The 207,500-nt window shown below is 43.5% G+C and overlaps 2 protein-coding genes across 3 annotated transcripts in view; both read right to left on the bottom strand.

Annotated features, from left to right (window-relative positions):
- The window catches only part of MTUS1 (microtubule associated scaffold protein 1), a 110,835-nt gene extending 97,573 nt beyond the window's left edge, over nt 1–13,262 (bottom strand). The window contains exon 1 of one of the 2 annotated variants that reach the window (XM_040334589.1): nt 12,436–13,262. In XM_040334589.1, coding sequence (XP_040190523.1) covers nt 12,436–12,556 — 121 coding nt within the window. In that variant the 5' untranslated portion in view covers nt 12,557–13,262. The remainder of the gene's footprint in view (nt 1–12,435) is intronic. The other variant, XM_040334590.1, reaches the window with a different exon arrangement.
- Nucleotides 13,263–54,492: 41,230 nt separating this feature from the next.
- LOC120940047 (microtubule-associated tumor suppressor 1 homolog) lies at nt 54,493–183,726 on the bottom strand. The gene is made up of 5 exons (XM_040352623.1): nt 183,179–183,726; nt 124,321–126,550; nt 86,368–86,566; nt 62,475–62,651; nt 54,493–54,773 (listed from the first exon to the last, which is right to left on the bottom strand). Exons 2-5 carry the CDS (start codon nt 126,382–126,384, stop codon nt 54,493–54,495), a joined length of 2,721 nt encoding a protein of 906 aa, XP_040208557.1. The 5' UTR covers nt 126,385–126,550; nt 183,179–183,726.
- Nucleotides 183,727–207,500: the final 23,774 nt, after the last annotated feature.

Raw genomic sequence — 207,500 nt, 5'->3', positions numbered from 1 at the left:
ACTTTGTATTTTCCCGTTATTTCCCTCTTGCGAGGAAGAATTTCATTTTGTAAATTGTTATGTCTAAATGAAGCCCAATGTAAATACATAATACTGAGGATTTCACAGTCATGACGACCTAGAGACTTAGGGCCAGATTCTCGTATAATGGCCTAAAGTTGCGGCGGCGTAACATATCTCATTTACGTTACGTCGCCGCAAGTTTTACGGGCAAGTGCTTGATTCACAAAGCACTTGCCTGTAAAGTTGCGGCAGGGTAACATAAATCCCCCGGCGCAAGCCCGCGTAATTCAAATGATCCGGGTAGGGGCCGTGGATAATTAGGCGCGTTCCCGCGCCGAACGTACTGCGCATGCGCCGCCCCTAAAATTTCCCGGCGTCGGCGACACCTAGCGGCGAAAAAAGAAATTGCATTCAAGATCCGACAGCGTAAAAGCCTTACGCCTGTCGGATCTAATGGTTAGCTATGCGTAACTGATTCTATGAATCAGGCGCATAGATACGACGGCGTATCAGGCGATACGCCGGCGTATCTCTTTTGAGAATCTGGCCCCTAAATTCAGTGTTGTATTTAAAGCAGCCACCCTAAACGATCATTTCAGGAAAAACAATCGACCCTTCTCAGTGCAGAGACTTCCTTTCCAAGATCGTTTATTTCATTCATAGCTCATAATGCACACAATACAGTCGTTGGATAAAATGACCATACTATGTATAATTAATATATCATTCATAAACTGATTGAAAACATATATCTCCTAAACCTTTATGGTTTAGGAGATATTCCCCTCGCAATGAGCCGCTGACTGCAGCGGCGCATGCACATCAGGGATTCTCAGCTGAAAGCCCGGCAGATGCCAGACCTTGCCGAAAAGAAGTCTGCTGTGCGCATGAGCGGAAGAGTCAACATCGTGGTTTCAGCCATTCAGCGCTGGAGGCTCGATAACCCGGAAGACACGCCGAGAAAAAAATGTCATCTCCCTCGGCGTGGACCGGCAGAGTTACCGACGCCACGTTCCAAGGCAAGTCTTTCATAATGAGCTAGGATGCAGTGCATACTAGCTCATTATGCCTTTTGCCTTACAGGTGGCACCACATTTTTTTTTTAATATTTTGACTATACAACTGCTTTAACCCAGAGGGCTAAATAAACAAAAACAAAAAAACAAAAAAAAACTTAAGGGCTCAGAGGGGCTGCTGTGCTAACCATCCAATGTTAGTACAGTGATCTCCCCCACTGAGCTATTGTGATCTGCAACTCCAGCTCCCCAGTACTGGTCAGTGCTCTCAGCCAATTGGCAGACCTTTTTTTGGTCATGCCCCTTCGACAGAAACCAGCCAAGTGGCCTGCTTCTGTTGGACGATCTCCCGTACACACTTGCCGAATGTCGGCCGGTTTCTATTAAACTGTCGATGCCCCACCACATTTGTTCCTTTACTGTGTCAAAAGAAAACTGCTTTCAGTGGCCTGCGATTACTGCCATATCCTAGTAGAGACCAATTTTTTTTCCCTACTAGTGCCCACTCCCCCTCATCATATCAAAGCGAAGGTCCCTTTCACACTGCTGCAACTCCAAATTTGCGTCATTTTTCAGCTGCGAATATGACGCGATTTTAGGGGATGCCTGTGTAAACATGAGGTCTTTGGACCTCAACTCGCATCAAAGTCGGACCAAAAGTAGTACAGGGAATACTTTGAAGTCGGTGAAACTTAAAGACGCACAAATATGAATGGTTATCATAGGGAATGTTGGGCGTCCAAAGTTGCACAAGTTTGAAAAAGGCCTTAGTCAGCCTGAATTGGCGACAACATTTTGCTCGAATGTAAACCGTAAAACAAAACGTTTTTTTTTTTTTATTTATGTAAATTTCTGCTCCAACAATGGACACTTTAATATGCTTTTACTTAGCAAGAGCAGACTAAGTGAGAAAAAGTAAAAGTGATTGCTACATTCTACAACATTATAGGGAACAAAGCAATGTTGGCGATTACAAGGACAGCATAAAGAAATTGTTCTATTGTTTTCTGACATCTATTTATTCCCCTCCATTATAAATACAAGCTTCCTGTCTGTATATGACCACAGAGACCCAGTCTTCCTGACTTATTGTTCAATCATGTTACAGCTATGTGTATTCAGAGTCTAGATTTGAGTCACATCCCATGAGGCTCTGTTCCCACTCATGTGCCAAAAAACCAATCGTGTTTAAAGGGTCTGCTTCAGGAAACCTTCACATTACAACAGAATGATCAATTTGGGGAAATGTGTCAATATAAATGATCCCTTTCCAAGTTAAAAGACCCTAAAATGACAAGGTCCTTACCAAGCTCAGACCGCACTAAAATGTCTGTTACAGCGGGCCTGGGATCCAAAAGTAACCATTTGCCAGGTTATCAAACATCTGGAAAGGTTTATCGTTCCCAAGTAGCGCACTTGCAATTTGACGGTTTCTTCTACAAAACAGAGCACTCATTTTCTGATATGAGGGAGCCTGGGCACTCCGATGTCTACACACTTATAGCTGTATACAGTATATGCTGTACGGGAGAGGCACTGCTGTATACAGTATATGCTGCACGGGGGAGGCACTGCTGTATACAGTATATGCTGTACGGGAGAGGCACTGCTGTATACAGTATATGCTGTACGGGAGAGGCACTGCTGTATACAGTATATATGCTGCACGGGAGAGGCACTGCTGTATACAGTATATGCTGTACGGGAGAGGCACTGCTGTATACAGTATATGCTGTACGGGAGAGGCACTGCTGTATACAGTATATGCTGTACGGGAGAGGCACTGCTGTATACAGTATATGCTGTACGGGAGAGGCACTGCCGTATACAGTATATGCTGTACGGGAGAGGCACTGCTGTATACAGTATATGCTGTACGGGAGAGGCACTGCTGTATACAGTATATGCTGTACGGGAGAGGCACTGCTGTATACAGTATATGCTGTACGGGAGAGGCACTGCTGTATACAGTATATATGCTGCACGGGAGAGGCACTGCTGTATACAGTATATGCTGTACGGGAGAGGCACTGCTGTATACAGTATATGCTGTACGGGAGAGGCACTGCTGTATACAGTATATGCTGTACGGGAGAGGCACTGCTGTATACAGTATATGCTGTACGGGAGAGGCACTGCTGTATACAGTATATGCTGTACGGGAGAGGCACTGCTGTATACAGTATATGCTGTACGGGAGAGGCACTGCTGTATACAGTATATGCTGTACGGGAGAGGCACTGCTGTATACAGTATATGCTGTACGAGAGAGGCACTGCTGTATACAGTATATGCTGTACGGGAGAGGCACTGCTGTATACAGTATATGCTGTACGGGAGAGGCACTGCTGTATACAGTATATGCTGTACGGGAGAGGCACTGCTGTATACAGTATATGCTGTATGGGAGAGGCACTGCTGGTCTCATGAGATTTGGTTCTGTCACTTCCATGGTTTTTGCTGGAGAGGATTCTGCACTGAATGCAGCTAGTACTGTATATCGCCAATTCTATTAAACTTGTCTCCCACTCCTGCTGTATCTGAAAACATAATTCCCCACCATATCAGACCACCAGTCTTAAGGTGTGCATCTCCGACATTCTACCAAGATGAACGCTGATCAATAGAGAAAGTGCAGAACAAGGGGAATCGTCAGTAGAATGTCGCAGGTAATACTGGTGACAAGTCTTGTATGCTCGGCATGCCTTTTGGACAAAGTGTGTGTGTGTTTTATATATATATATATATATATATATAAATATATATATATAAATATATATAAAAAACACACACACACACACACAATATATATATATATATATATATATATATATATATATATATATATATATATATATATATATATATATATATATATATATATATATATATATATATATATATATATATATATATATATATATCACAGTATTAAATTTGACTTTTTCAATTAAAATCATGAATTTAAATTATTATAAATGTGTCGCCCGATATTGGCACCTTTAGCACAAAATAAACCTATCCCTTCACACTTGTCCAGTACGCTTCCATTGTGTTAAAAATCTTGCTTGCTTCATTTTTGGTCAGTGAAACACACACACACACACACACCTCCCTATTTAAATGCATTGAAAATGCAGCAAGAAAGCATCAATAACACAGCCGTGTTAAGTTTTTGAGTCACATGACCTATCTTTTCAAAGGCACAGTGAATCTGTGGCAAAAAGCACATGCGTTTTCAGAGGCATTATCAACACCCTTTTCTCTTTTTGGCAAATTGCCAAAAACTCAATTATGGGCTGATATGTTTCGGCGGCCGAAACTTTGGTGCATCTCTACTGCAGTGCAATTCAATCCAATCCCAATGGCACCCTGATGCACCTTGCCAACACCTGTGCATCGCACAGCACATCGTACGGTGATGCTGTCCTCTGTGTTGTGGTACGCTGCATTAGAAAAAAAAATAAAATTTTTTTGTTGGGCAGCTATTTCAAATGAATGGGCTGCCTTAAAGCGGAACTCCAACCAAAAGGGGAATTTTTTGCTTTAAGCACCCCCCCCACCAAATATGCAATTTTTGGGGGGGGACAAGCACCTAGTTTTTACAGGTACCTGCTCCCACTTCCACTTGAGCAGAAGTGCTTTGCCCCTCCCTCCTTGCAATCATAACAAGTCCCACAAGATTGCCCGACCTATGGGGAGGCGCTGAGCAACTTGCGCATGCACAGCCGCAAGCAGTCACAGTAGGATGCCCACACTTGTAATGCCAGCACCAGGGAGAGAAAGAAGCAAGGCTTCGGGCAGCTGCATCGTTGGACCATGTGACAGGTAAGTGGGTGTTTATTAAAAGTCAGCAGCTACACTTTTTGTACCTGCTGACTTAATAAAACACATAAAATTGTGGCACTCCGCTTTACCAGAATGTGCACCGATAACACACTGCAATAGTGTGAATCCTGCCCAAATCAACAGCCTGCCCTAATTCAATGTGTGTTAACACAACTTTCCAAGATAATCAGTGTGAATATGCCATCTGTCAATTAAAAGAACAAATTAATGAGAAGAAAAATACTATGCCACAATGATCGCTTTTTTGCTAGTCTCCAGATGTAAAGAAGGTTGCTAAAGTATGAAAATTTTCGAACGACAGAATAAAATTCGGATGTAATGTATTGTATTGTATTGTATTTTTGGACAATACTGTACTGATTAAATTGCACAAGAAATTTTTTTGTGTCTGTCCCTTTTGGACGAAAGCCGTGTACCAACGATCAGATTATTGCACGATCAATTTGAAAGCGTTTTTTTTTGTACAATTTTCTGATTGTGTGTATGGACCTTAAAGGGGTTGTAAACCCTCTGAGTTTTTCACCTTAAAGCATTCAACGCAATAAGGCGAAAACCTTTTGTCCTGCAGCACCCCCCAGACCCCTCTTTCTTACCTTAGCCCGATCATTCCAGCGACGGGGATGAGCCCAGCAGCTTCAGCCGCTGTCTCACATCCTCATTGGATAAATTGATAGCAGTAGGAGCCATTGGCTCCCACCAATCTAATACAGTCACACGGGAGGCAAGTATAACATGTTTGGTATTTTACGAAAACAAACAGATTACCAAAGCAGTTGTGCACCTACATGGTTGTGAGGAAAATAAGCTCCATTGTATTGATACGCCCTTCTATCAGGCATTCATTATACATTAGGGAAGAGTTTCCCACCACATGAAAACACCTAAATGAACAGAATGATCAGACCATGTCATCACATGCTGGTAGCCGGACCAGCCTTGCAAGATCACATGCACAACTTTATAAACGTTAAGTGGAATCTTTTGCTTTGTTTGTTAGATGCATATATTGCATAGAAGAGAATAAAAGCAGGCATCCCAACTTGAAAAAAAGAATTTCTTTGGCAGTGGACAGTGTCAGTCATTTATTTGTACGCATATTTTTTTTTTTTTTTACAATTTCACAATGCTATTTGGGGGGAGGAGGTTATGGCAGCGGAAGTGTTGGCAGGACAGGGGGAGTGGTGTCAGTTTACTTTTACACTTTAATTTTTTAGAATTTGTTCTCTACCCTTCGAGACAGAGAAAGGACTGAGGACACAGATTCCCCAGTCCCTTTCTCAGCACTGAAGATGAATGAACAGGTGACAGGCTGTTTATTTTTAAACTGAGCAGAGTAAAACTTTTTTTGGGGAGAGGGCATGTGATCAGCACCGAGCGATCAGCACTGTCCAGACAGAGGGTCAGGGGTCATGCAGCCACATAGGACATTTAGAGGTGAATGAAAACTCCTCCTACAAGCTTTAACCAGTGCTTGGCTGAACACTGATAGAAGTCATAAGACTGCTACATACGGCTGATGAGGAAAGGTTTTTAGCAAATTATAGTTACTGAAATAATTGCAATCTCATGTTCTGTGTACCGCAGGAGAGCAGATATACTGAATGCAGGGTCCTGGGTTTACTAACACTTTAAAGCGCCCAGAAGGTGAAGCTCCACTTGTTTGCTTCCCCTCCGCTGTTAAATTTGGCACCTTCCGGTGGGAGGTCCCTCAGTGGTTTGGCCCCCGTTTTCATTACCGCCCCCTCTCACCACCGGGCCATTCACAAAAGTGCATGCGCAGTAGGGAACTGGCTGTGAAGCCACAAGAAGCCACACGACACCACTGTCATTTCTCTTACAAGGAATGACGGCAGTAGCAACCGAGAGCCAAATAAAAAGTTGTCTGGAGTACCGACATTGCAGATTCCTGGACAGTGTCCCAATATTATCAGTAACTGAGCAGGACCGTGGATCTCTGTGATCCATGTCCTGTCAGGGAGAGGAGACTGATGCTCTGTCCCTTGTACATAGGGACACAGATCTGTCACCTCCCCCAGTCAGCCCCATCCCCCCACAGTTAGAAACACTATGCAGGGTACACATTTAACCCCTTCCTCACCCCCTAGTGTTAACCCCTTCCCTGCCAGTCACATTTATACAGTAATCAGTGCATATTTATAGCTGTATAAATGTGAATGGTCCCAAAAATGTATCAAAAGTGTCCGCCATAATGTCGCAGTCCCATTAAAAAAAAAGAAAAATCATAATTATGTCCCCTATTTGTAGGCACTATAAAACTTTTGCACAAACCAGTCACTATATGCTTTTTTTACCAAAAATATGTAGAATACGTATCAGCCTAAACTGAGAAAAAAAAAAGTTTTAAAAAAAAAGTGGGATATTTATTATAGCAAAAACTAAGTGTTTTTTTAAAAATGTTTGCTCTTTTTTTGTTTATAGCGCAAAAAATATTTTGTTTGGGAGCCACGTCGCACGACCGCGCAATTTTCAGTTAAAGCGACGCAGTGCCGGAAGCTGAAATTTCGCCTGGGCAGGAAGGGGGTATATGTGCCCAGTAAGCAAGTGGTTAAAGACTCCCTAGAGGTTGAAAAACACCCACCATGTTTGGTTACTGGCTACTCACCTAAGAGTGGCCATACACATTCTGATATTTAGAAGCAGATTTCCAGCGTTGAATACTTAGATTGTGTATGATGAACTGCAGGCAATCACAATTTTATTTTTTGTAGAACTCACAAATCTAGGAAAATCTGATTAATGGACAGACCTTTTTCTTCATTGCATATGCCCATCTGTGAGAATGCATGGTGCAGTGTCCATGATGTACAATTCGAGTAATCACTAAAAGATCTCATTATCATTCCACCCCAAAGACCTGCCAATGCATGGCCAATTCAAGAATTAAAGCACCATTAAAGGCTGTGTGGTTCATTCAGGAAAGATCAGACCCAAATGGTTGGGTTTCTGTACAAGAACTACAAGGTCAAGCATACATCAAGAACTATGCTCGGCTTTTTCAGCCTGGCCCCATTTTGCCGCAATCTCATTGTACTTCAACTCTAAGCTCAGCTGTCAGAATGATTTGAACAGTACAACAGGTCATGCCGCTTTGGGTTTATATACGATTGCCATTTGACAAAAAGCAGAAAGTTCTCCGATGTACAATTTCACGGGCACCTTAAAGCTCTATTAAGCAATGACTGGTATTTGGAGGGGCGATTGCTGCCCTCGCCATCTTCTAATACATTATCTCACTTATTAATGTTAAAAGGTGAGCTGCATCAATCCATACATTTTAGTCTGGGTGTACAATGTGAAAACCTTTTACCCTCAAACAGTATAATTAGGTGGGGAGGAGTTGATGGAGCAATTATGAGCCGATTGAGGTGCAGCTTGTGACTCGCCTAATAACCTTCTCTAGGAGCCATCACCAGCACCGTGTGAAAGTCCTCCTTGGGCTGCCATCAGTAGGACCAGCACCGTGTGAAAGTCCTCCATGGGCTGCCATCAGCAGGACCAGCATTTCACAGAATGGCTCCTTCCTGAACGAGGATCAGCAGCCCTGGGAAATGGCACAAGACGCCTCGCTGCCAGAACCCAATTCAGATTCTATTCCGATCATAGCAATCCATGCAGACACACAAATACCTGTCACTTCTTCAGCATAGATTTGTATGTGCATCAGGACTGTTCCTGCAGATGCTTGCTCTAATGATAAACCAAGATTAATAATAGTCCTGGTAAAATAATGCCATAAAATCGCAAAATTCAACACCTTGCTTAAACGCTCACTAAAGTCCCACTTTTTAAGACTGAGCAGGCAGGCTTTTTTATTGCAGAACAGACATGGAATGTCTTCTACAATAAAAGAAACCCATCTGCCTGTTCTCAGTCTTCATTGGAATATACACAGAGCTGCGCAAGCACAGTTCAGTTTATATTATGACAGCGACTGTGCGCCGGATTGATTGTACTACTGCGCATGCACAAGTGTGACATCATCCTGCACCGGCAACAGCTGCAGCCCAGGTAGCAGGAAGACGTGTACTGGCCAGGGACACAGGACCATTGAAGGAAAGTATCATGGAGCTGAGCTCAGCTTGAGGCTGCAGTCACACCTGAGTGCATCATTTTCAGGCAGAAAATTGCGCAATTTTGTACAGGTCAAAAGGTCACCCATGTAAAAAAGCAGAAAACGCCTGTAATCTGCCCAAAAAAAAAAAAAAAGAAGCTCCTGTACTTTGAGCGACGTGCGTTTTGATCCAGGTGACAGAACGCTCAGATGTGAACAGGGGCCATTAAAATTAATGGGATTTGTCTTATTGGGCGTGTTTTTTAGAGCTGAGGCTTACGCCTAGGTGTGAACAGAGCCTAAGGGCTGATTCACACCAACAGCACAAAATACAGTGACTATTGGTGGGCACTTTAAGGCTCCATACACACTAGTGTTTATTAAGCTAAAAAAAAAAATTTACTGGATAAAAAGGCTGGTAATAGCTTTTTGTAGCAGTGTTTTAGAAGCATTAGCAATTTGTTGGCATATGTGTAGTAAAAAGAGGGGGGTGGGCGAGACCAAAAAACGTTCCTTGTAACCACAAAAAAAAAAAATCTTCTCCAAGACGCTGAAGATCGAAAAAAATAGCTTAAGAAACGCTAGTGTGCATGGAGTCTGAAGATGCAGTGCTTCGCTAAAGCACACCACCTCTTTTTTTTGTAACTTTATTGAAATGTCACAAAATGACATTTCATTCATTCTGTTGCACTGCAGTGTGCTGCAACATACCATGCAAAAATACAGCATGCCCAACAGCGTGTTGGCATGAACCGAACAGAGGATTTAAGGTAGATTGCCATAACTGTTTGGCAGCTTTGCCCAAAGCAGTCCTATCATAGCCCAATGCATAGGGTGTGAATTGGCCCTTATGTGTTAAAGCAGATAAATACCCCAACTCAACATTAGCGCTGGTTCATGCCAGAGCAGTTTTAAAATTATGCTACTTCAGCGCTATTTCAAAGCTGCCGATCAGGGCAATTTCATGTGCAGCTTGCATATCTATGCGACTTCATTTACACAAAATGCAAGTTGCACATGAAATTGCTCGGAAATAGTGCCTTATCCAAAGTTACGGCGATTCGAACAGTTCCATTGCTGCAAATTGGGTGCGACATTTCAAGCGACTTTGAATTGACAAGTCGCACTGGTGTGAACCGAGGCTTAGTCTGCAATATAGCTATGAAATTTGTTTTTAAACACTTTTTTTTAAATGTCTTTTTGCATCTTATTTCTGCCGATTTCATGTTGCTGCCACTTTTTGCCTACTACATGTCCTCCAGCAATAGCTGCATTGCATTTATTAGATTGAGTTTCCATATGACAACAGAGGACCATGCCTCTACAGTGTTGGGGTCGGCATGGCCACTTGTAGTTTCCACTGGAAGCTAGTGTAACAGGGTGACAACACATGAGAATAGTTGGATGAAGGGGATAGAATGTTGTCACCCTATAACAGGAAATGCCCAAACTAAAATACCTGGCGTTTTAATAATTTCTTCAAAGAGGAACTGCAGTCTGCTCACATAAATTTATACTAAAACACATCTTCCCCATTCTGAAGCTTCCCTCCAAACACTTTGCATATTATTTCATATATACTGTGATTCTGTACTTGCCAAATATAATGCAGAAATCTCCCTCTACCAAGTCTGGCTGCAACCATTTTAACTGGGCAGCTGAAGCTGCTGCCTGTTCACTTCCTGGATTTGAAGAGGCACACCTCCAGCTCTGTAGCTCTCATTGGCTCTTATGACTCATCCCCCCTTCCTTTACTGGCAAACTCTCACGAGTGAGAGAGCTGTACACGATGTCATAAGCCTAGGCTTATTACCAGATAAAGGAGGTGTATAAGGTATTCACTGGCAAAAAAAAAAGTTGAAACAAGAGCAGAAGATTCGATAGATGGCTCTTCATTGGCGATTGATAGCAGCACGTGCTGGGGGGCGAGTGATACACTTGGCGGCTATGCCCGCCACTGTATCACATGGGAGCGTGCCTGCAAGCTAACCCCTTTGGGAGAGCGCTTCCCAGAAGGGGGTTAGCTCTAATGGGGAGGAGCCCCATTCCCAGAAGGGGGTTAGCTCTAATGGGGAGGAGCCGAGACAGCCGCCGTGGGACCCCAGAAGACAAGGATCGGGGCCACTCTGTGCAAAACAAACTGCACAGTGGAAGTATGGTATGGCGTGTTTTTTTTTTTTAAATTAACCCTTACAACCCCTTTAATTGCATTTGTAGTGATTGGGTTCATGGACACATTATAAGTCACGCCAACTTTTATGGCAGAACGGAAGCAAAGCATAAAGCGGATCTCAAATTAACCGCCATCACCCGCCTACGCTAGCCTGAACACATATATAGTTTAAAGAGTAACTCATAGCAACCCATTACAACTGATCGTTCACTAAGCCCAGATCAATTTGTTGTGACTGGTAACCACAAACTATTCTTGTACTGCCTTATAAGATTGTCATCTAGTGCTACAACCTTCAGCATGATATTGTACTGCAGACACAAAGTGGCAGCCAATAGCACTGGGGCAAAAAAAGCAATTCAAGGCGGTGTGTGCTTTTTATATCCTTTTACATCTTTCCAGCTGATATTTAGCAGTCACCTAGGAAACAGAAAGATCTGTGACAATTCTACACAGATCTAGAAACCGGAGGAGCAATTAAATGTGGAGATGTGCAAGGGTGAAATGCTGCATGGAGGAGGATGGAGGTGAGATAAATAAGTCCTCCATTAAACCCAGCAGAAACACTGAGCTGCTCATACAAGACATTAACCAGTTCCCAGAATGGAAGAATCGCACCGGAGATCCATAATCACGGATCTTTTATGATCGATAACCATTTCTTCCCCCTTTATGCATCAAATTAGACTAGCTGATTTCCTTGTGGCACATGCTAAAAATAACCAATGTCATCACAAAAGCAATCACTACATGACAGATCCACAAATCTACAACCACATGGAGGAGTTCTGCAGCACTGAATCTGATCGGGTTACCGAGTATCAAATCTGTGTGTTTACATCAACCATCTCACCATAGAAAATCCCACACTACATGTCAGGTCTATTTTACTACATTTGAAAAGGTTCCAATGTGCATACAAAAAAAAAAAAATTGTATATATTCCTCTCACCAAAGAGGAAAAATGACAAAGACAATACTATGTATAATAAAAACGTAAAAACAATATGCATGGGGGAAAAAAAAATGCACCAAAAGGAAAAACAACACTATGCATAATAGAAACGTAAAAAAACAAATAAACATTAAAAGAAAAAAAATACACACACACACACACACACACACACACATATATATTAAATGACTATTAAGAAAATAAATGGGATTCCACGCTAAATACACACCTACATACCATAAGCCTTTATTTATATAGACACAAGTTCTAAATAAGCGTCTCGGCTATCGGCTTAGGCAGTAAACAAGATGTCCCCAGCTATTAGTAGCACATACACCGCAGCGCCAGACCTGCAGCTAGCACTAACCTGAGTGGAATACAACGCTGCTTTTTCGGTAGCCAGTAGGCAGACGCAGGTTTCGGAGCAGCCCGCTCGCAGTCAGCCGGACGCGCATATTGGATAAGGAAAATTTGGGAGACCATAACATTTCTTCAGAGGAAGTGGAGGGAAATCCAGCAAGAAACTGCCTCCATGTACTGCCACACTATATTTTTAGCTCACCACCAATGATCCAGAGCCAAGCAGAAGGAAGGCAGGGAAAAAAAAAAAAAAAAAAAAGAAGAAGCAAATTGAAAAAGCCAGTTCATTCCATCACCCAGACTTGCCAGGCACACACATAACCCATCCAAGAAATCAGAAATCCACTATGCAAATCTGTCCGGCACTACTCCCCCAACCAGATGTTGCAGAAACAAAGCGTGCCCTTAGAATGAGCCCTCCTCCCAGAGCCTGTGAAGACAGGCAGCCGCTGAATTACATCACACCATGTCCATGCATAACAATCTATTATGCAGCCTGTTTAACCCTTCTCGCTGTCAGCTATACACTGTTCAGGCAGGATTATAGAGCAACACTGGCACACGCAGACTGGTTCCTGTGCGCTGACATTAATCCTAGGGGAGATAGCTGTACAAGGATAGAAAAGGATGCTGCACCAAGACAATGGTACTAAGGAAACAAGTGCTCAGGGCTTGAGAGGCAGCTACAGACAGGCGAAGAAGAAAAAAAACGCCAGTCTCATCACAGTTCTGAGGTGTTCTGTCAAGTGATTAAAAAAGGGAGAAAAAGGTGGGAGGTGGTGATGAAAGAGCCGCACGACACCAATCGCTGCCTCCTCCAGACAGGCACGGTGACAATGACTCCAGAAATCCCGCAGGCTGCCTTAATTTTTTATTCCTGGGAGCAGAATAGGAGGAATCCAAAACAAAATGGTGGCAGCTGTCCCTCGAGACTGTCCCCGCTTATATATGCATGATTATGGGGGGAGAAAACACTCAAAGCAAAATGGACACAATGGGGATTCTTCAGTCTATAGAGAAGAAAATTCATACTGATGGTTAATGCAACAGCTTGGGTGAATGGCTTCCAAGCAACATTTCAGGTGGATGGGGGGGGGGGGGGGGAACTGCCCCCCCACACACACAATTAACCGTTTTTATATGAACTCTTCCCCAGGTAGATAGTCCTAAGGAAAACAAGACTGAGGTTAGCTGCATTGGGTCCTCATTCTATAGACATCTTTTGTATTGAAGATTTGCAGGTATAACAGGAGTCATTACCGAGCTGTGATAAAATAAATATACAAACACTGCAGTTTTTAAATCTCACTCCTGTACGTGAATCTGGCTTTTTGGGAGCCTTCTGTGACACCTTACACAGCAGAAGACACCCTGGAAGAACTGAGGTCTTAATTTAACCTTACCAACTATAACTATTCCCAACATTCTAAACCAATCAGGCTCTGCTGCAGCAAAAATGTGCAGACAGGAAGGAATACGACAACGAGAGAGCAGGGAATGACGACTGATCGGATGCCTCATAGTCCAATCAGTGGCCAACCTGTGACACTGCTGCAGTGCAGGTAGAGAACCTGGCAGTACTGGTTGGCCGGGGTGCCTAAAAACACAACTGGCAAAAATTAAAAAAAAAAATCAACATCTAAAATCGTTTAATAAAAATATATTGAAAAAAAAAAAAAAAAAAAAACCAACATTCAGTAGTAAGATTGGAAGAGACCGTTTCTACCGTTTGAAGGGTTGATCAGAGTTCATGGGGTCACATACCTTGTACTGTACAATTGTGTACAATTTTTTTTTTTTAATTAATAAAAAATTCTAACTATAATACCTATGGTTTACCTGTGTGCCTACAAAGTTTATCTATCTCTTTAGTTCCCATTTTTCCTATTCAGTAGTAAGACAACAAATTATAAAAATCTTCCAGCTAACTGGACATCCAAAATCTTCCTATGAAAATGCCAATTGGCCAAAGAAAAATGTACTGTCCGCCTTTATACAGGTGTAAATGTTTTTTTATGTGCGTGTCAAGTAAAATTTCACCATACACTATACAAAATCCTTTAGATCTACCATCAACTGAGTAGTGCAAAGAGCTGTGGTGGCTCAACGCGATTGGCACTGCGCCGACAAGCCATTCACCTCTGCAGCTAGGGGTTCGGATCCCGGTCTCGGCTACATGTGAATTGAGTTTGGTGGTCTCACTCCCGGTGGGTGTGCTATGTGAGGTAAGCCTGCCCACCCCCCTCCCACAAAAACCACCACACTTACACGCACTCGAAATTGGGTTATCATGCACGCACTTTGGCCACGCGGTCTCTAAAAAAAGAGAGGCGAAGGACTAACAGGGCTGGTTGAGCAGGCAAATCCTCTCACTCCCTTATAGGGAGTCCCTCTGCCCCGTTGGGCTTCAAAGCGGAGCAGGTAGGACGGGCTGTGTCGGAGGACCCCCTCACACACCCACCATTGCCACCCGGAGCATGGAGAAAGGTGGCCGATTGCCTCTGGGGGAGGCATGCCAACTCCTGCAGTCCGGCTCCTCTCTCGAGTACACGCACAAAAATACACTAAAAAAATTAAATAAAAAAAAAACTGAGTAGTGCAAGGGTCGGCCTACTAGGCTACAGATTGGATAGATTAGGCGAGTCCTCAGATTATAGCTTTGGTATATCTAAAAAGACAATTGTAAAGAGACTGCATAGTGAATGACCGCACTATAGCCTAGTACAGTACACAGAAGCCAAATGTCGGCCAGTTCAATAAAAAAAAAACAAAAAAAAACGGGGCAATATTCGGCTCGTGTGTAAACCAGCCAGTCCGAAAGAAGACGGCCATTCGGACTAGAATGCCAGCAGCCAACTAACTCCTGATCAGCGCTCTTCGTCAATGGCAGAGAGCATTGACCGGAGTGTTCTGGTGAAGGGAGATCGCTGTACCAACATTAGATGGTTAGTACAGTAGCTCTGACCTAAGCTGAACTGGTAGTGTGTACTAGGCTCAAGTCTGATGGAGGACTTGGAGAATAATCAGGGCAAGCAATCAGTATTGTATATGAAAGAGCAAACATATTGGGCTGAGAAAAAAAAAAGGTCATTCAAGTATTTAAAGGAACATGACAATTGGCTAAAGCATAAAAGGAGAATTCTGTATTGCTGCAAGCATGAAATAGGTTTGTAAAACACAAATAAAGCCCATTCAGTAGCGCCAAATCAAAATAAATCCTATTTACTCTGTACAGCTGCCTGCTGGGTGTATTCATCTTCCTACAAGGCTTTGTCAGAGAACAATCGCAGGACTTTGCAGAACATGTCACACCTCAATTGTAGCATGCTTGACCACACTTAAATGCCAGATTGTGTATTTCTCATATCCAGCCCTGATTTACTACAGTAACAAACGTGTACACGCCCTGCCACACACAGAACAATCTGCCAGCAATCCTCAGGATCAACAAATCCAGCATGGGAGGTGCCAGCTGTGCCAAGTGATTTACTACAACATTCACCTTTACTAGCAGTATCAGATGTACTTGCACGTGGCAATAGGATGTGCACTCATTGTAAACATCTGCTTACCTGTGGTGAAGCCATTTAAAGATTTCCTTACTATGAATAGAAGACATCCTTATCCCTCTCCGCAAAAGACAAGAGCTCACCCCAAGGCTGTGTGTGACTGTTCCTGTCATTCTGACATTTCAATAGATTTGCGAAAAAAGCATGTGTGTGGCTTGTGTGAAAATGCAAGGCATTCGGTATCCCCTTCACCAGGACAGAGAGGACACCCGGACAGAGAGGACACCAGGACAGAGAGGACACCAGGACAGAGAGGACACCAGGACAGAGAGGACACCAGGACAGAGAGGACACCAGGACAGAGAGGACACCAGGACAGAGTGGACAACAGCCTGCACGTTACAAAGGACTAGGGTGTGTGAACAAGCCCCAACTTTAGCCCAAGTTTAGTAAACCAGGGATAGTACTTACAATGAAGAAAAATATCCCTTGTGCTGGTGGCGATTTTGTACAGGTCAAAAGGTCACCAATGTAAAAAGCAGAAAAACGCCCAAATCTGCCTAAAAAAAAGTCCCAGAACTGGTTTGAGCTTCAGGCGTTTTAGAGCTTCAGGCGTTTTGGAGTGGAGATGTGAACATCTCCATAGAGAATAGATTTTTTCCCCTCTAGCGTTTTGTAGCTTCAGGCTTCAAGCTACAAAACGCTAAGGTGTGAATGGGGTCTTAGCGCACCGCTCCAGTGTGAACGCCTATGGGGCTTTCACGCTGGAGACAGCAGCAGCTGTTTCAGAGCGATTTGCAGGCGCTATTTTTAGCGTTATAGCGCCTGCAAAGCACCCCAGTGTGAAAAGGGGTCTTGCATTGTTAGCTGCAATTCAAAACATTCACATCAGTACATTTGTAGAACACAGCAGAACCTCAGGAGTAAACTGTGCTTACATCTTTACCCGGTCTTGCTTCCAGGTTCGCAGGCTCAGGCCATTCGAGTAAATGCGTGGAAATGGTGTCACTCACACATGTGGGAGCTTCACGGTGCTCTGCATTCTATGGCACACTATGTGCCCTGGAATAAAGAGGGTCACTGTGCATACACGGGTAACGTCATCAGCTATTCCAGATATAAATATCTCCTAAACATGTTTACGTAGAAGCCCGATTGTATGCTTACCTGCAGGTACGAGTTCTCATACCACTTTAATTATATTAACTAAACTTACAAGAGCTTAAATTAATCAGAAACCAATCCTATGTAGCAATTATAAATTCAAACTGGACGAAGGTGCGCATCAAGGCCTCCTGGATAAAATAGAACCTTTATTTCAATAATCTAAAAGTATGTTTGTTTAATGACCATAAATGTGACTTCCTATAGGGTGAGGTGAATATAAATATATTGTGTTTGTTTACAGTATCGCCAAGTGACAAACCTATATAGCCATCGACTTGCATAGCAAACATTTGAATATCATGAGCTGAGACTACTGAAATAGGAGGTTATATTTGATTCAGGTGGCCTTAGTGCATTGAGATACGCACCCTCGTCCAGTATGAAATAAACCATAACATCAAAGCATGGAAAATTGAGAACCCTTTGATTTAGCCATCGTAAACCCTCATTAACAGAACCTAGACGATACACATCCTATACTGGCGTTAATCATAAAAAAAAAAAAAAAAAAAAAAAAAAAGAAGAAGACCACGTTTCCAGGCCTAAGTAATCAGAACCTTACTGCAAAGCTTCACCCAAAAGGGAAAGTTCTGCTTGATTGTACCCAAACGCCCCCTCCTGTGCCACATTTTGGCACTTTTTTGGGGGGGGAGCAGGTACATATGGTTTTGACAAGTAACCACTTCCAGCTCTGATCGCTGTGCCCAACTGAGGTGGAGGTTTGGCAGACTGTAGGGAAACATAATGGGTCCCAAAAGACTGCTGTGTTTCCCTTCAGATGCTGGCACCTGCACCCAAAGCCGACTGAAGAATCTGCTCGGGTGAGGACATCGCTGGATCCCTGCATAGGTAAGTGTCCTTATACTAAAAGTTAGCAGCTACAGTATTTGAAGCGCCTGACTTAAATTTTTGGGGGGAGCCTTGATCTCCTCTTTAAGCAGGCATCTGTCCTAACTAATAGTAACAGACTACCCGTTGTACGCAGTTCAGCTCGCTGACTATTACTATCTGCAGAGTCAAAACGTGTGTTTCATAACTCCTGAGATTAAAAAAGTACAGCAAGATTAAGAACCTTTAACGGTCACTATGAACAGAATTTTAAGCCCAGACACCACTAGATTAGAAGGTATCAAAAAGGAGGGTTAGGCATATTCCATCTCCTAGGCGAGACATCTGATACTTATAATTTGTGTTCATTTAAAAGGCAATCTAATGCTGGACAATAGTATACAAGTCACAGAATGTAACCTGTATATATTCTAAGATATTCATCCATGTAGAAACTTGTATCTGAGGGGGTGGCAGCTGCATGATTAGAAAGACTTTAACATTCCATTGGCTCAGACCTGGATTGGTCAGGTTATTTCTGATCACCCCCTCATCAGGGACCAAAAAGTGAGTCTAGAGCCCAAAGAACAGCAGCAAGATGTATTTTGAGTCCCAGTTCACACACATGCGATGCAGGAACCAGTTCAATTCCAGTGCAGGATCCCGCATCGCATTTCACCTGCGAACCGCTATGGATGTCAATGCAAAGTAAATGACACCCCTAAAACGGTTAGCAGATCGCAGTGAAAAAAAAAGGTCCTGCACCATTTTGGTGCGAATGCTATGCAAATTCAGCCATACAACCTGTATAGCTAAATTCGCATCGCACAGACATCGCATGTGATCTGCACAGCAGTGCGAATTACATGCAATGTCTAACATCACCCAGCCTTTCAGTCACACTGATCCATCTTATGCCCACTGACTAGACTTTGTTGAACTTTCCGAACCCTACAACTGAGCATTTTCATTCCTAACCCTTTTTTATTGTCTGTTGATATAGTGTCTTTTCCCTGTAATACCCTGTTTCTGTAAATATTTTCTTTGTATGTCGTTACCTTTTCTATTAAATAAGGTTTAAAAAGTCATTAACATTCTCTTTCATGCACCCATCTAGAACAAAGCAAATTTTTAAAGCCTTGTATTTTTATAAAATAACAAACATGTTATACTTACCTGCTCTGTGCAGTGGTTTTGGACAGAGCAGCCCAAATCCTCCTCTTCTCAGGTCCCTCGCCAGCGCTTCTGGCAGCTCCCCACAGCCGCAGCATTCCCGAGCCATGGCTCTGTGTGTCTCCAGTCACATAGGGAGCAGTGGCTTGGCTCTGCCCCCTCCTGATTGGCACATTGGCTGTGATTGACAGCAGCGGGAGCGATTGCCAAAAGCCAATCAGGTGTGCAAGTCCCCGGAGAGACAAGGCTCTCGTGGACACTGCTGGATCGAGAGGGGTCTCAGGCAAGTAATGCGGGGGGCTACAGCATACAAGGTTTTTTACCTTCATGCATAGAATGCATGAAGGTTAAAAACCTTGTGCCTTTACAACCACCTTAAAGAAACCCTTTGTCTTTGAAGAGCGCTACTCTACGGTCTGTAATGACGTGTGTATTAGACTAAAAAACAATCGTTATTGTGAATGGTTAGTAGGCTGATAAGTTTTATGATGGTAGTGATTTGGGGGTAGGCGGTTAACTGCATAGGTAATCAAACCCAGCGATGATTGCTCTCGTTCAGCTGCCACTTAGACTGTGGTCCTGTGAGCTGGAAAATCTTTGTGCAAGGTGAGGCCGAGTGTCATCACCATGCATGACTTCAAACAACACATTGTACGACTTCAAAGTCGCGCGATTTTACTGAATGCCTGTGAAAGTAGCATCAAAATCGGACCAAAGTAGTGCAAGGACTACTTTGAAGTAAGCACAACTTAAAGTCGTGCCAGCATGAATGGTAGTCATTGAAAATAATGAAGAATGACTTGTCATACGATTTTGCAGTCCAAAATCGTGAGACAAGTCGTATAAGTGTGAAAGGGGACTTAGGCGTTCTTTTCCACCGCCTCTCCTCCATTCATTCATAAAAGCTGTACTATGGCTTCGATAAACTAAAATCATTCTATGAATGAGGACAGCTTTCTATGTTCGTAGAATTCTTTTTAATGTGGGAATGGATAGTGCAGCTTATATGAATGGAGAGGGTGGACAGAAAGGGCGGGCATAGTTGGCACTTTTAATGAGTACCTGGGACACACCAAGTGGTTTATATTAACCCCCACAGACCCAGAAAATCGCTGCTGCAAAGTACTGAAGATTTCAAGCAACACAGCAGCCAAGGGACACAATTTATTTTAACATGTCATTAAACTCACATCATCAAAACCATCAATAAATTGTGTATTACATGCTGTTCATACGCAACTCGGCCACTATGGGATTCATTTTCTAAATAACCTGGCTGATCCTGCTGTTCTCTCTCCACCTTCTGTTCATGTCCCCAATTCAGCTAGAGATTTTGCAGCTGTAGTGGAAACTCTGCACATGCTCAGTTTTTAGTGATTTTCTATGCTGAGCACTTTCTTCCTATCACATCCAAGCAGCCCATGCGACTATAGTAACACATGTGGGTGTATATACAGTGGTAAATCACAGCTCGCTCCCTCCTCCACCAACCAGCTAAACACAATGGGGGTGGGATATTACATCTTGATTGATGGAGGTTTCATCTCTCAGCTATTCTAAAGACACAGGCTGGAGGGGTGTGACACAACCTGCGACTGGCAGAAAAAGAGATTTTTAATACAGCTTACCTGTAAAATCTTTTTCTTGGAGTACATTACGGGACACAGAGCGGCATTCATTACTATATGGGTTATATGGAGTACCTTCAGGTGTAGACACTGGCAATCTCAAACAGGAAATGCCCCTCCCTATATAACCCCCTCCCATAGGAGGAGTACCTCAGTTTTGTAGCAAGCAGTATGCCTCCCAAAATGGTCCTCAAAAAAGAGGGGTGGGAGCTCTGTGTCCCGTGATGTACTCCAAGAAAAAGATTTTACAGGTAAGCTGTATTAAAAATCTCTTTTTCTTTATCGTACATCACGGGACACAGAGCGGCATTCATTACTATATGGGATGTCCCAAAGCAATGCTTACAATGAGGGGAGGGAGAACATCTCCAAGACAAAAGGATTTAATTTAGAGATATACTCAAATCATAATAAATCCAACTTAGTTTTTAATTTTAATTTTTAAATTTAACTCGAACAAGAGGAGCCCCCGGAATCCGAGGGTCTCAAACTGCAGCCTGCAGCACTGCCTGCCCGAAGGCAGTATCAGTATTCCTTCTTACGTCCAACTTGTAGAATTTTGTAAACGTGTGGACAGAAGACCAGGTTGCCGCCTTGCAAACTTGAGCCATAGAGATCTGGTGGTGTGCTGCCCAGGAGGCGCCCATGGCTCTAGTAGAATGAGCCTTTAATGATAACGGAGGAGGCAACCCTTTCAAGCCGTAGGCCTGAGTGATTAATTGCTTAATCCACCTAGAAATGGTGGACTTTGCAGCTGCCTGCCCCTTCTTGGGCCCATCCGGTAGAATGAACAGCACATCTGTTTTCCGGATCTTCTTTGTAGCTTTAAGATAGGCCTTCATGGCCCTGACAATATCCAAGGTATGCAGCAACCCTTCCTTTCTGGAAGTAGGTTTAGGGAAGAAGGATGGTAATACCAAATCCTGGTTCAAATGAAAACTGGATATGACCTTCGGAAGGAAGGAAGGATGAGGGCGGAGAACGACCCTGTCCTTATGAAAAACAAGATATGGTTCCTTACAGGATAAGGCTGCCAGCTCCGAAACTCTTCTTGCGGAAACTATGGCAACCAAAAATACTAACTTCCTTGTCAGTAGAACCAAAGGAATATCAGCCAACAGCTCAAACGGTTGTTTCTGTAAACTTGACAGAACAAGATTTAAATCCCACGGACAAAGCGGGGATTTAACTGGAGGTCTAATACGTAAGACCCCTTGAAGGAAGGTCTTAACCAGCGAGTGGGTGGCCAGCGGCCGCTGAAACCACACTGACAGAGCAGAAATCTGTCCTTTGATTGTGCTTAATGCCAATCCTTTATCCACTCCTAGCTGGAGAAAACTTAATACTCTATCGATGGTAAATTTGCGAGAAAGCCATCGCTTGGACTCACACCAGCCTACATAGGCCTTCCAGACCCTGTAATAAATCACCCTAGAGACCGGTTTCCTGGCTCTGATTAGGGTAGAGATTACTTTCTGAGACAGACCTCTACCCCTGAGAATCAGGGATTCAGCTTCCAGGCCGTCAAATTTAGATGCCGTAAGGCAGGGTGGAGGATCGGACCTTGCGATAGCAGGTCTGGCCGTAGAGGAAGAGTCCAAGGGTCTCCCACTACCATCCTTAAGATTAGTGAGTACCATGCCCTTCTGGGCCATGCTGGAGCTACCAGGATGACTGGTATGTGCTCCACCCGGATCCTGCGCAGCAGGCGGGGTAGTAACTGGAGCGGGGGAAACGCATAAAGCTGATGCCAAGGGCAAACCAACGCATCGGTTCCGCAGGCCATCGGATCCCTTGAGCGGGACATGAACCTGTCTAGTTTCTTGTTGAGTCTCGATGCCATGATATCCACGTCCGGCACTCCCCATCTTTGGCAGAGTGCTTGAAAGACTAGTGGATGCAGAGACCATTCCCCCGGCCATAGAGTCTGGCGGCTTAAGAAGTCCGCCTGAAAGTTGTCCACTCCTGGAATGAATATTGCCGATATGCAGGGCACATGAGCCTCTGCCCATAGAAGAATCAAGCTCACCTCTCTCTGAGCGGCTTGACTCCTGGTTCCCCCTTGGTGATTTATGTGTGCCACGGCCGTGGCATTGTCTGATTGAATTCTCACCGGGAACCCCTGCAATTTTGACGTCCAAGCCCTGAGGGCTAGTCGAGCAGCTCTGAGCTCCAAGATGTTGATGGGCAACTGCTTCTCTGGCTTTGCCCAAGTACCTTGGCGAGTGCAACCATCCAAAATTGCTCCCCAGCCCGTCAGGCTGGCGTCTGTGGTCACTATCTTCCAAGCCACTGGGCTGAAAGACCTCCCCTTCAGTAGATTCTGAGGGTCTAACCACCAACACAGACTTTGTCGGACTCTTGATGAGAGCGGCAACGGGATATCCAAGGCCTGTGGCCTTCTGCTCCATGCTGACAGGATGGCTGCCTGTAGGATGCGAGTGTGGCTCTGGGCGTATGGTACCGCCTCGAATGTGGCCACCATCTTGCCTAGTAACCTCATACATAGGCGAATAGTCGGTTCTTTCTTGCTTAGAACCAGTAGGATTAATTCCTTGATGGCTTTTACCTTCCTCAGAGGTAGGAACACTCCTTGTTGTTCTGTGTCTAATCTCATGCCGAGATATTCCAACTGCTTTGTGGGCTGGAAAGCTGACTTTTCTCGATTTAGGACCCAGCCGAACCTCTCGAGGTATTGGACCGTGAGGGCCACTGCTCGCTCCAAGCCGGGAGACGAGTGATCTATGACTAGGAGGTCGTCCAGGTATGCTAGGATCGTGACCCCTTGGATCCTTAGTTTGGCTAGGATTGGAGCTAGGACCTTCGTGAACACCCGGGGGGCCGTAGCCAACCCGAAGGGAAGCGCCACGAATTGGAAGTGACGCGAAGCCACCATGAAGCGTAGATATCTTTGATGTGGCTGATAAATTGGAACATGAAGGTAGGCATCCTTTATGTCTATGGACGCCATGAAGTCGTCCTTCTGGAGTGTGGCAGCTGCTGACCGCACGGATTCCATCCGAAATGAGCGGATCTTTAGATATGCATTTACCATCTTTAGGTCCAAAATTGGCCTGACATCTCCATTGGATTTTGGGATGATGAATAGGTTGGAGTAGAAACCCAGCCCCTGTTCCAGGACTGGTACCTCTACTATTACTTCCTGGGAAAGTAGATGATCTAATGCCGATCTTAATGCGGCTCCCTTTTCCGGATCGTTTGGAATCCTCGACTTCTGGAAATGAGGAGGAGGAAACCTTAGGAAATCTAATTTGTAGCCTGTGGCCACGGAAGACCGTACCCACTCGTCGGGAATGCTGGCTTCCCAAATCTCTGAAAAGAGTCGCAGCCTTCCCCCCACCTTCGTGGGTGGGGGCGCCCCTTCATAAGGTTGGCTTGGGGGCTGGTTTTGCTGGTTTGCGAAACCACTGCCTTTTGCCTCTAACAGCCTGTCCTTGTGATCTGCTGTTGAAGCCGAAGTTTGCTTTTGCAGGAGGCCGTCGATACTGCTTGGCATTAGAGGGCCCCTGCCCAGGGGAATACTGTCGTTTAAACGCAGGTCCCTGAACCTTCTTCTTAGTTGGCAAGAGAGTACTCTTGCCGTTTGAAATGGTCTGAATGTATTTATCTAGGTCTTCTCCGAAGAGTCGTCCTCCATGGAAGGGGAACCCTACCAGGAGCTTCTTGCATGGGGGCTCAGCCTCCCAGCTTTTTAACCATAAGAGTCTTCTCATATGGATAAGGGATAACGATAAACGTGACGCTTGCTGGATAGAATCCTTGATTGCGTCTACCGTAAAACATATGGCCTTAGGGACATCCGAAAATTTTTCTGCCTGCTGGGCCGGAATAAGTTTAAGCATCTGCTTAAATTGATCCGATAATGCTTGAGCGACCCCAATCGCAGCCACAGCTGGCTGTACTACTGCCCCTGCAGTAGTGAAGGAGTTCTTAAGTAGTGCTTCCAAGTGCTTATCAACTGGATCCTTGAACACCTGTATGTTTTCTACAGGGCATGTTAACGATCTGTTAACACATGAGATGGCTGCGTCCACTGCAGGAGTAGCCCATCTTTTGGAAAAATTTTCTTCCATAGGATATAGGACAGAGAACCTTTTAGGTGGTAAGAAGATCTTATCTGGCTTGTTCCAATCTTGGAACAAAATTCCCTCTAATAGAGGATGGATCGGAAACACAGCATTGCTTTGAGGCGCCCTCAGTGAGCCCAAAGCTGAAACCGTCGATACCTGGAGATCTGGTACTGGCAAGTTGAATGTCCTATGGACCAAGTCCGACAATCCTTGAATCCACCAGCTCTCCCTCAGGGAGACTGCCCCAGACTCCTCTGTATCCGGGTCTTCGATCCCTGAACCTACTTGGTCCGTGTCCAAGAGGTCGTCCAATTCCCCTGAGGAAAGGACCTCCTCTTCTGAGGGTCCGCGCTCGGGCGACAGAGATCTATTCCGCTTACTGCCCCGCATAGCTGCGGATATCATTTTTCCCATGCTTTTCTGCATCTCTTTTAAAGAGGTGAGTAATACCTCCTCCGTGACCATCTTAGGGTTGGACTGACCCGCGTCAGCTCCAGCCCCAGATCCCGATGGCCCCAAGGCTCCCTGTAGGGAAAACAGCGGCATACCATGGTACAATACCGAGGTACACCTGCTACCTATTGGTATTTGGAACTATAAAAGTTAATTGTCCAAACACCTGTTTGGGGGATAAAAAAATGCTTCCTCTCCCCTAGATGACTTTTTTTTTTTTTTTTTTTTCGTTTTTGTTTCAAATCCAGGAAAGAAAAAACATTCTGTCCCCCTGAGTAGTATTGCAAAGAAAAACTATGAGATGGAAAAGAAACAGCCTATTTCTAGGCTTGACAAAACAGTCCTCTGAAGACTGCAATATCCTTTCTGGCCACTGTGTGTCCTCGGCGCCCCGTGCTGCCGCTCTGGTCTTTCTCCTCAGTTCCAAAGTATTGATGGAACAAACAAGGAAGGGCCGCCCCTTCCTTTAAGCCACTGACCCGCCCTTCCCCCCCAGCAACCTCAAACAGGAAATGCCCCTCCCGACAGGGGGAGGGGGGGGGGGGGATTTTGGGAGGAAGGGACCTCTCTGTTCCAGCAAACTGCAGCCTGCAGCCTGGAACCATGAGGAGGTCAGCGTTTTGCCTGCTTGCAGGCTCTGAGGAGGAAGACTGAATGGAGCATCGCCTGGAGGCCTGCAGGTAAGCAAAGCTCTCTGACACACACATATATTTTTATATAACACAGGCCCCACTCAATGCTTTTCCAACACTACAAGGGAGGTCACATCTTATGGGGAATAATACATAGAGAGCCATCCTATCTTTATGATATGTGACTAGTTTGCCAGATGCAGTGCATAACTTTAGGCATGTCCCCTGTGACCCCCCAGAAAAAAACCTGCTAAGAACCAAGTTCCGCAAGTTTTCCCCTCACTTACCTGCTCCATGCCGCAGGACTTTGCCAAGCAAGAGGCCCAATCTTCCCCCATCTCCGTGGGGATGTCTAGACCTTCAGGCCCTGGGTTCCTATGAAGGATCCACTGTCCTGGGCCCATATAGCACCCTGGCAACAGAAAACTTTAGGTACCCAAAGGTTTCTAAGTTCTGGGCCCAGGGTCCAGCTCTCTAAAAAGAAAAGCATTATGGGCTATACCCCAAGGGTTTGGGGTCCGGTTACTGACCACTTTAGCGCTGAGGCTTTTTTGGACAGAACCGGTAGCTCACCTAATCCCAAGGATGCGGAGGCAAGCTAAACCATGACTAACACCTAAGACACTGGCGTAAAAACTGAGGTACTCCTCCTATATAAAAATAAGCTTTGATTTCAAATATACTGTATATTTGTATGACCATTTTTAACAGTTTATTGATATTTATTTTTTAGGCTGCATCTTTTTTTTTGCAACATGTAACCAGCAGCAGGGGACTAGAAGTTCCTCCTGCTTAGGTTTTCCTGCAGACAGGCTTGGAAAGAGCCGAGTCATGTGGCAGCTGTATATCGATTAGGAAAAAGATACTTGGATTTAATTTTTATTACAATAATTACAGTGCCATAATAAAATATAAGACTCAGGGTGTTTTTCCTAAAACTATGTGCAAAATCCAATTGTCAAAACCTAATTCAACAAGCTGAGGTTAGAAGCCGATTGGCTACCTTGCACAGCTGCACCAGATTCTGAGTGCACCCATTTTTGTAAATATGTCTCAGGCCCCTTTCACACTGGGGCGGTTTGCAGGTGCTATTGCGCTAAAAAAAAGCGCCTGCAAACCAACCCTAAACAGCAGATGGAGTGGTGCGCTAGCAGGACCGCTCCAAAAGTACTGCTAGCAGCATCTTGGGAGCGGTGTGTTTACGATGTGAAATCAATGGGAAAACGCGGCTATACCACCGGCAATGCGCCTCTGTAGAGGCGTGTTGTTGGCGGTATTAACCCCTTTTTGGCCACTAGCAAGGGTTAAAACTGCACTGCTAGCGGCCGCATACCGCCGCAATTCCAACGGTAAAGCGCCGCTAAAAAAAGCGGCGCTATACCACCACCGCACCTCCCGTCCCAGTGTGAAAGGGGCCTTAATGTAAATAAACCAGTGTGTGTTTAGTGTCACTTTAAGTACTGTCCCTGGTGCCTTTTTTTCTCAAAAAATCACTTAAGCTGTAAAAAAGAGCAATTTGTGCATTTGTTTAGCAATCAATTGCTTCTCCTAGCAATAAAAAGCTGGTGATTTTAGAAGCACAATTGAATAAGCTAATGAAGTGAAAGCCGGTGAATCGTTAAAACTCTCAGGAGCAAAAGAAAAAAAAATTGAAGCTTAGCCCTTATACAAAAATATATTGAGAAAAACTCCCAAACACAGCACAGAAATTAAAAAAAAAAAAACTACAGTAGTCACCTTTGTCCCTTTTTAAGATTTTGCTTCACTTCACCATTGTCTTAACTAGACAAAGTGTGTGTGTGTGTGGGGGGGGGGGGGGGGGGATCTCTCAAAAGGTTCTAACCCTCACCCCAGAAAAAAAACAAAAAAAAAAACACACACACACACACACACGGCTGGGAATACCAGTAGTAAAACATTTTTTTGTATAAAGCCAAACTACAAAAGGTATTTTTTTTTCTAGGGAGACAAAATGCCATGTGCAGTGCCGCATTTGGACGTGTCTTAAAGCGGGGGTTCACCTAAAACAATTTTTTTTTTTAATATTACACACATTAGAGCCAGCATAGTAAGCATTTACTTTCGGTGTTTTTTTTTTTTTTTCTCTGTACATACCTTATTCTGTTTTTGTCCAGGGCTTCCGGGTTCCGATGACTGCAGGACTGGGCGTGCCACAGCTAGACCACCCCAACGTTCTACACAGGCAATTTTAATTTCTGCCACCGATCCTTCCCCACTCAACCGAAAACTAGTATTTTTTTTGGGCTTGAAATAAACTTTAGATCTTTCACACTACTGCGACTTCAAAGTTGTGTAAAATTGCAGCGATTCGCGCCCGCGATATCAGGAAATGCCTGTGTAACTGGCATCAAAATCAGACCAAAGTAGTGCAGGGACTACTTTGAAGTCGGAACGACTTGAAGTCGTACCAATATGAATGGTTGTCATTGGAAATCATGGGAAACGACTTGTCAGGCTACTTTGACATCACAAATCGTGGGACAAGTCGTACAAGTGTGAAAGGGGTCCTAAGGTTATCTTTTATGAAAACATGTCCAGCAAAACATTTTAGTTCCGGATAGAGTTGGGACCGCTAAACAAAAGCTCCATTAGAGGGATTTTCACCTCACTTTTTGTGCTGCAGACATGGTTTCATCAGACAGACTGACGGGAAATCTGCAACAGCGACAAACCAAAATTAACTATGTTTAGTAGCACAGTATCAGGAGGGCTAGAAACCCTGTCACTTATTTCTCTTTGCTTTCCCTCTCGCCCTTCCTGTCCTCTGAAATGGTTGTCAGTAGGACAGGAAGGGAGGGTAAAGAAGTTCTAATCTTCTCCATACTATCCAAGACTAAAAGTATATTGTTGGCCCAATATACAGCTTAATTGTTTAAGAATAGCCTAAACATATAGGCAGCCTCTTTTTTGTACAAAGTGTAAGCGTTGTTAATAACCAGCAAAAATGAATACAATTTTTTTTAATAAAATGTGCAGTGAATTCTAAACAACCTCACCTTTGTTCCCAAAAAGCAAAGTAGTATAGCGCAAAACTTGCCTCCACTTTACTCCACTTTACAAACTGTCAAAGTTGTAGTGTGTCCATCTCACAACCAATATATTTCCAGGTAAAAAGAACAACTCTACCGAATCCAGCTGAACACAAGTGGCTTACTCCAGAAAAGCCGATATTCCTTCCATGAAAGTCCAAAGATATACAGCAGTGGTTCCCCTTCACCAACCTTTGGAACACTACTCCACCTGACACCATTGTTTGGCCACTATTCCTTCCAGTGACACTATATTCCTTCCACCGACATACATTATGGGGCACTATATTCCTTCCATTAACACCACAAACTAGGCACTATATTCCTTCCACTGGAACCAAGAAGGGGCACTATTGCTCTGATTGACACCAAAGATTGGGCGCAATTCCTTCCATCAACTCAAAAAGGCACTGTTCCTTCCACAGACTCTATTCTTCCCAATGAAACCAATGATTAGGCACTATTCCTTCCACTGATATCTTGCTTTTTCTCCCACTGACAACAATGGGGCACCGTTCCTTCCACGGACATCAAGGGTGGGTCATTATTCCTTCTACTGCTCACCACAAACCCCCAGGTAATTTTTTACTCACTCAGTGACACATGGGCATTTCAGGATGCCCAATATAAAACAGTCTAAAGCTTGTTGAATTGCTTCATTAGCCTATCAGAACTAGTGCCATTTAGGGTGAAAATGTTGGGGTAAAAGAATGAGGTTGTCCTGCATTACATATTAGGTGCTCGAATCAGTCTCCTACTTAACACGATTTTAGTTACCAATTGCATGGCTTTCTATTCACAATATAGATACTGTAAATACTAATAAGGATGCAGAAATCCTTTAACATAAAAACAATTGTTCAATGCTCCGTTTACGGGGATTTGGCCAATTGTGAATGATGTTGCACATATGGTAGATAAGCCCTAAATTCAGACGGTAATGGATACGAGTTCATGCCCTAATCTTCATAACTGTGACCAATGTTATCAACAACCTCAGAACTGTGCTGCTTAATAAACCCATCACTGGAGTTCCTGGATCTACTGCAACCCCAAAATATTTTATGTTCCCGGAAGCTAAAATTGCTATTGCAATGGCCTGAAAAAGTCCAGTGGTAGACTTAAGGTTGATGAAATGTAAAAACTACTGTGGATCATGAACAACGAGAAGACGGTTAGAATCTTACGTGACACGTCTCATGGCGTCAGCGTACACATTCCCTTGCTCCTTTTCTGGATTTTCTCTGGTGTCTCCCTTTTGAGAGAAAACTTCAATAATTGGATTTGCTGTACCTACCGTATACGTTGCTAATGTAAGATTTTTCTATTGGTCTCTTGCCTGGGCTGCGAGCTTCATTTGCAGTTAAAGGGCTTACCTACTTGTATGTTTGTATGTTTACCTTCAATAAAAACCTTGAAACCAAAAAACTATTGTTTACCTGGTGCTGTAATGTGACAATATGCTAAGTAACCTGTATATACCAATATATAAAAGTCAGGGATTCATGGATCAAACATTCTACCTCTTGGCTAATGGCATTTGGGTGTTGGCTGGAGCAATTACAGCAGGTGACAATTAGCTGTACATAAAGCAAACATGATAAAAAAACAAGAATGCACGGCTTTTCCTGCTTAACAGATCAGAAAACATAATTATCCTATTGTCCCCCATTTAGACACATCCCATTCTGACACTTAATGAGCAAATATTTCTTCTCAAGGATCTAGCTAGATTACATTGTAAAGTTGGAACCTGATGCAGTACCTGGTGGTAGTGCAGTAAAAAAAAATATAAATATATATATATATATATATATATATATATATATATATATATATATATATATCTCCTTAACCTCACATAAAAGTGAGAAACCCCCCCCTCATTTAAAGACTCTGATCAGCCAATACAGAATTTCAAACCATATAGAAAACACGTTAACAAGGGTCCAAGCTGAGCTTCGTGCTACATTGCAATGCGGGGTTTAATGTTAAGGCAGCACATTCATTTGAGCGCATTACAGGTTATAAAGTATAAAGTCAATAACTCCCCCCCCCCCCCCCCCCTCTTTCAATTTTTATATAGTGTAGGGAAGGATTAAAAACCCTATTGGTTATTGTTTGCCATTTGTGTCCCACAGAGGAGCATTTACCAGCACTTCCAGCATGGAGCCACAAAATAAAATCTATTCAAAAGTGAAGGTCATATGAAGAGATGGGAGGAGAGTGGTGGTGAATGTCATATGAAGAGATGGCAGGAGAGTGGTGGTGAATGTCATATGAAGAGATGGAGTAAGGGAGCTGTGGTGGCTCAACGCGATTGGCACTGCGCTGACAAGCCATTCACCTCTGCAGCTAGAGGTTCGGATCCCGGTCTCGGCTTCATGTGAATTGAGTTTGGTGGTCTCAGCCCGGCTCCCGGTGGGTGTGCTATGCGAGGTAAGCCTGCGCTTAGTACGCCCATCCCCCTCCCACAAAAAAACCACCACACCTACACACGCACTCTAAATTGGGTTAACACACTCACATTGACCACGCGGTCTCTAAAAGAGAGGCGAAGGACTAATGGGGCTGGTTGAGCGGGCTAATCCTCTCACTCCCTTATAGGGAGTCCCTCTGCCCCGTTGGGCTTCAAAGCGGAGCAGGTAGGGCGGGCTGTGTGGGAGGACCCCCTCACACACCCGCCATTGCCACCCGGGGCATGGAGAAAGGTGGCAGATTGCCTCTGGGGGAGGCCTGCCTACTCCCAACTCCTGCAGTCCGGCTCCTCTCTCGAGTACACGCACAAAAATACACTTTAAAAAAAGAACAAAAAAAAAAAAAAATATGAAGAGATGGGAGGAGAGTGGTGGTGAATGTCATATGAAGAGATGGGAGGAGAGTGGTGGTGAATGTCATATGAAGAGGTGGGAGGAGAGTGGTGGTGAATGTCATATGAAGAGATGGGAGGAGAGTGGTGGTGAATGTCATATGAAGAGGTGGGAGGAGAGTGGTGGTGAATGTCATATGAAGAGATGGGAGGAGAGTGGTGGTGAATGTCATATGAAGAGATGGCAGGAGAGTGGTGGTGAATGTCATATGAAGAGATGGGAGGAGAGTGGTGGTGAATGTCATATGAAGAGATGGGAGGAGAGTGGTGGTGAATGTCATATGAAGAGATGGCAGGAGAGTGGTGGTGAATGTCATATGAAGAGATGGGAGGAGAGTGGTGGTGAATGTCATATGAAGAGATGGCAGGAGAGTGGTGGTGAATGTCATATGAAGAGATGGGAGGAGAGTGGTGGTGAATGTCATATGAAGAGATGGGAGGAGAGTGGTGGTGAATGTCATATGAAGAGATGGGAGGAGAGTCGTGGTCAGCATTCCTGTTTGAATAAATTCTGCAACCGTAATTGCACTAATTATTCACTCAAAGATCACCAGAACTTTTTTTGGACTCAATAGTTTTACAGCAGCAGATTGTTTAAAATAACTGATGGTTCACATCAAATGTTCACATGTGGGAAAGGTGCGTGCCATGTATGTTTCCCACACCACAGGTGAATGTGTGGCCTTTGCAAGAGCATGCGGGTGCCAATGAATTGTTAATAGCATCCCAAATGCATCTCACAAATGCAGCATGTTTAGGGGCACTATATTGCATGATATAGTACCATGCAGTTTGGTGCAGTGCTTGCACTACTTTTTCCACGCTCCAGTGTGTTTTGCAGTCCATTCAAATGAATGGGATACAAAACTGGACTGCACAGAGTGCATTCCAGCATGAACCAGATACCTGGCAGGGTATACTTGATTTTTTTGTTCAACTAGCAGGTCGAACATAAAAACACTAACTAAACCATGCAGCCACACAAGCGATGTAGCTGCATGGATCTGCCCCCCCCCCCCCCCACCCCCCAGAATACTGTATTCTGATAACCCAGTATAATACACAGATCATTGGCTGCAAGAGCGGATCCAATACTGGTTTCCCAGGAAAACTTACGCCGCGTACACACAAACTGATTTTTCGTTGGGGGGGGGGGATTGAATTTTTTTTTCGACGGAATTCTGCTCAAAACACACGGTCACACCAAATTTCAACCGTCAACAACGCGGTGATGTACAACACTATAACGAGCCGAGAAAAATTAAGTTCAATGCTTTCGAGCATGCATGTTTTTTCCCGTCGGCATTCCATACAGACAAACGGATTTTCCGATAGGAATATTTCCGTCCGAAAAATAGAGAACATGTTCTCCAAGTCCATCTGAATTTCCTTCAGAAAAGATGGGGTATACACAGGGTCAGAATATCCGATGAAAAGCTCCCATCGGACTTTTTCCATCAGTAATTCCGACCGTGTGTACACGGCATAAGATCAGCTTATGTTAAACAGACGGGTATCCCATTGTTGGTAACAGCGGATGACAATGGTGCCCCAAGGGCCATGTAAAAGCAAGCAAAGGGCCGCAGTTTGGAGACCACGATTTACAATTACGTTAAGCAACTGAATCTGACTTGATATCCTCATCATTAAAGGGGTTGTAAAGGTTGGTATTTTATTTTCTAAATTGGTTCCTTTAAGCTAGTGCATTGTTGGTTCACTTACCTTTTCCTTCGATTTCCCTTCTAAATGTTTTTTTTCTTTGTTTGAATTTCTCACTTCCTGTTTCTCCTCAGTAAGATTTCCACCATCATCCGAGCGGTGGAAAGTCATTTAGAACAGCTTACTGAACAGCTTACTGAGGAGGAACAGGAAGTGAGAAATTCAGACAAAGAAAACAAAGAAAAAAAATATTTAGAAGGGAAATTGAAGGAAAAGGTAAGTGAACCAACAACGCACTAGCTTAAAGGAACCTATTTAGGAAATAAAAAACAAACCTTTACAACCCCTTTAAGTCCCTGTACAGCAGAGCTGTGGGAGACATTTTGCCTGGTTTCCAGCATCAAACTCAAACTTTTTCATCTCATATGATGAATATTTCATAACCTTTTACAAGACACCACAGACAATGAGTATTTACAAAGATTTCACTGCGGTTCCTTAAAAAAAAAAAAAAAGAAACCGAATGGCTTGCTATTAAATACTTCTCAAAAGCACAAATATCTGGTCAAATGTTTAAGATTCACATTTTTTTTTTTTTTTTTTTAGGCATAAATCTTTAAAAAAAGAAATTATGCTGCAAACTAGTATAGATGAAAACACAGCAGAAATAATTGTCAGCATTTGATATACAGTGAGGAAAATTAATCAAAGGCAATCAGCAGTAACAGAGCGCGTGCTAAATGAACTGTCTTATTGAGGTTTATTTGGGGAGGAGGCTGGAGAGCTGGATAAGAATTCACTCACAAGACAGAGCAGGCCTGACTGGCACAAGCAGAATCACAAATAGGATGATGCCAGACAGAGGTTTTCTGATTTGCATTTTGTAGAGATGCTGCGATTAGTAAAAGTTGTAGGCGCTCAGACAAACATGTTATTAAAAATATGGGGAAAGATCATACTAGTACTCTGCCATTTAAAGTTTAATCCTTTGTAATTTTCCTGCATTAAAACAAATTTTGCAAGTTCAAAAAGCTGCACCATCCCCAAAAGAAATAGATCTTGAACTTAAAAGATTTAAAGCTTTTATGAGAGCAAAGAGTCCCATGGGGGTCTCCAAACGATGGCCCTCCAGTTGTTCAGGAACTACAATTTCCATCATGCATAGTCATGTCTGACTGTCAGTTTTACAATGCCTCGTGGGATGTGTATTTCAACAGCTGGAGGGCCGTAGTTTGAAGATCCCTGTGGACAAACCCACAACACTCAAGTAAAGCCGGACGAGGTTCGTACCATGTATGGGCAGGCTGATTGCACCCAAGTTAACTGATCGATGATACAACCAGCCTGTTGGATGTTTCATGTGATTGCCAGTGGCTATAGCAATCACTGTTCTCCTGGTAGGGTGGCTCCTGACGCCTTGAGAACACAATATTTCCACGGGAGGAATTCCCCCAACACCACTGGCTGCTGATGGGGGAATCTAGCAATTTTCTTTCCCACAAACCATGGCTGCAGAAAAGAAAAAAAAAAAGAGTCAATAACCCTGCTTAAGAAACGCTCAACACCTCCATAGGTGCCTGAGTAGTCAACCGCCAGGGGTAAGCAAGGTTACAGTTAGACAGCTATAGATGTCGCAAATTTCCTGCAACCAGAAAACATAAAAAAAACAAAAAATGCACGATTTTCCCCATCAACAGACAGTGATGACCGGGGGAACACTCCTGCAGTGACACTGTAGTCTCCCAGTCTGGGGTGGAGGCGCAAGGGAAGCCATCCCCACCACGAGAAGACAGCGATTATTGCTAGTGGCCATAGCAGACACCAGCGATAATCGCAAGTAAATATGACAGGCTGGTTGCACTAAAGTTAATCAAGCTATCGGCGCTATACCATTCAGCCTGCCCATACATGGTTCGAATCCTGGCTGGTTCCTGCTGAACTGGCTGAGATTTTAACCATCCATGTCTGGCCTTACCCTTACAGGGTAGTTTTGCCTTAAGGGGCTCCATCACTTGGGCACAGTGGTATAGCAAAGTGTGTGCTCTTGTGTAGAGTAACGATTTACCCAGAGGCTGGATGGAGGGACTTTGACAGTCTGACCAGGATGCTTTTTAAAGTCTTCTAAAATATTTAGCTATTTATGAAAGTGCTATAACGTGAATTCAGTAACCTTAGGGAAAAAAAAGTTGTGTTTGACTCAAAAACAAAAAAAATTTGTAAAATAAAAATCAGGACTAAATTGAAAAAATATATACAGCACGTCTATAATAATTAGCTTTGTTCGGCCTAAAAAGGCTTCCTACAACCAATTTTTCAAGGTACATTAAGCATTTTAAATTATATAAAACTACAAAAACACAATAGTAACTTCAACAAAAGAGGAATTTCAAATGAAAAGTAAACACGTGTAGACGAAGTCGCCGGGGCAAACAATGAGTAACATAACATCTTATTTTGTGGATACTTCAAACACATTCATTGAAGAGTGAAAGAAAGATTGAAAGAAAGAAGCAAAAAGATCTTGAATGCTGAAAATCATTCATGGATGATGTACTAGTAGTATGTTACTTCTCTTTTGCAGTTCAGTTATTGTGGGGGAAAAAAAAAAGCATTGAATGTGGTCACGCTCTGATTCTGAATTAGCCAAAGGCATGACATTAAAATTAAGCCTGCGAGATGGTCTGTCAGCATCCAAATGTTTCATATTTCATCTTTACAGTGCCTAGCCCCCCAGGCTGGAGACCTCCAAAATCCCCTACTACTAGGATACAAGGGGAGCATGCACACTCCCTAACCCTATCCATATCACGTGGAGTCTTCGCAACCCATCGCCAACACAAAGAGTGCTTAACTCTATGCAAATACATATTGGGTTGGTCAGTATATATATAGGATGGGGATTCCAGGAGGGTGCAAGCTAGCACTGTAAATGTGGACCTACAGGGTGAGTGCCAACAGCAATGCTTTCTTTTGCATCATTGTCAGTTTTAGGTTTAGGATTTTGTCAATCATTCCTCAAGGCCAAATGGACAATTAAAGGGCCCAAATAAAAAGGTTAGATTAACTGCATGGATTTCAGACAGGGTCTCAATGAAACAGCATGTTCTACATATTGTTTAATGACCTTAAAGTGATTGTAAAGCTCTTTATGCAAATTATATTTAATGAAACCGTACTACATTACATTGTATTAAAAAGTCAAGAGCTGAACAGGGGCACCAAAAATTTAAGATTTAAGCCTTATACACACACAAAATGAGAATATCAGATGAATTGTCAATGCTAGTCTCATATCGAAAATCAAGACGTTACTCAACTTACGAACACATTCTCGTAGGACATAACACAACTTGGGACGTAATGTGTTATACTGGATTCTTTCATTTCCGAGCATATGTGGTCTTTCTCTTCGATTTTTTTTTTTTTGGATGATTAGAATTAAAGAAAATTATTCATATTTGTCCCCCTTTATGGATATCGTGATCAGCTCTCGAAAACTGTGTACTAATGAATAGACTATGGTACGATTGCGTCAAAAGTGGTATTTTACGTCCAATTTTCGTGTGTACTAGGCTTTACATAACCAATGTTTATAACTGTTCACCAGTCCATTATCTTTTAGCTCTACTACTAGACTACCCTCCCATTTGTCTCATCCTTAGACAGCATTCCCTCCAACATTTAAAACGGTAGATATTTAAACAACCTATGTATTTCCAATTTGACATTTAATTTATACTGCATATACACCACTTTTATCATTCTAAAAACAAAGTTAATATCTTCAGCAGTTTTAAATCCTGTTCAAGATGGAGAAAAAAAAATCACATTAAAGTCATGTGATTTATATCTTTGTTGCTCAATAATACAAAAAAGGATGACAAATCCATTTGTTCACAGAAGATGTAATCATGAAAACTACCCTAAGGGGCAGGAATAATTCATTGCACTTATTGAACGCCTGCTTTCTATGCACGATCGAAACTTGCACAAAGCATAGGTTACCACCATTGCATAAGAAAATGAAACAATCATTCCAAGGATCAAGATTATAAACCTCCAACAGGAAGTCAGTGTAATGTCTCGGACACACAATGCTGTTAATGTTCCAGCCGTCTACTTGCTGGCGTTATATAATGAAAAAACAACATTACCATATATATTTACTATGTGTGGCAGATAAACAGATGAATACATATGTAAACACCGTTTCTATATCCACCCAATGCTGCACGCTTCAAAAACTCTGAAATCTGTATGGGGCTAAAAAATAAATACTACAAGTTTTTGTAAAAGTTCTCTAAAATGTTCTGACTGCCAACCTTAAAATATTTCATGACCTTAGAACCTAACCCTGCATGTAGCCCTCCAGCTGTTGCAGAACTACAAGTCCCACGAGGCATTTCAAGGCTGACAGTTACAAGAATTACTCCCAAAGGCAGAAGCATGATGGTACTTTTGGTCCTGCAACAGCTGGGAGGGCCACAGGTTGGGCACCCATCTTAATCGTTAACCTCCCCTCATTTAAACCCAACCCTTTAAAGTTAGAGAGGATATGAACGAAGATACTGGGCCCAAAAAAGGCAAGCAAATGGTAAACTACTCACAAGGAATGCATAAAAGCTCCCCCAAAAAGCCTATCTGCACTGTGTCTCTGATGGCCATCTTGGTAAAGGTAGGGTGCCCACGTGTCCCAGATTGCCCGGGACAGTCCCACAATTAGCAGATCTGTCCTGGGTACCTTCATTCCAGGACAATACAGTGTCCCGGAATGAGATTGACAGAGCAAGCAAACCCTGCCATAGCACTGGCTCTCATGCTCGTTCCACCCAAGACTCTGACCACTGGTTAATAGAGCCGTCTGTCATCTAGCAACCAGTGATGCCACAGCCACGACTCCTGCTCAGCATGCAAATCAGAGGATGAGTTGACTTCCTTCTCCTCCACGCCTAGTGCTCTCCACCATGCCAGACGACCCCCACCTCCCTACTAGCACAAGTGGAGAGGGGGCCTGTACCTGGAGGGGTGTCTATACTGAGGGAGGGGGGTCTTTACTCAGTAGAGGGGATCTGAACTGAGGGGGGGACTATACTTGGTGGAGGAGGGTGACACTGTGTTTTACCAAACCGATGGGGTGACACCAACCCTATTGGCGCCAATGCCACCCACCTCCTCCATCTTCTCTGGGCCGACACCAGCATGCTCTAAAGGGACACTGCGTCTGCTGGCAGGCTATGGGTGGCAAGGGACACACTGCGTCTGCTGGCAGGCTATGGGTGGCAAGGGACACACTGCGTCTGCTGGCAGGCTATGGGTGGCAAGGGACACACTGCGTCTGCTGGCAGGCTATGGGTGGCAAGGGACACACTGCGTCTGCTGGCAGGCTATGGGTGGCAAGGGACACACTGCGTCTGCTGGCAGGCTATGGGTGGCAAGGGACACACTGCATCTGCTGGCAGGCTATGGGTGGCAAGGGACACACTGCATCTGCTGGCAGGCTATGGGTGGCAAGGGACACACTGCATCTGCTGGCAAGTGACAAGCTCAGGGTTCCCACCGATTCTGCATTATGGTGAGTTGAACCATTTTAATATATATTCCAATGTTTCTAGTATAAAATTATGTGATTTGATCATCCTGACACCATTTCAAGTGCTAAAAAAACAGCATTCGCCCAACAAATCAATTTTTAGCCATCTATAAAAGATTAGGTTGTGACAAGTAAGATACACAACAAACATGTTCAGCCTTAAAATTGCTGCTTCCATAAACAGTGATTTCAGTACCATATATTTTCCATAAGCAACATTTTAAATCTCCTCTACAGGTCGTGAATAATGGGCCTAGAATTATTGCTCTCACTCCAGCGTTCATTACAGTATGTAGCATGTTTAGTGCAAATTAATGTTTTCATACGTAGGAACCTTAAGATGTGCATTTACTTCCGTGCATGCATGTGGGGGTGGGTGGCAGATTTTAAGTGATTGAGTGTAGCTTTCATGTTAAAAAAAAAAAAAATTCCCTCATCACATTGTCATGCTTTTTTTGGTGAAAGATACTCTTTAACAAGACATCAGGGTCTAAAAGACCTCCCTGATGCTTAACCGGTCTTCAAAATTAATGGCATGCAAATTGTATTGCATTACCTTCTTCCCCAGCCATAACATAAAATGTCACTTCCAAGTCTTGGTGTTAATTTCCATATGTCCCTTTTGGGTCAGTAACAGAAAGGGGAGATCCGTGAAGCGATGTTTACAGGTATACCTCCACTCTATCTGGCGGCACCCGCCATGCTGTTTGAGCTTTCAGATGGTCGCCAAGCACAGTGCCCTCGTACAGGGAGAGAGAAGGCCGAGAGTCACAGGGGTGTGTGGAAGTAATGTGGTGCCTGCAGAGCTGCCAAGCTGCCTCCAACCCAAAAGGACAATCGATTTGTCAGATTTACAAGCATTGTGTGGGAGTGTGTAAAACCCTCCAGCCACATGTCGATTGCAGTAAAAGTGATAAAGGACCTTTTATTTTTTTTAATCTAATTTTTGGCAGAAATGCTGCTTTATGTTATCTTAACATTCAAAACAAGGTAATATTCCACCAGTATACAGTAAAGCCACTTTCTATAAAAAAAAGTGTACAAAGCTCATTCACATCATACCTATAAAGTTCCAAGCTTAGGCAGAGATGCCAGCTCAATATTTATGAGCCGCTATCTTGCCAACACAGCGAGTCAGGGACCCTCACTTATGAATAATGCGACTGATGTAATTTACATGTGAAAATGGCTTCCCCCATATTTTGACAGATCGACATTCTTGTGAATTTGGCAATAGGATAAGAGCTGAGATCACACATTTATAAAATGTTCCTGTATTACATGAAACACCGGCTTTCATTGTCATGCTATACTTAGTCTAATCCATCCAATTTACCCACAAGGAGTATAGACATGTAGAAAGAAATATGAAAAATACAGTTGGATTAATAAACTGCAGATTTACCAGCTGCCCACTTTATTATTTAAGTGGCAAGAAAATGAGAATCCCAGATTAAGATCTCAACTATTGCCCAATAAACACTTTAAGGCTGCTTTCAGATAAATGTGGTGCAGTGTACCCGCAGGTTTGGTGTGGGTTAGCTGTGCTTTCCCATAGTGTTCTATTAGGCCCTGAAGTTTTGGTGTTCTTGTCAAATGTGCACCAAAGATGCGGCATGCGAGCATTTTGTGTGCACTTTCAGAAAGCACACCAAAACTACAGGACCTAGTAGAACTCTTTAGGAAAGCACAGCTAACCCGCACCAAACCCACAGGTACGCTGCGCTGCAGTTAAATCGCACCACATCAGGGCTCAAGTCCTGTGGGAACGGAGTTCCTGCACTTTTTTCACAGTAGGAACTCAGTTCCCTTTGCAGGACTAGAGCAGCCGAGCCGCCCGAGCCAATCCTTCATTAACCCCCTTAGCGGTAAACCCGAGCGTGACTCGGGGTTGATTTTTTATGCTAGGATCGGTAACCCCGAGTCACGCTCGGGCTGGACGTGCAGAGTGTGCAGCGGCGCGGCTTACCTTTCGCTGGATCCACAGGCAAGTTACTTACCTTGTCCCTGGATCCAGCGATGCCACCCCGCTGTGTGAGCGAGCGGGACCTCCTCGCTCGATTCACAGTCTCCCCGTGTGCCGCCGATCTCCGTTCCCTGCGACGTTACGACGCACGGGGGCGGAGAACGGCGCCAAATTCAAAAAAGTAAACAAACACTTTACATACAGTATACTGTAATCTTATAGATTACAGTACTGTATGTAAAAAATACACGCCCCCCTTGTCCCTAGTGGTCTGCCCAGTGCCCTACATGTACTTTTATAAAATAAAAAATGTTCTTTCTGCCTAAAAACTGTAGATTGTCCAAAAGTGTCCCTTTATGTCAAAAATGGTTTTAGATCAGCTAGAAAACAGTGATAATAAATTACAATCACTTGCAGAAATGTGCGATAGCGATTTGTGGGGAAATTCGTCATAAAAAAAAAAAAATAATAATGACAGCGACAATTCTGCAACTGAGCAAAATTCAGTGATTACATTATTGAATAATTTTTATTATAATTATATTATTTGTTATAATTATTTATTATATTATAATTTATAATTTTGTTTTAAAAAAAAAAAAATCATACCCGGGATGCCTACAAGACTCTTGCTTGGTCAGATTAAGGTGAGTTATTTCTAAAAATGACAGGCCTACAGTATAAAACGCCAAATTTCCTTGCAAAATAATTGTACCGCTTTTGGTACGTAATTCCAGACAGAATCATACCGCCAGGGAGGTTAAGCGGCGATGCCCAGCTCGAGTCACTGTCAGGGGCAGGTGAACCTCAGTATTCCTTTATGTTACTGGCAGCTTCCTGTATAGAGACATTGCGGAGGTCTGCCGCAATTTATCGCAGGATTTAGAAAGAACTTGCTTCTTCCTAAATCACGCGATAACTCGAGGCAGACCTCCGCAATGTCTCCTGGGAACAATGACAAAAGCTCCCAGGAGACATTGCGGCATCAAGGAAGTGACGGAATACCCGCACACTACCCGATGAATCCATTAACAGGAAGGGGCCAGTAACAAAGAAATACTAAGGTACAGTGGATCGAAAAAAAAACATGCAGTTTAGTAATTATGCATATGAGTGGCTCTTGGGTGGGAGTTCCCACACTTTTTTCCCCAGGACTTGACCCCTGCACCACATCAATATGAAAGCAGCCTTGTGGACCAAGGTTGGGTTTAGGGGACATTTTACATCAATCTTAAACGTTAACTCCACCACTCCCCTACTTCGAATGCATCATGGTTGCAAGCGAACCTCTAACACCTCCAAACTGCACCCCCCGCGCACACACACAAAAAGCAGCTTCCTGTTCCTTTGTTAGATTCCATTTAGGTGTAACCCAAACCTCCAGTTTACCAGCTTAAACGCACTGCATGTTCTGTAACAAGAATAGTGCACTGTAGAAGATACACACAATGCAGTACAAATCGTGAAAAAAACATTACACTAGGGGAACGTCTATATATCAGTATGTTTAGCATCATGCCTCACTGTACAGCTTTCTTAAGTAAATGTTTACGGTGTGTTACAAGTTTCTTATCTGGCGATCCTGCCAGTAAAAGCTTCCCATTGGAGGCTGATATAACCAAGTCACCCCCATCGTAGTTAGCTGCCCCAAGTCATCGCCTCGTAATTAGCTGTACCATTGTCAGCCTTCCTTCAAGTTGCCCACTGACTGTCTTATCAGGCCCATTATATAGAAAGCCAACTGAAGCCTCACTTCACACTATGCAGTGTGTTGCTTGTACACGTTACCACACATTGCCCGTTCATGTCAATTTCTACATGTAGTTAACACAGCATAGAAGCTCAAGTATCTTTGAACTTTGCAAGTTTCTAGCACTGCAGCTTTCAGCTTGTTTTTTGGCATGCAAAGCCACGCATCTTGATCGTCAAATTTGAGGCGCCATGAACAATCAATGGCGCTGCAAAATGCATTTTTTTGCAATGTGTGAAAATGGTTCACATGCTGCTGCAACCTTAAATTCTTCCGATCAGTTGTCAAAAATCTCTTCACTGAGCAGACCAACGCCAACTCTCCGTCCCCTTTTTTTCTTACAACTAGGTATATGTAAGGGTCTACAATCACCCTACATTATCTCAGTATGTGGTCACATATGCAGTAACTTGTAGGACACAGACCCAAGGACGGTTATTGCTACCACAGAGAGGTAACAATAAATCATCTAGAGCCTGTGCAATTAAACCATTTACAGGCATACCCCACGTTTAAGTACACAATGGGACCAGAGCATGGATGTAAAACGAAAATGTACTTAAAGTGAAACAATACCTTTTTACACTTATAGGGTGTAGTGGAGGGTCAGGGGGTGTAGTGGGGGTGTTAGGAGCTGTAGTTAAGGTCTCAGGGGCTGTAGTGGGGGTGTCAGGGGCACACTGGAACAAGGCAGGCTATGCTCTCTGAGCTTCAGCTCCTTCTACTGTGGCTGCAAAATGTCTGTACAGTGCTTGTAAGGCACTTTACATACACTCGCAGGTATGTCCTTACTCGCGAGTGTATGTAAAGTGAGTGTACTTAAAGCGGGGTATGCCTGTATACAATGAGTGTACTGGCCACAGAACTGAGGAGAATACATCTATATAAAATGACTTACAAAAATGTAGGTACAAAGCTTATGTAACGAAAAACAAATTGAAAACAAACCTGATACAGCATTTTTAATTCCCTGGAGCCCATAGGAACCTGCAATACAACAGATTGATCAGTTCCCTGTATTCTATAAACATTTCCTTCTGCAAGATTAAAAATGTACTGCTTAGAATCTAAAGCCTCGTGCACATGGGAATTACAAACGCCGCGTTTATAGGCCTCCAGTATATTTTTTTTTATGCCTTTAAACATAGTTTAGTGTCATGGCCATGCACATTGGATGTAAAAATAGATTTCAATACCATTTAGAGGAATTAAAAAAAAAAAAAAATTGCCCCAAAGCTACATTTAAAGAGGAGCATATGAGCATAATTTACATGTGAACGTGCATAAATACACAAAAACGTGCATATTCGCACACAAGCTTATGTTAGTGGCTTGAATACATGAATATTCTGTAAAAAAAATACAATAAGGCTACTTTCACACTGAGGCAGTTTTCAAGCATTTTAGCGCTAAAAATAGCACCTCTGAAGCGTCTGAAAACTGCTGTTCATGCCTCCCCAGTGTGAAAGTCCAAGTGCTTTTACACTAAGGCGGTGCGCTTGCAGAACAGGAAAAAAAAAAAAAAGTCCTGCAAGCAGCATCTTTGGGACAGTGTAAAGCGGTTCGAAAGCGCCGCAACACAGGCGCTATGAACCCCTACTTTCGGCCGCTAGCGGGGGTAAAAAGCACCCTGCTAGCGGCCGAAAAGCACAGCTAAAATTACAGTAAAGCGCCGCTAGAAACTAGCAGCGCTTTGTCGCTAACCGACCCGCCGCCCAGTGTGAAAGTATCCCAATATATATATATATATATATATATATATATATATATATATATATATATATATATATATACATACATACATACATACATATACAGGCATACCCCACTTTTAAGTACACAACGGGACCAGAGCATTGATGTAAAACGAAAAATGTACTTAAAGTGAAGCAATGCCTTTTTTCACTTCTAGGCTGTAGTGGGGGTGCCAGGGGAACACTCACATGTAAATAAGCTCATCTGATGCAAGGGGGGCCGCTCCAATCCATCCCCCGGACATCGCACAAAGGACAGTGCTATTGAGAGGCTGGATGGCATTCTGTGGCCGACAGTGAAGCCTGAGGGGATGTGATGTCACCGGAGGTGAGGAGGCAGCCAGGATACAGAAAGAGCACACTGGAACTGGGCAGGCTAAGTGCTCAGAACTTCAGTTCCGTCTAATGCGGGTGCACAGCGCGGAATATTTGTACTTGTGAGACACTTTACGTACACTCGCGGGCATGTCCGTACTCGCGAGTGTACGTAAAGTGAGTGTCCGTAAAGCAGGGTATGCCTGTATTCATATTACACATATACTCGCATACAGTATCTCACAAAAGTTATAACACCCGTCACATTTTTGTAAATTCTTTATTATATATTTTTATGTGACAATACTGAAGAAATTACACTTTGCTACAATGTAAAGTAGTGAGTGTACAGCTTGTATAACAGTGTAAAATTTGCTGCCCCCTCAAAACAACACAGCCATTAATGTCTAAACCGTTGGCAACAAAAGTGAGTACACCCCGAAGTAAAAACATCCAAATTGGGCCAAAAGTATCAATATTTTGTGTGGCCACCATTATTTTCCAGCACTACCCTAACCCTCTTTGGCATGGAGTTCACCAGAGCTTCCCAGGTTGCCACTGGAGTCCTCTTACACTCCTCTGATAATATCATGGAGCTGGTGGAGGTTAGAGACCTTGCTAGCCCCACCCACCACCTGAAGTAAGATGACTTGCTTGGTTGCCACTACCAATCTCAGAAAGAAGGGATTTCACTGTGATTGAGAAAACTACAATTAGGTGACAGTTTATGGAATTACTGTTGGGAACTTTGAAATTATTTCTGAACCTTTGCGTCACTTACTCCTGAACCACGGCACTCTGTGTCCCTTTAAGCCTCAGCCATTATTCAACGCAATGAAAATCACATCCAACTTTTTCTGCGGCGCAGAGCGCTGCACTTTCAGCTGCGGCAGCCCAACTTATGATCCTGCACAAAGGCCCACTGCTTTCAGAAAATGCCCTTAACCTGAGCTCATCATTTGGCATCCATTCCAGATGCTTTTATGCGACATCCCAGGGCAGAAAAGCAGGGTGGGGCAGGGGGTTACAGTCATAGGTGTGCACAGCCGATTGCAATAAGGTATACACCCCAAAGCTCTAACACATATGCACTTGACATATTTCCCGGCCTCTTCCCCGCTCTCCATCCTGAAACAATGGGAGGAAGGGGGAGCAAGGAAGCACATGGGGACCCGGGCCACAGAAGGAAGAGGAACAGGGAAAAGAGGGGTGGCATATATTCGTATTGATTCCCAATATTTTCATCCTGTGGCAACTGAATGTTGACAATAGGAAGAGGTGGAGAAGCCTACTTTGAGCTGCTGCAGGAGGAAAAGACAGATCGGTATCACTATATTCCACCCGCGCAACCTCTGCTGTCCAGGTTTTGAGGGTCAGCAAGTTAGGATTGCGGTTTACCCGTCACCTGCCCACCATTGACAGATTGCCAACCCCAGCCCTTGCGCACGCCTATGGTTACAGTGGTGGGGCAGATGTGGAGATAAGTTCAGTGTTAGGACAGATAAGATGTTTCAGCGGTGAGACAGAAGAGCCTAGGGGCGCGGCGGTGGAGCAGATGTGCAGGGAGGTACAGTGGTGGGACAGATTAGCAGGGGGGGCAGTGATCTGAGGTGTGAAGGTGCATGAATTGGGGCTAATCTGGGGAGTGAGTGCAGAATGTTAAATTTCATACTATTACTCAAGTAGTTTACAGCATTTACTTTGTAAACAATCCTTTTCGTGATTTAGTGTGTGAAATTAAAACATTTTTGTTCTAAAATCTGCACGCTCAATTTCCGTGAAAACATTTTTCGGCACACTGTTCAAAAGGTTGCCTACCCCTGGCCGAAGCTATCTTTATGTAGAGCAACAATTCTTTTCTTCAGATCCTCAGTTCAATGCCACGTTGATCTGTCAGTGACCAGTAAGAGCGCGATAGCACCAAATTTAACACACCTGCTCCCCATTCACACCTGAGACCTTGTAACACTACTTTACATTGTAGCAATGTGCAATTTCTTCATTGTTGTCACATTAAAAGCTATAATAAAATATTTACAAAAATGTGAGGGCTGTACTCACTTTTGTGAGATACTGCAAATGCGAGTGTGTCGGAGGGGGAGTGTGAGATTAGAGGCATTTTTTTTCTGCCAACTTCTGGCAGAAAATCTGATGCAGAAAATCGTACACCTGTGTGCATGAAGCTAAAAGGTGTATAAGGTATGTCCTCAAACTGTTTACGGGGGTAATAGTGAAGCTAGACCTTCACCCAGGAACTAATGGTGTACCTGATATAACCTACAATGTTACCCCACAGGAAGGACATCAGCTCACAGTCTAATTTGAGTTCTGTCTGTTATCAGGACATGCTGCTCAACAGAAATACCTTTACTTACACTTTTATGTAATAATTATGAGTCTGACCAGAATAGAAGGCCTTCTACAGCAGCATCTCATGTACCCAAGATAGGGCTAACTAAAAATAATTTATCACAGCCTTAACAGCATTACAGGATGAAAATTACTGAACATTTACACATCACTAAATGAACTTCTTACTAGCAGAAGTGCGAATTTTGACAAAAAAAGTAATTATAATTTGTTACATCAGATACAGGTGACAATGCTTTTGGATAGTGCAGTACAAGTTAAATGTAGTAAAACATTTAACTGAGAATTCATGTTTATATTGGGAGGGGAAAAAATTAACACGTAATGCTTCTTTTATGTGGCATACAAAAAAATTCAATAAAATAAAAAATACTGTACATCCACCCTACTTCTCTCACCTCCATTCACAGCCTTGCCTTCTGCCCGCTTTGATAAAAGCACTGATGGTCCAGACTTTAGGACACCTAGGTTTGAAACTGGACTTTTCTTTGTACCTGCAACTAAAAAAGTTAAATAATTGAAATACATTACAATAGGAAGCATGCAAAATATTCAGCAGAAGATTGTAGGGTTTTAAAGTAAGCCTGACACAACCTTTGACACTTCAAATAATGCACATGAAGAAATATATATAAAAAAAATCACATTCAATGAATAAATGAGCAGAACAAAGCTCTATTGGTTTTAATGATGGGCATCCTCACCGAGCAATAGAGAAGCTAGGGCAGTCAAGATTTTCATAAATGTTCAGCTGTCTAGATAAATGGATCTACGGTTTGTTTCTACATGCGTTTTAAATGAATGTCCAAGTCTGTGATAGGTAGTTACCCAATATGTTTCACATTTTTAAAATGATCTACCAATATATTTACATATACTGTATCCCCTTGGTGTGTAGAATGTGTGCATATAACAGTGCAAAGTGTTGCAGTACCACTCAATTGAAATGGCACCCAAATGCACTGCGATATACTTGGACTGTTGAGTTTTAGTGCATGGTTGTGTTCATGATGCAATTTCAGATTTTACCACGAATTGGTACTGTTAGGGAGACAACTGTCCAGAAAAGAACAAGAGACAGTAGGAAGTCAATTTACTAAAGACATTTCCAAAAAACGTATAACTGAAGGTTAAAAAAAACAAAAAACGTTTTGGATAGTGGAGGATTAGAACACATTTTTTTACTGCTGTCTGTGCACCTGTTAGGAAGGAGATTCACCATATCTGTCCTGTTTACTGTGGTCATCAAAAGTAAAAACAATCCTAAACTTTGGGTTGACACCAGAACGGTAATATAGGGGAAATGCTCCAATAGAGACACAAGTTCTGGTGACACACAGTGAGTCCCTCACTTTGAAGGGATTTCCTGTTTTATCTATGGGACAGGAAGTGAAGGGAAATCTACAAAATAGGACAAGGATGGCCAAATTATTATTTATTTATTTTTTAATTACAAGCTTTACAACCTTCCCTTACTCCATCCAAATAAAAAATAAAAAAGTTTTGCCTTTAGTAACACTTTAAGGTTTAGTAGCCAACAAATGGCCTGTATAGACAAATGAAAACTAGCCCTGACCCTTGCCAAATTGTCAATACCATGCTGGTTTTAGCTGCATGACTTCAAGACCAGTTGCCTAAGGTTCCTTTAAGATAATCTGAGAATAGTAAATGAAGTCACAATTAGTCTTGGTGGTTAAAATACAAATGTATTCAGTTACTAATGTGTTTAATAAGTAATATGCAAAACACATTAAAAGTGATGCCATGCCACTTCCACTACAGGCCCTTCCATGGCAAAATTAATCTTTTGTTCCCGATATGAAACTACCTTGGTGGTCTTGGTAAAATGGGATTGTCTAGGGGTTTCTCAGGACGCCCACCTCTTAGGTCTCCAAAAATTGGAGGCCAGGATTTTGTTTCTAGTTTGACAGATTCAAGTTTTTCTTTTTACTTTAAGATTTAAGGCTTCCCGCTTGTATAATTAGTTCAGGGGTAAACACTTCCTGCATAAGGGTTGTTGGTGGAACTACCCAGAGATCCATGCTCTACTCTGGCGAGCCAGCTAGATATACCACCTTTTTATCTACTATCCAATTGCAGAAAGTGTCCAGGGGCAGATTTTCCCATTTGAGCATCACGGTTTGAACAACTAACCACTTTATCAAACGTTCCCAATCTTGTGTTCTCTGCTGAACATCCTTCCTCCAGGAATAGGAAAGGGACCTGAATAGAGATGGCAACAAATAAGCATAAGGACGGTGTCCTCATTGTCATAGGGCCTCCCTTTCCAGCAGATACCAAGAGAAGTGGGATCCAAACTGCTGACACCCTGTTATAGGACGCCCTCGTCTTCACAAGATATTCTCCTCAGTCTCTTCTCTATGCTGGCTTTGTCGCCAGGAAACTGGCCAACTGTTAAACATTATTGGGTCATTCCCCCTTTTGGGTAGATCTTATAGCAGGTTGATCTACAAAGAGAAAGATATTCCTTTGGAACCTGATCCGAGGGGTGTTCTTACTTCACATAACTCTGTTCTCAAGGCACAGATACAAGAGATCCCTCTCCTCCTTCTCCTAATGCCAGCAAGGTGTGCATTCCACAAGAGTGAAGTGCTGAACCACCAACAATTGGTCAATGGATAACAGTGGTAAACCGCATGCAACGCTTTACGGCTTCTCTGAAACGTAAAGATAAGCAGTTCTGTAAAATGTGGCATTTGTTGGAACTATTTCCAATACTCACAAGAATATGCCACATATATGGTGACCCCATTTCCTCAACACCCCCTCAGTAGAAACTACCTTGTCATGCTTTATTTTTGAGTCACTAGATTCCCACATTCTTTTGGGCATTATTATCACTTCCTCTGAGCGTCACTGTTTTGTGGTCAACTTGGGAGTGAGAAGTCGGACCATCGTTGAGGGCATACCTACTATATATGCTTTATAGTAATTTGTAAAGTAAATTGTTGATTTGCTTTAAGGCAACACATTCAGTCTCTCCTCCTCTGTTCCCACACATATATACTTAACAGCTGTTCAGTTGCCTAGCAGACACGCAGGCAGGTGACAAATGGACAAATCTGACTAGCTAAGCAGTGTGGAGAATATGTTCAGGTGCATCAACAGGGCTAGTAGATGTCTGGTTCTAGACTTTTAAATGTTAATCCAGCCAAAATCTCTGGCCCAGATTCAAGAAGCAATTTCGCCTGTGTAACCATAGGTTACACAGCGCAATTGCTTACTTGCCCTGGCGTTACAAATGCTCCCGATTCAGGAACATCGTAACGCCGACTACAGCCTAAAATCTGCGTGGCATAAGGCTCTTATGCCACGCATATCTTAGGCTGCATTCTAGCGATGACCGCTAGGGGGCGCTCCCATTGTGCTCAGTGTATAGTATGCAAATTGCATACTAACACCGATAAACAACGTTGCGCGAGCCCTGCGTACGCAATTTACGTAGTTTGCGTACGTCGGGTTTCGCGCAAGGTTGCACATCCTAATAGCACGCGCAGCCAATGCTAAAGGATACCCGTCATTCCCGCGTCGCGATATTTGAAATCTACGTCGTTTGCGTAAGTGATTCGTGAATGGCGCTGGACGCCATTCACGTTCACTTTGAAGCAAATGACGTCCTTGCGACGTCATTTGCCGCAATGCACGTCGGGAAAGTTTCCTGACGGAGCATGCGCTCTACGCTCGGCGCGGGATCGGGATCATTTACATTAGGCGCCCTTACGCAGGGCAAGTTTACACAGCGCACACGCAATTTACGGAGCTACTGCTCCGTGAATCGCGGGTAGCGCAGTAAATTTGCGGGGGCGCAGGGCAAAAACGCTGCCCTGCGCCTCCGTAACAGATGGGCAAATTCTACCTGAATCTGGGCCTCTGTTTTCGGTTAGTAGTTTATGTCCCCCTGCTCCCTGTCCGGTGACCATACAGGAACACCAAGATATCTCCCCAAGAGGATCAAAGTTGCAATAAAAATCTCTACAAGGCCTAGAAGCGTTTGTTTTAATTTTTTCATTTTAAAAAGAATTACAGTCCTTGCCCCTCGCACTCCCTTCCAGTTATTGTGAACACTCGAAAAAATACCCTCAAATGGCAACACTCATTCAATACTCACCTTTGCGTCAATGACGTATCCTGGAGTTCTCTACAGGTCAATGACATCTTCATCCAGCCATCTTCTAGGTTTAATAAAAAGCCAGCTTCCTCAAAGTTTTTTTCTTTCAGTAAAGTTCAGTAAGTTAGCAGACCAAGGTGTCCAGCAAAAGTGGCAAGTTAGAAGGTTGGGAAAAGCCATTTGACACATATAGGGGTGCCTACAATGATTAGTTTTTATGTAAAAACTTTATCCCAAAAAGGAAATTGAAAGTTTCTGTAACAGCTGAAGTTGAGCTTTGTCAAATCTAAATCTACTAGTTAATCTAAAGTCCGGACACAGGAGTCGAATATTCAACAGTTCAATAGAAACTGGACAACATTTGTCCCATGTGTACTGCATCCAGTCTGACAGAAGCTGGCCATTCGACAGGCTTCTGTCGAAGGGGATTGACCAAAAAAGGTCTGCCGACTGGCCCCGTCAGCGCTCTCAGCCAACTGCTGAGAGTTCTGACCAGAATGTACTGGCAGGGGGCAGCCCACTGTTAGAACACAATAGAACAGCAGGGGAGATTGCTGTACTAACCTAGAATGGTTAGTACAGTGGCTCCAACCTAAACCGTTGGGTTGAACGGAAAAAAAAAACTTGGGTGTTTACTAGGCTTTACACTAACCTCTCCCGGGTTGACAATGTTACTGTAGTATAAAATGTATGTGGTCACAGACCTAGTTAGAGCACCTTTTCCCTTAAGTAAAACTGTTCTCATACACTTCTTTGAAAAGGTGGTTTAAGGGAGCGGCAACCTGAAATTACACACTTAGCCCTGTGATGAAACATTCACTGGTTTTAAGCAGAAAATTGTCAATTACTGGCAACACCCAAGTACAAGAGAATATTTATATCTTTACGTTCATGATTTTCAAGTCATGCAATGATTTCACAAGCACTTTATAGGCAACTCTTTTTTTTTCCTTTAAATAACAAACACATCATATGCAGTGGTTTTAAACAGAACAGCCCAGATCCTACTCTTCTCAGATCCCATGGTGCTCCTGTTGTGGAGCTGGTTATGGGAGAACCCGAGCCGAGCCGCAACTCCATTTCCATTCAGAGATGGAGCCGTGGCCCAGTCCCACCCTCTATTTCCCTCTCCTCTTTGGCTCCCTGACAGCAGCGGAAGACAACGGCATTTTACTGCTGTCTCAGCCAATGAGGGAGACTCCCAGACAGCCAAGTCTCTCATACAAAATGGTTGGATCGAGATGGGGCTCGGGTAAGTATTAGGCGGTCTGCTGCTGCACACAGAATATTTTTTTTAATCTTAATGCAACGAATGCATTAAGAAAAAAAACCCTCTACCTTTACAGCCACTTTATTATGATCATTTAATTCTATGATCCCTTTAGGATGCGTTCACACCACCTGCAAAAGGAAATCTTTTTATTTTCCTCTGCGGAATAATGTCCATGCTGGGCAGGCTAGTTTGAACAAGCACTTAAGTGGTTCTAAATTCAAAAGGTTTTTGACCTTAATGCATTTTATTCATTATAGTGGTGGTACACTGCATTTTTGAACTTGTACCTACAGATAAGCCTATAAGAAAGCTTACCTATAGGTACAGTGAATATCTCCTTAACTTGTACTGTTTATGAGATATTCACAAGCAATGCTGCCAGTGATGTCACCGGCGCATTCACATTGAAGGGACAGCATACCGGGGCCTGAACTGAGAGCACCCGCATGGGAGTAATGTCAACTCAGCTCCGGCCGTTCATAAACCTGGAGCGTGTGAACCCAACAGGCAGAGTGGGTGAAGATGACAGCATCGGGGACCAGCGAACAACACAGGAGGTATCCTCCTTACAGGAAAGTCTGATAATATAATGAACTAGTATGCACCGCATACTAGTATGACTTAATCCAGTAGGGGGCCCACTTCATTTTTTATTTCAGTGGCGGTTTACTACCGCTTTAAGGTAAAAAAAACAAAACAAAAAAAAACCCCAGCTTGGCTAAGAGCAGTGAGGAGGGAGTGGGAAGGAGCTGGCTAAGGAACACATCTGCACATCCACTCCACCTTCTCATGGTGGCACACAGAAGAGATGAAGGGGAGAACACCAGCAAGGGATCCTAGAAGAGAAGGTCCTGGGCTGCATTGTGCAATACCCTTCCATATAGCAGGGTAAGTAAAACAATTCGGTTTAATTTTGGGTAAAACCTTTTTGACTTTACAACCTCTTTAAGGTCTGCTTGTTATGTACAGGTAAGCATAGAATAATATCTCCTAAACATGCACTTTTTTTTTAGTAGCAGCCAGTGACGTCACTGGCATATGCATACTGCACTCAGTGGACGGCATGCCATCCATTGAGGGAGCTGTGCCGTGACTGCAACGTGAATGCACCGGAAGTGACAACGTGGCCATCTACTGGTCGGAGCCTGTGAACCTGAAAGGAAGACCGGGTGAAGATGGAATCCAGCACGCTGCTGGAGGGCTTTGTTCTAGGGCAAGTCTTTCATAATGTGCTAGTATGCAATACATATTAGAACATTATGCTCTTAACTTGGAGGGGTAAGATTTTTTTTTTTGTTGTGGTTTTCTACCACATTAAAATGGTGGTTTGTTTATTGCTCAAACTGCCCTGATAGTGCAAACATTCCTAATAAAAAGGAACCTCAAGGCTCACAGTAAATCCATAAAATTCAGGCAAAAAGAATAAAGAGTTTTTTTGTCAAACAATTAAAGCCATGGTTTATCAACCACTCAGAAGGACCTAAGCTGGACATACACAAATTTCTTATTCAAGTTCCTTTAGATTTACCCTCAACTATGACCTGCCTGATTGCATACCAATTGAAAGTGCTTCGTTTTGAGTTCATATTATATGGCTTTGGTCAATTCTAAAATGGAAAATTGTATAATGTATGGCCAATCTTAAACATTCTTAGCTACAGTAAAAACATTTGTGAAATATTACATCACAGCTTCCCCAACTATTATCATTAACTTCACGGAACAAGCATCCATGGACTTCCATTTGTAATCCAAATTTGCAGCATATGAAGAATAATTCTCTCTCTCTCTCTCTTAGCGAGCATGCATAGTAATGTGTTCATCTACCGCATACAAGGGTTGTATTAGTACAGCTATATCATGTGACAAAAGGTGCAGTAGATGTCATGTTGCAACACGCATTTGTGAAAAGTTTAAGAATTTGCTCTGCTACCAAAACATCATAAGAATGACAGTGTGTTGTCCCCTTGAGCTTTCCTACATTTCTGGATAACCCACCTGTCTGGGTAGTTTTCAGTGAATGAGCTCTTACTCTTGACAGTGTAACTTTAGCTGGCTGAGCAATACCAACGCCATTCTGTCTCATGCACTTTGCTGGAACTTCATCAGTCTTGATGCTGCTTGCGGCAGTAGTTGTAGCTGTTGATAGAAGAATACAAATACATTAAAATATCGCCATTCTCAGACATAGAAAAAGTGAAACATTGGTTTTAAAAAGTCCAGTTAAAACAAATATTGAGCTACTTTTTTGCACAAGCCTTTTTATACAGGATTTTTATAGCACCAATAGTTCATGGCTCAGCCATTTAGAATATAGTAAGATAGTAGTGTTACAAAACCATTCAATACAAGAGGGCACTGCTCACAAGAGCTTACAATAAAAAATAAAAGGCAATAAATAATAATTATAACAAGCAAAGGGTACAAAGGTATTAAAGTATAACTAAAATCCCAAATTTTGGACTGTACCCAGAACTGTAAGAGGAGAATCTTCCAATGGGGACACTAGTTCTAGTAACCTGGGGGTCCCCAAGAAATTACGTTAATTTTCAGGGATTTCCTCTTACTTCCTGTTTGGCTATGGGACAGGAAGTGAAGGTAAATCTCTGCAATGGGACACAGATGGCGAAAGCGCTCCCTTACTCTATCCAAAAGGAAAAAACATTTTTGCCTATATTTCTGCTTTAACTGAGAGGGATGCGCTGATGGAGGAAGTAAAGTTCAGCTTGTAGATGGAGGCAAGACCAGCTTCCCTAATGAGACGTTTTCAGGGGTTGGCTAAAGGTGGACAGAGCAGCCAGACAGACTGGGGTAGGGTCGTTCCAGAGGACGGGAGTGGCTCTGGAGTCCTGGATGTACGCAAGGAAGGAAAAGGCAGCAAGAGGTCCTGGGAAGAGGCAGGAGAGGAGGGTTTGGGTGATATATTAAGACAAGATTGGTGATGTAGCCGGGACAAAGTTGTTAAGTACTTTGTAGGATGTTCATATTTTGAATTTAATTGGGCAACTGGAAGGCAGTGAAGCGATTGGCAGAGAGGGGTGCCAGACACTGGGCAGTCGTTAAGGTAGACAAATCTGCCAACAGTATTCATGATTGAAGGGGGAATAGCAATAGTCGATGTGAGAACAGGTGAATGAGTAGCTTGCTGGTTTCATTGGTTAAAGCAGGGATCCTCAAACTATGGCCCTCTAGCTGTTGCGGAACTACACATCCCATGAGGCATTGTAAAACTGACATTCACAGACGTGACTAGGCATGATGATTCCTAAACAACTGGAGGGCCATAGTTTGAAGACCCATGGGCTAAAGGATAAGTTCACCTTAGCCCTGACTAAAATCCTTCAGACTATGTACTTGTTCCTCAATCAGCAGGTGGTGCATGCCAAAAAAGCCCCAGTCAATCTCTAAAGTAGATTCCGATTCTCAAAGATTTATTTTGCTACTACTTTAGTAAACCTCCAACCACTTTTATTAATAAGACCTTGCATGCTTTATCAAATCTATCCTGCATTATGGAAAATTTATTCTGATCCAAGGAACGGATTGGACTGTTAAAACATAATGGGCCAGATTCAGATAGGAGATACTACGGCATATCTCCTGATACGCCATCGTATCTCTAAGGCCCCATACACACGGGAGGATTTATCCTCTCGAGGATTTCCGCGGATTTCAATGCGATGGAGTGTACTCACCATCGCATTGAAATCCGCGCCGAAATCCTCTGGCGATGACGTGTCGCGCCGTCGCCGCGATTATGACGCGGCGACGTGCGCAACGCTGTCATATAAGGAATTCCACGCATGCGTCGAATCATTACGACGCATGCGGGGGATCCCTTCGGACGGATGGATCCGGTGAGTCTGTACAGACCAGCGGATCCATCCGTTGGGATGGACTCCAGCAGATGGATATGTTATTCATGTCAGCAAATATTCGATCTGCTGGAATCCATCCCAGGGGAGATATATCCGCGGAAAAAGATCCGCTGGCGTGTACACACCATAGGATCTATCCGCTGAAACCCATTCGCTGGGATTTTTCAGCGGATGGATTCTATGGTGTGTACGGGGCCTTAGGCCGGCCGGTCGTATCTATGCGACTGATTCATAGTATCAGTTACGCATAGATATCCCTAAGATCCGACAGGTGTAACTGTGTTACACCGTCGGATCTTAGGCTGCAATTCCAGGCCGGCCTCTAGGTGGCGCTTCTGTATCTTTTACGCGTCAAATATGCAAATGAGGAGTTACGCCGATTCAGAAACGAACGACCGCCCGGCGCACTTTTTTACATTGTTTGCGTTCGGCCTTTTCCGGCGGAAAGTTACCCCTGCTATATGAGGGGTATGTGCGGCGTATCCTATGTTAAGTATGGCCGTCGTTCCCGCGCCGAGTTTAGAAATTTTTACGTAATTTGCGCAAGTCGTTCGCGAATACGGCCGGACGTAATTTACGTTAACGTTGAAACCAATGACGTCCTTGCGACGTCATTTGGAGCAATGCACGCTGGGAAATTTTGCGGACTGCGCATGCGCAGTTCGTTCGGCGCGGGGACACGCCTGATTTAATTACACGCCCCCTACCCGCCGAATTTGAATTCGGCCGGGGGATTTACGCTACGCCGCCGCAACTTTACAGGCAAGTGCTTTCTGAATAAAGCACTTGCCTCAAAAACTTGCGGCGGCGTAACGTAAATCAGATAGGTTAGCGGATCTTTAGATCCGCGTAACCTATCTGAATCCGGCCCAATGAGCCTAGAAAAGCAACATCTGATGGTGTAAAATGCCTCAAGCACTCGGAATTCTCACTATTTTAATTTGTGTATTGTGACTTTACTGTGCTTTTTCCTCCCACGCAACAGACTAGTTCACACATCAGATGACTGTACAATGATATGTCTTTATACTGTGCGGGGCTGGTCCTTTATCAGACAAGCACAGAGCAGCCAAAAGCAGTAGCTGCATGTGGAATATTTTTTTTTGGGTGGGGGACAAACAATGCACCCCACAGCCACACTCACCCCCCCCATCCTGTCATAGCCGCGCACTTAGCCCATCTAGGTTGCGGGCAGTGAGCGATGGATTTCCCTGCATCGCCTCATCCCCTGCATCACAGCGGCTTCTGCCGTGTATCTCCTCCCTCCTCCTCCTAGGAGGCCAATAGGATCGCTTCTCCTCTTGGCTAATCGGGTCTCAGGACCAGCTTCCTGATTGGCCAAGAGGAGAATCAGGAAGACAATAGTGAATATTAGTTCACTATTGTCACACTTGTGCTCTGCGTCCCGAGTCCACTTGTTTTAAGCCATTAAGAGCCTCGGGCTCTAATCATGTGCGGCTTAGAAAAAGACAAAAAAAAAAAAAAAAACCCATTGGAATCCATGCGTCCGGCACTCTGCATGTAGATTATAGTCAGTGGCAGCCCGGCCCCTAAAGGAATAAAAGCTTAAAATATAAAAACAAAAACACAAAAACTGAAATGCCCAAAATAAAAAATCTACTTGGAAACGAGGGGCACTTTTTACTAGGTGCCATTCGTAATGCTTTACCTAATAACATAGTAAATAAAGTTAACATACATAGTGACAACATGCATATTTGAGCTGCTGAGACAAACAATTTAAAGGCACCTCACCCAAGTTTTAGGGGCACATTTATAAAGCAGTGGTGTATATTTTTTAATTGGCAGTGATTGGTTCACCACCAGTGAATGTTTGGTGGAAGTCACATTCATGGCTTTATAAATATGCCCCATTTACGTTTTCAGGTTTTAAACAGTGCAAGACATAGGTGTAATAAGCCTGTGGAGTAGAAATAATTCATCTTGTAAATGGAGGAGTGAGCTTAAATAATTAAACATGGGGACACTAGTTCTAGTAACCTGGGGGTCCCCAAGAAATTACGTTAATTTTCAGGGATTTCCTCTTACTTCCTGTTTGGCTATGGGACAGGAAGTGAAGGTAAATCTCTGCAATGGGACACAGATGGCGAAAGCGCTCCCTTACTCTATCCAAAAGGAAAAAACATTTTTGCCTATATTTCTGCTTTAACTGAGAGGGATGCGCTGATGGAGGAAGTAAAGTTCAGCTTGTAGATGGAGTGCTATAAACAAAAATAGAGCGACAATTTTAAAAGAAAAAATGAATATTTTTTACCATAATAAATATCCCCCAAAAATATATATAAAAAAAAGGTTTCCTCAGTTTAGGCCGATATGTATTCTACATATTTTGCGTAAAAAAAAAATTGCAATAAACGTTTATTGATTGGTTTGCGCAAAAGTTATAGCGTTTACAAAATGGGGGTAGTTTTATGGCATTTTTATTGATTTTTTTTTACTAGTAATGGCGGTGATCAGCTTTTTTTTTTTTTGGTACTGCGACATTATGACGGACACTTCGGACACTTTTGGGACCATTGGCATTTTTATAGCGATCAGTGCTATAAAAATGCATTGGATTACTATAAAAATGACACTGGCAGGAAAGGGGTTAACACTAGGGGGCGGGGAAGGGGTTAAGTATGTTACCTGGGTGTGTTCTAACTGTAGGGGGGGTGGCCTCACTAGGGGAAATGACTGATCGCTGTTCATACATTGCATTTCTCCCCCTGACAGGACCGGGAGCTGTGTGTTTACACACACAGCTCCCGGTCCCCGCTCTAACGAGCAATCGCGGGTGCTCGGCGGCGATCGCGCCCGCCAGGAACCCGCACAGGAGTCACGCGCTCCTAGTGGCTCGTGACTCCTGTGCCCCTAGTGGCCGCTAAGAGAGCGGACGTTATTGTACGGGCTCTCACGCAGGGGAGCCGACCTGCCGCCGTAGAATGACGGCGGCTGGTCGGCAAGTAGTTAAGTACCCCATTTGATAAATCTGAGGGTGCCAGAGTCTGACACTTCTTGTTGTATTTATACGAGCCAGGGAGAGGAGCTGTAAACTCGGGTGCAAAGATTTCATCACCACCGCGACAACTAGAGAGGTGAGAATCTTCAGGCACCTAGGTGAGAAATAGTTAAAACCAAAATCATTACTACATGTAACTATATGATTACAGTTTTAACATTTCCTCTCCAGTTCAGGGACCAAGCTCTTAGGTTCATCCAGCTAAATGGTAGGTATAGTGAAACAATGCTCATGGAGCAGTGCATGCCACAGAATTATTAGACAAGCTATGTATCAGTGAGTCATGTTTGCACATTTTGCATATTTCATATCTGTATTTGCAAAGAGTAGAGCATCGTCAGTTGGTCTTGGTCGAGGCGAGCACTGCATTTCTGCATCAGAGGCATATGCTGGGCATTAGCAGAACAGGTCAGGTACTTCAGTTTGATGGCTGTATTTATGGGGCCAGGCTATTGAAACACACATTTGTACTGTACTTGGCCTCTTGCACACAGGTGCTTTGGCCTGTCGGCGTCAAATCCTGGCTCCTTTGAGCACCTTGGAGGAAAGGTTCATCATCCAACCACACTGTTAGCCTTTCAAACATGTGGCAACTGGATGATGTACCGAGTAGTATGAGCATTTAGGGTGGTATCAAAAAGTTTAGCGTCTAGTTTTTGTAACAGATGGCGGCACACGGCTGAACACAGTCACAGGGAGCACCAACCTTCCATAAGTCAGGGTGCCAAAAGAAATTGCTTTGTGTTCATCAGGAACTCTGCAACTGGTGCAATTCTGACCATGTGTGTTACCACAGCTGCCATTTTATCATGGACAACAAGTTAGAACAAAGAGCAAACATGAAATTCTGCGTGAAACCAGGGAAATCTGCCACAAACTTTTGATGCGATTTGGCAAGTTCACAGAGATGCTGCAGAGAGCTTAAGATCCAGGTCAAAGGTAGCCGTTTTGACACCATTGCGAGCTCCAACGCGAACAGCAAAGGGTGTTTGACACGCTTCGAAAAGAAGACTTACAGGACACATTTCAGAAGTGGCAGGAAGCACTGTATTGCTGCTCAAGGGACTACTCAAGGGGGCGGTAGTGTGTAAACGCAGATAAACAGTAAACAAGCTAGTCTCAAAACTTTGATACCACCTGATACATGCCTGAACGAACTCGGGCATATCTGACTACAGACAGCCCAAAATAATTTTGCAAATAGATTGGACGTGGGTGGATATAGGCAGATGCACTTCCATTTACATTTGGCTACCCATAGGCATTACATGGGTCACAAGATGGAGGAAAAGCCTAATGGACATGAATGTCATATGCGACCGAGTAGTCTAGAATCCCATGCTTCGATGAAACAGAGAAAGTATGTGAAAGACGCCCTAAAAGCGTACCTTTAACACCACACTAAAATCATCCAAGAAAATTAAGCCAAATAACAAATATAACCTTATATTTCACAAGTGCACCAATACTAACTGGTACAGAGCTATATCAAGCAAGGCATATCAACATCTCTTTTTGTAACAGGCATGTACTGGATCAGCAGTACCAGGAGTTTTCTAGTGGGCCGATGGCTCAGTGGGCCGGTTTTTATGCAGAGTTTGGCGGGAGCGTGGCAGCAAACAGTGGTGGGATTACAGGGAATGTGGCCAACGAGAAGGGCAGTTAGATATAAATGCCCAGGAGGGAGAAGAGCTCCACCCCCTCCCTGACCACAGAAGAAGCGAAAAGGAGTGGGCGTGGCCACCCAGGCGCCCCCAGAACCTTGATTCCTCCACGTCCTCTCTGCTTCCAGAACCCTTGCGGCCCAGGCTGGAGGACAGGCCGATTGGGTGCCTAGAGGAAGAGAACAGCAAGAGCAGCCCCAGATCAAGAGGGAGACTCTGCGCTTCCGCTCCTGGCCATCAGGTACCCGGCATCCTACACATACATGCCAACACACTTTGAGAAAAAAAGAGGGGAGAGACCACATGGCACTGTCCCCATCTGCAGTCTCTCCTTTGCACTCCCCCTCCCCCTCTGACACCCCCATCCCCACATCTCTAAGACCTCTCCACCTGACTCCCCTCCCATCTCTCAGCTCCCCCCCGTCCTCCTGTCTTAGCTCCACCTTCCACTCCTCCTGTCTCTCAGCCCCCCCATTCCTCCCGTCTCTCAACCCCCCCATTCCTCCTGTCTCTCAGCCCCCTCTCTTACACTCACACACCCCCTCTCACCCCTTTACCCTTAACAACCCCCCCTCTCCAACTCCCACTCTCTCATGGATATACAATAATGGAATAAAATTTCTATTTCATCATAAAGATGCACCTATAACATCGTATTTGATTTCCTTTTTAGACAATTGCACCTTAAAAACAGTCATAGTAGATGTGTTGAGAAACAATTTATGATCCATTTAGCTCCTGTTACCGGTATGTAAAATCATTACCTGCCATAGAATGTCCACATTCAGTAGAACCTCTGCACATTTTTGACAACTAAATAGCTAGGGCTGCGTGAGGCCCAATGTAGAGCAGTCTGCATGCCTGGCGTTAATTTGGTTTTTCATATTGTGTATACCCGTTTACGTGCCATTCTTCACAACGACACAATAGAGAGATACACAGCAAGATACAAGAGCATTTACATTTTAAACCTTTGAAACACTGCATCTTAGGACTTACAAAAAGAACATGCACATTTTATGAAGTGCCCAGTACAATTACAGCATACACAAGGCTCCAAAGAGTGATACAGGGTGTTGGGGTTATTCTGTGCTTTAACAGAAAAGACAGCCACCATTTTGAACAATTCTCAGTGCTCAGACAATTGAAAATGTGTTCTGTGCTTTAACAGAAAAGACATCTCCCCGTGCTGTACATTACCCGGTGCGCAAGACACAGAAAAGTGAAGACAAGTGCTCAGCTACAATCCGTGCCGAATACACACCAAAGTACTTACATCTTGTGCTGACAGAGCTGTGATCACTCTGCACACTGCACAATGAAGACACACTAGGTGTTCTCTGGATGGTAGGTCCTTTGCATGGGATTCTTGTTCTAGGTAGTGATCTTGTCCCAATCAGTGCTGAAGCTTTAAAAGTGCTAGATTTCCCTTTGGGAGAGATTGAACCTCCCCCTAACAAAAATAAAGACTGGTTTTAGATTTCCAGATAGGTTTCATAAGGATAGCAGTACATGTTCAGGTTTCATAAGGATAGCAGTACATGTTCAGATTCTTGTAAGAAGTCAATCATAGATACATTCCAAGAAACAATTGCAACACAGGGACCACGTAATTTCTATATACAGTGGTGCTCATATAGGCCACACCAGAACATGCTTGTGAAAGTACATACGCATTTTCTTTTTAGAAGTATATCATAGCCTGCCAATTCTACCCACCTAAATTAAAAGATTTCAATTTGATTTTGTTTTGTGATAGAGCGCGGAACTAAAAAGTTATTCAATATTTTTGGACAACTGGATGAAACTGTGGATTTTAGCTCTCTCAAGTCTTAGGTTCTGTATCCATGCAGTTTTCCATCATACTTTACGATATACTTCTTTTGCTTTGTTTTTATTAGACACATTGCAGGATGACCTCATAAGGTACAGTAAACATGTCCTTTGCTATACATCTCTCATTTAAAGTCCCAAAACCCTCTTTTTATGTTCGTATATAGGGATGAGTCGCATGCGTCTCATATAAAGTCCCAAACTGTTCGTAGTATATTTAGAAATATTTGCAGTACTTTTGTTTCTAAGCTGTATGAGAAACAATATATTTGTTATTTTATCCCCTTTGGTCTGTTAAATAAAATAAAAATATAGCTCATCCAGCCAAAAACTTTGTGAGCTGAAGTCCAAAGGAAGAGTGTACATGAAGTCATCAGTTGAACTACAACACACCTGCCCCTATTATGGAGGAGAGGGAGGGGTTATGCAGTGGTTAACTGTCATATGTAGTCCTAAGGTCGGCCATAGACTGTTCAAATCTCGGCTAGTTCTGCAGAAACCAGGTGAAATCAGAACCGTATATGTGCAAACCAGCCAAGACTTTGAACGATGTATGTGCACGCTGAATGTACCAAGTTGATCGATCAATCAACTTGGGTACAAGAAGCTGGCCGGATTTACTTGGGATTAACGCTAGCGGCTAGCAATCACCGCCTTCTCCCGGCAAGGATGGTTTCGCCCGCCAGGAGAACACAATCTGAAGCCTCTACACACGACCAATTTTCCCTGGGAAGGAAAACTGCCAGAAGAGCATTTGGCTGGGAATCCCGGCCGTGTATATGCTCCCTAGCAGTTTTCCCGTCAGGAAAACAGCCGAGAATCCCAATGGGAAAATAGAGAACCCTGCTTTCTATTTTCTCCTCAGGTTTCCCGGCAGAGTATTTCCTGCCAAAAAAACTGGTCGTTTGTATGCTTGCCTGTCCCAGGTAAACCCGCGCATGCTCGATAAGAGTTTGACGCATGCTTGGTAGCATACAAGTTTAGTATGTGGTGTAGCAAGATGGCGGCGATGGCATCGAATGCGACGAGCACCTCCTCGTTGTAGTCGATGACGTCACAGCGTTCATGCCATTCAAAAGAACAGCGTCTGTATGCATGGCTTTGCAAGACAAGCTTGCCAGGAATCCCGTCAGGAAAAACCAACGTTTTTTCCCCCCGACGGGATTCCTGGCCGTGTGTACAGAGCCTTAGTGAGGTTTTCCTGTCAGCGTTGATAGGGAATCGTGCACATTTTTTCCTGTAACAAAATTTGCAACTTCTATGGCCTAACACACTCCCTGTTCTAGGGTGACAGCACTGCTCAGTACAGGTGTCAACCTAGGAAAGCAGTGCGTTACTGGTAGGCCACATCTAAAGACCAGCAAGCTGCAATAGTGTCAACTTTTTTCTGGTGGAAAAGCCTAAGCTTGGTAAAAAAAATAAAATAATAGTAAGCACAAGGGGCATTACTGCATCAGTGTGATGTGTCCCTTATGCTGCTGTCTCCTGGTTGTCCTTCTCTGATAACACCCAATCCCCACTGTAATCTTCTGGTCCTGTGGGGGTTAATAGAAGTGAACAAGCTGCAACAGGTATTCACAGGTACTTTCCACCCCTCCTCCATTCATACAAGTTGTACTACATTGGGCCTAGCCTGGCAATTTTGATGGTTGCCTGTCACAGGTCTATCAGTTCTAGTAACCCCCACCGCACTGAAAGATTACAGTGGTAGGGAAGGGGACACCATAGGATGACAATTACACCTAAACCAGAAAACAGCAGCACGGGCGACACATCACACTGATGGTAACTCATGTGCCACATGCTTTTTTTCCCCCTTCTTTTAACTTGGTCTTTCAACTATAGTAGTCCGTATATATTTCCCTCTATAATGGTCTCTATGGTGGTGATCAAAAACAAACATTTCCATTGGTTAAAGTGACAAAACATTACAGTACTTCAAAATTGAAAGAAATTACTGCAGGTGGTTTGTAAAAAAAAAGCCAAAAGAAATCTTGGAAAGGTATGGAGGACCTGTCAGTAATCTGGGATTAGCGGTTCCTCACCCGGGTTTTATACAGCATGATAAAGCAGCCGCTGTAAATAGGAAATAAATATGCTACAAAGGAGGTACAAAACGCTGATAAACAAAATGCTTTAACGGCCAGACTAACATAATTAACAATTCGGAAAGTGAACCACAACCGCCACTTTTCACCAGTCCTGTATGCTATAGTAGGTAAATTGGCCCTAGTATATGAATTAGGGACCTCCTGGAGGGTAGGGACTGATGTGTAAAGCACTGCATAGATGGACAACGATATACAAGTACCTTAAAGAGGAAGTAAACCCTGATGGGTTTTACTTCCACCGTTTCCCTGCAAAAGGTAAAGCATAATGGGCTACTATCCATTGCATAGTAACCCATTATGTGTCACTAAACTGAAACCGAAGTCCCCTGTTGCACAAAGCATCCATCTTTCACCCTCTTCCTTCCGGGTATCGCGGCTCCAGCCCTGTGATTGGCCGGAGTTGCAATGTCACTCCTGTACGTGCAGGAGCCGCCAGTCACGGCAAATCTTCTTTAGAAATGGCACAATCGCTGTTTCTAAAGTGCACCGTTGTCATCAGCAATCGTCTTATTTGTAAATATCTCCTAAACCGTGGAGGTTTAGGAGATATTTCAAGCACCTACAGGCAAGTCTTAATCTAGGCTTACCTGTAGGTAATAGTGGTTATAAAGGGTTTACAACCACTTTTAATAATAAAAATAGAAAAAAACTACAGTGAAGTGAGGGAATTCCCTGAGCTAGGTTTTCATTCGTACAAGGGCAATAAAAGGAGGATAAAAAGCTTAAATAATTGGTTACCCACCCCCATATCAAGCCTGTCTGATGTGGGGGATGCAGTAAAGGAAAAATAAAAAAATAAGTCAGGGGGGCAGGGGATGGGAGGTCAGCAGGGCAGTGTACAGGGGGGTCAGCAGTAAGTGAGATTATGGCCAACAGGGGCAGGCTGTGCCTAGTCACTGTATACTCTGCACACATAACAGTCCTACCCACAAAATACTCCTAATTACTATGACACAAGTGAGTCTCACAAATACACAAACCTCATTACCCAGGATCATTTTTTTAAATGTAAACGCTTGCATCACATAAGCTTTTCTACATACAAAAAAAAAATCACTTTGAGCCTACCGTAAAAGGATAATTTTACTTTTTTATAAATAAACGCACTTTTTTTGCAGGAGCCTTGAAAGCATTGTACCAGCGATCAGTAGATCTCCTGCAGACTGTCAGTGTGACTTGTCTGCTCATACATTGTACAGGCAAGCAGTTTCACACTAACAGCAAGACTCAACTACCACAGCGCTCAACAGCACCATGGTAGTTCATTGAGAACTATAAGCCGACAGCTGCAAAGTGTGTTGGGACTTGTAGTTAATTTATTCACCAACCTCTGAATGAATGATGCAGCCCCACACGGCCACGCTGTTTTCAAAAAGTGACAGCTAGTATGGAGAACTTCTGTCACAGGAAGAGGGCAGCAGGTTAACATGGTCCACCCTAAAAACTGGTAGAACATGCAACGGGTTCCCAAAAGTCAACCAATCCTTTAAAGAAGAAACCAGCAACTGTTGGGACAATGAACACTTTGGTCAGAACAATTCAATGTACAAACACATTGTATAAAGTGCAGCATCAGGACAGGCCCAACTCTTCAGATTCCCACCTTACATCAAGAATACCCAAGTTCATCCTCCTTACATCAAAGTCCCCTGATCCCCTCACATTAGAAACCCCAGCATTCCCCACTATCAAGGTCCCCAAAGACCACCAGGAAAATTTTCAGAATTACGAAACTGAAAGTGGTTGTAAAAGGCAGAAGGATTTTTTTATCTTTATGCATTCTATGCATAAAGATAAAAAGCCTCCTTTTTTGCAGCAGCTATCTCAGGACCCCCTCTTACCTGAGCCCCATCTCTATCCAGTGATGTCCACGAGTCCCTCGACCGACCGGGACTCCTGATTAGCTGAAACACAACAGAAGCGTCATTGCCCAACTCATTTTGACAGCAGCGAGAGCCAATCAGGAGGGGGCGGGACCAAACTGCAACTCCATGTCCGAATAGACACACGGAGCGGGGTTTTAGCTCAGATGTTCCTATAGCAAGCCGCTTGCTGTGGGAGCACTCGACAGGAGGGAGGGGCCAGGCTCAGAGAAGAGGGACCCAAGAAGAGGAGGATGCAGGCTACTCTGTGCAAAACCACTACACAGAGCAGGCAAGTAGAACATGTTTGTTGCTTTTTGTTATTTTTTTAAATAAGACTTTACCAATCACTTGAATTACTGAAAAAAAAAAAAAAAGGGAGTAGAACGCATCTAAGAGTATCCAAGCAAACAAATGCACAGAAAGCACTGGGCCTGATTCACACTGATTCAGTGCGGGAACCACAGCGATTGCTGCGCAGTTGCCACACCACACGTTCATTTTTTAAGAAACGCTTCTAAAATCGCAAATGCAGGATGTAAACGCACCAAGATTGAAGATAAATGTACGGTTCTGCACTGTAGCTGTGTATTGCAATGCAAAGATAATTTCCCCCTAATGCACACACACACTATGCAATGTAGCACACCTGCATAAAATGCACCGCAGTGTGTACATACATATCCTTTGTGTTGCACTTAAAAGTGGTTCTAAAGGCTGAAAGTTTTACCGAACGCATTCTCTGCAGGTTTATACTTACCTGAGCCTACTATTGATCCAGTGCTGTGCACAAGAGCAGGGGTTCTCCTGGCTGTCCCTCCTTGTAGACCCAGAGACTGCAGTGGGAACCATTGGTTCCAGCTGTAGTCAATCAGTCAGTGATGAGGGGGCAGGGCTGAGCCACACTGTCTATGGACACTTAGACGACTAAGGAGCCAGCATGAGTGCACCCATAGAAAATGGCTTCCTATTGGGGCACTCGGTGGGGAGGGGGACAGGAATGATGGCAGGTGGAGTAGGAACGGGGCCATTCTGTGCAAAACCATTGCACAGGGCATGCAACTAAGACATGTTTGTTATTTTCTAATTATGGGTTTTCAATCACTTTAATAAAAAGGGATAGGACGTGAGTGGTGCAGCACACTCCAGCTTAAACGAGCCCTTAGAAGCAGGTCGGCAATGACCGTCTTATATTTCCCCAGTACAGGTTTCCTTTAAGGCCATGCCCCAATAAGCCACATCCACTTTTGAGTTGGAAAACAATCTCTCTCTTAAAGCAAAATGACAATTATACATAATCTGCTACCCAAGACAGCATGTCTACTAGCATAATACAACAGTATAATGATTTAAATAACCTGATTTAGTGGCATTTGTCTATTCGATGCCTTTCATTACAATAAATTAGAACAGAAAGGTACAGTAGCCTGCAATTTATGACATGACAATATGACAGGTGAGTATTAGTGGCGTTTATAAGAAATTAAACCAGGCATGAGGTTTATCTCATCTAGAATTGCCAGTAATGATAAATCTATGTGTCTACATACCAGTTTACCACTGGATATTGTAGAACAAAAATTGGGGTGCATGCCAAGTCTGAAAATACACCACTATTTTTAATTGGACACCAACAGGAGAGGCTGTGAAATCAAAATCTGTAACACATTACACAATGGTTGCAGATCCCAAGTACAACACCTTTGTGTGCTCATATGAATGATACTTTTAGATGGATGTATACCAACACAGGACCGTCTAATTACACCAATAAAAAAAAAAAAAAAAAAAAAAGAAGTAAAAAGCAAACACTATACAACACACATACACGAGGGTTGTCACTGAATGCATTATAAAACGCAGTGAATGAAATCTAGTACTGCAGAACTTACCATCATAGGTCTGGAATTTGACAGACGATGGAAGGTGCAGATTGAACTGCAACGGCCATAAAATAGAAGGTCGTTTACATTCCGGCTTCTTGTAGCCCAGCATTGCCATAACAAAGTGAAAACTATGCAGCTTAAACCCTACACAGAACAGCTTACAAGTAATCACAAGTTACTCCGTTCCCTGGCTGGCATGGGAAAAGTCCAGAATAATTTATAATCCAAGCTGCGACTCTTCTGCACACTGCATGGTCTTCATACTTCACTATTATAGCATCTCCTTTAAGCATTAGTTCAGCCTTCATAATGTTGTTAATCAATGTTCCTCCTCTGCCATTATTTTACTGCGCTCGGCTCCTCTCCCCATTTAAAGTGCTTTTATCTCACAAACCACATTATCATCGCTAGTCTTAATGCAGCCTTGGTCCAGTCCCTCAGCAGCTCTTCCTTCATGTTTATGCACTTATCAAATCCATCCTCTGCTCCTCACCAAGACAACACATGAAGCAGCATCAGCAGCAGTTCCCTCCTGGGACAGGCTCTGTGCAGAAGCAACAACCACAAGAGAGAAGAGAATTTTCACCATGACGCCCAAGTTTTGTGGCACGTTTTTCTCCACATACCATAACACTTCCCAGTGACAAACAGGACTTCATTTGTTACAGCCCATAAATATCCAGGCTTAAGCCAAAAAAAAGTGGCCACTTCTTTGGTATTTTTTTTTTCCTAGAGACTGTTAAACTAATTTAACTTTTTTCTTTAAGTGTTGGTCTCTTTCAGGAATGCTAGAATACAAAGCTATTGGACTATACAGGGTTTCATAGAAAAATATACACCGAGTAGGGTTGCAATGAGACGTTAATAGATTTATGCAGCTGGAAATGCCAGGTTCACAAGGTGTCCTTAAGAAATAAGGTGATGAGGCGTGCCATTCAGATACAACAGTATAAAGTAGCTTACAGCAAAATCAGGGCTTAAAAACAGGGCCGTCTTACTGAGCGGGCACCCCTGGGCACAGCCCGGGGGCCCCATGTTCAGCTGGGGCCCCATCAGAGCCAAACAAATAGCACTAGCTGGGGGAGTGTCAGACTGTCAGTTGGTGCGCTCGGGACACAGAAATTAGTACTGGGAAAGCCTGCTGCGGTATGGCCGACTTCAATGGGACAGTGTAGCTGTCAAATTCTGCCTCTGATGTCGGGGATGGGTGGGCCAATCAGGTGTCCCGCCCCCTTCGTCAGGCAAACTGTCTCCCCACACACAGAGTGCCTCCTTGACCCAGCCCACCACAGAAGGGAACCCTGCTCCTCCTCCCTTCTCCGACCATTAGAGCACCCTGCCATCCTCTTGACTCCGCCCACCACAGAGCACCACCCTGCCCCTCCCTGACCCCACTCACCACAGAGGGGAATCCTGCTCCTCCCTTCACCGAATCACAGAACGGCACCCTGCCCTTTGTCCTGACTCCGCCCACAGAGCAGTGGTCACCTGGTGACACGCGGGGTCCGGTGATCTCGCTGCTGATCAGCGGGATGAAGAGGATGGATGCCGGGGGCCCCCAGAAGGGCCAAGAGTAGTTTGGCGATGGTCCGGAGGCCCCCCGTGGTGCGAGCCAGATCCCCCCCCCTGCAGTCTCTGAACCCCAGGTGTTGGCAGCGGTGGAGTATGCTATGAGGGGGAACATCATCTCGAGAGAGCTGCAGAGGGTGAGTGGCTGCAACTACCAGCATGACAGGGGGACTACAACTACCAGCATGACAGGGGGACTACAACTACCAGCATGACAGGGGGACTACAACTACCAGCATGACAGGGGGACTACAACTACCAGCATGACAGGGGGACTACAACTACCAGCATGACAGGGGGACTACAACTACCATCATGACAGGGGGACTACAACTACCATCATGACAGGGGGACTACAACTACCATCATGACAGGGGGACTACAACTACGAGAGGGACTACAACTACCAGCATGACAGGGGGACTACAACTACCGACATGACAGGGGGACTACAACTACCAGAGGGACTACAACTACCAGCATGACAGGGGGACTACAACTACCAGCATGACATGGGGACTACAACTACAAGCATGACAGGGGACTACAACTACCAGGGGGATTACAACTACCAGGGGGATTACAACTACCAGGGGGATTACAACTACCAGGGGGACTACAACTACCAGCATGACAGGGGGACCACAACTACCAGGGGGACTACAACTACCAGCATGACAGGGGGACCACAACTATCAGGGGGACTACAACTACCAGCATGACAGGGGGACCACAACTACCAGGGGGACTACAACTACCAGCATGACAGGGGGACTACAACTACAAGCATGACAGGGGGACTACAACAACCGACCTGACAGTGGGGCTACAACTACCAGGGGGACTACAACTACCAGCATGACAGGGGGGCCACAACTACCAGGGGGACTACAACTACCAGCATGACAGGGGGACTACATCTACCAGCATGACACGCTGTAAATTAGATATATTGTACTTTCATACGAGAGTAGGTGAGTAAATTAGGGCAACCTTGTAGGGGCCCCATAGCATCACTTTGCCCAGGGGCCCATGAACCTATTAAGATGGCCCTGCTTAAAAAGCATCTGAGTCCCTTGGAGCCAGCAAGTCTGAGAGGACCAGGTCCCTTCCAGGTCGTTACTGCCGGCTGCCACCAGGACCTTTATATTCATAATTATATTGGGATTCTGGGCCAGTCTATAATATGTGGCACAGAGATCAATTTTCAATGACGAAAAATAGCAACCCAAGTCACTAAGAGGCCGTGTCTTACGATTGCCTTCTAAAATTTTGGCAAGGGACCAGGCCGAAATGCCAGATATGCAGATGGTTTTGGAAGTGGTAAAGACAGCCTTGCAAAAAGGGGATGAGATTAAGCATCACCAAATGTGCATTTAGGCTTTGATCAGAGTCCAATACCAGAGGTACACAGTCTTCGTTCATTTCCTAAAAAGAGCAAGGGACTGGACACGAGAAAGAATAAAATTTCTCTTTGGAAAAGGTCTCTCCCAGGTTGCTGAGAAACCATATATAAAATCCGGAGGGAAGGATGTGGCAGATCGGAGAGACTCGAGTTGAGTTAAACCAAGAATGTTGGCATGCCTCTTGACGGTGTGGATAAAGCTAGATGAACCAAATTGTAGGTTGTGTGGTAACTTGTGTTTGGGTTGGCTAATCATTCAGTTACGCAGGATATGGTGGCACTCTGTCCAAAAGTCTTTGCCAAGTTCAGACACATCATACGCCTAAACTCTAGGGCCGAAGGCAGGGTTGTCAAAAATGGGAGTGAGAAGCTCAGGTCAGCAGTGAGAAGGCCAGGTCAGCAGCAGAGCTTGGTAGACATGATAAATCTGTCCCAAACCAACAATGTGGCTAGAGCCAAGAAGTGGAGAGAGGTGGTCAGCCAAGGGAAAGCATGCAAGTCCCGAGAACCACCGTCTTATTCTAGTTGACAAAGGCCCCTTTCACATTCCATTCCAATCAGCACGGAAACACCTCACAGAGGTCCTCCACCTCACATCTGCTCTAATTCATCCCAAAGGTGTTTCATCAGGTTGAGGTCAGGACTCTGCAGGACAGTCAAGGTTCTTGTAACGGAAGCCCAAATGGGACAGGGGTTAAAGCCGATTAAGATATTCCATTCCCGAACCCAAGACAGCTACCGACACCCACAGTCAGGCAAACAAACCCCAATAACGAGACACACAGCTCTGTTTGAGGTTCCACATGAATAGACCCTATTGAGAAAATCAGGCTCCTGTATACAGTTAGGATCCTGCAGTAACCAAAATGAACAAAGACCCCACTCCACCCACATCATCACACAATGGTTCCTAACGAGCTCCAATACACATCTTTTGGTAGACAATTCTGGCTCCAGCTCTGACATAATTTACATGAGCTAATTAACTACAGCTGATGTCTCAGACACATGACCTTTAGACTATCAACTTGCAATACACATTTATCACAGGACTCCTTCACACAATACAGTGTCAATTAGCACAAGCCACAATGACAGATCCTCAGAAGCCATCCTAGATTCATTTACATCACAACAGACAATAGAATGCAATCACAGCAAGCTTTATAGTACACTACAGCCAACACACACAATATATATATATATATATATATATATATATATATATATATATATATATATATATATATATATATATATATACACACATACACATACACATACACACACACACACAATATACAATTAAATCTGACTAGCCCAGACCATAGTGGGGTTCTCATTCACCCTGTGCCCCTATTAGAGACACAGGGTGATCTACACATAAGAGGCATCGGGGAGCTTCTGGGTCCCACGGGCCCTTCCGTTACAGTTCTCCACCCAACTTGCTTATCCAGGTCTTTATGGACCTTTCTTTGTGCACTGGTCCAAATCATTTGGTGGAGAGGGGAGGGGGATTATAGTATTGGGTTGTTTTTCAGGGGTTGGGATTGGCCCCTTCATTTCAGTGAAAGCAACTCTTAAGGCATCAGCATAGCAAGACATTTTGGACAAATTAATGCTCCCTACCTTGTGGGAACAGTTTGGAGATGGCCCCTGCCTGTTCCAACATGACTGCGCACCAGTCCACAAAGCAAAGTCCATAAAGACATGGATGAGTGAGTTTGGGGTAGAGGAACTTGACTGGCCTGCACAGAGTCCAGACCTCAACCCGATACACCTTTGGGATGATCTAGAGTGGAAATTCATCCAACATCAGTGCCTGACCTCACAATGCGCTTCTGAAAGAATGGTGACAATTCCCATAGACACACAAAACTCTTATGGAGAGCCTTTTTAGAAGCGTTGAAGCTATTATAGCTCCAAAGGGTTGGCCAACTCACTATTGAACCCTATGGACTAAGACTGGACTGCCCATTAAAGGTGACGTGCGTGTAAAGGCATGCATCCCCATACTTTTGGTAATATAGTGTACATCCAACTTTGATACGACCCCTACTCACAAATTGAGTGAGGCAACAGGAAGTGAAAGGAAATATACACCTAGGTAAGTTATCATAGGAAAAATGCGTCTCCACTGAAGCTTTATCATCAATCTTTGTCTCCACAACACAAATTTTTCAAAATATAGTTGTCAGACAGGAAAGGAGGTGAAATCTTTGAAAACAGGGGCACAGACAGTAAAACAAACGTTCTAGGGGTGTTAACCCTTCCCTATGCCATCTAAAAATCTTACTTTTTTGGCTGGGGTTACACTTAAAAGTGGTTGTAAAAAGCAAAAGGATTTTTTTTCATGCATTCTATGATGAAGGGGCCACCTGAATTTCAATCCATCCTGGGCTGTTCCCATTCAAGAGCAGTTGATCTAAAAACAGACAGCTTTTGAAGGGGCATGTTGGAAAATTTTGCTTCAATCAGTGCTGCAGCCAATTGGATGCAGCGTTGATCAGTGTGATCTGCTAGTGGAGGAGTTCTGATGTCAGAATACAGTGATACAGCAGGGAGGATTAGAGAAAATCTAGGTGGAGGGGGCAAACCTTTCAGTTTTTCCCCACTGGCTAATCATGAAAAGTGGATACGGAATGGCCAGCTGAAGTAGTTGTATAGATATGTATAGTTGTAATAATGCGCGCCAAAGTTGCAAAACTAGAATCTGGCATGAAGGTTTGTTTTACCTTCCACATTAAGGGGTTAATGACCAGTCCCTACCCCCTTATTGCACAGCCGACTATTAACTCATATGACCGCTTGCAGTTTTCTTTTTTCCCCTCCAACTTTTAAATTTTGAGAATTTTAAAATGTGCTTTTGCTGTCTTGTCTGTAAATCTTTCTGGGTTAGTACTGTTCCTGGCCTCAGTTTCCGTTACATGCATGTCCTAAAAAGTAAAGTCAACGGATAGGGAAAATTGACTTTATACTGTTAAAAAAAAAAAAAAAGTTGGAAAACCGATTTGCCAAGATCAACTATCAGGCTTCACTTTTTCAATTCCGTCTGCAGTCTTTACTACCTCACATTTCTATCCAGAGCGCAAGTCACAGGTGGGCGAGTAATGCCATGTTTACATTCAAAGAAGGCTCGTTCTTTGTAATATTGTAGTAGAAGGCTGCCACCTGGTGTACATATGAGACTAAAGTGACTGTGCTCAGTGATGAACACAAAACAAAGACTTCGGAATTTAGAAAAGGAGAAAGGAAGAGGGAAGGACAGGTCAGAAAGAGGGAAAGAAGAACAGGCTGCACACCACAATTGTGTTCTCAATAGGGCTGTCACTGATTAAACTTTGTGTTCGATTAATCAATTTTTTTTTTTAAATCGATTAATCGACTAATTTCAATTATAACACACATACATTTTTGGGATCACCACCATATATAGTCCCCACTGTATTAGCCACAGACGTCTCCCCCCACTGTATTAGCCACAGACGTCTCCCCCCACTGTAATAGCCACCGACGTCTCCCCCCACTGTAATAGCCACCGACGTCTCCCCCCACTGTAATAGCCACAGACGTCTCCCCCCACTGTAATAGCCACAGACGTCTCCCCCCACTGTAATAGCCACAGACGTCTCCCCCCACTGTAATAGCCACAGACGTCTCCCCCCACTGTAATAGCCACAGACGTCTCCCCCCACTGTAATAGCCACAGACGTCTCCCCCCACTGTAATAGCCACAGACGTCTCCCCCCACTGTATTAGCCACAGACGTCTCCCCCCACTGTAATAGCCACAGACGTCTCCCCCCACTGTAATAGCCACAGACGTCTCCCCCCACGGTAATAGCCACAGACGTCTCCCCCCACTGTAATAGCCACAGACGTCTCCCCCCACTGTAATAGCCACAGACGTCTCCCCCCACTGTAATAGCCACAGACGTCTCCCCCCACTGTATTAGCCACAGACGTCTCCCCCCACTGTATTAGCCACAGACGTCTCCCCCCACTGTATTAGCCACAGACGTCTCCCCCCACTGTATTAGCCACAGACGTCTCCCCCCACTGTATTAGCCACAGACGTCTCCCCCCACTGTAATAGCCACAGACGTCTCCCCCCACTGTAATAGCCACAGACGTCACCCCCCACTGTAATAGCCACAGACGTCACCCCCCACTGTAATAGCCACAGACATCTCCCCGGCACGCGCACCGGGTCCCGAGCAATGCGGCGGGGGCCCCCTAGCGGCTGGGAATGCAAGGACGCCATACGACATCCAGTCTGAAAGACGAAAGGTTCCTGCGGACGTCATTTTACAATGACTCGGTAGGGAAGTGGTTAAAGAAACTGAAGTGGCTTGGTTCAAGATTCTGCCAAGTTGCATATTTTGTCAGAACACTGGGCGATAAGTGGTTTTAAATAAGCTATGATCAAGAATCTGCCTGTTTAGATTGTGTTTTAAAACTAGTACAAGATTAATAAAAGTAGGATTACACTAGTAGAATTTTGGTCATCATTTGTCGATGCAAGAACATTTGTTAATTTTACTAATCATTAGTGGGGTCAAATCGATGTTCATTTTTGACCACAGTGGGAAGCGGGATATTACTCAAATTTGTGAATTTCTAACAGCGTATGTGATTTTTGTTTGGTACAGTCCATTCATTCCAAAATGTTAACTACCGTATTTATCGGTGTATAACACGCACAGGAGTATAACACGCACCCTAACTAAGAGGGAAGTTTCAGGGGGAAAAAAAAACTTTCCACAGCCACCTGCGTATAACACGCAGCTACAGTTTACCCTTCGGTGATGCGCATGCGCGAGACACCCAAAGAGGCTTGGTTTTTGTAAAATTATTTAATTTTAATTGTTTATTCTGTGGGCTGGGTACCTGACGCCGTGGAAGGTTTTATTTGATTTAGTTCCACGCGATGTATGGGTCTGCAGTTTAAAAGGTGACTTTCACTTGTCACTGTATGTCTAAGTTGCGGTGTGCCAGTTCCGCTTCCGAGACATACTATTACCACGCCTGGCTCTGAGGGTTGATCACGTGCTGCGTCGAGCCGCCGTCCCAATTTCTGGACGGGGCTCTCGATCCGACGAATGGGGAGTCTGCTTCCGTGGAACGCATAGACCAGCGTGCGCTCGGTGAGGCGCATGCGCGAGACACCCAGAGCGAGGCTTGGTTTCTATTATTGCTAATTGTTTGTTTTGTCCTCCATAAGAGGGGATGGCTCAGTATGCCGCTCGTGCCACGAGACGAAGTGACCTATCACGAAACGCGTCGGCGGAGCGAGCGACGTGCTGACGTCATCCCCCTCATCGCTGTACTCTCAACACGAGTGGCTTATTTCCTGGAAACGTCCGGCCGGCGTTACAGGCCAATGCATTTTTATGTTTACTCAAATGTGAATTTACCTGCTTCATTTAGTTTTTAAAATAAATCACCTTGGTTTTATGCTATGTGGAGCTTTGTTTTCTTTTATATACCCGCTGCTGAGCCCTGTATGATCCTTTACTCTGTCACGGATACATCAATCTCCAGCTTCAATTGGTGGTGTTACAACATGATCTAGCCCCCATAGTGGAGCGATATGCTGATTGTGGTCCGGCAGGACCCCGATTTCTGGTAAGCAGCCTTGCAATTGGTGGTGGATTCACATATGGTGCTCAGGATCAGCTCCTTGGAATTTACACGGGTGTCTTTTTCCATTTGAATTCTTCACAGACTTTATATTTTCTCAGTTCTGGACTTTATGGGCTTTATGTTTGAAGCACTTTACATCTACACCTGTTTTGTTTATAACTGTTATGGTTTATGAGAACCTTATGGTGTTGGGATACTTAGGGTTCAATAACACCTCAGTCACTCAGAGTTGGGGTGGTCTGAGCCTCCCAGTTCTGGGTCATTAGCACACTTGTTTTATATTATTGAAGTGTTGTCACAGTCATATATGACACACGATTTGGGCTGATGCCCACATATGTTTGGTTTTCACATGAATCAAATAATTTTGGTTTAGCGCAATTATTTTTTCTTTTTTTCACAGTTTACCCTCTATTTTCAGGGTAAAAAAGTGAGTGTTTAACGCCAATTAATACAGTACTTAGGAACATTCACACGTTTACCTTAAAACAAAGCCTCCAGCGGCATGCTGTCGCCACCGACAGGGCTTTTGTCTTCACCTAGTCTTCCTTCCAGGTTCACGGACTCCGGCTATGAGTTGCTGGAGCCGCGATGAAGCCACTCCTGCACATGCTGGGTATGCCATCCCTTCAAAGATCATGTGCCGAGAAGAGTTTATTACCGCTTAAATTAACCTAATATTTCACATTCCCTGGTTCTTAATCTCACACTCAACATACTCATCACATTTTTAAATAAAACATATAATTTTTATTAAGAAAAAATGTGATACTGCGCTCAACTAACTAAAAAACAAATCTGAATATATGAGCTGCAACAAAAATTGTGATATACACACAATAAAATCAAATACAAAACAGGTAAGTAGCGCAACTTACCTGTTTTGTATATAATTTTTATTCAATAGTTGATGTCAGAAAAAATTCAAAACGCCAGGTGTCTGTGCTTCTTTATGCAATGCAAGGTGATCATGGCTGGTGGGAGGGGCTGACAGGGTGCTGTACATGGCTTCCTGAAAACATCACAGCACCTCTCAAGATCCCTGAGCCCTCAGACCTGACAAGGAGAGGGCTGGTTCTTTGTAGTTGCCTTGGTGGGTGATGTTAAAGCGGTTGTAAAGTCAGAAGGTTTTTTATCTTAAATGCATTCTATGCAATAAGATTTAAAAAAAACCTGAGTGCGCATCAGCCCCCCTCAGCCCACTAATACTTACCTGAGCCCCCTCTCTATCCAGCGATGTCCACAAGTGCCTCGGCCGTCCGGGACTCTTTCTGCCAATTGGCTGAGACACAGTGGCACCATTGGCTACCACTGCAGTCAAACTTAGCCAATCAAGAGGGGGCGGTGCTGAACCGCGACTACATGTCTGAATGGACAGCCCCCATAGAAACTGCTTGCTGTGGGGGCACTCAACAGGAAGGAGGGGCCAGGAAATCCAACCATGGACCCGAGAAGAGGAGGATCTGGGCTGCCCTGTGCAAAACCACTGCACAGTGCAGGTACGGATGAATTTTAATATAAAAAAAAAAATACAAGACTTTACAATCACTATAGGACTGGAGTGGGCATTCTAAGAAGACTTCATTATATGTAGTGTGCCCTAGGTAATGGCCGTCATCCTGTCCGATCAAAATAGATGCTGGAACGGAGGCGAGTAACCACCTTGTGTTTTTCACCTGTGCAAAATGTGCATTGCTCAGGTTTCATGGTGTCATTTGTCAGCCTGCTTGTAGAGTAATATTTCACACTCCTGTGTCAGCAGTTTCAGCTTGTGTTCAAACATGTGGCATGCCATATGGCACTGCACAGGTTAGTACATGACTCTGGATGAAGCCTAAGGCCTGCCATACACGTGGAATTCTCAGCAATTTTTTGTTCGAAAAAAAGCATAATGGTTTAATTTTCGATCATTACTAGGAGCTGCAGCAACGGCTGATTCTCGTGCAGCCATCAAATTGGAGTTATCAGGCATGTTGGAAATGGTTTTGGAAAAGCCAACAAATTTATAATCAATGATGGGAGAATTGTGTGAAAAATATATAAAAAAAACTGCGCATGAGCTTTGACCTGAAAAGAAGAAGATTCCAGGCTACAAATTTTCTTTTCCGTAACCTTAGGTGAGATTGAAGGCTTAGTTGACTGAATTTACAAAACGCACAAAATGTTCAATTTTTTATTGGCTACTCATTTTGCAATTGAACCCGTGTAAGAACTGACATTTCCTGTGAAGGAACTACATATCCCACACTCCCTGGGGGTGTGATCAGGGCTTTTTTTCAGGGGGGAACTCCGTTCCACCACCTCTGGCGCCTGCTCACCACAATCACTTGTAAACACAGCAGTCTGGTTTCTGTGTTTACAAGCGACAGCTCTGCACTCTGTGTGTAACCCCCTGAACTCTACACTCTGTATGTAATGCAATTCTGGTATTTAATGCCCCTTTAAGACCCTTCTGTTTGTGAAATCTGAACGGGTCGTATTTGAGTTCCTGCACCGATTTCTGAAAAAAAAAAAACTGTGGAGCGATGATACATTTTGAAGTGGGATGGAAATTTTCTTTCTATGAGGAAAGATTAGAGGAACTACATTTATTCACTCTTGAGAAGAGGAGAATAAGGGGGGATATGATCAACATGTACAAATATATAAGAGGTCCTTACAGTGAACTTGGTGTCGAGTCATTCACTTTATGGTCATCACAGAGGACAAGGGGGCACTCTTTACATCTAGAGGAAAAGAGATTTCACCTCCAAATACGGAAAGGTTTTTTCACAGTAAGAGCTGTGAAAATGTGGAACAGACTCCCTCCAGAGGTGGTTCTGGCCAGGTCAGTAGATTGCTTTAAGAAGGGTCTGGATTCTTTCCTAAATGTACAGAATATAACTGAGTACTAAGATTTGTAGGTAAAGTTGATCCGGGGTAAATCCGATTGCCTCTCGGGGGATCAGGAAGGAATTTTTTCCCCTGCTGTAGCAAATTGGATCATGCTCCGCTGGGTTTTTTTGCCTTCCTCTGGATCAACTGTGGGTATGGAGTTGGGTGTATAGGATCTTACTGTGTTTTTTATTTTGTTTTTTTGTTTTTTATGGTTGAACTGGATGGACTTGTGTCTTTTTTCAACCTGACTAACTATGTAACTATGTAACTATGTAACCAATTTCCATCCAGTAAAGTCCTTTATTTCAAAAATCAAAATGTTAAAAGCAAAATTAATATTTTTAATGACATTAGAATGTTCTGAGAAGTTCTGTATGGAATTTCCTAAACATTTTCTTTCAGAATTCTACCCATCTATGGCCAACATAACCCTTATTAGCTTTGATCAGGAAATAAAATACGTTTGTTGTTAAAGTACGGTAAAAGTAAATTTCTCTTTGCGACTGGTTAATCTATACCAAGACTGGACACAGGGTAGCAGTATCTAGCCCTGCATGCAAATGACAACAGCAAAAAGACAAGGAATGCTCTACCTTCGTACATAGCATTGTCCTGGAAAATAATATACAACACATTAAAAGGATTTTATTAGAAAACCAAAACCATCAATAAGAAGCAAACAAAAAAAAAAAAAAAAAAGGAAGTTAACAGGCTTATATTCTTTCTACCAAAAACAAAAATCATTAAAGATCATAGATACACACACACACACACACACACACACACACACACACACACACGCAACATAAAATAACTATCTGTAAAAACATATGAATCTATGATGAGAGAAATATGGGGGCTTTCATTCTTTACCTTCAAAAAATACTAATTGTCTGGCTGATCCAATGCACACATGTTTTATTTTTGTTGTTTAATAGGTTTGCTTGTGTGGCCCTTGAGATCCCCATCTCTCTCAGCCACATGTTTTTTCTACCACACTGCTCCTCTCTGCAATTCACCACCTATCTTAACCTCTTCAATACTGGGCACTTTCACCCCCTTCTCACGCAGACCAGTTTTCACACTCCGAATGACAATTGCGGGGTCATGAAACAATGTATCTACATGAATTTGAGATAGAGCTTTCTTTTGGTGGTTGTAAATCTTCACCATTAACCCAGTGAAGTAACTGGCCTTTGGCGATACACAGATGAAACAAATCCTCCTACATAAGTTGTACCTGTTTATCTACAGTCTTCTCTAAAACTGTTCAAAGTACATTTACAAAGCTAGTCTGAGCGGTCACAAAACAAGGGGTGGGAGATGAAGATAGAGCTCTCACGGAGCTCTGCAGAGTGTGAGAGCTGATTGGAGGGAAGGAACACCTCCCTCCACACAGCTCACAGCAACAGAGCAGAGGCTGGAGGTCCGTCCCGTCACATTTTCTATCTTGGTGTCAGGAAAAACTTGTCAGAAGTGATCCATGCTGACATTCACTGGGCACATGCTTAATATTGATTTTCACTATTTCGAGCACAGCAGCACCTATGGAAGGCACCTGTGAAAGGAACCTTTCAACTACAAGTTTATACATATTTGCACGTCTTAAGCTTTTGATTTTGCACTAATTTAGTATGCACTTTATTGTATTTATCCAGGCTGTCAGCGCTGTGGTACTCAATCGTTTTTCCAGATTTTTAAAACCCTGTATAATAAAATGAATGAGCCACAATGTAACATTCGCTAAAGTGGTTGTAAAGGCACAAGGTATTTTACCCCATTGCAAGCTGCTTGCTGTGGGGGCACGTGGGAGGAGTCAGGAGCGCCAACGAGCGCCTGGGAAGAGGAGGATCTGGGCTGCTCTGTGCAAAACCACTGCACAGAGCAGGTAAGTAGAACACTTTTTTTTACAACACTTTACATTGATGATACGCTAATAAAAAATGTACATGTTACACAATGTAGCAAGCTTCTTTAGTAGATGTATTTTTCTCACAAGTCATCATTTGTGACATACTAAATTATATGTTAACAAGCCATAAACCTTAAACGTTGGTTATGTAAGCCATGATTACAGCCAGTCACTAATCTATCAATAGACTGCAGTGACACTGGAGCAATCTACACAACTGTTCAAAAAACATCAGCATGCCTCTTCAAGTAGGACATCACAGGGCATAGCTCCAGAAATAACCTGGAATCAAAATGGCAAAAATGATCCATGCCACCGATACTCATTAAAGGGCATCTTCAGTTTGGGGAACACCAGACAAAGTTTTGTTTACTATAGAAGTGAAAAGCCAGGTTTTAAGTCCTAGATGGACCCCCTTCTACCTTCCTCTGCTCCTCTCAGATGCTCAATGTGCAGGCTACTGGGGGTTGCTTAGACTGCTCATCACAAGACCCCTAAACCCAAATCTGCCATTTCTGAACCTGTGCGAAAGAATCTCTATATTCATACAGCGCATCCGGAAAGTATTCACAGCACTTCATTTTTTCCACATTTTGTTATGTTACATCCTTATTCCAAAATGGATTAAATTAATTTCCCTCAAAATTCTACAAAAAATACCCCATAATGACAATGTGAACACATTTGTTTGAAATCTTTGTAAATTTATAGAAAATAAAATAAAAAATAAAATCCCATGTACATAAGAAAATCCCATGTACATAAGTATTCACAGCCTTTGCCATGCCACCCAAAATTGCGCTCAGGTGCATCCTGTTTCCACTGTTCATCCTTGAGATGTTTCTCCACTTGATTGGAGTGCATCTGTAGTAAATTCAGTTGATTGGACATGATTTGGAAAGGCACACACCTGTCTATATAAGGTCCCACCGTTAACAGTGCATGTCAGAGCACAAACCAAGCCTTGAAATCCAAGGAATTGTCTATAGACCTCCGAGACAGGATTGTATTGAGGCTCAGATTCAGGGAAGGGTACAATTTCTGCAGCATTGAAGGTCCCAATGAGCACAGTGGGCTCCATCATCCGTAAATGGAAGAAGTTTGGAACCACCAGGACTCTTGGAGCAGGCCGCCAGGCCAAACTGAGCGATTGGGGGAAAAGGGCCTTAGTCAGGGAGGTGACCAAGAACCCGATGGTCACTCTGACAGAGCTACAGCATTTCTCTGGAGAGAGGAGAACCTTCCAGAAGAACCATCATCTCTGTAGCACTCCACCAATGAGACCTGTATGGTAGAGTGGCCTGATGGAAGCCACTCCTTAGTTAAATGAACGATAGCTCGACTGGAGTTTGCCAAAAAGGCACCTGAAGGACTCTGACCATGAGAAACAAAATTCTCTCGTCTGAGGAAACAAAGATTGAACTATTTGGCCTGCATGGCAAGCATCATGTCTGGAGGAAACCAGGCACAACGCATCACCTGCCCAATACTAACCCTATATTGAAGCATGGTGGTGGCAGCAACATGCTGTGGGATGTTCTTTAGTGGTAGGAACTGGAAGACTAGTTACGATCGAAGGAAATATAAATGCAGAGAGACATCCTTGGTGAAAACTTGCTCCAGAGCACTGTGCACCTTAGACTGGGGCGAAGGTTCATCTTCCAGCAGGACAACAACCCTAGGCACAAAGCCCAGATAACAAAGGCGTGGCTACGTGAATGTCCTTGCGTGGCCCAGCCAGAACCCGGTTGAACATCTCTGGAGAGATCTGAAAATGTCTGTGCACCGGTCAATCCCTATTCAGCCTGATGGAGCTTGAGAGGTCCTGCAAGGGAGAATGGAAAAAACTGCCCAAAAATAGGTGTGCAAGCTTGTAGCATACTCAAAGACTTGAGGCCACAATTGTTGCCAAAGGTGCTTCAACAAAGAACTGAGCAAAGACTACATTTTTATGTACATGTGTTTTTTATTTTAAAAAATTTGACAAGATTGCAAACAAACATCTTTCATGTTGTCAGTACGGGATATAGCTTGTAGAATACCTTGTGGATGCACTGCATCTACAAAACATTCATTGTTATGGACTTTCATATGGGATGTATTTATTCTGAGCAACAAAAATATGTTTTTTAGATATTTACTCTCAATTACTGCCTGACACTACTAGAAGAAACAGGCACCAATCAAACCAGAATCTAACCATCCCTGTCGTCTGAAAAGTTTGCTTGAGTGCATAAAGTTCTCGTAAAGTTAAAACAAATTTAAAACAAACAAGTTAAACTTGCCTGATGTGTTTCAGCCGCAACGGCCTTGTTCACAAAGGGTATTTAGAGGCGGGCAGTAGGGAGGTGAAAGTACAATTTTTTTTTCCCCCAATGCAGATAAAGCTTGGGTGAAAACCTTCAAGGGGAGTTTCAACTGTAGCTGCTGACTTTTAAAACTCCCCTACACCACAATCCAGGACTGTTCTCACCCCAACCATTTTCACCACCCATCTTCTGTCTCCGACACCTTAACTGTGGGCACCCAGCTGTGACCGCCTGTGGCTTCAAAGCCAGGTGCCCGCTGCGCATAGTGAATGGTCCAAGTGTCTTCGGGCAAGACTGCGAAGGAGAGGGGAGGCAAACTTTTGCGTCGATCGCCTAGGTGGTCGGAGCAAAAGTGGGAGAGGGTACCTGTCAAAATATGCTCTCCTCCACCCCCAAGTGCCATTTCATAAAACGGAGCGAGGGAGGAGGCCTTAATGCGGAATTTCACCTTTTGGGTGAGCTTCGCTTTAAGCCTTTACAACCACTTTAACCGGTTCCCAATCAGCTCCTGCATTTACGTCAGCAGAATGGCACAGCTGGGCAAAGCAACGTATATACACACACACACATCACTTTGAAATTCCTGCCGAGCACGCGCACCTGCAGCGAGCTCGGTGACTGTGCCCAGACTCTATGTCCGCCGGTGTCCCGCAATCGGGTCACAGAGCTGCAGAACGGGGAGAGGCAAGTGTAAACATGCCTCTCCCCATTCTGCCTAGTGACACTGTCACTGATTGTCTGTTCCCTCTCATCGGGAACAGCCAGTGTCATTTTCACAGTAATCAGTGCATTTTTATAGCACTGATCGCTGTAAAAATGGTCCCAAAAATGTGTCAAAAGTGTCCGATGTGTCCGCCATAAAGTCGCAGTCACGATAAAATCGCTGATCCCCATTACTAGTAAAAAATAAATAAATATAAATGCCATAAAACTATCCTTTATTTTGTAGAAGCTATAACTTTTGCGCAAAATCAATCAATATATGCTTATTGTGATTTCTTTTACCAAAAATATGTAGAATACGTATCGGCCTAAACTGAGGAAAAATTTCAATTTTTTATAGATTTTTTGGGGAGTTTTAGTATAGCAAAAAAAGTTAAAAATATTGCATTTATTGCATTTACAAGATTGGCGATATCCAGCCCTTAAAGGGGTTGTAAAGGAATTATTTTTTTTCATAATAAGCATCCTTTTACCTGCAGACGTTCCTCTTTTCACTTCCTCTTTGTTCGTTTTTGCTCAGAAGTTGCTCTATTTCTTCTCTGTTCTGTTCACTTCCTGCTTGTCTGATTTTACTGACCACCGTGATGGGAGGCTTTACTGCGGTGGTCAGTAACGTGCTCACCCCCTCCTGGGAACTACATCTGTGTGGCAGGACGCTCTCTACGTGTTAGAGACTTCATGGAGGTGTGAATTACTGGGCGTGCCGCAATGCATACTGGGAAATGTAGTTCTTACATGAACGAGCGATGCAAACCAGGAAGTGAATGAGAGAACAGAAACTAGAATGCCGGAGGTGATATAGATGAAGGAATTTAATAGGTATTTACTTGTTTAATAGAATCATTACACTATTCTGTCTCTCTACCTTGCAGACATTAATTTTAGGCAAAATTTCCTTTACAACTCCTTTAATGTAATACAATTCTGGTTGCTATGGGCTACACATCCATATTTTTTCCCTGCAGTATTTATAAAATACAATATGAAGCTTTTTTTTCAAAAATTCCATATAACCAATTTACCAATAATCCTCTTACCGGCACTTTGCTGGTTTCCTCCAGGTGGTGATGTCACTCTGACAGTCACTACGCTCCTCCCCACACTTCCCCGCCGCTGTTCAGTGGAGTGAAGTCTGGCTTTGGAGGTGAGAACTGGCTGCGAGGTCGTGTTTTTCAGGGAAGACAGAAGCTGATTATGCAAGTTCTTGCTGGGAGTAGTTAACTTTGCAGAAAAGGGCTGCAAGACAAGAGTTCAAATGGGTTTAAATAAAACTGTACAAAATCAAGACTAAGGGGGTCATTTACTAAAGGCAAGTCCACTTTGCATTACAAGTGTAAACTACAAGTGCAAAGTGCACCTGGAAGTGCAGTCGCTGTAGATCCGAGGGGGACATGCAAGGAAGATAAAAAAAACAGCGTTTTAGCTTGCACATGATTGGATAATAAAATCAGCTCATTTCAGATCTACCCCTCAGAATTACAGCGACTGCAAATTCAAGTGCACTTTGCACTTGTAGTTTGCACTTTTAGTGCAAAGTGGATTTGCCTTTCGCAAATAACCCCCAAAATTTTAATACAAAGGTCTAGATTTATGACAGAGTTCAACTTTAACAATGCTGCATAAAAATAATAATTAAAAAAAGTAATAACTTTGTCATGCAGAAAATTCATAACATTTATTGGAAATTTTAAAACGATACTAGCAAGAGCATTAAGGAAGAAGGCAAAATAGGTACGCACCACACTTTTCTTTCGATTTAGTGTCTTTTGAACACACAAAAGATAAAAGTGAAGACAGCAGGTTACAAGAGACATAAGGAATGCTTCCCTTGAGAATTAAGAAAAAAAAAAAAAAAAAATGTGTCTATGACTGGGGAAATCTTGTACAAAGTGCACAATACTGAGGCCTTTTTTTTTTTTTAAGATGGGTCTGTAAGAGTATATACACATAAGCCATGTGTTAAAATGGATCTGCTGTGTAGCAACAGCAACCGTCTTGGGTTTTACAACTTAACAGCTTTAATAATAAATAAAAATTCATTGGCAGTGTACACTCTAGTCAGGCCTCTGCACAGTGTAGTGCCCTGAGATTAGGCGACTTGCTGAGCCATCCAGTTATCTGCAGAAAAACCCAGTGCTGTGGTATGAATGAGGTACAAATGTTTTCTATGTGCCCCTGCAGTGACGGATACTGATCCAGGGTGAAAGACACACCAGTCACCCCACATGTATCCAGGTCATGAAGACCAGAATACTTAAATATTCAAAACAAAAATCGTACGAACTGGTGTCGTACAAGGAAAATGTTCATGCTTGTCCGTTCGTATACTAATGTGGTGAACTGTCGAGATCAGCTATGGAAATCTGTGTACCAATGATCAGATCATACTACGATCGATTCCAAAGCAGTATTTTTCATACAGGCCTTAAGCTTTTCAGAGATAAAAACACGTCAGCGGCAATTACAGACCCCTTAGTGCCGGTTCACACAGGGGCGACTTGTCAGGCGACTTAGCCGCCTGACAAGTCGCGCTCTGTTCTGTACTATGAAACCGTTCTAATAGGAGCGACTCAAGTCGCTCCGACTTAGAAAAAGGTTCCTGTACGACTTTGGGGCGACTTGCATTGACTTCAATACAGAAGTCATTTTGCAAGTCGCCACTGAAGTCGTGTGCAGATCGCCTTGCAGAGTTGCGTGGCAAGTCGTGCTGCCCCTGTGTGAACCGGCACTTAAAGCGGAGGTTCACCCTAAAACAATTATATACCATTACATCCAGCATACTTCCGACATCTACAGTAGGCTGTTTTTTTTTTTTTTGCCGTACATACAGTTTTGTTATTTTCCCCCCGGCTTCCGGGTTCTGGCTCCTGCGGGAGTGGGCGTCCCTATTCAGAGGTTAGATGATTGACGTCTGGTGAAAAACTTCCCCTGGCACATAAGGCACGTCACCAGTTTTCCGTAAGTAGCCGACCTGCGAGTCGGCTCTATACGGCACCTGCGCCCGCTGTGTAGAGCTGATTGCGCAGGCGCCATATAGAGCCGACTTACGGAAAATTCGTGACGCGCCTTATGCGCCAGGGGAAGTTTTTCACCAGACGTCAATAATCTAACCTCCGAATAGGAACGCCCACTCCCGCGGGAGCTAGAACCCGGAAGCCGGGGGGGGGGGAATAATAAAACAGTATGTACGGCAAAAAAAAACAGCATACTGTTGATGTCGGAAGTATGCTGGATGTAATGATATATAGATGTTTAAGGGTGAACCTCCGCTTTAAAGATGCAAGTTGCCCGGCTGTTCTGCTGTCCCACCAGCATCAATACTTTGTAATAGCAACCAGAAACAAGCATGCAGATCAGGAAAGCCACATCAATGCCCAAAAATCTCATCTGTATATTTTCTGGCTGCAACAATAGGGTCATCAGCCTAATGCCATGTACACACACAAACTGCGTGCTAAAAAAAAAAAAAAAAAAAAAAAAAAAAAACGAACATACTCGCTATACAGTACAGATGGAGGAAACTTCTCCTGTCAGAATACATGAACAGCAGATGCATAAGATTGGATGCAACTTCTGTTCAGCCAATTGTTAACAGCTCTACTCCTTTTGTTTTTTCTTTTCAAATCGAAGAACACACAGATGGGAGGTGGCCGATAGGGACCCGCAAAAAGTGGTTTTCATCCGGTTCATCAGAAAGTGATATAAATATGAGTATTCACGCTCTACTGTGGTACAGCTGAATGACAGCTGTGAAGGGGTTAAGTATGAATAAACTGCTTCAAAACACTGAAAGGTAAAACCAAGACCTGAGGGTGCATGAATATAAAAAGTAGTGCTGAGCCGTTGATAAAATATGCAAAAAAAGTATAAAAACGCACAAGCATAAAAGCAATTAATATAAAAACGCACAAGCATAAAAGCAATAATAGGTGCAAAGTACAAAATATTTTACAAGTGGAAAAATAAATAACGTGCCAAACAATATAGTGTCCAAATAAACCTCAAATGCCGACGCGGTATGCAACACAATGCAAAATAATCATGGAAAAAAACTTCAAATAGTACAAGTGCAAATGACATCTGCTCTGAAACAATCACATCTGCTGAGAAATATGTAAAATAAGCATGCAATGAAATGCAAAGGTGCATTAGGTGAACGTGGTAAATTCTAAAATGTGATGAAAAAAAGGAAATAAAAAGTACAAAATGTGCCATCGCACATAAAAAAGGTGATGTGTGCAAGGCGATGGCTTCTTTCATGCCTTCTACTAAGGTGCAAATGTGCAGAGTGATGTCTCTTCAGTGCCTTCTGCTAAGGCAAACGGATGGCCCCCTATCTCACTGCTGTGAGGTTACAGCATATAAGCAAAGCCTGAATGTATCCAGCGTAATCCAGCCTGCCTGGATAGTGCTTTGGGTAATCCCTGGATGTGGTCCCCGTTTGTGGGGAGGGGCTGTTTCTTCCGTGGTGCAAGGGGTCTCCGGATTCCGTGCATATATGATAGCAGGGAAGGTAAAAGGAATCCCAGGATAGTGTAGTACGTTTTAACTACAAATGCGCTTATTGCACAAGTAGTACTCACATTCAAACCGTAAACAAAATATGTGCATCCATGAGCGCCAAGCTCATCTGCGTCACTTCCAGTCGCCTCTACGTCCCAGTGATATGTACCCAGCTACACAGACAAGCCTCACAGAAAAAGTCCCATTTGACGAAACGTACGTCAGGCTAGGCACGTAGCAGCAATGACATAGCACGCGTGGAGGGTGTTGGATGAACCTATGTTTCCAATAAGCCTATTTTACCATCTTTGCTGCAAGTAGAACGCTGCGCAATGAGTTTGTTTTCCTCGTCCATATGGTATACCGTGTGATTGGGTTTTGGAGCGCCATAAAGGATAACTGTTGTGAGGAGTTTCATCATTGGAGTCCACTAAGTGGGCTGAATAGCTGAGGCGGTTTATACCCAAAACGGAGGGGCGATTGCTCACTTATGCACATATAGACCTTGGAAGGTCTTAATATCTATTAAGAAAATAGATTTGTCTCATCTATCCTGTGGGGAGCACTGGGTGTTTGCACCAATTGAAATTGGAAAGACACCATTTTTACCTTGTGGATTACAATTGGTCTTTGGACTCTAAGGCCCATTTCACACTGGGGCGGGAGGTACAATGGCGGTATAGTGCCGCTAAAAATAGCGGCACTATACCGTCGGAATTGCAGCGGACTTCGGCCTCTGCAGAGGCGCATTGCGGGCGGTATTACTGCAGTGTCCCATTGTTTTCAAAGGGAAGGAGCGGTGAGGGAGCAGTATACACACCGCTCCTCTTACCGCTTTAAAGATGCTGCTTGCAGGAGATTATTTTCCCTCCCGCCAGCGCATCGCCTCTGTATGAAAGCCCTCGGGCTTTCACATTGAGAATGCTGGGCAGGAGTTTTGAATAACTCCTCAGTGTGAAAGGGGGCCTAAGCCCATGTTCACCCTGGGCTGCGGGAATGAAGCCGTGTGAGTACAGCTGAATTTGCACAATTTCACTCCCGCTTGTCAGTCCCGATTTTGACCGCAATTATAGTGATATCTGTGCAGGTTTCTGCACAGATGTCAATGTAAATCGGAGAAATGCCATAATTGCAAAAAGTAGTACAGAAACTATCTTTTGAAATTAGTGCAGCACTGCATCTTTTAGGACGGTGCCATTGCCAGCAAATGTCAAATGGCATTAGTGCGAATCAGGGCTTATCCACGCTTACACATCTATTCCAAAGATGGACTTTTGTTTGCCTAATCACAACCAAGGCGTCTTATCACATATACATGACAGCACAACACATATATAATGTGTTGGATATGGTGTGTACATATTTGTGAGTGCTGCCGTTTGTCACCAATCATTTAGGTAAATTTTGTTAGTGAATTACACCAAGAGCAATTTTCTTTTGCATACTATTCACAGACGAATGGCTAGCATTTGCAGAACACATCGCAATGGATATCCCCACCATTCAATAAACCAATGAGAACATTTATACTGGATCTTGATGCTCCAAAATACTTTATAACAGTCGTCAAGCTGTGCTTATCCCGTTTAAAGCTTGGGAAGCACGACAGATTTCAGCGCTCACTTTAGGGGCGAGAAGGGCTCATAGCGGCTTTCAAAGGCTGAACTGCCATTATCTGTACAAAGTAACTAGATAAGGACAACTTCAATACAAACAACTTGAGACTCAAGCTGCCATGAAGTATTGCTTGATGAAAATCAGGAGGATACAAAGATCTAGCGGTTTCTAAACAACTCGGTTCAAGTACCCTCAACTGGCACAGCGACCAACACAGCGCGATTACCACCACTGCAGTCCTTCGTCTGACATCAGAGGATTGAATCTATTTTCAGTATGCCGCAGGAATTCGATCAACTGCTGAGGACGAGCCATGTGCTGAGTCAGCTGAATCTCTGCTTGCCCCTATGCACACTGCAGCAGCCTGGCCTGATAATGGTTCATAGTGACACATAGACAGGCTGCTGTGTGGTCACTTTCCTCTGCTCTCCACATCTGACAATAGTACTCACAACTGTATCAGACAATTTGTTAGAACGATAAGCTGCCAGGTATGTGCAGACCAGACACACCTCCACATCTCAAGGACACAACGGCTCCCTTGTCAAGGGATTAACTGCAGGAGAAACAAAACCTCAAATTCCTCCAGATAATGGATGTATGACCGCACTCTTCGTAGAAATCCTCATCAGTGCATTGTCTTAATAGAATACTCCAAGTAGAAGCAATTCAAATCATTTTTAGAACAAAAATACAGCTAAAAATAAAAAACAACAAACGTGTCCAGAGCCACTTTAGTGTTATGAATTGTCACAAAATATTTAAGTGGTGTCAAGTCTCAGACATGAAATATGAACAAAGCATAACCCTCTATAGTGTGTACTTGTCTTAATTAAAAGCGCTAAGGTAGGCCATAGACCAGGGGTCTCCAAACTTTTCAAACAAAGGGCCACTTTATTGTTCTTCAGTCATTAGGAGGGCCGGATTGTGGCCAGCGGGGGTAGAAAAACCCCCGGGCCCAGCATTGGTGAGAATAAATATGGCCTCATAGTTTGCGATCAGTAGGATAAGGAGTAGTGCCCCTATTAGTAGGAGTAATTGTATCTCATCATTGGTATCAGTGGAAGAAAAAGTGCCCCCTTGTTGGAGACAGTGGGAAGAATAGTGCCTCATATCAGTGGGAGGAATACAGCCCTGAGGGCCGGATAAAGGCTTGCAAAGGGCCGCAGTTTGGAGACCCCTGCCATAGACTATACAAATTTATTTCCTGCAACCACGAGTTGCAGGAAAGATTTGCATGATTCCGCCATCAACACAAACAGAGATAACAGGGCAATCCCTTCTGCCGAAAATTACTCCCAGCATGGGGGGCGGGCGAGGGAAGCTGCCCCCCTCCATCCAGGAGAAAACAGTGATTATTGCTTGCAAAAATCGCAAGTAAAACCAGCAAGCTGGTTGTACGCAAGTTGACAAACTTGCTACATTCAGCCTGTCCATTAAAGTGGAGTTCCAGCTAAAATGGGAACTTGCACTTTTTGAAACCTTCCTCCAGTGTCACATTTGGCACCTTTCAGGGGGGAGGGGGGAGCAGATACCTGTCTAATACAGGCATTTGCTCCCACTTCCTGGCATAGATCACTTCGGTGATCTACGCCAATTCCGGCACCTACTCTGTACACAGCGGGGACTAGTGAAGACGCGCAGCGTGACTCACGCATGCGCAGTAGGGAACCCGGGAAGTGAAGCCGCAACGCTTCATTTCTTCATTCCCTCACAGAGGATGGCAGCTGAGAGCAGAGTGATTGCTCAGCTTCGACTGCCGACATTGTGGACACCCAGGACAGGCAAGTGTCCATTAAAAGTCAGCAGCTGCAGTATTTGTAGCTGCTGGCTTTTAATATATTTTTTTTAGCGGGCTTTCCGCTTTAAGGTTTCAAATCTCGGCCGGTTCCTGCTGAACTGAGCGACATTCATGGCTGGCCTTCGTGCCATCTGTCTGCTGCTTTGCTCCTCTGCTATCAGCATGAATCACTTCTGAAAAAATAAAAAATGGTGGCAGGGGAAGAGTGTCCAACTGAGTGTTCCTGTGTGCAGGGGGATGTGTCCCTCCAATCAGCTCTCAGAGCTCTCCTCACTGAGCTCTGCAGAATGCAATTTAAGCTCTCCAACCAGTTTTCTGAAAGCTCAGACAAGCTTTATACCAGGGGTCTCACACTGGCAGCCTCCAGCTGTTAAACTACAAGTCCCATGAGGCATTGCAAAGCTGGCAGTTAAAAGCATGACTCCCACAGGCAGAAGCATAATGGGATTTTGAGTTTTGCAACAGGTGGAGGGCTGCCAGTTTGAGACCCCTGCTTTATACATTTTTGACTTTAAATGGACATAAAGAAATGACTGCAGATAAACAGGTACAACTTATGTAGGAGATGTTATCTTTGTGTATCACCTGAGGGCAGTCACTTCACTGGGTATATGTAAGAGTTTATAACCACTTTCAGCCAAAACTTCCATGGCACTGCCTTATCGTTTTAAATATCAGCTCTGCTGCCCATAGCCCCCATTGATACACTTACTGTGCAATGAAATTGTGTCAAGTGAAGATTATTCCACTTTTCCAGTACAAAAGACAATACAAGCCTTGATGCTTCCTCTGCCTTAACAGAAAAACTACCCAGTAAACCTGTCAGAACACTCCATTTACTTGTCAAAGAGCGGGTACCACTGAGGATGATGAGAAATCGCATCCCTCATCCCCACTTCTCAATCTACTGAGCCATATACTGACTGCCCTGATGAGGCATCTGCTACTACTACAGAGGGAAATCTAAAGGACACCATTGCATTATATAAATGACTGTTATTCTTGTTCAGCACCAATACACTCAATACCCCAAGTCTGGACACCATGCAACTGCATTCGAAATCTAGGCAAGGCTGCTGCATTTTCTTTTCTTCTGCATTTACAAGCAGCTCAGTGTTATTTTATGTGCCATGCACATTGGGGGCATTTAAAGGCATATTCAAGGGGAGATTTTAGAGGTAGAAAAAATAAATAAAAAATTAGGACGGTGCCATTGCCGGCAAATGCCGATTTGACATGTCAAATTGTACAAGTGTGAACCAGGGCTAATGAGCCCTTAGGGCCAGCAGGTTTACCAAAACGCTGCTTGAAAAAAGTCATTAAATATCTAGGCCAGGGTTTGACAAATTTGCTTGGAATCTAGGAGCCAGCTAAAAAAGTTAGGAGCCAGAAAACGCGCCCTGTCCCGACGACCTTGCACGCAGAGGCGAACACATATGTGAGCAGCGCCCGCATATGTAAACGGTGTTCAAACCACACATGTGAGGTATCGCTGCTATTGGTAGAGCGAGAGCAATAATTCTAGCCCTAGACCTCCTCTGTAACTCAAAACATGCAACCTGTAGAATTTTTTTAAATGTCGCCTATGGAGATTTTAAAGGGTAAAAGTTTGTCGCCATTCCACGAGTGGACGTAATTTTGAAGCGTGACATGTTAGGTATCAATTTACTCGGCATAACATTATCTTTCATAATATTAAAAAAAATGGGGATAACTTTACTGTTGTCTTATTTTTTAATTAAAAAAAGTGTAATTTTGTCCCAAAAAAGTGCGCTTGTAAGACCGCTGCGCAAATACAGCGTGACAGAAAGTATTGCAACGATCGCCTTTTTATTCTCTAGGGTGTTAAAATAAAAAATATATATAATGTTTGGGGGTTCTAATTAGAGGGAAGAAGATGGCAGTGAAAATAGTGAAAAATTACATTAGAATTGCTGTTTAACTTGTAATACTAATGGCCACCACCAGATGGCGCCAGCTTACACATCTGGTGGTAATAACTTGTAATACCAACGGCTCACCACCTGCCCCCCCTTCCAAGCCAAGTCGCCAGGACCCTATGTCTAGTCGCCATGGCGACCGGGATTTGTCGGGCCCTGATCTAGGCATCTTTTATGGGGCACTGCAGGCATTTAAGAATGGCTTGGCAACAACTCTCTCAAGAAGCTTAAAAACAAAAAGGTCAACAGCTTGTGCAAACTTCCTTTATTTGCAGTTGGTATTAGAAATCTGAATGAACTTGCACCAATGTCTCAAAAACTATAACAAATGGAAGATAGGACGGGACCTTGGATGCACCAAAAGACACTTGGAATTGGAACAATGAGGTTGAATTAAAGGATTTATTGATACAAACATTTAAAATACATGTAAAATAGAAACATGATGCATACAAGTAGTAAGTCATATATGTAAACAAGAATTACACATAATGTCATTCCTCAAAAAAGCACATCACATTAACTCTATGCATTTCAACTAAAGTTCATTAAATGGACACTAGGGGACAAATGTCAAGCAGGTTGATTTTACAAGATAATGATCAAATGTTTACAAACATTCAAAATGTTGGTTTATCTTCCATGAAAATATCATAAATGGACAGCAAACTTGGCTCCAAGGGAATCCAGGAATTAAGAGACCATTCGAATGGTCTCTGGATTCCCTTGGCTTTAGTGTGCAGCTTTACAAGGAGTCTCTCCAGAGCCGTATGCAAGCAGAAAGAATAGAGATCTCAATGATACCTGCAGCAGAGACCACCGCTTCCTGCACACTGATGATAGTGCAGAGGCTGAACGCAGGAGCCACTTGCAGATTGTATGAATTAAAGTTTTCTTCATCTTGCAGCTCTGACTGCTTAAAGTGACTGTAAAGTCTGGTGTTTTTTTCTATAAAAATGAAAAACATTTACCTGCTCTGTGCAGTGGTTTTGCACAGAGCAGCCCAGATCCTCCACTCCTTGGGTCCCTCTTCTGTGCTCCTGGCTGCTCACTGTCAAGTGCCCCCACAGCAAGCAGCTTGCTATGGGGGCACCGAGCCAAGTCCCAGCACAGTGTCCATTTAGACATGGTGACGTGGCCCTGCCCCCTCTCTCTCTCTCTCTCTCTCCCGATTGGCCAACTGACTTTTGGTGGAGCCAATGGTGCCGCTACTGTCTCTTAGCCAATCAGAAGGCAGAGTCATGGACAACCGAGACACTGGTGGACATCAATGGACAGAGATGGGGATCAGGTAAATATTAGGGGGGCTGCTGTACACAGACAACATCCATAGGAACTGCAGCATTTTTCTACTAAAAACTTAACCTGGATAACCTGTTGGTTACATTTACAAGAGGTGCAGCTTTATAAAATCAAAAACATCTAGGTATGAAGAAGAAAGTTTTAGGCTTCATCTATTGCTAGGTGTTTTGGTTGTTTTAGCAATTATGAAAACCAACAAGATGGTTCATACACGCAACATGAATATTTACAGGACGGGGCGTGTTAGATGGGAATTGGAAACAATCTGAGCTGCAGAGGATAAACACTTTGATGAACCCCTCCTTACACAACACACACCCTCAATATAGAACATTCTGTATTCTCAGAACAGTCATAGTGTAGCCATTCTTCACAATAAACCATTTTTCAGAACTCTATGTAATGTGCCCGAAGCATGTCTCCCTACAAATTTCATATCACCTAATCTTTGGGCTGGCTTCATCATTCTGCATGGCACCTTGCCATTATTGTGGAATGGCATACAAATATATGAGGGGTTGATGGGATGTATGTTGCCTTAAAAATATTGCTTCAGGTTTGGCTTCTCCGGCATTGCCAGCGTATCCATCAATGAGCTTCCTTAATGCTACACACCAGAACATGTAGATATAGAAAGTAGAACTACAGCCAAAATACATTTATTCTGGTGGAGAAGCAACCTGGCAGGTTTTTATTATAATGTACAGACTTCTGAGAAACCCCAAATAGGTGTGGGTTAACAGCTAAACAGAAGTACCATGTATGCCAGCCTTTTTCAGCCAGGGTGCCAAGGCAAGGATTCTTCAGGGGTGCCATGGCAAAATGCCTAAAAATTTGTTTAAAAATGACCAGTTACACTTACCGGTAGCTGTATTTCTAGTAGTCTTACAGAACGGCACCCTGAGAGATGACATTTTAGAATGGGGTGCCACAAGGCTGTCCATAATTTTAAAGGGTGCCTCAACTGAAAAAATAAACATTGCTGGATGTCCAACAAGAAAGCTGGCACACCAAATCACAGAGCCAAGAGAAAAATCGAATCCCTGAAAAAAAAAAAACCTGACAACCCTTTAATGCCAAAAAGAGGTGCTTCTTCCCCATTTATTTTTATCCGTGGTGATGCTTAAAGTGGTTGTAAACCCTTACAGACCACCTTTACCTACAGGTAAGCCTAGATTAAGGTTTACCTGTAGGTGCAAGAAATATCTCCGAAACCTACACGTTTAGAAGATGTTTGTAAAAAATACAGGAACCGACGTCTATGGTGCAGGCGCGCCGTTTCTAACAGGGATCGTGCCACACGCATGAGTGGGAGTGATATCGCGGCTCCGGCCAGTCACAGCGCAGGAGCCGCAATACCCGGAAGTCACTCCGGGAGAGATGGCAGAGACGGAGGAGGGGAATGGCGACCGCTGTGGGGACGTCGATCTCAGCTAAGTAATTCATAATGAGCTAGTATGCCATGCCATGCATACTAGCTCATTATGCCTTTGTCTTGTAGGGTGTATTTATGTTATTTTTTCCAGGAGGCTTTACTTCCTCTTTAAAATGAAAATAAAGTGTTGGACCCCTTTCATACAGATGGACAGATAGCAAACGTGTTTCCAGCCACAGCCATCGTTTTTTTTGCGGACCGGATCAAATGCTGGCGAGTAACAGTGGACACCTGTCTACTGACACCCGCCACCCCTTAGAGAACAATGGGTGGTCGGATCAGGTCAGTCTAAAAAATGGACAGGCAGACCCCATTGGTCCACTGGTGTGAAAGGGGCCTTAAGTGTACACATAACCATGGTGATTGGCTCTCACTGGCTACTTATCAGAAGTTGTAACCAAGAGCTTTCAGACACAGCCTGGTCAGTATACACAGGGAGTGTTCCCTACACACTGTATAGAATGCATCAAGATAAAAAAACCTTCTGACTTTACAACCACTTTAAGTCATAATGCACCGTATACTAGTACATGACAGACCTACCTACAAACGGAGCCCTCCAGCGATACACTGTCAGTGCTCTCCCCTGCACTTCCATCTTCAGATGGTCTTTCTTCCAAGTCTTGTGTCTTTGGCCACTTGATTATGGACAGATGCAAAAATTACGGATTTTACAAACTGTTTGTAAATTTACTGATGGTTGGCAACCCTGACACAGAGAAGGCCGTAAACGTGGTCTGAGCTGCACATGTGCGGTTCAGATCACATTACCCGCCGACAGGCAAGAGGGACATTTATGATTTTAGAGATCTTTAGGGTCTCCTGTTGTAAAGAAAAAAAAAGCCTGCGCATCAATGTTTTTTTATATTACAGACGTCTATTCCTACCACTTTCATTGTCGAAGTATTTGTACTTCTTTACATCCAGTTAAAAGATTAACACAGTTCCACCTGACAGTATAGTCAGATTGGTGACCTCCTAGTTACCTATACTACTGCAAGGGGTGAAGTCTGGTCCCTCCCCGTCACCAGTCTAACTGGGCATGGACTGAGAAAAAGCCACCCTGTCCATCACTCTGCTCTTTTAAACTGTCAGCATGCTCCTGTCCAGCTTGTGTGCATATACACAAGGGATTGGCTCCTATTTCCGTCCCTCTCCCTTTTCAGTGGTGCTGAGCAGGGGATTACATGGAGGATGATAGCAGGTAAAACTTATCGGCTTACAGTTTAAAAAAACAAAAAATGAAGCTGCATCATTTTGTGTTTTCTTTTTATCTGCCTGGGATTTAGCATGAAGATCTATTTTTGTCTAAGGAAACACTGTTTATTCAGGTGCCTTCACCCCTGTAGTCGATCAAAACCTGCACTTGACCTTCACAGGGCTCATTATCGGAACCAAAAATACCTTCAAAGCGCGCAATATAAAAATGGAGATTACTCATTTCATAAATGTGAAGAGATAAAAAATACCATGTTTTGGCTTTAGGACTTTTGCACCAATTCTCTTGATTTACAAATGTGACTACAGTATACACGCTGCGCTCCTAGCTTGTGCGCTCAGTCCTTGGGATTGGGAACCTTCGTTATACACAGATCTGATCCCTTGGCACACACTACAAGTTTTATTTGCAAAATTCATAAAAGGCAACAGAAGCCATCTTCTACACAATTTGCCAACTATATTGAAGAGTGTTCCATTTGATTTTGCAAAGGTTTAGGATTGAATCTGCCAAGCAGGTCTTGCAATTTTAACCTAGAAGAATGAGACATTGGGGGTTATTTACAAAAGGCAAATCCACTTTGCACTACAAGAAATCGCACTGAAAGTGCAGTTGCTGTAAATCTAAGGGGTAGATCTGAAATGAGGGGAAGCTCTGCTGATTTTATCATCCAATCATGTGCAAGCTAAAATGCTGTTTTTTATTTTCTTTGCATGTCCCCCTCGGATTTACAGAGACTACACTTCCAAATGCACTTTCAGTGCAATTTCATGTGCAGTTTGCACTTGTAGTGCAAAGTGGATTTTCCTTTAGTAAATAACCCCCAATGTAAGAAATGCTGTATCATTTTAACGAAAAAAAAAAAAGAAAAAAAAAAATCAATACCCATTAAGAGCATGAGCACTGAGCTATAAGATGATGCACATTTACGATTCCCAAGTCTTTAAAAGGTCACTGGAGAGGATGAGGGAGAGATTTATCACTTCTATGGTGAAATCCAGAGGATTTGATTGAAACAGAACTTAAAGTTCAATATACTCCATTGGCTCAGACCATGCTCAACATCCCTAAAATTCAGATTCAAAATCCAAGTGACACGCGCAAGGCTCTTATGGTCTATATGCAAGTACAGAGGCATGTTACAATCTACGCCATTTTATTTAGGGAGATTATCTGTCAGGGATCAAATAATTGACATTAATTGAAAGAAATTGGCTTACATAGTACCATACCTTTATACGTGCGTGTGTGTGTATGTGTAATATATATAAATATATATAATCTTTCTCTATCTATCCATCTCTCAATATATATGCATGCATACACATTTTTTATAGATACATTTGTTAACCTTATTATATTTGGATGCTTATCCAATTTGTTTTGTACAGTTGTCTTGCTACAATAACTCCTGAAGAAGCCTTGTTTATGGTGAAACAAGTAGAGAATATGACGACATCTGTAGCTTGATCAAATATCATTTGAATCAAATACTGTTGTAGTACATTATACGGTACTGTGACCATCGGGTTGGCTGAACAAGGTTTTTAACTATACACAAGTTAAATGGATTGATACATGTGCGATATAGTCATGTTTATAATTTTACTAAATATTTTAATGAAAATAAATAACTTTGTAAATGTTAATTGTGTCAATATTTGAGCACCTAAAAAGTCCCGTTCTACTTGAAACCCCTCACCCTCTGTCAGACCCACTCACAGCGGGCCCTATAAGAAGGCATTTGATGCCTATAAGCTTTAGCAATATCCTAGCCTGGCGCACACACACAAACACACACTTCCCCCTCTTTCGACCCCCCCCCCCCTATTTTCCTACTCTATTCTCAATCTTTCAGTGCATTTTAATGGGATATCCTCTTACTCCCAAAGTCATTAGTAAGGTTAGACACTAAGCAATTTACCCTACGTTATCGATTGATATTTCCTAAAGTTACATAATAGGTGTTGGTATATGTGCCACGTCCCCACACACCCCCTCTTATCTTGACCCACACCTATTGAGGGCAAGTCTGTTTTTATGACTGTTCAAGACAATTGACAGGCAGGGTACCCTGTTAACTCTGTGCCCCCATGCCTCTCACACAACACTTGCATTTTCGGACAGGTTTTGAATTGTAACTTTTCGGATGTGCCACCCGCGCAAAGTTTATTCCCATTAGGGGTGGTCGGGTGGACCGTTTCCTATGGACTTTCGGAGTCCCTCTGTTTGAGTCTATTTTTAAGATGCAACTGTTTTAATCCTTTATTGATTTATTGATTTCCTTTATTAAGTTCAACCAATTGCATATGATCTTTCCTATAGGTTTATAATATACTTATCCCATTTGACTGACTGTCATATCCCTGAAAATTTTTATGAAAACATTGAAGAAACCCTAAAGTTTGCTCAACTACGCAGCATTTTTTTGAAACGCACTATAAATAAATCAATACTGATGCCACATGATGAACTGCACGATTCTGCTTAGAATAAAGATCATGATTCTCAACGTAAAAAAATTTCACGTTAAAGAAAAAAAAGTTAAATTAACTTGACCGTTTCGTTTTATTTTTTTATTAATTGAAGCGTTTTTTTTTTCCCTCAAAAAAATAAATAAATAAATTCTTAAAAAAAAAACGCTGCGCAAGTACAGTATGACAAATTATTGCAATGATCACCATTTTATTCTTTCGGGTCTCTGCTAAAAAAATAGAATATATGTTTGGGGGGGTCTTAAGTAATTTTCTAGCATAAAATACAGATTTTAACTTGGAAAATGGCTTAGGGCCAGATTCACAGAGGAGATACGACGGTGTATCTCCTGATACACCGTCATATCTATGCGGCTGATTCATAGAATCAGTTCCGCATAGATAGACTTACACCGTCGGATCTTAGGATACAATACTTTGGCCGCCGCTGGGGGGAGTTTGTGTCGTATTCCAGCGTCGGGTATGCAAATTAGCAGTTACGGCAATCCACAAAAGGTTTTTCCCGTCATTACATCGTCGCTAGTAATTTTTTCCCGTCGCAAAGTTAGGCCTCCGTTAACATGGCTTAATTTTAGTCGAGCCATTTTAAAGTATGGCCGTCGTTCCGGGTCGAATTTCAAATTATTTTTGTTTTGGCGTCCGGGAATACGAATGGACGCTACGCACGTCGCGGTTCGAAAAAATGACGTCACATTGCGCAAAGCACGGCGGGAATTTCGATGCTGAGTATGCGCAGTACGTCCGGCGTGGGAGCGCGACTAATTTAAATGGTACACGCCCCATTTGAATTGGGCGGGCTTGCGCCGGACTTGTTTACGATACACCGCCGCAAGTTTGCAGGTAAGTGCTTTGTGGATCGGGCACTTACACTGAAAACTTGCGGCGGTGTAACGTAAACGGGTTACGTTACACGGCCGCAAATATTCGTGAATCTGGCCCTTAGTCTTTAAGTGGTTAAACTGAACTGTTTACAGGGTATAGAGACATAAAAGTTAACGGATTCCTTTTAAAAATGATTAAAAATAGATTAAATTCAATCATATAATGTGCCTTTAGTTTCACTTTCGTTTTTAAACTGGTTTCATGTTTATGTGAAGTAAAGAGACCCACAGAACAAAAACAAACAAATCCAGGGCAGTGTTATGTTTTTAAAATGAATCTGATTGGTTCTGAGGAGTTTTAGATACACAGCTTGGACCACAGTGAAAAGCTGCCATGAGATTTTTCATAAGGAGCCAGACAAGCAGGAAGTGTGGAGATCAGAGCAGAATTACAGCAACTTCAAAGCAAAAACGAACAAGGAGGACATGAAACCAGTACTGCAGTAAGGTAAAGGAAGCCATTTAGCTAAAAAAAACTAAATTCCTTTAGTGATCCTTTAATAGACATTTGCCTGATTTTTTTTTTTTTTGACAACAGTGCTCAGGAGATTTTTTTTTTTTTTAAAGATAATGAAGACCTGTGCTCCATGAATGTGGCACAGCGGTTATCCCAGTTGTATATTGTGCTTAGAGTGCATTACACACCCGCCAGACTATACAAAATGGGGATAAGGCCTGACTCCAACTGTACTAGATGCGCAAGGGACCATGGTGACCTAATTCATTTACTATGGCGGTGCCCCAAGTTACATTTGTTCTGGTCTGGGGTAGTGACTCTCCTTAACAGAGTTTATCTGACTAATATTCCTGTTGACCCGAAACCGTGTCTTCTTGGAATTATAGATGATATGTCACTGGACGATAATAGCAGGCAGGCCATACTGAGAGCTCTGTTTCAGGCCCGTAGGCTAATCCTTCGGCATTGGAAGGCAGTTGATCCTCCAACATTGAAGGAATGGATTACACAACTGGGAGACACCATAAGAATGGAGAGGTATGTCTATCAACACAGGGGTTGCTCGAGAAAGTTTGAGCAAGTGTGGGCCCCATGGTTAGATTCCCCCGGCTTGTCCCCGGTAGATCTGGTCATGGATAGGCTGTTTAGGTAGATGAGGGGGGTAGTCAGTCATGGGGGGCAGTCAGAGGGTGGGGAGTTTGATCCACTGGATTCACTGTTTGTATGTGAGCAGGGGGATGTAGGTGCTCCGGTGGGGCTAGTGCCTTTTGAATAGTGACCTCCGACCAAGGTTTTATGTCATATGGGAGTCTGCGGTGCCTTATGGGTAAACTGTCATTTGCATTGATGGAAGGTTTTGATGATGTGTTTATGAGCTGTGTATTGGCTGTGATTTTCTTTTCTGATTTAAAAAAAAAAAAAGATAATGAAGACTTAAGAATCATACTTCCCTAGCTGGATATAGCATCGGTCCGATGCTGCAAGTGTCCCCCGGGGCCTGTACACTGAGAATCGATCGAACACTGCGATCACTCAATTCTCCGTTACCTGAGCAGAGAGCTGCAGACTGTCAGTCACAGTCACCCCCTCCTCGCTCACTGGAGCGCTAAGCTGGAGAGGTGGCCAGCTCAGGCTCACAACGGATCGCCGAGAGGATGAGCCAGGTGTCGGTCCAGGGATCTGGCGTATCCGGACTAAGTCGTTGTGATGACATGGAGCCTGGACCAACTTCTATGATGTCAGAGAGTGGACTTCAGCACGCTCTCTGCTGAAAACTGACCACAGGCGTGCAAAATGAACTGCACTCCTGTGATCCACAGGAGAAGAAGTGAAACCAAACAAGCTTTGATTGTGGCCATTGAAATTAATGCTTAAGCATGAAACGTGCATCAAGTGTTTTTTTCTGCCAGAAAATTCTGCTGCTCCTGGGTACACTGGCAGTGGGTTTTAGGTCTGCCTCTAAATGCCTACAGTGCATCCGGAAAGTATTTACAGCTCTTCACTTTTTCCACATTTTGTTATGTTACAGCCTCATTTCAAAATAGATTCATTATGTTCCACAGAATTCTACAACCCATAACAATGTGAAAAGTTTGAAATATTCAAATTTATCATAAAAAAATAAATAAAACACAGACACACACGTATTTACAGCCTTTGCTCAATACTTTGTTGAAGCATCTTTGGCACACTTACAGCCTACAGTATGATGCTACAAACTTGGCACACCTATTTTTGGGCAGTTTCTCCTATTGTTTGCAGGACCTCACAAGCCCCATCAGGTTGGATGGGGAGCGTCGATGCACAGCCAATTTCAGATCTCTCCAGAGATGTTCATGTCTGGGCCACTCAAATACAGTTGTCCCGTAGCCACTCCTTTGTTATCGTGGCTGCATACTTAGGGACGTTGTCCTGTTGAAAGATGAATCTTCGCCCCAGTGTGAGGTCCAGAGCGCTCTGGAGCAGGTTTTCATCAAGGATGCCACTGTACATTGCTGTATTGATCTTAACCTTGTTCCTGACTAGTCTCCCATTCCCACAGCATGATTCTGCAACCACCATGCTTCACTGTAGGGATGGGATGATATTGGCCAGGGGATAGGTGGTGCCTGGTTTCCTCCAGACATAATGCTTGCTATTCAGGCCAAAGCATTTAATCTTGGTTTCATCAAGATCAGAGAATTTTGTTTCTCATGGACAGTGTCCTTCAAGTGCCTTTTGGCAAATTCCAAGTGGGCCGTCAGGTGTCTTTTACGAAGTGGCTTCCGTCTGGCCACTCTACCATTCAGGCCTGATTGTTTACGTGTGGCAGAGATGGTTCTTCTGGAAGAATTTCATCCACAGGTGGACTCCAATCAAGTTGTATTAACATCTCAAGGATGATCAGGATGCGCCTGAGCTAAATTTTGAGTGTCACGGCAAAGGCTGCGAATACTTATGTACATGTTATTTTTCCATTTTCAAATTCTTTTATTTAGTAAAGGAATAAAAGCAGAACCGTACAGAGATTATGCAATATCTCACATAAAATAAAGAAAATGCAGAGCATCATGGAAACGTAATGCAAAGTACAGAAAATGCAAGGTATTCTGGCATCTAAATGACAAGGAGATAATTATAATAACAGAACACGCTCTGATGGCAATTCAAATGTGTGCTTAGACACGTGACATGGGCAAGCATGCAGGGGCGTTTAAATGGCAAGAATAAAATGCCTAACGCCATTAGGAGCAGCAGAAAAAACATCCAGTGCATGAGACCTCAGAGGTAACTTGTGGCATTACCAAAAAAAAAAAATCCTCTTTAAAAAGACACCCCTTGTATGTGTTTTTTTTGGGAGAAATGTAAAGTATTTTTATTGCGTTCAAGAACTGGGCACAGATCCACTTTAAAGCCAAGCAGGTTAGATTGCCAATGCCTAAATTGATCGTAGAATGGAAAGGATATCTGTTAAACAGACCACTGTAGTGGAGCTCCTCACTATAAGAATATAAGCATCAGATTTTAGTACGCGCTTCGCATCCCACTGTGCAGGAGAAATGGCTTCTCTCTACAGAGACCTACAATCCCTCGAGGCTCTCAGATGAAGACAATCCTATTTTCCGCTGGATGCCCCAACACTCCCTATCAAAACATTTAACGAGCGACTTTGAATCTTCCAAATTGCTCCAGGTGAAACAAGTGGCAACTAAAGCAAACGTAATTATGTAACAAAGGCAACAACTTTATTGAAGAACCCATACTTCTTTTAATGAAACATACTTGCTGCCAACACATAAAGGGAACCTGGATTAGAGCGAAATGCCAGAGCGATGTCTTAAAGCGGTAGTAACCTTCCAACAAAATGATAACTGACCTCCTGCAGGTTATTGCCATAATGTGCCAATATGCACCACATAGTAACACATTAGGACACGCTTGCCTTACAAACAATGCTCTCCAGCGACGGTTATCACTGCTGCAGGCATGTCCATCTAAACCCCCGTTATCTTAGGTTCGTGCACTCTGGCCATTTGACATCACTCCGTATATACGCACAGGTAGTGACATGGCGCTCTCTGCATCCAGAGTACTGTGCATGCGGAAAGAACTGCTAGTGCACCAATTGCATCATCACTGTAAGCCAATGCCAGTATCTACTAAACAATGCAAGTACAAGCCATTTCTAAGGGGCCTACAGGCAAGTCTTTCTAGTGTCTTACCTTTAGGGTAAAGTCACATTTTTTACTTTACTACCGGGTGGATAACATTTTTTTTTTTTTGTGTGTGTGTGATCAGCATGAAATAAAGCTTACTTATGTAGCACAAGGCTGTATATTCCCCAAAATTTTTTTTTTAGTAAGACTTATTCAATTAATCCAAATTCTGCAAGTTTAGATAACCATGAGATAAAACAAAGTTAAAGTGAAGGTCCACACAAAGTGAACCTCCACTTTTCGGAACACCCCCCCCCACTCCAGTGTCACATTTGGCACCTTTTAGGGGGGTGCAGATACCTGTATAAAAAAGGTATTTGCATCCACTTCCAGGCATAGACTCCCACGGGAGTCACGGCCCATGCCGCCCCCTCCGTTCCCCCCCCCCCCCCCTGTCTGAGAAACAAACGGGTCCCAGGAGACAGCGGGGACCAGTAAGGACACGCAACACCACTCGTGCATGAGCAGTAGGGAAGCAGGAAGTGAAGACGCAAAACTTCACTTGACGATTCCCTCACCGAGGATGGCGGCAGGGGCAGCCAAGAGCTGAGCGATTGCTTGGCTTCAGCTACCGACATCGCTGGCACCCTGGACAGGCAAGTGTCCATTTATTAAAAGTCAGCAGCTGCAGTATTTGTAGCTGCTGGCTTTTAATATTTTTTTTTAGGCGGACCTCCACTTTAAAGGATATTCTTTTATCCCGTTATTTTGCAAATCTATGTACACTACAAACTGTATGATTGAATTGGTTCTAAAATCTGTTTTACTAAACTGACAGCCTATTCTAAATAGGAAAACTTAACTTTGTTTGCAAATATTTAAACTACCAGCAAGAATAAGTCTTTACATTTAAAGATCACCTGTCATTTCAGATCCATCATGGTAGCACCTGTTAGCGGGCATCCACTCACCTGCTGCCGCCACATCCCTCACCTTGTTGTGTCACTGCCTCATCACCAGCCATCCAATTAAAGTGAATGGGACTGTCCGTGATTCAACAGCGGGTCAGAGATGACAGTTGGTCTTTAACCACTTCAGTACCGCACATAGTCATATGAAGTTCACAAAGGGGATCTCCCATCCCGGGTGGACGTCCTATGACGTTCTGGAGTTTGTGCGGTGATATCTGAATGATGCCTGCATCTAGAGGCATCATTCAGATATCATTATGTTCCGGCGGCGATCCTGCGCACCATAGGAACGATCATAGCGGCGGGAAGGGGTCATTCCCCCTCCCCTCCCACTGCCATCTGGTGCTTCTCCGAGCTCTCCCGTGCCATCTGGGAGCCGGAGAAAGGATCGCCCTGCACCGGATAGGAAGCATAGAGATGACTGGTGACCAGATGGTCACCAGTCATTTCTATGACCGTCGGAGGCCCGGGCGCGATGTGATGCCGGAAGTAAACAAAGCCACAATTGCGGCTAGTAAGCATGAGAGCGGTGAAATTTTTTTCACGATCTCATGCTTTTCAGCCTGGAGGAGAGATGTGGGGTCTTATTGACACCGCATCTCCATAAAGAGGACCTGTCACACACCATTCCTATTATAAGGGATGTTTACATTCCTGGTAATAGGAATAAAAGTGATCGAAAAAATGCCTTCATTCTTCGTGGCATAGATTTAACAAGGTGTTGGAAACATCTCAGAGATTTTGGTTCATCGTGACATGATGGCATCATGCAGTTGCTGAAAATTTGTTGGCTGCACCTCCAGAATGCAAAACTCCATTTCCACCACATCCCAAAGGTGCTCTATTGGATTGAGATCTGGTGACTGGGGAGGCCATTGGAGTTCAGTGAGCTCATTGTTATGTGGTGAAAGGATTTGAGCTTTGTGACATGGTGCATTATTCTGCTGGAAGGAGCCATCAGAAGAGCTAGAATCTGTACATAGATCAGTCTGACTTCAGTTGCTGCATAAAATGTTTCAGATCAGAGACAGAAGTCGGGAAATACTTGGAGATTTAAATCCTCAGAAGTCAAACATCTGAGCAAGTAGAATTTTCCGAAATCAGCAAAGCCAGGTAAACAACCACCTCTTCAGATCTAGAATAGACGGATCGTTATCCAGGCCGGGGCCACACTGGACAGGACATACACCGGCACAACGTCTACATCTGTACTGACCAGCCTGGCTTTGCATCACAAAATCATAGTGCCGATACTGCAGATGTGTCGGATTTGGTTGAGCATACCGATGCAAAAAGGTTTTGAATATTCAATGCGATTGGACCAAACTGCCAAATCACAGCACTCACATTCTTGTATTCTTTGAATGAAACCATATTTTGGATTTTGTGTCACCCACTACAAATCAAACACCAAGGTTTTAGGTCTTCCGCTAGATTGGACTGCAATCTGTAAAAACAATTAGCTCTGTATAATAACGTCACAAGACTGTCCACAAGTTTCCAGCTGTAAATCTTTCCATACACCCCACACAGCAAGTGAAAACGTGATTTATCTGCCCTCCAGGCAATACGACCAATCCCATACACAGAATGTGTTCAAGAGAAAGCTCCAGGACATACAGAAAGTCACCCAATCGACAAACACAGTTTTCCCATTAAATCCAAGTGTCCACCATGAAAGAATCATGGGGTCCGTCACCGCATATTTCCAGAAAATCCGACCAATTTGTTATTCTAACCGTCTGGCTTCATTACCTACTCATCGACCTTCCTGATATGAATATAAATTCAAGGTCATATGTCATTACCTGCATACTTGTACCAAGTCAGTTACTCAAATAACTGAAACCAATATGACAGCCAGGCAACCAGCATTTTCAGAGGAAAGGTCAACAATGGCAGCCTCTGTGTTGGTCTCACAAGACTCCTTTAATGTGACAACACTAAATTCGCCCTGAGCTCAGCCATTAAGAATGCTCTGTTAAAGAGAAGTTCCACCCACTAGCAAAAAATGTAAAGCCAGCAGCTACAAATACTGTAGCTGCTGACTTTTAATATTCAGACACTTGCCTGTCCAGGGATCCCGCAATGTCGGCATGCCAGCCGATTTTCCAATTGGCTCTCTGCTACTGCTGCCGCCATTTGTTGTAAGGGAAACTGGCAGTGAAGCCTTGCATTTCTGAATGGCCCGACGGTGGGGGAAGCAGGAGGGGGACGAATTTCCAAGAGATCTCACCACGGCGAGGTCTGCCGATAATGGGGACGGGTTCGCCTTTTGGGTGGAGCTCGGCTTTAAATACAGGCAGTTAAAAAGCTCCAGACTAAATTACTGTCTAGTACCACTATAAAGAGTAGGGCCAGAGTTCCATCGAATGGTGCACTCCATCAAAAAGTGCACGCGCATGCACAGTACAAAATTCCCGATTATCTGGCGTGATGTCACCATAGTGCATGAGCACCTCGTAAGAGGGTTTTTTCCAAGGAAGATACTATTTGACGGGCAGAATTAAAAGCTATGCAGGGGAGGAAACCCGTAGATGTCAGATTGTGCTCCACTGTTGCGGGCAGGGCTGTGGAGTCGGAGTCGAGGAGTCGGAGTCGGGGGAAATTTTGGGTACCTGGAGTCGGAGTCGGAGTCGGCAAACAATGCACCGACTCCGACTCCTACTAAATTTAGATTGGAATAATAAAAAAAAAAGCAAGTTTAAATGTCCCAATTCACAAAAAGTTATAATTAATGACTTCTCTACTGTAAGAATAAAGACCAATGCGTGCAGTGCCTCACGTAACCGCAAAACGAACACGTTAAGTGACCGTGAAGAAGCATGCTTTTCATGTGCTTCACTATATGGCACGCAACGCACAATTAGGAGCTGCAATACTTATACTTTCCATAGTGTTGTGTTCTGCTTTTACAGGGAACGCATGTTAGAGAACCAGTAAGTGTCCAAATAAAAAAATTCCAACAGGAGTTTTATAAAGCACTAAAAGAAGTTGAAAAGTATGATCGCTCATCAAAACTTACTGTTGAAGAAGCCATCCTTGTTTATCCAGAGATCGTTAGTGATGTGGCCAGAATAGTTACTGCAATGCCACCCACCCAAGTCAGTGTCGAAAGATTATTTTCAGCCCTAAAAATAATAAAGCCCTGGTTCACACTGGGTACGATTTGGAACGATTTGAGATGCGATTTGACATGTCAAATCGCATCTCAAATCGGCGGCAATTGTCGGCAATGGCACTGTCCTAATCAGTGCGACGCCGCATCTGCGATTTCAAAAAGTAGTTCCTGTACTACTTTTTGCGATTTCGGGCCGCGATTTACATTAAATTGCGGCCGAAATCACGGCAAAATCGCGGCAAAATCGCAGCCGCGAAATCGCGGTAAAATCACGCATTTTACCGTGATTTTGAATTCGCAGCAGTGTGAACCTAGGCTCAGTCTGACTTAAGAGCTTCTATGAAAGAGGATCTGGCAGAGGCAATTCTCTTCCTTAGAACTCTACATTGAATCGATTTGCATTTGCTAAGCCTAGAACTACATTTCAAGATTATTATAAACCATTTCTAGGTTTTACAGATTTTGTTTTTGGTTCATTATAGATAAGCTTTGTTTTTGTTCTAAAACAACCAAATAATCTGGTTTGTATTTTTGAACTGGTAAAAATCCTGTTCCTGATGTTTATGCCTGCTGCTACTATCCAGCCACTTGATTGTTTTCATTGTGTTTGTCTTTTGCTTAAACTGTGCAATACAGTAGACTGTTGGCTTCCCAGCCAGTAGTCCTGTGGTAGGCTGCGTTTCTTTCCCTCAAGGAATGTATAAAATACATTCACATATTAATACAGAGGAGTCGGAGTCGGGGAGTCGGAGTCGGAAGTACATAAAACTGAGGAGTCGGAGTCGGTACATTTATCTACCGACTCCACAGCCCTGGTTGCGGGGCAGGTTTACAGTGTGCTCAAGTTCAGGTTTTATCTGTGTTGCAACACAGACAATACCCGGCCATAAATGGTTAGAATCTCAGCCGAGATTTGAACCGGTAATGGGCAGGCTGAAAGTACCCAGATGATTAACTTGGGTACAACCAGCCTGCGGGATTCGGTTGCAATTATCGCTAGTGGCTGCTATAGCCGTTGGCAATCACTGTCTTCTCCTGGCAGGGACAACCTGCCCCATCCACCCCTACTGGGAGCAGACAATGGCTCGGCAGAAGGGATTTCTCTGTCGGCACCGTCTGCATTAAAGGAGTCGTGCAACCCATGGTTGCAGGAAAGAAATTGGCACCATTTATGGCCTGCCTCAAAGGATTCGTTGTGGGTTCAATCTGCTCACATCTGATCATGCCACAAAAAAATATGCTGAAAGTAAAGCAGCTGAAATTCAAAAAGCTGGAAGTTCTAAAAACATATGGAAAGCACATACAGCTTGTCATTTTTGGAAGCGCGCTCCTAAGCCGGGGTTCACACTAGATGCCGTGCGAATCCACAGCGAATTTGTCACCGCACCTAAAAACACAACCCATCCATACAAACTGATTGCAGAGTGTGTGAAGATAACGACACATTGCAATCAGTTTGTAAAACGCAGCGAGATTTGCAAAATTGGATCGCATGGGTGTTCAAATAATAGTCCTGCAGCAGTTTGGTGTGAATGCGGTGCGATTTGAGTCATACAAATCCATGGCTCAAATCACACCCCAGAGACACAGCATGTAATTGTCAAGTATACATTATATCACAGTATAAAAAGACGAGCACTGGGGAATATGTCATGTAAAGCAGTATATAGAACAGGGCTATGTAGAACATATTGTATAGACAAGTTTATAAATAAACGCCATGTGCGAGAATTACTTCTCACTTTTGCCATGCTTGGCTGAAACCGTGTTATTTACGACAGATTACAACTGCTGCAATTGTAAGCAGCAACATTAACGTAATAACGGATCCAATTGTGATTCATTAGCTCAGCTGAAGCAGAAAAGATGCAATTATTTCAAGCTGGAAGCGTGTTATGGCAAATTGAACGTCACTTGTTTTGGAAGTGAGATCAAATAAAGTGGAAGGGTATTTATACCATATATCCTTCTGCACTTGACATGATTATGAAGCCAGAATTACAAGGATCATGCTTTGACCTCCAAGACATTGTTTGCACACACAGTGCAGCTTGTTGCCTGGGGGGGACAGAACATAAGTATGCAGACAACCCTGAACTACTCCTTTCACTGTGTTCAATGACCTGTCACCTATGGCACCTGTGCACAAGGAGTGACTGTCTACATCAGCTATTGGTAGCTTGTAACCCTTTATTAGCTTGGAAACTATGACTCCCAAAAGAAGGGCTAGCAGAAATGTATGTGCAGCTTCGATATATAGGCCAGCTTTTACGCTACACTAGATTTCATCTGTTGGAAACCAGCACAAGGATGACTGCTTAAAGTGCATCTGTGCCCACCTATGGACATTTATGTTTTTTGCGTATTTGAAACAAGTAGGAAAGTGCTTTTAAAATAAGCCATTACTGACCTCGCTAGCTGCTTGTACTGTGATGCAATTCATCCTCAAAGAATACTACAGAGATTGAAGTCAGGTTGGAGTTGGTTTTACAGCTTAAAACCCCCTGCTGTGCGTTTACATTAGAGCAGCCTTTTTCAACCTTGGTAAAATGCCTTGGTAAAATGCCCATTAACTACACAAGCCAGTGAGAGGATCAAGCCTGCCTATAACAAAGCCACGTTTTCATTGTGCACCATTACAGCCCCCCAGCGTCCTAGCAACCAATGACATCGGTTGATATGAAGGAAGTTGGCTACTTGCACAGCCTCCTTGTTTGACCCTACTCTGCCGCTCTCCATCAGCTCTGGGATCACATAAGCTCACTGAGGGTCGGATCACTCTGGTGCGATGCGAGAACCCTGCAAATACAGTGCAGGCTCCCGCATCACACCTGAATCGCACAGCAGCTCACACTGCCACATGCCAACTGATGCGGGTGTCAATACAAAGTAAATCACACCCCCAGATCGGTTTTCATATCGCAGAGCGAACTGTCAGTTTGGCTATAAATCTAATTGCATAGGTGTGCGATCCAATTCTGGGGTGTATCAAAAAAGGGTCCTGCACGACTTTGGCCCGAATGAGATTTCAGCCATATAATCTGTATGGCTGAAATTGCATGCGATTTGCACGGCAGTGCAGTGAAAATTACATGTGATAACGCACAGCGCACAAGTGTGAACTGGGACTCAGGGAGAGAAACCGAGGTATAAGAGAAACCTTGGAATACTAATCAATACCAGTGTGCAAATACCAGCTGTTGTGGAACTACACGTCCCATGAGGCATTGTAAAACTCTGACATTCACAGACATGACTAGGCATGATGGGAATTGTAGTTCCTGAACAACTGGAGGGCCGTAGTTTGAAGACCCATGCTCTAGATAGAGCCGATTGGACCTGGCCCTGTGCTGATCACGTGCACTCTCCCACAGAAAAAAAAAAAACACTAGCAATACATACTAAATTGAGCATGGCCGATTGTTTAGATTAATCAGTTAATAACCTTTTAAAAAAAAGAAAAAAAGGAATTTTGCTGCGATTTGTATTGACCAATTTGTTGGGCAGATTAAAACACAAATTGCCGCAAAAAGGCATTACTTCAGCTTCTCCATTGAAGTATATTGAACTCAAAAAAAAAAAAATAGAACCGTTTTGCATAAAAATAAAAAAAAAGTCCTTGCCCTTTTCAAATACGCAGCAGCTGAAAAAAGCATAAATGTGAATGTAAATGACCAGTAGTGTGTTTCTGCAGAAAGCGCCAAAAAACACAAGGTGTGACCCAGGCCCGATGGCACTTGCCCCCATCTAGGTCGCGGACTTCCTCTGAGCAGTGGCTTCCCCCTGCATTTCCCCCTTCCTCGGCTTGACAGTGGCACAACTTCCCCCACGTCCCCTCCCTCCAATAGGATCAATACTCCTATCGGCTAATAGAGTCTCAGGACCTGCTTCCTGAGCTGGGATTGGCCGGGAGGAGAATCCGGCTCTAATCATGTGCTTCTAAGGAAAAAGAAAAAAAACACTGGCATCCATGCATCCGGCGCCATGCATGTAAATTAGGTGCCAAGCACATGGACTAGGGGGCCGCCACGCATGGGTACACTTGATATATTGACAACTGTGAGGAGTCCCCTTTGGGAAGGGTCAGAAGCCGTCAGGTTTTCACTGCTTTCAGTGACCTCTTTGCAGAGACAAACGCTTCCTTTCTGCGCCAGTGACAAAGTGAAGAGAAAAAACTATTTTTATCACCATCGCTGAAAACTGACGGTAAGAAAAAACACACCTAATGAGGCAACAACTTCTAACAACTGTCCAAACTGGTATTTCTCTTTGGAGACATTTCTACTCATTTCCTGTCAAGTATCTAGGACAGGAAGTAAAGGGAATCCTCGATAGGTGACACAGACAAACGCCTGGCTAAGGTTGTGAACCCCCCGCCCCTTTATTCTATACAAAATTTAGAAAGTCGCAGCAAAAATTTGAGCTGGACAATGGATAGTGAGGAAGCTAAATAAATCTAAAAATTTGTTTGCACATATTTTAAGCCATGTATAAATATTTTAAAGCACCTGATAAGCTCTAAATTGGAATCATTTTCTAACCATTTAAAAACGATGTTCCCTATTTAGAATTGCGGAGCTTGAAATGCTGAATAGACAGTCTAACCATAAGGCACGCCATAAGAAACCTGCTACATAATTAAAGTGCATCTAAAGCCAAAATTATTTCTCTTCAGTTTTTAACAGAGTAGGGAGGAATTAAAAGCCCTGTTAAGTTTTTATTGCCGCCTGATTTCCCAATGGGTGGATTCACTCCATTTGTCCCGGTGACAATTCTAAGCAAAACTGAAAGTTATGGGAAATCAACATTTTACAATTGTCATCAGAACAGGAGGGGGGGGGGGGGGTAAAGCCATATGGAAAATTCTTACTTTATAGAGACTGCCTCTGCTTTCCTGTTGCATCTCTGACTAAAGTCAAGTGAAGTCTCCCCAGGAGCACAGACAGCAAAGATGAACTCACAGGGGTTTTATAAGAGAAAAACTTTTTTTTTAGAATTATACTTACCTAGGTGGATGACCATCAGACCGATTGCTGCAGCTGCCCCCCAGTGTCTCTGCACTGAGCCACCGAACACCACTGATGGTTTGGTTCTCAACTCCCTGAGCAGAGAGATGCTGCTAGTCAGTCAGCATCTCTCCTCCTCCACGCTCACTGGAGCGCTGAGCTGTGAAGAGACGGAAAGCGGCCTCATCGGCGCGCCGAGAGGCTGAGACTGTCTTCAGTCAATGCAGCTGGCAGATCCAGACTTATGAAGTCGGGATGACGCTCTGTCTCAGGTGAAAACAGGTCACAGGAGTGCAAAGAAAAATTTACCATATGGATTTACCACCCCCCCCCCCCTCTTCTTATGACAACTGTAACATTTTGATTTCCAAGCACTTTCAGTTTTGCTTAAAATTGTCACCAGGACAGAGGAGAAGGTCAGTCTGGACTTTTCCTAAAGAAAAAGTCCTTTCCGTTCCCAGGCTTCGAGTGACAGGGTTTTTACATATCTCGTGCACTAGCTTGGACACATGCACATTCCTGGATGTTCATCATAATATGGGGGGTGATCCACAGCTCATTGTGAGAGGTAATGTATGTCACTTGAAGCAAGGGGACAGAAAGGACTTTTTATTTAGACAGGTTTTTATCTGGAAGTCTGTTAATTTTCACTGAACAATAAAAGGATTGCTCAGAGCTGGATTAACTCGAGTGGCAAGACTGGGCACAGATGATAGGAAATCTTATTCTCTACATTGTGACATAAAAAAAAAAAAAAAAAATTGGGGGTTTACATTTACTTTAACCCTTCTCTACTCCACCCAAAACAAGCTTTGTCATACATATGAATTAAAGCAGAGCCAAGGTCCACAATACCCACCACCTTCAGCGGCTCAACGTTAGTGAGGTCCCTTAGGCAGACCATACATGGTGCAAACTTTTCCTGCAATCGCAGGATGAAGTAAAAAAAATTGCACAATTCCCCCATCAACACAGGCAGTGCTGACAGGGGAGTCCCTCCTGAAAAACGGCTGTCTTCTTCCAGCGATTATTGCTAGAGGCTATAGCAAGCACTAGCGATAATCGCTAGATAATCCAGAAGGCTGGTTGTATCAAAGTTAATCAACCTGCTACATTCAGCCTGCCCATTATTGGCTCCAATCTCAGCCAGTTCCTGCTGAGCCATGTATGCCTGGCCTAACCAGCATCATCTCCCCAACCTGCATTGAGCATGCGCGGTTCAGTGTAGCTTCTACACAACACTGAGCAGTTCGATACGTTTGTTTTTGCATCAGACAATGCATGTCTCTTGTGAAATAAGTGTAGCGCTACCCCCGCAGGAGCCGCTGGTTGTTGTTGGGATCGGCGTATTAAGTTACCTCAGTGTTGTCTAGGGGTGTAGTTGATAAGTAGAGTAGCTTAGAGTAGTGAGCGAATATCCACTCAATAAATAAAAGTTTTCGAATGCTTTATTTTCGGCCCAACATGGCCAACATCAACATAAAGTAAGAAGGAAAGGTCAATAGAGAACTTGCGGTATCAGGCCTGGATATGAACAAGAGCAATCCTGCTCTCAGTAGTAGTAGTAGAGATCTTTCGTCGCCACTCTAGCCAGAGTGGGTGAAGTGCCCCCGGACAGACTTCTGCCACAAGCCTGGCAGCCGAAGTGTCACTTTGGATTGCTGGGAGGAACAGGCCTCTGCCACCGACCTGGCTCTAGGGCCTCTGCCACAGGCCAATTTGAATGAGCTAAATGGACGGATTGAGCGAATCCTCCCAGTAGATTAAGCATAGGTCACCGGATGACAGAAAAAGTGTACCTGTCAACATTCCGGTCACCAGATCCCTGATGGTTCGTTCGCCGGGGTCCGTTCGATGCGCACACCCTAAAGGTGGGTGCCGCACCTGGAACCCGCGAAGAACCAAAGAAAATGAGGTCTCCCACTGATATACTCCTCCCCAGCATGCACCGTGAGGGAAAACTCCTCAAATTGGCTGCTGGGGAAAAGTGGCTCTGCCAGAACCCCTCTAGCGCCATTGTCGCCCAGGGGTAGAAACACTCCTGGAGCGCAGACTGACCTACAGGACAGTTCAGGAATGACAGCAGCCTAAATTTAGCAAATTGTAAATGGGAGCAAAATAACTCTCCCATTCCCCACTAACTTTAGTGTAGTGCCCATACTGAAAATAAGGGGGCGCTGCATAAGTATGCCTGCTCATGAGCTTTTCTTAGGCCTTGTACACACGACCGAGATATTTTTTTGCCAAGGAAATCGGTCGTGTGTACATTTTCGTTGAGGAAACTGTCGCGAAACTCGACGAGCCAAAAAGAGAGCAAGTTCTCAGGAGTCTCAAATTGGCTCGTCAAGTTCGACGGGCTGGTTTTCGACGAGAAACTCGAGCGTGTGTATGCTAAGAAACCCACGCTTGCTCATAATAAAGTATGAGACGGGAGTAAAAGTAGCATTTGTAATGGAGAGAACACATTTTTCAAGCTGTAACAGACTGAAAAGTGCAAATAGTCTCTTAAACTTTTACTTAACACGCAAACACATGAAATTAGCAAAACCAGCCCCAAGAGTTTAGCCAGTGGAATCAAACTTCCCCTGCCGTTGTATGTGTTGTATGTCACCGCGTTTGAGAACGAGGAGATTTTGTCTTGATAGTGTGTACGCAAAGCAAGCTTGTCGCATTCCTCAACAAGCCTAACAAGGAACTCGATGAGGAAAACTATATGTTTCGCACGACGAGTTACTCTTTCGTGTGTACAAGGCCTTAGTTTACTTAATTTTTTCTGTAGTCCACATATCCATGGACAAACGATCAAACATAATTAAGTCCACTCAAAATCGTTTATTTATGGGGGGATAACGGGGCGATGGAAGCCCTCTGTAATATTCCATCTTTAGCACACTACTATATGCACTACAAAGACGGTATCACATTCCAGTTATGTTTTTTTATTTACCACATTAAATAAAAATGATGGTAAAGGAGAACCCTTCCATAAAATACAGCCAAGGATGAGAGATAGGTAGAGGCACAGCCAGATACTCCTGAGGGGGGCAGAACATTATGCTCAGTCCATGAGGGTTCTTTCACACCACACCACACATAATGACACACTGAAAACATGAGCAGTAACAGGAATTTTCATGGATTGCATTTATATGCACTAAAGTGATAAAAAACGGTTTCATAACTTTCGGCAGCTGACTGACTCACTGAGTATGCAACTTCTTTATCTTTAAATATTTTGACTATGTTCCCATTTAAGCTGGTGCCATGACCACTAGTGTTTCTCAATTCAGTCCTGCTCCCTTTTTGCGTTCTATGCAGCAAGTCTTGCATGTAGGCCTTTCTACATTGTACATCAATGAAAACACACAGCCCCGTAGCCTAGGATGCAAAGCCCTGACTCCTACTCCCGCCTCACCCCCCCTAACTTCTACAAGCTTAACAACTGGCTGGAGACTGCACTGTCCATTGCCAACTCCTTCTTGTGAGAACCAGAAGTTCAGGGAAGCGAGTGCTGAAGGAGCAGGAGTCAGCAGCACAAAATTGTAAGCTGCCTCTGCTGTGGCAAGAATGTCAACAAATCTTTTACTGAGCAATGTTTATTTCATTGCGCTTAAAGTATTAAACTCTGAGGGTTTATATTTTAATTCATGTTGCAATGGTTTCCTACATGCCACGTTCACGCCACAAGTGCCCTTGCAGTGACCAGCAATTAACCAGAGCAGAAGGCAGCAAGTCAGAGGTAAGTACAAGTCCTGAATGTAGGACCAGGTCCTCATATCTCCGTTGTCCACAAATGACTAACCTATTAGTATGAGTGATCTGACCCTTTAACAGATGTGGTTGGAATGAGAATGATGGGTGCCCCAGGACAAGTCAAAGCCTGCTGTGTGAGCGAATGGCAGTCTTAGCCTGGACCCCTGCCAGGCCACACCCCCCACGCATTTCACTCCGCCCATCAGAGCGGCTCCCGGGACAGCCATCATTCTCTACTATTGCCTGGAGCATAGAGAAGCTCCCTTCCTGGGCCAGCACTCGGTGGGCATACAGGCCAATACAGTCTGAGCGGCTCACACAAATATCTTGTTGGGAATCAGACCACACACACACACGCAAGACATTAGACCCCATGCACAGAGCGCCAGCCCAGCTCTTCTAAACACCTTTTCTCCTGGCTGCAGGGTTTTGGTAGAAAAAAACATTTGACGTGCAATTACATATTTTTTTGGCCAGAATGATGATTTATTTTGGCGATTGAAATTAATTAATGTTCAAGCACTTGCCACTCCTAGCGTTCCTATGTGTTAAAAACACTTGCCATGTATAGAGGTGTTTAATCTGCCAAAATGCTGCTGCTCTTGGACACGCTGGCAGTGGGGTGTTTTTCTGCCTCTAAAAACGTCGAGGAGGATTTACAAAATATGGTACAGCTGTGCACAGTAGCCAGCTTCTAACTTCAGCTTGTTCAATGAAGCTTTGATAATAAAACCTGGGAGCCGATTGTTTCCTATGCAGAGCTGCAGTAGATTTTAGGGCCAGTTCACACCAGACGCAGTTCCGTACAGTTTTGTATGAATTTCTTAATTTTTTTGCACTAAAAATGCATGCACAGTGTTTTCCATGTATTCCAATGACTCTAGTTCACACCATGCAGTCAGTTTCCAGTCAGTTTCCAGTGCAGAAGCTGACTGCATGGTGTGAACTAGAGCCAACAAAAACAATTGGAATACATGGAAAACTCTGTGCATGCATTTTGTGCAAAAAAAACACACGGCACTTAGGGCTCTTTCACACGGAGCGGATCCGTATTGATCCGCTCCGTTAGCCCGTTCGGCTCAGTGGGGATTCCTCTGTTAATCCCCGCTGAGCTGTCGGCGGACAGGGCGGTCCCCGCACACAGTGCAGAGACCGCCCTGTCTCTTCTCCGCTCTCTCCTATGGGGAATCGGATGAATACGGACCGTGTGTCCGTATTCATCCGATCCGTTCCGCCGGATGGACGAAAAATAGGGTTTTCTTCCGTCCGCAAAAGCAGATCTTTGCGGACGTGGATGGTTGGGGACGTTAGCGGATGCATCATCCGCTAACGTCTGCAATCCCATAGGGATACATTACAAGTCCGTAAACGGACTTGTAATAAACGGACCGTTTGTCTGTGCGTGTAAAAGGGCCCTTAACGGATAAGGGCCAGTTCACACCAGACGCAGTTCTGTGCGCATTTTTTCTGCACAAAATGCATGCACAGCATTTTCCAATGGCTCTAGTTCACACCATGCAGTCAGTTTCAGGGGCGGAAACTGACCGGAAACTGACTGCATGGTGTGAACTAAAGTCATTGCAATAAATGAAAAAAACTGCATGCATTTTGTGCAGAAAAAATGCGCACAGAACTGAACAGAACTGGCCCTTACACTCTCAAAGGACAGTAGGGAACTGATACTAAGCGCCCAGAGGCGATTCAGTTTGCATGTGTTGCGCTATATAAGTTCTCACTCTACAGTTTTAGTACATCAATCCCATGGACTAACATGGAGGGGCTACATAAATATATATTGGTACGGTCACTACAGTGGCACTGGGAACAGTACAATTAAATGGTACACCATGCCACGTCCTAATTGGTTATACAGAAAAAAAAAAAAAAAGGACATAGGCATATTTTTCATTATAGTAAAACCTTGGTTTGAGAGCGTTTTGCAAGACAAGCAAAATGTTATAATACATTTTGTCTTGATATACAAGCGATGTCTTGATATAAGAGTAGCGTCATGTCACTGAGTATAAAACAAGAAGAGAGAAGCCTCTAAGTGTAGCAATATGGTTACATTTAATGAAGGTACAACATTTAGCAACTTATTGCTACACTTAGAGGCGCCTCTTCTCTTTTATACCCTGTAAAAAAAATGCTTTGATATACAAGTGCTTTGGAGTACAAGCATGTTTCTGGAAGGAATTATGCTCGCAAACCAAGGTTTTACTGTATATAGTAGTAAAAAATAAAATAAAAAAAATGATGTTTTAACCACCAATAAAAGATGTTTATTGGTGGTTAAAACAGCAGATGACTAGACATTACAGGATCACTCCCTTCACACATGTAACCAGGTTTAGGCGACCTATTCCATAAACAAAACCTGAGCCATGTATTAGAGATAATGGGTTAGGTTTGTTTTGTAGCTACTAGTAGGTAACAACAAATCAGGCAGGGCAACAGCAAATACAACTCAACAAACTACTAGATGCTAAAATTCTATCCGCAACACCATTTCACAGTACATGCTGAAGCTTTATTGAACAAAATACCAAAGGACTTCAAAAATGTTCTGTGTTGAATTTTTTTTTTTAAAAGAAAGGATTTGCTGAAAGATCACGTAGAAGCCTGTAGAACAGGACATTCAGACCTAGATCTGAAGCACTTTCCCTAAGGGGAAATCTAAAAAAAAACAAACATGCTGTCACTATCCTTTGAAAGAAAACAAAATACTTCTACTTTTGCATGCTTTACATTAAAGACGAAGCATAAAGAATAAAACAGCCAAAAAATCCTTGGGATTGCAGTAAAACAATGAAAAAGACAACAACGATGTACAAAGTGCTGCAAGCCACAGAAATCAGATTTCATTGTATTTAGTAAGATCGGTGTACGATTTCTAAGGCGCGTTATGTTATTGCTTTCTTTTATTTGCCAAATAGAAAGCTTCAAATATACTGAATGGTTTAAAGCATGGGTATTCAAACTAAGGCCCTCCGGTTGTTCAGGAACTACAATTCCCATCATGCCTAGTCATGTCTGTGAATGTCAGTGTGTTACAATGCCTTATGGGATGTGTAGTTTTACAACAGCTGGAGGGCCGTAGTTTGAGGATCCCTGGTTTAAAGGGCCAGTCAGCTCCCAAGTTACAGGTGTCACCTGCTGGCCTGTTATCCCTTTGGAATCTAACCATTCCAATTTGTTCAACTTCTCAGACATTAAAGTGTTACTAAACCCACAGCAGTAAAATCAGTCTGTATATGCAGTAAACCATGCTGGTTATACTCACTGTGGAACCTAAGGGGTTAATCCTGTGCATTGTGTAAAAAGGCTGTTTGGATTCTGTCTTCTCTGATCCTTCACTGTCCCCAATCCATCTCCGGGTCGAACAGAGCCTTGGGGACACTTTGCACATGCTCAGTTTAGTGTGTATTGCTACGGAGATTTTTTTCTTGGGTGGGTGCATGCAATCAGCACAGGGCCAATCAGCAATGTCCAAAGAGACGGTCAGAGGAGAATGAAAACTCCTTCAAGCTTTAATCAGACACTAATAGAAGTAATAAAACCGCTATATACTGCTGATGAGAAAAGGTATTACGCAGTTTATAATTGCTGAAATAAATGCATTTCCATGTTCTGTGTACTGTGGGAGACCAGATATGAGGGGGGGGGGGGGGAACCCCTTATAACAAACTTTGCATGCATGCAGACATTGCCATCAGAAAGTGAGAAAGGAAAATAATTTCTGACGGTGAACGGACTCCTTTATGCAGCCATATTTTTGATCAAAGGAAAACCAAAAACCAATCAACCTCTAAGGCAGGGGTGTCCAAACATTATAAACAAAAGGTCAAGTTTACCCTTTCAAAATTTAGGGGGGCTAAACTGTGGATAGTGGGAGAAGAAAATGTCCTGGCATCACTGGGAGTAAACATCACTGGTGTGAGTGGGAAGAATAGTGCCCCATTATCAGTGACAGTAACTATGCCAATGGTAGGGGGAATAATGCCCCAAGGGCCAGATAAAAGTAAGCAAAATAGCAGCATCCTGCACCTGGGCTGCAGTTTGGAGACCACTGCGCTAAAGACTTGATGGGGGCCATACACCGCCCCGGTCAGTGTATTTCAGAGACAGGTACAGCCAGGCGATTTAAAAAGGCTATGAACATAAAGCATGTACAAATAAATGACAGGTTGGCACTGTCCACATGGAGCTTATAGATGCCTACAGAGAGGGGATGTGTGTTACTGGATGCAGAAAGCACGGGTAAATATTCCATGTATAATTGCATATGCAAAGCTGCACACAGTGTCAGCCTGTCATTGATTTGTACAGGCTCTATCGGCATCTGATCACAAAACACCTGGCATAAGCTGAGCAGCGTAAAGCCCTAACTGGCAGAGTTATGGGCAAATGCGCAAGAAAAACAAAAATCGCAGAGCTGCTCGGTCTGGAATCTATTTGGCTACCACAGCGAAATGTGTGGTTTTGGCAGTGACAGTCTGAAATCTGATCCTTCCAGTCATCAGGGAAGTTTACATGAGTGCAATGAAGGGGCCCACTACTGCATAGCAATGAGATGTGTAAATGTAAACATAAACTGCATAATGTTCTATAATAAGTACAAAAATCTGCGTTCTATAACAAGGGTTATACCCAGAACTGCAGCAATTACCGAATACTAAAATCTAACGATTTGCATAGCTAGAAACTTTCTAGAAGGAAAAAGTGAAATTAAGCAGAGCATGGAATAAAAACATGCGGGGCATAAAAAAATCTGTACGCATAACTAATCTTTTTTTAGATGCCAAGTATACTTTAAACAAGCTTTACTGACAGGAGAGAAGCAACAACACTTACCTCTACACTGGCAAATATATCAGCCGAAGTGAAGCCCTCCTTGTGGGGTTCAGATTTCTCATAGACCCCTTCAGCAACGCCATTCTGATTAATAGTGTCCGGCCCCATATGTACACCATTCACAGCAGCAGGCTTAGAAGTTGGCTTCGCCTTCTCCCCTTTGTTTTCAGTCACTTTGGAGCCAGCCGTGCAGGTTAAGGCAGCAGCCGAGCTGGATGAACGTGTAGAATTTGAAGAACTTGCTCTCTCGTTGTCATCCTGAGTCTGCTTTAAGACAGCCGTTCTGGGAACTTTACCTGAAGCATATTTTGTATGGGTTGGGGCATGTGCATGTTGGCTGGGGAAGAGCTGCTTATTAATTGGTTGTTTGTGAAGTTTAGCAATAGCTGCCTCTGCTTTCGAGTCCTGATCAGGAGCAGATTTCTTTCTCACAAGCCTGACAGTAGAGGATACGGCTCTAGGAGATGCCACAGGTGATGAGGCATTAGATGCCGACTGTGAAGACCTGGGAGAGGCCTTTGAGATAGGTGTGGGGCAATCCCTTCCCAACAATGCAGGTCTGGACAGCACTTTTGCCTTTACATTCTTGAAGTTAGGTTTGGGAAAACTGACCACCTCAGGTTTCTTGGCTTTAACAGTTGTCACAGTGGACAGTCTTTTACCAACTTGTTTTCCTGCAACATTGCCAGGGCCAGTTTTATTTTCCAGACTATTCACTTTCATAGGCTGCTTGACATTCTCAGGTTTCTTTATCTCAATTTGCCCCAAATCTCCCAATGATGGTACAGCAAAAGTCATATTCTTGGACTCAGGCAAAGGAGTGGAAGTATAGGCCTTGTCATCCGTGTGCGAACTAGTTATTAAAAATGTCTCTTCACAGTTAAGCCCAGACGAGATATTCAACAGGTCTTTTGATTCTAAACTATAAGATTGTGTTCTAGTAAAAGAATTGGCGTCTTTCGTGAGAACACCATTCCTGTCTTTGGCTTCGAGGTCGCTATCTTTTGCATGGGTAATGGCTTCTTGACCCGTCGCGGAAAGAAACCCCACACTATTTTTATTGATATCATCATTGATTTTAATGGCTGCGCCAAAGTCACTAAGATTTTCAAAAGCCCTTTCAGCGCCCTCTACTGGTGTACTGCATGTAATTACATCCCTATGAATGGCAGATACCTGGTTTGCATCTTCAGGCTCTTTATTGAGTAGCACCCTTTCTTTGGTATCTTCAGGGATGTGTGGAGGCACTTCAAAATAATTCAAGTCTTTATTGGAATGCTCAACAGATTGGCAGCAATCCTGAACATTGTTCGTCCATTTTAGAGATGTTGAGAAAACCTCAGCGGAAGTATTGGGTAATGGAGAGCTTTCTAACAACGAGGTACTCACTGGCTTTTCAGAGCCACTAGAAATCAGGCTATTTTTCCTCATTCGCATTTCGCCGCTTGTGTCACACGATGATGAAAACAAACCCAGGGTGGTCTCCATGTCTTTGTGCTTAGTAATTGGGGAATAGATCTCCACCTGCTCAGATGCAAGATTGCCACAAGCATCATCTCTCTGATTTACAGTGCATGGAAAAGCTCGGAGCTGTTCAGGTTTGTTGTAATAGGTGTCAGATGAGTGCTTTAAGTAAGGCATAGGTTGTTCAACATTCTGGAGGTTGTGCATATATTGGAAATGACTGCAATAGCAAGGGACTTTATGGTGTGAACAAAGATGGGTACTCGAGGGTAAAGAGCTCTGCTCCTGCTTATTAATATAGTCTATGGTTTCTTCTAACTCTATGGTGCCAATGCAGTTAGGACTTTTGACTGCTGAAATCTCATCATCAGATTTTTTATGTGAATAGTCTATTGCACTCTCAAGTTCCAGCCCAATGGGCCCTTGTGGATCAGAATCATCACTTGATTGATACGTGTGCCATGCTGGATCATTAGAGTTCACGTTCCATTCACATTCAGAACAAGTTGCCTTTTGCTCCTCATTTCCATTGCGGTGGTCAAAAAGTAATGGGGAGCCATATCCATTCTTGGGGGATTCCTCCAGATTTTGTACATTCATCCTGCTGCTCTACAGCTTTATACACCCCAGTCAGGGCATTTTTTTTTTTTATCCTAAAAGTGGTGTACGCCTACAAAGGAAGTCTTTCTATCGAGATCCATGCAAGGCAGAGGCATCGGATATTAATAACTGCCGCTGTGTTCATCAGGACAAAAGGAAATCACATCTGTAAATGAAAAAGAAAGGAATATTTTTATACAAAAAAAAGATTTAACCACACTGTACACAAGTATAACAAATTCTTGTTTGGGTTAAGAAAAGTAAAGCAATAATGATAATGTTTTAACTATCCCTGATAAAAAAAAGGTATCAAGTTAGAGTGATCGCTATTCAATTAGGGAGGTAGATGCAAGTTCACCATTAGTAAGATTTGTCCTTTGTAGGAAAAGTTATTGCCTAATCTCTCAAGCAGCCTTTCTAAATCTTTTCAGCACAAATGAACCCTCAAAATAACATTCTGGTCGCCTGCTAAAAGCCTATATACAATTACAACTCATGATACATTAGTGTGATGGTCATAGGGAAGAAATACCCCCTTACAGATAGCCAATTAGAACAATGATGTCAGTGGGAAGTTATCGGAGAGGCAGAAATTGCTCATTGCCCAAGGAACCCCTAGCAAACCTTTTTGTGTTCCAACCCATTAGGCCCTTGGGGAACAGAATCACCAACTAGCTGATACTAGGTCGGGCATGTGGGCAGATCCCGACCATATGGTAACGATCTTGCCCGAGCCAGATCCGGCTCTGACTTCAGCCCACTGTCAGCTGAAAACGGGTCACAGGAGTGCAAAACGAACTGCACTCCTATGATCCATAGGAGAAGTCCAGCCAAACAAGCTTTATCATCTACTGGTGATCCAGAAGCTTCCACGTTGTCCAGCAAATGTGGCAGTCAAAGTGTTAAGACAAACCATTTACCACTGACCATAGTGCAAGTACTGACAGATGTGCTTATAATGGTCAAACAAATGCTCTTAAACTGCTTTCACATTGATGCATTTTTACCTTGCTTAAAATGCATATGCGACTATAAAAGAGCCGATGAGCACCTTTGTAGTTCATCATCTCTTCCTACACTTCAGTAACTGACTGCCCATATGGGAGGTACAGTCTTTAGACAGTATACATTCTGTGTCACTCATCGGCACCGTTTGGCCAGATTCTGTCGGACCAGCATCTTGGAAAACCAGCAGCCAACTGGCTCCCGATCAGCGCTCTCAGTCCTAGAGTGTCTGGGGGGGGGGGGGCAGACAACACAGGAAGTGACAAGTAGCACTGGAAAGGGTAGAGCATACATAAAGGGGGGGATAAAGGGGGGGGGGAAGACATGCACATGTCTAACCCATTTTAGGTATATACACTGCCCCCCGCCCAGCCACATGCATGCACATCTATCTTGGTCAGCATGGAGCCTATTCAATACTGCTCAGAGTAACCAGTATGCAGCAAGATCACTCTACTTGTTCTCAGACTTGAAACAATCTGCGGTGAAATTGCTACTGCTTTTATCAATATACGGTACAAGTATACCAACAGGGCAGATATCAATGTCCTCTCATAAAAACAAATATGTATCCAAAAAGGGATAGCGCAGCCACAACAGATTCAATATCTTTTTCTTGTTATGCAAACTTTGCTTCTCTAATGTGAATAAACTTTTGAAGGCAAGAAGCCCAGCACATTGCGCTTGATACTTGCATACCGGAAAATATTCACACACACACACACACACACACACACACACACACACACACAGCACGACTCAAAGCCCATTGAAGTGCACTCTGCTAGAGTGCGCCTCAGTTAAATCAGACACATGGAGACAGATGACAATCTATAAACACACACAACCTAGAATAAAATGTCCACGAGTCCATATAATAGTACTGTGTATGGCCTGGCTAAGACATCACTTGGGGTCACAATACACTTTACAAACTGACCCATATTTTGGTTAATCTAATGTTTGTGCACAAGTATGTCATATGAAGACCTGCCTAATCAAATCAGTTAATTTGTATGCAAATCAGGCAGGACCTTGCACAGGATTGTTGTGTAGCATAGGATAAATTCCACCATGAGGTTTAAAAAAAAAAATCCTTTGCATCTATGTGATGAGTGATTATAGACAGATCTGTTTAAAACCACCAAAAAAAAAGAAAAAAAATGTTAGTGTCAGTATATGAGTATATTGAGGCAAATAACCTGAAGGCTACTCCAAGCTAACCACCAGTCCATCAAGAAGCCTAAACAATTAAAACCATCCTGGAGGCAAGTTAGAAATTAGGGAGTAGACTGCACGATTAGTCTTTGGAAAATGATCCCGTGCTGAAAGTGGCAGGTAGGTGATCTATGGTCCACTCTCATATACAACAAAAAAAGGGGAAACAAAAAATGAATAGTCAATGTCAACAAAAACTCAGTACATCACCCACAAGCTATGTTCAAATTGTTGGCACACACATACACAATTAGATTATCGGACAAATAATCGTCCGTTTTTTATTTTTGCATCCCATTCTTATAATCGAAAATTATAAGTTTACTAAAGCTACAAAAGTTCCTCGGACAGAATACAAATTTACTTCAGCTGTACTGAAACAAAAATCGTACGATCTGGTATCGTACGAGAAAACATGTCATGCTTGTACCATCGGATAATTTTGCATGAATTGTCATGATCTTGATAGCTGTGTGCCAATGATCAGATTGTCTTACGATCGATTCGAAATTCATATTTTTCAGACTTTTTTCTAAGTGTGTACAGGCTAGAATAGTAGGCATGTTCTGGAGCTAGCCCAGTCCTCCCACATTAGGTGTTAAATAGCACAAACAAGTATTTTCAGTTTTTAGGTCATCGTGTGATTTTATTACATTTTTTTGCATTTTACTGTCCTGGGTTCACACCAGCGTGCTCTGTGAGATCGCATGCGACTTGCACCGCACATAACATACGATGTCCACGTGATGCGATTTCAGCCATACAGATAGAATGGCTGATATCGCATTCAGACCAAACTTGCACAGGACTTTTTTTGGTCTGCGCCATTATTGGTTTGCATTGGTATTTACCTGTCCGAACTGTCAGTTTGCAGTGCAAAGCTGATTTGGGGGTGTCATCAACATTGTGTTGACACTCAGAAGTTGGCAGTGTGAACTGTCGTGCGAGTCAGTTGCGATGCAGGAACCCGCAGTGGATTCACAGGGTTCCCGTATTGCACAAGTGTGAACCAAGCCTTACACTGAATAAGGCTTCTTGCACGCAGACATAGCTCCCAACTGTCCAGAAATTTCAAGGGACTGTCCCGGATTTGGAACAATGTGTCCCTTATTGTGGTCTGATCTATAAAAAAAAAAAAATAAAAAAATTATATATAAAATGCACTTTATTTTTCCCAAAAAGTGTTCCCAGTGATACCTTTCATCCAATTTCTAAATCGCTGCATTTGTAAATTTCAAAAGCCAATATAAAAGAATAATAGTGGCAAATCTACTTGTGGGTTTAACCAATTATTTATTTTTTCATAATTCTCCTTTAAAGGGGGCCTGTCCTATGCCTACATACTTTTGCTAATAGGTGCCCATCACTCCCATCTCAAAAGGTTGGGAGGTATGCACAGGCATCTGAGCATGTGCAAAGCAAATTCTGGAGTATCATCCTGCCCTGGAAACCTAAAGGTGCCAAGTACAGCTGTGAATGGATGTACTCCGATCTACACCAGTGCTTCTGTAGACAAAATACATACAACTGTCCACCATACACATTCACGCAAGCTCTGGCGTCTACTCAGCCATTCAGATCTAGGTGCTGCTGTACAGTATATAGCACCCGGACAGGGGAAATATGCCGATATTGACATTGCACAGGCTCAGAGGCCTAAAAAAGGACTGTTTGATCATAACGCAGCCATCACATCTAGGAATTGGTAACCTGCAATATACAGTAGATCATTCTTGGTTTTGGGTTTTAGGATAGTGTCTTTCAATATATATTAGCCGTTTCCTTAATGCACAAACCTTGGATAAATATATGCAGTGATTAACCAATCACAACAGCTGCTCATCTATAGAGCACAAAACCAGATGGAGCAAGCAGACTGATACAAGTAAAAAAAAAAATGTATTGCTCATATAAAAAGCAGTGTTATCTCAAGAGAACACCGTACTCCTCAAAGTTGGCTAAAAACAATTTCCTGTTCAACTGGCTCTTACAAGGAAGGTTGGAGGGGGAAAAAAAAATTCTGAAAGCACGTGGGAATTTTCTATAATACGGATATTTCCCAGTTGACCTAAACGATCTTATGGCATTGAAAACCCGGGAGCACGAATGTAATAAGGGATAGAATGTCTAAACAAGAGTACAGTAATTCAAAGCAAAGTAACCAAAAACACCCAATACCCATCGATAGATATAAAAAATATATATAAAAAATCATTATTTATTTTTTTGAATAGGCCTAGTGAAGTGGGTTCATGGAGTGTGAGGATTTCCCACAGGTAATTTGGTGGTTCTCTAACCTAGCGTTTCTCAACCCTGTCTCAAAGAACCATAACCATGACTAAGCAACGAAAGATGTGAAACATGTCAGCCACCCCTTTTCCTTTGTCCACCTCTACTTTTTGACTGCACTGTTTTTGGTCGTTTTGTGTTTTTGAAAAAATAAATAATTTGCTGAATAAAGACATAGGGCCAGATTCACAGAAGAGATACGACGGCGTATCTCTGAGTGTATCTATGCGACTGATTCATAGAATCAGTTACGCATAGATAGCCCTAAGATCCGACAGTTGTAATTGACTTACACCATCGGATCTTAGGATGCAATACTTCGGCCGCCGCTGGGTGGAGTTTGCGTCGTTTTCCAGCGTCGGGTATGCAAATGAGGTTTTACGGCGATCCACAAAGGTTTTCGCGTTCGTTACGTCGTCGCTAGTAATTTTTTCCCGTCGCAAAGTTACGGCTGCTTTAACATGGCTTAACTTTAGATGAGCCATGTTAAAGTATGGCCGTCGTTCCCGGGTCGAATTTCTATTTTTTTTTTATTTGCGTAAGATGTCCGGGAATACGGAAGTACGTTACGCACGTCGGCGTTCAAAAAAATGACGTCACTTCATGCAAAGCACGGCGGGAATTTCAAAACGGAGCATGCGCAGTACGTCCGGCGCGGGAGCACGCCTAATTTAAATGGTACATGCCCCATTTGAATTGGGCGGGCTTGCGCCAGACGTCTTTACGATACACCGCCGTAAGTTTACACGCAAGTGCTTGGTGAATCAGGCACTTGCGCTGAAAACTTGCGGCGGTGTAACGTAAACACGATACGCCGCCATAGTTTTCTGTGAATCTGGCCCATAGTTTCAAGGAGTGCGGCAGTCCAGGAATTTTCTTCATCTCAAAGAACCATACACGTAAACACAATTTTAAAGCATCCTAGTCTAAAAGTTAACAAATTTGCTTTATCAAACAGGAAACCCGAGTCTGGGACAAGGTACTGTACTCAACAGCTTTGATGAATTTAACTTCACATAAAATTCTCATGACATAAGCCTAGCTGGGACTTTGCCAGATTAAAACTAGGCAATACCAAATTTTGCTTCGATTGCCAGGTCATTAGTAGAGAGCTTATACCTTCGGAATTTCTATTTGAACTGCAAACAAATCTCAGCGGCATGACAATTTCTTGGATCCATATCTGCAGCGCCCTGCAAGTTTGGGCTGTTAAAGAAAGGGCTCAGATAAGGACTTGAAGGAGCTGGTGCCAGCCACAAGATGAGGTAGGACACGGAAGATGCCACCAAAGTGTTCAGTGTTCGATCCTGTATGTATGCATGTGCAAATTTTCAAAGTTCCTATATATGCACATCAGTCACTCCTATTTAGTCTCGCCCTCATACAAATCTTAGACCAAATTAAAGGCCCTTCATCATAGGTTCCCCATCACAGAGCTCCCCCACCCCCCGAATCACATAGTACCCCTCTTCACATGACAGCCCTCCCTTTTGGCTCCAGCAACATGGCAGAGGGCAGGAGGTGGCCTTTTTTCGCCTGAATTCTAGGGCAGCCCTGCTTACCATCTGTCCTCAGTCATGCATTGCCATGGTGTGGACAAATCGGACAGCATTACCATCGCAAAGAAAGATGTTGTGCATCCGGCCCTACAGTGTCATTGGTTGGTTGGCTAGAGGCCAGCCTTCCCAGTACAATGGCAACTCATGATGATCCTGGGCAAACCAAGTCCCATGCTCAAGGCACCCTGAGGAACATAGAGAGCACCCTGGTAAACACTGGCCTAACTCAGCAAACTGCAAGGTTACCAGGTTCTGAGCTTCTATCTCATTGATTGCTTGTAGGAATGTGGCCGGTACATTAGAATGTGCGCACTTTGATGGACAAGTGTTCCACGTACTCCTCAATGGTGGATAATATGTCAGTACTACCTAGATACTGAAGATAGACATGCTTGCGTGTTCTCTGCGTACTCATATGTAGCCTTTGTATTCACTACTAAAACCAGTGAGCAACAAACCACAATACTACCACTATAAAGAGAACCCCTTTAAGTCTGTAAAACATACATGTACTAGGATTTACTGAGGAGCTCCATGTGCAAAAATGTATAGCTAGACCTGGAGAGTCCTTTAAGAAATTCATGGTATTTTGGTGCCCAACACATTCCCTTGTCATTGTAACTCAATAAAACAAGTTTGTTGAGGAGATTTCTTAAAGTTTGAAATGAAAGGAAAAATTCATCAACAAGTAATGAACGGGCATATGTAATCAGAATTTCCACTACTCAAATGGTAAAGCAATATTCTTAGCCTTGCCGGGATGAATAAGAGTAATAGAAGATGTGAGCTGCCTGCCTTTCCTGGATGAAAGCCAACTGAAATTCCCTTCTAGGCTTTTTATATATAAGGCTAGATCTAGACACTTTGTTGTGTAATTACCTGTTGAAGACAAGGATCCAACTTCAGACTGGCAGAATATTTTTTTATTTTAAAGCACAGAAAAAGGAGACATTGGGGGTCATTTACTCCACTTTGCACTACAAGTGCACTGAAAGTGCAGTCTCTGTAGATCCGAGGGGGACATGCAAGGAAAATAAAAAACAGCATTTTAGCTTGCACATGATAGGATAATAAAATCAGCAGAGCATCCCCTCATTTCAGATCTACCCCTTAGATTTACAGCGACTGCACTTCCAAGTGTACTTTCAGTGCAATTTCAAATGCACTTTGCACTACAGGTGCAAAGTGTATTTGACTTTCGTAAATGACCCCCGAAGTTTTTCACCACTAGAGACCAATTTATACTTGTAAATCGGGACTGTACAGAATCCAGAGAAGTCTATTTTTCCCCCAGCACTAAGCTACATGCAGACAGCCTATAAAAAGTGAATGAGGGTGCACTGGGCTATGCGGACTCGCCACACAAGAATGGGTACACACACTGGTACACAGAGCCTGTGCATCCAACATCCCTGCACACCTCTAAAGCCTCGTACACACGCATGCGCTCATTTGATGCCGTCGCCGCCATCTTGCTTCCCCCTACCTATGCCTTGGAAGCTACAGCGCACGCATCAGTCATTTCGAGAACGCACGGGTTTCCATGGAGACAGGCAAGTATACACACGGCCGGGATTCTCATCAGGAAAACACTACCCACAATCTAGACGTGAAAAATAGAGAACCTGCTCTCTATTTTCTCGTCGCAATTCTCGGCAGTGTTTTTCTTGACGAGAATCCCGGCCGTGTGTACAGGGCTTTAATCTCAGCTGGGAAAACAGGTCTGTAAAGATGAACTCCCACAGACTTTCTATAGGCTGCCTGCGTGCAGCTTACTATTGGGAAGGCCTAGTTCACTCCTATGCAGTCCCTTTCTGCAGTGCTTTATTTATTTTTTGCCAATTTGTTGTTGGGCAAATTAAAAACGGCAAAAACGCATCAAAAAGGCACTCGCACATACTGTAATTACCAAGCTTCCAATATAAGTGTTTGACACAGTTTGTATGATAATTTGTAGCTTTTTGCAGCATCTCCACTGAAACAAAAATGCACCATTTTGCGATTAAAAAAGTCCAACCCTTTCCAAAAACGCAGCAGCTGAAAAAAAAAAACACACATGAGAATTTATCCCATAGGAAACCATATTAAATGTAGTGTGTTTCTGCAAATAAAAAAAATAAATAAAAAATGCATAGGTGTGAACCAGGCTTAAACATCTCTGGCTGCTGCAGAGGGCTGAGCACCCCTATGAATGAGGCTTTACACCAAGTCACAAAGTTTGTTTAAAAAAAGGATTTTTGTACTCACCGTAAAATCCATTTCTCTGAGTTCATAGACGGACACAGCATCCTTTGACCTTAGGGTTATGCTTCTTCCTACCAGGAGATTTAGGCAGAATTCTACAGCACTTAAGGTGTTAAAAACTTTCCTTCATGCCGCTCCTCCCAGGGGGCGTGGCTCCCCCAGGCATAACCCCCACTCTGCTTCAGCAGCCTCAGTTCGTAACAAGCAGTACAAACAAAGGAGGGGTGGGTGCTGTGTCCGTCTATGAACTCAGAGAAATGGATTTTACGGTGAGTACAAAAATCCTTTTTTCTCTTTCGTTCATAGACGGACACAGCATCCTTTGACCTTAGGGACGTCCCCAAGCAGTGTCAAAAAAATTCGAGGGGTGGGAAAATAACACAGCAAAAACAGGTTACACCCCAAACAAAACCGGAGTTACTCAACGGAGGAACTCCAACCTTAAACTGCCGCCTGTAACACCCTGCGGCCGAAGGAGGCATCAGAAGATGCACTCACATCCACCTTATAAAACTTTGAAAAAGTGTGGAACGACGACCAGGTCGCTGCCTTACACACCTGTAACACAGAGGCTTGGTGTCGGAAGCCCAGGAGGCCCCGATCGCCCTGGTCGAATGCGCCATGACCCGAAAGGGAGGCGCCCGCCCCTTCAGGGCGTAGGCCTGAAGCACAACCTGTCGGATCCACCTGGAAATGGTGGCCGACGAGACTGCCAGGCCCATACTGGGACCGGACACAGACACGAACAGCGAGTCCGACTTCCGGAACGGAGCTGTCGCCGACAAGTAAACTCGAAGGGCCCGAACCACATCCAGAGAATGTAAAGAGGCTTCCTTCGGGTTCTTCGGCTGAGGACATAATGATGGAACAACAATGTCCTCGTTAATGTGAAAAGGCCGAAACGACCTTCGGAAGAAAAGAGGGCTGCGGGCGCAGCACCGCCTTATCCTGATGGATGACCAAGTAGGGGGCCTTGCAAGACAAGGCCGCCAGTTCAGACACTCGTCTGATAGAGGTAATAGCTACCAGAAAGATCACCTTCTGCGACAAAGTCAGCAAGGGGATCTCCCGAATGTCCTCAAAGGGGGCACGCTGAAGCGCCGAGAGGACCAAGTTCAAGTCCCAAGAAGGTAGCGGAGGGCGCACCGGGGGGGCCACATGCCGGACCCCCTGCACAAACGTGCGAACCAAAGAATTCGCTGCCAAGGGACGCTGAAAATAAACAGCCAGAGCAGAAATCTGACTCTTGATCGTGCTCAAGGCAAGAGCCTGGTCCACTCCCCGCTGTAGGAACAGCAGGAACCGGGACACCACGTAAGTACGGGGTGCCACTTCATCTCCTCACACATAGAGATGTATGCTTTCCATGTACGATGTAAATTTTTCGAGAAGTGGACTTCCGTGCACGCAGCATGGTAGAGATTACCGGGCCCGACAGGCCCCGGTCCTTCAGTACCTGGTTTTCAACAGCCACGCCGTTAAAGCCAGTGACCGTAAAGCGGGATGGAAGATCGGGCCCTGAGACAGGAGATCTTCCCTCCGAGGCAGACGCCAGGGGGCGTCTGCCACCAGACGTACCAGGTCCGCGTACCAAGAGCGACGCGGCCAATCAGGGGCGATCAGGATCGTTGGAATACCTTCGGCTTCCACCGGCTTCCACCCTGCGCAGCAGGCGGGGTAGGAGCCTTTAGAGGAGGGAAGGCGTAAATCAGGTGATATTGACCCCAGGGAGCCACTAACGCGTCTGACGCGTCTGCCCACGGGTCCCTTGACCTGGCCACAAACCGTGGTACCTTCCGATTGAGACGGGACGCCAGAAGGTACACGTCTGGAGTGCCCCATTTTTGGCACAGGATCTGAAACACCTCCGGGTGGAGAGACCACTCCCCTTGATCCAGAGTCATGCGACTTAGGAAGTCGGCTTGCCAATTCAGAACTCCCGGAATGTATACCGCCGACAGGGACGGAACGGACCTTTCGGCCCACCGAAGTATGTGAGCGACCTCCGTCGCCGCGGCCGAGCTCCTTGTGCCGCCCTGATGATTGACGTACGCCACGGCCGTGGCGTTGTCGGACTGGATCCTGACAGGACGGCCCTGTAGCTCCAGCGACCACCTGACAAGGCACAGCTTGATTGCTCGGAGCTCCAGGATATTGATCGGCAGGCGGGACTCCTCCCGAGTCCAGCGCCCCTGGGCTGACTGGGTGCCCCAGACGCCCCCCCAGCCGAAGAGGCTGGCTCCGTCGTGACCACTGTCCAGCGGCACGGAAGAAAAGACTTCCCGGACTGAAGCACCGGAGACGTCAGCCACCATGCCAGGGAAGATTTGGCCAGATGGCTCAACCGAATCTGGCGATCCAGAGAAGATGGGACCCTGTCCCATCGTGACAGAATCTCCTTCTGTAGTACCCTGGTGTGGAATTGGGCATACAGAACCGCCTCGAAGGAGGCCACCCTCAGACCCAGAACCCGCATGCAGAAGCGAAGAGATGACCACTTCTGGGTCAACAACTGTCTCACTGCAGATTGCAGGGTCAGCAGGTTTGCGATGGGAGGAACACTTTTGTCTCCCCCGAATCCAAAACCAGCCCCAGGTGTTCCAGCCTCTGGGACGGAACCAACACTGATTTTCTGAGATTCAGAAAACCAGCCAAACTCCTGCAGAGTCCGACACGTGATGGACACGTCCTCCTCTAACTCTGAGCCTGAAGAAGCTCTCAGGAGAAGGTCGTCCAGGTATCCCACGATAGCGATCCCTCGCTGCCGTAGCAAGGCCAGGATCGGGGCGAGCACCTTGGTGAACACCCGTGATGCCGACGCCAGCCCGAACGGGAGGGCCACGAATTGATATTGGTCCTCCCCGATCGCAAAGCGCAGATACCTTTGGTGGCTTGTGCAAACGGGAACATGCAGGTATGCGTCCATGATGTCTAAGGACGCCATGAAGTCCCCCTGGTGGAGGGACGCTATGATAGAACGGACCGACTCCATCCTGAATCGCTGCGCCTTGACAAAGGAGTTGAGGGCCTTTAGGTCCAGGATAGGGCGAACCCCTCCCTTCTTGGGGACCACGAACAGATTGGAGTAGAACCCCCGAAACCGTTCCAGCGAGGGGACCGGCACAACCACCCCCCTGTCCAGAAGAACCTGGACAGCCCCGGACAGGGCTAGCCGACGATCCGGAGGAAGCTGGAGGTTGGATGGAAAAAATCTGTTTGGGGGACAAGAAAGGAACTCTATCTTGTACCCCGAGGCGACCACCTCGCAAACCCAACGGTCGGATAGAAGAGAATTCCACCGATCCACGAAGTCGTGAAGCCGTCCCCCCACCCGAGACCCGGGCGGGGGCAGACCTTCATGCGGAAGCAGGCTTGTCCGCAGGCTTGTTCGGTTTTTTGAACCAGGGGCGCTTACGCCCGGCAGCAAGGGCTTTTGCACCTTGCGGACCTTTTCCAGCCGCGCTGGCGCACGAAAAAAACCGCTTAGGGGGTAGTAAAAGTAGGACCTTGCTTGCGGCGAGGTTCCCTACCCTTCCCCGACTGAGGGAGCAAGGTGCTCTTACCTCCAGTGGCATCCTTAATGATGTCATCCAGGGATGCCCCCAAAAGCCGTCCGCCCTTAAAGGGCAAATCTATCAAGGCCTTTTTTGAGGACTGGTCAGCCGACCAGCACTTCAGCCATATAAGGCGGCGCAGAACCACTGCGTAGACAGAAGCCCTGGAAAGCAAAGGAATCTAATCCATATCCGCCTCGCAGAGAAACTTCTGACCCTGAATCAACTGCTCAGCCAGGTCCCTAGAGGACTCGGAAGCACCCTGGACCTCCAGATCCTGCAGCAGGAGCTTCGCCCTTTCAGTTAGCGTCTGAGCAACCAGGGCGCCGGCCAGAGCCGGCCTTACCGCCGAACCCACCACCGAGAACAGGGAGCGGGCCACGGCCTCCACTCTCCTATCAGCGGGGTCCTTGAAAGCAGGAGCCCCCTCCACAGGCAACGTAGTAGCCTTACTCAGTCTGGACACAGGAGGGTCCACCGACGGAGGAGTGACCCACTTTTTTAAAAAGTCCTCCTCCAGGGGGTAACGGGTAGCAAAGCTTTTAGGAATAGTAAAAGCCTTTTGCGGTGCATCCCATTCCTTATACAACATATTGTCTAAATAAGGAACACAGGGGAATACCTTAGCGGTACGCGGTGGTTTGCGGAATCCAAAAAGGACTGACACCGCTGGTGTCTCCGCCACATCCTCTAAATGAAGAGTCTCACGCACCGCAGTAATAAGAGCTCCAACAAATTCCTTGTCAGCAGACTCCGCAGCAGAGTCATCCTCGCTGTCCATGTGGGTTAAGCCCGCATCCTCTGACATGACAGAACCAGAAGCATCAGATTCTGCGTCAGAGATATCCCCAGAAACAGCCTCCGGGGGGGGCGCTTTTTTACCCCCCAACCGAGCACTGGCTGCTCCAAACCTGGTGAGAAAAAAAACTCCAGGACAGCCGACACCGACTCAACAGATGTGGCAGGGGAAGGGGCGCTTAAGGGTTAATTCCGGCATTGTGAGGAATGAGGGGCCTGATTCAGGCTCCATATTGCAGCTGCCGTGTCACCCCCACTGCCAATGGCAGGAAAAAAGTCCCCCACAGGTCACCTCCCGGCCGCTAGAGCACAGTATGGGGCCCCCTGAGACTCACCACCCTCTGTACAGCGCGGTCTGTGAAGGCAAGTGTGTGCTGAGGAGAAGCTGCAGCGCTGCGTCTGTCCCCTCAGATGATTCGCGGTCTTTTTTCCCCGCCGAAACGGCCACTAGAGGCCGAACTAGTGCTGAAAACGGCGCCGGCCACAAGAAAATGGCCGCCGAATAATACAAGCGCGGCTCCGGCAAAATGGCCGCCGTTGCGCAGTTTTAAAAAGACAGTGTACCCAAAAATGACAGTACACCAAAACAGCACACAGCACACACAAAAATGCCCAGAATGTCCACCACAGTCCCCTGCAGTGACACAGAACAGCCCCAGCCATACCCGAGTGAAAAAAATATGAGCCCCAGGGAAAAAACCCCCTGCACAGCCGTCACCCAAAGGGGGAAGGAGGGAGAGGAATAAGGGAGAGAGGAAAGCAGGGAAAAACCCTCAGTCGACCTCCCAAGGGAAAACATTCCAGCCAGACCACTTACCTGAGTAAGGGGCCACTACTTACCTGTCCTGCGACTACCCGGCTGGAGGTATCCCAGACAGAACCAACGTCCGCGAACGGCATGGTTGTCAGCCAGACACACTGTGACAAGGCCATAGAGACCGGTCATATGTGTGCCCTAGAACCGAAGTTCCCCGGCCGCCCCTGGAGCAATGGGGCCTGTCGTGGACGTCCCAAAGCGGAGCTGAGGGCCGGCACACGCTCGAAGGCCGAACCTGGGGGGACTACAAGGGTCGAGGACCCAGCCTGTCACCCAGTCGGCTGTTGATAGAAGAATCGCAGGATTCAAAATAAAATAAAAAAGCGAGGAAAAAACTCGCAAAAAGCAAAAAAATTTTGCAAGAAAAAACTCCAGAGTCCAGGACTCCAGAGAGAGCCTGACTCTCCTGACGGTTAGGCAGAAACAAACTGAGGCTGCTGAAGCAGAGTGGGGGTTATGCCTGGGGGAGCCACGCCCCCTGGGAGGAGCGGCATGAAGGAAAGTTTTTAACACCTTAAGTGCTGTAGAATTCTGCCTAAATCTCCTGGTAGGAAGAAGCATAACCCTAAGGTCAAAGGATGCTGTGTCCGTCTATGAACGAAAGAGAAAATATAATTTCCTCATCTTCGGGGTCCTTCACGCCAAGTGCAGTGGCCTGCAATTTTCTGCACCGGATCAGCTGTCGCTGCATTACCACATAGACTATGGTTTTCTATGTGCCTCCTTCACACATCAATGTTGGGGTCATGCGCATTGCTTTAAAATTCAACCAGTCAGCATTTTAATATAATGCACATCAATGCATATAGATGCAAGGCTACTATTTTTTTTTTTTTTTTTTTAAGCAAATGCAACTGAAAGTAAAAAAATAAAAATAAAGATGTTTGTATTTTGACCCTTCCAGGGACCCGTCACTTCACAATCAATGACAACACACACCAATGTTCAGAAAAACACAACATAATGCACATAGGCAGATTCAGAGCGAGTTACGCCGGCGCATCAGTAGCTACGCCGTCGTAACTCTGAATCTACGCCGGCGTTAATTTAAGCGTATTCTGGAAACCAGATACGCTTAAATTAGGCTAAGATACGAGCGGCGCAAGTCTCCTACGCCTTTGTATCTTAAAGTGTAATTTTTAGGCCGGCTGCTAGGTGGCGCTTCCGTTGAGTTTGGCGTAGAATATGTAAATGACTAGATACGCAGATGAACGTACATGCGCCCATCGCAGTAAAGATACGCCGTTTCCGTAAGAGATACGGCGCGTAAAGATAAAGCTGCCCCTAGGAGGCGTAGTCAATGTCAAGTATGGCCGTCGTTCCCGCGTCGAAATTTGAACATTTTACGTCGTTTGCGTAAGTCGTCCGTGAATGGGGCTGGGCGTAATTTATGTTCACGACGATACCAATACGTCCTTGCGGCGTACTTTGGAGCAAAGCGCACTGGGATATGCACACGGACGGCGCATGCAATCCTCATTTGAATTAGGCGCGCTTACGCCGGCTGCATTTACGTCGGCCGCATTTACGCTACGCCGCCGTAAGTTAGCAGGCAAGTACTTTGTGAATACAGTACTTGCTTTTCTGACTTACGGCGGCGTAGCGTAAATAAAAAGAAAGATGGAAAGATGCGCCGCCGTACCTGAATCTAGGTAAAAATGCATGTTACATGCTTTGCAGTGAGTTTTTAAGTGCAGTATGGTGTGAAAGGTCACTGGTCAGATTATTCTTCCTATAATCTATATTCTCTCCATAGATTTCTAAGCTCAGCTGTAAGCACCTACTTGTGCCCCGTCTGTGCCTTTTTGCAGTGGTGTACGTTAACCAAGCTCACAAGCCCAGAGAAAGCATTGGGACTGTACATAGACAGGAGACAAGACAAGCACGATGAAGGATTAGAAGAGAAACTGAACTTAAGGAAAGTTATGCCTGATCAGTACAAGTGCGCCATTATAACTATAAACGGTAAATAAGGAGATTAAGAAAATGACGCGTTACAGGTTCTCTTTAATGGACAGGGAAAAACCTGTAGTGTGTTCTTCCGAAGGTATGCATTGTATTTTATAAACACAAAGCCTACTCGGATTGGTAAAGAGACGGGGAGATGACATCACATCTCCATCTCAGGATATCAGACGAAGCTTTGTAGCAGAGATTTTGTTTGAGAGTGGGATGGGAAGTTCCTTTCCTGCAGTCAGAACACGGTTTTGTATACTGTATGTAGCTAAAGTTATATACAGTTTATACAATGCTCACAGCTAGGGCTGCTATTAGAAACATGGTCCCAAAAAGCCCATGCTCAGCCGAAAGTGATTAGTACTGTTCGCTGAAAAAATGACAATGGCCCCAAAATCGTGTCAAAAGTGTCCGATGTGTCCGCCATAATGTCACAGTCACAATAAAAAAATTTTAAAAAGCAGATTGCCGCCATTACTGGAATTTTTTTTTTATCAAAATGCAATAAAACTATCCCTTTTTTGGTAGACGCTATACATTTTGCACAAACCAATCAATAAACGCTTATTGCGATTTTTTTTAACAAAAGTATGTATAAGAACACGTATCGGCCTAAACTGAATAATAAAATATTTAATATCTTTTTTGGGGATATTTATTAAAGAAAAACATAAAATAAAGATTTTTTTCTCAAAATTATCGCTCTATTTTTGTTTATAGCGCAAAAAATAAAAAAACGCAGAGGTGATCAAATACCACCAAAAGAAAGCTCTATTTGTGGGGAAAAAAAGGATGCAAATTTGGTTTGAGATCCACGTGGCACAACCACGCAATTGTCAGTTAAAGTGACGCAGTGCAGAATCGCAAAAAGGGCCTGGTCCTTTAGCTGCATAATGGTCCGGGGGTTAAGTGGTTAAGCTTCGGGCATGTCTGCATTGCTCCTGTGTAAGAAGAAATGCTGCAAAATCTACCTTGCCAGTAAAAGGAACAATGCATCACTGATGCAGCCAGAAAGGAAGCAATTCCATGGATGTTCTCTATTCTTCTATAGCAAGCCAGTCACTTTACACCGGTCCCCAGTGACTGTACTACAAGGGATTGATAGTGCAACATATACAAGGCAGCCTGGCATTTCTGTGGTCCGAAAGAATCTTTGTTTTAAAAGAGTTGTGCAGAGATTCAGTAATAAAGTCAAACACTTTTAAAAAAATAAAAATAAATGAACTTCCACGAGGCAATGAACCACTACTGATGTGATCAAGCACCAGGCCCTGGGAAAGGAAAAAGAACAATGCTCAGGAACTTATTAATCCTTACCAACATAATGTAATCCTATAAACGCAGCAATACCTTCTCTATAGCAACTAAAAGTATCTCTAAAAATCAGCAGAATCAAAAAACCCAAAGCAAAACAGAGCCCCTAAAAACACTCCTGATTTTTTTTACATTTAACACTCTGATATGATCCTTCCAACTCTGGGATACACTGCTATTTAAAAACAAACATGTTGACTATTGCCGCTACCTTCTGTATTAAGTGGCAAGCAGTTGAGCCCTATAAACAGCCATTACCAGCTAGTAATGAATTGTATTTTGCCCATTGACTAAGAGCCCTTTCACACTGGTGCGTTTTCGCGGTAAAAATAGCGCTATTAAAACGCTCATAAATCGCTCCCCATGCATCTCAATGGACCCTTTCACACTGAGGCGTTGCACTGGAGGAGCGTTGAGAAAAGTCCTGCAAGCAGCATCTTTGGAGCAGCTTTTGAGCGCTGAAAAAAAAAACGCTCCAAAAACACCCCTCTCCATTGAAATAAATTGAAAAAGAGAACATCTACAACAGGAATAAAATTATGAGAAGATCAAAATGCCCCAAAAAATTATCTATCCTATAAAAATGAAGTTTTGAAGTAAAACACACTACTGGATTTACTTTACAATACATTGCTTGTTTTACAAGATCCCCAACCCTAATCTCACTCCCAATAGTCCCAAATCCCTAATCCCACTCCCACTCCCACTAGTCCCAAATCCCTAACCCCTAACCCAGGGGTTAACAAATTTGCTTGGAATCTAGGAGCCAGCTAAAAAAGTTAGGAGCCAGAAAACGCACCCCGTCCCGACGAGCTTGCGCGCAGAAGCGAACACATACGTGAGCAGCGCCTGCATATGTAAACGGTGTTCAAACCACACGTGAGGTATCGCTGCGATTGGTAGAGCGAGAGCAATAATTCTAGCCCTATATCATCTCTGTAACTCAAAACATGCAACCTGTAGATTTTTTTAAACGTCGCCTATGAAGATTTTAAAGGGTAAAGTTTGATGGCATTCCACAAACGGACGCAATTTTGAAGCGTGGCATGTTGGGTATGAATTTACTCTGCGTAACATTATCTTTCATAATATAAAAAAAAAATGGGGATAACTTTACTGTTGTATTATTTTTTAATTAAAAAAAGTGTAATTTTTTTCACAAAAAAAGTGCGCTTGTAGGACCGCTGCGCAAATACGGCGTGACAGAAAGTATTGCAACGATCGCCATTTTATTCTCTAGGGTGTTAGGATAAAAAATATATATAATGTTTGGGGGTTCTAATTAGAGGGAAGAAGATGGCAGTGAAAATAGTGAAAAAAAAACATTAGAATTGCTGTTTAACTTGTAATGCTTAACTTGTAATACCAACGGCTCACCACCAGATGGCCCCAGCTCGCAAAAAAAAAAAAAAAAAAAATTTTTTTTTATTTTTTTTGCCCCCCTTGCAACCTAAGTCGCCAGGACCCTATTTCTAGTCGCCATGGCGACCTGGCGCCCGGTATTTGTCGAGCCCTGCCCTAACCCCACTAGTCCCAAATCCCTAACCCCGCTTTCACTAGTCCCAAATCCCTAACCTCGCTCCCAATAATCCCAAATCCCTAGCCCTAACCCCGCTCCCAATAGTCCCAATTCACTAACCCTATTCCCGCTCCCAATAGTTCCAAATCCCTAACCTCGCTCTTAATAGTCTTAAATCCCTAACCCTAATCCCACTCCCAATAGACCCAAATCCCCAACCCTAATCCCGCTTCCGCTAGTCCCAAATCCTTAACCCTAACCTCACTCCCAATAGTCCAAAATCCCTAACCCCACTTCCACTAATCCCGAATCCCTAACCCCGCTCCCAATAGTCCAAAATCCCTAACCATGCTTTCACTAGTGCCAAATCCCTAACCCTAATCCCACTTCCACTAGTCCCGAATCCCTAACCCTGCTCCCAATAGTCCCAATTCACTAACCCTATTCCCGCTCCCAATACTCTAAGCAGTACTACTTTTATCCATACAGCACATCCTAAAAGCAACAATGGGGCGAAAAGAAATATAAGGTCAGTTTTAAATTTACTCTTGGGCTCTCCAAGCAGAACTATAAGCAAGTCACTTCCTCTCCCCCCCCCCCCATGTTGGATATAGTAAGAGCCCTTTCACACTGGAAACGACTAAAGCGGAGCATTAAAATAGTGGTAAAACATGTTTTTATCGCGATTTTACAGTGTTTTTAATTCATTTCAATGGAGAGGGGCGTTTTTGGAGCGTTTTTTTCAGCGCTCAAAAGCTGCTCCAAAGATGCTTCAAAGATGCTGCTTGCAGGGCTTTTCTCAACGCTCCTCCAGCGCAACGCCTCAGTGTGAAAAGGTCCATTGAGATGCATAGGGAGCGTTTTATGAGCGTTTTAATAGCACTATTTTTACGGCAAAAACGCACCAGTGTGAAAGGGCTCTAAGGGAGGGTTATAACCCCTTTCAGATTTTTTTTTTTTGCCCTCGGTTTCCCATCGCAGAGATTGATTATGGGACAGGAAGTGAAGGTAAATCTCTGCGATGGGAAACCGAGGGCAAAAAAGAAAAAAAAAAAATATTTGCAAATTAGGGGAAATTTGGGATTTTCTTCTACTTTTTTTAAAAATAGTAAGGAGGACAAATAGAGAGACAAAGAGAGAGGGCATAGACAGCAACAATTGTTCTAATCCATCTCTACTCTATACAAAACTTAACGTTAAAAGCTCCTCCCCGCCTCAGATAACCCCCTCTGGGAAGCAATCTCCCAAGGGGGTTACCTTGCCAAAGCACTTAAGTGTCCTGCATTCGGCACCCATAGTCACGGAGTGCAGGACTCAACCCCGGCCCCCCCCCCCCCCCCCCGCATAATTGGATTTGATTGACAGCAGCGCAAGACAATGGCTGCGCTGCTATAAATCTATCCAATGAAGAGCCGAGAAGCCCAGGCAAAGATCAAATGCGTTTGTGAAGCTCCCGTGTCCTGCATTCGGCATCCATAGTCGCCGAGAGCACGGGGGGCCGAGAAGCCCGGGCAAAGATCAACAGTGTTCGCGACGCTGGACTTTCCAGAGCTCAGATAAGTGAAACTGGGGGGCCAGTAATAGTCAGATTGTTTTTTCACCCTAATGCATAGGATGCATTAAGGTGAAAAAAACAGGAACCTTTACAAGCCCTTAAACAAAGTTTTTGCCTTTAACTATACTTTAAGTATGCCTAATAAATAGAATCAAAGCCTGCTGTTTGTACTACCATATCCAGTCACTAGGTGTCAGACCTATATAATAAAAAACAAAAACAAAAACGAGTATCTAGGGAGAAGTTGAAGTGGAACTTTAGTCAGAAAATTAAGTATCGCTGGATGACTCCAGGCTGGCCCCTTTTGCAACTTTGGCTATGCAAAACATAAAAAAAAAAATACCTATACCATTTAAAGAGGAAGTAAACCCTCAAAAAAAAAAATCTGAAAAGAAAAGCCCCTGCAAGAAAAAACGGCATAATGGAGCTAGTATGCATAGCATTCTAGCTCATTATGCATTACTTACCTGGGATTGAAGCCCCTGCAGTGTTGCTCATTCCTCTACTCCATCGCCGCTATCTTTCCCCCGAGTATCTTCCTCGTATAGCGGCTCTGGCGCTGTGACTGGCCAGAGCCGCAATGACGTCACTCCCACGCATGATCGTCGTAACGGCACGCTCAGTGCGCCTGCGCGCCAATGTCTACAGTGCATGCGCCGTAGACAGGACTGCTCCAAAAGTCCTGCTAGCTGCATCTTTGGAGCGGTATAGGAGTGGGGTGTTGAAATCAATTGAAATCAATAGGAAACCGCGGTAATACCGCCCGCAATGCGCCTCTGCAGAGGCGCATTGCGGGCGGTATTAACCCTTTTTCGGCCGCTAGCGGGGGTTAAAACCTCACCGCTAGCGCCCGAATATCGCGGTAAATACAACAGTATATCGGCACTAAAAATAGCGCGGCTATACCGTCACCGCACCTCCGCTGCCCAATGTGAAAGCAGCCTAAAGGATATCTGAGAGGTGTGGCACTCTGAGTCAGGATTTTCCAACGTACAATGCGCCATCTAAGCAAAATTGATGTGCGTTAACCACTTGCCGACTGCCGCATTTACATATATGTCGGCAGAATGGCACGGCAAAGCAACGTACCTGTACGTTGCTTTTAATTTGCCGCTGTGTGGGTGCCCCTGCCATGCACGTGCCCATGGGTCCCGCGCACTCCATGGCCCCTGGGTACCCACGATCGTCTCATGGAGAGGCAGAATGGGGAGATGCCTACGTAAACAAGCCTTTCCCTGTTGTGTCTAGTGACAGGACAGATCTATTGCTCCCTGTGATCGCTGTCATGTCACTGGTGCCCCCCATCCATGTACAGCTTCCATACAGCCATTCATTATTATGGGTAGTTGTACTGTATGCTGCAGGTACTCCCAAGCAATTTATGGCCTTGTGTACCCATTTGCATGATCCACTATATTTGTGTGTTGTGGTCAAGTGGTAAACTGCAGTATGTAATACACTCAAAGCAGCCACAGTAATTACAAGTAAAGTGGTTTGTGGAGGACATGGATAAAACCACAAGCAAAAAAAGCAGCACATCAAATAACCCAAAGCCACTGCTAAAGTAGTACATGCTTGTTTTATCAGAGCATCCAAAATAGGTAAATGCATACCATATGTACACAATAGACAGTCACACTTTCAAAAGAAACTTATTGAAACATTCAGCATATAGATCTTATGACATGCTCAAAAACCCATCACCCTGCTGTTTAATTAGAATACATTTTATCAAGGAGACATATGAAGCAGAAATGATGAAAAACCCCACATGCACCTTTCAAACCTCAGTGAGCCACAGTCTTTTAGACCCTACAAAGTGCAGTTCACAGAAAACGGTGCCGTCTATCCAGAAAACAGCGGGCAGGACTAGGTTCAGAAGGAAGTGTATGGCCAGCTAGCAGATTTAGATGGACAGGACTAATAAACCACTTGTCCTCCGGGAGATTTACCCCCCTTTAAGACCATGCCATTTTTGCAATACGGCACTGCGTTACTTTAACTTACATTTGCGCGGTTGTGCTACGCTGTACCCAAATAAAAAAAATTGTATGTTTTTTTCCCCCCCACAAATAGAGCCAACTTTTGGTGTCATTTCCTCACCTCTGCGTTTATTTTTACGTCTTTTACCAGTAATGGCAGCAATCAGCAACTTATAGCGGGATTGAGATATTACGGCAAAACAAATTGGACACCTAGCTAACCCTTTTTGGGGACCAGCGACACTAATACAGTGATCAGTGCTAAAGAATATGCTAATGAGACTGGCAGGGAAGTGGTTAACATTACGGGAGCTCAATGGGTTAACCAAGTGCCTAGCCAGTGTGTGTGCGCGCGCGTGTGTGTTTTTTCCTAGGGAAAGGCATTGATCCATGTTACTGCTTTTTGCAGAAACACAGGATCAATGCCTTCCTTCCCAACAGAATGGCGATCTGCCTTGTTCCCAGCCCAATGACCGGTGAACAGAGTCCACTGTACCCACAGATCAGCTCCCGCTGAGTATAATCACAGCGGGAGCAGGTCGCTGGAAGGGCGCCCAAGACCCCAAAAGTGAAGGATCACACACTAGGCAAACGATCCTGGGCAGCAGAGCCGCCTTGCAGCCATATAAGTTATACGATCGGCAAACAGGTAAAGGTGGACTCCTGACAAACACTTTCTAAGCAGTTACAGCAAACCTTTTGTGAGAAAAGTTTTACGCAAATTTAAAAAAGCCAATTATTGTAAGCACCCCTGTCATTGTTAAGTTGTTTCTCAACCCTCCAACTGCTACTTTGTCTGGCAGCTTGTTCTGTTACAGGACATTGGGGGGGGGGGGGGGGGGGAACGTACTGGCCAGATCACCAGGTAAATGCAAACGAAAAAAAGATTAAAAACCTACCACTGTCCACACATTTAAGAATTGGTAAGCTGCAATACATGTTAAATTCTTGTTGTGTTAAATTCTGTATTACTGTAGGGTCGGTGTTTGTGAGTGAATGTGATGCTACAACTTTTCCCCTATTTAGATGTTTTTACTACACATAAAACACACTTCATTTTAGGTTTCCACAATTTCAAAAGCATTATTGTCAAGATTACTAATTACTTCTACCAGTTCAGAAGTTTTAGCTCTATCTAGATACGGTCTAATTTTCCTACTTCTACTATGGATATCTATGGGACCTTGTTCTTTATTTACTTTATATAAATTTTGATAGTACTCTTGAAAGATATTAGTTATATCTCTAGTAGAGCGATTCATATCTCTATTACGATCTTTCATTTTGGGAATAAAGTTCTGCATATTTCTTGGTTTTATAGTCCTTGCTAAAAGTTTTCCTGGTTTGTTCCCCATAGCATAGAATTTCTTATTCATATTATCAAATACCCATTTAGTCTCCAGTTCCATTAGGTCCCGAAGCTTTTCTCTTTTGCTAGTTAGGAATGTTAAAGTTTGCTCTTCCTGTATTTCTTTGTGTTTCTGTTCCAGAACCTGGATTTCTTCTAATAGATGTCTCTGGGCTTCCCTAATTTTCCTCCTCTTAACCTTTTCTGCCATCATCCTGCCTCTCATATAAACCTTATGCGTTTCCCATAATTACCAAGGATGTTGATTGCCATCCAAGGGCAAAGCAATCATTCTCTAACATTTCCCATAAAGTTGATGGGGCATTATTTTCTTTAAAGAAGAGGCACATATCCTTTTCCAGGTCATCGGCTGTCTTGGTGTCGTATAAGAGGGATTCATCCATTCTCCACGCTTTACGGCCCTCCAGTACCCCCCCCCCCCATGTCCAACGACTTTTCCACTGGGGCGTGATCGGTGAGCATTATTGTTTTTATTTCTATCCCTCTTAATCCCTCCAACAGCCGGTGATCCAGCAGGATATGGTCTATTCTGGAATATGACCTGTGGACTGACGAATAGTATGTGAAGTCCTTGTCCCTTGGATGGAGAATTCTTCACACCTCCACTAAATGCATCTGATGTCGTTTATGATCAGGCAGGGTTTGTCCCAGGAAGGGAAACGAGAGATAATGTCCTAAGGGCACTATTCCTGATACAAAAAGCTAAAAAAAGGTAAGGAACCAGTGGTCTGTCAGATGCCGAAAAGGCATTTGATAGGCTGGACTGGGAGTTTATGATAGCAACATTGAAACACATAGGATTAGGACCCAATATGCTTAGGTGGATAGGGGCATTGTATTCGAAACCTTTGGCTCAGGTAAGGGTGAATGGCACCCTTTCAGAAAACGTCCCACTTTTCAATTGGACACGACAGGGATGCCCCCTCTCGCCCCTTCTTTTTGTTCTATCCCTAGAGCCATTATTGTCAACAATACGAAATAATCAGGAGATAGAGGGGATGAAGGTGGGGGGAGGGAACACAAGATCTCTGCGTTTGCAGACGATATGAGGCTTTATGTATCTAATCCTAGACGGACACTACCAAAGATTATTATTAGGGTTGTCCCGATACCACTTTTTTGAGGCCGAGTACAAGTACCCTTGCTGGGAGTGTTCTCCTATTACAGACGAAAAGGAGGCGCGGCTTTTATACACTGGATGGCTGCCGTCTGAGCATTATACAGAGACACATGCATTACACACTGCCCCTCTCTCCCCCAGGTTTCGGATCAGGCATCGGGAGCATTTGTGCGAGTACAAGTACTCGCGCAAATGCTCGGTATCGGTCCCGATAAAAGTATCGGGACAACCCCAATTATAAATCGAATATGAAAAATATGGAGAGATCTCAAACTTAAAAATGAATAAAGAAAAAAAACTGAGGTATTTATGGTTCCGGAAGAACGCAGGGATCTGGAGGCCCTCTACCCCTTCACATGGAAACAGAGGGGGATGAAATATCTGGGAATATTTTTGTCCAATGCGGAAAGATATCTGTATGAAGACAACTATATCCCCCCATTGAATAAAATAAAATCAGAACTTAAAGGGTACCTAATAGATAAAATATCCTGGTGGGGTAGAATAAGTACTATTAAGATACTACCTAAAGTCCAATATATCTTTCAAACACTTCCGATAAAGATTCCAGATATATATTTTAGTATTCTGGGGAAGATAACAAGGAGGTTTATATGGAAGGAAAAAGAACAATAAACAGGATATCAGCTGAGATGTGATGTGAGGGAGGGTTATCTCAACCAGATTTTAAGGAATATTATAAGGCAGCTGTATTAAAGAGAATAACTGATTGCTACAGGAAGAGGGTCAAAAGAAAAAAATGGGTAGAAGTAGAGGAAAGCTTAAGCAAAAAGGATTTGGGAAAATGGGTTCCAAAGCAATATAGAAGTCTAAAGAAACTTTCAGAATCTGGGACGCAATATTCAAAAGGAAAAAATGGTCCTATAGTAGTCCGCTGTTGCCCCTTATGGGTACAAACTACTTCCCGCCGGGAAAAGGGGGGGGATGTACCTGGGATGGACAACTTCGGACTCTTTGAGGCTAAAGGATTTAATAAAAGATAATATCCTGTGTTCTCTGTCAGAACTGCAAGGAAAATATGGACCAACCCCAGGAGATGAATGGAGGTATAGGCAGGTCCAACACTTTGTAGGTACACTACAGAAACCCCTACGAGCTATGAAGGAATTAAATCCTTGGGAAAAAAAAACTTATAGTACGGGGAGTAATAAACAAACAAAAAAAAAAAAAGCATTACTGACATTTGCCCCTTCAGAAATTCAAAGTTCACCCACTCACCAAGACACCACCTTGGGACGTTGCCATAGTAATATTATAGTCAATATAGGGGAAAGTCTGCAGGAACAATTAATGAAGCATGGCGATATTTGCATTAATGTCTATCAGATAAGTAGTAAACACCATTTTTTTTTTTTTTTTTTTAATGATTTGGAGGGCGTTTTTGGTGTTAATTTTGTGTGCAGAAAAACAAAACAAAAAAAAGCTGACTACTCACACTATGAAAGCAATGAGTTCTTGGCATAAAGATGGTCTGTTTTTTCCACTCCAGAACGAGACGCATGAATTCTATCAACTATTCCAACATGACTCAAAACGAAAAGCTTGGCTTCTCCTGTGAATTGATCAACCGAGTTGTACATTCAGAGCCTAAAATAACACCAGGAAAGGAAAAGCAGCCAGTCTCACAAGGCAAACTAAACATACACTAGAGGAGCCGTTCTATGGAAAGATGAATTGGTTGTATTTTATTATTTAAGTATAGGATCTCCATATAAAAGAGCAGATACCAACCAGAAATAGACAATTTGTCTCCATGTGCCACAGTCAACTGCAGAATTTGTATTTTAGGTGATAAACCTAAAATACAGTTGTCACAATGGCAATATATATATATATATATATTTTTTTACTTTTGTCCATACAGAACCGTTAATGGCTCGCATCACATGACTGGCAGGACAACCAACGCTGGCAGTCATGTGATGCGAGGAGTTTCCGATGATGTGGACAGAGCCGGATGCAGCAGTATTGATCTGCACTAATCTGCCTTCCTACCACCCGAGCGGTTGATAATTGCTGGAGACTTGATAAATGTACATTTTATTGATCATACAGAGATGCAATTTGACCCTTGTTATTGGGGGGGGGGGTCAACATATTGAGGAGAGGTGTGACCCCAAAAAGGGATTTCAGGTCAAGTTCCTATTTTTACACATTCTCTGCACTTGCTTCACTGGCTTTAAATATATGGAATCACACATTTTTTTATTAGGCATCGTGGATTGTATGCACTACACTTTTGTGATTCACCTGATACCCAGAATAGCAAAGCACACTTCGATTTAATACCTTACAGTTAGGCAATCGATAGCCAGATCTATTCTGGAGCCGTTCACTTCTACTCATTTGCAGCCACTACGATTACACATCTAGCAACATTAGCAATAATTACGCAGTCTAACAGATGGAGTTCTAGTCCCCTTATCAATTAATCGCCAGTTTCATCTTTCAATAAAGTATTGATCAAAAAGACAAAGCTTGCAAGCAGCTTTTAAAGCCCAACTCAGTCCTCATTACTATAATGCAGCAAGGCTACATACTATATACACCAATATGTACATTTTTAATTTAATTTTTACTTTCACTATATGTGACATGGTTTAAAATGATGTGCACTGGCAGCAGATAGAGTGGGACCAGGCTTACACACAACAGTCCAGATAACCAGCTGCCCAACATGACTGCCCCTGCCCCCCAAATACTGATCTCCTATGGGCGGTCAGCATAATTTATTTTAACCTTTATTCGTGTAAAAGTTAAAGCAGCCCATATTTATTGCCATGTATGCAGAAAGAATTTAATAGTGCTTTAAGATTTTTTGTTTACCCATAGCGCTTTAGGAAATGCTTTAAAATTAAGAGCATTTTATCCTTAAAGCGGGAGTTCACCCGAAAAACAATTTTTAACATTAGATCGAGGCTTATTTTGTCAAGGGGAATCGGGTGTTTTTTTTTTTAATCGAAGCAGTACTTACCATTTTAGAGATGGATCTTCTCCGCCGCTTCCGGGTATGGTCTTCGGGACTGGGCGTTCCTATTTGATTGACAGGCTTCCGACAGGCTTCCGACAGGCTTCCGACGGTCGCATACATCGCGTCACGAGTAGCCGAAAGAAGTCAAACGTCGGTGCGGCTCTATACGGCGCCTGCGCACCGACGTTCGGCTACTTTCGGAAAATTGTGACGCCATGTATGCGACCGTCGGAAGCCTGTCAATCAAATAGGAATGCCCAGTCCCGCAGCCCATACCCAGAAGCGGCGGAGAAGATCACTCTAAAACGGTAAGTACTGCTTCGATTTTAAAAAAAACATCTGATTCCCCTTGACAAAATGAGCCTCAATCTAATGTTAAAATTAAGTTTTTGTGTGAACATCCACTTTAAAAACTCAAAACTAATTGTATATGGGTAAATAAATGTAACTCTACAGCTAAGGTTTGAAACAAATATGGCGTTAGACATTTTGGAAATAAACACTCATACCTCACCTTATTGCTGCAGCGTAGATGTGATGGCGCAGTTGTCCCACATCAACTCTAAAACCTGGTGAATCACATGACCACCCAGTTCTTGGTCTGCTCAGCAGAAAGCAGCAACTGGTAAATCACTGCACTCCGCCTCTCCAGAGCTCACTAGAGCGATGGGTGCAGCTCACTTAGCTCAGCTAGGCAGATTCCCTCAATATTGTCGGGATCTTTCCAGGGCCTGGTGCAGCTCTGATGTCAGCTGGCAGTGGGCTATAGCTGACTTTATGTATAGATGTGCAAAAGTATGTCCACTCTTGTGACCTACAAGAGAAGTGTGGCCCAAAAAATGATTGGCCACACTTCTTTGAAAGGTATAACCCTTGTTTGGCCAACTAAAAATGTGAGATACAAATACTTTTTTTGTATAAAAGTGTTTGGCTGTGAATTGCCATTATGACCTGCATGTCAGCTGGGCTAAATACTTTATTTCAAGTTTTACTGCAGCCAGTTTATACCATGTGTACCAGTACTTTAAATACATACAAGCCTCATGAACCCCGTAAACAGCAACATTTTAATTGAGAGCCTACCATTTCACATGCTGGCTTTAACCTTACTATACAAAAGGGATGCCAAAAAGCCCAAGAGGTGCTTACCTGAGCAGAGCAAGTTCTGAGCCTCTGAACATTTAGGAAAGCATATAAAATAGATTTTACAAGTCTAATTGCAGCATTTCACATGTGTATTTTAGAATTGGACCCAATTTTCCTTAAAGAAAAGCACTAGAGAGAAGACTCCTTCCTACAGTCAAAAACATATATAAAAAAGCTTTACAGGTGTTTAAGCGGAATTTGGCCTTTTCAGACCCAAAGACTTAAAGTAGCTTATGCAACTTTTGGAGCTTAAGACAACAAGCTACAGGCACCAAAATATGAACAGCCACCATTTATATATGGGGGTTTGTGGAGTTTAAAAGCTTTGACCTTGAAGCCATAAAAACACTCTGGTGTGAATGGGGCCTAACAGGCAAGAGGGGAACCCAATCCTGGAGAGCTTGGCTGATATTCTTCTGATCTAGAACTAAAGCAAAGAAAGAAACTGAAGCTTGTCCAGAACGTCAAAATAGAGTTAGCCCTTCTCAAAGAGTTACAGACTGAACCTTGTCAAGATATGCAGATTTTCTTTTTGATGAACCAAAGCCTAACAAAAGGACGGGAGAATTATGTCCTGGAGGAGGTGAAAGGTAGAACATATTTTAGGCACGAAGGAAGCCCTGGGCCACAATACCATGTTTTAATGCAAGGATCGAAAAGGGTTCCTTGCAGGATCAGGTCAACAGTTCAGATACTCACCTTGCAGAGGTGATGGCAACAAGATCGACCACCTTTTGGGCAAGTAGAAGAAAAATATTTCTAATGAGATCACACAATGGCTGCTTAAAGTGGATGTAAACCCCATTTTATTTTGATGGCACAATGTAGAGAATAAGATTTCCTATCATCTGTGCCCAGTCTTGCCACACAGTTAATCCAGCTCTGAGCAAACCTCTTATTGTTCAGTGAAAATTTACAGACTTCCAGATAAAACCCTGTCTAAATACAAAGTCCTTTCCTCTCTCCTTGCTTTGAGTGACAGGTTATTTACATATCTAGCTTGGACATGGTTATCATATGTTATGTTATGTTAATCATAATATGATGTGATCCAGTTCATTGTATATTACCAGGATGTGTTCTGGGGGAGGGGTGAATTTCTCACTTTTTATACTGTGGATCACCTCATATTATGATAAACATAACATATGATAACCATGTACAAGCTAGATATGTAAATAACTTGTCACTCAAAGCAAGGAGAGAGGAAAGGACTTTTATTTAGACAGGGTTTTATCTGGAAGTCTTAATTTTCACTGAACAATAAAAAGAAGATTGCTCAAAACTGGATTAACTCTGTGTGGCAAGACTGGGCACAGATGATAGGAAATCTTATACTCTTATACTCTACATTGTGACATAAAAAAAAAAAATTGGGGGGTTTACATCCACTTTAAGTGCAGGAAGAAGTAGATTCAGATCCCACTTAGTCATTAAGGAATGGAAGGGGGTAGACCACATGAGACCTCCTGTACAGAAGTCTTAGAGCAAAACGATCAATCCCTGAAAAAAAATTCAATGGGCAGAAACCTGACTTTTGATATAGTGCCAACTACCAAATACAGAAGAAAAGCTGTACTACAGAAAGGTTCGTGGAGTAAAAGGCATACTCCCATCAAGTGACTGAAGCCTTTCACATTGAATTACAGACTTTGTAGGAAGAACACTACTTGTCCTTAAAGCGGTGGTTCACCCTCAGTGACACGATTTTACCATCAAGACAGGCATTGTAGCGCGAGCTACAGTATGCCTGTCCCGATTTTTTTACCCCCGTACTCACTGTGTACTCGTACATTATAGATTTCGGCTCCCGCGGGGAATGGGCGTGCCTATGGAGAGGGAGGATGATTGACGGCCGGCCCTGGCACGTCACTCTCCCCGAAGACAGCCGGAGTAGGTCTCGGCTCTTCACGGCGCCTGCGCACAGGCTATGCGCAGGCGCCGTGAAGAGCCAAGCCTATTTCGGCTATTTCCGGAGAAGCGTGACGCGCCAGAGCCGGCCGTCAATCATCCTCCGTCTCCATAGGCACGCCCATTCCCCGAGGGGAGTCGGTATCTTTGATGTACGAGTACACGGTGAGTACGGGGATAAAAAAATTGGGACAGGCATACTGTAGCTCGCGCTACAATGCCTGATTTTATGGTAGAAGAAAAAAAATTTTTTTTTTGGGGGTTTATAGGGTGAACCCCCGCTTTAAGCATTCTGGAGAAAAACACTGATGCCCATGTCCCTTAAAAACAGCCACGCCATTAAAGCCAGCAACCAAGTATAAACGCAATACATTCCTTGGAATATTAGATACAGATGTCCATATGTCCAGAGGGCCCACAGTGCGTTTTCCAAACGTTGTACCAGATCAGTGTACGACATCCGCCTAGGACAGGGATATGCAATTAGCGGACCTCCAGATGTTGCAGAACTACAAATCCCATGAGGCATAGCAAGACTCTGACAGCCACAAGCATAACACTCAGAGGCAGAAGCATGATGGGACTTGTAGTTTTGCAAGAGCTGGAGGTCCGCCAATTGCATATCCCTGGCCTAGGACATCCTGGAGCAAGGATCACCAGAATGTTATCCATCTCTATCCCGCCTAATGGATAAGGAAGACATTTTATGTAAGGAAAAGCAAAGCATTCGGTGTACTGATCTCATGGAGTCACCAGGACATCCTACGTTTCGCCAGGGAAACCCTGCACCTGGATATAATCTTAACTAGTTTGTTGTTCAACCTGGACGACAGAAGATCCAGGTGATGCTGCACTCTGGACCTAAACATCTGAGAATTTCTAGGACCTAGTACTCAACTGTGCAAAATAATTCAGATGTAAAAACATTATACAAGCATACAGTGGGGATCGAAAGTTTGGGCACCCCAGGTAAAAATTTGTATTAATGTGCATAACGAAGCCAAGGAAAGATGGAAAAATCCCCAAAAGGCATCAAATTACAGATTAGACATTCTTATAATATGTCAAAGAAAGTTAGATTTTATTTCCATCATTTACACTTTCAAAATGACAGAAAACAAAAAAATGGTGTCTGCAAAAGTTTGGACACCCTGCAGAATGTATAGCATGCACTGCCCCCTTTGCAAAGCTGAGACCTGCCAGTGTCATGGATTGTTCTCAATCATCCTCTGGGAAGACCAGGTGATGTCAATCTCAAAGGTTTTAAATGCCCAGACTCATCTGACCTTGCCCCCTCTGACCTTGCCCCAAAAATCAGCACCATGGGTTCTTTTAAGCAGTTGTCTAGAAAACTGAAATTGAAAATAGTTGACGCTCACAAAGCTGGAGAAGGCTATAAGAAGATAGCAAAGCGTTTTCAGATGTCAATATCCTCTGTTCGGAATGTAATTAAGAAATGGCAGTCATCAGGAACAGTGGAAGTTAAAGCTAGATCTGGAAGACCAAGAAAAATATCAGACAGAACAGCTCGCAGGATTGTGAGAAAATCAATTCAAAAAACCCACGTTTGACTGCACGATCCCTCCAGAAAGATCTGGCAGACACTGGAGTTGTGGTACACTATTCCACTATAAAGAGATACTTGTACAAATATGGTCTTCATGGAAGAGTCCTCAGAAGAAAACCTCTTCTACATCCTCACCACAAAAATCAGCGTTTGAACTTTGCAAATGAACATATAGACAAGCCTGATGCATTTTGGAAACAAGTTCTGTGCACCGATGAGGTTAAAACAGGGGACGACAATATCCGGGCGCCAGGTCGCATTGCCGACAAGAAATTGTGACCTGGCGCCCGCCGGTAATTGAGCGAAGCCGCGGCCTCAATTACCGGCCGCCGCGGGCCCGCCACCATCGCGGGGAGGTGGGAGGTGGGGCGCATGGAGGCACAGGATCCTGTGTCTCCGTGCGCCCCCACCTCCCCCGCCACGCGATCGCGGCAGGCCCGCGACGGCTGGTAACCGAGGCCGTGGCTTTGTGGCCTTGTGAAGTCCCAAGCTCTTCCTTCTGTAAGCTAGCGCCATCTGCTGGTGGCCATTGGCATTACAAGTTAAACAGCAATTCTAATGTGTGTCATTTTTCACTACCATCTCCTTCCCTTTAATTAGAACCCCCAAAGATTATGTATATATTATTTTCTAACACCCTAGAGTATAAAATGGCGATCGTTGCAATACTTTGTCACGCCATATTTGCGCAGCGGTCTTACAAGCGCACTTTTTTGGGAAAAAAATAGACTTTATTTAATTAAAAAAGTAAGACAACAGTAAAGTTATCCCAATGTTTTTTTATATTGTGAAAGATAATGTTACGTCGAGTAAATTGATACCCAACATGTCACGCTTCAAAATTGCGTCTGCTCGTGGAAAACCGACAAACTTTTACTTTTTAAAATCTCCATAGGCGACGTTTTAAAAAAAAATCTACAGGTTGCATTTTTGAGTTACAGAGGAGGTCTAGAGCTAGAATTATTCCTCTCGCTCTAACGATCGCGGCGATACGTCACGTGTGGTTTGAATACCGTTTACATATGCGGGCGCTACTCACGTATGTGTTCACTTCCGCGCGCAAGCTCGTCGGGACGGGGGCGCATTTTCTGGCTCCTAACTTTAACTGGCTCCTAGATTCCAAGCAAATTTGTCAAACCCTGGGTTAAAACAGAACTTTTTGTCCGGAATGAGCAAAGATACGTTTGGAGAAGAAAGGGCACAGAATTTAATGAAAAGAACCTCTGTCCAACTGTTAAGCATGGGGGTGGACCAATCATGCTTCGGGGTTGTATTGCAGCCAGTGGCACAGGGAACATTTCACGAGTAGAAGGAAAATGGATTCAATAAAATTTCAGCTAATTTTGGATGGTAACTTGATGCCATCTGTGAAAAAGCTGAAGTTAGAGAGAGGATGGCTTCTACAAACGGATAATGATCCTAAACACAGCTCAAAATCCACGAGGGATTACATCAAGAGGCGGAAACTGAAGGTTTTGCCATGGCCTTCACAATCTCCTGACCTCAACATAATTAAAAATCTATGGATAGACCTTAAAAGAGCAGTGCGTGACAGACAGCCCAGAATTTTCAAAGAACTGGAAGACTTCTGTAAGGAAGAATGGGCAAACATACCTCAAACAAGAATTAAAAAACTCTTGGCTGGCTCCAAAAAGCGTTTACAAGCTGTGATACTTGCCAAAGAGGGCAGTACAAGATATTAACTCTGCAGGGTGCCCAAACTTATGCAGACACCATTTTTATGTTATCTGTAATTTTGAAAGTGTAAATGATGGAAATAAAATCTAACTTTTTTTGACATTATAAGAATGTCTAATCTGTAATTTGATGCCTTTTAGAGATTTTTCCATCTTTCCTTGGCTTCGTTATGCACATTAATACAAATTTTTACCTGGGGTGCCCAAACTTTCGATCCCCACTGTAATTAGTGTGCAGGAAACCTAAAATTGTGAAAATGCAAATAGTGCAATAATTGTACAAACATTGCGTCAATGCACATGCAGTGTGGTCATCAGTTCATTAAATGTGTGAAGAAAAAAAAAAAACTTCCACCACAGCTTTCTGCTCACATGCAAGTCTGACACCTTCCAGTATGGTCCCAAAATCATAAAGGGTCTTCATTAACCTATTTCGGAAACTCCTGGCAGCAAACAATCTCCATCTCCACTGTACACAACGAATTACATTTTTACTCCACCTCTGCTCCCTAATGTATCCTAGGAGGCTTCAAACCTCCCAGGCTAAACAATACTCAAATTAATAAATACACCATCTAACTGCCCTTTTGTAAACGGCACAAAAAATAAAAAACTTCAAAAAACTCTTACTAAAAAATAAAGGCAATCGAAATGTAAAACTGTCAGCATTCTGCATGTCATGGGAAGCAATCTATACAATAGTACCCATTACTCGAAGGCGTGGCTAGACAGGAAGACGTCACACTGTTCAGCCCCTACGAGTTACGTCCCATAGGCGGGGAATTCATGAAGTCCTCACCTATAGCAGAAAAAAAAAATTATATATACACATCTGATCAATAGCAAATGTGTGTTGCAGACGTGCAACATAACAAAATTTAGCTAACCTTCAGTACTTTAAAAATTGCCACCTTCACTTTGATATATATAAAAAAAAAAAAAACATGTTTTAGTACACAGACTACTGCTCCCAGGAGTGTAGACATAAGCCCCAGTATTATGGGTCATCTAACATTTGTTTGTTGATTGCATGTATTTTACATTGCTAGAGCAGGTCATAAAAGAAAAACGAAACAGCATTCCTGCTGCTCCGAAATCCGCTTGCATTTTACTCTACTGGAATATGTAATTTGATCGCATGCAATACTAACCGAGCTATCTTTGTATCTGACATACTGGCTTCAGTAAGCATTGTAATTGCAAACCTCATGAATGATTCATTCACACAGGGGATATTTGAGTAGAAAGGGACCTCTTTCCTATTGTGACAAAGCCAAGACTATAAAGACAAAGGACAAGCCTATTCTCTCAGATGCCGAACCACATAACTTATGCAGCTGCCCAGCACTTTTAGAAGGCCTAACCGTTGTCGCACAAATGTATGCGACTTACTGTCATTGAATCGGGAGGAATGAAACATCCCAGCCAGAGGCATGTAATATGCATCATCTATATAGACAGGGTGCAACAACAGGAACTTTACAATGTGTTAAATGGGAGCCGTTACCGTTCACATGACTTTTACCTGCGTATTCCCTCGGAACGATGATATGCAATACTAAAGAAAGCAGGACAGATGTGTGATAAATGGCGCTCTGTTCAGTACTTTACAGGGAAAAGACCAATGTGGTAACGCGCAGGGAGATGTGGGTGTGCCCGTGACTGCCTAGGCTCACAGGAAATGAGTGGATTGAATAACCGCAGGGAATGCACAAAAAATAGCTGCATTGTATGGAGAATGCATTTTTTTTTTAAACACCTGGACTGAGTGTTTATTTATTTTTTTAGCAAACTGGAAATATGCTTCACCCTGTTAAAGCAGAACTTGTTGTTTTCAGTTTGAGGTGTTGGGACAGTTATTTAATGCATTTAAAAAGGGGTAGTAAAGGTTTGTTTATTTTCTTAATAGGTTCCTTTAAGCTAGTGCATTTTTGGTTCACTTACCTTTTTCTTCGATTTCCCTTCTAAAACGCTTTTTTTCTTTGTCTGAATTTCTCACTTCCTGTTTCTCCTCAGTAAGCTTGCCCCCATCATCCGAGCTGTTCTAGCTAGGGGCAAGCACAACAGCTTACTGAGGAGGAACAGGAAGAAATACAAAAAAACAAAAACAAAGAAAAAACATTTAGAAGGGAAATCGAAGAAAAAGATTAGTGAACCAACAATGCACTAGCTTAAAAAGGAACCTATTTAGAAAAAAAAAACAAAAAAAAACCTTTACAACCCTTTTAATATTCAAGGCAAACTCTCCCATCCATGTCTCCATGCTTTTTGTTGGGAAGCACTAGCCATGGACATCCAAGAGCAGAGTACTCATGTAGCATTTAGTTCCTGGAATCCCTCTGCCCTTAGGCCCCTTTCACACTGGGGCAGTATGTGTAGTGGCAGTATAGCGGCGGTATTCTGCCGCTAGCGGTGTGGTATTAACTTCCACCAGCGTCCAAAAAAGGGTTAATACTGCCCGCAATGCACCTCTGCAGAGGCGTATTACCGCGGTGTCCCATTGTTTTCAATGGGAAGGAGCGAAAACGCACCGCGCCAAAGATGCTGCATGCAGGAGATTTTTTTTTCTCCCGCCAGCGCATTGCCTCAGTGTGAAAGCCGCCAGGCTTTCACATTGGGAATGCTGTGGCAAGAGTATTTCAGGCGTTTTTTATGCGCTATTTTTAGCGCTAAAACACCTGAACTACGCCTCAGTGTGAAAGGGGCCTTCGTTTAGGCATACAGGTGTTCTTAGCTTAGACAGCCCCTCCTCCCCATGTTTGTTTTGGGGTGTTTTAAATAATTTTGGCTTAAGCCAGAAAGCAGTAAGCAACCGGAAAAAAAATAAGTTTAATATGCAACTAGACTTTCCCATTTACTTAAGCTACCAGCATAAGAATTAATATTGTTAATGCAGATTAAGAGATGGTTTAGTTCCACTTTAAAGTGATTTTTGCAATTTTCCTAAAGGTCAATTTAAATGTATTAGTAAAAATGCTTAGCAATCTAATCCAGACACTTCCTGGCTAAAACTTTAATGCCATCAGAATCCTTATATATTTAGTTATGGGATACAAAAATGACAGCTGGACAATGATTGGTGACCACGGTCCATGAGAAATTTTATGGTATCACAGCTTTCATACACAAGCCTGCTACTGGCATTTCAACAGATGAAACATTACAAATAGTTTCAATGTCGCAATCATGTCCCTTATCCCACAGGAATTAAACGTTTGCCCGCTCATAGATCATTACCCAAGCCTTGTCATGCGGCCTTTGACTCCACTCACAGACATGATACTTAACACACCATCATAATTACAAGATTGCTGAATGGGAATTTTTTTAATTAGGTCTTCTAAAACAAAAAGCAAAAACAGGCTGCAATTAAAAAATAAATGACTCCAAACCTTCCGATTTCATTAATGACCAATAAGCCCTTACAATTCTGCTGCTCTAATAAAGAAAGCTAAATGCAAACCTGAGCAAAACTCATATTAGCTAAAAGCCATGCTGACGTACTCAAGTGTGAGATGCCAGCTGGTAAATTTCACACATCTTTACTGCCTGAAGAAGCCCCTCAAGTCTGCCTACATCTTGGATATCCAACTATACACACAAATAGAAACAATTCAGCATAAAAGATGGGACTTTAACCTCCCTGGCGGTATGATTCTTTCAGAAAAAACATGCTGAAAGCGGTACCATTATTTGCAAGGAAATTTGGCGTTTTATATTGTAGGTCTGTAATTTTTAGAAATAACTCACTTAAATCTGACCAAACCAGATTCTAATAGGCATCCCGGGTATGACATTTTTTTAAAAACAAAATTATAAATTATAATATAATAAATAATTATAAATAATTATAACAAATAAAAATTATTCAATAATGTAATCAAATTAAAATCACTGAAATTTGCTCAGTTGCAGAATTGTCGCTGTCATAATTTTTTTTTTTTTATGACGAATTTCCCCACAAATCGCTATCGCACAATTCTGCAAGTGATTATAATTTATTATCGCTGTTTTTTAGCTGATCTAAAACTATTTTTGACATAAAGGGACACTTTTGGTTGCTATGGACAATCTACAGTTTGCAGGGAGAAAAACGTTTTTATTATATAAAATGACATGCATGACACAGGACAGACCACTAGGGACAGGGGGGGTGTGTTTTTTTTACATACAGTACTGTAATCTATAAGATTACAGTATACTGTATGTAAGGTGTTTGTTTACATTTTTGAATTTGGCGCCGTTCTCCGTCCCCGTGCGTCGTAACGTCGCAGGGAACGGAGATCGGCGTCACACGGAGGCACTATGTGAATCAAGCGAGGTCCCACTCGCTCACACAGCGCGGTGGCATCGCTGGATCCAGGGACAAGGTAAGTAAAAAGTGCCTGTGGATTCAGCGAGGCAAGCCCGAGACTGACTCGGGGTTACCGATCGTAGCAGGAAAATCTAACCCCGAGTCAGTCTCGGGAACACCGCCAGGCAGGTTAAGGGCTTGTTTATACTTGCTTCGACTGCACCACACATTAAACTACCTACTAATTCAATAAGTTATGATGCGTTTTTGATGCTTCTGTGGTACTTAAACTGTGCTTTTTTGAAGCTTTAATGAAAGTTGGCAGATGCCCTTTGTGTGTCGATATCTCACACCTGCAATACAAAGTGAAGCTAAAATAAAGCCTCAAAAGCTGTAGGGTGCTTCAAGTAAGCTTTGTCAGACTTCTATGGAGGCTTTGAAGCACCACTATGGGCTCATTCACACTTTTGTAGTGGCTCCTACAGACTTTTGAGCATTTTTAAGTTCTGCCTGGAAATGCCCCTCCATGGTAGCCAATGTGCTCATGCACACTATGGTTTTCACAAGTTTACAGGCATATTGCTCAGACAGACAAACAAAATCCCCCCAAAGTCGCGTTTTTGAGAGTAGCTTTCGAGCATAAAAGACACAAGTTCACGAAAACGTGAAAAAGCACTTAGAAAAATAAGCAGAGAGGAGGATTTGAAAAAAAAAAACGCTTATGCTCAAAAAACCTAAAAGAAGCTCAAAGCAGCTCTATAAAAATATGCAAAAGAGCATAAAAAGCACAAGCTAATTCCAGCTGAAATAAAAGCAGCTCTCTGAGCTGCAGTGTGCATGAGCACTTAGTGGCGCTTCAAAGTGTCCGGCTCACGCCGACGTACGTCAGCAGAATGGCACCGCTGGGTGAACAGAGCCGTAGCAGGCACGCTGCACAGTGGGGGACCCGCCCCTTGTTGCCAGTAGGCACAAATGCAACCGGCCACGAGAACCAGAATGGGGATTTGTGTGTAAACAAATTCCAGTTCTGACAGGGGAGCAGAGACAGATCGTGTTTTCAAGTAGGAACAACGATCTGGCACCTCTTCTAGTCAATCCTATCCCTATCTTTAACCCCCTTGATCGCCCACTAGTGTTAACCACTCCCTGACAGTCAAAATTACACAGTAATGAGCGCCTTTTTGTAGCACAGATTGCTGTATAAATGCCAATGGTCCCAAAAATATAAAAAAAAAAAAAAAGTGTCCGATCCATTAATATAGTAATGCCATAAATCTACCCCCCCCCCCCCATTTTGTAGACGCTATAACTTTTGTGCAAACCAATATACACTTATTGCGATTTTTTAGCTATACATATATACATACATACATACACATATACACATATACACATATACACATACACACACACACACACACACCAGCCTAAACAGATAGAGGCTTAAAAAACATTTTGGGATATTACAGCAAAAAGTAAAAAATGTTTTTCAAAATGGTCAGTCTTTGTTTTATTTGGGTACAATGTCGCACAACCACAAAACTGTCAGTTAAAGCGACACAGTGCCATATCGCAAAAAATGGCCATCAGGAAGGGGGTAAATCCTTCTGGGGCTCAAGTGGTTAAGCGAAATGGGGTATCATTTTTGAAGCAAAGCTAACCCAAGGTGAAAACAGGACTGTAAGCTAAATATTTTTATTTAGCGACTGGGGCTTTAACTGGTGTTCAGAGAGTGCATTTTATTACACTATCAGTTAAAATCTTATGACACCAAAAGAATTATTGGGTAAATGGATGCTTACAGTACATCCATCACAAAGTAAATAGTATAACCTGTGTTGATTTATATCCCACGTTCAGAGGTTTGTCTAACAAGTTGAAGCTGCAACGCGTTTCATGATCAGCTTCTTCAGGAGGAGATACTGCTTAACAAAAGTTACACCCACTTAATGAGAACACATGGCTTCAATGATCATACGACCAGAGTGACCCCAACCAAGACATAGGAGGAGGCAGAAGTGGACCGCATAAACGGCTTACATTAAAGGCCTAAAAACCCTAAAAGGATGGCCACAATAACTGGTGTAATAGCATGCATGCATTCGCTTAATCAGATGGCAAGAGATTCACCTCTCAGATTGAAACAGACAAATACTACATGCAACTGTCCATTTTTTTTATCTTGGAGGCAGATACATTTAGGATCTGTTGACCAGCATCATTCAACCCACTTTCTCTTACCATAAGGTGTCCAAGACCTTCCTCAGTCTGACTGTACGCTGAAGGGAGAAGCAGCACAGCTATGATCTCATCGGTTATCCGATTTCTCTTTTTAACATGCTTGTTCGTGCATTATTGGTTCCTTTAAAGGTTTCTTCCTCTCACGCTCCAGCCCTGCTGAATCATGACTTAAAAAGGCCGATACTGGATTAAATTCAGGCACTTCTCATTGCTTGAAAAAAATAAAATTGTGAACAGAAAAACACCCCCAAAGCATAATGTTTCAACCTCCATGTTTGACGGTGGGGATGGTGTTCTTGGGGGTCATAGGGGTCCTCCTCCAAACACGACAAGTTGAGTTGATGCCAAAGAGCTCGATTTTGGTCTCATCCAAGCACAAGTTCTCCTCTGAATCATTCAGATGTTCAGCAAACTTCAGACAGGTCAGTACATGTGCTCTGACCAGTCACACCTTGCGGGCGCTGAAGGATTTCAGTCCTTCACGGCATAGTGGGTTATTGTTTTCTTGGTGACTATAGTCCTAGCTGCTTTGAGCTAATTAACCAAATTCTCCTGTGTAGTTCTGGGTCGATTCCCCACTGTTCTCATGATCATTTAAACTCCCACAAGGTGAGATCTAGCACAGAGCCCCAGACCGAGGGAGATTAACAATTATTTTGGGTTTCTTCCATTTGCGAATTGCACAAACTTTTGTCACCCTCTCACCAAGCTGCTTGGCGATGGTCTTGTAGCCCATTCCAGCCTTGTACAGGTCTACAATCTTGTCCCCGATATTCTTGGACAGCTTTGGTCTTGGCTATGGTGGAGAGACCAGAATCTGATCGATTGCCTCTGTGGACAGGTGTCTTTTATACAGGTAACATGCTGAGATTAGGAGAACTCCCTATGAGTGCTCATAATCTCAGCTCGTTACTAGTATAGAAGACACCAGGGAGCCAGAAGTCTTGCTGATTGACAGGGGATCAAATAATTTGATCACTAATTAAAACTCAAAGCAATTTATAACTTTTGAAATGCATTTTTTACGTATATTTTTGTTTTTCTGTCTCACGCTGTTAAAATATACCTACCATTAAAATGATAGCCTGATCATTTCTTTATCAGGGGGCAAAACGTACAGAATCAGCAGGGGATCAATTTTTTTTTAAAGGGTCCTTCAGAATCACTTTAAGGCACAAGCTCCTGGGCTCATCCTCAATTTTAACTTCGCAAATTGTTGACCTCAAACATGCCTACACCAGTACAGTTTCAGATTACATCAGATTCGGAGTTCTGCCTATAACATCATTAGATAACACTGCAGATGCCCAAATAGTAAACATAATCCATCCACTGATTGATCCCAACCTTCAGTGGGTACTGGAGTTGTCCATGACAATCAGTATTGAAAGCCACCGGCTAGTTAAGCGTTGGTTTTATCATTGCATTTTCATCAGAGGGCATTCTGCTGGGGAAGTTAAGAGTGGGAGGGAAGGGGGGAAAGACACTTGGGGGGGGGGGGGGACTGTATTTGGCCACAGTGCTAAAGTTTACCCACCCAATCTTGCCTCTTGCACATTTCTATTGGGCAGCAAGGCAATCATAGTGTTGAGCCACTAGTAATAAGAAAGGACATGATTTATCTGCAAGCATTGAAAGCACCAGAGTTTTGGCTTTCGAACAACCACCACCATGGCACATCACTCTGGCAGCGTTTGCATACGATAGGCTGCATTCACAGTAAATGTAGGCTGCTTTGCCCATAATACTGCAGAAGTCTAACACAGATGTTACACTTACCACCCATATAAATTGTTTTTTTATTTATTTATCATAAGAAAATAATATAACAAAAACCTCTTTTACCCATCAGCTTTATATATTTAAAGAGATGCACTTTCCTCACTTTATTAAAAAGAGGTGAGCTAGCATGCCAGAATATGCCCACTAAAATAGACATGAATGCTCAAAGCCTTAATATATTGACATTTTTGCGGTAAAAGGATTGTCATGTTTAAATAAGCTTAAACAATGACTGATCCAACTTCTGCAAAGAAAAAGATCTATAATGCATGGATGTTTCAAATGCAGATAACATGCCCCTGCATGGAGACTAGGTACACAGTGAAAAATAATAGGAATCAACAGAGTGAATGTATCCTTCAATACACACTGACATTTCATGGATAACTGAGCAAAGAATAAAAGAATTTCCGATGCGGTTGTATAAAAGAACAGCCGTTGCCTAGTAGAATACAGGCTCCCACCTGATAAAGAGGCGACGGAAAAAAAAAACGCCATTAAATATTACACCTTAAAGTTGTTTCCCTTTTGGGGAACATGTTACATGTTCAACCCGTATGTTACAGCGGCTACAGACTCTACCCATCCTCCCTGTGACAGCGAGAAGGGGATCTTCTCTCCGCACCCACTGTCAACATTTGAAAATAACTTGGCCATGTGTGGCTCTGCCCACACAGTTTCCTGTGAATGTACAAACTACCATTGCTGCTGACAGCGTGTAGTTGTGAATAGACTGAGGTTGGTGATGAGCGTCCTTATAATTCATTCACAAGCCCTGCAGCTTGTAACAGTCAGCCCGTATGGAGTCTAGCATTGCACCCCGATCCACTGATCACAAGTACAATGCTTTCCAGGCTCCTTAGGGAAAACAAATCTAAAAACGATAAATGCACATTTTTTTCCTGCAAAAATATGTGCATTTGAAATTTTTTCCTCAAAAAAGTTAAACTTATCCTTTAAACCCAAAAGCAAACATTCAGTATATTGCAGTTTAACTTTCCTTAGATGGCTGCATTTTCTTTTTCAGGCTTTTCTTTTCAGCTGGTTGCCACCACTGCCATCCACTGTATACAATTTTAATATGATCGGTCACAGATCACATGGTACTGGAAGTTGGCCAGTACACTGATTAGTCATGGATTGTGTCCAGTGAACATGGCCGATTAGTTGGCACCACAGCGCAGCTTATGGGGTATGTTCCGGGAGGAGCTGATGACGAATGTAAAGCCCAGCCATCATTTGACAATAGGCGGGGTGGGACGCAGTTAAAAAGCACAATAGAAAATGCATTAAAAAACAAAAGCACTCACGGTGAGTTTTTGATGCGTTTGAGTCACAGCTGTCCAAGTTTTACAGATGCAGAAATACAGAAAAAACTTACCAAAACCACATTGAAAATACGGCAAAAAATGCTATGCGTTTTTGTTTTGCAAATCGCATATCGCAATTTCAAGCACACTAATCTGAAAAAAGGCACAAACCCACTTAAAGCTTCCACTTAATATAAACAAAGTAGGATGGCCCAAGCTCTTTTGGCCATACTTCTATGGATCACAGGAGTGCACTTGGTTCTGTACTACTGTGATACAGCTTCAGCTAAAGCACTCTGTGGACAAAGCTGACTCAGGCTCTGCCAATGTCAGGATCCACCCAGATGCCTGGACTGGTAGCTGGTTCGGTCTGAGAGCCTGAGCTAGCCGCTCCTGCCCCCTAAACAGTCCGGGGTTTCAGTGAGTGATAGAGGGGCAGAGCACAGAGAAGTGACCAACAGTCACTGCTCTGATCACTCACTCCACTAATCACCTGCTTTTGATTGCTCCGTTTTTTGACGTGGAGTCAGTGGCGGACAGAAACGGCATAAGATCAATGCTGCAGGCATCAAGGCAAACATGAATTTTGTTTTTCTTAAATATCACACACAAAGTGGTTGTAAAATATCGTTTGTTTTTTTAAAACCATAACATATCATACACTGTGCAGCTCGTTTTGCACTGAGTGGCCCTGATCGTCCACTTCTGGGGTCCCAGGGCGGCTCTTGCGGCTCCTCCTCACATTAGATAACCCCCTTGGAGAAGTGTTCTCCCGAAAGGGTTACCTTGCGGGCGCAATCCCGAGTACAGCATCTGCATCCACAGACACAAAAGCCGGACTCGGCCCCACCCCCAGCGCCCGCATCATTGGATTTGATTGACAGCTGTGGAAGCCAATGGCTGCACTGCCATCAATCTATCCAATTAAGAGTCGGAACCTGTGGAGAGAGGGACGGTGAGGATGCGCGAACGGAAAATCGGGGCTCTGGGGGTCAGATGACTGCAAGGTGTTATTTCACCTTAATGCATAGTATGAAATAACACAAGGGTTTACAACCCCTTTAATTGAAAGTAAAGATATTTCAATCTAAGCTGCTTAAATACAGAAGAATGTTGCTGTATGCATTTTGTAAGAGAAAATACCTTGCTATAATCATCTCTGGAGTGGTCACAGCTTCAGCTTCCCAGTGCACATTTGGGGTTTTAGGGTGAAATTAGGGTGAAATTTTTCACACAATTTTGAGGGTGATATGGTACAGATAAGCAAAAGTTGGTGCAACAGCCACGCGGAACAATCCCAAACATGCCACAACCAGATCTTTATAGATCTAGGACAGCCTCTCTCAAAAGGTTTCTCCAGGAATTGTTAAGGATCCCTTGATCATTGGGTAACTTCTGCCTCTCAGATGAGCAACTACCGACCCCAATGATCTTTTTAGCTATCTTTAAGGGGGGATTCTTCCCATTGATCCCCAATTTTAAAGGTGTATTCTTCCCACTGACGTACGCGCTCGATATAGTAGGGTTCCATGAGACCAGAAAAAAATTTCAAGGGCTCTCCGAAATTAAAAAAAAGGCCGATATAGGGCAATAGATCAACATCTACCCAACTGCATCAAAAGCAAAAAAAAAAAAAAAAAAGACACTTTTCAGCTATTGCCCGACTCAAATTCTACTTTACAGCAAAACACCACCTTAACTGAGGCAGAATATTTCACAAATAACATCAGAACTACTGGTCACTGGGCAATACAATTAGTACGAGAAAAATGTATATTACTCGGCCAGCTGTGTCAAGTCCTGGTGAAGGTTCCAATGTCAAAAAAGATAAATACTGCAAAATAAACAGCCTGTCTGCATAGTCAGTTATACATCACGGCACACAACTCCTCCAGTCTCCACTGTTTGCTATGGGCAGATAACTAGTGAGCAGGGATCTCCTCTTGTTTTAACAAACAGTTACACTGCATTATTACTGGTTATGTCAATTCTGTGAGAATGGCATGGTAGAACTTTAGCTAGATTCACACATTTGCACTTCTGTTGCCATGTGTTTTAAAACATGTTTTCAATGGGGTTGATTTACTAAAGGCAAATCCACTTTGCACTACAAGTGCACTTGGAAGTGCAGTCGCTTTAGATCTGAGGGGAAGATCTGAAATCAGGGGAAGCTCTGCTGATTTTATCATCCAATCATGTACAAACAAAAATAATATTTATTTTCCTTGAATGTCCCACTCAGATCTTCAGCAACTGCACTTGTAGTGCAAAGTGGATTTTCCTTTAGTAAATAAACCCCAATGTGTGTTGATGTGTGTTTTTTAATGTTGGCCAATAAACCATTTCGTTTGTTACTAGGGCCTGAAACCATCTTATTGACCCCATATCTCACTGTAAAGAGGTCCTGTCATGTCATATTACTATTACATTCCTTTTTTTTTTTTTCTTTTTTTTAAAGTGCCCCTGTCATTGTGCCCCCAAAAGCAAACACATACGCAAGTCCTGCCCACATATGAAAAAGTGTTCAAACCAAACGTGAGGTGTCACCTTGAACGTTAGAGCGAGAGCAATAATTCTAGCCCTAGACCTCCAAGTCAAAACATGCAACCAGTAAAACATTTTAATGAGTCATCTATGGGGATTTTTAAGTACCGAAGTTTGGAGAAATTCCACGAGTGTGTGCAATTTTGAAGCGCGACATGTTGGATGTCTATTTACTCAGCGCAACTTCATCTTTCACATTATGCAAAAAAATTAGGCTAACTTTACAATTTTTTTTTTTTTAAAGCACAAACTTTATTCCCCCAAAAAATAAAAACATTACTGCGCAAATACCGTGCGAATAAAAAGTTGCAATGACCGCCATTGTATACTCTAGGGTATCTGCTAAAAAACAAGCATAATGTTGGGGGGTTCTATGTAATTTTCAAGCCAAAACAAATATGATTTTTGCATGTAGGAGCGAAGTGTCAGAATTGGCCTGGGCTTCAAGTGGTTAGACGACCGCTTTGTGGAACTTTCATTCTTAACCACTTCAATACAGGGCATTTTCACCCCCTGCCAATTTTTAGTTTTCAGAGCTGTCGCACTTTGAATGACAATTGCCCGGTCATGCGACGTGGCTCCCAAACAAAATTTACGCCCTTTTTTCCCCACAAATAGAGCTTTCTTTTGGTATTTGATCACCTCTGCTTTTTTTATTTTTTGCGCTATAAACAAAAGAAGAGCGACAATTTTGAAAAAAAACACTATCTTTTACTTTTTGATTTAATATCATACATTTTTTTAAAAAAAATAATTTTTCCTCAGTTTAGACCGATACGTATTCTTCTACATATTTTTGGTAAAAAAAAAAAAAAAAAAAAAAAAAAAAAATTGCAATAAGCGTATTTGATCGGTTTGCACAAAAGTTCTAGCATCTACAAAATAGGGAATAGAATTATGGCATTTTTTTTTTTTTTACTAGTAATGGTGGCGATCTGCGATTTTTATTGTGACCGCGACTTTGCGGCGCACATATCGGACACTTTTGACACATTTTTGGGACCATTCACATTTACACAGCCATTAGTGCTATAAAACTGCACTGATTACTGCGTAAGTGTGACTGGCAGGGAAGGGGTTAACACTAGGGGGCGCTGAAGGGGTTAAATATGTTCCCTAAAGTGTGTTCCAACTGTAGGGGAGGGGGACTCTCAAGGGGAGGAGATCGATGTGTGTTCCTCTGTACTGGGAACACACATCAGTCTCCTCACCGCTGACAGGACATGGATCTGTGTTTACACACACATATCCATGGTCCCGCTGTGATTGTGGGCAATCGCGGGTGCCCGACGAACATCACGGCCGCCGGGCACGCGCACCGGGTCCTGAGCAATGCGGCGGGGGCGTGCGCACACGGCCGGTGGCGCACGCCTCCTAGCGCCCGGGAAAGCAAGGACGTCTAGTCTGAAGGACGAAAGGTCCCTGCCGACGTCATTTTACTATGACTCGGTAGGGAAGAGGTTAAAAACAGTAGGGGAAAAAATAAAAAAATACTGACTACCCCCTGAAGCATCATTTCCTGCTTGTGCGATTGGCTTATCCGTTTTTTTTTTTTCTTTATCAATTTTTGGTGAGATACTTTCAATATCAGCAAGTCAAAAAGGATGCAGGACCAGCAGATATCATTAGTGCCCAGCAGGTGCCACAGCTGACTTGATTATGAGACCACTCCCACAGGAGGTACAGAGGAACAAACTGTGATTTCTTCTAAAACAAAAAGGTAGGAATCTGCAGAAAAGTTTGTTATAAGGGCTCTTTCACACATCCGTTCCGTTCGTCCGTTTTTTGGACGTCCGTTAACGGACCGCAATGCTTTCCTATGGGTTAGCGTCCGTTAAGGGATGAGCATCCGGCAACGTCCGTTAACATCAGTCTCCGTTAAGCTCCGTTTTTTTGAACGGAAGAAAACCCTACTTTTCTTCCGTCAAAAAAACAGAACGGACGAAAAACGGACGTTAGCAGACGATCCGTTTACCATCCGATCCGCTAACATCCGTTTTTCATCAAAATATGTAAAAAGCCTGAAAAAAAAAAAAAAAAAAAAAGAAAAAACGGATCGGAAAACGGATCGGAAAACGGATCGGAAAACGGATCAACTGATGAAAAAAAAAATTATCTAAAAAACTGAGCGGACGTGTGAAAGAGCCCTAAGGGCTCTTTCACACGTCCGTTCAGTTTTTCAGATCAGTTTTTTTTTCATCAGTTGATCAGTTTTTCGTAGTTTTTCCATCCGTTTTTTTTTTTTTTTTTTGGGGCTTTTTACATAGAAAAACGGATGTTAGCGGAATGGATGATAAACGGATTATCCGTTAACGTCCGTTTTTCGTCCGTTCCGTTTTTTAGACAGAAGAAAAATAGGGTTTTCTTCCGTCCAAAAAAACGGAACTGAACGCAGACGGATGCTAACGGACGTTAGCGGATGCTCATCCGCTAACGGACGCTAGCCCATAGGGAAGCATTGCGGTCCGTTAACGGACGTCCAAAAAACGGACGAACGGAACGGACGTGTGAAAGAGCCCTTATTCTTGCAATGTACATCATCCAGAGGGGAATTTTTTTTTCCCCCTCAACAAAAGTTAAGCTTTAACCACTTAAGACCCGGACCAAAATTCAGGTAAAAAGGACCCGGACAGTTTTTGCGATTCGGCGCTGCGTCGCTTTAACTGACAATTGCCCTGACAAAATTGGCGTTCTTTTTTTCCCCCACAAATAGAGCTTTCTTTTGGAGGTATTTGATCACCTCTGCGATTTTTATTTTTTGCGCTATAAACAAAAATAGAGCGACAATTTTTGCTATAATAAATATCCCCCAAAAATATATAAAACGTTTTTTTTTTCTCAGTTTAGGCAGATATGTATTCTACCTATTTTTGGTAAATCGCAATAAGCGTTTATCGATTGGTTTGCGCAAAATTTATAGTGTTTACAAAATAGGGGGATAGTTTTATTGCATTTTTATGAATAATTTTTTTTTTTTTACTACTAATGGCAACGATCTTCTTTGTGACCGCGACATTATGGCGGACACATCAGACAATTTTGACACATTTTTGGGACAATTGTCATTTTCACAGCAAAAAATGCTATAAAAATGCATGGTTTACTGTGAAAATGACAATTGCAGTTTGGGAGTTAACCACTAGGGGGCGCTGAAGGGGTTAAGTGTGACCTCATATGTGTTTCTAACTGTAGGGGGGTGGGGCTGGACGTGTGACATCATTGATCGTGTTTCCCTATATCAGGGAACAGACGATCAATGAAAGCGCCACAGTGAAGAACGGGGAAGCTGTGTTTACACACAGCTCTCCTCGTTCTTCAGCTCCGGGGACCGATCACGGAACTCCAGTGGCGATTGGGTCCGCGGATCCCGCGGCCACGGAGCTTCGGACCGGGTCGCACCCGCGCACTTAAAGAGGACGTACAGGTACGTGCTTGTGCCCAGCCGTGCCATTCTGCCGACGTATATGTGCAGGAGGCGGTCCTTAAGTGGTTAAACTTAATTTCAACATCCACTAAACCAATGTTTGGCTTAAAGCGGTAGTAAACCCGCCGAGTTTTTTTTTTCTTTACACCGAAGTTGGAAGAAGACCCCCGCAGTGTGCTTTTTTTTACACTTTTCCTCAAGGTGAATGGGTAGGGGGTACTCATTCACCTAGAGTGTGGGGCCAGAATCTGGGGGCCCCTTTATTGAAGGGGGCTCCCGGATTCCAATAAGCCCCCGCAGACCCCGACAACCAACGGCCAGGGTTGTCGGGAAGAGGGGGGGGCGCACATTCTGCTTTCCACCATGCAAAACGGCTCAGATGCTGGTGGAAATCAAGAAGAGGAGAGACAGGAATTGGCATTTTCAAACCTGGATTACTGTATTTTGGAGGTCAAAAAGGAAAAACGAGGTAAGTGATATTTAAATGCTCTAGCTTACAGCAATTGATCTAATAAAAAACAAACCTTTAGTGTTCCTTTATGGTGAAAAACCTCCTGTGGTGCAGCAGCCCCCCAGAGCCCCCCTTTTACTTACCTGAACCTGATCTTTCCAGTGACGGGGACGAGCACACCAGCCCCAGCCAGTGTCTCAGATCCCGATTGTATATATTGAATGCAGTGCAGTCATTGGCTCCCGCTACTTTCAATCAAATACAATGACGCCGGGGGTGAGTCCTGCCATCTGTGTCAATGGAAGCAGCAACAAAAAAAGAGTGCACCCCACACGAGTGCCCCTTAGGAGAGCGGCTCTCCAACGGGGCACTCGAGAAATGAAGGCGCCAGGAGCGCTGCTGAGGGACCCCAGAAAAGGAGAATCAGGGGACACTCTGAAACCAACATCACAGAGGTGGCAAGTATAACTTTTGCTTTTTTTTGTGTAGCAGGCAGCCGTTTTCTCTGCTGGCCCTGCTTTAAATTTAGAGGGAAGTCGGAGTATTAGTCATCTCTGACTGATTTGTTTACAAATTCTGGGCCTCTGTTCCAGCCGTGGCTGTGCTGCAGGTGACCACTACTGCTGCCCGGGGTGCCTGTACCACCCCAGGCCAAGGGTGGCAGCAGTCAAGTCAGGGTGCATTGAGTGTTTCCCCTCAGCAACCAATCAGTGGGGGTTGGTCGCTGTGCATGCTGGGGGAGAGAACTTAAGGGACAGATGTCATTGGTTTGAGGTGATCGCTGGTGTGTCGTGTCCCACCCCCCATGTGTGTGGCCCTCACGGCCTGGGGTGCGTGTTAAAGTGTTCCTGGCTCCGGGACCACGTTGGTCCGGGGCAGTAATCCACTGTGTAGGCCCAGTATTTAGACTGGGTCTGCAGCTGGAGTGGTCCTGCACTGTCCGTCCTGAGGGAGGAAGCCGCCCGATGAAGAACCTGTCTGGGGGAGTACCGAGCACGAGGCTGGTATCTCAGGAGAGGCCTTCGACTTCATCGAAGGACGCACCATTACTGAGAGGCTGGATGATGGTCGCCTGTCAGTCCTGAAATGACTAAAATGTATTCAAGAGAGATTGGGGGGCTTAATCCTGTGTTAAGGATTCTGGGCCGAGAATATCGCCATCTTTGGGGAGGTCAGAGACTTTGCTAAAGTTCTGTGTGACACTCTGCTGCTAGGCTGGTGAGAGAGGCCTATCCAGGTGTGCAATACCAGGTGTGTGGCGGCGAAAAGTTTATTCCTGGAAGCAGGATTGTTTCCACACAGAGTTATACGCCTGAATCTACTACCTACTATTTCTTCTACCTCTTCAGCTGCTACTATTTTACCCTGTTGGGTAATAAAGCACAGAAAAAAAAAAAAAAAAAAAAAAATCATCTAAAGTGTGGACATTGCAATTATTCTTAGCTCTCATCGGGCGTCAGAGGTAACCCGACGCCCAAAACAAACCAGCAGCTCCTTTGGGGGTAGTGCTATATTTATTTAAAACAAACTTTTACATATCCTTTAAGCCTAGTGTGTAATCTACATTTAGTAGGTGTAGCGTTAAGGAGCAGGGCCACCGGCATCCTTAACCAGTGAATAGCTGGCTGCTAAGGAATGGGCCGGGAAGCAGGCCGCCATGTCCTCAGATAAGCAAGCCCTTTGACAACTAAGGCCTTGTACTCACGAGCAGACATGTCCGATGAAACCAGTCCGCGGACCGTTTTCATCGGACATGTCTGCCCGGGGACTTCTGTTCGATGGCTGTACACACCATCGAACAGAAGTCCGCGCGTAAACAATACGCGGGGCGTGTCCGCGGTGTCGCCGCGACAATGACGCGGCGACGTGGGCGGCCTGCCTTTAAAATGCTTCCACGCATGCGTCGAAGTCATTCGACGCATGCGAGGGATGGCGGGCGGCCGGACATGTACGGTAGGTCTGTACAGACGACCGTACATGTCGGGGGGACAGGTTTCCAGCGGACTGTTTTAAAGCAAGTCCAGGAAACAGTTGTCCGCTGGAAACCTGTCCGATCCGCCCGAAAATGGTCCGCTCGGGCCTACACACGGCCAAACATGTCTGCTGAAACTGGTCCGCGGACCAGTTTCAGCAGCCATGTTTGGTCATGAGTACGGGGCCTAAAACTTAAAAAAAAGGATTGCCGGCAATACAAATTTGTGAATAAATAACAAAATAAAAAAAAAAAAAAAAAGCGTTGGGCTGCCCCTCCTCCCCCCAAAAAATAACCATACCAGACCCTTATCAAGGCATGCAGCCTGGCAGCCCAGGAAGGGGGGGGGGGGGGAATGCTGGCTTCTTCCCCACAACCCTGGGCGGTGTTTGTGGGGGTCTGCAGGAATGGTGGTTTATCCGAATCTGGGCCCAACGGGGGCCCTACCATCTGAATGGGTATGGAGTACATTGTACCCCTACTACTCCATAGAACACAGGTTTTTGACAAGTCCTTTATTAAAAAATGAAACAATGTCCCCCCAATGAAGATCCATAGTCAGTTAAAGTACATGATGCACACTAGCACATTATGACTGGGGCCCAAGTTTACCAACGCTTTAAGATACATCTTTTAATACCTGGTGATTCTGCCATAAAGACCGCTATTCAATCACATCCTCTTCTATTGTAACAATTGTCTTTTAATAGTGGAGTTGTCGCCATATCAGAACGTAAGGGCTTGTTTACATCCCGTGTTCAGTTCAGCGTGCCCATTTCTATGCATTTGTGATGCATTTTTTATGTTTTGGCATTTTGTTTTGCCGAGTTGAATGAAAATACATTTGCTTATGTTCCAGTGAAAAAATGCAGTATTCTATACTTTAAAACACACATGAACACCCCATAACACTGGAAATTGGGCTCATTAGCACTGTATTGCACACAATTACATGTGTTGTAAACAAGCCCTACACGTGGCCATGCTGACAGCACAGACACAATTCAACATTTTTGCCATTAGGATGTTCAGAGCAGTGATGTACAGCCAATGCTGATACCAGTGCCTGTAGACAGGAAGTGGCTGAAAAAAGGCTGAAGGAGATAATCAGCACTTTACCTTCCAAAAGAAAGGCAATTGTTTATGATGATCAAGCTAAGCTCTGTGTAAGCTCTGACTGGAGGGGCTACAAGCTTATACAGCAAGTCTTTCAGTTCCCAGGGGCTGATGAAAGAAAAGGAGACAAAAAGGGAAAGTATCTGCAGCTGAGAAAAGGGAATATTAAAGCGGAAATCACTCTCCCAATCAACAGTAATAATGCTTACAGCATAAAAGATTAAAAAGTCAAAAAACATACATTTAAAACCTGTTGTGTATTTACATTTCTGTAGTTCCTGCCTGGTTTCTAGGCCTAAACAAACTGTCATAGGTCCCTTTGACATGGACAGACCGTCAGTTTTTCATGTGGACCAGATTAGACCATCTATTGCTCCATGTCCGTCGACACCCGCCGACATTCAATCCTGTCTGCTAAAAGACAGACAGATGGGGATCCGTTGAGTTTGGCAGATTCGATCGGATGACAGTCAGATGGAAACAGTCAGCCCATAGAGGACAGAGGGCTTTTTTTTTTTTTATATCTGAAAAAGGACAACCTCCTGCCTGCACGCCCAAGCTAAGGGCAGGTGGATTCCAGTAAATGCCAACTAAATAATTTGCCCTTAGGGCCAGATCACACCAGAAGCACACGGAACTGCGTCTGGTGTGAACTAGCCCCTACTCAAAATGGCTAGGGCCATAAATGCTAGGGGGCTGTTTTTCAAAGTGATTGCTCAGCAAAATAAAAGTATAGAGAAAGCTATGGATGAGAGAGTTCGCTTTGGATATAAAAAAAAAAAAAAAAAAAAAGTTTTTGGTTTGTGGTGCTCAGTGTAGTTAAAACTTTAAATTCTGCAGTACTATGGAGACATGCAGGATTCCACCATCTTTTAAATGCCACTTGCCAGGCCATCATGCAGACCCAATAAATATCAACGCTTTCCAAGTCCTTCACCCAAAATACCCACATTAGATGTTCTGAGATGACAGACTTAAAGGAGTTGTAAATAAAAAAAATATGTTTTTGCTGAAATGACTGTTTACAGGGTATAGAGACATAATAGTTAACTGATTCCTTTTAAAAATGATTAAAAATAGATAAAAATCAATCATATAATGTACCTCTAGTTTAGTTTTTGCATGTTGTTTCCTGCCTCTTCGCTATACAGAGCCACAGAGCCAATACAGGGCAGTGATGGTTTGGAAAACAAAACTGATTGGTGCTGAGGGGTTTTAGACACACAGTAATCACACCTCCTTGATTAGTGACCACAGAGAGAAAGCTCCCAGCACTGTGGTTATCAGGAAACAGACAACCAGGTAGTGTGGAGATCAGAGAAGAATTACAGCAACTTGAGAGCAAAAACGAACAATGAGGACATGAAAACAGCACTGCATTAAGGTAAAGGAAGCTATTAAGATAAATTCCTTTACAAACCCTTTAAAGTGGAGTTCCACCCTCAAAATGTTTTTTTTCACCAAAAATCCCAATAGAAAAAAATACTTTTTTTTTTTTTTACTTACCAGAAATGGCGGTTGCTATGCCGAAGTCCGTAATCTGCCTCATCGTCTGCGGCAGGTCTTCCTCCGTCCTACTTGTGCTGTCTTCTGGTGAATGGGGCGCGCTGCCTTCTGGGAACTGGGTGTATCCCAGAGAGCAGCCGGCCCATTCACAAAGTGGCGCGCAGCATGCGCAGTTGTTAACAGGCAGTGAAGCCACACGGCTTCACTGCCTGTTTCCCTTACTGAGGATGGTGGTACCGAGAGCTGCCAGGATCAAGGGATCGGCCTGGGACGGGGCCGACATCACGGGCGAGGAGGACAGGTAAGTGTCCTTATAAAAAGTCAGCAGCTACAGTGTTTGTAGCTGCTGACTTTCAGCCCAGGTTCACACTGGGTACGATTTGCTTTGATTTGAGGGCTGTGCAAATTAACTTTTAATTAATCGATTAATCTTTAATTTTTTTGATCGATTACAATTCTTTTGATTGGTACTCACCTCTCCGCTGGCTTCTGGGCCTTCAGGGAGTTTCGGAGATCCAGTATCGTCACGTACACCGGCGGTGCTTGCAGTGTCCATCTGAAGGGCTCCTTTGCTGTGCATTCATATCTGCATGCTGGCAGGACCTTACTATCGGCCACACGCAAGGGTTGTTACACTTCCCTCTATCACTTCCCTTTATCAACCTGGGATTCTACAACCATCCACTGGGAGTTGTGATAGTTCCCTTCATGGGACATCTACAAATGCCTCATCTGGATTCAGCAGTGGTATTGTTGTACACATTTGTATACCAGTATCATACTTAGCTACATGTTTTTATGACTGCTTTTGTTACCATTTGGTATTACTCGCACCATTTTTACAGTTTATGTAGCTACATCGATTTTATCTCCAGTGCAATATTTGGTTACCTACTTGAAGACTATAAAAGTTTTAATGCTATTCCCATCGAGAGCTGCCTTTGTGTGTTTTTTGTATCCCGATATCCATTTTTCCAGTGGTTGGTAGCTGCACTGGGAGTCAACCTGCAAGGAGATCAGCTAAAAAGTAGTTGGAACTGTATGTGTGTTATAATTAATCAAAATTAGTCGATTAATAAAAATTTTAAAAAAAACGACTAATCGAACAGAAAAATTTTGATCGGTAACAACCCTAGATTTCACATGTGAAATCGCATCTCAAATCGGCGGCATTTGACGGCAATTGTAGGCAATGACACCGTCCTAATCGGTGCGACGCCGCACCGATTTCAAAAAGTAGTTCCTGTACTACTTTTTGCGATTTTGGCCCGCGATTTACATTGACATCTGTGCAGAAACCTGCACAGATGTCTCCTAAATCGCGGCCGAAATCGGGACTGCCAGCGGGAGTGAAATCCTGCGAGTTCAGCTGAACTCGCACGGCTTCACTCCCGCAGCCCAGTGTGAACCAGGGCTAAAACAAATAAAAAGTAAATCGCGGGTGGAATCTCTCCAACTTTCAAAAGTCAATAACTCTGAAGAAACTAAAAGCCAAGCATTTTTAAAATGAGTGACAGTAATGGCAGTCCCCATATGTCTCCCTGTACAAGTTTCCTACAGGCCAGGGTTTAGCCCATCTGTAGGTATTACCCCCTCTAGTTTGCACTAATTGGAGGAGAAGGGATCGCTATATGGGAGATTTACTAAAACTAGTGCACACAAGTTCACAGTAACCAATCAGCTTCTAGGTTTTATTATCAAAGCTGAAGTTAGAAGCCGATTGGTTACTGTGCACAGCTGCACCAGTTTTAGTAATGACTGGTAGACCACAGGCTGCCTGGAAAGGAGGGGGAGCATCCAGAGAGGTGAGACAATACACCAGAACATGAGCCGTGTTTTCTTCTGCATGAACACAACATTCCAGTATGTACTGTCAGTGCCAAGCGCTGATGAGGATTAGAATAGAAGTGACACACAGCGTCACTAGCACACCCATCTCCGCACACAAATATCTGCAAGCCAATTTAACCTCATCCTACCACCCAACACTCACCTTCTCGCCTGGACGTCCTCTATGGGACACGCATCACTTTTCACAACACTGAAGAAAGCAGAGCCAACAGCATTCTTTGCAGCATCGGAGTCTATAAAAACCTGCCATGGCCAGTACAGTGTATACAAAGATCATACAGAATCCACCAGGCTTACATGTGTTTATATTACATTATATAACCTTTCAGGAAGAACTTTGTTCTGCAGATAAAACCAGGACAGTGCAGATATTCCATAATGCAGATAGCAGTCCTTTATGGTAACCAGTACTGGTCAACCACACCAATGACTTGAGTTTACTACTGATAACGGCAAAAACCAAAGCTTTTGGCATCAATAAAAAACCTGCTATACAGCAATTCTTTTTACCGTGTTCAGTGTGTTGTATCCTCCCTGTAGACAGTCCCTCTGCTGCAGAGCCAGCAGGACCCCACCACAGTGTCCTTGTTTTTTTAGTAAATACAACCCACTTCCAAGACCCTACAGGCTTCATTTCCCTTTAGCGAGTCGAGCTGCATGCATGACACCAGTAAGGGTACACAGCACTCACCTTCCTCGCAGTGTGCGCAGACAAAGAAGCGTTTAGACGGTAACAGAGCACCCGTCTTCCGCAGTCACAGATGCTCCAGCAGAGGGAAGCTGCAGTATTTCCAGCTTATGGGAAGGAATTCACAAGGCACTTTGTGAGTGGTGTGCGCAGGAGAAGCTCACTGACTTGCTCCTGGATTGTAAAAGAATTTCCTTTAGAAAGCCTGCCAGGATTAGTCATGCCCTCTGCCAGATCACTGAGCACACGCTTTGCTCTTTCATAGGAAAACACATTCCAAGATCAAGGTCCACAGTGGGATGTGTGGCAGGGAGAGAGCTGCCTGACAAAGTGGGCAAACGCAGAGTCTATCCTTGTCGGACAAAGGGGGAGGGACGGGAGGCCAGGCATATCAGCATTCCCAGTTGCTTAGCAATGACACCGATCACTTTGAAAGAACGCATTAATGAAAGAGGTGGAGGGAAAAACAGGAGAAAGAATAAAAGTTAGGAAAATCTCATCTTATCCCATCCTAGAGAGTTTTTCAGATGAGGCCACCAGCACTCCAGCTTCCTAGTCAACTGTGTCTAATTATAATCTGCCTTGTACAGTCTTGTAAAGAGGATGCAGAGTAAGCGTTTTTTACCTCACACAACTCCAGCTAATGCTTGGCATAGGAAATGTCTGCATTATTAAAGAGGGAAGGCAGAGCACACTGTATGCTCTGCCAGATATCAGCAGTGGAATGACCCACGCACATGATGAACCTACAACCCAATAGTGGACCCACATACAACATACAGTAAAACCTTGGATTGAGAGCAACTTGGAAAGACCAGCAACATATTTTTAGAATTTTAACTTGATATACAAGAGATGTCTTGATATACAAGTAGCATCACAACCGAGTATAAAAAGAGAAGAGAGGCAACTCTAATGCCGCATACACACCATCACTTTATGTGATGGAAAAAAACGACATTTTCTGTGAAGTAAAAAACGACGTTTTTGAAACTTCAATTTTCAAAAACGACTTGCCTACACACCATCGTTTTTTCACAATGCTCTAGCAAAGCGCGGTTACATTCACCACTTTTTTCCATTGAAGCTCACTTCATAACTAGCTTCTGGGCATGCGCGGGTTTAAAAACGTCATTTTAAACGTCGTTTTTTGCTACACACGGTCAATTTCTGTGAAACAAAAAACGACGTTTTGAAAAACGACACATAAAATTGAAGCATGCCTTCAATTTATTTTGTCGTTTTTCACAAGACATAAAACGACGTTTTCGCCCCACACACGGTCATTTAAATTGAAGTTTTTAAAAATTTCGATTTTTTTTCATCACATAAAGTGATGTGTGTACGTGGCATAAGTGTAGCAATATTTTGAGCATATGCATTCACACATTTTTCGCAAATGTCTGCGCTTTCATGTTCACAACATATTAATGGATGTTTGCGTGCAAATACGCGCAAACCAAAAATGCTGATTTATTTAATTTTTTACTGAAGAATACACAGCACTTGTTTTACGCACACGTGTGCTTAGGCACATTACAATCAATGTATTTTAGCTCTGGGCTGAGCTTTTTTTTCAAGCTGCAGTGTGCAAGAGGATTTATATGTGCCTGTTTAAATCAACCGTGTTAGTTGCTAAATGTTGTACCTTCATTAACCACTTGCCGACTACCGCCTGTACATATAAATTGGCAGAATGGCATGGCTGTACAAAGCAATGTACCTGTCAGCATACTCAATGTCCGCCGAGTGCCAGTGATCATCTCACAGAGTGGCAGAACAGGGAGATGCCTATGTAAAAAAGGCATTTCCCTGTTCAGCCTAGTGACAGGACAGTGATCTACTGCTCCCTGTCATCGGGAGCAGTGATCACGGTCATGTCACTGGTGGCCCACTCCCTAGGACACACTTAACCCCTTCCTCGCCCCCTAGTGTTTAACCCCTTTCCTAGTAATCAGTGCATTTTTATAGCACTTATCGCTGTATAAATAACAATGGTCGCAAAATAGTGTAAAAAACAAACAAAAAGTGTCCGATATGTCTGCCATAAATACCGCAGACCCAATTATATATATATATATATATATATATATATATATATATATATATAAATAAAATAAAAATCGCAGATCGCCACTAATATATTTTTTTTTTTTGTTTTCTTTTTTTTTTTGTTTTCTTTTTTTGTAGACGCTATAACTTTTGCGCAAATCAATATATGCTCATTGCGGTTTTACCAAAGATATGTATAAGAATACATACCGGCCTGAACAGATTTAAAAAAAAGAAAAAATTTTAATGTGGGATATTATAGCAAAAAGAATTGTCAGAATTGTTGCTCTTTTGTTTATAGCACAAAAAAAAAAAAAAACAGAGGTGATCAAATACCACCAAAAGAAAAGCTTTATTTGTGGGGAAAAAAAGGACGTCAATTTTGTTTGAGTGCATTATCGCACACTCGCGCAATTGTCAGCCAAAGCTTCGCAGTGCCGAATCGCTAAAAGTGCTCTGGTCAGGAAGGGGGTAAATTCTTCCGGGGCTGAAGTGGTTAAATGTAACCATACTGCTACACTTGGAGGCACCTCTTTTACACTCTAACGCCTGCTGGATTTTGCTTCTAATCCCCTTGTAGAGGCTTCCATTTGTGGATGGAAATGTTATGGTTATACAACCTATCACATTGCTATAATCTTTTCATATGGACTATACAACTAGATGTATAAATGGTTGTGGAACCAATCCATTTGCATTTCTATTGGTTCTTATGGGAAAATTTGCTTTGATATACGAGTGCTTAGGATTACAAGCAAGTTAACGGAACAAAATTATGTTCGCAACCCAAGGTTTTACTCTATACAAAGACCTTTATTAGAAATAATATAAATGGAACATCTTTGGTATATGATCTAGGTTAGTTGCCAACACCCCTGATGAAAAAGGAAAGAGTGAGGAATCCCCCGGTGTGGGGCTTTTAAGGCAACAGTAGTTAAAGTAGGGATTTTATAAGCAAAATAATTGTATTTGTCAAGTAGAAAAAAGATTTACAACATAATGATTTTAAAAACAAATGGCATCAAAAGACAAGTTGAAAATGATCCACAGTGTGAGTACAGGGCCCTACGCGTTTCGGGTTTTCCCTTCTTCAGGGGCCGAGGTCTGTGTGGAGCCAAAGTATATCTAATAAATTTACAAAGAAAAACAAACACATATATTGTGGGTAATGACTTCCAGTAAAAAGGAATGGCAACATGCATATCAGAGAGCAATTTAAAAACATCATACCGGTCAAGGCATTTTCAACTTTGCAGAGCCCTAGAGGACATCCCAAACATGGCGCAGAAATTAGTCAAGATGGTAAAATATGGGAATGAAAAACTGGCATCTTGTATCTCAAAGAAAGCAAGACCCTGGGCCAGAGCTGTCAGAATGTGGAAGTTAGCTGTCCCTGGGATAAAAGGGACAGTATGCACATAAGTCTATACAAAAGTACTAGATTTCAAAAGTATATAAGGAAACACACAGTGTGGCAGTATAATGCCATACCAGAGGTAGCCAAAGTGGCAAAAACACATACATATGAATAGAGGGTGAATTGGGGGTTGAACAATTCACCCTCTATTCATAGGTATGTGTTTTTGACACGAGACAAGAGCAGATGGCTTCCAGTAAGTAAATGCTGTACAAATCATCTGCCCTTACTCAAGATGGCCACGGCCAGAAATGGGAGGGGGCATTTGTCAAAGTGATTGCTCAACAAAATATAGCATGGAGACATGGATGGGCGAGTTTGCTTTGAATATTAAAAATGAATTACAGTAAAACCTTGGATTGCGAGCATAATTCCTTCCGGAAACATGCTTGTAATCCAAAACGCAGCGTGGAAAAGATTATGTCAATGGTTGTGTGGAGGACAGTCTATGTGGACAGATTTACCCCAGGTTAATGCATACTTCGAGGTGCCTGTTTTAATCAACCAATGCGACTTGCTAAATGTTGTACCTTCATTAAATGTAACCATATTTCTACACTTAGAGGCACCTCTATTCCATGTTATACTCAGTTGTGACATGACTTTACTTTTATATCAAGACATGGCTTGTATAGTTGCTTGTCTTGCAAAACGCTCTCAAACCAAGGTATTACTGTATATAGCAAATCTAGCCTTCTTCTTTACACCGGGACGTTGGCACACTAGTGTAACCACAGCATCACCCTGTGATGATACACGTAGTTCACGCTTTTTTGTCATTATCAAAGGATAAGTCTAGCCAAAAAGTTTATGAATGAGTGGATGCTGGTGGGCTGAGGACTCATCTACTTCTTGGGAACTCCATTAGTAAACAACCTCGGCCAACACCACCCCATCACACTACCCCCTCTTAAGTGTTTCGCCTACTACTATGGAACAATCTTAATGGAGCTAATGCATTGTATATAACATGAAAATGGGACTATCCATCAAGGTAAAAGATTCCCTTGGAAAGGAGCAAGTAGATCTGTGCTCCTACAATCTGAGTCTTTATGACACCAAGCCAGCAAGTCATTCAATGCGCCGACACCTACAGAAAAAGATACGTTTCTAATACTGGTTCTTTAGAGTGGTTGTAAACTCTTACAGACCACTTTATACTACAGGTAAGCCTATAACTAAGGCTTACCTGTAGCTACCCCGGATATCTCCTAATCCTACATGGTTTAGGAGATATCCCCTGTATGTGCAAACATTATTGGTACAAGCGCACTGAAGCAACAGGAGGTCCGTACAGTTGCTTCAGCGGATGTGCCATTACCGGCAGCTCCCACGGGAATTTGCGATACCTGGAAATAACTCATTCATTTCGCCGGGACCGCTGCGGGGGCTTCAATCTAAGGTGAGCATTTCATAATGACCTAGTATGATAGCTCATTATGCCTTTGTCTTGCAGGGTTTCTTTTTTTTTTTTTTTTTTTTTTTAGTGTTTACAACAGCCCTCAATTTCACTCGCCTGCTCGCAATTTGCGAGTGGAATTTAATGCAGGGCGAGTGAGGAGCAGGGGTGGATAAGACTGACCGCTTCCTGGCTGAAGCGATCAGCCAGGAAACTCAGCTGGATTACACAGAGGCGCCACTTTTAGCTGAGGCTGCAGCGCTCCCTTCCCTCTCTCTCTCCCGCTTGTCTTGTGTACACACACACACACACACACACACACACACAGCGGGGATGTCCCGCTGTGTGTCACAGAGCTGCCTGGGTCTGTGTTCGGCACGCATGTAACAAGGTTCCCGCCCCCCCAGACGGCTTGTGTGATAGTATCAGTGTTACGCCTAAGAAATGAGCCATCTAGGGGGGCGGGACCTTGTTACACTGCACGCCGAACACAGTACCAGGCCGCTATGTGCCACACAGTGGGACATCCCCACTGTGTGTGATCCATCCAGGCGAGTCTGTATACACAGAAGGGGGCGGAGTCCAGGGTATCCATAGAAACTAGAGCGTGATCTGTGTGTAGAAAATTAACAACTACTTACCTCACAACCCCCTCCATAACCACCTCACACCCCCTCAAAAATAAAAAGTCTGTATTGATAATAAAGCACAGTCAAGCTGGATTAATGGGGCACCGAGAGGCTGCGCTCACGGGCACCGATATGCTTTATGTTCATATTATTAAAGTTATTTATTTTTGGAACTTAATTTTGCTTTAAACATTTAACAGTGTAATTTCATGAGATAATTTACACGGCGTGCTTAGGGGCGGACTTAGGGGCGGACTTAGGGGTGGGGGAGAGGTTGGGTGGGGCAACTGGTGGCGAGTAACTCTTAAAGCCTGGCTAGTGGCTCAGGACTTGAAATTTTGAGCCCTGGTTTACAACCACTTCAGCCCAGAAGAATTGGCTGCTCAATGACCAGACCATTTTTTCGACGGTGCCGAATAGCAAGTGCTCTGGTAAGGGAGAGGGTAAATTCTTCCAGGGCTGAAGTGGTAAAAGAGCACCTGTCCATTAGATCATCATGGCAGCACTTGTTGGTGGGCATCCACTCACCTGCTGCCGCCATGTCCCTCACCTTGTTGTGTCACTGCCTCATCAGCAGCCATCCCATAAAGTCAATGGGACAGTCCGTGAGTCAACAGCGGATCGGAGGAGCCTCTGCAGGACGGAGATGGTCTCTCAAAAATTATGCTTTAAATCCAGCCTTTTTACTAGCGATTTAAAATAGGACTATTTAAATCAACTCCACCCTGATCAAAATCTTTCGTTTTTCCTCCCCGTTGTCCACTATCCAAGCTTCCAGGTCCACTGCCTTTAACCACATTCAAATCATGTTCATTTTCGGCTCTTCCACAACCCATTCTTGCTGCCTCCTCTGTTTACCTCTTCCACAATCCAGTCTCATTGCATCCTTTCCCCCACACAAAAAATGTAGTCTCAGTACCTCCTCCTTTACAAATTTTTATAATAATTCTGATGTGCTGTTCTCTTCTCTTGTCCACCATCCATTTATGCCACCCCATCAATTTATATTACTGACTGCTGTATTCTCACACCTTTGTGCTCTACTCCGGGCCCCTCCACTATTAGTCCCCACTGTTCTAACTTACCACTCTCATACTTTCTGGTGCCCGACATTTCATGATATGAAGCCACAAACACAACTATACACTAGGATGCACATGACATTAGATGAGTCATTTTCTGACAGCAGCAGCCTTTTGTTCATAAAGTTTCTTATTTAAAAAAATGTTTTTCCTTTTTAAACACCATGTATATATGTGAAACCACGTACACATTTAAATTGCACACGATTTGCTGTGAAAGGCCAGTGTTAGCCTTAGGCCAAAGGTTCTCCGTGATCCTTGCATATATGTTAACTATTTTAAAGGTTTCAAAAAATTCTATTGCCAACCTTGTGATTTTGTACACATTTTCCATGTTACACATCCAGCCGGGTGACACATGTAGTTCCTGATTAAGCAGCCCCATTTCTGTCCTGGAATCACAAGAGAATGTTGCAGAGAGGGTGCCATTGTCCGCAGCAGCTAGGATCCACCCATCGCCAGAGGAAGAGGACCCGTGACATCCCTGGGCCCGACCAGGGACATGGAGGCAATGTCTAGTGTAGTACCCAAGCCTACCATATTTACTGAGGTATTTAGGGTACATAATATGTATCCACGCTGTGCAAGGCAACTGCATGGAAAGCTTAATAACTCTCAGTAAGTAAATCCAGAGCCAACTTTTTTGGACAGCATAGGAATAGTTTGCAACCGGTCAGCTTTTTCTGCTGTCGCATTGGGAAGATTTTTCACTTCTTATTTTAGGAAAACTCTCCAGAATGAACTGGAATATTAGATTTTTGTACTTACTGTAAAATATTTTTCAAAGTCCAATGAGGGACACATGGATTCAGTAATTCTTAGAGATTAAAGGAGTTCTCTGACCTAAAACGTAACCCCCGCTGTGCCCGGGCTGTAAAAATATACAAAATAAACTGTCACTTACCTGCCTACGATCCCCCGTTGTTCCGATATCGCCGTCCCGTTCTCCGGGCCCGGGCCCCTTCCGCTTCCTGTGTGTCGGTGACTCATAGTGCGCTCAGCCTATCAGCGGCCGCGACGGGACATTGCTGAGGCCGCTGATAGGCTGAGCGCACTATGAGTCGCCGACATACAGGAAGCGGAAGGGGCCCGGGACCGGAGAACGGGACGGCGATATCGGAACAACGGGGGATCGTAGGCAGGTAAGTGAAAGTTTTTGTATATTTTTACAGCCCGGGCACAGCGGGGGTTAAAAGTTTTAGGTCAGAGAACTCCTTTAAGGCTATACTGGTTCCTTGAGAAGGTTCATAGACTAGCAAACAAAGTGAAGCCAGTCCCCCTATAACCCCACCTCCACCATCATGCCTCAGTTGTGTACACAAAGTAGGGTTGCACAGATACCTTTTTCTATCTGCATGTATGAGTACTGATACTTGTGCTCAAGTACTCAATGATATCGACTACCAATACCTTTGTGGTGCGATTTTAACTGGTTCTAGATACCAAAGCATTAGTACGAGTACTCGTGCAAATGCTCAGCATGGGCATCAATACCAGTGCCAGTGTTGGTGCAACCATAACACAAAGCCAATAACACATAGGGGCAGGATCTGTCTCTCAATGTAGTAATTCAGACAAAACCAGTCCAACTGAGCGGTGGGCAATGATCAGAGATTCAACAGATGTGGAAGTCTTACTACGAAGCATAAAAGCTATAAAAAAAAATAAAAAATTTGTGAAAGCAAACGTGTAAAATGTCACAACCAAAAAAAAAAAAAAACCCAAGGATCAACCTGATGTTCTAGAGAGGCCCAGATAATCACTGCTGAATTCGAAAATGCTAACCGAAAGAATGGTTAAATGTGGATAACCAATTATGCACCATGAAGAGGATAGTGTATACATGCACCATGAAGAGGATAGTGTATACAAACAGCTAAAGAAAGGGGGGGGGGGGGGTGGTAGTGGGTGGCGAGTCAACAAAAAAGGATGTTAACTGGTGCAAAGGCTAAAGTAAAGCATGACCACCTGTTTTCTGCAGGGAAGGAAAAGTTAACAGACAAGATATAAAAAAACAAGAACTTCCAGCTAAGCAAAAGCTGTCGGCTAACGTGCCCCCCCCCCCTTTTTTTTACTTCAGGTAAAGAAAGAACAGATCAAATAAAATGTATGTCCACAAAACAACTCACCAGTTAACAGCAGAATATATAAATGATCACTCAAAGTTGACTGAAATCTTGCATCACCTACAGACCAACTATTCCCCTCCCCACCCCCATCACCATTATCCCACCTGCTTCTTTACTACCAAAACCTAATTGCTCCAAACCGTGTGAATTTTCACAGTTAAGGATTACATACTCCTTCCATTGCTGGATCTTTTTGACCAAACATGACCTAATTTTTGTAGCCCTTTTTCTAAAAGTCGTCCCACGCTATGTTCTACTCTAGGTTGTATTTTCGGACATGCAGCTGTACACTTGTCCTGTATGTATTCTTTAATCTTCCAACTCACCCCAGAAAGCCATGTTAAAGAGGAACTCCACTTTGTTGGCAAATAAATCCCCCCTGGGTGAATATATATATATATATATATATATATATATATATATATATATATATATATATATACACACACACACACACACACACACACACACACACACACACACACACACACACACACACACACACACACACACACACACACGACGGCTCAAAATTTCAACTCCTGAGCTACTCGCCAGGCCTTAAGAGTTACTTGCCACTAGTTGCCCCGCCCCTAAACACCCTTATAAATTATATTTTATCCAGATCATATACGGGTATGCCATGATTGCAAATGCCCCCAAATACACCCAGCTCTCTCACCAATGCTGCCCCAGCGCTCTCACCAATGCTGCCCCAGCGCTCTCACCAATGCTGCCCCAGCGCTCTCACTAATACCCCCCCCCCCCCCCGGTCTCTCAATACCCCCCCCCCCCCAGGTCTCTCAACAATACCCCCCCCCCCCCCCCAGCAGCTCTGTCACCTCTTGCAAATATAGAATGCAGCGGGCACCATGCTGTTTGTTTTTTGTTTTCTCCAGCACAGTGCCGCTGACAGAGCTACGACTGCCGTGACTGTAGCACAGAGCCGAGGAGAAGTTTCACAGCACTTCACTCAGCTCCATGCTACAGTTCCGACAGGCAGATAAAGGAAAAAAGCTGCAAATAAAAACATGACACAGGGGCTGCAGGATTTCTTACCAGGGGAGCCGCTGAGACCAGGGCAGAAAGCGGGAAGCATGAGCAGAGGGCGGAGCTGTCCGGAAAAGTGTGCGATCCGTGTCTGCATTGAGGAGAGGGGGGGGGGGGGGAAATTGCTAGCAAGCCAGGATGGTTGGGGGTTATACCCTCAGCATCCACCGAGCACCTCTTCTCCTCCCTCAGCAGCATCCTGGCTGCTTCTGCCTTCTTCACTCGCCCTACCTAAATATCCACTCACCAAATGCTAGCAGGCGAGTGGAATTTTTGAGGGGGGGAGAGAGAGAGAGAGAGAGAGAGAGAGAGAGAGAGAGAGAGAGAGAGAGAGAGAGAGAGAGACAGAGAGAGACAGAGACAGAGACAGAGACAGAGAGATTATATTATCTCAAGGATGTTAAACTTTGTTGCAGATTCCTTCAGAAAGAACGGTTTGTCTGTGTCCATGTGCCGAGGAAATTATAACGCTTTTTCTTATATTTGCCAATTTTTTTGGGCCACAAAGTTACCCTTTAAGGGTGTGGCAAGCACTGTATAACATACATGACCAGGATTCTAGGGTTCGTAAAACTTGAATCATGAATTCTTTAATGGCCAAAAATCTCCCCATAGGATCTAGGCGTGGGAATACATGCAATACAACTATGAACTCTGATAGAAGAAAGTCTTTCCAAGTAGGCCCCACAAAAAGTGTCGAGTGGGATTGGCCGGATCATTGCAAACATTGTATGACAGTTTATCATCACAAATTAATAGACTAGACTGTATTTGTACTGGAGAAGCAACTTCCCAAGATTGGAAATCCTTACATTTACCCAGTGAAGTGACTGGCCTCAGGTGATAGATTTTAACCACTTCAGCTACAGAAGGTTTTACCCACATACTGACCAGGCTATTTTTGAGATACAGCACTGTGTTGCCTTAATTAGCTGACAATTGTGCAATGCTGTACCCAAACAAAATGTCCTATTTTCCGCCACAAATTTTGGTGGCAATAGATCACCTCTGCATTTATTTTTTTGTGCGATAAACAAAAAGGACAATTACAAAAAATAATTAAATTCTGCTATAAAAACACACCGAATAAAAAGGGGGGAGGATCCTGGTCCTTTAAAGCATGTTATGTGCTGTGTAATTTGGCCCCCTGTATCACCTGAAATACCAGGCTGATCCTGGCAGTTTTTGCCCTCCCCCTGCAAACTGACCACAGTTCATTATGTCTGCTGAGCCCCGACACTGTGGTCAGTATACATGCCTCCATCCGCAGCCCTGCTCTCGTTGCTCCCTATATACACTAGGGAAGGATGTCACATGACTGCCCGGCAGACTTTAGAGGTAGAGTCTTGGCCCTACCTCCCTAGTACATACATCGGAGGAAGAGTGACAGACTGTCACATGACCACTGATAAGGGAGAAAGAAGTTGGAGGATGACTTTAAATAATAAAATAAAAATGGCATAAAGAATATACTACAGGTTTTACTAGCAGTGGGGCTGGCAGTACTTGTGTGCACTGCCTTAAACCCTTTAAAGTTAATAAAGTTGTCACTTGCTTTGTGGTATTTAACCAAAAATGTATTATATTGTTGCATCAGTTTTCGTTACCCCCTCCCCCCCTCTATTTTCACATGATCTAGTCAGTAACACACCTTCGTGTCCCCACTCTGGATCAATGAGCACGGGGGCACTTTTGAACAGTAGCATAGTCAGTCTGGGAGGAGGGGAGCGTTAGATGGACCAGAATATTTAGATATAAAATAGCTGGAGTTTGGCTTCAGTTTGTTTTCAACAATTACAGCAAACCATAATTTTTTTTTCAGAAAAAAGGTCTGGCAGGTGGGGTAAAAGATTTTTTTTTTTTTTACCTGACAAAAAAAAAAAAAAAAACAAACACACACAAAGCTTTAGAGCAACTTTAAGGCTTGTAAATCACACAAATTTCAGGTTGCTGTAGTGAACCAATGTGTCCAAGCCAGGTGACTAGCTGGCGACTTGATGCAATTTTGAAGCAACTTTCATGGAATGCCTGGGTAATTTTCCCGTAATACTAGATCCAAAGCACATCAATATGAGGGAGGTGACTTCCATTAACGTCTATGAACACAAGTCAGATAGAAGTTGCCTTGAAGTGCTACAGGAAACTTCTCTAGTCAAAGCGACTTTAGTAGGGCCAAGACAGCCCTCATTGACCAACATGGGATTTCACAAGTCACACGACTTGGGGTCTCAGAAGTTGGATCCCAAGTTGCCACAGTGTGAATCAAGCCCAAATGGTTTCTCTCATCTCTGATACATTTGTAGGACAGCTTGTTCTTTTAGAACACGGCAGCTCGGCTTGTGACTGGAAAAAACCCATGGGAATCAATCTCACCTTCACTGAGATCCCTTCATTGGTTGCCAGTAATAGAATCACTTTTAAGGCATTCCGACGCATAAGTGTGTTCAAGGAATTGCCCCCAAATATCTATGCAATAAATTATAAGGTCACAACCCCAGTCTCATTCTGCGATCCACCAATCAAAATCTACTCCAGATAACCAAAGCCAGATACAAGACCAAAGGAGAACGAAGATTTGCAGTCCAAGGACCTAGACTATGGAACGCTTTACCAACCAGCATCCAATTGGAGGCGAATCACCTGGCCTTCAGGAAAAAAATAAAAACCCATCTGAGGGCTAAAGCTCAGTTAGGGAATGGACACCAAGCGCCCAGAGGTGATTCAGTTTGCATGTGTTGCGCTATATAAGTTTCTCACTCACTCAAAAAAAAAACACAAGAACAGGCGGTGGTCTCAGCAGGGGGCATCGATAGTTTCATTAAACTATTAGCCAAGAACCTGAACGACCACAACATACAGGGATATACAATGAAAAGCCTCAAACACGATCTGACTTCAAACTTATCCGTGTATTTTTGTTTCAAAGGGCATTGGCCGTTAACTTGGTATGCATACACATGGCAGGACTTTTTCAGCCAACAAACATGAACGTAGTGATGTACTACGTGATTTTTCTGCTCTTTAGTGCCACACTTCGGGCAACTTTTGCTATTGCTGGTTGATCTTTTGCATTGGTTATGAGCATTCATTTTTGTACTTTGGACTTAAGTCCGATGAACTTCTGTACACATGATCAGACTTTGATCCATCTGACTTTTGTTGCCGGAAAGTTTGTTGGCAGAGTGAATATTTGTCCGATGAAAAACGAAAAAAACTTGTCTGATGGAACGTACGCACGGTTAGATTTTTCGAAAAAAACTGGTCATTTGGAAGTTTGTTGTCAAAAAGTCTGATCGTGTGTATGGGCCTTAATACTGACATACAATCACACATAGTTTAGACTTGATAGACTTGTATTATTTTAACCTCACCTACTATGTAAACAGACTTAGTAGCTGGATCACCAGGTGAAACTAAAAAAGGCCTAAAGAGGGAAAAAAAAAAATGCACAGCTAAGAATTGGTCAGCTGCAATATAATAAATGTTAGCATTTAGATTCAATATCTTTCATTTCAATAAAGTAAAAAAAAAGTCAGCAGGCTGGCTGTGTTTTGTAGCAGGGCAGTGCAAATCTCATGAATAGACGATATTCATTTTTATTTAAAAAAAATGTGCGGCTTGCCTAGGGTCCAGCTTTGACTGAGGTTTAATGACTGCTTACGGATATAAAAAATAAAAACTTTTGCAGGAAAAGATAATGTTATACTGGAAGACCATACAAAAATTGAGTGCTCCCAGCCTCTGCCTGAATGGTAAAGTGTTGCAGCTTACTGCATGTGAGAAAACCCTCCAAACAAAGGATCCGAGGGCCAATACACACAGACGGCACCAACTGGCTAGTGACAGCTCTGAAACTACAATCGCTTATTGTTCTAGGCTGGATTGATGTTGCTCAATCCAAAAGGTGTTATGTCAATGTGCAGAGATCTTGGCAGTCACGTAGCTGCTAGATAAATCACAGCACACCAAACAACTTCTATGGCTGCTGTACGAGTCTATAATATAAATGAAAATTCTTACATTACAAAACCCTGCACATAGCGCACTGCGTATTATCTAAGAAAAAGAATTAAGAATCAAGTCCATGCTTCGGCGATATCATGACTGACAGTAGTTGCTAAGGAAATGATGGATTTGAATATTGTATCTACAGTTACTAACAGAAATGAGACATTGCGAGTGATGTCAGCAAATCTTAGGACGCCGTTAAGAGATTACTGCCTACACGATCTCTGAAGCAGCTGGGCAGCTTACAAATGGTACTTTCCTTGGAAATTTCACATTTATATAAAAGCTTCACTAAGGATCTCCGTTCCTCATAAGCCATAGTGGTCCTCTGAAGGTCACATAGGCTAACTTTTCGAAAGCTATCTGGACTAGGTTACAAAGGTAATTGCCCAGTACAAAATGTTCCAAATAATATACATCTCCTTGCCAATATAAATACAAAAGGATTTATAAATAAATAAAAAAACACACAACAGCTTTATCACATTCATTTACATATGTAAAATTAGTAGGGTTGTCCCGATACTTTTTTTCGTGTACTCGCCGATACCGAATACCGATACTTTTTTTTAAATGCAGCCACGTGTCCCCAAATGCAGCATTGTCCCTAAATTCAGCCATGTCCCTAAATTCAGCCATGTCCCTAAATTCAGCCATGTCCCTAAATTCAACCATGTCCCTAAATTCAACCATGTCCCTAAATTCAACCATGTCCCTAATGCAGCCTTGTGTCCCTAAATTCAACCATGTCCCTAATGCAGCCTTGTATCCCTAAATTCAGCCATGTCCCTAATGCAGCCTTGTGTCCCTAAATTCAGCCATGTCCCTAATGCAGCCTTTTGTCCCCTAAGACAAAGCCAAGTAAATCCCCCCCCCCCCTCCCCCCGCCGCTGCCGACATCTAGTTACTATGCGCTGGGGGAACACAACAGCTGTCATTTGCATTTTAATAGCTGTGTGTTTCCCCGCCACGCCGTCATGTATAGCCCCTCCCCTTGCCCAGAAACTTTGATAGACAGGTCACCCGTCGTTTCAAAGTGCCCGGGCAAGGGGGAGGGGCTATACATGACGGCGGGGAAACACACAGCTATTCAAATGCAAATGACAGCTGTTGTGTTCCCCCAGCGCATAGTAACTAGATGTCGGCAGCGGCGGGGGGAGGGGGGGGGGGATTGACTTTGCTTTGTCTAAGGCGGCGGCAGCAGCTCTCCTCTCCCCCATACAAGGACTGCTCTGCTCCGCTCTCCACCCCCTCTCCACCCGCACTCGGGGAAAAAAAAAAGTATTCTATCTGGCATCGGGAGTATTTGCGCGAGTACAAGTACTAGCGCAAATACTCGGTATCGGTCCCGATATTGATACTAGTATCGGTATCGGGACAACCCTAAAAATTAGAAATTCGTTATTATGGACTGTGCTTCATCTCTCCAAGCCCTGGTTCACATGGGTATGATTTGACATGTCAAATCAGCAGCAATGGCACAGTCCTAATCGGTGCGACTCCGCATCTGTGGCGCTGCACAGATTTCAAAAAGTTTCTGTACTTTTGGGCTGAGATTTACATTGACATCTGTACAGAAACCCGCACAGGAGGTCTCTGAAATTGCGGTCGAAATTGGGACCGACAAGTGGGAGTGAAATGGTGTGAGTTCGGCTTCATTCCTGCAGCCCAGTGGGAACCTGAGCTAAAACGCAAGTTCTGTTCCCAATCATATGGTAGAAAAGACACATGTTCATTAAAAGAGAAAATTATCTTAAACGCTTTCAATTTGGAGCCACCACATTAGAAACTTTATTACGCCAACTCATTAGTAATAGCTGAATTTAGCTGGCTGCTGTAAATTTAGTGTTCCCCTCAGACAGAGACTAGAATGTCAATACATCCAAATCCAGTCAGTAACATTTTCTTCCAGCAGAGATCCGCATGTTTGTGCTATGGATCAGATCCATCACTATGGCTGGGGAACATGTGCAAAACTGCATGCGTTCCTGTCCCACAGTATAATGCGCTGCAGTTAGGCAGATATGTGGGGATTTATACCTATTGGCACCCCTAAACATCAGCACCTCCAGAACATTTTCACATCCACCAAACCACATGGTTTGGGACTTCTTTCCATGCGTTTCTCATGGATAGGGCAGCCCATTAAAATCAATGGGGTGCCCTACCCATGCAAACACGCATTATTTGATGTGAATCAAGCCTCATATCATAATCCTATTCTTACATTGGCATCCTCAGTCCCCCTTCACATCAGTATCCCTTCAAATTGTTTTTAACCCCCATTCACCCCCTCCCCCCCCCTTACTGATCTTCAGTCTCCTTATTACTGTCCTGGGCCCCCCCATTAAGGTCTGCAGCCCTTCACTACCTTACACAAAAAAATAGGGCAGAAGGCACAGCAGGTTTAGACAGAGGGCAGGTGCTGCAATCCAGTGATTAGTTGCTAGGACTGCCCTGCATCCTAGCAACCAGCTACCTGATTGTGAACTCTGGCATCTCCCACCCTCTATCCAGAGGAGTCCTGCATCCTGCAGGCAGCTCGAAGAATAAGAACAGCAGCAGTGATGATGGTCCAGATAGGACATGGACTCGGTCCAGATATGGACCACCATTAAGGCTAGGTTCACACCAATGTGGTGTGGGAATCTACAAGTTTTTTTTGGTTGAACGGAAAAAAAAGAAAACACACACACACACACACGACAGTTCAGGTCGGAACTGATGTACTAACAATTCAATGTTAGTACAGTGATCTCCCCTGCTGTGCCATTATGTTCTCACAGGGGGACAGCACCCTCAGCCATTGGCTGAGAGCACTGTTCGGGAGCTAGTAGGCAGACCCCTTCTTTGGTTATGCCCCTTTGACAGAAGACGGCCAAACTGAGTTGCAGTTTAGATGTCGAAAGGAACACAAAAAAAACCTTCAAATTGCTTCGAGAGGACGGTCCTGGTGAGAACTGACACCAGGAACCCAGAGCTGCAAAGCAAGATAGCTTACCAATAGGCCACTGTTCTGTGAGCAATACAGACAGTTCACATTTTAGATAAGTGGAGAACAGCTGTGGTTACTGTTAAACAAAACGTCCCTCAAATTTGTTACAGAGAGAAGCAACCTTTTAGATAACCGACACATGCATGGCCGACATACAATCATTAGTCCTCAGGCACATCTCATGTGACAATCTGAATGACACGTCGAGGGTTTTGTTCAGTAAGGAAAAAAAAACTTTCCAATCTTATTTTGGTATTAATTCAATATGCACATGTACTGCCTTCCAGACACTCAAAAAGGTAAACATTGAGACCAACAGTAAAATGGAGTTTAATGACTGTACCTGTATTCCACCTGATCTCATCTGACAGTCACACATTGGCCGGGGACCTGAACTCTTAAGTACATAGAAGATAACAAAAAACATGAAGAAGCGATGATATCCGGGAGAGAAAGGAATGCAGAATTATACCATGTAAACATAGTATGCCTAGCGGTGAATCAGGTTTTGCAATATTTCAGGACACAGAGTGCAGAAAAAGCGAAGGAGGGGTGCGGTGTGCTGGATTTGTCATGGATTAAAGTTCAGTAGCCTGAGGGTGTAGAAAGGAGGAGTTTTCGCTAAGCATTATTTGAAATTGCATTTCTTAAATATGAAAAGCTGAACAGGTGACGACATCCAAGAACGTCATAGGCACTACCAAGAGCCATGTGATCATTGATTTCAAGTCCCAGAACAGAATAACGCTACAGAGAGATATCCGAGGACAGCGCTGTGTCCAAGCATAATATAAACAGAGCCTACTCGTGAGAACTTTGGGGAAACTTACTTAAAGCACCCTTACCTCTAAAAAGGTGACACTGGGCAAAGTGAAAGCAGTATTAAACCCCAAATTGTAATATATTGAAGATTGCCAATTTTTCGATGTGGTGTTTTTTAGGTTTGTTCCTTTATTTCCCCATTGGCTTCTGCCCAGCAAGTCTGCCTATTTTGAAGGAATCCTTGGTCTGGTAAAGGAAACTGAAAAACAATCAGAGCTTTGCGACAAAGGGCCAGATTCTCGTACAATTGCGGCGGCGCAACGTAACCCGTTTACGTTACACCGCCGCAAGTTTTCAGTGTAAGTGCCTGATTCAAAAAACACTTACCTGTAAACTTGCGGCAGAGTATCGTAAACACGTCCGGCGCAAGACCGCCCAATTCAAATGGGGCGTGTACCATTTAAATTAGGCGCGCTCCCGCACTGGACGTACTGCGCATTCTCAGTTTAGAAATTCCCGCTGTGCTTTGCGCGATGTGACGTCATTTTTTAGAATGGCGACGTGCGTAGCGTCCATTCGTATTCCCGGACGTCTTACGCCAAAACAAAAAAAATAATTGAAATTCGACCCGGGAACGACAGCCATACTTTAACATGGCTCGACTAAAGTTAAGGCATGTTAAAGCATGACTAACTTTGCGACGGGAAAAAAAAATTACTAGCGACGGCGTAACAAAAACGCGAAAACCGTTGTGGATCGCCGTAAATGCTCATTAGCATACCCGACACAGGAAAACGACGCAAACTCCACCCAGCGGCGGCCGAAGTATTGCATCCTAAGATCCGATGGTGTAAGTCAATTACACCTGTCGGATCTTAGGGCTATCTATGCGGAACTGATTCTATGAATCAGCCGGATAGATAGAACAAGAGATATGATGGTGTATCAGGAGATACGCCGTCGTATCTATTCTGTGAATCTGGACCAAACTATTTAAAGAGGTTGTGTGGCTGGACTCATTTTCCACCCTCTTGTGAGACAGGGGATATGGATCTGAGGGGAGACGGACCAGCTTGACCCTGTAGAGCGGGCACAGAAGTCCATGCTCTCACAAATCACAGCGGCCATTAAATCCTGTCAGGCCTCTCACCACACAGATGAAAACATTTTGGGTAGATTTCTCATTCCTGAAATATGTCCACAAGCAGAGGCACAGAGTGTCTAATGCTGAGCAGAGGATCAGCACATTTGATGATTTATCTCCTCTATCGGCAGCAGTTTGCGATATACAGGCAGCCAAGATAGATATAGAAGACCAGCTAAGTCAGAATAATTTGAGATTCTCGGAGTGATCAGAGGGGAAGAACGCCCACCCCCTTTGCACTGCCTTATGGAATGGATGAAGATGCTAGGGGCCCGATACCTTTTCTCCCTTATTTACCAAAGAGCTCGCAGGATCCCTCTCTGGCCCCCTCAGTTGGGAAAGGGGGGGGGGGGGGTCGGAGAGGAATCCTTTTTTGAGATCGAGATGCAGCTTTGCAGAAGGCTCAGAATCTACCTGATCTGAATATAAAAAACAAAAAAGTCATCACCGTTTTCCCTTTATTTTTCTGCTGCAACACAACAAAGAGCAGCAATTCAGGGGGTAAAGAAGTGTCAGAGATAAGCACCTCCCTTATAGATTGTTGTACCATGCAAGGCTTTGTGTGGTAAATGAGGGTAAAGCCCAATTTTTTGCAATGGCTTGACTCCTTGGAAAAATCAGGAGGATCTTTCTTATGTCCTTTACTTCGTTTGTTTTTGTGCCAAGGCTGTTGAAGATGGTTGGCCTTTATTTTAATGCTTCTTAGCTCTTAATCCTGGGACACTTCTACACCGGTTTCCAGAAAGTATCGGTTTTGCTGCAGCAATGGCTATAACATGCCTTCCTGCTGGCCAGAAACTGGAAAAATGTTTGCTGTGCCTTTGCCTTAGTTTTTCAGGCGGTACAGCGCTAAAAATAGCGCTGCTATCGTGCCTGAAAAACTCCTTCACTGCAGACTCAATGTGAAAGCCCGATGGCTTTCACACCGAGGCGACGCGCTGGCGGGGGACAAAAAAAATCTCCTGTCAGTATACCGCTCCTTCCCATTGAAGACAATGGGAAACCGCGGCAATACCGCCCGCAATGCGCCTCTATAGAGGCGCATTGCGGGCGGTATTAACTCTTTATCGGCCGCTAGCGGGGGTTAATACCGCACCGCTAGCGGCTGATACCCGCGGCAATTCCGGCGGTATAGCGCCGCTATTTTTAGCGGTGTTATACCGCCACCGCAGCTCCTGCCCCAGTCTGAAAGGGGCCTAAATCTTCCCCTTTTTCGTCCCTTAGATGAAAGTGTAGCTTCCCACCCTGTTTGATATATTATTATATATTATATGCATTATAAGCCCATAATCAGACAGGGTTTATGACCCGGGTGGGTTGGGGTTGACAGTTTGTTCTGCTCTACACGTTTTATTTTTTCTGCTGGATTTTATGGCATTATAGAATGTATGCAGATACTCAATTCTACCTCTACAAACTGAAATGCATGAGACAGTGTTACCCTGGACATCTTTGGTTTATGTATTCCTTCATTTTTCAGTGATGTGTACCCCAATGTAAGATGGCATTACAGTCTTTAACTGTACTGTTAACTGTACTCTCCTGGAATGTCAGGGGACTCAAATCTAAAATTAAAGGGGTTGTAAAAGATTTTTTTCCCCCTAAATAGCTTCCTTTACCTTAGTGGCAGTCCTCCTTCACATACCTCATCCTTAGATTTTGCTTTTAAATGTCCTAATTTCTTCTGAGAAATCCTTACTTCCTGTTCTTCTGTCTGTAACTACACACCATAATGCGAGGTGTGGAGAAAGCCTCTTGAGGGGGGAGGGGGCGAGCAGCAGTGTCAGGACGCCCACTATTACACAGCTCCTTTCTCTATCTGCAAAGTAGAGAATGTCCTGACTTGCATGCTCGCCCCCTCCCCCCTCAAGAGGCTCTCTCCATACCAGGGAGAAAGCCTTGCATTACGGTGTGTAGCTACAGACAGAAGAACAGGAAGTGAGCATTTCTCAGAAGAAATAAGGACATTTAAAAGCAAAATGGAAGGATGAGGTAAGTGAGGGAGGACTTCAATAAAGGTAAAGGAAGCTATTTAGGGAAAAAATTTAATTTCCTTTACAACCCCCTTTAAGAGATTTGATTCTCAACTATATAAAACACAAGGCCCATTTGATATTTTTCAGGAGACACACTTAGTTGGGTCTAAAGTGATGACCCTCAAAGGGGCATTGGTGGTGTACACCACCTACTCCAATTATGAACAAAGGAGTTACCATACTGCTTGCCAAATTATGTTGCTCTATTATTACCATTGTTCTAGACCCATACGGTCACTATGTGGTTGTTTTCCTCCGCATTAATAATTCCCCTATACTTTTGTGGCCCTTTATGTGTCTCCTCCATTTACGTCATGTTTTGGGAAACTTATGGCCCAGCTGCTTCAGGTGGTGGAAGGTCCATTATAGCAGGGGATTTTAATATGGTACTCTGACACTGGATAGATTTCATTCTGAGTGCGCTCTTTAGCCAACGGCATTTCAAAGTATAATAAATATAGAAGACTGTTGGTGTTGCAGGTAGCCACAGACAAGAATATTCCACTACCTACAATTTTCTCTGAATTGATTTGGGCGTCTTCACCCCCCCCCCCCATCTCCTGCCTAGGGTGTTGGAGGTCTCTTACTTAACAAGACCAATCTCAGATCTATCCCCACTAATTATGAGGATTGACTTGTCCTTTGGGGGGGGGGGGGGATATACTTAATGGCGTTTGATTCCACAATGGATGAAGATGAAAAAAAGAAGAAGAAGATTTTATATGGCTACTGCCAAAGATATTTGCAAATACTGGAATGAAAATAGTGAGGTACTGCAATGAGTACAGCACGGGATGTCTTTAAAGCTGGATGTCGTGGCACCATAGTCAGCATCATCACAAAACTCAGAGGAGGACCAGGCCTGGAAGGTTGCAAATGCATTAAAAATCCCACCTTTACTATCAATTGTGGAGGGACTCAAGGAGGCAGCTTGATCTGGTGGAAAAAAAATAAAAAAATAAAAATTGAAAAAGCTGTTGTAGCAAAACAAAGCAGCCATTTGAGTTTGGCGACAAAAATTTGTAAGATTTTGGCATATTTGGCTTGACTCGCTGCCTACCTCCATACCTTGTAACTTGGATCATACCGATACACCCCAAACTTCACCAAAGGTAGATCAGACACACACACACACGTATTTTCTGAATGTAATATTCAATTGTATGCTTCTAGAGCCTCCTATGATCAGGCAGACTTGGTGTCAGAAGTGGACTGTATTGACTTATCTGTCCTATCCGAATCCGAAGTAGAGGCTTTGGAGCGCCCCATCACAATGGGAGGCAATAGATGCTGCAATTACTTCCTTTAACCCCAATAAGACCCAGGGCTAGATGGCTACTCAATTGAGTGGTATAAATCTTTTGCAGCGTATTTATCACCATAATTGTTGTCTACCTACAGGGAGGCTTAGGTTGATAGAATTATGCCCATCTCACTGTGTGAGGCGTTGATCGTCCTAATCCCAAAGCCGAATGCTGATCCCAAATATTGAGAGTCTTAAAGACCCAGCTCAGTGATAAAGGTAGACGCAAACATTTTGGCAAAAGGTCCTGGCCCGTCGCTTAAATACAGTTATCGGTCTGATCACCTCTGATCAAACAGGATTTATCCATGGGCACGCCACAGCCATTCATTTACGCTGTCCATTTATGAATATTCAGACCTGTGGCCCTGGTCCAGACACTAGAGTGGCACGCATTAAGTGCTTGATTCCATCAAATGGCCGTATCCATTTGCGATCCTTGAGAGGTTGGGCTTTGGTCCTAAATTTATATCATGGGTTAAGCCATTGTACTTGCAACCTATGGGAAGCCCTTGTGTGACTACATTACTGAAGCTTTCCCCCTATACAGTGGTACTAGACAGACAGTGGTACTAGGCAGGGGTGTCTCTTCCCCCCCGCCATCCCCATTGGTGGCACTTATTAGATAAGAGCCATTAAAAAGGGATGCAAGATTAAGATTAAATAACCTGGGAGGAGAAAATCGCTTATATGCCGATGATATGCTTCTGTATCTGGCAGACTTAGCTGAATCTCAAGCCAGGTTATATCACAATTTGGGATCTTCTATGACTTTACAGTATCTGGTAGTTGAAATAAAAGTAAATTGTAAGTACCCATAATAATATTGTAGTAGCGCGTGAATTAAGTGACCTCATGAGATCCAACTCCTCATTCCTTATAATAGAAGAAAGGGGATTTGAATTCGGAATTTTAGCGGTGCCATGATACATACAAGATAAACTGTATTAAGTACTATTCTATTACATAAATATATAAACTATCAGGGGGTGCATAAAAAAAAAAAAAAAAAAAATGGACATAGTAAATTTAGAAACATTAAATACTGGCCAAAGTATCCATATGTGTAGGATGGTTACTGATGCATGGCAGGTCCCTACATGTTTTGCCACTGAGTGGCTTTTTTCAGGGGATTGTGTGATCATGAGTATTCAACAATGGCTCTAGTAATGGATACATCACGTATAAAACTTTTGCGTAACCATCCTACACATATGGATACTTTGGCCAGTATTAATGTTTATACATTTACTCTATTTTGTATGCACCCTTGATTGTTCTGGTTATATATGTAATAAAACTATTTTTTAAGTACTAGTGTATCTTGTATGTACAGGTGAAACTCGAAAAAACTGAATATCGTGAAGAAGTTCATCAATTTCACGTGATGTCATAATTGTGCTGCCTGCCAGCAGTAAAAGTACTATGGGTGGTCTTGAATATGGTACTGGGTGCTCAGATTGGCCAGGTATCCTTTGACAAGCACTTAATTGGTAAGCTGTGATATTCATTTTTGGTTTTAATATCGCTTGAAGCAAAACACTTATGTAGGTTTCCTATATAAAATTTGTGACCTTGTCTTTAGGCTCTCTCAGATAAAAGGAATGGTTGGCTGCACATCGAGGTAGTGATAAATCTCCATTGTAAAATCCATAACATGAACAGCAGGACAGGCAAACAGGTACAGATAGACGCGTTTCACACAGTGACGCTGCACTTATTACCCGAAATGTTCCATCGACATCGCTTAAATAAGGTTCACCCCCCTCGTGTATAACACAAATGAGGACGACGACAGTGGAACATCTAAAATCACTCTCAGCTGTGCACGGTTAGAACAAATGGATCACATGAAGTCAATCAGAACTTTGGCTACTACATGCCGAGAGCAACAAAGACAGACACACAGACACATCATAGCCAGGTAAAAAGGAAAAAAGGGGAACATGGGAGGGATCGAAAGAAAACGGTCTAAATAAACATCCCATCTAACATCCCTATCTGGCTCGCTAAACACTACATAAATGACAGAAATAAAATCGCACAACAAACGAAAACAATTATTGAATAAAATGCTAAATGCATAGAATAATATTGTTGGAAACTACAAACAAAATGTGTCAACATAAAATTGTTAAAGAAATAAAAGGAGATTATATATTATACATACATATACACACACATACATATACATACAGTCTTGATCAAAAGCTTAAGATCACTTGAAAAATGGCAAAATCATATTTTACATTGTTGGATCTTAACAAGGTTCCAAGTAGAGCTTCAACATGCAACAAGAAGAAATGAGAGTGAGACAAA

This window comes from Rana temporaria, chromosome 1 (genome assembly GCF_905171775.1).
Source record: "Rana temporaria chromosome 1, aRanTem1.1, whole genome shotgun sequence".
NCBI lineage: Eukaryota > Metazoa > Chordata > Amphibia > Anura > Ranidae > Rana > Rana temporaria.
This window is presented reverse-complemented; position numbering and strand designations above follow the sequence as displayed.

Excerpts from the sequence above, each read along its gene's own strand:
- LOC120940047 (XM_040352623.1), bottom strand. The coding sequence starts at position 126,384 with ATGAATGTACAAAATCTGGAGGAATCCCCCAAGAATGGATATGGCTCC. Across the intron at positions 62,652-86,367 it reads AGGAAACCAGCAAAGTGCCG|GGGGAGGTTCAATCTCTCCC; the intron begins GTAAGAGGATTA and ends TATTTTTGTTAG. Across the intron at positions 54,774-62,474 it reads CAGCTCTGTCAGCACAAGAT|CTACAACTACTGCCGCAAGC; the intron begins GTAAGTACTTTG and ends TTCTATCAACAG.